The 288,358-nt window shown below is 34.5% G+C and overlaps 2 protein-coding genes and 1 non-coding gene across 3 annotated transcripts; 1 reads left to right on the forward strand and 2 right to left on the reverse strand.

Annotated features, from left to right (window-relative positions):
* Window positions 1-15,359: 15,359 nt before the first annotated feature.
* Window positions 15,360-179,551, reverse strand: LOC127218330 (dystrophin-like; the record flags this gene model as incomplete). The annotated part of the gene is made up of 6 exons (XM_051179355.1): window positions 179,391-179,551; window positions 138,730-138,831; window positions 128,652-128,760; window positions 86,789-87,021; window positions 48,548-48,665; window positions 15,360-15,571 (listed from the first exon to the last, which is right to left on the reverse strand). Coding segments are annotated over exons 4-6 (492 nt in total), but the record flags the coding sequence as incomplete, so codon positions are not given.
* Window positions 66,099-66,205, forward strand: LOC127218332 (U6 spliceosomal RNA). The gene has a single exon (XR_007834184.1). It is a non-coding gene; the product is annotated as a U6 spliceosomal RNA (small nuclear RNA).
* Window positions 179,552-260,948: 81,397 nt separating the features above from the next.
* LOC127218331 (heat shock protein HSP 90-beta-like) lies at window positions 260,949-263,133 on the reverse strand. Its single transcript, XM_051179357.1, is given in 3 exon segments — window positions 260,949-262,129; window positions 262,131-262,310; window positions 262,312-263,133. Coding segments are annotated over 3 exon segments (2,172 nt in total). The 5' UTR covers window positions 263,128-263,133; the 3' UTR covers window positions 260,949-260,953.
* Window positions 263,134-288,358: the final 25,225 nt, after the last annotated feature.

Consider the following 288,358-nt stretch of genomic DNA (forward strand, 5'->3'; position numbering starts at 1 on the left):
TGTGGTTCATCTGGGGTTACTGTCCTTTCATTACAGCTAAGAAATAGTTTACGTTATAAAGTAGTTCTTACCTTTTATGAATATTTCCCCAGGAAGCATTGATATTCTCTGTTATCATGTGTACTTTTCTGGTATCATCTGCAGAATAGTCCTGAAGAAGTTTCAGTGCCAAATCATTTGCCACATCTACATTTATCTGCCATTGGTGGAGATCTTTGGCCAACTGCTATAGGTGTGCATAGGAAATAAAATTATTGTTACTTTTTATCCAGTGAGGTTCCTAGTGGGTATCTTTAAATATTTTATAAATAGTTACTGATTATTCAGGTCACAGCTTGTCTGCACAATTGTTTTGAACCCATCATGTTAGTCAGAATTAACCTGCTTTTCATGACAAAATTCAAATGCAGAATTCTAAGCATTAACTCATTTCAGGTACTTCAATTTAGTACCAATAAATTGGGAATGAAATAAGCTTAATTTTTTTATCACAAGAGAGAATAAACTATAAGAGGCTCATTTATAATTGCTTAGAATGTGACATACCAAAATATAAATAGAAAAAAAAATGTTTTTTTTTCTCTTCATTAACTTGTTGAATTGTTTATGTAATTAGTGCCATCTACTGGCATTTAACAAACTGCATAATAAAAATGCTGAACAAAAAGAGTGCTGTTACCCCACTATTTCTGAAGGATTTTTGTTCTTTAAAGACATTGTATTTAATATTCAAATACAAGGCAAGATATAAAACTCTTTCTAAACCAAATAACTCATGTGCTTTCATTTGTTTTTGACAACAGGTAATCAAACTAATCATTTTTTCCCCACTGGAAAGAAGTCAACCAAGGTAATGGACATATGGAAGCATATCAAGCCAACATTTCTGCATGTTGGAGAGATCTACATATTGAGATAGCATTAACATGTTAAGACACTTATATTTAATATAATGTGTACTGTTAACATGTTGGTGTATGAATAGAGAATTATGAACAGGCAACTAAATGAAGAGACATACTAAAATCATATTAAAAAAGGAAAACTTAATTTTCAAGTAATATAAATGCATTAAATTAAAGAAGGTACAATTTGATGACAGTAAACAAAAATTTATATTGGAGAAGACTAGTAAAATTCTTTCATTTTATTTTTGGAAACATAATATTCTGACAGTTCAGCAATAGTTACAAAGTGACACTATAATAGCACTTATTATACTTTATCCTATTAAAATATTCAACAGGTAAGTGTATTGTAAGATTAAAAATTTTCCCCTGGACTATTAGCTGGGAATCCAGCATTGGACCAAATCAGACCACCTGAACATGGGTCTCAGTTAGAAGGCCTGGGCAGTCTAAGGGACAGTAGAATGTAATCCTTGTGCACAAAAGGACTTTGGGAGCACATTCTCCATGGAGGGATACTCCCTTAACCTAGAGGGAGGGCCAAGTACCTACTCCAAATGACTTGACAGATTTTGTTGCACCCTCTTGGAAGGCATCACCCTCCCCGTGGAGTGTGTGTGTGTGTGTGGAAGGTGGGGGAATGAATGGGATGGGAGGGTTGTTAGGGTTCATGGGAGGGTTGGAGAGAGGGAGGGAAGGATTGGGTATTGGGATCAATACATAAAATCCGAAAAAAAAAATAAAAGTTTCACCAAAATAATAATTTTAATATTCCCTGAGATGATATTAGAAAATAATGAAAATGTGCATAACAATCATGATAAAGAGAACGTGCATGGTCTGAGGCTGTAACTTAGTGGTAGATTAATTGTACAAGGCTCATGTTTAATCCCCATTATCAAAGGAAACAACAAAGATAACCATAATTTTCTTATGGCAAAACAGAATCCAATTTTTAACACTCAGTATGAACAGAAGAAATAACAAATATAGAAATTTCTGAAAAAAGATACATTTTTACTTGAAATTTTTTGTTTTGTCTTAGTATGATATGTGTACAGAATAAGAGCTTGGTACTGTTGGTATAATTGAATGCATTTGATTAGATATCTATCTCTGACAAAGTTAGAGTTTTTATATACTTCACCATTTTTCACTTAGCCAGAAAATTCTATTTTGGAATAAACTAAATAGTAGCACTTACTGTATATAGCAAATAGTTTCAGATTATTATGCTATTATTAAAATACTAAAGAGAGAGAGAGAGACTTTCATTTGGCATAGAACATGGTGCTTGGTACTACAAAACAATTGAAATCTATCCTTGTGAAATGTCTGTCTTTCGTCAATACTTCTTTTAGCAAGAATTGATAAATTGCTGGGCGGTGATAGCACAAGCCTTTAGTCCAAGCACTAGGGAGGCAGAGGTAGGCAGATATCTGTGAGTTTCAGGCCAGCCTGGTCTACAGAGTGAGTTCCAGAGTATCAAAAACTATGCAGAGAAAATCTGTCTTGAAAAACATGATAAATTGATAACCAAGAAATAGCTCCTATTTCTACTTTGCAAATTCCTGTACTAAGCATAAGCTGTGTGGTTGGAAAATAATTCTGTGTTTTCCTTTACTAGAAATTGTCTTTCCATTTTTTGTTATATTTAACCATATTGAAAATCCTCAAGGATCTTGAGCATTAATTTTTATTTTAATATTTGTTTTCTCATATATATTGGTTTTGTTGCTATATTGTCTTTTTTTAAAAACAAAGATAGATGGGTAGGGAGTGGGAAAGGATCTGGAAGGACTTGTGGGAGGGGAAGAATAGAATCAAAGTATATTTAAATTTAATAATTGTCCTATATAATAGATAATATATAAAACATTTTTGTGTGTTGGTGTGTGTTTGTGTGTGTGTGTGCTTGTGTGTGTATGTCTTGAGCTAAGGTATTCATGGGAAACTTTGTTTCTATGAGTTAACAATCAAGAGCTCATTATCACCTAGATCTTTTCTCTGTGCTTTCTCTCCACAGTAAGTTAGATGGAGTAACCCTGGTAAGGAGTCTGCTTTTCCCACAATCTCCTGTGAGCTGGTGTCTTGTTGGCTCATGCCAATGGAAAACACTGGCATTAAAATGATAGCAGAAAGGTTGGGTTGCTCCAATCTACACATTTCTGGCATGTGCTGTGTTAGTGTCAGATGGCTAGAGTTAGTGTCAGATGGCTCATGGTTCTGGGCATTTGTCTTCGGGTTTTAAATTGGTATCATCTTCCTGAATTTTCTAAATCCAGAGTTACCTATCTCCTGTTGTATTTTTCAGATTCTTCACAAGCTAAGGACTTAGTCCTCAGAATTACACTTCCTCCATTCAAAATATCTCCTGTTGTTTCCAGACTCAATCCTGACAATATCAACAGGAAGGGATCTCACAGCAAATAACCTCACTTATAGTTCCACTGAGGTGATGTAATACACCAAGCATCAGTTTCACAAAATATAAGGCTTTATATCTGGTCAGTTTCAGAGGAAGACAATCATTTTGCTCCTGAAAGTTAATTTCAACATCTGGGTTCATATCTATTCTGGGCTCTTCCTTCATGCACTCCCTTTCTCTTTGTATTTCACCTTCTTTCTGCTCTGCAGGGATCTTCTATGTAGCCTTTAAGCAATAGTGACTATCTTATCTTTAACAAATGATTTTGACCAAGATTATTGTCTTTTACTTTTCAGTTATTATCTTCATAAATTACTCATTGGCTTCATTTCAACCTTACAATTCATAACCATTCTGCCTTCACCATTCTAACAAAAGTGTTCTGACAGACATCACTTCAACAAACACGATTATTGTCCATAATTTATCTTTTAAAGTTGCATCTGTCTGTCTGTCTGTCTGTCTGTATGTCTATCTGTCTGTCTGTCTGTGTGCTATATGCTGTGTATATGAGGTTCACTGCAGTGTGCATGTTGAGGTTGGACTTCGCTTTCCTGTCAATTGAATTATTTTATCAGGTTTGGTGATAAGCAATTTTATGTGCAGAGCCATCTTACTGACCCTCACCTAATTTATTTATGTCTAGTTGCAACCTCATCCTCTGCTATCTAACTGAATTTTCTCCTACAGAAGGCTGAGATTAGCTCCTTGCTTTAACAACTGTCTTGGTCATGTAACTATCTCTGTCTAATTCTAATGAGAAGATAATATAAGGAACAGAGGCTTAGAATGTGTTTTCAGTGTACAAATTTCCCCATCACTGTAAGACTGATTTGGTCAGCCAGTTTACTTATCTGAGGGAGGATATAATCAAATGGCATGTGGAGCAGGACTAACACAATAATCTGAAGCCCTTCTCAAGTTGTAACCTCATAAACAGTCAATGCATACCTACATTTGTAGCATATTTGCATTTCAAGGTTGTTTGCTACTGAAACTTTGGAGGGAAATAGTTAACTGGTTTTTTCCCAAGCTGCCTATTATTCTATTTGCAGCAGAAGGTACTATGGACTACGTTTACTTCTTTGGATTTTTGTCTTTTCTAGGCTCTCTCTATTATCTTATAGAATGTAAGGTGGTTTTTGCCTGCCTATTAAATATTGTTTATAAACTGTGTTTGATTCAATTGTCTATTACTTCTGATTTTAAGCTGATTCACAACTGGAGAAGGACAAAGGGGGCTATATCTAGCTCCGAAGTATATACATCATGAAGTTCCCTTATACTTAACTTCAACTTCATTTATGTCCTATCATTATTTGCTCCAATTCTGCTATAACACCTGACTCACAATTTATACATTCAAATATATATATGCCTGAGTTAAACTTTTGTAAGATAAATGGTAGCTGTGATGCCTTTCTGTGTAAATGTTTAACTTTACAGAAAGAAAGAATAAAATCCAAACCTTCCCTCTGCTAAGACAGACCACAACAAAAGTAGCACACCTATGCATATACATGTATATACCTACTTTTAGCTTTTGTTAACTTTTCTTTCCTACTGTAATTTTTCAATTGTTCACTTAATGATACAAAAGTCATTAAATTAAGACACTTTAAAGATGGTAAAGTCAGTGAAAAATATCACAAAAGTTCAGGTATCAGAACTCTAAAGATTCAATCTAAATAGATGACATATATTTACATGTAAATAAAATTAAGGAAAGTAGTTGGATCTGTGTAATTGAACTTTGAAGAACACAAAGCAGCTTTCTCAAAAACTGTAGCATTATTGTAAAATTATTTTGCAAACTACAGTACAGTAAGATTTTCATAAAAAGCAGAAAAAGAATGTATTTGTTTTGGTTCTTTAAAAATTAAAAAAAAACTTAGCTATAGATATGAATTAATGTAATATAAATCTTTATTGTGAAAGTAAAGTTAATTCCTCTCTTTCCTGTGTGAATTAAAATAACCTATAAAATACTTTATGGATTTATAAAAGAAATGTTAAAATAGGTACAAGGAAGCTATTTAGAATGTAAAGCCTCTCACCATTAACTCTAAGACTCATCTATTAAACCTTTGACATTACCAAACAATTCTGTTTCACAAGGTAACATTCCATACAGGATACTATTTAAGAAAATGGCCCTCATTTTCCAGCTTACTGGAAATGATTAATCTTTTCAAAGCTTTGAGGGCTACATCCTTGTGCTGCTACTTTATTGTCTTTTCCACAATGACTACAAGCTGAGAGCAGGCTAGTAAATGTGTTATCGGCCAACCCATTAGAGTTCCATTATTTTCTGTCTTACATGGCTTCATGTAATGAATTTTTATAATTAAACTAATGGCACACAATTTATTTTTCCCCTCCTTACTTTCAGGCCCCATTTCTCTTGCAGCTTCCTTGGAGTTTTATACAAAAGGACGGGAGGAACATCCTCCAAGTGCTTCATTACCTTAATTTCATTATGACATTTTGGAAAGCATTCTCTTTATTTGAGCTCTCTCTTTAATTTGCTGACTTTATTAAAAAGGCTTAAGTAGTGTGTTGTAATTAACAAATGATCCAGCTATCCCAGACTTCTAAGAGAAGCTAGTTGAGAGGGTATAGAAGTGGGTCAGTAGAATGTACCCCCAAAGGAACATCAGAAATCCCCCAAAAGTAGCAATTTCTTGTACCACCATACTCAGATTTCTAGAAATCTTTTCAAACCCCATGAGTTTACTATGGGAGAGTATATTCACAAGTCTCTCTTGTCATGAGATTACATATCTGCATGTTACAAATCAAGAAAAAAATTAACTGTATTCTTCATGATGTATATATAATTTTAAAATCAGATCTACCATTACATAATCCATGTGTGAAATAGACATCCTGAATTGTATACTTAAGTGTTTTTCCTTGAGTATTATCAATGTGTAACCTTTGAAATCCAATTTTGGAACAGTCTCTTCTTTGTGAAATAAAATATCATACTAGTAATAGCAACTTTCCATTATCCATTTCCTTTATCCCCAGTTATTATTTGCATTACCTTTGAACAGAGAAAAAGTTATGTTTGACTCAGTCATATCAATTAACATAATGACTTTGAGGTTTATCTATGCTGTAGTATCAGCATTATGATTAACTTTTATCATTTAGTAATACTTTTCAGATGATGCACATATTTTATATATTCATTTGATGGTGGACAAATGGGTTGATTATACTTTTCAGTATGATGATTAATATTACCATGAACTTCTGTACAAATTTTTGTGTCTATTTTTATTCCTTTGAGTATATATTTAGTAATAGAACACTAATATTTATATAGACTTTAACTGTAGGATATTTTTCCATTGTTTCACAGTTTACTTCACCTATTTGTTCATTCATTTCTTGGTTTTCTTGAGATAGGGTCTTATTACCTAACTCTGGCTGTCATGGAACTTTTTATGTAGAACAGGCTGGCCTTGAATTTGCAGTGATCCCTTTGCCTCTTTGTTGAAACCACTGAGATTTAGGTGTACACTATCACATCCCAACATATTTATGATCTGAAATCCTCATCAAATATACAATGGTTCCAATTATTGTACATTCTTGCTAGTGCTTGTCATAGCCTGACTTTTATTTTAACTATTCTAATACGTATATATTTCACGGTTTTTCATTTATATTTTTTCATCAATAGTGATACATATATTTTGGAGAATTTTCCTGTAAAAATAATTTCTGTAACTATATTTTTATATTTTGTTACTAAGTTATTAGTGTTTATATACATTCTTGAATACATTCTTCATCACAGATACCATTTCAAAATTTTCTTTTTTCCTGTGGAATGTCTTTTAAGTTATTGGCATTGTTTAGAATACAAAAGTTTTGGTCAAGCATAGGTTTTTTGTCTTTTATTTTATTAAATTTATTTTTGGTGCTGCATCTAAGAATTTTATTGCCTAATAATTAGTACCCATAAATTTTCTTGAAATATGTTTTTGTGTGTGCGAGTGTGTATGTGTGTGATGTGTGTGTGTGTGTATGCATGCAGATGAGTATGCCATTTTTTAACCTGTATATGCTGGCCAGAAGATGGTGATTGGTGCCCTAATTTAACACTGTGCATCTGTGCCTTTGAAATAGTGTCTCTCTCCAAATTTGGCTTGATTTTCTTTACTGGGCTGGAAGTTAGCCTCAAGTGATCCTATCCCTGATCCCTTTTAACTAGGTTGACAGGCATTTATTGGACACCCAGATTGTTATGTGGATGCTGGGACCTAAACTCTAGTATTTGTGATTGCACAATAAGTGATTATAAATACTGAGTCATCTTTACTGCCATTAAAATTTTAGTTTTTGTGTTTAGTTTTACATTCATACTGGGATAGGTTATTTTTTCAAGTTATTAGCCTTAAATTATTTTCAATTTAAATGTTTACTGTCAATTAATAAATGAAAATTATAGATTTTATAGGCTATAATGTGATTTGTGTATATATATATGTGTATTGTTACTACTGTATTATAAGTAACTTAATCTGCCATCTTATATAATTTTCAGTTCTTGTCTTTGAGCATTTGAAATGTTGTTTTAACATTTTCAGAGGCATACAATATTTTATTAATAACCACACCAGCTCACTGTGTAATAACTTTGAGAATTTATTCATTCTTACTAAAAACTTGAGATATGGTGTCCACCATAATAGAAGCTTCTTGTAATCACCATTCTTATCTCCACTTGTGTAAGTTTGGAAAGATTAAATTTCATATCTAAATACAAGTGGCATAAAAAGATGTTCATCTTTCTATACTTGTTTATTTTACTTAGTGCAAATCCTTTAAGTTCATTCATGTCGTTACCAATGATAGAATTTATTTCACCGTGTTTTGTATTACACTCACACATACACATACACACACACAAACACACATATATATGTATATATATGTACATACATACCTACATATATATCTATATATTAGTGATAAGTATATCATGTCGTTATTCCAGGGAAAAATATCAGATAGTTTCAGTGGTAAACCTGTCAATATGTCTTTGTAGTAAAACTGAGAATATTTTGTAATTGATTTTAGTCTATATACATAAAAGCAGCTTATTCTTTATTTATTTTGATATGTTTGATTAGTTTGTAAATTTTATTCTACTTTTGGAAAATTTGTAAAAGATGGAGATTAATTATTCTTTAAAAGTTTAGTAGAATTCACTTGTGAAACCCTCTGGACCTGCATGTTTCATTGTGGGGAGACTTAAAACTGATGGTAGCAGATACAGAGACCCATATCCAAATATTTGGTGGAGATAAAAGAGCCCAGCAGAGAAGGAGGAAGGGGTCAAGGATACCACAAGAAAGTAGCTCACAGAATCAACTAAATAGGGACTCACAAAAACTGAATCAAAAATCACAGAGTCTGCATGGGTCTGAGCTACATCCTTTGCATGTATGTTTTGATTGTGTAGCTTGGTGTTCTTGGGGGAATATCAGTGGGAGTAGGCATCTCTCTGACTCTTTTTACTGTTCTTGGAAACCTTTACCTCCTACTGTGGTGCCTCATCTAGTCTTGATATGAGGGTTTGTGTCTAGTTTTATTGTAACTTGTTATTCATGTTTGGTTGATGTCTGTGGAAGGCCTGATGTTTTCTGAAGGGAAATGGAGAATCAGTGGAACTAGGGAAGAGGGGATGTGAGGAGTTGACTAGGAAGAGTGAATAGAGGGGAAACCACAGTTAGGATTTAATATATAGGAGAAGAATAGATAAAGAAAACCCTATCATTATCTTTTCTTATTACAGCTTAATTGTGTTATTTCTTCATTTGTTCATAACATTCTCTATATTTAACTTGATTTCTATAAAATTCATAGTACTATTCCCTTTAATCCCTAAGATTCATCATTTAATCCTTACTTTTCTGTTTTTAAATTTATTTTTTCAGTAAAAGTGTTCTTTCTGTTTCACATAATCACAGTTTTAAATCTTTCTGTATTTAATTTATTTTATTCCTTTCATTATTTTCCCTATAGTGTTCATTATTTCTGGTAATATTAGTATTTTTTTTCTTTGTGTGGTTTCCAATATTAAAAACCTTGGCTATTGGTTAGAGATTTTCCTTCTTTTTTTCACAACAACACATAACATAACATAATATCTTCAGAAGCCTAAGTATTTCATGTTTTTATTTTCATTTTTCTCAAGTTAGTTTTAATTTTAATTAGATTTATTCCCTGGCCCAGTTGTTACATTAGCATTATACTTACAATGTTGTCAGTGTATTCCTGATATTTAATTTTAACTTATATCCATAGTCTCCAGTAAGATTAAATTTTAGAATTTTAACCTGTTTGAATGTGTACTATACATTTGAGAATGTATATTCTGCTTTTATTGTGTAAAAAATTGTAGAGATGGCTACTACAGTTTTTATAATTTTAGTGGTTTTCAAGTATCTGTCCTTAATTTCCTTCCAGATATTCATTTTGTTAATAATGAGAAACAGCTAGCTATATTTTCTTGAACTATTACATCATTTTGGTGTGTTTTTGCTTTATACATTTTCAGATTATTTTCAATTTCTCAGGCTGAATTATATCAATTGACCATTCATCATGGCTGTTTTCTTTCTATGTCTGTCCATTGTGTCTGCAAAGCCAGCATTTCCATTTGGTTCTTGCTTATAATTTTTATATTTATTTTATATTATATTTATATCTACCTTCTCCACAAATATGTCAGAGCAACTAAATCTCAAGATGCCCATTTAAAGTTTTTCTCAAAACCTTCCCAGTGAGCATCATTGTCAGTGTAAAATGCCTTGTTAAATAACTGCTGAGGAGTGACATCTACAATGAACAATAATGTATACTTTTTCCTGGGAACTATTCTATAAGTCAGGTCAAATAAAGACTATACTTGTTTTTAATTTATTTTTTCCAGGGAGCTATAAGACAGCTCAAATAGTGTCAAGACTCTTGGAATCTAGTGTAGGTTTTTGAGGAACACCAATCCTGACAATCTTGAGGGCGAGGAGACTGATAGTTTTCATAAGTACCAGTGGCTCCAAGTCCACTGATCTTCAGGACTACTGTGAAGCTGGAAGAAAATGACAGGAAATATAAAAAGCCTCATATTTTTCTCTTCTTGTGGAAGTATAACACTTCAGAGATTCTAGTTTCAGCAAAGAGAATTTGAAAATTGTTTGACAGAATTTGTTTTTTGTTTTTGTTTTTTGTGGAGGAATGGATTTCTAGATTCATCACCACATATTTTCAAATGCCAAATAAATTAAGCTATGAAGAGAAACCTAGGAGAAATAATGGTGTGATGACAGCATAAAGGCATGCAAGACATGGTATCTCTGCCTTAAATATATGTGTGAGTATCAGGGGAAAGTATCATTTTACTACATATCTTCTATCTTTGATATAATGTATAGACCATAAGTTTGAAGTTGAGTAGCTTCTCACTGCTTTAAGAAGAAAAGTACTATTAATGTATTGATTTTTCTTACTCATGTGGCAGCTTTATTGGGAGAACAATGGTGGGATTTTTAAATGTATGACCAAATGGTAGGCTCTGAAAACAAGATTTCAGACAAAGTTTTTCATTATTAGATTAGAAATCAAACCTTCAAACTACTAGTTTGAGTCAATTTGCAGAAATAACTTTATATAACTAAAAGTATACACATATTTATCAAAATGTGTATGCTTAACATGCATAAAATAAGTCTGTTTCTAACATTATACATATCTATAATGCATACAGGATACTGTCTGGTATGTAAATTTTACCTCCTCCACATAAAATAATATTGTACCATTCATGTTTATCTAAGAAAATCCTTGACTTCTTTCTTCCCACTAAAATAATTTTTGAACCTCAATTAGCCAATGTACCTACTTTAAAGATAGAGAGGGGGTTTAATTTTGAAAATTAATTATAAATACATTGTATATGTGGTCCAGTAAAGGATATATTTAAAACACAATTTCTTTTTTTCAGCCTTGACAATGTTTATTTGATAATATGTAAAATTATTAGATTCCTCACTTGAAATTGTTTCAGGTATTAAATAGCAAAACCAGCTAGGCTCAAACAAGATTTCACTTCTCTATTGAATTCATGTTCATGTACTCATAGCTTAGCCAAACACAAAAGAGCTAATGCCATCATGTTTGAAAAGCTTTTATGCTGAGTTTGACACAAAAGCAATCACAGAGCAGACAAAAAAGGAATTCCTTTTTCAAAGCCTGAAAGGAGAAAAATACATGAAAACTATGAGCCTGGCCACATCTCTCTTGTCACTGGGGAAAATAAAGTTCAAAATGATCAAGAAATAATTTATTTCTCAAAGAACTTCTTGCCAAGTTTGGACCAATCTTACCCTGTTGCACAGGCTATAAACTTAGCCAAGATGGTACCAAATGAAATAAATCCTAGGATGATCAGTGCTGGCAATTCAGATGCCAATGACATACTTCTTTTGATTATATTGAAAGTCCTAAATGGCATCATCACTAATAGTATTCTGCTATGGCTTATTGTTGGGGATTTTGATTAGTGCAGTATCTTGTGTATTATCCCCTATAACAGCTGTCTCATTTAAAAGAGCACTTTTTAAAACCAACTTTTAAAAAGTTGGTTTTAAAAATATATAGACATTATTTGAAAAAATTAAAATATGTATAGATAACAGCTAGAAGAGATTTGAGATGAGGACTAAAGATTATGATCATTAACACATACAGATTGCTCAGGACCTAAATCATTAGAATTTAAGTACGGTAATTGATTAATAGTAGTAAAAAGATCACAGAGTTGTGTTAGCATTTGAAACCAATCTTGTTTACTAAGATAAGTTTGAGGTTTCAACAGGTATGAGAGAGGAAGGGAGGCTGACTGCAGTAACTATGGCTCTCAAACTCTGATTAGTGCCATAGGAGGTTCTATTGGCAATAATGGGCACACAAATATATAGCAATAATTTATGAGGAGGGGGTGCAGGTCATGTTATCCAATGTCTTTTAGTGTCTATTTCCAAACTTTTTTCTTAAAGAAAATTGTAAATGATAAACCTGCCAATATTGCTCACTTAGTGAGAAGACATTCAGCCATGAAAAGCAGATATCTCCATTATTTGTTCCCTAAGTTTGCAAAAAATTAAAAATAGTAATTTCATCTAAATAGAATATAAATTACAATTATCTTCAGCTTTTCAAAGAAGAAAATACTGTAAAAAGGTTTCCATATTGCACTACATATTTACTCTCTTTTTCAGCCAATTGGATTATTTATGATATAATCATATTTGTCAGTTGATAATTACTCTTGTCTATTTCATAGCCTTATTATATTTTATCAATTTATTTAATCCTCACAGACAGTAGGTAGAAGAAAAAATTTGTGATGTCATCTACAAGAATAATTGCTTTAATTTCACCTTTCCAAATCCCTATTCCTATCAAACAAAGTTTCTATGTACAATTAAAAAGGGGCACTTTTCATAAGTAATGGCTGAGATAACCAAACAAAACAATGCATGTAAAATGACTAGCACTCTTTTAGCACACAACAAACATTCAACTTTATTATCAGTAATAGGATTGTTTTAGTATTCATGGATATTATCCAGGAGAGATGGAGAGTGGGAAATTTAAAATTTGGACATCATTATCATCTGCCTTATAATCTTAAACATGTATTGTAACAGCCATGCCTATCATTAAGTTTATAAACTATAATGGCCAAGTCATTTTTATGCAATACTCAAGAGTATTCAAAGCCATTTTAAAACCATTTACAAAGATAGTAATTATAATAAAAATCCTTGTTTTAGATGTAGGAAAACAACTGTTGGACAATTAGACTGTTTTATTTCCCCTCTTCCATATTTGTAAGGAGTACGTTTTTTTCTGCCCACCGCTAACACACAGAGACTCTGTGTTTGATATAATCCTGTTGGCCTGTTACTAGTTTCTTCTCGGCTAGCTCTATCTTAATTATTAACCCATTTCTATGTATTTCCACGAGGTCTTACCGAGAGCGGAGGAATGGCGGTTCTGTTCTCTCCAGACTCTCCATGTGGACTCTTCCTTACTACTTCCTCTTTCCTCCTTGTCTCCTAGTCCCTCTTATCTCCTTTCCTATTGGCCAACAGTGCTTTATTCATTAATCATACAGAATAACATCTCCCATCATCTCCTTTTTTTTGTGTAGATATGATAGGAGATGTCTTTTTCTGAAGAGAAATGTTGGATCCTTTTTCTGAAGGGAAATGAAGGAGTTGATCTGGGAAAGAGAGGAATGGAAGGGGGACTGGGAGGAGATGAGAGAGGGGAAACTGTGCTTAGAATGTAATATATGAAAGAATAATAAAAAGAGAACAGATTAACCATGTGGATTGCATTTCAAATAGTCAGGCCAGGAATTAAGAAAATAATTATTAGGAAATTACTTGTGCTGCCATGCCAGGAAGTTACAATAACAAAGGTTGTGATTAGTCTTAAAATCTATATGCCCTTATATAATTGTGGGTATATGTGAAGATCTTCACAGCATCTTAGATCCTTTAACAATGTAGCTATGATGAAGATTGGCTAAAAGTTTATTAATCCCATTTAGTCTCTTTGAAATTAACTTGGAGAAAGTTCTGGTCAATGAGACATGGTAGAATTCCTAGGCTTGGCTATAAAACTCAATATATTGAACAAACTGTTGATATTTTAGGTTTCATTTCTTAATGAAACTTAACAAAATATAAACAGGCTTAAGAATGAGATATTTTAGGAATAAAAAAAAAAACTAAGAAAATTATATGGATTTTCTTCTTATATGATATAAAATATGTCAGATTCATATCCTTGCTTGGAGGAAAGCCTTTTCTGCTAGATTAAAAACAAAGTAGAGAGTTTTGTATTATGTACTCAATCATGTCACCTTCCAAATCTCATTATTTTGATGGTTTAAATTTTCCTAACAGTATCTACTGTTTAGCATTTAACGCTTCAGATGTCCTATAAATGCAACATTTGAAAGCATCAAATGTGTATACTTTCAACATTTGAAGCCATCATAGCTTCATGCATGGTATTTGATAAAATCAATACACTTTATTTCTTTGCCCTTTTAGCAGTGAGTATTGAATTATCAAGTGGAAACTATTTTAATAGAAATAAGAGGAGAAACAGAGAAGGAGAACTAGGAGGCATAGAAAATGCTGTGCTAATGTCAGAGAGTAGGAGAAGAACATGAGAGAATGTTTAATCCTTATACTTTCTCTGATACTCTTTCATTCCCTTCTCTAGTTAGAGCTCTTGGTAAGGTAAGAGAGTGAAGGATAAGATCTGTTACTTTTTCTAGGAAGACATTAATGACAAATGTTATTTTAAATTTATGCTACCACAAAAGTGTGGTATGCATATCATTTCTTTGAAGTGATCTTAAAATAATGGTGCAATGTAAAATCCAGCTCATGGGGGTGGGTAGGTCACTTAATAGAGTGTTTTCCCAGCATTCAGGAAATCTTGAGTCCAATCCCAAGCAGAGAGTTAGCAGGGTTGCATGACACATCCATGTCATTTCATCACTCAGGAGGTGTAGGCAGGAGGATCAGGAAGGAAGTCAGGAATAGGCTACTTAAAGCCAAAATAGCTCAGTTGGGAGAGTGTTAGACTGAAGAATAGGCTACTTAAGAGCGTGGTTCAATAAAACAGAACAAAAACAAACCATGTCCATACTAAAAGATGAAAATTAACTTTAAAGTTTTCCTCTACCATGTATTAAGTCTCAAAAATTTGAGCAGGTATGTGTGGTGGCATTCACCCATAATTAAATCTTGAAGGAGGATGTTGAGTTTGAGACTTTGTCTCAAAATCAAACAAATAAAAAATTCCACTATGTATTTTTATTTAAACATAATTTGTCATTAAGACCATTCAATTTCTATCTGTGGCATAACTATTTGCTATAACAAATACTTACTTTTAAGATGTTTGACACTAACCTTGGTTTCTGTGATCTTCTTCTGGATTTCATCCATCGTGTGAGAAACCTCTTTCCATGAGTCAAGCTTGGATTTGGCTTGTCCTATGAACTGTTCAACTTTTTCCTTCGCTTCTATCCACTGTGTCGAATCCTTTAACATTTCATTCAACTGCTGTCTCCGGATCTGAAGATGCTCCTGTACCTCATCCCACTGATTCTGAATTCTTTCAACTGGCATAAAAGGAAAGATGGCAGCAAATATTACTCTAGAGAAAACAGTTGAAATTTATCATAAAATTTCTTTTCATATTTTTGTTTCCCATTATAATATTCAATGTGCTTTGGGTTGATAATTAATAAATAATTTCCTTGCTGAGATAGAAATTTTGAGTTTCTATTAAATTATTATTGGTGCTATGGGTAGAAATGTTTTATTCTTACTCTCTAATATCAAAAGAGAATCATCTCTTAGAAAGGTACTATAGAGCTTGATTCTATTATTTATTCATTTGACTTGTGAGTAGAAGAATCTGAGTTTGGAAGTTCCCAAATCACAGTTAAGCTAGAAAACAGAGACAGACTATTTCCTACAGCTGATTGAGTAACTAGTATATACCACTAGGCGACATTTCAATTTAAAGATAGACCTTTTCTCAAAAATCTAGTGGGGGGCAGGAGAGATGGTTCAATGATTTAAGAGCACTGATTGCTGTTCCAGAGGTCCTGAGTTAAATTTCCAGAAACCACATGGTGGCTCACAAGCATCTGTAATTAGATCTGGTGCTCTCTTCTGGCATAAAGGTATAGGTATATATACATGTGGTTAGAACCTCATACATAAAATAAATAAATCTTTTTTTTTATGGTGGGAAATGATGAATACTGAAGCCTGACTCTAGACGTTGTCCTCTGGCGTTCACGATCAAATGAGAACAAATAAAAGAGGGCATTCAACATATATATATATATATATATATATATATATATATATATATATGTGTGTGTGTGTGTGTGTGTGTGTGTGTGTGTGTGTGTGTGTGTGTATCACATATTTGTACAAATATATTTGATGCTTATGGCATTATGAAGACAATTATACACAGTAAACTTCCTAGGTCCATATTACTAAAACCCACAAAAACAGAATTATATTCAGATTTTATGACTTCATGATTCTCAATATATTTTGACATACTATCTTTGCCTTTTCCTATTTGTTATTTTTACAATGAATCTACCAATAAAGCAGATATTCTAAAGAAGGCATATGAGGATCAAACTATGCAAGAGGGTTTATCTGTAAGCTGCTTTTTATATCTGTGGCTTAAGATATACACTTTATTCCTTTTAAGTATATATTTGCTAACTGTATATCCAAACATCATTTTTATAAGTCAAGAGTTCTCCTGATCATCCTTTGTACAGCCATGAACACTTATCATATACTACTATAATTTATATTTTTACTTTCCTATTTCTCATTCTACACGATGTCTACTTCACCAGCAATTATAGGGTTTGTTATAAATTCTGGCAGTAACTAATCTATGTAACCTTAGTGTATAATTTATATATCCTTGGTACTTTCCTTAAGTGCAGGTTAGCAAGCACTTGGCATATGACAAAGCATGAAAGGGTTTATTTTGTTTTTTGTTATTTGTTTCTTTGCATGATCATACATGCAGGGATAGTTAAGGCATAGATAACAGTATTAAGGTACTGACAAATAATATCTGAGAATCCTCCCCTTGAGCCCTCCTAAATGCCTAATCTATTTGGGTCTGTTGATTGCAGAATGGTTAATTTTTATTTCAAAGCTAATGTTCACTTATAAGTGAGTACATACGATGTTTTAGAGGTGGAGAGTACTGAAAGAGTCAACTAGAAAGGGAGGGGTATTTTGAGGTAAGAGTGAAGCATGGCACAATGGAAACTTCCAGGAATCTACATGGATGACTTCAGCTAAGAATCTAAGCAATAGGGGATATGTAGACTAAAATGGCCATCTCCTGTGACCATGCAAGACTTCCAGTGGAGGGTCTGGGACACGAATCCAACCATATAACCTTCAGACTTCGCTGCCTATGGGATGTGCTAGGATAAGGGTGGCACAGAGATTGTAGGACTGAACAATGACTGGTCCAGTCTCAGACACATGCCACAAGAGTGAGCACACCCTTGATACTGCATAGTGTGCCAAAACCCAGAGGCCCTGACAACTAGGACAGAATCAAAGATGACTGGAGAAAAAGAAGTCAATGTAATTATGCCTAATGATTTTCTTCTCTGCTCATTTATTGGTGCCCGATCCAATTGTTATTAAAGAAGATTCATCTGGTAACTGGTGGAAACTATTGCAGAGAGTCAAAGCCAAACATTAGGTCATGGTCAGGGAATCCTGCTGAAGAGAGGAAGCAAGGATTATAAGAGCTGAAAGAGTCAAGGACATCATAAGAAAAATAATAGAACCATTAAACTGGCCCATAGGTGCTCACTGGGATTGAACAATGAACAGGGAGCATTGTAGGAATTCAGTTCATTTAACCAATGGTATTGGAGGCATTAGCCTTATGGGCCTTATGGGCATGGTCTACTGTGGGTATATGATCAGATAAAAAATAAGGACAGGGGCCACGTATTCTCTTGGACAGGAAAGGCTTCTGATGCCACAGCTCAGTGATCTGGTCCAGAGTTTTCCCCATCTTTCCCTAGTGGACAAAGAGGCAGCAGCTGTGTGACTACCTTCTGAATTTCCATTTCATCCCTTAATAAAAAGTCTTCAGTGGATTATCACTTTATCTGGCACCTGAAGTGGGGCACCAAACAATGACCATGACATTAAGAGTCTCATGCTCTATGGACAGATAGTTTCTATCAATAAATATATAACTGAATTCCCAGGACTTGGCCATTATTTCAAATTTTTCTCAGGTTCTCTCAAAGAATACCAGGATCCACCAATCATCAAAAAAGTAGTCTAGAAAATTACACCCAAATTCATAAAATATTGTTTGTGAATGCTTGTTTTCATTTAAGGGGTCTTGGTTATAAGCTGTTATTGGTCATAGTCAATCTCTTTCTAAAATAAGAAAGGGAGATATGATATAGAAATGATGGAGAAAAAGGTAGACTAGTGAATCTACTTTAATCTAAAATCAACTGTTAATCTCAAAATACTTAAATTGGAATAGATTTTAGTTTATTTATATAAATTTAAAGTCAATATTATTATACTGTATATTTATACTCTTGTTTAAGGGATTATAGTTATACAGCTCATTTAAAATATAATGTATAGGTGTCTGGCCCCAGCTAGATCTGCCTATCTGCACGGAAACATCCTGAGTGCTCTGATACACACCCACCCACTCCCACCAAGAGCCTGCCTTCCCCCTACCCTTTGCTCTACCCTGCCAACTTTCCTACCTCTTGGATTGAGCACTGAGACAGAGGGCAGAACCAACAATCCTGCCACCTGCGGGGAAATTCCTGGAGCTGTTCTGAGCACACTAACCCTGCCTATCCATATTGGACCACCCTGAATCCCTACATGCCTGATCTCTGACTCCCCCCACCAGTGCTCTGGTGGAGTTCCCGAGTTCTCCCCTTGGGACCATCCTAAGCCCCTGCCTGCTGGATATTTGACCCCCCCTCATAGGGCCTCTTTTGAAGCTTGAACTTTGACACCAATCACAGGGTCACTGCATGAGGAGAGACCTCCTAGTGAGCTGTGACAACCAAAAGCTACAGACATCAAACTTCTGACCCTCCTAAGCCTACCAGGGGAGCACCACAGAGGGAAAGAGAGACCCCACATGCACCTACTGGAAGAAGTGATGGGAAGACAGCAATGCAAGAAAACACCTAACAATAGACAAGCATGAAACCACAAGAATCAAGGAACTCTACACCAACTAGAACTGAACACCCCAAAGCAGATGAGGCAGAAGATAACGACTTAACAAATAACTTCATAAAATTACAAAGGCCCTCAAAGACGATGTGAGAAAATCCCTTAAAGAAATGGAAGAAAAAACAAACAAAAAATGGTTAGAATTGAACAAATATCTTAAAGAAAGTAATGAAAGACAAGAAAAAAACAATTAAACAGGTGAAGAAAATGGTTCAAGACTTGAAAAACTGAAACAGAGACAACAAACTGAAGGAATGCTAGAAATAAAAAAAAAAAAAAAAAAAAAAAAAAAAACCGGGCAAACGATCAGGAACTATACACACAAGCATAACCAACAGAATACAAGAGATGGAAGAGAGAATCTCAGGCACTGAAGATAAACTACAGGAAATAGAAGCATTGACCAAAGAAAATAGTAAATCCAACAAATCCTTAGCACAAAACATCCAGGAAATGGGGGACACCTTGAAAAGACCAAAGCTAAGAATAATAGGCATAGAGGAAGGTGAAGAAACCCAGCTCAAAAGTCCAGAAAACATATTCAACAAAATCATTGAAGAAAACTTTCCCAATGTGAAGAAGGACATGCCCATGAATGTACAAGAAGCATACTGAACACCAAATAGACTAGACCAAAGATAAAAGACCTCTCGACACATAATAATGAAAACACTTAACATACAGACTAAAGAAAAAATATTAAGAGCAGCGAAGGAAAAGACAGGTAACATATAAAGGCAGACCTATCAAAATTACACCTGACTTCTCCATGGAAACTCTCAAAGACAGAATGTCCTAAATAGATGTTCTACAAAGACTAAGAGTCCACGGATGTCAGCCCAAGCTACTATACACAGCAAATCTTTCAACCACTATAGACGGAGCAAACATGATATTTAATGACAACGCCAGATTTTCACAATATGTATATACAAATCCAGCCCCACAGAACGTTCTGGCATGAAAACTCCAACGCACGGTAATTAACTATGCTCACGAAGACATAAGAAAAAGATAATCCCACTTCACCAGAACCCAAAGGTAAAACAGGGCAAATATATTCACAATACCACCGCCAACAACAAATATAAAACAAACAAGCATTAACAATCAATGGTCCTTACTTTCCCTCAACATTAACAGTCTCAACTAGACTATAAAAAGACACAGGCTAACAGAATAGATATGAAGGCAGAATCAATCCTTCTGCTGCATACAAGAAACACGTCTAAGATAAAAGGCAGGGAAAATTTCTTCCAATCAAATGGACACAAGAAGCAAGCAGGTGTGGCTATCCTAATATCTAACAAGTTAGACTTCAAACCAAAATCAAACAAAAGAGGTGAACACGGTCATTTTGTATTCATCAGAATAGAAATCCATCAGCACAAAGACTCCTTTGTAAAAGAAATGCTACTATAACTCAAACCTCACATAAAACCTCACACCCTAATAGTGGGAGACTTCAACACCGCACTCTCACCACTACACAGGACCACCAATCAGAAACTCAACAAAGAAACAAAAGAACTAACAGAAGTTATGTGTCATCTGGTTTTCAAAGACATCTATAGAACATTACATCCAAACACAAAAGAATATACCTTCTTCTCTGTTCCACATGGAACCTTCTCTAAAATTGTACAAACTTCAACAGATACAAAAAAAATTGGAATAGTCCCCTGTATCTTACCAAACCACCATGCTTTAAAGTTAGAATTCAACAGAAATCGTGTAAACAATACAAACTCATGGAAACTGAACAATGCGTAAATGCACATATCTAGGTCAAAGAAGAAAGAGAGAAAGAAATTAAGGACTTCCTAAAATTCAACAAGAATGAGGACACACCATACCCAAACTTATGGGACACCTTGAAAGCATTGCTATGAGGGAGGTTCATTGCACTAAGTGCCCATGTGAAGAAAATGGAGGATAATGACACAGCACAACTGAAAGCCTTAGAACAAAAAAGAAGCAAACTCACCCCTGAGGAGTAGATGCCACAAGTCAACTCTGAGCTGAACTGGAATCCAGATGCAGAGAGAGAGGACAAGACCAGGCTACAGAAACTCATAGAGACAGATGACCTGAACAAGGAGGAACTAATGGGCCCCCAGACTAATAGTTGGGAATCCAGCATGGGACTGACTCAGACCACCTGAACATGGGTCTCAGCTAGAAGGCCTGAGCAGTCTAAGCGACCTCAGACAGTGGAACTGGCATGTATTCCTTTTGCACAAAAGGACTTTGGAGGCACATACCCCATGGAGGAATACTCCCTTAACTTAGATACAGGAGAGCAGGCCTAGTCCATACTCCTAATAACTTGACAGATTTAGATGACCCCTTCTGGAGGGCATCACCCTGCAGGTGGAGTGCGGAGGGATGGGAGAGGAGGATGGTCGGGGGCATAGAGTTTGGGAGAGAGAGGAAGAGGGAGGGAGAGGGAACTGGGATCTATATATAAAAGAAAAATAAAAAATAAATTAATATAAAAATGTAATATATAATTGGAATTACAGATTAATTAGTAGTCATGTATAGTATTCAAATTTGTATTCATGTTAGGCTTTCTAGGTACAGAAAAAAAATTTTCAAATATGTAGGTAATCTTCAAACACGTCAAAAACCTACATTTTATGGCATTTATAATGTTTTAAATACTTAGGCTTTTGTTAACCATGAGGCACATCTTCTCCTGGAAGCATAAATTACTTCAAAGAGAATGGTGAACACCAAAGAAACTCCTTATGGAATTTGCTTTCAATGTGGTAAGCCTAGCTATTTGGGTAAGAAACAGGTTTGCCTGGACTGTTTGTAAATAGGTTGTATAAACTAGACATGCAGGACACACAGGAGAATAACCACTAAACTTTGCTAAAACAAGGGGGTGGCGATAGCCCTTCAGGTTCTTGATTCACAGAAAAAAATCTGCCAGACATTCTGCAGGACACAGAGGAAAGCATTTAATGAACTTTGCCAATATAGGTGGGATATTCCTACAAATTTACTGCTTCACTAAAGTGCCTGCCAGATACTCTAGGCTTGTAAGATGAAGAGGGATACCTCGATGCTACAGAAGAATTTTGGTTGACTGTCCAGGTAGCAAGATGTCTCTGTCATCTCTAGAAGTTTGGAAGTTTCTTTCAATATACTTTGTTTACTCAGGTAATATTATATCCTTCTGGGTCTTTGATAGAACTGAAGACAAGATAGTTATAGTTTTACTTAGTAATGATAAAAGGTAAATTACTTATGAAACTTCAGGCTCACAAAGATAGGATAGATGATAGTATATTTCTTTAATTTAGTCAAATACAAATAGAGTAAATATTGTAACTGTAATTCTCACTAGATAATTGTTTTATTATATGTAATTTTAAGTTGAAGTTAAATCATTCCTTTCTGATTAGATAGAAAGGTGAAATGCTGTGAGATATCTTTCTGTATGCTGTGAATGTATGTTGCTCTTATTGGTTGATAAATAAGTAAAGCAGAACAGAGTCAGGAGGAAAATCCAAGCAGAGATATAGAAGAAGGCCAGAGACAGAGAGAGTCCAGCAGCTTCCCAAGGAGCAATATGCAAGATCACCACCTGTAAGCTTTGGGCCATGTGGTGATACACAGATTAATATAAATGGGTTCATTTAAATATAAGCATGAGCCATCATCCAAATATTTATAATTAACAATAAGCCTCTGAATGATCATTTAGATATAGCTGTGAGGCTGAGCAGGGTAGAAAATCCTCCAGTTACAAAGGAGCCTGCATGGTACTGGCCAGGCCATCTGCATATAGGTTACAGTGTAGCTTGGTCTTCTTGTGGGACTCCTAACAGTGAGAGTAGGGGCTGTCTCTGACTCTTTAGCTGATATTTAGGATCTTATTACCCATGTTGGCTTCAATTAAAGGAGGAGTGCTTAGTCTTACTACAACTTGATATGCCATGTTCGACTGGTATCCATGGGAGTCCTGATATTTATAGAATAGAAATGGAGGAGGAGAGGGTTGAGTTTGGGGCCTACAAGAGGTGGCAGGCAGGGGAGATTTGGAAGGGAGAAGGAAGGGAAAATTTCTTCAGGTTTTCTGATAAATAAATTACAAAATTAAAACATCAAATTAAACAAAAAGAAATAAGTCATAAAATCTAAAGATCATCAAAGCAAAGCTACTATCCTGTATATGTTTCCGTGTTATAGTTGAACAGCATACAGACATAGAAATTGTCCATAATGGCCAGCAATTCAAATTACAGAATTTTATCACACTTGCAATATTTTCCCCATGAGATTGATTGATCAAAGATGTATTATGGCAATGCCCTTGTTCACTAGAGCCCATACTGTTAGATTTACATTTACACAAGATTCCACTGACATAGAAAAGTGAAATAATAATAAAATATATGCACATAAAACCAGACAATCTGTGCATGTGTGTAATTGAAAAGAAAGCCAGATATACACATTTTTTTTTCTCCTAGAGGTCTATTGCTGAAAGCTTCTCAACGGATTTACACAGTAAATAGATGCTGGGTAATGAAGGGAAGTAAATAACCAGAGCTATGACATTAGATGACAGACTGGGACACAGCATGTGTGCTGATTTACAGGTCTCTAGAACTGTCAAATTAGAAACCCAGTAATCATGCTAAAAATCACAATATTGCAGAAAAAGGAATAGTTCAGTTGATTAAGTACTAACCAATTCTTCACTTCAAGTTTTAAATGAGCTGTGTTTTACTATCAATATACATTCTTGGCTGAAATGAATTCCTACACCTTTCCCAGGAAGGACTGCTATTTTTAAAAAAGAAACGATTGCTACTTTGAACATACACTGCTACTGAACAAAGAATAGCAATTCAGTACTGATGCTGTAGCCTGAGAATTAGGAGTTAGTACTATTGAATTGTAGAACTTAATCTTGATTTTTTGGTGTGGCCTGAATTACAGCCTTTTATTAAGTTTTGTATTAAAATAGCAAAGTTGATTCCCTAGGCAAACTTAAGTTTTCCCAATTACAGAAGTAAAATAATTAACATATGGCTAGGCACAATATTATTGTGATGGTCAGACTCAGTAATGGACACAAGCATAAAGAACTTTGTTAATCAAGGTGATGCAACATTTCTACATGGGGAAGGATAAAGAACAGATTTAGTCTTATCACATATCCATGATCTACTAGGGGTATATACACCCTGTGGATCTTAATGATTACATAGAGAATTCAAGTATTCCAAGTAGAAAATACCAAGTTGCAACACTTACACTGTAGGGAAATATGAGTTCACTTAAGCAAGTAAAGAGAACAGATATGCTCAATTGTGAACAGATATAAAAAAAATCATTTCAACTACAGTCAAGATAATGAACTCTGAATCAACTTTGTGTGTCTAGGAAAAACATGGTGACTCACAGACTGTATCCTGGGGCAATAAATCAAAGAAATCACTATTACTGTACTCCTATACTAAGCTAAAGAAAACTGTACAAAGAGTAATGTTTGACCTTCAGAAACTTAAAAGAAACCAAGGCAAAGTAAAAATGATATTAACAAAAATTATAGGTGATATTATGTATATCCCTCTGGCTTTTAGAAAGTAACTAGATGTGATTCAGTGGAAGATATATCAATATGTAAGCTCTACAAAACGAAGTCTCAACTCAACTCCATGAAGAAGAGTAAGAAGCATATATGATAAAAACATGGTTGGTGTGAAAGTAGCTTTATTCTTTTTAGGAAGAAGAGAGGAAGAATGTGGTTGCAGTGAAAATAAAGTGTAAAGTGTCCATGCTGTAACATAATGGAAACGAAGGAACTTATGGGACCTAATGTTTTCTTAGTCACTATTGTCAAGTAGTATTTGCTTTATCCCATGTCTAAAGAAATCTACATTTCAGGGATAACCAAGCATTTAGATCCACAGAAGGGAGAAACAAAGTAAGTAATTGAATTAAAAATGTTCAGAATATCAACAAACATTTAACATTTGCATGGAACATGGAGGTCATTATTAATTTACTATTATTTTTGTACTATATGTATTGTTAATACATAGGTAATAAAATTTGTAATCTACAGGGTTGAAATTTATTATGAGTATCTTGTCTCTAACTTGCACTCAATTATAGGGGTGAAGATAGGCAATTATATACTTATGTAGTATTTCTCCATGCTTCTAAAATTCTGAGTGATGAAATAAGGAACAAGCAGATTGGCTATGCCCTGGGGATCTTTCTAGCTCTGCCAATCTGTGACATGCCTGTCTCCTGATGCTTTTGCCAGAGGAGGATTGTGAAGAATTTAGTGAATACTGTAACTGCATGGGCAAATAGCAAATCAAGAGCCATATTATTTCCCTAGATTGTCACTATGCATGTTTTATCTTGGTAACCTTATGGTCATACACTCAGTCATGGTGAAAGTCTGTTAAAGTAATCTTAAGCCACCCTTAAAAACTGTTGTCTTTTTCTAGATTCACGGTATTTTTCTCTTTTTATCTTGATATAGGCATACACCACATAGGTATGTTTTATTCATCAAACCTCATCAAACGGAATACTTAGATATATGCTATACAAAAGCTGGCATAGGTAAAAGAAATGTTATTGAATAATGAGTCTAGATAAAGACATATGTTGTATATGTCAGAATATGAATTTATATCACCAGATTTCTTTGGAAATTATCAGAAAATAATACAGACTGTGCATAGACAAAGAGATAAAGTGATAAAGACAGGTTTTAGATTATAAATGATGGATTTGTGGATATTTACTGCAATGATTTCAGTTTTATGTCCCCTTTTAAACATTTCAAAATATTAGTTTGTAAAGTAAAATACTCCTCCATAGCCCAGCAGCATACTACTTAAGTAGTTGTAGAATTTGCAGATACCCCTTTACAATGTTGAAAAATACATATTTCAGAAAATGGAAGTTTAAAAGATATTAAACAGGCTTTATATTTATACAACAGCAAAATTCTTTGTTTATAATCATGCTCTCTGTGCATGGAGTGGAGATAGACATGGGCTACAGACCAGTCTCTTAATTTTCCAATCAACAGGTTAGAAAAGAATGGGTAATAATTTTAAAAGTACAGTACATAGTCCTATGAAGAAGATAATGTGTAAGTCTTATAAAGTTTTGTTTTCTTCTTTAGCTTATTAATCATGTGAAATTTTTCATTATGAAAGATGATTTTTAAAATGGTGAGACTTTTAGTTTACATGAAAGCCTGAAGTTAGGAGAGCAAAAATTTACAAACACTTGCAAATGCCCATGTGTTAAATGCTTCATCTCCAGCTTAGCCCTGTTAACAGAGTCTGGAAATATTTAACAGGCATGCCCTAGGTTCTGGATAATTGAATACTAACCATAAATGAGGATAATAGATACTTCTTTTACTGTCATTTTCTTCCTGATGATGAGATGATTAGTGGTTTTGTTTCCTTGTGCTTCCTGACATATTGTGCTTCACTACACACAAAACCACTAAGAGCCCTACCTAGAAATCATTGCAGTGGCAGAAAGCTGATTATTATAATAACTGTATAATATTTTAGTTTCTTATTCTAGGTCACTTGTAAGTCACAATAAGAAACTATCTAGATTTGTTATAAAGACAGCATATTGTTGGATAACCCATCTGTCCAATAACCCAGTAACTGCTTAGTTAGGAGTCAAGTATCGCAAATAAAATGTTCTCAGCATGAAAAGGTATAGAAAGAGATCATTGCAGCATAGTTAAAGAGTCCAATTACAATTCCAGCACCACAGATTTGTTTAACATGCCAAACACATGCAATGTACATAACAACACCCATCCATCACTGTGAATTTGCACAAAGTTTAAGAATTCATTGGAATACAATTTTTTCTCCCCTAACACACACACACACACACACACACACACACACAAAAAAAAATTCCATTTGTACACCCTACTCTAAAACTTGTTTTTAAATGAATGAACAAAGTAAATGATATCAGATAACTGATGTGGTCTCAATATCATTGTTGTATGAACACTTCACAGATTCTTCATTCAAATTTTACAATAAAAGTAAAGGAAATATAATTCACTGAATGTGTATGAGTGTGCGTGCATGTGTGTGTGTGTGTATGTGTGTGTGTGTGTGTGTGTGTGTGTGTGTGTTCTTCCTCACCTCTTTCTGTTCAGATTGAGACTCTCTTCTGCCCCACCTGGATCCATTCTTATATTCTATTTTTTCTATTTAATTATTAGTTTTTCATTATTTTATATACTGACCACCATTTTTCCTACCTACAGGTCTCTCCTCCCATCTATCAGTCTCTATTTTGTATTCTGTCCTACTTCTTGATGGTAGCTATTCATTTTCATAACTTTCTGTATCTCTAATCTCAGTCTAGGACACACTTCTATTGTGTAAAAGTAAATAATAAGAATCAAACAAATCAACATGCACCATAGTTTATTCTTTCCCTTCTACCCACCTGGCAAAATCAACATTCCCCATAGAGTTTCCTTTTTTCCCCAACCACATGGCAAATCATGTCTTTCTCTTCCACAGAACTGTTGTTTATACACAGTGCTGCTTAAAAAGATGGCTTGTATCACAGAAGCATTTTTTTTATATACTTGTAAGTTTGATGACATTATGCAATCTCAGGCTTTCCCTTCAATTTTCTAAATCGGGATCTTCATTTTAAACAAGATTCCTTAGGTAATATAATATTCATGGTAAAGTTTGAGAAGCACTAGACTCCACCCATAATTTCCACAGTAATATCTCAGGTGATATTTCCAATCCAATGCAAATTGATTTTTGGTACTGAAATTATTTTGCTGGTGATGATAGCAAAAACCTTCAAGTTGCTGTATTATTGTAGCCTGTAGAGTGTGTATTTATTTTCACAAAGTGCCTTTTATTATGTTTCATTACTGAGAAAGGCTTAAATCTGCTTTTGTGAGAATGGAGCTCTGCTTTCATTTTATTCTAATACTTTGGCCACTTCTCAGATTGTTCTGCCCACCCCTTAAATATTGCTATTCATTAGGGGTCTCTTTTTAATTTCCCCTTCATTTATGTATTCTCCCTGGTGAATTCATTTACATATACTGTTTCATCTATGGTGGGTTAACTAAAATTTCTGTATTAAACAAATCCTGAGGTTCACAAAGCCAAACATCTACTAAATCACTTTTAAAGTACAGCATATCCAAATTCTAGCATAATACCTTCAACCTTAGTTTGTCTAACTACTGTTCCTCTATGTCAGAACTTAAGGAAAAATGTACAAACTATCCTCAAATTCACTTACCTTCTGTCCTTTAACCAAGATTATAAGACTTTGCCAAGTCATATAAATTTTCACAGTTTTTAATTACTCTTCTAACTTCTCTATCATCTGATTCTCTCTTGTTCCACTTTAACTACCCCCCATTGCTTTCTCTAATTGTTAGATCATAAGATTCTCTACACATTTGTATTACCTGGAGAACTTTAGAAAATACTAGTGCCTGGGACTTAGTCTCAAAGTTTCTGAATTAATTGGGTTGGGGTGGAATCAAGGCAACAACATTTTGAAAGCTTCCTGTAGTGATTTTACTATGTATCTAAAAATGTAAATTATTACTCTAATATGTGCCTTTTGTACTTTTTTCCATCTTTATTACTTTGGTCAAAGAAGCCTTTAGAAGATTAAAATCTAATTCTGTCTATCATCATGTCTAAAATTTGATTCATTTTATATTCCTGTGCTTTATAGGTGTAATTAAAATGACACACTGGCTTATGAGACCATTGAAGTAGACTTTATATACTTTTTGTAGTTTCTTAGTTTCTGATGTTTGATTTAATGCCCATTTTCACATGGTATACACATGTATGATTTTTCAGCATATGTTATGTTACATAGATACTTCACTCATGTGTGTTTACAATTTATTCTGAAATTTCCCTACTTTTGCAGATGGCACAGTCTGTTCCAACATCATTGTCATTAGTCTTCTTGACCATTTCCTTAGACTAAATCCAAGGTTGATACTGCTCTACTGTTTGAGTTTCTTAATCATTTTCTCTTTGTTTGCTTACCTTAACTCAGAACACACTGATTGTACTGTTTAATAATTCTCTCTCTAATGTTTATCTTACCCATTAAATGTTAGTTACCTGATGATGGGCAAAAAATTTATGTATTATGTATTTAGGAAAAACAATAAGTATGGCAGATAAGAGGAGATTTTAAAAATATGTAGAAAGGACAGAGGCCATGTGTACAACCTCAATAAATTGTTACTATAAAAGCAAAAATCCTCAAATATATATTTGAGCTACATACATGTAATGAGGGACATCAGGGACATGAAAATAAAATACATCAAATAATTGTCAAAAATTGGGTTTGTTTATTAAGGGGATATGGAAGTGTAGCCCAATTCTTCAGATTCTATTGTACAAAAACAAAATACTGGGTTACATGTAAATATCAATGCATTATGGGTCATTTAGTGTATATATATAAGCAATTCTATTTAAGGCAAAGACAGTGTCATAAATTATAAAATATATTTTGTTGTAAAGCATTAAGTGAAAGGTTTAAAAGTAAAAGACATGAAAAACTGGAACTGACATTTATAGGCCCCATTTTCATTTTTTAATAATTTTGCATTTTGAAACCTAAGCAATTCATGAACTTTAAGAGTAAGTACATTGTGTGAAATGTAATGTGTACAAGCAAAATTATTTGCCACTTCTAATGATGACAATGACAAATAGTGATAATAGTAACAAAATAGTGTAAATCAAATTATGTAAATTAAACTCTGAATTTTAATACAACTTGTAAAGTATCATTGCGACTTCTAAATGAAACATTTGAATTTATAGAAAACAAAACAAAAATGTGTTATATAGATGCTACATTTTCCATTTAAGTTGGGGTAAATTACAGCCATAGATTCAGAGAAGAAATACCCATGAGAGAGACAATACCATGATGAAACATATGGCTAAGAATTATACAAAAAGCGTAGTATAATTTCCTTAAATCTAAAAGGAAATTCTTCCAAAACAGAATTCCCATAGTAAAGAAAACAGAAAAACTGTAACAAGACATGATCTGTATGGAAAATGCTTTGTGAATTTCATACTGAAAGTAAATATAAAGTACGTAGCTGTTTTCCTTAAAATAAGGAATAACATCATAATTGTGCAATTGAAGCAAGCGAACAATTCTTTGAAAAGAGAAAACTGTTGTATTTTAACCTAAGCAAAACAATGCAAAATATCTACTAAACTTGGTATCAATCAACAGAATATTTTTCTCTACGTTCTTAGACAAGAAAAGCAATTGGAGCATCTGACAATCATTTCTCTTTATATTTGTATGTTATGTGTATATTCATGTCTTTGTTCAAATGTGTATTAATTCATCACAAATTTTCATCGATAACACATCATGTATCTGAGATTAATTTAGAATATATATAAACATCAATTAATAAATAATATGTTGTATAATAACCTATACCTATTTCTTAAGTAAATATTTTATAAGTAAATGATTTAGTTTCATATTTACTTGTATTGGAATCACTTTTTATGTTAGGTTTTCAATATAAGATTTATTTAAATGCATCACAGATGAGAAAGAAAATATAAGAGTTGATTTATATAGTTCCCTGGGATCTTTGGTATTATGGTAAAGATGGAGGGGGTGTTCTTTCTCAGTGCAGTGTGAATGATAGGGAGTTATATTATTAAATCTGAAGAATAGACATGACACTAACTGAAGAATAGACTTGGAGTTGAGACTAAAAAGATAGAATCTCAGAAGAAGAAATGAAGCAAAACATCCAGGCATAGCCTTATGGTGGGTGATAAACAGTAAGAATTTATGAACAATATATCAGAGGATGAAAAGTATGGGGCAGTACCAAACTCTGGACAATGTCCACAATTCACTGCTGGGTATATGCTAGATGCAATATCTTCAAAGAATCTAAGTCCCAACAGCCATGCCCAAAAACAATTTGAGGAGAGAGGGGTTTATTATAGCTTATAGCTGTAATCTGTCATAAAGACAAGCCAGGGCAGGAACTGAAGTAGTGATCATGGATAAATGCTGTTTAATGTCTTGATCTCCATGGTTTTCCTAGTTTGCTTTTTTTACAACCCAATTTCCAGGAATTGCACAGATCACAGTGAGCTGTGCTCTCTCATATTAACTCTTAACCAACAAAATGTCAGAATTGCCTACAGAACAATTAATTGAAGTAACTGATGTTCCTTGTTCCCAGATGATCCTAGCTTAATAAACCAAAAAATCCTTTTTCAGGAATGAAATGTAACTGATTGACTATGAACATTGTTTTTAATATGCACATATCACTGTTCCCCTTCTAGAATATAAACTGCATGCAATATCAGCAAAACTCTTGCTGATGGACTCTGTGTTAGGAACTTCCATGCCTGATTCTCTTAAAAGCTCAATTGTAATTTATTTGTAGATAAATAAGAAAACTGGCACTGTCTCTTTCAGAAAGTGAAAAGATTTCTGTTGTAAACAAAATGAACTCACAACTTCATGTTGAATATTCGGTTACGGTTGTCCCTAAGATGCCAAGTCATGAAGACATTTTTCATATGGCATTGATTATTGTCTGAATAGAGTTGGTTCAAATGTAAAACTTAAAATGTAAAACTCAACAATGGTTCTATATTTTTCCTGCATTTATAACAGGATGTTCTAAAGACAAAAAATGTCTTGGACCCTTAAGTAAAATAACTGTAGACATCGCGTGGTCACTAATATTTCCATGATTGACTAGTGAGAATATGGGATTAAAGAATGAGAAGTCATGAAATTAATAGACATGCTTAGAGTACTCATTGTGGAAGGTAAAAGGAAAAATCCAATTGGCTATGGAAGGAACATAGGCTGTGGGAGAAACCCTTGAAATAGGGGAAAAAGAAGAGGAATGTTATGGGAAATATTAGGGAGGCAGGTCAATAGAACATTAAGTTGGGATTATAGGGGTAAAGTTTTTCTCTGAAAATTCTGTTTATTTTACAAAACACATGGCAAAACAAAAAAGCTTTCAGAAGTGATTGAACTCATTAGCCATCAAGTTCAGAACATGGATTTGCTTGAAATGACTTACTTATTGATTGTAATTAGTGTTAGTACGAAATTCTTGTTATGACAAGCATTTCATTATATTAGTAGAAAAAACTTCTCCCATTGAGAAGAGTGATAGTAATGATCCAATTTTCTCAGCTTGAAAAATTATTATACCATTCTGAAAGGTAGAGATAGGTATTACATAAAGAAATATAAAGTATATACTAACTTATACCTTTCTTTAACTTCATCCCTATTAATAGTCTTATACTTTGAGTATAGTTGAGGGGAAAACCTTTTCCTTAACTATTGGTGCACACACACATAATGTTAAGTTTTTTCATGCTAAGCAGTAGAAAGATGTACAGAACAAAGTTAGCTTAGTTGCTTCCAACAAAACATATCTGATATAAACCTGCTGCTGCTGGTTGCAAAGGTGCTACTGACCTTTCCATCTCAATGCTTTATTTTTTGTTCATCCTCTTATTTTTTTTCTACTAAATCTCAATATCTTGCTGCTTAATAAGCTAGCTGTTATTTGGAACCTAATGAAAGGATTTCTCCCCTCAGTCCAAAACCTCCTAAATAGCCTGTTCATTATTCTGTTCACTTTGAACATTAAAAAGCTGAAATAGCTAATGTGAGAAATCCATGAAAACCTTCACTTAGGATAGCGTCATCCTAATTGCTTTCCAGCCTGCTGCGCTGCTGAGCACCTCGTCTACCTGTCCTAGTTTTCTCAAACTTAAAAGTTAAAACTTCTGTGTTGTGAACTAACCAACAATAAAACAATATAGTATCAAACCAAAACAAACAAAGATAAAACCCACCAGTTTCAAATTAACCTTAGAATTATCAGATGCCTTTTTCTAGTTGTCAGAATGTAGAAAATTTCCTACAAGATAGCATGAATTTGTAGAATTTCAGTTAACAATTTAATAGCCATTATGGATCTATGAATAGAGGATGTTAAGCCAGCATCTCCACCATAATTCCAAAGTGATTAAAAGAAAATAAATATATGTAGAAATAAACAATGTGTCAAGGAAAGATTCAGAAATAAGATGAAGAAGTAGATATATTCATGGAAGATGTACTAAATTGTGTTCAATTTTGTACATTTCTGATGATAGTCACAAAATGGAAAAACCCTCAATTGAGAATATTAGTAAGTATTCATTCATTAATAATATTCCTAAACTAGACACTTAATTTTCAAGTGTCTGGAAAACTGAAACAACAATTTGAATGTTTAGTCATCACTTTTCAATTTTCTAGGCAATGTTTTACAAAGTACTTGGGTTGTTCCTACCTCAAACTTAGTCAAGTATATCTGTATCACGGGCACTTGCCTGAATGTCAAAGATGCCAGAAAATGAATAAACAGATACCACTGAAAGACAGATTTCTTAGATATGACTAAAGTATAAAATGACTTACTGTATTCTAAAGGGCTATGATGTGAAAATATAAAGAGTATATGTGTTTGATATTTTAAAGAGTATAAAATGAGTTTTAGTAAGATAGAATTTGAGAAAAAGTTTGAGAAACTCTATAATAATACAATATATTTATATGTTATGAGTATATGGAAAACACAAATGGCAACTAAGGAAAAACTAAGTGCACATAAATTTCATAAATAATAATTGTTAAATATTGAAATGTGTTGTCAAATTATAATGTCTTTTGACTCTTTTTTTCTTTTCTTTTTTTTTTTTTTGACTTTTTTTTATAAAGTTAGGGTCACAGACATGAAAAAGTCTATATTCTATTTTTCTTTTATCATTAATATCTATTACCATAGATAAAAATTGCCATTTGAATCCTCTTCTGATGAGCCTTGAAACATTCTGTGGCAAGAATGAACTACTCCCTTGATTTGGCAGTGCTGGGGAACAAACCCAGGACATTGCTCATGGTAGGTAAACACTCTTACTGAACTTCATTCTCACATAATTATAAAATCTGAAAGAAATTTTCTAAAAAAATTAAATTAGCCCCTTCATTACATTGTTATCACAAAATTCTGTATCTTTGAGCAATTTTGCAATTAGTAATTCAATTATAAATTTAAATAAATGCTAGCTACTGAGACGTTTAATGACCACATTTCTTATTCAATTTTCATTTTTCTCAAGCCAGGCATTTTATATTCTCCTTTGTCTTTCTCTTTCCTTTCCTGTTCTCACTTTCTTGCTTATTTTGAGGATTTCATTTTTCAAATCAACCTTTCTAGACAGCCTAATATTAGTCCTATGCTTCCCTTTGCAGTGTTAGAGGGTCAAATCAGTCAGTAAGTGATAAGTTCAAGAAGTGTCACCCTTACACATATGAACTGGGGCTTTTCATTTTTCTTTTCTTCTAATCTGATACTTCATTCGGCTTTATGATAATACAATAGGAATTGATTTTTGTTTTACTTGAGATTATTATTTGAGGATCATTCTAGAGAAAAATTAGTAAAAGAGTGTGAAAGCTTAATATATATATATATATATATTTTAATTTCACCAGATAAGGAGTACTTATTATAAGCATTATTGATGTAGGCATGTCTCAGAAATAAATGTATTTATTTCATTCAAATTTTATATCATGTTCTTTTGACCAGTGAGAATTCTTTACATCAATGCTTTATATTTATATTTATATATATAATTTCTTTACTGTTTTAAATAGCACATTTCTATGTAAAATACATATTTCTATTCTCAATCTTGATTACATATTTATATGTTTTTCACCAACATATCTCATAGTATCACTTTATATATACAAGTTCACAGGAACATAAATTATCAGAAATAAAATAAAAAGACTCTTCTTTCATTAAAAATAGGAATAAAATGGTGTTAGATATTATTAGCCATATTCCAAATATAGGCTGGCTGAGAGTGTATTAACTGAGGAAATCTTAAAATTTTAGTGTTCCAAAACCTTATTATTATATCAAAACTTCTCATGGTGTGGTGAGAAGCTCCATAAATTTTCAGTAAGTCTTAAATCTTTGTAGGGACACTTATTTCACAAATGTTTACTAGTGTGCATCATCACAATGTAGTTATTCACAATAATAGGTCAGTCAGAATAGTAATGGGTAATAATATGGCTAATATAAATCTTCAAAGCACTAGTTCATATTAAGGTATTTAAGTTTTATTTGGGGCATAACTGTGGAGAGCAAGGATAAGCACGTCTCTCTCTCTCTCTCTCTCTCTCTCTCTCTCTCTCTGTGTGTGTGTGTGTGTGTGTGTGTGTGTGTGTGTGTGTGTGTGTGTGTGTGTGTGTGTGTGTGCATGTGTATGGGCACATATGCATGTATGCATCTTTGTGTGCCTCTCTGTGTCTGTGATACAAGTGGGGAGTGGGTTACTTTTTGAAGTCTGAAAGAAAAACCAGTAAACAAGTATGTGCCATTATGTCCTTGGTACCATATAAGGTAAATGGTTTTCTTCTTTGTTTATCTTAAAGATGGTTAAGTTTATCTTGCTTCTCTCACTTAGGAAGCCATTCTGCAACACTAGTTTATTAGCTTTGTGAAATCTTGGAATCAAGCTTTGCAATTTATAATTTTTTCTTGGGCATCATGAGAAAAAATAGTATTGTAATGTTATAATGTTAGAGTTCAAAATTTTCATTCCTTTTTTTCAAATGGTTTTGATGGCAATATTATGACTTTTCAGTTTGTGTAGATGGGCAAATCCCAGAGAGTGATTATCTTTAAGTAAATTTTCAAAATCTGATTGCAGCAAATTTGAGGACTAGACAACTAGGATTGCCTGATATTGACATTATCAATGAGGCTTTTTAAAAAAATGACTTACATCATGAACTTTTTAAAAATCACCAAATAACAACGATTAATAATATAAACCTGAGAGAAGAATACAGGATAAATTAAAATCCTGTATGAGTTGAAAGTCTGAGGTCCATTAGCTCCCCGTTGTTCAAATCATCTGTTTCTGTGGGTTTCTCCAGGCTGGTCTTGACCCCTTTGCTCATCACTCCTCTCTCTCTACAACTGGATTCCAATAGTTGGCTCAGTGTTTAGCTCTGGGTGTCTGTTTCTGCTTCCATCAGCATAGGACCAATGCAGACCCTCTGAATGTGGGTGTCAGTTAGGAGGACTGGGCCTCTGGTAGTGGATCAGTATACATCCCTAGTATATGAATGGACTGTGGGAGCCCATTCGACTTAGAGAGATACTCTCTCAGCCTAGACTAATTGGGAAGGGCCTAGGCTCTGCTCCAAATGTTATGACTTTGAAGATCCCCATTTGAAGGCCTTACCCTTTCTGGGGAACAAAAAGAGGATGGGATGGAAGGTAGTGGAGAGCAAGGGAGGAGGATAGGGAGAGGAAACTGGTATTGACATGTAAAACAAGATTGTTTCAAATTTAAATGAAAAAAGGGAAAAATAAAATAAGGAAGAGGAAAAAACGATTGAACGATTGAATTATTTTTATCTTTGGTTATATCTATATAATCGTATCTTAACAGCTATACATCACAAAGATATTAAGAAGAAAACTCATTAGTAATTAGAACAATTAAGGAAAAAGCATTGGAGTCCAGAAATCCTTGATCAATGATAAATTAGTGATATTCAATATAAAAGCATATTTGACTGTAGACCAAGAAATACTTTTTAATTCATACCTGAGGTTCCTAAATTTATTTCTGATATTCTCTAAATGTTTTCTCAGAATATAGTAACATTCATATCTACTTATAACAACCATCAGTTAATTATCTTCTAAATCAATCTGAGGACATAATGATAGAATTTACAACTATAGAAAGATGGTTTCCTCTTTTATATACCCCCTTCCATATAAAAGTTATTAAGAAAGAGTCTGCTGCTAAGGAAACACTCAATTTGGCACCATCTGTATTCGAAATTTAATTGCTGCAAACCTTCAGCTAATCTCCGGTTTTTAATTGGCAGACCTTCCCAGAATGCTTTACAATTTTTTTTCTTTTTAAAGCCAAACCATAAAGCATACCACATTGTAAAATATAAGGATGCCTGACAATGAAAGGTTCACCCCATTATCTTTATATCATACTTGTGAAGTAGCAAAAAATCAGGCTTTCTGATAATTACTTGGCATGTGCTTATGGCCCAATATTAATTGCCAAATTATTTTCTCTGTGAAATGGATTTTACATTTTTTCTTACTCTCTTTAAAAAGTGACTTATGTATTAGCAAAACATTGAAAAGAAACCCCCATGGAAATCTTTATTGAAATGTGCAGTTGAAAATGTTGAACACACAGGTTAGGGATGAATATTTCAGAATCAGTCAAACTGAGGTCAGATATTAATTATAATAGCCACCTGTTATTTAACTCTACCTTTCTACATCATCATCCTTAAAGGATCTACCATGAGGATGCAAAGGATGTGTTTTGGGCAATATGCATTTATTACATATATTTATAACTACATTTGAAAATCTGTCAGTCCATATGATTTTGAATAATAATCTTCTGGAGTGTTAACTGCCTATGTGTAACAAATACTGTATGTATAACCTATGTATAACAAAATTCATATGTTAGATAGTTTAACACTAGAATTATTTGAAATATTATTAACTAAATGAAACACTAGAATTATTTGAAATATTATTAACTAAGTGAATGAAATAGATGCTTCTTCAGTAAGGAAAATTTGTTTTAAGGAAGAAAATGCCAAAAACTAAATAAAATATGCACAGCTATATGTTTAACACTGACATTTTCATGTGATACAGTCATAACATGCCATGAATGACCATTGGTTTAAATTATTGGTAGGATCTACCAAGCTATCATAATTGTTTTATTCAAGCAGGCATTAAGATGATATGAGATTAATTCTCAGAGCTTCACAGTACAGCATGCCTGTTCTACTACCATTGCCATATTTCTTAGCAATCAGTCTTTTTCCATAATCCTTCAAAATTTCAGCTACATGATTTACTGCTCCTAGATTACACAAGGTTTTAAACACTCATGTCACTCACAGATAATGTTATTAGTATGAAGATTATTCTAACCTATTCATATTCTCTATTTCAGCGACAAGTGATTGTGATATACGGGATTTGTTAACAATTTACTATGTTACTTTTGTGTTGCTCCTGGTGTGAACTTATTTATAGATTTATTTGCAAAAGAAATTTAAATGCATAAATTTTATGAGGACTAATAAGGATTTTTATGGCATATATGTAGAGAGGAGATTTTATTACTTTTATTTCTCCTTATATCTTTGCTTAAGTTTCCTGTTGCATGAGAAATTTTTATGTCACTTTTTGGTCATCATAAGCTAGTACTAAATCCAGTTATTATTTTAAGACATTAAATTTGGAGTGTGTAGTCAAATACTTTAAAACTTTAAATTTATTAACATATAATATTTCTTCACCAAGTAAGAAAGGATGTAAGTAAGCATGTTACTTCACAACTTGAGTAGTAATTTGTTGTGTGATTTCATTCCTCTTCTCTGACTTCCAAGTCATCTGGCTTATTTACCAGAAGCTACGTTAGTTTTTATTTATTGATGTTTTAAACATAATATTCTTATCATTTTTTGATAATTTTATACATGCATACAACAAACATTTCTCCTAGATCCACTCCTACTTTTTTCTCTTCTAAACATTGTGTCCATTTATTATATTACATACCAAGTTTGTTTTTGAGGCAAAGAATGACATAGAGCAGAGTCACCTTGAACTTGCTACAGAGCTGAGGATGATCTTAAGCTTCTGATTTCCTGTCTCACATTCCTCCAATTTTCTCATGATACTTGGACATAACCCAAGAACTCTACCAACTAAGCTGTATCTCCAAAGCCTTCTTTTCTTTTCTGCATTCCAGTGATGATGTCAGAGATTGTTCTCTGCCTTACATTCCATCTTGCTTTCTGGAACTGCTACAGCTTCATAAAGCTTCCATTTGCTATCAATGGGAATAGAGGGAAGAGTGAGAGAAATAAAAACTTATCTGATTTAACTTAGTACTGTCATTGTTAGAATGTGTTTGTGCTTCTTGGCTCTAACTGAAAATGTTTCCTTTAGCCCTAAGATCCAGGTTCAACTTTTCTGTGCCTTTGGTTTGCAATATAATTCATAGACAATCAACTCAAAGTAATAAAAACTGATTTGGTGCTCACCACTGACTTAGGTTTTAGGAAATTTACTGTGAAACAAAGCAGAATATTATTGCCCACATTAGATCAAATCTCTTTTGTCTTTGTACTTTTTTGTTGTTGTTACTGTTGCTTCTACCTAATTTTTCATTTGTGTCAAAGTTATTTTCAGTATTCTCATAATTTCTAGCTTGCCAACTCCTTTACAAAGCAATCTACTTATTCAATGCAATTTCCATCAAACTTCCAAGACGATGCTTCACAGACCCCAAAAGAAAAATACACTTCATAAGGAAAAGCATAAAAAAAGCTCAGGATAGCTAAAACAATACTGTATAATAAGGAACTTCCAGAGGCATCACCATTGCTGACTTCTAGTTCTACTAAAGATAACCATGGTATATACTCACTCATAAGTGAATATTAGAGGTAAAGCAAAAGATAACCAGGCTACAAACCATAGCGCCACAGATGCCAGGTAACAAGTAAGACCCTAAAAGGCATATGTAGATTTCCCTGGGAAAGGGGAATAGATGAGATATGCTGGGTAAACTGAGGGCATGGATGGGAAGTGGAGGAGGGGAAGACGGGATGCAAACATGAGGGATAGAGCTGGTTGAAATGGGGGGTAGGATAGAGGGGGAGAGTAATGAAAGAGATATCTTGATAGAGGGGGCCATTTGGGGTTTTGGGAGAATTGTGGTGCTAGGGAAATTCCCAGGAATCCACAGGATGATCCCAGCTAAGACTCTTAGCAGTAGTGGATAGAGTGCCTGAACTGGCCTTTCCCTATAACCAGATCAGTGACTATTCTAATGGTTATCAGAGAGCCTTCATCCAGTAACTGATGGAAGCAGATGCAGAGATCCATAGCAAGCACTTGGCCCAGCTCCAAGAGTCCAGTTGAAGAGAGGGAGGAGGGATTGTGTGAGCAAGGAAGAGTCAAGATCATGTTGGGAAAAACCACAGAGACAGTTGACCTATGTTGGTGGGAACTCCCAGACTCTGAACCTACAGCTAGGAAGACTGCATGGAACTAGGCTAGGCCCTCTGCATGTGGTTGAAGGTTGTATAGGTATGTCTGTTTGTGGGGCCCCAAGCAATAGGATAAGCACCATTCCCCAGGCATTTGCTAGAATTGTGGAACCTATTCCCCATGCTGGGATGTCTTGCCCAAACATGATGCAGGGGGAGGAGCTTGGTCCTCTCTCTATTGATATGCCATGCTTTGTTGACTCCCATGGGAGGACTCTCCTTTCTGAAAGGAGAGTGAGAGGATAGGTGGAGATAGGCAGGAGGTGGGAGAGGGGGCAGGAAGATAGGAGGGAAGGGAAACATATTGGTATGTAAAATAAATGAAAATGTTTAATACAAAAGAGAAAAGGAAACAATAAAAAATCCAACAAAGTGATTACCTTATACATCTTCTTTACCTTTAGCTGAGTAGTTATTATTGAATGAAGTAATGAGTGATAAATGAATGGGTGTAGAGAACTGAATGAATAAAACATACAGCATAAGCACAATGTTTATATTTTCCTTATAGTGCACATATACTATGTAAAATACAATGCTGTTTTAACTTTCATACCTAGCAATACCTGTTGAAACAATATGCACACTCTTAAATACATAATGAACACTGATTAATATATATCTGAACAAAACTTTTAGTATATTCTACGCATATTTTCAATTAATTGAACTTATATATTCATACAAATTATTAAGGAAAAGTTTAAGTCATATTCTTAAATTAATGTAGTATATTATGGTGAAGTAAGTAAAATTATTTTTAGGTCAGTTTGATTAGGTTCTACAAATTAAATTACTAAGCATTGTAGACTTATACATATATACAGAAAAGCTACAACTCTTAGAAGTGCTTAGAATTCTGAATTCATTTTTTTCATTAAACTTGAAAGTGAACAAAAATGTTTTGAGGTAGGGTTTCTTTATGTAGTAGCCTAGGCTGGCATCACAAATTAAGTATGCCTAACTTTAAAAGCTTTAAATCAACATTTGATGATTGTCTTCTAGATACTAATATTAATTTATATGTTCTTTAAGGAAGATGCTGCTACCTAGTTATATGAGAAAGTTGGAACAACCACTATTGAATGTATTTTTCTAATTAAATCAGTTGAGAGCACAATCATGCAATTTTATTATTCTTACAGTATGCGTGTTTAATATGAAATATACTTTTTCAATAAAATAGCTATCCGAATTGCTTTAGCATGTGAAATAGGAAATACTATACGAAGCTAACACAGATACAGAAAGAAAGATTGTGCACATTTTCTAAATATAGTTTTGAATAAATAAGTTTTGAATATGTCATTCATATTGATCAATTATTCCAAAATTGGTTTAAAATAAGAAGTTGATATTCACCCAGCTAGATCTGCCTATCAGTGCAGAAACATCTTGATATCAGCCGAGTCTTTGTCCCCATCAACAGGCCTTGGCTAGAGGTGAGTCTGGGACCAATTTGCATCGACTCTCACCTACACCCTTCCCCAGGAACTCCCTGGGTTGGCCATGGATCTCGCTGCCCATTTGTCCTGTCCCTGGACAAATTCTGGATAACTATCACTTACCAAAATTAGATCAAAAATAGACAAACAACATAAATAAACCTATAACCCCCAATGAAATAGAAGCAGTCACCAAAAGCCTTCCAAACAACAACAAAACAAACAAATAAACAAACAAATAAAAAAAATCCAGGGACAGATGGCTTCAGTGCAGAATTCTACTAGAAATTCAAGGAAGAGCTAATACGAATACCCCTCAAATTGTTCCATACAATAGAAACAGAAGGCTAATTACCAAACTCTTTCTAAGAGGCCACAATCACCTTGGTAAACAAGCCTCACAAAGACACAATAAGAAAGAAAATTACAGACGAATATCTCTGATGAACATCAATGCAAAAATACTCAATAAAATACTGGCAAACAGAATCCAAGAATACATCAGAGAAATCATCCATTATGACCAAGTAGGCTTCATCCCTGGGTTGCTAGAAAGGTTTAGCATACGAAAATCTATCAATGTGATCCATCATATAAACAAATTGAAAAAGAAAAACCCTATGATCACCTCCCTGGATGCTGAAAATGCCTTTGACAAATTTCAAAACCTTTTCTTGATAAAGGTTTTGGAAAGATCAGGGATAACAGTAACATACCTAAATATAATAAGCGCAATATACAGTAAACCAACAGCAAACATCAAACTGAATGGAGAGAAGCTTAAGGCAATTCCTCTAAAATCAGTAACAAAACAAGGCTGTCCTTTCTCTCCATATCACTTCAATATTTTACTTAAAGTTCTAGCTAAAGATATAAGACAACAAAAGGAGATGAAGGGGATCCAAGTTGAAAAGGAAGTCTATTTGGAGATGATATGATAGTTTACATAGGCGTCCCAATAAACTCTACCAGGGAACCCCTACAGCTGATAAACACCTTCAGCAAACTAGCAGGATACAAGATAAACTAAAAAAAAAAAAAAAAAAAAAAAAAAGTCAGTAGCCCTACTTTATTCAGATGACTAAGAGGCTGAGAAAGAAATCAGAGAAACATTACCATTTACAATAGCCATAAACAACATAAAGTATCTTGCGGTAATGCTTACCAAGCAAGTGAAACACCCACATAACAAGAATTTTGTGGCTTTAAAGAAAGAAATTAAAGAAAATACCAGAAAATGGAAAGATCTCCCATGATCTTGGATAGGTAGGATAAATATAGAAAAATTGGCAATCTAGCCAAAAGCAGTCTACAGATTGAATGCAATCGCCATTAAAATCCTAGCACAATTCTTCACTGACCTTGAAAGGATAATAATCAACTATATATGGAAAAACAACCCAGGATAGCCAAAACAACCCTGTACAATAAAAGAACTTCAGGAGTCATCACCATCCCAGACTTTATGCACTACTATAGAGCTATGGTTCTGAAAATAGCCTTGTATTGGCACAAAAATAGACAGGTAGACCATTGGAATGGAATCAAAAATAATGACATTAACCCATACACCTATGAACACACGATTTTTTGACAATACAGCTAAAAGAATACAAGGGGTGGAGGAAACCATCTTCAACAAATTGTGCTGGCACAATTGGATGAGTGTGTGTAGAAGACTGCAGATAGACCCATGTCTGTCACCATGTACAAAACTCATGTCCAAATGGATCAAAGACCTCAACATAAATCCAGCCACATTGAAACTATTAGAAGAGAAAGTAGGAGGTACCCTTGAACAAATTGGTATAAGAAACTGCTTCCTGAACATAACTCCAATAGCATATACACTGAGAACAACAATTAATAAATGGGACCTCCACTAATTTAGAAGCTTCTGTAAGGCAAAGGACACAGTGGACATGACCAAACGACAGCCCACAGACTGGCAAAAGATTTTTACCAATCCTACATCTGACAAAGGGCTTATCAAACTACATCAACAAAACACCAAATAACCCTATGAAAAAATGGGGTACAGAACTGAAGAAAGAATTCTCAATAGAGGAAATCAAAAAGGCTGAAAGACACTTAAAAATGTGCTCAACATCCTTAGCTATCAGAGAAATGCAAATCAAAACAACTTTGAGATACCATCTTACTCCTGCCAAAATGGCTAAAATTAGAAACACCAATGACAGCTGATGCTGGAGAGCATGTGGAGAAACAGAGAACACTCCTCCACTTTTGTTGGTAGTGCAAATTCGTACAGCCATTTTGGGGATCAGTATGGTGGTTCCTCAGGAAAATGGGAATTAGTTTACCACAGGACCCGGCAACCCCCCTCTTAAGCATATACCCAAATGATCCACATCCATGGAGCAAAGACATACTCAACTATGTTCAAAGCAGCATTATTCCAGCAAGAACCTGGAAGCAACCTAGATGCACCTCAACTGAAGAACGGATAAAGAAGATGTGGCACATCTACACAATGGAATATTATTCTGCAGAAAAAAATAATTGTATCTTGAAATTCATAGGCACGTGGATAGAACTTGAAGAAACCATCCTGAATGAGGTAACCAAGTCACAAAAAAGGAACCTGGTATGTACTCATTCATATATGGATTGTAGACCTAGAGCAAAGGATCACCAGCCTATAATTCACACCACCAGAGGAACTAGGATATATGGTGTATTCTATGAGATTCATATATGGTCCTTCACAAAAGGGGGAAGGGACAGTCCCCCAGCGCACATGGATGTGGGGGGAGGCAGTGAATGGAGAGGGAACTAGGAGATAGAGAAGGGGAGGAAAAGAAGCCCATGTGAGTAGGAGGATTGAGTCAGGGTAGGAAAGAAGACAGACAGACAGACAGACAGACACACACACACACACACAGAGAGAGAGAGAGAGAGAGAGAGAGAGAGAGAGAGAGAAAGAGAGAGAGAACATTAAAGAGGGAGCCATTGTTGGTTTGAAGACGAAACTGAACCTAAAGAAAGGTCTAGACACCTACAAATCTCACTCCAGCTAACAACTTGAGCAATGCCAGAATCTGTCATATGAACTCTATTAGAAGGAAATTTAGCCTTGAATTTGTAGTAAAACATGAGTGTGCCAAATATTAACTGAAAAGAGCAGATATCAATGAATTTGTTTTATATAATAAGACTTATAACTATTTTTAGACCTAATCATTGAGTTCTATTACTACTAGTGAGGAAAATGGTTATTTACTGGATTTTCTCAAGACAGAATGCAATAACTACATATATTTTTTCCAAACTGTTCAATATTATGAGCTGGGATTTACCAAGTATGGAAATGTATTAATATAATATCACATGTATTAAATATTTTCTCTATTTAAATGATTCTTTTAAAGAATTTCTAGATGATATAGGGCAATAAAAAGGAAGACCAAAACAATAAATGAGCAAATACAAATTTATAAACAAGTATTTTATTCTTATCCTATCCTTGAAAACAAATTTTATATGAAGAAAGATTATATTTTGAGCACTAATGTAACTTTATGAGTATTGAATTTCCACCAGATTTCATAGATTTGAAATAGGGAAATAAATTAGAACATAGCAGTGCTACAAATGACATTGTTTAGCTAAACATATCTTGTCAGAATTATCATAGTGGCAGCAATAGCAACTCTATGAATGTTCAGAAGTGAGATTGCAGTTTTGCTTTAATGCCCAGCATCACATGATTCAATGGACTATTTAAATTAAATTGGTCTCTTATGCTGGAGTCATTTAAAAACATCTCATTTATAAAAGAAAAAGCTTTGAAAAACAGTTATTCAAATCACTAAATATTGGTTAAGAAATACACGCTTGCACTCTGGTCACTCAGTTGAAATCCATATCATGAAAAAATACAAAAAAAATATATAGGAAAAAAGATTGACAGGGAAATAGAAAATTTGTATCTGATATTTAATAGATATTGCAAATTATATTAATTCTAACTTTCTATTAGACAAAGGCATTTATTATTTATTAGCAAAATAAAAAAATGACTAAGAGTCTTGTTAGATTTGCATAAATGTCTTTACTAATTTTTTGTATTTTCTCAGGCAAGAAATAATGCATTTGCATATTAATTGAGCTGGTATATAGTAGCCTGGTAGAGAATTATAAGGGTCCTATTTGGGGAAGTTAAGTTCTGATAACATCAATTAAACAACTCACTGTTGATTGTTACATCATTCTTTTAATTCTAATTATACAAATGACATCGTGAAATCTAATGTAGGAATATAGATCCCATATTTGTTATTTATCCAAAAAATAGTGGGAAAAAACTGCCTAGTTTCTTTCCAAATTGTTACTCTTTTTCCTGGGCTCAATACTGGTACTAATTTCACACTATCTTTACAGACATGGGCTCTTGTCATATGACACAAACAGCAGACTATAAACATGAGTGGATACTGCTTTTATGGTTGCCTCATGACAAGTTATCATAAGCAATATTCATTCCATATCTGCTTATTACATGCATAAGATGTTCTGGATACAAAAGCATGGAAGTAATGTGGGTTTACGGCTATCATAAATGCCCTTCCCGGAGAGTGAGATCAACAACTAACTTATCCATGTAGCCCTCAACTAATGCCTGTTGAATACAGGATCAAACACCCATACATAAACACTGAGTTGAATTAGAACCCAGATCCAGATGGAGAGGACAAGACCAGGCAGCAGAAAAACATACAGATAGCTTACCTGAACAAGGAGGAGCTAATGGCCACTAGACTGACAGCAGGGAAGCCAGCATGGGACCTCAGGCCCCCTGAATATGGGTCTCAGCCAGAAGGACTGAGCAGTCTAAGGGACCTCAGACAGTGGAGCCAGGATGTATCCCTGGTGCACAAAAGGACTTTGCGAACACATCCCCCATGGAGGGATAACTGCCTTAATCTAGAGACAGGAGAGAAGCCCTGGTCCCTATTTCACATGACCTGTCAGATCTACATGACCCCAACTGGATGGCATTCCCCTACATATGGAATTGGGGTGGGGGGATGGGAGGGGAGGGTGGTTAGAGTGCATGTGAGAGGGTAAAAGGGAGAGAAGAAGGGAGGGAGAGAGGAGGGGAGGGAGGGAGGGAGAGGGAACTGGGATCGACATGTAAAATAATAAATTAAATTAAAAAAAAAATGCTTTGACTCCAAAATTTAAGTTCAAGGACAAGCTACTGGTGAAAAGGATTTCTATTTTTGTTTCCACAGAAAATGAAAAGATGTGGATTCCTTCAAGACTAATGTGGTTTGATCAAGCCAGACCGCCTGCAACAGAGTACCAGGTGATCCTACATTCAAAACAGCTGGACAAAGCAGCTTTACAGACTACAGCCAGGATTTCTGAATCTTCTTTGAATCCCTCATGACAGCGCCCCTTACCTGAAGGAAGTAGTTTGGAAAGAACAATGCCCAAATTCCCAAATATTGTCTATAAATGTTTGTTTTCATTTAAATGGACTTTGTTATATAAAATAAATAAAAAAAATTAAACAAAGAAAGAAATGTGGGTTTCCACATGATTTCATAGATCGCATTTGGGGACTGAATCCGAATAAACTAGTAAACTTTTACTACAGAAAGTCAGCAAAATTTGAGAGCTCACTAGTCATAGTGATTAATGTTTTTCATCTAGTTCATTGGTTTGTATATAAATTCATAGTTTGAACAACAATCAATGTTTAGATTTTACAACTATGAACAAGCTATTTAAATTAACATCACAACAAATGGAAGAGACAGTGTCTCTAAGGAAGTAGATCAAGCCATACATAATTGCAGAACTTAAGTATATTTATTTCCAGTGATCATATTGAAATCATAAAAAAATAGTAGTGATATAATAATCAAAGGATCAGGCTGTCAAATCTTAAAGGAACTTGCAAATTCTGAGCTATGTTCTTTGTTTTGAAAGCTTGAACAACCTGAGTAACTTGGAGCCCAATTACTTGTATACCAAAAAAAAAAAAAAAAAAAAAAAAAAGATGAAATTGCATAAGATGACTTTGTAAAGACATGATAAGTACATGTATAATTTCTGATATTTATAAGATATGTAATAAATGATAGCTAATAGAGGGACACTGCAGACAGATATTAAAGATAGTTCACATAACAAATGTTAGCTTGGACCAACAACCAAGACTATGAGAGAGAGGGGAGAGAGGGAAGAAGGGAGGGAGGGAAGTAAGGAGGGAGAGTCTGGAAACTACATGAACACCATCTCAGATAGATGATACTTCAGGAGACAGTAACCCTTCAGACTACGTTTACCACAGTAACCATGCAATGCCGTGAGACTATGTACGTCCTGACTTCACAAAAATCATAATTTGCAATTCATTGGAGTTATATTCAGTTATTGCATGACTTTTTAAACTGAAAATGTTCTTCAGTGATAAAGTTACCATACTCAAATATTTCACATTTTCTATACTTTGAGCTATTATTGAGAGTTCCATGTGTCTGGTCTTAACTTTCCCTGGCCCATTAAGAGACTTACTTTGATCAGTTATTATTGTTCTGGCTTCTTGATTGCTGGTTTTGTTTTTCAAATTCTGGGCAGCTGTAATGAGTTCTTCCAACTGGGGGCGTTTCTGCTCCAAATCTTGTAGAGTTGCCTGAAAAAGAAAATATCTCTTGCATTGGCAGTTCTCCTGCATTGTATAGTCCTTTTATAGAGCATAAAGGAAAAGTGCTATTTTCAAATAAGCCAAAACACTTCTAGAAATTAAAAGATGTAACAGGATATGAACCCCGGCTTATAAGGCTTTATAGAAAATAACTGACTGTGAAATACATTTCATTCTTAGATAGAAGATGATTTCAAGTGAAAATCTTATTAGAGACTTGTTTCTCTACCTAGGAATTAAGATGGAGTAATTTCAGAGTAAATGTACACTGTATTGTAAAAGGGTTAGTTATGTTTGTAATCATATCAACCTACAAATTTAACATGAATATATATTTTAGAAAAAGAAAACGTATATATATATATTTAAGATATATTATTTAACTTCTTTGTAACTGAATCTTGCTACATATAAAATGAGAAGATGATATAAGTCAACTGCAGCAAGTATCTTTAAAGTTGCCTATCTATTTCAGACTTAATGAATTAATAAAGCACATATAATATTCATTTTTAATAAATTATCTACTATACCATATGATTATAAATTGTTTGATTGAATCACTTAAACTCTAGCCCCCAGACTTGTCCTTTATATATATTGGTGTATATGTATTATATGTGTTATATGTACACATGTGTGTGAATATCTATGGTCACAGGAGTTTATAGTATCATTCTCTGCCTTAGTACTTTGAGATAAGATTTTTCCAAAAATGTATTTCTCATTATTTTCAGATGAACTGGCAACGAGAAAGCCTCAGTTGTTCTCATTATCCCCTGGAAGATGGAATCCTGGAAGCTGGAATGCAAATTCTAATCTTCATGGCTGTGCTCTTAACCAATGAGGCATCTCTCCAACCCTCATATAAATAATTTTAATTTAATAGCAACTTATATAAAACCATGCAAAATAATAAATTAAACATTAAAAAACATTTTAAGTATAAATGTGAATCAGTAATTACTTCCTTTTTTCTTCAAGCATCAATCTCCTCTATTTGCCATCTTAGTCTTTATATTCAATTGCCCAAACCTTAGAAATATGAACAAAGTATGGGAGAAAAGTCAATCTATGTTGTTTTGGTTCTAAAACTTAATACATCTTACTATAGTTTGGTAAAGTAAACCTTAATTTTCATTTATTAACAATCATTCTGACAGATGTTATTCATTAATTTCTTTTTGTTTGTTTGTTTTGTTTTTTGTTTGTTTGTTTTTGTATTTTGACCACAGGTCCCTAGATAATCTATTTTCGGGTTCTTGGTCATCCTAGCAATGTCACATATGAGTTACATGTCATGAAGTTTGAAGTTGGCCTTGAGTAAAATGAGACATTGGTTGATTACTCCCACAAGTGTTGTGACTGCATTGTACTGGTATACCCTGCAGATAGGACCAGATGGTTTGTGGCTATGGTGGTGTTTATTTTCAGAGTACCTTCCTGTACCAAAGAACACTCAAAATTATTTTTGCTATCTTTGTTTGAGGTGTGTGTATGTGTGTGTGGTTGGGGTATTTCTATGTGAAACTGAAAATTATTTTTGAAGGTCGGTGTAGAATTGAAGGTCTGTTGGAATTTGGTGCGGATTGCCTTGAATCTGTAGTTTCTTTTGGTAAGATGGCCATTCTTACTATAGTTTTCTTACCTATTCATGAGTATGGGAGATGTTTCCATTTTCTGATATATTCTTCAAAGACTTGAAATTATTCCCATACAGATCTTTCACTTGCTTGGTTAAAGTTACCCCCAGATATTTTATATTATTTGAGGCTATTGTGAAAAGTGTTGCTTTCCTAATTTTTTCTTAGTGCATATGTCAGTTGTATATAGGAGAGCTGATTCTGATTACCTGTAGGAATTTCCTGATGGAATGTTCAGGGTCACTTATGGATACTATCATATCTGCAAGTAAGGCTGTTTTGAGCTCTTCTTTTCCAATAAAAGTGAAGATCTGCAGTTATCATATCATTTTCCCTGGTCTAAATGACCTATTGGGCTCCATGAAGTGTCAGTTGGGGTTGTGGGCTTGGAATAAAGGAAGATTAGGAAGGAAAGACTTGTATGATCCACTGGAGAGTGGGTTGGGGAGAAAAGGGAGGCTACAGCTGCAAAAGAGATGAGGATGAGACTGGGGGTTAGGATTTAGAGAAGAAGAGGGAGAAGTGATGATCTAAGCTTAGCCAATCTGTTCCTCTGTCCAGAATGCACCTCTTAGTTTTGTTCTCTTAATCACTAAGCTAAACATTGCGAGACTTTAAATGTGATGAAAATAAAAGTGAAGAGATCCAATTTGGTACCTAGTAATATTTCTTATCTCTTATGTTATTTGGTAGCAGATAAGGATTTTAGTTTTGGAAAGGGCAAATCTGCATTTCCTTTTTGAATAGGTAAGGAAATCAGTTTTCAGATTTAGTCTCAATGAGTTCTTGTAATATTAAAATAGTATGAGAAACTTATTCAAATAATATACATTTATTTAGAGTACCTTTTGTGTTTCAAAAAAATCAGAGGGGCTAGATTTTAACAAATCTTCTGCATTGGTAAGTTGTGATTGCTCAGAAGAAAAATACAATTTTCAGGTTTCTAACTTTTATGGTTTCTTTATATAAAAGTGTGTTTGAAATATGGAACAAATTGCCAAATATAACCATTGAAGTAAGTACCATAAAGAAGTTGGACAGTGCTGAAATAAAAATTTAAAATAGGAACAACAATTGCAGATAGATTTTATAAAATGAGACATATTCCAGGGTTGGAATGTTAAAAGTTGATCATGTATAATACAGCCAGTTGAAAAGTTGCTTTAGTAATATATCTTCTCAACAGCAGGGTTATGGTTAATCGATCATATACTTTTCCAATGTTATGCTAAAACTATAGATAATGCCAAACACTTAGCTTGACTATGATGCATATAGTTAAAAGGATGTAAATTAATCCATACATTTACTTCATCAATTATGTTATTACTTTTTTTGTTTGTTGTTTCAAATCATAGATTTTGTAGGGTCTTTGGATGTGGCAGTGAACAAACACTTTTAGTATGGTTGCATAACTAGTGAAAATTATTTCTAACAATTGAAAAGTTTTCTATAAGAAGTAACTCTCAGATTGTCTTTTTAAATTTCATATTAATTCATGTTCAAATGTTAGTAGCTTTTTTACTTGCAGGAACATTACTTGATGCTTGCTCTACTTTTGTTACTTTTAGGATTTTCATGTTATTTTGAGAAGTGTGTTGTAAAAGTAACTCCATCAACTTTCATTTGAATTTTCCCAAACTCTAAATTAAACCTGACCAGAAGGAACAGTTTTTACTGCTGAAATTAGCAAGCATGTCAATTTAGGCTTAAAACAAGTTATTTTCCCCTCTAATGAACATAATTCATCTCAAGCTATCGTAAAACCTGTTCTCTAGTTGGGTGATTCTCTAATTCTTCTGACAGACACATGCTTTGTAATCAGCCAAGATTATTAATGACGTCCTTTAAAAAAAGTAAAATCAGGAAGACTTTCATAATTGTAATATAGCTGTGTATTCCTGAACAAAATCTCTAATCATTATTGCACCACATTGTCAAGACATACAAACATCTATTTCAAAAACAGTTTGTGTAATAAATTATTTTGCTGTGGAATTCACCAGAAACTAATATTTTGTGTTTAAAATATTATTTCTATATGGTAGAATAAGAACATTGTTTTAGTTTCTTTATAGAAAAAAAGGATTTGAATAATCAATGCGTTCAAGTATTTTTCATTAGTACATTAAAAAATAACAACTGAAGGACATTTTGTAAGAAAAAGAACACTATAATATAATGTGTATAAAGGTTATTTTTTCATTTATTTTCCCTTTATGTATATTTTATTTATTTGTTTTTATTTCTTTGACTTAGCATGTTAAATGAATTCCACAACATGTCAAATGCAAGAAGTTTTGTCTCCTATAGAGGTACCCAAATGTTAGAAAACCCTTGGTTAAATCATTACTCAAATTACCTATCACCTAATTATCTTTCTTCCAACTTCCATTCTGTGATCCCATCGGCTGTTCTTACCAATCCTACCCTCTCAAACACAGTGCAACATTAATCTATATCCTCAGATGAACTCAGGGTGCCTCTATCTTTTACTTCCCTTAGTGTAATTTTACTCATGCTAAACAAGTAAAATCCTAAATGCTCTTATTCATTTCTCTGCTATGAGCTAAGATATTTGTTTCATATTTACCTGAACAAAACTATAGCCATTACATGCTTAAAAATACTTAAGCATTAAAACTTATTGTGTCTACATGGATTCTATCATTCTACCAGAAACAAAAACAGGAAAAGGAAGGAAATGATTCTATTTCTAAGAAGGCCTAAGGCAGCTATCAGACTTTACTATAAACAGCTTACCCCTTGGAGATGAAAAGTCATCATGGATTCCACTAGCTGAGCAAAGGTGGAGGGAAAAAATAACTTCAAATACAAAGTGAATAAGAAATCTTTAATCCTATTAAATCCCCCCAGGGTTAAGGGAAGTGGTTATAAATAGAAATCCTATAAAAAGGGAGTTAAACAACGAAACCACATATACTATAAAGTAGGTCATTTTAGGCTCTTAACAAAAATAAAAGAAAAAAGTGTATATATATATAGTCATACTCCTTTAAAAAAGGAATTATACCTAAATACTAAAATAAAAAAACTAGACTTAATTGAATAATTTATTTCTTATATATCTATGGAAAGATCTTAGTCAAGTTTTTTTAGTAACAAAAGTGTTTTCCTATCGTTTCAGTTAAAACAAATGTTGACCATTATGTTCAATTATTGCCATTTTCAAGGTAGAAACATGAATTAACCTTAAGTATAATGATAAAAATTATAGATTTATAATTATTCAGTCTGTGGAGGTAGAATGGTTTATGGTACCCTCTCATATATGGGAAGTGATAAACATTTGGGTGAGGAAGTTACTATGTAAACTTTGTGTAACTGAAAGTGCTTTTCCTTTATCCCATTGAGCACCTTTAGTTTGCCTTCTCACATTCCATGCTGTTAGCTGCTACTCCAATTAGACTGGCTAACCTCAAATTTTCCCTGTTTGCCCTCACTTCACCATTTCTCACATTTAAAGCAGTTTGAATATTTTCCTATGTGGCATAATCCCCCCCAAACTTATTCTCCAAATGATGAGCATATTAACTGATAACTTCTTCATAAACACTTCATAAATGTGGTTAACCCTTTGTCCATTATTCATCAAAGAAATTACTCATGAATATTTTCATGTGATTTTGAACTTTCAGAAATACATACAAGAAATCTCCAAAAACTCCCCTATTCTCTTTACCCAGATTTATAGTAAACATATAGCGACATCAGTCAGTGTGTGTGTGTGTGTGTGTGTGTGTATAAAATCTATAAACAAAATACTACATTTCTTTGTGAACAACTTGAGAAAACCTGAAAATACCATATCTCTTAAGCAGGATATGGTGTCATATAGCAGTAACTCCAGCATTTTTGATAGTGGATCAGGAAGACTGCCATGACAAATGTGGAATGCCATGCCAGTCAGACCTAATCACATCCCTGCTCTTCCTGGTTTTCCCATTTCCTATTTTCTCAAAGAATATGTTCTATGTGGCCCTCTTTACCCCATATATATGGTATTTCTTATATGTAACTGAAGAAGGGATGAAGGGATGAAGGGAAGGGGGTTGTATCAGTGAATAAGAAAGACTTTTCTCAGGTCTAGAGAACTACAAGACTGCTCCCAACAAACAATTTGAGCTTCCGTGGAAAGGCTATCATAAATGCCCTTCACGGAGAGTGAGATCAACAACTAACTTATATATGGAGCCCTCAACTAATGCCTGTTGGAAACAGGATCAAACACCCATACATAAACACTGAGTCGAACTAGAACCCAGATGCAGTTAGAGAGGACAAGACCAGGCGGCAGAAACACATACAGACAGCTTACCTGAACAAGGAGGAGCTAATGGCCACTAGACTGATAGCTGGGAAGCCAGCATGGAACTGACTCAGGCCCCCCTGAATATGGTCTCAGCCAGAAGGACTGAGCAGTCTAAGGGACCTCAGACAGTGGAGCCAGGATGTATCCCTGGTTCTGTTTTTGTTTCCACAGAAAATGAAAAGACGTGGATTCCACCCCAGACTAATGTGGTTTGATCAAGCCAGACCACCTGCAACAGAGTTCCAGGTGATCCTACATTCAAAACAGCTGGACAAAGCAGCCTTACACACTATAGCCAGGATTTCTGAATCTTCTTCGAATCCCCCATGACAGTGCCCCTTACCAGCAGTAAGTAGTTTGGAAAGAACAATGCCCCAATTCCCAAATATTGTCTATAAATGTTTGTTTTCATTTAAATGGACTTTGTTATATAACATAAATTAAAAAAATAAAAAAAGAAAGACTTTTCTCTTTGAACTGCAGTAATAATTGAGCCAAACCGTACATAAGCAAACAAAATAAACATGGGTATTATTGTAGGGGAAACATGACACATGGCAAAGGTATCCAAAAAACATTATGGACAAAGGTGTGTCTTTGTTGGGAGGACAACTTCAATGGCACTTAGCTATTATTCATTTTGTATTAAACAAAATGATTTAAATTAAGTTACTAACAGCTACTGAGATGACTGTGAAAATGCGTGGGCCTTTTACTTCTTAGAAATGACCTTTGCTGCTATGTACTGAAACACGTCACTGTATTACACCAAAAATGGTCTTCCTGCACATTGTTCTGTGCTGAAGTCACAATGTGTTGGCAATAGCAAAACCTTTGCTTGGTAAATACTGAACTGTAGCCTCAGTACTCTCAAACAAATTTTCAACAGTGACATGTTTCCACACAAACTATTATGATGTCAGGTCCACTTTAGAATCCCGTGGCTCAAAAACCTTCCCTGAATTCTTTCCATTTTGCTTTCACAAATATTTTCCCCTAATACTTTCTCGTTTGTCTTAATAACACACATGTGACTTCAGATCATAATATACCCATTTCTTCAGCTTCATTATTAAGTTTCTCATTAATGTTTGGAATACACAACATATTATGATTCGATGATATTTTCATGTACTTACCAATTACAGGACACTAGGAAACATTGTTCTCTACATGTGTTTTATGGACTGATCATTTAATATCCAATTCAATTACATTAGTATGTTAAATTATCTGTTTTATGAAACCATTGTTCCTTATTTAAGTTAGTTAATATTATTATTTCCAAACTGTAATTGTGAAAAATATTTGGATATATTTCAGTAATAACAATAGCGTTCCATTCTACTTATTCAGCTTAAGTTCTCTGGTAATTAATACAAGTAAAAGAGAATTCTTTGTATATAACAATAATTAGACTGGTTGGATGAATTAACAAAAGACATAGAGTATGTTATCAAACAAGGGAAGATAACTTCTTTGGATGATAATTTACCATTGGCAGACTGAGGCCTCAATCAAGGTCAGCTTTCAGGAATTTGGAATACATGGAAAGGGTTCCTACCTTCATTTAAAAAACACACATTTGTAAATATTTTTTATTAACAAAGGATATGTCCACCAATTACATATATCATCTTGTCTTTAAAACTCTTAGGTTGGTAAAAAATTAAAAGTCGTGAGTCTTGGTTGATCCAATTGCTAATTGTTAATTGCTTAATAATTTATTTTATTTTATTCTTGATTATTTAAGCAATAATTAAAAGATATCATGCAAATGTATCTTGTTTAGTTCTGGGAGATATATTTGAATTTTTGAGAAGATCAATCACAAGCTTTAAAAAGTGTATATATAGGTTGGGGGAGAAATCTCTTTTGGCTCCAGGAAAATATAATATATTGAATTAGTCAGTTTTCTGTAGCAAACAAGATTCAAAGTGGAATGGGGAAAATATCCTCTCCACAACTTGAAAAACTAAGGAAAGATGAACAGTAAGTAGAATCTGAAGAAGAGGAACAGGGAGATAACTTAGTGATTTGAGATGTGGAAATCACCGAAGGGGCCCAACTATTCTTTGCCTGACCCTCCTCCCTTGTGGAGATCTGTTAGAAGCACTCACCAAGGGGGTATTGGTAATGGATGAGTCCATTATTGAGGACCATACTGGTGAAGAGCTCAGGGTACAAAGAAAGTTAAAGACTTGAATGTAACAAGTAAAATCCAGCAAAAATACTAAAGCAAATGGTAATGACATTAACAATTCTTACAATGAATGAAGTAAGGAACAACAGCATTTGAAGTATATGAGAAGCAATTTCATATAAGGACTGGCACTATATGTAAACCGTGGAAAATTTAAGTAAGGCACAAGAAGGAGAAAAAGCATGAGCTTATCACAGAAATAAATGTTTCAAATGGGCTTTACAAAGCATAAGATTCTTTGAAAATAATTGTATATAAGCTAATATAAATCAGTTTTTTGTTTGTTTTCAATTTGTAATTGACACATAGTAATTTTTCTATGGCTGACTTTGGAAAAATTAACTAAAATGGATTATATCACATCACTGTTAAGGAACAATATATTCTGGACAAACTAATGAAACTGTAGAACAGAACTTTAGTGCTTCAATGTAAAAACAATATTTGGATAACATTAAAATTGCTGTAGCTACTTAAGACACTAATATTAACTACTATTATTTTTAAACTGGTGGTAGACTAGTTTCTGGAATGTATTTCCTCTATTCCTTTAAAACAATGATTTTTTTTTGGTTGATATTTTTTAGAGTCTGAAAAATTGTTAGCCTATCAAATTTAATGCCTTTCCTGAATAGCATAATCCCAAGTTAATCTACTTATTAGCATGTAATTTTGAAAGAAAAATTATTTTCCCTGTCCAAAAAAATTAAGGCAGATCATTTAAAGTTATTGTGCAATAGGAAACTCAAAGGGTTGATTTACTTGTCATTTCATAAAACTCTTGACATGCAGAAAAATAAAATCCTCAGTTATGAGAGCCAGGAAGTAATGAGTTCTGAGTGGAGGATCAAGAAGTATAATTCCAAAGTCAATAAGAAAGAATATTAGGCTACAATTTGTTGATAATAATTTACAAATATATTTCTAAAAGGATACAAAGAATACTGATATTTTTAGCTATCATCTATTAGATCTATTAGTTATTCTACATTGTTCACATTTCATGAAATAACATTGTTCTGTAAATTTGGCATATTAACAAAGGATAAGTGGGACTTTTGTCATATGCATCACATTTGTTAGCTTCTAGTGTATGAGCCAGTAATTAATACAATATTTCCACATTACAGATAATTTAGAGTATATAAAACGACAAAGCATCTTATGAACATACATATTTTGAGATTTTGTAGCTCATGACTTTTAGTATTATTGTCTATTTTGTCTTGAGTAGCACCATTTTTGGAATATTTCTAACTTCAGTGCATCAAGCTAAATTGTTGTGTCTATTTGGAGCACCCTATAAAGCAAATTGAGTCATAATTATGCAACTTTAACAAAATAGAGGCTAAATTGCAAATTATGAACATCAAAATGTAACTATCTGACAGCATTGCTTATATGTTCCCTGGTACAGATGATCCCTTATTTGCACACCAAGGGCGCTGCATAAAGCCCACAGAAACCCCCAAATAAAACAAGGCTAAAATGTACAGTAATTATGCACTGATAAAACACAAGAGCAGAAATAATTATTGACAGAATTCCATGAATAATATATAACAGTGAGAACTGTGCCTTGTGACTGATGGTTGATGACATAAAACAGAATCCACAGTTAAGTTACTGAAATTTCAGTGCAACTGGGGAGATGACCTGAAGATTCACTCAGGTGTGTTCACACATACAGCTATGCATTAACAGAATATTTTAGGGAAATGATCAAAGAAACTGTCTAAAGAGAACAGAGTCTATCCTAAAGGGATGATGAAGGATGAAATTTTAATGAGATTATGTCCAGGGCAAGTGTCATAGATAAGCAAAAATCTGAACTTGGAGGATAAACAAGATTATTAATGATTCCTTGATGAGAGAGAAGAAAGTATGGGACCAAAACTGAATTCGTCCTAAAATATCAGGGTAAAAAAACAGAAGTTTACTGGCAAAGAGGAGGAAGACCAGTTTGGTAGTGAACAGAAATAGGATAACTTTGACAAAATAGATCAGGGATGAGACAGAGATGGTTGTGAACAACAAAGGACAATGATGGCAACAGGGAGTTTTTGGGGGGGGGTCATGGAAGAAGACTATTACAACAAAAGTGAAATTTCAGAAATAATACCACAACCTCAAACATCTGCTCCATGAGGGAACTTTCTAAGTACTATGATAACCCCACTCCCAAAGCCTTAATTGTCCTGAAAACAAGTAACACAATTTAAATATAATTTCATCTGTCTTTTTGCTTAAAAATCTCTCTATTGCACACAGATAAAAATAAATTAAACTTCATTAATTGTAAAAAAAAATAACTGTCCATGAGAAGTATTAAATGCCTTTGCTTAACTGATTTGTAATACTACATTAAAATGGATAGGGTAGAGAGAGATGCTAATATTATTTCAGAAAGATTATTTCATTGAATTTTTAAATTCCTGCTTTAAAAGATAAACTGACTTTTAGACCATGAAAGAAAATAGGAATGTCTCCAAAAATATTAGTTCAAAGATTATGGTCAGTATTGGTAATACTTATCAAGGTAACTTTATGTTGACTCTTTTGTGAAGCTAACTTTTTTGTATTAAGCCTATATTATTTATGAACTGAGTACTCAGACTCAGATAGTCACTTTTCTATAGAAAAGGGAGTATGTAATGGTTTTAATAATCTCTTCAAATACCAAACAAAATATTATGTTAATACCTATTTGGCCTTAGATGGAATGATGCTTCAGCTATTAAAGGATTCACAACCAAAAATACATATTTGTTTGTGTGAGCACGTGTGTGTGTATGTGTGTGTGTGTGTGTGTGTGTGTGTGTGTGTGTATGCATATGTAAAGGACAGAGGTCTACTTTGTGTATCTCCCTCTGTTGCTTTCTACCATATTTAACCCAGACATAATTGTTTCAGATGCATTGGCTGGACACCAAACCACCACTCCAGGATATGCCTTTCTCCACACATACCCAACACTGAATTATAAGCATACACCACCACATTTGGCCTTGTTATATTGGTGGTGGAGATCTGAAATTAAGTGTTCGTGCTAATGTATGTAGCAAGAAGTTAATGTGATGTGTAATTTTCTGAGCCCAAAGTCTTTGCCTTTTATAAAAAGTACTTATTTATATACCAATACCAAACCCTTGGAACTGATTTCCAACTGTAGCTATTAACGAACTTATGTAGAGCAATAGATGCTACTCTTCTGTGGCAAGAGAAGTGGAGAAATGAGTGATTATTTAGGGAGACTACAGTGTTATACATAGTTGATCAGGAGAATTCAAACCATATTGTCTTCTTTTCCTGTCTTTAGAAGCTTGAAATTAAGTTTTTAATCAAAATAATTGATACAGCTGTTCAGTACATGCTACAAATACCGGGATTGAATCATGATCAGTTCACTCATCTGTAAAATAAGGATAATTACATTTATGTCAACCAATCTTCATGTGATGTGATTAAAGAAGTAGATTTGCCTATGTACATTAAAGTATGTTAGGCAGAAATCACTTAAATATGACAAGCCAGGCATTTTATTACTCAGAATATTTTATTTACACTATGTTTAATCCTCAGGCTTTAAATTTATGGTTTTGCCAAATTCTGAGACTGTTAAAAAGCAAAGGAGGTATATAGTTAATGAATACTAATGTGGTTACCCTAAAGGATGGTATCTAGTAGTTTGGAAAACTATTTTACTCACACATAAGGGGGACTATCCAAATGAAGAGCAGTGTGAACACATATGCATCATACTTCTGTTTTTAAGTGGCAGGTAAATTTCATTTGAACACATATAATGGACAAATGGTGAATAATTGGGTCTAACTCTTCAAAATCAACTTCATTTGTACATTTCCTTGGTGGCTGCTACAGAGAGCAATATTAATCTATACTTTTTCCTCTCAGAAATTATATGACTGGGGAAAAGATAAAAATTGTCTTTGATTGGGTGTTATATGTCTAAGCCATGGTTTAACTGTAAATCAGTTGTCTTCATAGGTGAGTAGAGTTGCTATTACAGAGTGTTAATACACTTGCAAGAAGTGTTGCTGGGAGTAGAAGGTGTTAGACATTGATCATGAGTTTAAGAAATGGGCTATTTACTCTGGCTCTTCTTCGAGAAAAAAATCTTCCTGTTAATACAATGATTGTTTCTCCATAAAGAAAAGAAAAATATGCCATTGCATGACATAAAAGCCTCTTTAGTAAACTAAGACTTATTGGGAAATATAAAAATTACAATAGAAAATGTTTCCCTATAGGAACACAAATGCCTTTAACTCTCAATGGGAACTCACAGTATGACAAATTTTAAAAGAGATAGCATAGTTTTGGGGAGGGGCTCTGATATGATTTTCTATTCCTCTGACCACCCTAGCTCTTTTTCTATAATGAGGGTCTGCATTAGCTTATTTTGCCAGTAAATCACAAAGTTGCACAGCACCCTGAATAAAGATACTAGTTAGAGAGAGAAGTACTTTATATGACATAGTTCCAAGAAAACACATGGCTTAGATGAAGCTGGGTCTGAGGAGCATGAACACTTTAGGTCATGTTTGAGAGGAAAGAGAGTGCAGCTTGTAAGCTGTGAGCTTCTTGCAAATTCAAGAAAAGCAAATATCATCAGTGCTTAAATGGTTTGGTAGTTCTGCATGCTTAATCAAACCATTTACATTACAAGACTGTGTTGAGTTCAGTTATCTGCTTTATTGGGATGGTTACTATTAGCACTAATTTCAGTGAATTTTAAGTAATTTAAATATAAGCAATGATGATAAAACACATACACACACACACACAAATTGGTCAACAATCTTCTCTTTGTCTTTAGTCTTTTTCTATTAAAAGATAAAAAAGGAGGAAGACAATTCAAACACAAAATCAACTGACATTATTTTAATTAAGTCTGAAGTTTATAGCATTCTTGTACATTACATTGCCACTCAAAAGAGAGTAAAAAATAATCAAATTCATTGTTATTTGAATTAATTATTCAAAATAAAATTTACACTCAAAATATTAGGTATCTTGATATTCACAGGCAAGTGGATGGCACTTAAAGAAACCATCCTGAATGAGGTAACCCAGTCACAAAAAGAGGAACACAGTATATGTACTCACCCATATATGGATTTTAGACCTAGAGCAAAGGATCACCAGCCTATAATTCACATCACCAGAGGAACTAGGATACAAGGTGTATTTAAGAGATTCATATAAAGTCCCTCACAGAACTAGGAAGGGACAAGTCCCCCAGAGCTCAGGTAAAGTGGGGGGGGCAGCAAATGGAGAGAGAAGTAGGAGAAAATGAGGGAGAGGAAAGGAAAACATGTGCGACAAGGAAGATTGAGCCTGGTTAGGAATAGAAGATAGGAAAGAGAGAGAGAGAGAGAGAGGCAGAGACAGAGAGAGAGAACATAAAAGAGGGAGCCAATATTGGTTTGAAGATAAAATTGAACACAAGACTGCTCCCAACTAACAATTTGAGCTTCCGTGGAAAGGCTATCATAAACGCCCTTCCCAGAGAGTGAGATCAACAACTAACTTTTCCATGGAGCCCTCAACTAATGGCTGTTGAAAACAGGATCAAACACCCATACATAAACACTGAGTCGAACTAGAACCCAGATGCAGATGGAGAGGACAAGACCATGCGGCAGAAACACATACAGACAGCTTACCTGAACAAGGAGGAGCTAATGGCCACTAGACTGATAGCTGGGAAGCCAGCATGGGACTGACTCAGGCCCCCCTGAATATGGGTCTCAGCCAGAAGGACTGAGCAGTCTAAGGGACCTCAGACAGTGGAGCCAGGATGTATCCCTGGTGCACAAAAGAACTTTGCGAACACATCCCCCATGGAGGGATAACTGCCTTAGTCTAGAGACAGGAGAGAAGACCTAGACCCTACTTCACATGACCTGTCAGATCTACATGACCCCAACTGGATGGCATTCCCCTACATATGGAATTGGGGTGGGGGGATGGGAGGGGAGGGTGGTTAGAGTGCATGTGAGAGGGCAGAGAGGGTAATAGGGAGAGAAGGAAGGAGGGAGGGAGGGAGAGGGAACTGGGATCGACATGTAAAATAATAAATTAAATTAAAAAAATGCTTTGACTCCAAAATTTAAGTTCAAGGACAAGCTACTGGTGAAAAGGATTTCTATTTTTGTTTCCACAGAAAATGAAAAGATGTGGATTCCTTCCAGACTAATGTGGTTTGATCATGCCAGACCGCCTGAAGCAGAACACAAGGTGATCCTACATTCAAAACAGCTGGACAAAGCAGCCCTACATACCACAGCCAGGATTTCTGAATCTTCTTCGTTTCCCCATGACAGCGCCCCTTACCAGCAGGAAGTAGTTTGGAAAGAACGATGCCCAAATTCCCAAATATTGTGTATAAATGTTTGTTTTCATTTAATTGGATTTTGTTATATAAAATAAAAAAATACTAAAAAATAAAGAGACAAAAATATTATCTTCTATAGAAGCAATGTTATGAGAAGCATTTCTGACAAATTGGTTAGGATTATGCAATGATTTTTTATCATGATATTATTATGATATTGGGGGATGAGACTAGCCAAAAAAAGTTGCTACTCTAGATCTCTGACCCAAGTGTGGAGAGTAGTACCAAGCAGTTCAAACTCTAGTCCTCTTACAAACTCAATTAAATTCAGAAAAGCCCTCTCATGATAAAATGATCTGTAGTTTTTCACTTCCTGGCAAAGTGAAACTAACTGAAAATCTCTGACAACTAGGCAGAGAAAGACAGCATCAGACACATAGCAGTAGAATGACAGGAACAGGAGACTCACCCTGATTTAGAGGACACCATCTTTGCTGATTTAGCATGAAAATATTTTCAATTTGCCACTTCACTTCAGAACATACCATAAAAAAGGATGCATAACAACCATATTGCAAACTATTAAATACACAGATAACAAGATGACTTTTATGAAAAGAAAACAATATGCTCCTTTCATAACATAAACTGCAGGTTTCATTAAACAAAGTTGTTGGGAAAGCTACATATCTTTTCAAATTCTCAGTTATTGCAGAATCTGTAAATCCTATGCTCCATTACTCCACTACAACCTAGGGAGATGCTCTCATATAATAGCATTTCATTCATGATTGAATTGACACCGAATGGTTACCTCTTTGCAATATATCCAAAGAATTTCTGATTTAGGAGCTTTGTATTGGTTTTATTGTTGGACTGCGAAAAGAAAAAAAAAAACAATATAGTTTCTTTTTTTTTCTTTATTGAAAATAGTTTCTGTCATCATACATTATATCTGGATTTCAGTTCCCCTTCCTCCCCTCCTCCCATCCCCTACCCACCTTACCTGCTTACTGGTATGCATGTCATTAGAAAAGAACAAGTTTCTAAACAATAAGCACCAAAACTGACAAAAAGAAATACAATAAGCAAAAACCACCATAGCTAGCACATAAAGAAAGATGAAAGAAGTGTACCATTTAAAGTATGTATCAGTTGTATTGAAGTGTGTTATGATGGCTTTAATTCACATTAACCTAGATCAACACAGGTATTACATAATATATTATGGCATTAGCAGTCACTTACTAAAATCAGGAATTCTTATGGGGTCTGGTTCAGAATTTAATCAGAAAGAGCAGACTCCTGAAACAGACTTACAGGATTCACATGAACACAGTGAATGTTCGGAGTTTTCACTAATGGAATTAGTGTTATTTAATGTACATGTTTTGGTTCAAATATTTGAGAGCTACTACTTTTAAAGGACTGAACATAAAGACTCAGAAGCTATAAAGCATCAGATGTGCTATGCTTTGAGAGGTCTGCCCATTTCTGAATGGAGACGGAGGAAGAGTACATACAGAGGTGGTTAGACAGACAGAAAGCAGCGGGAGGGACTTGGAGAAGAGTAGAGAGCAGAAACTGTAGTTGGTATGTAAAGCAAATAAAAATGTTATTTAAATAAAATAAAAACTAAAAACTTTTGTAAATTTTGAAATCTTGAACAAGAATTAATCAATCTGTCATTTCATATTCTTTTAAAGAATCTGGTTATTGATACCTTCTCTAAGATTCATTTAACCTTGTCTCTAGTATCTAAAATGATGGTAACATCTCATAGTTAGGGAGCAACTGTTACCTAATCTTTTAAGGTATTTAAGGTATTGCTATGATTTTAATTGGCCAACATAATCCACGTGAATAATAATACTAATTTAGAATTCATTACATAAGGCACAACTTTGAATTAAAACATAACAAATTGTGCCAATATAAAAGCAGCTGTCGCCTATAATCTTCATATATTTTCATTCAACAACACACTTAATTTTATTCTAGCAATCTAATATTAAATTTCTCTTGACTATATTTGTCCAACATGGTTTAATTACCATATCATTAAAGATATTGTTCAATCTATATATAGCATTTCTGTTATATGGGCAAATCTTATGTTACCTTTCCTATTGGGGATGCCACTCAGATAGTTATTTTTCTAAGTAATAGCCAGAGTTAATACATCATAAAGTCAGTATTTATATAATTATATTTTAAAGACATGCATGAACAAGTATACACATACATGCACTTACATGCATACATATAGAGAGGGTAGGTTCTATAAAACACTCTTACACCTTGCAAGGAATAATTTTAAGAGAAAGCAGTAATCAGGAATTTTGACATAGGACTATGAGGAAACAGTTTTCAGTCACTATCAAAAAGGAATCTTTGGCTGCCAACACATACTGCACTGGGAGTTGAATATAGATCTTTCTACATGTCAAAAATGTGCTATACCCCTGATCTATATCCATAGCCCTCTCTCTGACACTGTTATCTTAACTCCTCAATGAATTCTTAGTTGCCTCTCTCCTCAAAATTTATGATGCCTTCCATTACTCATCTGGGTATCTGTAAAAATAGAGGGCAATAAAAAGATGAAACCTTTTGGATTATGAAATCATGCTAAAAAATGTTTCTGACTTTAGACTTTCTTATAGGGATAATCAACCAGTAAAATCTATAAATTTCCAAATTCAGAAAACCTACAAAATATGGAAGACTTCTTTTGGAAAAGGGACACATAATGTGTATCATCTTTCTAAAGCAAACATGTTTTGGCACTTTTTATTGCACAGACTTGCTCTAAAAGCCATTTTCGATTATTAAATTGTATCATAAGTACTTCATTGTATCTATTTATAATGTATCACTAGTGCTCAATTCAACAGCACATATACTAAAACTGGAATGATACAAAGAAGATTAACAAGGCCCCTGTGCAAGCATGGCATGCAAATTTGTGAAGTGTTCCACATTTTTAGAGGGCTGATCTCTAAATTATACAAAGAACTCAAGAAACTAGTCTATAAAACACCAAATAACCCTATTAAAAAGTAGTGTGAAGAACTGAATAGAGAAATCTCAATAGAGGAATGCAAAATGACTGAAAAACACTTAAGTTCTCAAAATCCTTATCCATCAGGGCAATGCAAATCAAAACAACTCTGAGATAACATCTTACTCCCCTCATAGAAACACCAATGCCATCTTATGCTAGAGAGGATGTGGAAAACAGGGAACACTCATCCAGTGCTGGTGGGACTGAAAACTTGTACAGCCATTTTGGGGAACTGTATGGTGCTTTCTCAGAAAAATAGGAATCAGTCTATTGTATGACCTGGCAATCCCTCTCTTAGGCATAAACCCAAATGATCCACATCCATGCAACTAAGATATGTGTTCAACTACGTTCATAGCACCATTATTTGTAATAGCAAGAAACTGAAAGAAACCTAGATGCTGCTCAACTGAATAATGGATAAAGAAGATATGGTACATTTACACAATGGAATACTATTCATTGCAAAAAAAAATAGAATCTTGAAATTTGTAGGCAAATGGATGGAACTTGAAGAAAACCATCCTGAGTGAGGTAACCCATCAGAATGAGAGGAACTTGGTTTTGTACTCACTCATACATGGATTTTAGTCATAAAGCAAAAGATCGCCAGCCTATAATTCACATCACCAGAGAAACTGGGATTCAAGGAGGAACCTAAGAGATTCATATAAGGTCCCTAACAGAAGGGAAAAGGGAGAAGATCTCCTGAGAATAATAGGATCATGGAAGTGGAGAAGGACGTAGGAGAAAGAGAAAGGGAGGATTGGAGAATATATGGGACCAGGAATATTGAATCAGGGGTAGAATAGACAAGACCAAAAAAAAAAAAAAAAAAGATAAAGAAAAAGAAAGAAAGAAAGACCATAATAGAGGGATCCATTATAGGTTTGAAGAGAAAACTTACACTAGAGAAATGTTTAGAGACCTACAAGGATGATCCCAACTAACAATCTGAGCAACAGTGGAGAGGCTACTATAAACGTCCTTCCCTGATAATGAAATTGAAAACTAAGTTAAATGCCATGCTAGAACCAACATGTATTAGCTGTTGGAAACAGAAGCAGACACCCACAGCTAAATACTGAGCCCAACTCCTAGAAACCAGTTGCAGAGAGGGAGAAGTAATGACCAAAGGGGTCAAGACCAGGCTACAGAAACACACAGAGACAGCTGGCATGAACAGGGGGAAGATCATGGTCCCTTAGACTGATAGCTGGGAAACCAGCATAGGACTAACTCAGACCCCTGAACATGGGTGTCAGGTAAAAGGCCTGGCAGTCTAAGGGACTTCTGACAGTGGAACCAGGATGTACCCCTGGTGCATGAATATACATTGGGAACATATTCCCCATGGAGGGATAATTCCTTAGCCTAGAGATAGGAGAGAGGCCCTAGACCCTACTCCAAATGGCTTGACAGATTTGGATGATCCCTACTGGAAGGCCACACTCTCCATATGAAGTGGGTGGGGAATGGTATAGGAGGGGTTTCAGGGAGCATGGGGGTGGGAGGGAGAGGGAACTGGGATTGATATGTAAGAATATTAAAATATATTTAAATAAAAATGTCATATCTCCAATTTGATCATGTGTGAATATATTTGTATATATTGCTTTTGGACAAGTTAGTTTAATTTTTCTAGGTCTCTCCTTTGAAAATCTCCTACACCATTAGAGGTCATGCTGGTATCCAGAACCCCAGACAGCATACCAGTACCTGGAACCCCATAGCCCATACTGGTATCAAGAACCCTAGAGACCACATCAGTATCCAGAACCCCAGAGAATACACCCTCTGCTAGAACTTCAGAAACACAGAGGGAATGTTTTTATTCCAAACAACAGAGGTCATACAGGCTGCCAAATCCCCAGTGGAGACCCTCCAGACCTGAGGACTATCCAGTCACCAGAACAACAGTCCACTCAGTCTAGAATACCACAGAGAAAACAGAAACCACAAAGAAAAACTCAGAAATTTACACTTAAACCTATCATTATCTTAAATTCAAATGCTTAGAGGCCAGCATAATACAAATAACAATAGCCAGGGCAACATGCAACCACCAGAGCCAAGCTATTTTACCACAGCAAATCCTCAATATTTAAACACACCTGAAGCTTAAGGAAATGACCTTAAAACTAACTTTATGAATATGATAGAAGCCCCTAAGTAGAGATGAGTAAATCTATAAAAGAAATACAAGAAAATACAAACAATGGGAGGAAATGAGTAAATCCTTAAAGAAAGCCAAGAAAACCAAGAATAAAAAACAGGTGAAGGAAATGAATAAAACTGTTCAAGTCCTGAAAATGGAAATAGAAACAATAAAGAAAACACAAACAGGGAATTTGGAGAGGGAAATCTATGTAAATGAATAAGTACTACAGTCCCATGCAACACCAGCAGCATACAGGATGAACTAGAGAAAGGCATTGGAGACAAGATCAATAAATAAATACATTGATAAAAGAAAATGTTAAATCTAAACAATTCTTGAAACAAAACATCCAGGAAATCTGAGATACTAGGAGAATAATAGGAATCAAAGGAGAAGAACTCAGTTCAAAGGCTTTAAAAATATTATATATACATATATATATATATATATATATATATATACTTATTTTACATACTGATCCCAGTTACCTCTCCCCCTTCCCTCCCTCCCATGCCCCCAATCCCCTCCTCCCATCCCACCACCACAGGGTGATGCCTCCTAGGAGGGATCATCAAAATCTGTCAAGCCATTTGGACTAGGGTATAGGCCCTCCCTCCTGCCTCTAGGCTAAGAAAGTATCCCACTATGGGGAATGTGCTCCCAAAGTACTTTTGTGCACCAGGGATTCATACTGGTTCCACTGTCAGAGGTCTCTTAGACTGCCCAGACTGAGACCCATGTTCAAGGGGTTTGAGTCCATACAATGCTGGTTTTCCAGCTAAGAGTCAGAGCGTTCATGAGCTCTGCCTTGTTCAGATCAGTTGTCTCTGGGTTTCTGTAGCCTGGTCTATTAGTTAGCTATCAATCTCATTACTGGGGATGGGAAATTAAGGTAGCCTCTCCTCTGTTGTTCAGATTGTTAGTTGGGGTCATCCTTGTAGGTCTCTGAATATTTCTCTAGAGTCAGTTTTCTCTTCAAACCTATAGTGGCTCCCTCTATTATTGTATCTGTCTCTCTCTCTTTTTCTTTTCACTCTCATCTATTCGTCCCCTGACTCAATCTTTCTGGTCCCAGAAGTTCTCTTCTCTGCCCCTTCTCTTTCTCCTAACTCCCTCTCCACTCAGTGCTCCCCCACTCCTAATATGTTCAGAAGATCTTGTCCCGTTTTCCTTCTGTCTCTTAGGTTCTTCCTTCTACCCTAGTTTCTCTGGTGGTATAAAATATAGGCAAAATAGAATACAATCAGGGACATATATATATATATATATATATATATATATATATATATATGAAAATTTTCTTAACCTATGAGAGGAGATGCCTATAATGATATTAGAAGCTTACAGAACACCAAATATATTAGACTACAAAATAAAGTCCCTCAACACAAAAATCAAAACACTAAACATAGAAATAAGAATGTTAAAAACTGCAAGAGGAAAAAGGTCAAATAATATATAAAGGCATTATCAACAGAGAATCTAAATTCAAATGGGCCTGGAATAGTATGTTACAGATGATAAAAGACCACAGATACCAGCCAGGAATACTATACCCAGAATAACTTTCCATCACCATAGATGGAGAATGCAAGATATTCCATGATAAAGTCAAATTTACACAATATCTAGTCACAAATTCAGCCCTGCAGAGAATAACACACACATCTACTACTACCAACAAAATAACAGGAATTAACACTCACTGGTCATTAATATCTCTGAAAATAAATGTACTCAATTCCAAATAAAAAGACACAAACTAAAAGAATGGATGAGAAAACAGAATCCATTCTTCTTCTGCATACAAGAAACAAACCTCAACATCAAAGGTAGATATTTCCTTATAGAAAAGGGTTGTAAAAAAAAGCCTTTCCAAGGCTATCATAAATGCCCTTCCCGGAGAGTGAGATCAACAACTAACTTCTCCATGGAGTCCTCAACTAATGCCTGTTGAAAACAGGAGCAAACACCCATACATAAACACTGAGTCAAACTAGAACCCAGAAGCAGATGGAGAGGACAAGACCATGCGGTAGAAGTACATAGAGACAGCTTACCTGAACAAGGAGGAGCTAAGGGCCACTAGACTGATAGCTGGGAAGCCAACAGGGGTCTGACTCGGACCCCCTGAATATGGGTCTCAGCCAGAAGGTCTGAGCAGTCTAAGAGACCTCAGACAGTGGAGCCAGGATGTATCCCTGGTGCACAAAAGGACTTTGCAAACATATCCCCCATGGAGGGATAACTGCCTTATTATAGAGATAGGAGAGAAGCCCTAGTCCCTACTTCACAGGACCTGTCAGATCTACATGACCCCAACTGGATGGCATTCCCCTACATATTGTATTGTGGTGGGGGGGTTGGGAGGGAGGGTGTTTAGAGTGCATGGGAGAGGGTAGAGAGGGCAAAAGTGAGGGAAGGAGGGAGGGAGGCTTGGGGGGAGGGAGGGAGGGAGGGAGAGGGAACTGGGATCGACATGTAAAATAAAAAAAAAAAACAAAACAAACAAAAAAAAAAAAAAACGCTTTGACTCCAAAATATAAGTTGAAGAACAAGTTACTGGGGAAAAGTATTTCTATTTTTGTTTCCACAGAAAATGAAAAGATGTGGATTCCTTCCAGACTAATGTGGTTTGATCACACCAGACCGCCTGAAACAGAGTACAAGCTGATCCTACATTCCAAACAGCTGGACAAAACAGCCCTACAGACTACAGCTAGGATATCTGAATCTTCTTCGAATCCCCCAAGACAGCGCCCTTACCAGCAGGAAGTAGTTTGGAAAGAACGACGCCCAAATTCCCAAATATTGTGTATAAATGTTTGTTTTCATTTAATTGGACTTTGTTATATAAAATTAAATAAAAAATACTCTATATGCATAAAAAAAAAAGCCTTTCCAAGCAGATGGTCCCAAGAAGAAAGCTGGTTTAAGCATTCTAATATCAACAAATTAAACCCCTAACCAAAGTTAATGAAAAAATACAGGGAAATGACTCTTCATAGTCTTCAAAGGAAAATAATACACCACGATGAAGTCTCAGTTCTGAACATATATCCCCCAAATGCAAGGGCATCTGCATTTGTAAAAGAAACATTAATAAAGCTTAAATCACACACCAAACCCCACACATTGATAGCAGGAAACTTCCATAACCAACTCACATCAATGGACAGATCATCCAGCCAAAATTAACAAGAAAATTACTGGAGGTAACAGTTGTTATGAAACAAATGGATCTATAGAATAGCTACAGAACATTTCACCCAAACACAAATTAACATGTCTTCTTAGCATGTCACTAAACATTCTCCAAAATTCACCACACACTTGATAAAAGGGTAAGTTTCAACAGATACAAGAAAATTGTGATAACCCCCAGTATTCTTTCAGACCAGCTTAGATCAAAACTGGATTTACAAATAACAACAGAAAGCTTATGATCTCATGGAAACTAAACAACTTCCTACTTAATGACTGTTGGGCAAGGTAGAAATAAATGTACAACATACCCAAAACATATTGATATTCATGACAAGAAGATAATTCATGGCACTAAGTCCCCCCAAAATAAATGAGAGAATTCTCATACTAAAAAAAAGAAGCAAACACTCTCGAGTACTATTTACCAAAGTTAAATCAAGATTAGATAACTGATTTAAACAGACCCGTAATCCCCAGTTAAATAAAAACAGTCATCAAGAGTCTCCCAAAAAAGCCTAAGTCTAGATAGTTTCAGTACAGAAATTTATCAGACTTTCAAAGAAGAGCTAAAGCCAGTACTCCTCAAATTATTCTATGCATTAGAATATGTGACCATATTCACCCTATACCCAAACCACATAAAGACTCAGCAAATAGAATTACAGATCATTTCCCTCATGAACATAGATGCAAAAATGAGAAAGTACTGGCAAGCTGAATCCAAGAACACAACAAAAATCATTCACCATATCAAGTAGGCTTCATCCTAGAGATGAAGGGATGATTCATCATAAAATAATCTGACAATGTAATCCACCATATAAACAAACTGAAAGGAAAACAAGACAAAACAAAACAAAACATGGGATCATCTCATTAGATGCTGAAAATCCTTTGACATAATCCAACACTTCCTGATGATAAAAGTCTTGGGGATATAGGGGATACAAAAATCTTATCTAAATATAATAAAGGCAATATACAGCAAGGCAGTAAACAACATAAAATTAAATGGAGATAAATTTAAAGCAATTCCACTATGTTCAGTATTAAGTCAAGGCTATCTACTCTGTATCAATTCAAGATAGCTTGCAATTCTAGCTAGAGCAATAAAACAACCTAAAAAGAGATCAAGAGGATCGAAATTGGAAATGAAGAAACCAAAGCATCAGTATTTGCAGACGATATAATAGTATATATAAGCTGTCGCAAAAATTCTACCAGCGGGAATCTACATCTGATAAACATCATCAGGAAACTGGCTGCATACACTATTAACTCCAAAAAATCAGTAGCTCTCCTGAACACACATAACACATGGGCTGATAAAGAAATCAGGGAAATGGCACCCTTTGCTATAGCCACAAACAATATAAAATATCTTAAGTCAAACCAAGCAAGGGAAAAAGTAGTATGACAATAACTGAGGCTAGTGTTTGAAGAAAGAAATCAAAGAAGATATAGTATGATGCAAAGGTCTCCCATGCTCATGAATCAGTAGGATTGACATAGTAAAAATGCCCATCTGAGCAAAAGCAATCTGTACATGTAACACAATCCTCATCAAAATTCCAGCACGATTTTTTAAGACCTTGAAAGAACAACATTAAACTTTGTATGAACAAAACAAACAAAAACATAAAATAAAAACCATGATAGCTAACACAATCCTGTACAATAAAAGAGCTTCCAAAGTTATCACCACCCCTGATTTCAAGCTCTACTACAGAGCTACAGTAATAAAAGCCACAAAAAAACCCAACAACCTTAGATCATGAGGGGAGGTGCCTAGTCGTACTACAACTTAATATGCTATGTTTGGTTGATAGCCCTGGAAAACTTGCACTTTTTTTTTTTTTTTAAGGAAACAGTTCCCAATAGAAATAATGAGCCTATTTGTAGTAAAAATCTGTGATATACTATGCTATTTCCCCTTTAGAAATGATGGATGTCTACATCTTCAGCAGTACTGATAGGTATTTTCCCATCTCTAAGGAGTCATGATGGTTGAAAGCCTTCAAGTGTCAACTTATCTTAGTCTACTTGAACTAATTTCTCTAAATAACTTAAAATCATTAATTTATAAATTATATAACAGAATTTATTGCTGATAGTTCCATGGACTGAGAAACTCAATATGATGATGTCAGCAAAGTATCTAACAAGAATCCATTCCTTTTGAAGCTCCCTCTCCCTCCTGTCCTCCCATGTAACCAGCCATCCCCCATCCCAAACCCCAACCACTCCTCAGGGAGGGTGAGGCGTCTCAGCGGGAATCATCAAAGTCTGTAATATCATTTGGGGCAGGACCTAGGCCCTCCCCCATGTATCTAGGCTGATAGTATCTCTCCATAGAGAGTGGGCTCCCAAAACCCATTCGTGCACTAGGAATAATGATTCCAAGGGTTTTTAAATATTACACTATAATGGCCATGCTTTCAATTCTCTCTGAGACATTAAATTTTTATTTGTATAACATATTAATTTTTAACATAGGATGCAAAGTGTTAGTCCATCACAACATTCTCAAACAAAGTGTTTCTATTAGATTCTCCTTTCTCCCCATGTTTCTTACCACATGTTACCCTGATCTCATGTTTGCAAATCATGTCCCATTTCTTCTTTACCACACCTCCCATCCTACCATGGCACCTATAATTGGACTTGTAGGAGTCTGTCATTTTCTTTAAAACAAGGACACTACCATGATTATGCAGAGAAAATGACATGCAAACTACTTAGTAACCTAAAATTCATATTTGTTTTGAAGTATGACTATGATTAATTTGAAATAAAATACAAAATGTAATAGTTATAGTAGACCAAAACTAAAATATAAAAAAATGAGGGTTTCCCAGAGGTTAGCACAACAATCACAAGAAAGTCTTAAAGAATATAGCTGGATGGTGGTGGCACATGCCTTTAATCCCAGCACTGGGGAAGCAGAGGCAGAGTTAGAGGCAGAAGGATCTCAGTGAGTTCAAGGTTATCCTGGTGTACAGAGTGAGCTCCAGGACAGTCATGGTTTCAAGACAGAGAAAGCCTGGAAACCCTGACTTGAAAAATTAATATATGTGTGTGTTTGTGTGTGTGTGTGTGTATGTATGTGTGTGTGTTAAATTTACCACCAGATTTGAAATTTAAAAAAGATTTTCTTTTTATTGAGTGTGTGCATGTAGCATACATACAAGTGTACAAGTAGGCAAGAAGAGGGTGCCATATCTCCTAGAAATGATGTTTCAGTAAATTGTGAACCAAAAATCAAGGGTGCTGGTTTACTGAACTAGCAGGCAGTACTGTTAATCATGAAGCAGCACTAGTATATAGTGCACTTTATTGCAATTCTCAGCTCTTATTATGAATAAAATCTCCTATTTTGACATGTCATTGAAAAATGTAACAAAGAACCAAATAGTTTTGTGTGAAATAAAAGAATAAAATAAGGTAATGACAAAATGCTTCCTGTTTGTCACTGCTGAAAATCATTTTTATATGTTTATTAAATTCATTATCCTTTGCCTGATGGGTAGTGAAATAAAATGAATATTTATGTTCATTTATTTCTTTTAAAATGACAAAAGAGATGGTGTTCTGTTCGTCTTTTCCTTTCTAGCCTGCTATTCCACATTTATTTATAGAACCCTACTAAGAAATAAGAAAGTAGCACATAAACAAAGAAACTCCCACATTTTAAGATTGTTATTCTAAATAAAAAGGATAATATTTGGTTCAGATACTGACTCTTCTTGAAATCCTGTATTAAACAACCATAAGCCCCATTCTGTCAATGAGTACATACTAAATATAGGTTGATAATACTCCCAGAATCCTTTTCTTAGCAGCTAGGAACATAGGTAGAAGTTCTTTTTTTTTTTTTTTTTTTTTTTTTTACTTATTTTCTCTTCTATTGATGTGGTAAAATACTCGAGCCAAAGGAAATTAAAAGAGAAAGGGTTTGTATTGGTTTATATTTCCAGAGGGATCAAGTCCATCATAGTGGGGAAGGCATGGCAGCAATGGCAGGCAGTTAGTCATACTGTATCCTCAGACCACAATCAGAGAGTGAACAAGAAGTGGGTCAAGGCTGTAGAACCACAGACTTGTTATGTTTCCACCTCTCAAATGATCCATAACCTTCCCAATCAGTGCCACCAAGTAAGAACCCAATGTTGAAACACCCAAGCCTATCGGGAAATATTTCAGATTCAAGCCATAATATTTGGCTCCCAATCTCTATAGACACATGGCTAATTTATGATATTCAGTGAATTGAGTTCAACTTCAGACACCCCCCCATATCATTTTAACATTTTCAACAAAGTTGAAACATCAAAGCCTCTTCTGGGACTCAATGTCATCATTTAACTGTGTATCCCTGTAAAATTGAAAGCTAAATTAGATACTTCAATATACAGTGGCACATAATATTTATTTCCATTCTAAAAGGGAGAAATTGAGACATTGTGAAGGAAGATTGGATGAAAGAAATATGGTTGAAACTTAACAAGGAAAATACCAAATCCTAAATTGGAGCTGTTAGTGGAATCTTGCTGACACATCTTTCTTATTGTTTCAATATAGAATAGGAGGCTTCCAGTTAACAGCGCTAATCTCTTTAACAATTATAGCCTCTTATTCTTTACAATCTTTGGCTGTAACTTTAAGTTACCTAGTGCTCTTTTATTATGCCAGCTGTTCACTTTTATTCCTTTCTACCTAGTTGTTGCTCTTTTTCATTATAGACCTGCATAAGAATATTCAATAGTAAACAATTCCCCTGACCTAATGTTATGCCTCTTTGAAATTTCATATATCAAAAAAATTAGTCTATTAGACAAACTTAATTCAGAGAGTGTATGTACAATTACATATTCTAGACCTGAAAAGATGTAGGCTATACAGTATTAGAAAATAATAATCTAAAGGGAAAAGGGCAGCAAAACAAAGTTTTAGCCTTGAGATTAATGTTTTTGTTTAAATACCTGGTACTACCACGATTATGATGATGTGTTATCACAAGATTAAATGTTATATGAAACATTTCAGTGTGTTCTTATATATAAAAATGCATAAAGATGGCCTGGAGAAATGAATCAACAGGTAAGAATACTATCTCTTCTTCCAGAGAGCCCAAGTTTTGTTTCCTAGCACACATGTCAGATGGCTTACAACCCCCTAAAGCTCCAGCTTGAGGGAACTGAATACTTTCTTCTAGCCTCTATAGGCAACTGCATACATATGTATTTTCACTCATACAGATACACAAACATACACATAAAAATTATTCTAAAAATGTACAAGTGTTCAAAACAATGAATTGAACTAAAATCCACAAAGATATGCACTTTATTGGCCTACATAGTTCCTTAAACTTGGGAGATATGTTTGTGTCTTATTAATTCCCTACATAAAATCTGGTGACTACATAGCATATATATTGAGACAAATGTATATTTTTAGATCTTGTCAGGCTATGCAAGCTATTATAGCAGTGATGTTTTTTATTTCTCTAATTTAAAAAATATTGAGATGGAACATGACAGATATTACTCTTTCCTAATTTTACTTTGATATATGAAACAAATTTAAAGGAATCATATATTGAGATCCATCAGTAACAATTTTCCATATCCATGCTGTTCAATATGGCAGCCCCTGACTATTAAGCATTTGAAATGTGGCCAGTATCAGTGAAGAAGTTATTTAAAATTTTAGTTAACTGAACTTCAAATAGACACATATGGCTAGTGGGCACTGTAGTGGCTAACACAGATTTCCAGAGATTTGTTGACATAAGTGCTTGTTGTAGAAGGTTTTAGGAATAAAAGAGAAAAAATATCACTATAGATAGTTACAATTTTTCTTTTACACCATTGCCAGTGACTTCTGTAAGGTAACATGGAATTATAAATTTACCAACATCTAACACTACACATTATTAGTAGAATCACCCCTTTACATTTATGCCATCATACCATGTTTGTAACGAGCAAATTAAGGTGACAGACTGAATCTAAATACTTGCCAGGCACAGCAAGTTGGATATATAGTATCCATTATTTCTTTATTAAGTAAAAGAAACACAAATATTATTCATAATAGATAGGTTTTAAAAATAGGTCACTGATTTTCTCATTTTGAATATAGAAACACACTCTAAGAAAACATTCAACCATCCTAGGATGTTTGGGATGGTTTGGAGTAGGTAGACTTTTGTATGAGGCTGCCAGAATCTTTTACTTTCCTTAGAAATAGTGACCTACTTAGAACATGTTCTTACTTGTCCCATTTCCTCCATCTTCCATTTTAAACACAGGCATGGTACCTGCAGTCAGAGTAGCTGCCTCAAGGACACTGGAAAGAAAAGCCACATTTTGAACTTGTTTGAGGGTAGAGAAAGGGAGTGGGATATATGACTTATGGTATTATCACAAACCTGGCATGCATAATTCTGGTTTTTACCTTGTGAAAATAATATTGTCCTATATAGACAAATCACTTGTAGTATTTTGTCATATGCATCCAGCCAAAGGCAAACTGAAAAAGTACTGATTAGTGGCAAAAGCCATTAGCTTCCAAAATTCTTAGAGTTTTAGATGTTTAATTGCTTTTTCTAAATGTGGTAAATTTAATTCTCAAAAAATTTTCATTCATTGACTAAGACCAAAGACAAACTGTGCTGAATTCAACAACTAAAATAAACAAAGATATGAATATGCCTCTATGACAAACTGTTAAACTCCAAAGGCCAAGTAAAACTATTCTGTTCATGAAAATAAAGTAATACCAAATATTTTCAAAACGTAATGTCTTCAGCCTATTTTTAAGGAGGTTTAAATCCATTTCAAGTGGTAAGGCATAAAGATACAAAACATCAATATCAAAAAAGAACAGGTCAAGCAAAGTAGAAGTGATTCATGAAAGAAAAAAAAAACTATAGTAAATGGAGAAATTTTATTTACATGGCACCATTAATTTAAAAGACCAAAATTAGAATGTTCAAAATATATTTCATGAAAAAGTCAGAAATTCACCTCAAAGGCTTCAATGCTCTGAGCATTTAGTCTACTACATATTTCTCCTCATTACAATCAACTTGTAGGAGTTTGAACATTTTCCTTGGTATGGTCACTTCACGTTTAGATCTTAAAGAAATCTGAACCTTGAAATAACTGCAAGATTTTCATCTTAAAAGTGTCTTGATATTAAATAATCTACATTCTTACTTTTTTAGATAACATTTTAGCTGAAAATGATCCTTATAGATAGGTTCTTGCGTCCATTCTCTACAAATACTCTTATCTGGCCATAATAACTATCTTCTTCTAGTGTGTAATGCCTATTATGTAACTTCAAGAAAACCACAAATACAATAGAAATTGTGTAAGAATAGTAAAAGAGCAGTCTGATGTTTCTATTACTCAAATCAATCTCTAGAATCTCTTAAAAATCCCCTATGCTATGAAATGACAAAACGTTTTGCTGCAAAAGAGTTTCTACAGATTATATCATCCTCTCTTCATGATTTAGTTCTTTTTATATGTAGAATAAAATCATTAATGTGTCTATTAAAGATATTTTTCTCTATTTAAAAAAATGGAATCAACTTAGTTTATCTTTAGCATGCATCTACTTACCCACAGGGGCATGTTCCAAAACCCATAATGTCAGCCTAAAACTTCAGATTATTTAAATTTTGTGAGCTAATATTATTCCTACATCTTTACTGAGCATTCATATTATATTATGGATTTCACATTTGTGTTCAAAGTGAGGTACAAAAAAACAAGCATTAATTTCCACAGTCTTTTGCTCTTACTATAAACTATAGTAAGCTCTGTAATGATATATTATTTATGATTTATTAAAGCTTGTCTAAGAATTCTGAAAAGCAAAGTCAGCTTCCATTTATAGAAGCCAGGCAGACACACACCTTTATTCCAAGTAGACAGAATCTAGGAGGTGCTGGTACACACCTTTAATCTTAGGACTCAGGATTAAGCAATAGATGGATCTCTCTGAGTTCAAGACCACCCAGGGATACATGAGACTATATCTGTCTGAAAGAGTAATAGGTCATAGACCTTTAATTCCAGCACTAGAGTGGTATAAAATCTATAAGCAGGGTCTTCTGTGTTCAGTAAGAGGCATTCATTCTCCAGTCACTCTGAGGAGAGGGTACAGTCTGAGGTTTGGTGAGAGCTTGTGGAGACAAGATCAGCCTATTAAGTCTGAGATAGTGGTAAGAAGTGAGTGGCCAGCTCCTTTCCTTTTCTGTTATTTCAGCTTGAAGTTGAACCCCAATATCAGTCTCTTAGTCATTTATTTATTCATGTTACAAAGCTCATTATATGATATTTCCCACTCCTCAACAAAGAGCTTTCATCTTTCAACATAAAGAAAACATTCATCTTTACTTTGATGATGTTGAAATTGCTAGCATCACTACCTTTGAACCTTAGGACAATTGTGAAGTGAACTAGGGTTTAAATTTGAACAAGCAGTGTGATATCAACATAGGCTCTAATTATCAACACAGATACCAAAAGACCAGCAGGAATGCAGTATGGACACATGGGACAAAGTGATTGGTGACATACAGCATGGTGTTTAAGCAGTGACTAATTGAAAAGTATAAACAGTTTAATTTTGAAAGAAATTCACGTAAAACTTGCTTCATGACTGTCCGTATGTAACTTAAGCCATCTAAATTAAAACTGTTGATGAGAATTACTAACATATATTTCTTTACTTCAAGTCTCTCCATTAATTTTATTTTTATTATTTCTTTTTGGAGGGCTTACCCATTAGAAAAGAGACTGGTATACATAAATTTGTATGGTACAGAATGTAAAACATGAAATGAACCTAAAACTGTTTGCATATTATTAGGATTATATTCAGTTATTTTATAGGTTGAATAAAATAATTCACATAATTTTAAAAGCCACATATTTTCATTAAATACATAAAAAGGTGTAACACAAGTTCTAATGGATCTTAATAATAAAAATCCAGAGTTAGATATTGGAGCAAATGCTGAAAGGTCATAGAAGAAAAGGAGCCAGCCACAACAGAGTCCTCTATGGAATTCTCAGATCAAAGGGGTGATCTGGTCCATACAAATCCTCAGAATGAATGAAATGAGCTCCTGTCTGCTCCTACCTTATATTCCTCTCTCTGCCCAGCCATATCACTCCTATCTCCAGCTCCCAAGTGCTAGGATTACAGATATGAGTTTGCTCTGTTTCTCTTTTATACTGGATCAATCTCCTGTAGACTATGGTGGCCTTGAACTCACAGAGATCCATCTGCCTCTGCCAACTAGGTCCTAGGATTTATTATCATATACAAAGAAATAAAATTGAAACCCAAAATTCTACATAGCTCTCTCTTTCATTTTTTTTCCATGGTCCCATACTTGATTCTAAATTGAGTTGTTAATATAGGGCTTTAAATCCTAACAGAAGGCATAAAGAACACTATAACCATATACTTAATATACCATTAGCCCTATATGTCCTAGCATTAAGAGTAAAAAGAATTATATCCTAAGATTTTGTAACTTCAATAATATTAAATATTTGACCTTAAGGTAAAGCACAAAACCCCAAAAATCAGGTATTAAAATTTAGGATATAATACCATCCTCATTTTAAAAATTAGAGCAGAAAATATTCTACTTTCCTTATTGTCTGTAAATAGTAGTTAGGTGATAATAAAATAGTTTGAAAATAATAAAAACAATTTGCTTTAAAGAAACCCCAGACTCAAGCAAGGAAATTTATAAGAAGGATTCAGTATTAACAAGGGCAAGTATTTTATGAGAATCCTATGGGCATGTCCTTGAAAATACACTGTTATAGCCTTTATCTGAACTCATTGAAATAGCACAATTCAAAATTTCTTGACAATATTTTGACAAAAAATTACAAAATGTATTGAACTGGATTATTCAAAGTTATGTATTTGTGTTAGTGATTTTGAAATATCTAGCTTCATATAGCTCGATTATCTTTTAAAAATATGCATGTGGTATCACTTTCCATATGAAGTTTATAATAAGTTATAAGAATTGTATTTTCCTGTGTGTTTTGGATTCATGACTTTTTTACTTAAAGAAACTTTACTTTTATCATTATTATATTACTGACATGGATCTTTATATCATTCAGTGAAAATAATAGTGAATTTGGTTCCTATTAGCTAAGGAAAGGAAGCTGAGTGAATGCAAAGCAGTGTGATCCAAGGGTAACAAGCTGTCTACTGGAAACATATTCATTTGATGGAAGATAATTGAAGCACAAAATTTGCAAATCTCTCTTACCAGACAAGATATGACATTATTTTTGCAGAATGCAAAATATAGCAGCTGTGTATGCAAGAATATCATATTTGTTATGCTGTTTCAGAAGGTTGTACAGAAAAAATTGATGATAAAGGATGGATAGTTGTTTTATGAAAAGGAACACAAAACCTGAATAAGCATTAACCTTGCCTAAGACAGCTTTTGTGCAGCATATGAAAACTCTAAGATAACTTCAGGAATTAACCGAGTTTAATTCATTGTGTTCTTGTTTTTCCTATAAAACAGAAAATATAAACAAATGAACCAGAGCAAAAAGAAAATAAATACTTTCTTCTTTTGAAAAAATTCTAGATTTTTGTTAGGACAATTACATTTACTAAATGACCTTAGACCAATCCTCTAAAATGTCTATAACTCTTCTGAATTGTTCAGTTCTGAAAGCATGTATGTCATAGATCTTGGCAGAAAATTAGAACAAACTCTAAAACACCATTCAGTTTTGTTTTAACTTTAGTTTCAACTATCAATGCTATTTTAATCTCCTCAGATTAGTCCACCAATATAATTTCAGTCTCTGGAGAAACTTTTTGTAATCAAATTTTAGATACATGTATTTAACATGAATTATATAAATTATTATAAAACCACTCATTGGATAGTTTCTGTAGAGATATGGCCAGAGTTAAAAAATAACTATTTCACTAGGATTTTGATTTTTGCTGACAGCAAAAATTCAACACATACAAGTAATTATTTCAAATTTCAATACACACAGATCCCACAAAACTGCATAATCTTTGAGTAATGGAACCCTATATGCAGGAGTGTAAATGTACAGTTCAAAGTTAATATTGAACAGTATTATTATCATCATCTTCTCCAGATTGGCCAATTTGTATCAAACCAAACTGGAGGTCTTATTAAAACATAAAGCACCTTTGCCAGTTAAATTCTTTATTCAATACAAGTGGTGTGTTTTAGATTTAGTCATGAATTTCCATAAACACCTGGCCCAAATGACCTGAAAAATATTATAATTACTTAGAGTCTCAGATATTAGCACCACAAAAGATAGTTAACATAACATAAATTTTATCCCAGTTTTCACTGTTAGAATTTTTCTTCAAATTTCTTGTTCATTACTTTGTTCTCCCATCTTCCCCCATTCCTTCATTCCCTACTTCCTTTCAGTTTTGTTCCTTTAAATTTTTCTTCCCTTCATTGACTCCTACCTTGCCTGTTAATGGTTACATGGAATAAAAGTTGTATGGAAAATAGTATAAACATACATTCCTTTTCATCAAAAGTCATATAAGAAGATTATTACATATTTTTGTTTGACAAATTTTGCTTGTAAGCAATTACACTTAAACATATGTTAAAAAGGGAATAGCATTTATCAGTCAGATTTATATGATAGTAAAATACATGTTAAATCCTATGTATGTTATTATTTTGAACTTTTAGGAAGTAAACTTTTAACTTCATTCAAATTCTACTTTTAAAGTTTAATTTGTATATAATTAATAATTAATGTGTATATGATTAATTTGTATATAATTATAATAATAATATAATTAATATATAATTTGTATATAATTATAATCTCCATTCCTCAGAAAGATAGTCTATTTCCTAGTCTAAAACTTATCAGTAGAATTGCTTAATTTTTCAAATGGTCACATAATCATTTTCTAATAAAGTTTTAATTTTAACTTTCATCTTCATTTGCTTAACATAGTTCACTTAGTAAAATTATTTGCACTTCAAAACTCTAGCTGCCCCTTATATCCAAAGATGGGGATTTATTTTAAAAAAATGAAGAAGAAAAGCTTAGTATAAAATAAAAAAAATAAATTTCAAATTCTAAATCTACTAAAAGCTAGTTCATTCAAATGCTATAAACTTGTAGCATTTCTCAGACTAATACATGGCTTCATTGATGATTAAATTATTATCTGAATCACTAACTCAATCCTATCTTCTCCTTGGGCCATAATGTTGATTGTTTTCATCACTGTACCTAACTTATGATTCCTTGTGGTTACAAATCATAACCTATCTCCAGATTGCAATATGTTAAAAATGGAAACTCCTCATCACATTTCATTCCATTATCCACCAACCAATCTACACTTACCAAAAAAAAAATTTCTGAATTAAATGATCCAGCAAATTTGTAGGTGGGTTAAGGCATACAAGTTATTTTTCTTTTGGGTCTGAACACATCATAGTTGAGGTAGGTAACCATTTGCTACGTAATGAGGACCATATCGCAATAAACCCTATTTGCTCTGTCCTCTAACTTGCTCTATATATTCTTATCTCAGGTCAGTGGACATTGATTATTTATTGGTTGCTGAGCATCTTTTTCTTATTAATTTTCAATAGATTCCAAGTTCCTTGAGAAAAAATTTCCTCTGGCTAAATGTGAGGGACTTTGGACTTTAAAGGTTCTGTACTTTCCTCTGGTTAGGTGACTGGTGTGACCCAAGTAACTCAGTTGGAGGTTCTGCAGAGTCACAAAGTATGCAGATAATAATGTATTACAAAGAGACTTGATTAGCTCCTGGTAGTCATGTGTCCAGGCATATTCAGGTTGTTTCGTTTTTCTAGTTCTTGCTCCTTGCTTATATCTGTGTTCATCTATATTATTTAATTTAATAAAATAATGATTTATGTTGCTTTCATCCAAAGAACCTTGACAGACAACTAACTAAACTATATCTTGATATCATTATTCTGCTAAAAAAACAAAAAAGCCCTTAATGATAGTCAGTATATGCCAAGGCCCTCAAAGAAGTTCATTTGTTATGGGACCCCCATTGCATAGCCTTACTCTTGTCTGTTTAGTCTCATCATTTTTATTATCATAACTTGAACTGCCATGACAACATATCACAACTTCGGCAACAAGTGGCTTTCTTCCATCTCTTTTGTAAAGAGAAATTTGTTCCTTCTGTTTGTTTTGTCACCGTTTCCTCTAAATAATTAATTCTAATCTGTTGTCCAATGTTTTGCTTAACTTCTTTAAGAAGTCATTCCTAATTGTGTTATCTTCCATGGTTACATTTTCACTGGATTTAGTTCTGAGATTAATACCCAAACAAACTCAGGGGAGTAGAAAACCATATTTAATAGTCAGGACTCTGGAACTAGACTCCTCAAGTTCAAATACCATCACCCTCGCTCCCTTTAACTTGGGCACAAGTATTTAATTGTATAATTGTATTTGTTTCTGAAATTATTGTAAACATTAAATGCTGTGCATAACATACTATATCTTATAATGTGTGATCAGTGACTAGCATAATATGAGTGATAAATAAGTTGTAGCTATTATTCTAAAATATATCTATGGTGGTTACAATAAAATCAGTGCCCATATGCTCATAGGTTTAAATCCTTGGTTCCCATTTAGTTGACTTTTGGGAAAGATTAGGAGCCTTGCTAGAGTAGGTTGGCTTTGTTGGGAAAATTGTGCCACTGGTAGTGGGCTTTGAGGCCCAGTGAGTGTCTTTCTCTCTCTCTGTCTCTCTTTCTCTCTCTCTCTCCCTGTCTCTGTCTCCTGCCTGTGGATCAGGATATGAAGCTCTCAGCTACAGCTCCATTAACCTGTCTACTTGCTTCTCATCATGAAGATAATACACTCTCTAAAAGTGTAAGCAAGCCTCAAATTAAATTTTTTCATTTATAAAAGCTGACTTGTTCATGGAGTCTCTTTTCTTTAATAGAAATGTAACTAAGACAATACCCCACAGTATTTTTTTTTCATTCCAACATTTTAAATGTTTGCTTCCCTATATATCATGAGCACTTGAGGTAACAGCTCAATAAAAGTCTTCAATACAATAGTGGCTAGCTTTTAACTCAAATTTTTTCTTGAGATCCCTAACCACCACATCAGCTTCAAAGTCGTTTAAATGTTACTAATTTCAAGTCATCAAATTCATTTTATCAATACTGAATTGCTGAAGTTCCCTTAGCTCTGAGTTGTTCCCTACTTGACATTCAAAAGAAAGAAAAAAAGTTTCTGTAAAATTCATCAAAACACATTTAGTACAACTTATTGTTTCTTTAGAAATACTTCAATTAAAATGGTTATCATGTATAAAACTTGCAAAAGTATTTCTTACCCATAAAGGAAAACAAAACCACGTAGCATCCAGGTAAAGATTATAGCAATGGGTTCTTGAGTTTCTAATTGATTGGATAATTTTACCAAACATATTTCAATGAGGGTGAGAGCTTGCGTTATTAAAATATGTTTATTTGAATATGGTGAGGCATAAAACCTAATATTGAAATCCAGAGTATTTAAAATGTGTTGCATTTTTTAAAATTTGTCTGATTTATTTGTAACTCTCAATTATCCTTACCTCTTGAGGTAGAATACTGGCACAGACAATTCAGAGGAGTGGATAACAAACAAGTCCCAGATTATTATCTTTGCCTTTGTAATATGTTATGCTTGCATAGTGACAAAACAGTTTAAATGTAATCAGCTCAATTGAGCTATTTTGTATTAAAGGCATTTGAAATATCACTTGTTTAGTGAATTTAACCTAGCCATCTATACTTGTAATGTTTATGTGTTTTGCTCTCAACCCATGCTGAATTATGGTGACTTTGGATAATTAATTCATGTTTTTGATCATATTTGGGTTAAACGGAATAGTGCGAGTAGTGTGTTTGTTAACAACAACAACAACAAAAGGTAGCCTAAGAACTAGTGGTAAACCATAAGGGAGAGGAAAATGATAAGTGAAAATGCATACTTTAAAGAAAAATCTCTGGCATGTTTTCTATTTATTGTTTTGTCCATACCTTTTGTTTGATGATCATCTCATTGATGTCTTCCAGATCACCCACCATCACCCGCTGTGATTTTATAACTCGATCAAGCAGAGAAAGCCAGTCCGTAAGTTCTGTCCAAGCTTGGTTGAAGTCTGCCAGAGCAGGTACCTCCAACAGCAAAGAAGATGGCATTTCTAGTTTGGAGATGGCAGTTTCCTTGGTAACCACAGGCTGTGTCACTAGAGTAACAGTCTGACTAGAAGCTAATGTTTTTGAAAGAAGGAAGAAAAGAAAAGAGGAAACATGAGAAACATAAACAAAATAGCCAATTTCAGTAACAATAAAGGAACATTAGCTGATAGTCAACAGTTTGAGTCAAGATTTCTGGCAATATATCTAACACTGGATACTTTATAGGGCATATATCATAGACAATTCAAACATTTTAAATAATATTTGAAGATATTTATCTTATTTTTATGCCTTAACAATTTAAATTTTTTCAGTAAAAATCATATAGATCATGAAGTTTATAAACAATGTTCTTGGGACATTTCAAAGTAAGATTTATTTATTGCTCATTCAAATATGAAAAGGATAACCTAAAGATTGTATAAGGTCATGTTTCTGAATTCTGGTTTACTTGAATAGTAAAAGTACATAGTGGGCAGAAACTGTCTCTTACAGTGGGAACACTTAACATTTTATCTACTGTTTTGGCATTAAAGTAGGTAACAGTGAAGAAAAAACAATGTGTATTATTTTTGAAAAGTGATAGGTAGTAAAGCTTTCCTTTTCAATATGAAACACTATTTCAAGGTCATTTAAATGCTAAATTAAATTTAATAGCATTGAGTACTTTAATGGATAAGATGTGAAGTATCCGGGTGAGACACATGGGTGACAATCCTGCTGTCTGCCTCAGGAAATCTGAGACCTTGGTTAATATATTCAAGCTCTCTAATCTTTAGCTTTTCATCTTAATAATGGAAGGAAAAAAATAACCGAATAAATATTGCAGTTGAAGTTGTCTGAACTCAATGATAATACAAGCAATGTATACCCAGCAATGTCATACAATGTCATTATTGTTGTCATAATCTTCATCTTCTTCTTCATCATCATTGTCCTTATCGTCATTATCACAATATTAATGAGGTGATAATAAGCTAGGTAATAATGTTAAATATTGTTGTTTTAAATACTTGGTTTACTACAAAGTACTTTTAAAAATATGGTGAGAAATGAGTGATGAAAATTGGAAACAGAAAATTGGGGGAAACTTGTGCAGTCTATATGCTACCCTCTATTGACTAAATGTTGCTGAGATGAATTTGCTTGTTTGAAATGATTACTGGTAACAATCTACAGAAGGATGATCAGACGTCAGTGACAAAAGCAAGCAACAGTTAACCTGTTTTAAAGACAAAGTTGACAGCAGCATCATAAACAAGAGTGCAGCAGCAATTAAATACTGGACTATGTGGTTCAGAAGGGAAGCTTTCAGAGAAAGCTGGAAATGCCATCTTGGTAGAAGATCTCATAGGTGTAGAAAAGGGAGCTATTCAAACAACATAAAAAAATAAGCTGTGCACATTTATACTCTGAGGTGGCAATGTGTTCATTTCAGTGGTTGTATTATTGTTCATACTTTTTAGTATCATTAAAAAGATGGGAGAGGTGAAAGAATGCTTATTCTAAATTCTCAGGGACATCTAGAACTTTGCACAAAAGAGTAAGGCAGAATGAAAAATGTTGAACATGTCAGAATTGAAACATAATGCATAAAAGTAATAAGTAAAAGGGGAACACTGAGGAAATTAAAAGACATTCTTTTTCAAGACATCACACTACTATGAGGGCATTTCTGAAAAGAAAGAAGCCGACATATTATGTTGTGGTCTATAGTACAGAGTTGCTGATACACTCACACCTTCCTCCCCTATTGTAAATTAGGACTAGGAATTATAAAATCAATTCCAGCTAAGGAGGTGGACTGGAAATGATGTATGGGTATGGTTGAAAAGAGCCAAGAATAAAACTATAACTGTAGAATTTCACTGTAGTTCATTAGGGGTGATGGAAGACATGCTCCAAAAGTAAATACACACTGACTTATAAGCATTATAGAACAGACTAAGAAGATTTCAAGGTTTTTTTCTGACAGTTCTTCCCTTAAGTTTTATATTGTTTGAAAAATTCATACATAGATATACTAAGTTTTAATTAACTGCACCATCTCCCATTTTTTCTCTTTCAACTGCTCCTCTACCCTCAATCCCTTTTCCTTCCCAATTTCAAGTGCTTAAAAAACAGAATTAATTTGTGCTGTGTGTATATATGTGGGCATAGGATGATCTGCTGGAACATGTGTCATTATCAGAGTTCACATCCCTGAGGAAACCCCTCTCTGTCTCTCTCTCAGCAGCTATTAAATGCCCATAGCTTCTTAGCTTCTTAGTTGTGGGTGGCGGTGGGACTTTCTGATATTCTCCAGACTCTATGCTGGGATTTTGACTGTTCTGATCATGTGCAAGTCTTGTACATACAGTCATAGATATTGTGAATTCATATTTTCAATGGCCTTACTCTAGTCCCAGAAATTACACTTTGCTGCAGACCTCTATTACTAGTTGTTATAATCTTTCTACCCCATCTCCAATGAAGATACCAAAATCTTAGGGGGGAGAGGTATGTAATATGCAAACTCCTATTAGGTAAACATTGTCCATTTGTGGGCAACTGTATTGACTACAAAAATTCTCTAATGAAAGCTGAGATCTGTACTATGCTATGAATACAGAAATTTGTATTTAGAAGGTAGTTAGATACTAAGTCCATTTAGCACAGTAATATTTTTATTGTCTATGATCTAAGCAGCTACAGGTTTCTCATCTATCTACATGTACCACACATGAGTTCTGTCTTATGGAACAGATTTTATAACTGGTTATTAGTATTCATGCCACAATCATATCAGTGGACTTACCTTACTAGGCCAGTCATTATTTAACTTACGGTGTAATACCTTTAAACTATGACTAATATCATTTCTCCCTGAGTTGCGTATGTAGAACTTTTCAACACTATAAAAAACTATCAAGATGGTTGATGTAAGGAAGACAGGGAGTTAATTTCTCTTCAAGGTTATTACGACAGATAACTCTAACATGGTCCAGTGGATGCCCAAGAGAATATAGGCAGCACTAATTGTACTCAATGGATTATCATTTTTTATGAGGACATAAAATCAGGTTGGTATGGAAAGGAGAATAATCAGAGAGGAGCTGTGGGATACCATCACTATAATACATGACATTTCTAAATATTTCATTAAAATATGTAGTTTCAAAACCTATATTCCTTAAACATTTTCGTATATTTAAGTCATGTCTGTAGTGAATCATAAATTTCACTACAGACTGTAACTATAAGTTTCCAGAAGGGCAAAATATACTATACATCTAAGTTTTTTGCTATTTGGGTTATTTTAACTATTTCCTTTAAATATTTATTTTAATTTGTGTATATGTATGTTACATGACTTCTTAATATGCCAGAGCAAAGTGCAGAGAAAAAATCCCCATGTGCCATACTTACTGTTGGTAAAATAATAGAATGTGATTTATTGTATAGTACAACATCAGCTACTTAGGACAATTCCTTGATGTCAATAATATTCTTATTGCATTGGTAAAGACTGAGGATGAGATGTACAGTTTAGCAACAATGACACAATATTTTACTTTACCATTAGTAATAGAGATTACCAATCTAATGCTGTGTTTGAACAAATGGTCAGGACAACCAACTATCCAAGAGAGAGATATACTGTCACAATCACACAGTATAACTGAAACTCAAGAGGGTTTAAATAATTCGCCAAAGGTTACACAGCTAAGATATGGCAGAATAAGTGTTTAATACCAGAAATCTAGACTTAAAATGATTTTTGTTAAAGTAATTCCTTAACCCATGTTTTTTCAGCTTAAATGAAAGTCAGTGAGATGTGTTGATGAGTAAATATACTTTTCACTGAGCCTTACAGCTTGAGTTTGATCCCTGTGGCCACATGGTGAAAGGATAAAAACCTACTTCCACAAGCTTTCCCCATTCATGTGTGCCATTGTCAAGTGGTTATTGGCTCTTCAGTAGCATTGTGTTATAGAATCTATATTCTGAACCTAGATTGAAACCCCAGCATCAGATCCCTCTTCCATTCTAGTGTACTTCTGTATACTTGATTCTGCATCATCCAATTGACACAAGTCATTAGACACTTTTATATCCTTCCACCCCCTGTTTTTTCTTTAAACTTTTTTTTTACCCATTTCCACACAAAATGTCATATCCTCTTCAATTATTGAAGGCAAATGTGTCTTATTTCAAAGGATCAGGTTCAGTTTCTAAAAGAAGTTTCAATCAGGCAGAAAACAGCACTTCTGGAACACAAACATTGTATATTGCTTAACATTTTCTTGTTTAACAAACCTACATGCAAGAAAAATGTGTATTATTTATAGTCTCCACATTCTATACCAATCTACAAATTGGAATATATACTCTATTACTTTGTATTACTTGTGCTGTATATCATATTTCTCTTACTCTCATTCCCTTGTTTTGCTTTGTTCTCTTATCTTCATATATTTACCTTTTTAAAGTTTGCACGTATAAATCTTATCATTCAGGTTTTTTTATATATGGTTTATTTCACTTAGCATAAAGTCCTTAATTCTCATCTGGGTTGTAGGTAATGACAGCCCCTTTGTGGATGCTCTAAATGATATGTACATATCAACCTTAAATGCTAACGACCACATGAAATGTTACACTTCCTGGGTCTGGGTTACCTTAATCAGGATTTTTTTTCCTAGCTCCAACTACCTACCAACGAATTTTCACTTTTCTTTTAATAGCTGAATAACATCCTATCATGTACTATAGTTTCATTTACCATTCATTTGTTGATGGACACACATCTAGGCTGTTTCCAATTCCTGACTATTATGAACACAGATGAGATAGTATCTCTGTAGTAAGATGCGCTGTCTTTTTTGTATATGCCCAAGAGCTTATAGTCTTTGGAGGAAGAAAAAGCTACAACAAATTCCATAGTTGCTGTACCAGTTTGCAATTCAAGTAGCAATGAATATGTCGCTCCCTCATCCTCATCAAAGAAACTTATTCCTCCAGTAGATGGTAATTAAGATACAGACCCATAACTGGGCACTGTGTATTAAATAATTAAGGGACTTTGGAACTCTCAGTCTCAAATGGAGTGTTTTTAACCACACTTATTCCCTCAAGGGTCAAGGAACTATTTGGAAGAGGAGTCAGAATGGTTTGAAGAGTCAGAGATAGTAGATGAGTCCAAGGAATCAGCATTGTCCAAACCGTGGAAGAGGAGATGCACATATGAACTCACAGAGACTGTGATAGCATCCATGAGACCTACACAAACTCAAGCCAGACAAAAATTCCATCACAGAGACAGGGAAATGGGTACAAAGTCCCACTCTTAACTAAGAAACTATTTGTAGCTGACACCAGCTGGAAGAGTGAAAATCACTTTTCTTCAATGGAGTGACACTAGATATATAAACCATATTCCATGACAGGCCTTGTGCTAAGGAGTAGTACAACACAAAATAGATTTCATGCTCTTTTTATATGATTTTTCCTGTTGTATTTTTTGAAAGAGAGAGTAATAACAGAGATGTCTGATTAGGGAGAAGTGAAGGACCTGAGAGGAAGTATAGGAGAAGGAAAATGGGATTAAAATGCATTGTTTGAAATTTTCAAAATGAAAATATTTTAAAAAGAAAATGACAGCACATTACTCATTTTAGTGATTCATAATTATCCTTGTATACAAGCATGATGTTTGCTTTTATCAAATTGTTCAGAATTGGACAATTGGTTCTATTATTTGACTATTTTTAATAGTAATGTACTGAACATAGGACTGCATATGTCTCTGTGACATAGTAACTTAATTAAATTTACTTTCAAAACCCAGATTTGAATCAAGTTATTCTGTTTTTAACTTTGTGTGTGCATAGGTATTTGTTATTCTAAGGGTGTTTTCTGTTAGGCCCACATTGTGAATGATAGAGACATTCTTGGGAGTACTTGAAAACAATGTCAATTAGATAAGGAGTAAGGATACATTAAATACTGCACAAAAATCTTGATAGTATATTCTGTATGATACTTGTTCTTCCTAAAGAGCCTGGATTCTCCTCAGCAGGTATAGAACATTTTCTCTGTGCCCTATTTAATAACTTAAATTAGTAGTTCTCAACCTATGAATCACAACTCATTTAGGGGGTTGAATTATCCTTTCATAGGTGACACTTAAAACTATCAGAAAATACAGATATTTATATTGTGATTCATAACAGTAGCAAAATCACAGGCAGACTATTATTGATTCTAGCATACTTATGCATTGCATTAAAAATGAAAATTGTCCTTGCACAAAACTGTGGATTTCCTTTCATAGTTAAACAAAATGACAAATTTAAAGCAGATAAAATGAATTGACCTTGGCACAGCAAAAATAACAGTATGTTAAATATACTATTGCAAACCATAGCTTTGCTATGAGTATGTTGTTGATTAAAAGGTGTTGGCTTTAAAAAGGAACTCTTTTTTTTTAACTGTTTGAAGAACATTTCTCTAGTCTAAAATTTTAATTGGTTTTAGGGATACATGACTAGGTAGACTATCAGCTTTGCTTAGAGCTATAAAGTGTCCACTAAATCTTTCAAACACACACACACACACACACACACACACACACACACACACACACACACACACACAAACACACACACACATATGCACACACACAATGTATCTGGAATAATTCATTTGAAGTGTTCACTCACAATTTTTTTCACAATTCACAGTTCTCATTTTGTTAATAAAAATATAAGAACAGATTCTGTTTAGAGCTTTGTTATATGGCTAAGTGTCCTTTCATTTTATGTTTGAAAATAAGTAAACTTACTGATAAGTGACTGAATACATACTAATTGCTATGTGAGGTATATGTTTAAAGTGCTATTATATAGTGCCTTCGTTTCACCATTAAATATCTATAGAAGGTAGAATCTATACACATGGTCAAATTGCTTTGGTGACCTGGTGAGGTAGCTCAGTGGCTAAGGATACTTGCTACCATCCCTGGAAACCCAAGTTTGTCCCTGAAACTCACAAGGCGGAACAGAAAACCAATTTTAACAAGTTTGACTTACACATATATGCAATAGCATGCATACATCCCAATCCACATGCATTCTACCTCATCAAACAAAGGAAATAAATAGTACTAAGGGAAATAAGAAAAAATGCTACTAATATTGAATTAACCAGCAGGAATCAATAGAAACTATTTTTCTTTCTAATATTTAAAAGATGACATTTGGCATATTGAAATTCATAACAATTCAAGAATACTGAGTATCAAAATTAAAAATCATTTCTTCAGTCCAAGAAACAAAATCATATTTTCTGTAAGTAAGGAAGGACTTCAATTTTCTGAATCTGTAGTCTGCAGATAAAATTAGAAATCACCGTGTTACCAGAAGAAAAGGAAATGTCTTGAAATACACAGACAGGGTGGAAGATTCATACATCCATTTAAATTTTATTACCAAATCTGAAGATTTTAAGAAAACAATTTCTGTAAAAATCCTAGAACATTAGAAGTATAGCCAAAACTAACTGTCCACTACAGAAGATGAAAGGAGTAAGGCTAAGTAAAGCTAGAGATATTTATGAAAGATGATCATCAAATCCAAAAGTCATATCAGGCTAACTCTATGCAAACACTTGGTTTAACTAAAGAATGTTTGCATATCTCATTAAAGGAAATGTGGTAATATATAGGCTACTCCCCAAAAACAAAAGCTGGGCATGGCAAAAACATAATTTTTAATTATTCAGTGTAACTGAGGTTTGTACTTGATTGAACAAGATACATTTTAATCCTGAGAATTATTAACATAAAAACAAATAATTTAAGGCTGTTGTATATCAAATAAGATCCCCTACCAAGAGTCAGATTCCAAGATAAGCTACCTGATGTAAATATTAGTAATCTTTAACAAAATCCACAATGCCTCACATATAATAAGTTCTCAACAACCATTTTTGTCACATGGAATAGAAAGATAAGCAGGGTACTAAAGTATAATGTGTATTTGTTCCTATAAATGTACATGTGTCTAGAATTTTTCATGCTTTTAATCTAGGGATACATAATGAAGAATGATTAACTGCAATATAGACAAACAATTGTAAGTAGTTTAAAAGTATAGATTCATTTGGACTAAATTAATAATTGTATTTATACTAAACTTTCAATAATTTAAAAATGATGCCATTTTCTATACTGGTTGCTTACTTTGTTCACAATAAAATGTGTCTTAAAATATAAAATAATTATGGTTCTGTGACTATGTGGAAATAGTTAAATCCACATGCACTATTTGTGTTTTCTCAAAACATTAAATTGGGAACTAACATATGATCTAGAAATTCTGAATATATTCAGAAGACCTGAAAATAGAACATCCTATGTAGGATAATTATAGCATTATTCATGATAGCCTAGAACTGAAAATATTAAAAGTTTGTTGAAGGCTAAATGAAATAAATAAATGAGATATGTATATAGGAATATATTATATGTAAATGTACTGTGATATTATTAACATGTATAAGGAGCCTATTGATATTATATACGAGTATATCATGAATTATATAAAAATATATTATAGAACAAGGTAGATATAATTAATATTGTGCTATATACTTTAAAATTGTCAAGATGGTAAATACTACAAATTTATTTTACTCTTAATTGAGTTCATGTTTTGTTTCTATGTGTTAGTATATGCATGTGTGTTCATGCCTGCCAGATTGGTGTGGTGGATTCTTTGGAGGTGGTTAGAGAATCTCATGAATGGCCTTATTTGGGTGCTAAGAATTGAACTTGGATTCTCTGCAAGAGCACTGCATAATCTTTCTGAGCTACTTCTTCAAGCCCAAATGGTTAATTTTATGTCACATTTAACTATAAAGAATGTAGGGATGAGAAAAGTAGTCTTTCCTGTTTCCATTTGAGAAAGGAAGATTTAAAAGAAATATCTGAATACTGTAACAAACATCATCCTATATCTTAAAATCTTTCTGCTATAGTGATATCAAATGAAAAATGACTTTGCTTTTTCATGAATCCATTGTGAAGCAATCAGAATCTTCCAATATCTCTTTTTGACATTGTTGTACATTCCACAGATTGTGAGAATGAGGGTTGCTTGTAGATTCTAGCTGGAACTCTCCTCCCTCCCTCCCTCTATCCCTCTCTCCCTTCCAATGTTTTCCCTCCATTTTGGCCTTTGCATGTATGTGTGCATACATGTGTGGGTGTTTGTGTGTGCGTGTGTGTGTTTGTGTGTGTGTGTGTGTGTGTGAGAGAGAGAGAGAGAGAGAGAGAGAGAGAGAGAGAGAGAGAGAGAGCCTTTCAAACCTACTCCTTTTGTAAAAGGTTTATTCATATTTTTGCTTAGGGGTTTCACAGGTGTGTAGGAGGTATGTACATTTGAATGCAATTGTCCATGGAAGCCAGATCAGGCCATAGGATCCCTGGAGCTGAACCTGGTGTTGGAGCTGGAGTTACAGAATTATGTAAGCTGCCCAAATTAGGTGCTGGGAACTGAATTTGAGTGTATGAAGGGCAGTACCTGCTTTTCATTGCTGAGTGATCTTTCTAGCCCTGGAAAACTACTCCTGATTGCTACATGAATACAAGTGCCATATTTTCTGCCTGTGTTTGAGAATCCTCAGAAGAATCAGGCTAACTCTATAGAGAGCTTCCAAATTATTGAAAGCTTGACAGTAACACAATTGCTGATTGTTTTTCCACATCTTGGTATGCCCAGATTTGCCTCTATAACTTCGTTAAAGTCTAACGTATCAAGAGGGATACTCCATAAATATGCAGAGAGCTTGACTAAGACACCATATCTTTTGTTTGCATATCTGATCATCTCTGATATATTACCCTGTAGTAACAATGCTAACAATTAATTACTTTTTAGTATAACCTGCATCTAATTTTGTTTAATGCTGTGGAAATTTTCAAAAGTACTTACAGATGTAGTGATATTTATTAGTTAGGGATTTATAAAGCAGTTGTATAATCCTTACTTATACATGAGTTTCAATTTACCATTTCTGGTTCTCATTCCTAATTGAAAATCTTAGCACATCCTGCCGGCAATATAACGGAATTAAGCAAGTTCACGTATAAACCCATTGATATAATGACACGGAAAAGGTAACTCCTCTCTTGTACTGGTTTGAAGAGATTGTATTGGACTAAGCTTTTCCTTTAATGTTCTGAATAAGTTCACAATTTATGTACTGTAGGAATGGAATACACACAAGCTGATGTAGTGGAACCAGGTAAATAAAACTCAACTCTATCTTTCTTTTAACTTGTAGAAAAGCACACCATGTCCTCTGTTATTATCAATGAGACATCAAAAACTAAAAGGAAAGGTAGAAATTCACGTAAAATTTAAATAGACAATAGTTTTTGTCATAAGCTATAAGAAATGAATGCCATTATCATGTCAATTTCTTTAAAGTGTGCCCATAAAATCGTCACCAAATCCTTTTGAAAATAGGACAACCAATCATAAATAAAAACACATTGTTCTAATGATTGAATGCCAATGCTTCCAGGAGCACAGGCATGCCAGTTTTGGAAGCATATACTTTCTTTTGCTTCAGAGTTGAATCTCATTGTCTGTCCTTGATGAATGGTTCTAAAATTAAGAATGAAAATGGAGTCTGGAGAAGCTATGAACCTATAGTTTATGGTTTCTGAAATAGGAATGTAGCCTACTTTGTTTATTCAGAAAGATCTGTGAAGCTGTGCTGGTGTAGAGTTGCTTAATTCTGAACTTTCTTATGCTAAGTAAAAATTCTGTTGGTTCAAGGCTAATGATAGTTCCTGATTTTTTTTTCAAGCATGAAATTATACTGAAACCTGGTTTGACTGATACTTTTTCCATAGTGCCAATGAAACATAGTCATATGTTTCAATGCTCTTAAATTTAAAATAATGTATAATGTAGTCTGAAATATGACCTTTTCTAGAGAATGTTTTCAGAAAATTCAAGAGGAATTTGTATTTTGCTAGTAGGTGGAATGTTAAGTAGAAGTCTGATACATTTAGTCAAAATTAAAGTTTAAGTACTATGTTTCCTTACTGATTTTCCATCTAGATATTTCCTTTCTTGATTCATTGTTGAAAGTTGACCACCTACTAAACCTACTGCAATTTTAATGTGATCTAATCTCTTCATTCACATTGCTTACTTTCGTTGTACATACATACAGACACACACACACACACACACACACACACACACACACATACAGAAACTTAGCCATCTTGCCAAATCAAACTTTCCTTTTCTTTATGATCAAACATGTAGGCCTATGAAAAACTCATTCATGAAAAAAGTTAGCCCAAATGGTCTCCCTTCTAATTTTCAGATTCAGTTTCTAGCACACACATGGTAGCTCACAATTGTAGCTCCAATTCTAGGGTACCTGATAGACTCTTCTGGTCTCTGTAGGCACTACAGGCACATAGTGCACAGACAGAAATGCAAGCAAGCAAAACACCCGTACACATAAACAAAAATATTAAGAAGTTTAGTGTTTTTTCAGTACTTGAGATTAGTATTAGAATTGTTGTGTTTTGCAACTACTTAAAAATTCAATATGGTAGGTGTTACTAAGTCTATCAGAAATAGACATGACGAGCCTCAAGAAGGTTTTATCTACTGTTTCATATGAGATACTTAGCTTAAGACAATGTTCTAATATTTCCTTAGACTAAGCACCAAAACAGATTTTTATATAGGGTATTAAATAATTTTACTAATTTTCATTAAAGAAAAAAATTAAAAGCATAATTGAAATTTATAATAATTTTTAATCATATAGAAATTTATTTACATTAAAATATTTTCTATAAATAGTAGAGCTTCTTTATTGTGACAATGGCCATCTGTATTTAGGAAAAGAGCTTTCATTCAATATTATTATTTAAAATTACAAAACTGTTGAAGGTTCTATGCTTACTTGTTAAGGGGGACATGAAAATTATGTTATTGACATATTTGTTAATTATAATTTCAAGGCTTCTATAAGAAATATATAATCAAGCTACATTTACTTCTATTGAAATGTGACCTCTTTGGGGAACTAAATTTTAGGTAAATCAGCATTAATCAGGCACAGAGGTCCGTTTACTATTTATGTGTCAATGCTGAGGAAGTTACATAGGAATATGAATTTGAAAAGCTTCTGGTTGAAGGAAAAAAATACCTACCACTACATTATTTGAAACTTGAAAGCAGTTAGATCAGTCTAGCGTAAAACCAGGATAAGAGTAATGGTGTTAAAATTGACAGAAAATTATAGTGTATGTCTAAATCCTTGGGCATCATTAATAAAGATCACTTTATTTATACACACTGCTCTATTCATATCTTTTCTGGAAGATAAAATACTTCAAAATTTAGGATTCAATAATAACAGATTATTATTGTTGATTTGCCATGAAGCATTCCTGGGGCTGTGTTTGGGATGGTTGAGAGGACCACTAAAGGCTGAAAAGTGTATATGATTAGGGAAAGACTTAACTGTTTGCCAAGATAAGAAATATTTTGATACAAGTACAGTGAAATAATCTTTTAATAGTTTGGGTGCTTTGTCTAAATCTCCAGTTATGCTTCAATGATTAAATAATTAAGAACCTTGGATTTAGCTGTTTTGTATTTTAGATTCAAGGAAAGGGATTTTGGAATAATTTCCATTATTCATGGTTTCTTCTTTTACAAAAGTAAACTTAGAGTATGTTGAGGTAACCCCTTTGTACTGGAACTGCAGAAATTGAGAATTGCCTCCAAAGAAGAATAGCAGGATGAATATATCATTTTCTATGACAAAATTCTAATGCATTATCTCCTTTTACTTTCTCACATGAGCTTCATGTACAGTCAAATAAATGATGTTAATCCAATGGTTTGAAAAAAAATGGCTATAGGATGTTGCTAACCTCCAAATACAGCCAAGAGATTTGCTAAAAGTCAATGTTTAAAAGAAGACTGAACATTAATTTCGAAAGAATGTCCTCCTAAGTTGATCGATTCACTGATGCATCACACACACACACACACACACACACACACACACACACACATCCCTTGTTATCTAGACTATAAATAGCATGTAGAGTAGACTGGAAGAAGTCCAGGTACACTGCTACCCTGCCGATCCCCAATATTTCTTGGCCTCATTCTGCCATATACCCAGTCCTCCATACTCCTTGTCACTGTACCCTACCACCAAAATTGAGCAAAGACTCCTAGCTCTACTAGAGCCCTCACAGAGGTTCAGCCCAGAAAATTTTACCCAGAAAAATCTGTCAAATATCATAGTTTGAGAGAATAAGATATTACATAATATTGTCAAATTTAAACAGTATCTATCCAAAAATCCAGCTCTACAGAAGGTGATAGAAGGAATATTGTAATCCAAGGAGATTAACTACACCCATGAAAATACAGAAAATAATATCACACCAGCAATACCTAAACGGAAAATTGTCCCCTTTACATACAATCACCACAAAAACCTAAACCAACAGGAATTAATAATAATTTTCCATTGATATCCCTCAATATCTATGAATTCAATTTCCCAAATAAAAATACACAGGCTAACAGAATAGATGTGAAAACAGGATCCATCATTCTGCTGCATACAATAAACAAACCTCAACATCAAAGATAGACATAACCTCAGAGTTAAGGGTTGGGAAAATATTTTCCAAGAAAATGAATGCAATAAGCAAGTTGGTATAGATGTTCTAATATATGACAAAATAGATTTCAACCCAAAATTTTATCAAAATGCATGGAGTACATTTCTATTCATCAAAAAAAATCCACTAAGATGACATCTCAAATCTGAACATCTATGACCCAAATGTATGGACACCCACACTTGTAAAAAAAAAAATTACTAAAGCTTAAATCACACACCAAACCCCATGCATTGATAGTGGGAAACTTCAATACCTGACTTACATCAATGGACAAATCATTCAGACATCAACTAACCCAAGAAATATTGGAATTAACAGGTTGTATGAACCAAATGAACCTATCAGATAGCTATAGAACATTTCACCCAAATATAAAAGAACACACCTCCTTCTAAGTACATTTCTGCAAAGTTGACCATACACCTGGAAAAAGGCTAGTCTCAATAGAAACATGAATGTTGAAATAACATCCTATATGCTATCCTATCACTATAGTCTAAAGCTGGATTTCGACAATAACAGAAACAACAAAAAGCCCACAAACTCTCAGGAACTGAATAACTGTCTATTAAATTACTACTGGATTAAGAGAGAAATAAAGAAAGGAATTAAAGACTTCCAAGGATACAATGCACAACATACCACTACTATGGGACACAATGAAAATAGTGCTAAAAGCAAAGATTATGGCACTAAGTGCCTTCATAAAGAAAACAGAAACATCTCATGTAATCAATAAAACAATATACCTGAAATCTCTAAAGAAAAAAAAAAGAAAAAAGCAAACATACTCAAGAGGAGTCGAAGTCAGTAAATAAACAAACCGGGGGTTGAAATAAACAAAACAGAACCAAAGCAAAGATAGCAATACAAAGGATCAATGAAACCAAGAATTCAAATAATCATTAACTCATACTTACAAGGAAACAAAAAAAAAAAAAAAAACTACACTACATAAAATTGGAAAATGTAAAAGGAATAGACAATTTTCTTGATAGATACCACTTACAAGAGTTAAAGCAAGGTCAGAAAAACAAATTAAATAGACTTACAAACCCTAAGGAAAAAGAAACAGTCACTAAAACTTTCCCGACCAAAAAAAAAAAATAAATAAAAAATAAAAATCCCAGGACCAGATGGTTCTAGTGTTTTGTACTCATTTATAAGTAGATATTCAATGTCAAGTAAACACACCACAGACCCAGAGAGGCTAAGCAACAAGGATGGTTCAAATGGATTGGGGAAGGGGTTGCAGGAATCTCACTAGAAAGGGGAAATAGAATAGATATTGTGAGTAGACTTGGGGTGGGTCAGGATGGAAATAGGTAGGAGGTTATCATTTGGGGGAGGATTAAGGCAGAGAGTATTGTGAAAGACAACTGGAACTGGGGTACACTTTGGGACCAACATAGGAACATAGTGTAATAAAAATCCCCAGGAATCTATATTGGTAACCCAAGCTAAACTCCTAGCAATTGGGGATACAGTACCTGAACCAGCCATTTCTTATAACCAGGCAAGACTGGAAGAAGAAATCAACCCAGCGACAAAAGCTTCAACCTACAAACTGTCATGCTGGGAAGTTGTTCCTGGACAAATGTGGCATAGAAATTGTGTGATTGGCCAACCAATGATTGATCCAACTTGAGAGCAATGCCATTTGAGAGTGCTCACCCTGGGGACTAAAAACCAGAGAGACTTGGGGGAGAACACAGGTCTAGAATGTATCCAAACATGACTATAAAAAAGTAAATGAAATAAAATAATTCCTACCTATAATCTGCTATACTTGTCCTCTGGTTTCTACCATAATCATCATCAAAGAGGCCTCACTTATAAACAGATAGAAACAGATGCAGAGACCCGTAGCCAAATATTAGTAGGAACTTGTGCATTCCAAGGAATAATGGGAGGAAGAATTATAAGAGCCAGAGGAGTCAAGGACCCCACAAGAATATCCAGAGTCAACAACCTGGACTTTTAAGGGTGCCCTGAGACTGAACTGATAATCAGAGAGCCTCCTGAATTGTTATAACCTTGGTCATATGCATATATGTTATAGTTGCATAGTTGTGGGACTCCTAAGAAAGGGAATCAGGGCTTTCTTTGACTCCTTTGCCTGATTTTATGACCGTCTTTCTCACATAGAGTTGCCTTATTAAGACTTAATATGAGAAGATGTACCTAGTCTCACTGAAACTTGATATGCCATATTGGGTTGAAAGGCCTGCCCTCTCCTGAAGGGAAATTGAGGAGGAGTACATGGGGAGGAGGGGCATTGATATCTACTGGGAGGAGATGAGGGGGAGAAAAATGCAGTTAATATGTAATAAATGAGAGAATAATTAACAATAAATTAAAATACTTTGTAGATAGTATAATTTTTATATGCTCAGTAACTATATATTATCAAGGACCAATAATATTTTAGTAGCAGGAGTAGGGTTTGTTATTTAAGATTATTTCTCACATATCTCTCATTCTATGCAGTATTTCTACTTCCTATGATGATTACAATTTGCTTAAATTGTGCAAGGACTTCTTTTCCAGATCTGTACATGTGCTTATATTCATTAAAAAGTTTAAATTCTAAGGTTCCTGCAGAGTAGTATTCCATTGTGTAGATGTGCCATATCTTTATCCATTCTTCAGTTGAGGGGCATCTAGATTGCTTCCTGATTCTTGTTATTACAAATAAAGCTGCTATGAACATAGTTGAACAGATGCTTTTGTTGCATGGATGTGGATCATTTGGTTATATTCCTAAGAGTGTAATTACTGGATTTTGAGGTAGAATGATTCCCATTTTCCTGAAGAACCACCATACTTATTTCCAAAATGGCTGTATGTGTTTGCGCTCCCACCAGCAGTGGAGGATTGTTCCCCTTTCTCCACATTCTCTCCAGCATGAGTTGTCATTGGTGTTTCTAATGTTAGCCATTCTTGCAGGAGTAAGATGGCATCTCAAAGTTGTTTTGATTTGCATTTCCCTGATAGCTAAGGATGTTGAGCTCTTTCTTAAGTGTCTTTCAGCCTTTTTGATTTCCTCTATTGAGAATTCTCTCTTCAGTTCTGTACTCCATTTTTAAAATAGCATTATTTGATGTTTTGTCGACTAGTTTATTGAGTTCTTTGTATATTTTTGAGATCAGCCCTTTGTCAGATATAGGATTGGTGAAAATCTTTTCCCAGTCTGTGAGCTGCCATTTGGTCTTGTGAAATGTGTCCTTTGCCTTACAGAAGCTTCTGGAATTTATGACAACACTAAAATGCTACTAGTAAGGACATCAAAGCTGACATAGAAGGAAAAATAGGATAAAAATATCATAGGAAATGCAATTATATTATCCTGGGTAATTTTCATGTAAATATTATTTTAAGTCAAAACAAATAAGTATCTAGAAGAGGGGACAGTATATGTTCAAAAATAAAGGCAACAGTTGTTGCTACAGATAATTTAGTATTATTTAATATCATTTGATTTATTGAGGGTGAATGTGTAGCAGGCATTTTTGGACCACCGGTCCCCAAATTGTGACACAGATACTTGTTATTAAATATGAATGTTTTTCCTTAGCTTAGGATTGCTTCTTGCTAGCTTTTTTCTTTAACTTAATCAATTTCTAGTAATCCATGAGCTGTCATGACTCCTTTACTGTATCAATGTACTGTCTATCCTGCTTTCCTGCTTCCTCTATGTCTGGCTGGCCTCTGGCAGGATGAATGTTCCCCTATTCTCTCTGCCCCTGAGCCCTACCTATTCCCATCTGTCTAACATTTGGCCATTCAGATTTTAATTAGATCAATGAGTTGCCTTAGGCAAACAAGGTGAAACAACACCATATCTATACATAGTTAAACAAATATAGCATAAAAAAGAAACACATCTTTATATAGTTAAACAATTAATCTGCAACACAAACAAATACAATACATTTTTAAATAGTTAAACAAATACCCTATCCCACAAGAAGAAAGGCTTAGACAAGATCCTAGGTAGCAAGTTGCAAAAGTATTTTGCATATTATGACAAGAAATTTAGCCATTTTTTCCACAGAAGAAAAATGTAATGTAACTTGTGCTTTTAAGTGCTCATTCTCATTGGGTATACAGTGTGTAAGAAGGTTTGCAATAAACAGCCAAACCAATGAACAGGCTTCATAAAAGATAATGACTGAAAGAATGACAGAATCAAAATGATGTTGCTGAATAATATAAAAGATTCCAGGGCTACTTTGATTAAAAGATTGGTCAGAGAGAGGGAAAGACGGAGGGAGGGAAGCAGGGAGTGAGGCAGGCAGGGAGGGAGGGAGATGGAACCGGGATTGATATGTAAAATAAAAAAGTGGTAGCTGACCATGGGGTTTAATATTTTTTAATTTATTTGAAATTGCCAGTGGTCTATTTGGTAAATAGTATTCTCCATCAAAATGAGGAATCTAGGAGTAAACTTTTTAAAAAGACAATTTGGGACATCTATGCAACAGCCGATTGGCAGGTAAATTTTTGACTTTGAAAATGAATATAGAAATCTGACAGAGCAATGTTCTGTAGCCTTATCTAAAATGCTTTAATACACTGAGGTGATATTACATGATTTTTTATTTGAGACAGGTTTTCTCTGTGTAGCTTCAGAGCCTCTCCTGGCACTTACTCTGTGGACCAGGCTGGCCTCAAACTCACAGAGATCAACCTCTACATCCTTCATTCTAGGATTAAAGGAGTGCACCACCACTGCCCAGCTCGATATTTAAATTATTTAACATAATAAATTTTCAGTTGTCTCTTAAGAAAAGTTGATAATAAATATACTATGAACACTGGCAACCTAGATAATATGATGGTCACAAAAGTAAGTAGATAGTGGCAGTTAAGTCTAATACTTAAAGAGCTCATCGAGATCAACTAGAAGTGAATAGAAGCAAGTGACAAAACCTTCAAATGATGGTACTCAATATAAAAAAAGAGAACATGCCAACCTAGAAAGTAAGTTCACAGAGAATCCAAATTGGAGGTTGATGAATAGTGTTTGGGGAATACACTTAAGAGCACTTACTTCTGGGGTAAGATTGCAGAACCACATCAGAGGGCATAGCTGTTTCCCTAATTAAAATGAATCCTTGCTTAAATTCTGATGTAACTTCAAAATGCAAAGAAAAAGACTTCACTATTTTCATTATACCAAGAATGTATCACAATATACATATAGAAAATAGAAGGAAGTTATCTAACATAATCACAATATATATTCAAGGACCAAATTACAAAGAAAAGAACACAGCGTAAAAAGTATGGAAATCAGCAGGTTTCTTAAGAATGTATGTGATAGGAAAATAAATGCTAGTAGACAAATAAATTAAAGGATTTCAGGTGGCAGATACTGTCTGGCATACAGGATGAGAACGAAGTAAAAAATAAAAGATTGACCAAATCAAAGGAGACAGTGGATGTGTTCAATGAAAACTAGAGTTAAAAAGGCTTTTCTTTGGAAAGAATTGAAAGTTACTAATTTGTTTCAAGCAAACAAAGACACTATAGTGAGGAGAGCTGAAGATAAAGGTGACATGGAAATTTCCAAAGAAATAAAGTTAACTTTTCTACTACTGCACTATTTTTTCTTCTCAAACATTACTTTTTCCTCTTCTCTTACATATAGAAAATGCAAGGATGATAACATACTGGAAAGACATATTATGATTATGATATTCAAATTTTAAAAATTGAGTTTAATGATTATAATCCTTCAAAATTCCCCTTCTCTAAAAAAATCAGTCATGATTTTGAGTTCAGAAATCAAGGCATAGTTAATAGTACTCAGAAACTTTTTGGTGTACATGCTTAGTCTTTTTTTGTGAGCATAATTTATCAGTGGATTATGAACAAATATGTGTTTCCTTCTGAAAGGAAACAATAGACTAAGCACAAGATTAAAAGTTTACCATATAGGGTTAGTATTTGATGTTCTGACATCAAAATCCATGAAGAGTAGCTCCAGTACTGATCTGAATAAAATTTGTAATAGATAGGAAATTAGGATCACAAGGGAAAGAGAGGTAGATTGATACACAATAGATAGTTGAAGTAATCAGGTTACAAAACCTTAAGTTGACCAAATTACACAGACCCATAGGGAATACAGTGAAAAGATAACTTCATCACATAATGTATACTTTTATCACTGAGTTAAGAGTTGTTTAACATAGTTTCTTGGAGTGTACCTGATCTCACATTCTTGATACTGGGAATCCAATGACAAATATAACATGGCCACATAGAGTTTTTACCATAGTATAGAAAAGAAACAGGAAAGAATTAAATTTTTAAACCATGTCACAGAATGGTAGCAACAATAATAAAAAGCCAAGTAAAAAATCATCGTGAGACTTTTTATAAATTAGGTAGAACCACTAAAAATTAGACTTTAGTTCATTAAAGGGACCAGCATAACCTTTAATCTCTTCTTTGTTCTTAGCTGCTCTAGCTAGTTTTGTTTCTGGAATAAGAAATAAGTTAATTATATGTTGTTTTCAATACCTCCTCTGTCAACATTAGTACTCATTCTTAATTTTTTTTCTATTGTCCTTTGATAAACTTCCTTTCTTAAGAAAAAAGAATTCACTTACTATGCTAAGACTTGTCTGCAAACTTCCTCAGTAAGTTAGTTCTCTTTATTTTATAACATGCTGATTTCTAATCCTGATATCCTCTTTATTACCAGGTAATAAGGATTCAATAAGTAAAATTAGGAATCATCAGGGAACATGGATGCTTTTTCAGTTATAAAATGAATACCTCTGAGGGATTTACTTTGCAACATGGTGATTATAGTTCTATTACTGTACAGTGTAGTTGAAATAAAAATCTATTACGGTAATACATATGGAGTGTTCTTATGTTCCTTATTAGTTAGTTAACTATCTGAAGTAACAGATATGCTAACTATATTTATTGTTATAAAGTTCACATTGTCTATATGTATAAATCATCATACTGCATACCCTAAACATATACAACTTTTGTTTATCAATTGTAATTTAACAAAGCTATAGGAAAGGAGGAAATACTGTATATCCCCAGGAAGCTTATAATCAAATGAAAGGAAGAGTATAATATACGAGGGGAGTAAGAAAAGACATACCTAAATTGAGGGAGCTATTATAGGTTTAAAGAGAAATCTGGCACTAGGGAAATGTCCAGAGATATACTAGAATGATGCCAGCTAAGAAACTAAGTAATAGGGGAGAGGCCATTTTAAATGCCATTCCCTTCGAATGAAATTGATGGCTACCTTATATGCCATTATAGAGCCTCCATCCAGTACCTGATAGAAACAAAAGCAGAGACCCACAGTTAAGCACTGTGCTGAATTCCTGGAATCCATTTGTACTGAGTGAGGAGTGATGAGCAAAGGGGTCAAGACCAGGCTGCAGAAATCCAAAGAGACAGATGACCTGATTAAGGAAGAACTCATGGACCCCAGACTAACAGCTTGGAAATCTTTATAGGACAGAACCAGGCCCCTTGCACGTGGGTGTCAGTTAGGAGGCCTCAATAATCTATGGTGCCCCTGGTAATAGAATAGCATTTACACCTAGTGTACGAATGGACATTGGGAGCCCATTCCCCATAGAGTGATACTCTCTCAGCCTAGAGTCACATGGAAGGACATAGGCCCTGCCCCAAATAATGAGATAGACTTTGATGATCCCCCATAGAAGGCCTCAACCTTTGTATATAGCAGAAAAGGAATGTGATGGGGGTCAGTGGGGGCATGAGGGAATGGGAGCGATAGGGAACTGGGATTGATATATAAAATAAGATTATTTCTAATTTAAATTATATATATAAATTAAATTCACAAAGATATGCAAGTTGTGAAGAAAATACTGAATAATTCTAGTGTGGTAACTATGAATGTCTTCATGACATTTGAGCTTAACTTTGTGTAAGATGTATGGGTTTTTCCACCCGCCACCACTGGTCTTGTCCCGAATAATACACAGAGACTCTGTATTTGATACAATGCTGTTGGCCTGGTTACTAGTTTCTTTTTGGCTAGCTCTGTCTTAATTATTAACCCATTTCTATGTATTTCCACGTGGTCTTACCGAGAGTGGAGGAATGGCGGTTCTGTTCTCTCCAGGCTCTCCATGCTGACTCCTCCTTACTACTTCCTCTTCCTCCTTGTCTCCTAGTCCCTCCTATCTTCCTTTCCTATTGGCCAACAGTGCTTTATTTATTAACCAGTATGAGAAACATATACAGAATGACATCTCCCATCATCTCCCTCTTTTCTGTCTAAATAAAAAGAAGGGTTTTAACCTTAACATAGCAAAATATATCACATAACAGTTATCAAATAAGAATCACAGTTAACACTATTTAGTCCATTAACATTTAGCAAGATTAAAAGAAACTATTTTATTATCTATCTTATCTTTGTGAGTCTAAAGTCTATATGTAACTTATCTTTAATCCTAACTAAGGAAAACTAACTATAACTATCTATCTTCAACTCCTTCAAAGACCACAGAAGGATAGTATATAAACTCTAGAAATGACAGAGACATCTCGCCTTGTCAGTCATCTGAAGTTCTTCTGTAATCTTCCATCTTCAGCCCATAGGCCATAGTGTGTCTAGCAGACTCTTCAGCAAAGCAGGAAACTTTAAACTGTCTTCTTGTATTGGCAGTTTGTTGGTCACTTTTCTCTGTGCCCTGCAGACTGTCTGGCAGACTCTTCCATGAAGCAGGAACTCTGTAGCAATGTCCATCTTGAATCAGCAATCACTTTTCTGTGGGTCCTGCATGTCCAGTTTATATAGCACAAAATCAAACAGTCCAGACAAGAGCAGTATCTTGTCCAAATAGCTAGTCTTGCCATATTGGAAGTAAACTTCATAACGAGTTTCTTCAATGTCCATCTTCCTTTCTGACGCAGGTGGGGTTGTCAGGAACAATTATGTGTCACTGTCAAGAAAAACCCTAAGCCATGTTAAATGCCATATTCTGTAGGTCTTTGAAAGGTTTGAAGAATGCCTATCTATCTCAAATACATCTCTGTGTATGTTGAAATACCTAACTAACTTAATTCTAAGCTTTGACTAACATAGGTAATTATCTATAATTACATTATACATTACATTTCTAAATGAGCTATATAAACACAATACCTAAACAAGAGGAGAAATATACATCTCACAAAATTGACATTAAATTGTATCAATAAATGAAAATCCATTCCAAAACAAAGTATTCATATCTATATCAACCTTGATTATGCATGAAAAGTAGGAAAGGCTAGGAAGTCTCAAGAAGAAGGTAATATAACTAATGGCTTGTTGTAGGAGAGAGTCAAACTTTTATTTATTTATTTTTAATAGCCTTTTCCTCCACAAAAACAACAACAACAACAAATAATCAAACCTTCTTATATAGCTCAGTTAGTGGAGTAGCGTCAGTACTTTTATAAACAAGAAACAAAAAGATGAAACTACCTGATTCAATGTGTCAACGAAACTAAGGTTCAATAGGTTATCAACTTTTAACAGTTTATGGAGAAAAATTGGGAAAGAAATGGTATTTTTAAATGGTTCTAAAATCAAATGTGTCAACTATAAGGATTGCAACTATACTATATAGAACAGTAAGAAGGATTAACAGAAGATAAGTCTAGGTATTAATTTAATAAATGTGTTTAACACAGTAATATGGATAGTGTTAAAGGTGAAGTGAACCCAGGCCCAGTGAAGGTCAATTATAATCCAAGTGTTTGAGAGAGTGAGGTAGGAGCACTGCTAGTTCCAGACCAGTACACATCTATATAGTAAGACTCTATAAAACCAAAGGCTGAAATGGGGTACCATCAATCACATGGACACAAAATATATCTTCTACTGGACAAATGAATATTGTAGTCATACTAATGTAAGCACTACTATAACACATAAGGAAAGGCAATTAGACTTGTTCAGTGATATTTTAGGAAAACCCTACAGAAAAAAGGGGGGATTAATTATGAAGAATTTGGGAGGAAATAAAATCAACTGCACCTAGTGATATATGTCCAGGAGGAATAAGATGACAAATTTCCAAGAATAATTCTGGGGACTTTTGTTATTAGATGAGTGAAGTAATGTGAACTGAAAAGCATGTAGTGGGTAAAAGGGCGTGGACACCATGCAGAAGTTTCATCTATTAGCTGACAGAGGAAGATAAGCTTAGTTTGAGACAGTTAAAGATGCATATATGTTTTATCTGAATGTTGACAAGCAAGTAACATTTTAGTCTAACTCTTCTAAATTACATGCCTACTAAGTTGTGCTGTAAGTATCCCAACACCAACATGTACATAAAACTGGAATCATGACTCCTTTCAATGGTAAAACAGCCAATACTTTAATAATTTCCATTTCACTATCAACGAAAGACATTGCAAATCCAAGAACATGAATATTTAAGTTTTATAAATCTTGTACACAATTCCAATCAGTTATGTGATTCTAGTGTTCCCATATCCCATGAATATCTTCGATTTCTCCATTCACCAGCATTCACTTCCTAAGTTCCCTTGTTGGCCTGTACATTTTAAACAACATTTAGTGTTGCTCTTCCCCCATCTATTCACTTCTATTTAGCTAGAATAACCTCTCCACTATCCCCTTTAACATACTGCAATAGTTCCCCAATGCCCTGCTGTATTATTGTTTCTGAGAAAGAATTCCCTTACAAAAACAACTTAAGGAAGCGTTCATTTTGCCAAGAGTTTAAGATTAGGAAGTCATGGTCAAAAGAAATTGAGGGAGCTACTCAGATGCCACTTTCAACTGGGAAGCAGAGGGAAGTGAATCCTCACCCTTATTCTACTTTCTTCTACTGATTAAGTCCGTGACTCCAGCCCATGGAAGAAAGGCACCAACTTTATGGAGGATTTTTCTACCTCAATTAAAATAATTTAGATAATTCCTCACAGATAAAGCTAGAAGCTAAGTTAATTTCAACAATCCCTCACATGAATGCTTAGAGGATTGTTTCCTTGGGTGATCATAAATCTTGCCAAGTTGAAAAGCTACCATCACATCTTCTGATTAAACATAGTTTATTCTTCTAATATGCCTTAAATAGCACCCAAATGTATTTTTATTCTTCTCTAGTACTTCCACCAAAACGTATACTTTACATATCTACTTCTAATCATAACTCAGTGCTTTAGATATCCTAGTATTTCTTAGAAAACAACAGGCTTAATTTTATCTCCAGCACATATTTGTAGTCTCTTCTGTATGAAATACTCATTACTTATTTGCCTAAGTGTTTCTTCTGGCTTCTAATGTCTCTTCTTCTAAATTCTGCTTTTACCATAATCTGCCCCTCCCATTCTTCTGTTGTATTCTTCCATACTGCCTTAATTGACTTCCCCTAGCTCTTCTCTGATGTTTATGTTGGTATGTGTCAGATGTACTTATTTAATTTTTCCACTCCCTTAAAGGCTCAAAATCATGTTTATCTTGATCAATATTATAGTCCATAGAACACAAAGCAGGTCACAGAGCAAGTTGTAATTTATTACTTGTCAAATGCATGTACTGGTACATTATGTGTACAAACAGTCATAGGTGGATAACGTCCCTCATATGTGAAAAACAAGCTTTGGAACTGGTTTTTCATCCCACTGATGGTCACATCTTTGTTATTTTTCAGTACCTATTTTATCTTTCCAACTATTTCATAATTTAAAAGCTACTAGATCAAAGTGGTATTATCATAGCTCCTTGCTTTTGAGCTACAATTTTATTTGTGAGAGCTATCCTACCTATGTATAAATGTGCAAACCATAAATTTGAAAGATAACCTAGATGCAACATTTAACATTAACATCTCCAGAACTATGAGCAATAATCATATGACACAAAAATGATTGCTTCTATGTAGATGTATCTAAAGGTGTATTAGTAATTAGGTATATGGAACTCAGTTTCATAAAACTGAAAATTGTAACATTTCATTATCTACTTTTCATAGTTTAGCTGCCAGGATAGGAAAATGTCCTCTAAAGCAGGAGTGAATTTTCTTGGCTTAACATGTTTTATAATCACCTTTAAGCAAATTATAGTTAAAGGCTGTAAATAGTTGTACAAATTATCTCAAACTATCTCTTTATTTCTATCACAAAGCCTTTCATAAAATTCTTTCCTCTGTATGTAAGTAGTATTATTTGTTTTGAATAAGTATTAGGACAACCAAATAGTCTCTATTTGGAGTTTTTAAAATATAGAAATGCTTCCCAAAATTTATTTCCTTTATTAGGTAATATTAATCTATTAGCAAGTGTTTATTTTCAAGTGACATCAGGATATCACAATCCACAGCTCCAGATGAAGAGAACAGCTTTATCAGTAGCCATGTATGCAACCAGAAGCCTGGGTAAGCCTAAGCAAATCCTCCTTCAGAGCTTGGCCATCCCTCTTCCAAGAACTGCCACTTCCTTATCACCATATCTAAGCTCACAATTCCAGCAGAAACCATCTGCTTTACTAGAGGCCATGACTACACCCAGAACCCCAGAAGTCACCCTAGCCTCCAGAATCCAAGAGATCACACAGGCAACCAGAATCCAAGAGGAGGTACTATGCTGGACCAGAGGACACACCCGCCATCAAAAACAGGTCACTCAGGCCAGAAAACAGAGGAATCAAAAATCAAGGTGCAAAAACACCCATCCAATTAAGACAAACTCAGAAGTCAGCATTTAAATTACCCCAAACTCAGATGCTTAGACATGAGTGTAAAAGCATAATCAATAGTGTCCAGGGCAATATGTTACCACCAGAGTCCAGTTATACTTCAGCAAGTCCTAAATATTCCATGTAGCTGAAGCACAGAAAAACAACCTTAAAAACAACTTTGTGAAAATGATGGAGTTTCTTAAAGAGGAAATGAATAAATATCTTAAAGTAATCAAGGAAAAGACAAATAAAATTGGAAAAAAAATGAATAAATCCCATAAAGAAAGCCAAGAAAAAATGTTGAAGAAAATGAATAAAAACTGTTCAAGACATGAAAATGGAATTAGAAGCAAGAAATAACAGACTGAGTGAGTTCCAGAGCTGGAAAATCTAGGTAAAGTAGCAGGAATTACAGATGCAAGCACCACCAACACATTACAAGACATAGAAAAGAAGATCTCAGTTGTAGAAGATAAAATAGAAGAAACTGATATATTAGTATAATAAATCTAAAAAATTCCCAGTGAAAAACATCCAGGAAATCTGGAACACCATAAAAAGACCACACATAAGATTAATAGGACTAGAAGTAGAATTCCAGCGCAAAGGGCCAGAAAATATTTTTAACAAAATCATATAGGAAAAATGTTGTAACCTGAAGGCAATACCTATAAAGGTTAAAGAACATAAAATGATTGGACTAGAAAAGAAAATCCCATCACCACATAATAAGACACTAAATATATAAAAACACCAAAAAAGAATATTAAAAGCTTCAATGGAAAATCCAAAGCAACATATAAATGCAGACTTATTAGAAATATAGCTGACTTTTCAACAGAGACACTAATGTGCTGCTGACTCTACAATGTCATCCCACAAACATGTAAAATTTAACAACATCTATTGACAAACCAACCCCACAAAAAGTGATAGAAGCAAAACTTCAATTGAAAGGAAGATAACTATACTTATGAAAAGACAGGTAAAAATAATCTCAGATGAGCAAAAGCAAAATAATGAAAACACACACTATTAATATAACCACTACTAAAATAACAAGAATTAACAATCATTGGTCATCCATTTTTCAAAAGAAACACTACAAAAGCTTAAATCACACACCAACACTTATACATTGATAGTGAAAGAATTCAGGGATCTCCCTGGGAAGGGAAAATAGCAAAGATGTTGTGGGCATCGAGTGTGTGGGTTTTGGGGCAGGATGGAAAGAGAGAGAGTACATGGAGAGACAATTGAAAATTGGGGACATTAGCAAGGCAATGGAGAAACACAATTCAGTGGAAACTCCCTGGAATGTACAAGAGCAATGTTAGTGAAGTCTTACAATAACAGGGAATACAGAGCCCAATCTTCCCATCTTCTTTTATCAGGTAAGGTTCCTAGCAATAGGACTGTGATATCAACCCAAACACAAAATGTTGACATACAGTCTGTTCTGTCTGCAATTGTTACCAGCTAGAGACCTAGGATAGAACAAAACATGAGGAGAGAGAGAGAAAGAGAGAGAGAATGAAATTATTTCTAATTATATTCTGTGACACTTATAGATCTTTACAAAGCACATTTGTCATCAGAGGGGTGTCATCCGTCAACTGATGGGAGTAGATTCAGACACTCGCAGCCAAACAATAGGTTGAGCCAAGGGAACCCTAGAGAAGATAAAGGACAGGAAGGATTGATTATAGGAGCCAGATAGAAGGGTCATTGACGCCACAATAACAAGCCCATAGAATCTACTAAGCAGGAATCATAAGGGCTCACAGAAACTGAAGTGAAAATCGCAGACCTTTAATGGGTCTGTGCTAGGTCTTCTGCATATATATTAAGGTTATAGAGCTTGATGTTATTATGGGCCTCCTAACAGTGGGAGTGGGGTCTGTCTCTTCCACTTTTGTCTAAGCTTGGAACTCTTTACTTTTTCCTCCTACTAGGTTGCCCAACCTTGATATGAGTATTTGTGCTTAGCCATGTTTAATTTTGTTGGGCCATGTTTGATGGATATTCCTATGAGGTCTGCTTCTTTTTTGTAGGGAAATGGAAGAGGAATGGGTCTGGGAGAGACAGGAGGTGGTGGGCGGAACTGGGTGGAATGGAGGGAAAGGAAACTGTGTTTCAGGATGCAATGTATGAGACTAATAAAAGAGTTTTGTTTGTTTCTTTGTTTAAAGAAACATCAGAAAATGCCACTTTGTGAGTCAAGTATGTCCTATCATTTGGTTTTATAATTAAATATTTATTTAAACACAATCAAATTTGTTCATTTAGAATGTTTCTAGGGTTGGTTTTGTACTTCAATAGTATAGTTAGATGACAATGGAAGATTTTTTTTGATTCAAAAAGCCAAGAAGAATTATCATCTTGTTCTACATACAATAAACTGAAAATCTGATTTAAAATTTTGGTTGGAATGATTTTCTTTATTAATTCATATCTGTTGCTGTAAAGGTGAATTTATAAACCTCTCCCATTAAATTATAAAAGGTAGACATTTTATTCACCTTAAATTATATCTTTCCTGTTTTAAAAAGCATTGCTTAATTGCAGTGTGCTCTTATTTGGTAAATAATTCCTGATCTCACTATTTTAGTTAAAATGACAATGGAAAAGAAATCAGAAGTGAAAAACTTCAGTGTTAATTTTCTTCAAATGCAATTTCTCCAATAGCAGTAAAATCATAATTTCAATTCTTTGGGTTATTTTTAGTGTATCAGGTCTCAACATAAACATACAAAAACAGGAAATCAAAATGGGTTGTGTAGTTAATTAAGAATAGACTAGATAAAGTGCTGTTTAAATGCATTTCACTAATTTTTGAAATTAGTAGAGTACTAGACTATAGTGACATATCTATATATCTATATCTATGTATGTATACATATATGTGTGTGTGTGTTTGTGTGTGTTTGTGTGTGTGTGTAGTATTCAGCTGTAATACTAACTGATCTTCAACTAATAGATAGAAAATAAATGGAGAATAAATAAAGATAAATAGTAACACTGAGGGAGAAGAAGGCCTATCATCTCATTGTCATTTATAGCCTCTTTGCCACTTCAATTCCAGAGGAGAAAAAAAAATATACAGAAAGTATATCTGATTTTTATTGAAATCACTTCTATCCACTGAGGTTAATTGTAAGCTTTAAGACCTAAATCCACTCACAATGTTTGAATTTTAAACTTTGGATGTTGAGAAAGTAAGGAGGGGCAGGAAGAATGTGATATGTCAAACTTTGAAAAATTCATTCATATGAGCATGGACCATATAATAGTCTATACATATTGGTTATGTTGACAGATTGTGAGGTCAAGCCTTGGGATATTTTGCATAAAGGTCAAAGACAGGAATAAATTTTAAAAAGGTACGAATTTAAAGAATTCAGGGCCTTGTGTGCAGAGTTATTAGTGTATAAGTATTTTGGGGATAACCATTAGTCTAGGCTTTAGTTCCTACCTATGAAAAACAAAGAAAAGTAATGTGGTATGTATTTCCCAAGGAGGTTATAAGACTAAACAGAAAAACACACAAAGAATATTTAGCCAATGTTTCCTATTGAGCAACACATTAATGCATATTAGTTTTAAGATAAATGTTAGGTACATTTGGGTCAATGGAAAAACCAGAGGGATAATTGAAATGAAAATAGGTATTATTTTTCAAAACAGTATGATCTGCCCATGTAACACTGGAATAGAATGAAACAGCAGGATTGTAGAGACTCTCTAACAGAGTTAAACATGAAGTTGACAGTGTTGATTTGCCTAATTTACATAATACCTTTTTTGGTAAAGCACAGTTTCTTCAACATACTCAATATGAACCATTTATTCATCCAGATAATAGACACAAATCCATGCATTTAAATGTTCCTCAAAGTCAGAGATCAAGATGGAAATCCCTAGAATCATAGAAATTTGTGTCTACTAACTTGCTTATTATATTCCCATTCAAGGAACTTATAAGGGGTACTGTCAGTTTTTAAATCAGAATCTTTTCATTACTTCTCCCTGTTGGGGTTGTAGAACATGCTGTGAGTGACCTCCAGAGAATGCCCAAGCTCTATGCAGACAACAAATTGAATCCGAATGCTCTATTAGACACGTTTGTCTTTCAGCTACTGGGATTGAATGTCAACTGTACTGGAAAACATAAAATTTCTTGTGAAACTAGGTCCTGACCTTGAAAAACACTCAAATCAAAGTGCACAGTTCAATTTTGAGTCATGTCTTTATTTGTTACACAGAGTACCAGTTTAAAAGAGGGTGGCACACTTTGTTTTAGACAAATAAGACTGAAGAAGAAAAAATGGAACTTCTCCTTTGTGTTGGACACAGTAAACAAAATGTTTAACATCAAAAATACAGAATTAAAGTACATTGGTTAAGGAGACAACATTTCTTACCCACCTAAGATAGAAATTAAACTTTTTCACCTTTAGTAATCCCAAAATTGCAGAGTGTTTAGTTATACCTTTCCATAAATTTCTATAATAGTAAAGAATAATCATGGAACTACAGATGATGTCAAAATTAAAATATCTTTTAAAACTTCCAATATTGCAATATAAATTTATATTACTTGGGTCCTCCCTTTTTAATTTTTGAAATCATTGATGTTTCTGAGGACGTGATAAATTATCACTGAAGCAGGACTTGATGTATCATCATTTTTGCTTTTTTTCTATTGTATGCAGATCTATACTATAATTTGGGCACTGATATAGTTAAAGCTAAAACAAAGTTACTTAAATACTATGATACCTATGCTGTGTATATAATTAATTCCTCTGGGACTGGCAGTGTGTTAGAGATAAAATAAATATTTTCTGACAAATAATAAAGTTGAGAGGGTAAATAATATTGTTTGAGAAGAAGAAGTTAAGTAAAATGATTCTTAATTTGATATCAGGACACAACCATAAAAGTGAGTTTAGGAATGAAATTGTTAGTTGTGGCCTAGAGATTTATATCTAAATTATAGGACATAAGTCTTTAATGAGTACTATAGTTTTCTTTTTCTCTTTTTATATCTTTTATTTTATTTTTCATCCATGCCTCAGTTTCCCCTCCCACCTCTCCTCCAAGTATTCCCACAACCCATCTCTGTCTCTACCTCAATCCATACTTCGGTTTTGTTCAGAAAGATCAGTTCTCCCCTGAGTATCAACCATGCCATATTAAGCTGCAGTTAGACTAAGCATCTCCATATGTAGTAAGGCTGAGAAACGTGGCCCAGTATGAGGAGTAGGATCACAAAATCTACTAAAGAGTTGAAGGGAACTCTTGTTCCCACTGTTAGGAGTCCCACAAGAGGACCAAGCTACATAACTGTAACATATATGCAGAAGGCCTAGGTGAGTACCATGCAGCACCCTGGTTGTTGGTTATAACTATGTGAGCCCCAATGACCATGGTTAGTCAATTCTGTGGGTTTTCTTGTAGTGTCCTTTACCCCTCTTGGCCCCTTCAATTCCCCCTATCCCCTTATCCTCTGCAGGATTATCCAAGTTCTATCTAATGTGGGTCTGCGTTTGTTTCCCTTGGTAGTTGCTTGAAGTCTCTCTTATAACAATCGGGCTAGGTACCAATCTATGAGTATGTCAGAATATCATAAGGCATCATTACATTGAAATTTTTCTTCCAGTCATGTTTTGCTCTATCCTAATTCCCTGGGTTATCCTGCCTGTTGGTCTTGATGCTCCAGGCAATGTCACGGGTGGGTTTAAACTTCTGAAATGTGTTTGAGGTTAGACTAATCATTGGGTGGACACTCCCTCATTCTCTCAGCCATCCTTACCCCAATACATCTCGTAGGCAGGACAGACTGTAGGTCTTAGGTTTTGTGGCTGGATTGGTTTCCCTCTCCCTGAACTTGAACTCTTGCCTGGTCACAGGTGATGGCCAGTTCAGGTTATGTATCTGCTATTGTTAGCAGTATTAACTGGGACCATCCATCTTGCATGAGATTTTTCCCTGACTCTAAAATATCCCTGTTTCTCATTATCTCTTTCAGTACTCATTCCCATTCTTGCTCCCCCAACCTGATTGCTCATGTTCCCATTCCTACTTCTCCTCAATCTACTCACAAAATCTTGTTTATTTCTCCTTCCCAGGAAGATCTGGCTGTCTTCCCATGACTCCTCCTTGTTAGCTAGTGTCTCTTGGTCTGTGGATTGTGGTGTGGTTATCCTTTATTTTACAGTTCATATCCATTTATGAGTCAGTAAATGGCATGCTTGTGTTTCTAGCTCTGGGTTACCTCACTCAGGGTGATTTTTTTCTAGTTCCATTCATATGCCTTCAAATTTCATGATGTCCTAGTATTTAACAGCCAAATATTTCTCCTTATTGTAAATGTAACACAGCTTTCTTTATGCATTTATTGGTTGAGGGACATCTAGGTTATTTTCAGTTTCTGGATATCACAAATAAAGCTTGTGGTATGATTGAGAATCCTTTGGGTACATGCCCTACAGTGACATAGCTGGGCCTTGTGGTTGATTGAGTCTGTTTTCTGAGAAAACACCATATTGACTTTAAAATTTTTTATTTTAATTTTATATATATATATATATATATATATACATATATATTTGTGTGTGTGTGTGTGTGTGTGTGTGTGTGTGTGTGTGTCGGTATGTATAGGTAAGTTCAGGTTCCAACAAATATCAGCTTATGCTGGATCCCATGGAGCTGAGATTACAGGTGTTGGTTGTGAGCAACTCAGGGTGTGTACTGGGAACCAAACCTAGTCCTATGCAAAATATGTCTGTGTTTCTAACTTCTAAGCCCTCTACCTTGTTTTGCATATTATAGTCTTATCAAAACAGAATTTTTGGAATCCCCGAGATCAAAGCTATAAGCTGAAGGTTTGGGTTCAGATTTTATCGCTAAACAGCTAGAAAATATGATTGTTTAATACCTCTAGTATTATAATTATATGAAAAAATGACTTAATCTAAAGTAAATATAACTATGAAGCTGTTGAAGACAGTACCTGCTACATATTAATCATTTAATAACTTGTAGACACATAACATAATGGTCTTAAGGAAAGGGATATATAGACTTTATAAAGTGACTGAGTCATGAATTGGGCAGCAATGATCAACCATGTCCAAAGGGTTTGACAGTAAATCTATTTAGAAAATATACAAGAGGTTGGAAGGAGACTTCAGACTTCAAAGTCTTCAGAATCAGCTATTTTATTGATATTAATGGAGATACTACATAAAGAAAGTTTGAGTAAAAGACTTCCATGAAGGAAGTCTAAGTCAAAACAGTGAAGGGGAAAAAGGTCGTAGTTTTACTCAAACAATTAACTAGAAAGTAACTGGAATTAGACATTTGGTAGTGTTGAATATGAGCAGTGATAGCACACTGCCTACTCTTCTTTACTTAAGACTGCCACTAACAGAGCCCAGAGCCAGAGCAACAGGATGAGTGAGATAGACAGCCTGTAGAGTATTCCCAAGATATTTCCCAAGGTGAAATATCATTTCTTTTAATGTCTTTCAGACTATAATGTTTTTCTGTTATACCAAATTTGTTTTATTAAATTCACAGAGTAATTATAATAAGTAATATTGTATTTCATTTTGATCTTTCAAAAAATTCAGATACATATTCACTTATTATTTTTAACCTGAGTATACCAAAAAATTTTTTTCTGTTCCTCAAAGTCATGCTATATTATTCTTTGCCATATTAACAAAAAATAATTGAATCAAACTTATACTTTATATGCCAAACCAAAATAATGAGCTAGCTTAGTTATTTTGTTCACTGTAGTAAAGCTAAGCTCCCACATGTATCTGAGAATTTATTTTCTTCGTTTTCTTAAAAATGGATTTTATCTCATATAATATATATTCTGTTCATGGGTACCCTTCCCTATGCTCCTCCCAGATTCTGTCTATCTAATCTCCCTTTTTGTCGCTAATTAGAAAACAAACTAGACTATAATTTTAAGCCTATAATTTAACTATATAAGTGCTACAGCTTCCTTTGGAATTAGTTTCCTTGCAGAGTAAAGTTATATTAACTTTGAAAACTATTCAGGGAAATTTTAGACAACATGAGAATATATGATCAAGCCTTCCATTGTGAACTATTCAAGATCTGGCCCTTTTTTTGGAGGAAGGTAAATATTGCAAGTTAGGGTAATTTTACTGTAATCATCTGATTGGGGCTGCTCTTCCTCTACCTGTCTGTGCCCAAAAGTACATCCCTAATTGTGATCTAGTAATGAAGTAAAGCTATCAAAAAAGTTAAGAGAAAGGGATGAAGGGGAACTCTATCTAAATACTGATGTTTTCACAGTCTTTCAATGTCTAGGATGCTACCAATGATGCATTTGTTGTGTCTTTCCAGTTAAGTACATAACATTTTTAAAGAACATGGCCTGAAAACGAGATCTCCCACTAAGAAAATATGATTTTCTTCTGATAAATGGGAACAGTCCTGGGGGTTGTCCAAGGAAGGTTCACTGTACTACTCACTTCATTTATTTTTTTGTTTTTCAAGACAGGGTTTTTCTGTATTGCTTTGGAGCCTGTCCTGGAACTGTCTGTAGACCAGGCTGGACCTGAACTCACAGAGAACAACTTGCCTCTGCCTCCTGAGTGCTGGGATTAAAGGCGTGTGCCACTAATGCTGGGCTGCTCACTTCATTTTATACAGTGTGACACATCTCCTTATATTTCAAACATTCTCATGTCCCTGATGTATTCTAGCATGATTTTAAAATTAATTCATTAAAGACAAGATTTGAAGGGATTTTGTAGTTGTCCAAACTGTAAAGGGTCTTGAAAATCAACAATAATTTAGCCTTTAATATTTCCAGTAGAGGTATCATATTTTGTATGTAGTACCTGTGATGGAACCCACAACCTTGAGCATGCAAAGCAAATATCATACAATTGATCTCAGTCTCTAACATGCAATTTCATTTTCATTAATTAAGAGTCAATGTATTTGATTCCATGGGCACTGATATGCTTTATCTGAAGGGTTCAGTAAAAGCAGTATCAGCAGCATAAACAATGCTAGTAGCCCTAGGTGAAGACAGTAATTTCCCCAAAATTCCAACAGGGTATTAGGGTGCAGCAAGGGTAGAAGGGAAGAAGAACAAGAGACATGCACCTTCCTTCCCTCTGTTGTGATCATTGAAGATATGAAAAGGTCATTTTTTTAAGTAGCCAGGTAGACATTAACATGATTAGATTCCAGTGAATCGTAAACTGTTCCCTTTTTAAGTAACTTGAGCTATGCCTCTTATATCTGTGGTAGCATATAATTTTAAAGAAGGGAAAAGACCATGATTATACCCTTCTTAGACTTTGAAATACCTAGAAAAGTTTCTACTATATAGAAACTAGAAGTAAAGAGGTAATGGGTCTATGTTGAGGCCCATTATTGAAAGGAAAAGTACATCAATACCACAGAACCTCAAGGTTTATACATATAATCTTGTCCCATAGGTCTTAGAACTGGAATCTTTCTTTTTAATTTTTTCTTTTATTAATTTTTATTTTACATGCCAATCCCAGTTCCCTCTCCCTCCCCCCTCCCTCCCTCTTACTCTCTCTCCCCACTCACATGTACCTCCCCTCCCATTCCCCCACCCCAATTCCACATGTAGGGCTAAGCCATCTAGGTGGGGTCATGTAAATCTGTCAAGTCATTTGAAGTAGGGACTAGGACTTCTCTCCTGTCTCTAGGTTAAGGGAGTGTCCCTCCATTGGGGATGTGTCCCCAAGGTCCTATTGTGCACCAGGAATACATCCTGGTTCCACTGTCTGAGGTTCCTTAGACTGCTCAGTCTTTCTAGCTGAGACCCATATTCAGGGGGGCTTGAGTCAGTCCCATGCTGGATTCCCAGTAATCAGTCTGGGGGGTTTTTAGCTCCTCCTTGTTCAGGTCAGCTGTCCCTATGTGTTTCTGTAAACTGGTCTTGTTCTCTCTGCATCTGGATTCTAGTTCAACTCTGTCAGAGTCAGTCTTGTAGGTCTCTAAACCTTTCTTTAGGTTCAGTTTTCTCTTCAAACCAATAATGGCTCCCTCTTTTATGTTCTCTCTATCTCTCTCTCTCTCTCTCCTTCTTTCTTTCTCTCTCTCTCTCTCTCTCTCTCTCTGTCTGTCTGTCTGTCTTCTTTTCCTACACTGACTCAATCTTCCTAGTCCCATGTGCTTTCCTCTCCTCACCTTTTCTTTCTCTTAGCTCTCTATCCATTCACTGCCCCCCCCACTTCCCATGTGCTCTGGGGGACTTGGACCTTTCCCCTTTTGTTAGGGACTTTATATGAATCTCTTAGACTACCTTGTATCCTAGTTCCTCTGGTGGTTTGAATTATGGGCTGGTTATCCTTTGTTCTAGGTCTAAAATCCATATATGGTCGAGTACATACATGATATCTTATACTTTATTTTGTTATGTTTGATTGTTGTCTCATAGAAGTCTGTTCTTTTCCAAAACAGAAAGACAGAAAGGAAGGAGAGATGGGTAGATACCTGGAGGAGCAGAGGGAGAGGAAACTGTAATAAAAGAGGGAAAAGGAACATACAATTGAAAAGAAGCACTATTGTCCCTTTCCTTAAAAGTTCACCAGTGAGCTTGCCATTGGCTAGAAGATGTCATACTCAAAAGTGAAAAGAAGATTGAAGATTTATTCTACAAATTCCCTGAATAGTAATTAAATGTTGCCCCACTGATGTTTATTCCTCAAGGATTCCAATGTATTCTATAATTGAGCAAGTTTCTTCTATAGTAAGAGGAAGCTATGTCATTAAGAGGTTACAGAATAGGTTCTAAGACATCCACCTTATTTCTGTAATAAAGTGTCATTAGACCAAAGCCATTGAATTTTTAATGCAATGTCTATTGTATAGCTATATTTAGTATATATTTACACAGTTGACCACATGACTGGCAAAGCTGAAAATGCATTTGGCTCTCTACACTAAGTGTTTACTATTTAACTGAAATTAGAATTTAGTACATCTTAGGGGATAGGGTGAGAAATGTTCTCTCTATGCCACCCTGGATATTATATAATTTTCTATGTATACCAGGATGGTCTTGGACTCACAGAGATCTTGCTGGCTCTGCCTTACAAGTATGTAAACACACCCATCTATAATGTAGGTTATTTTCATTCTGATATCATATTTTCAGGACTGCTATAAGTTCCACTACCTCTAAAATTAATTACAGGAAGAGTTGTTTTGTGAGTATTTTGTCAGCAACACATCTCTATCACCTGGTCATTTGATAGCTCTTGAACTAACACAGTTGTATTAAATGTCCTCATTTGGAACATTCATACTAAGAATATTTTCTGTGTGATTTATTGTGAAAATGCTATGTGCAGTTCTGTAGAACATGAATGTTCTGAGGCCCAGCAGCTTGTGGATATGAAACAATTCACAGTGACATTTAACACCAGATTTCCTGCCTCTTTGCTACCATCTGCATACTGACCTTCAGACCAATGCTAAATTCTGTCTATCTGGATATCAATGTCCCTCACCTTCTCTACAGAAACTTCAAACAAGCATTGATACTCTCTGAATAACTGTCTGCTAAAGACACAGAGATACTCTGGTGGGTAATTATTGCCTGGGTATTATGCTTTAAACCTCCCTGAACCACTAAGCTACAAAGTCCCTGGTCAGAAAAGACAGAAGTGGAAAATGCTGGAAATAAAATGAAGTTCCTTTGGCAGTCATAGCACTGGATTTCACTTGTAGCCGCAATTAGTTATACAAAGCAGAAGGTGGAAAGATAAACATTCCCAAGCAACTCAGGCCTGGTGCAACAGTGTTCAAACTGAATTCCTAAGATCAACACAATTGGCTTCACTTTTGAACCTTTTAGATATAGGACTTTCACTTAAAATTTACTGAATCAGAAAGTCTTAGGTAGAAGGCTTGTATTCTGCACTTTAATAAGAAATTGATGTTTTATTTTTTTAAGGTAAAATTTAAAAACCACAGACAAAGGACACTGTTTGCAAATCACTGGTGTCTTTTGTTGGTCCCCAAAATATGGTACTTTATATATAAAGATGGCTGCCATTAAGTCTCCTGTCCAAGAATGCATGTTAACAATGTAACTCTTTAAGAGGTAATCATGACTCTATCTCTCATCTGGGTTGAACTTTCAAGTTACATCAACAAAGAGAATAGTGGAAGAAACATATAATTCAAAAGTCTAAACATCATGAAATCTTTAAGCTTCTACCCTCTCAATCTTAGAGGAAGGCTGTGTTGAGTGCATCATATAGTGAAGACATATCAGTGGATATGTGCCTATGATGCAGGGCTATATGAAGGAGTGAGAATCTCTAGCAAACAGCCACCTCTCAGACATATAAGGAGACAATTTAGACCTTCTAGCTCCAGAGATGCCAAATAAATACTTTCATATAGATTAGACAAGGGGGGGATGATAACAATAACCATCCAGATATCACAGTACAAAATGGAGACTCACAGAATCAAAATCAAGTAAGTAATAATTGCTTTAGATCATTAATTTTGGGGGTGATTTATGCAATAATAGGTAACTGAGACACCCAGATATATAGAAACACCAAAACATATCAAACATGTATTAAGAGTATGCCCACTTATCTTGTAAATTTGAACAATTTTTGCAGCTCAAACCAGACTACTGCATCATACTATATAATGGAAATAAACAGCCACAGGGAAGCTTGCTTTAGTGTTTTCAAAAGGCTACTTTGAAAAAAAAATCAAATCAAATCAAATCAAAAGCCAATTTGAACCCCAGTCTCCACACATGCAAAAGAAAATATTCAGCCAGTTGACAATGATTATTCTGGGCTCAGCATTCTAGGATTCTTAGAAACTCAGAGAAAACTGATTTCAAAATACAGCAATACAGGTTGCTATTATCCCCTAGAAATCTAAGACCACATTGAATTAGCATTAACTACTTGCTTGCTGCTATTGTCTAGAATTCCACTGTTTTCTGGGACAGACAAATAGTGTAAAATACAGTAATGAAACAAAAACACCAATTGATGTAATTGGATTAGAATCCTATCTGTCTTATTTTGTAGCTGTGTGGCCTTAATCAAGCAATATTCCTACTATATCTTAGGTTTCTTGCTTTTAAAAAATGTTGTAAATAATCATATATACTTTACAATTATTTTGGGGATAAAAGCTTAAGTGTTCTTAAGGAAACTATACATGCAAGAGGCAGGCTTTGGGAAACCATCACGGCAAATTATAAACCAAATTGTATTATAAAAAAGTATAGGGAATAATAATCATATAATCAAGTCATATTATAAATTCGATCTTTAAAAATAGTACAGTTTAGATTAAAATATTATGTGTCACACAGTCAAGAATACAAGTAATTCTTAATTCTAATGCTTAAACTACCAGATGAGAAAAACTGTCTTTGAATAAAAGAAGATTCTGATACACTATTGATTCTTTTCACTCAGTATTTGTGTTTATAGTATACTGACTTTATACCCAGTTTTTGATCCATTGTCTGCAGGAGATGAAAATCTCCTATTGGAGATAATTCCTCTCTTAGTTTTCCAACATTGGACCTAGTATTGCCAATTCTCCCCAGTGGCTCAGAACTGTAGATAAGCTCAGACTCCCCACTGGTAGCAATAGAGTGGGAATGGCAGGGAAAACAAGGCGCCATAGAAAATGTTGAAGTTCTCACTGAGGGGGAACTATCAAGCAGGTGCTTCACTGCTCTTTCTTGTTCTTTGTGAAACCTCTGATGCCTGTTCAATGCCCTTCGTGATTACCACCCCTTCTACTCTAGTACCTTTCTCAGTATACCAGCTGTGAACATTTTGTTCTGCCTATCATAATTTCTGTCAATACACAGACATTGTTCACTATCTTGCATCACCTTTCTGATATTTTCATGCCAGAATAGCTTACCTAACTGTACTTCAGACAATAATGCCCTCATTCACACTCACTTCCCCATTTTCTTCCCCTTTCCCATCCCAGTATGTCCTGGAATCACATGGATAGTCCACTAAAATTCAGATAAGTTTAAAGGCTTCACTTTCTGCCTTTCTGTCCTAAGCCACTTGGCATTAATCTGTAGACTTCATCTCACTTATAATTGAGAGCATTTTCTTTTCATTAGCATATCATCTTTGTCTTCTGGCTGAACTGTTATTCATAAAATGAGAGACTGATGATGAATTTTCAGTATTTAGTCTGATGTCTAATACACATAACTTGCTACATGTATGTTGACTAAATAGATTAATTACATATGTTCTTACAATCAAAAACTTTATAGTATTTCCAGTAAGAAACTTCATCATACTATTTAGGAACACAGCATGTTATATACATTTTGTTCTCTAGTTTTTATCATTTATTTAATATTTATAGTACCTTAAATGTAAATATAAACCCTTAAGTTCCACACTCCTCAAGTTTATAAAAATATCATTGGAAAGCAGTATCTTCATAGCATTACAGACTCGGAGATTGCACATGCCAATACCATGTATAGAATAAACACCAATAAAGGATTGTATATGGATAGCTGTAAATCTATGCAGAGAGAGCCAAAAATTTGAGCTAATAAGTGGAAATAAAACTGGCATAATTTGGAATGTCAAGATAGCAATTTCAGTGCACCATGTTGACACAAACAAAAGGAAACAATCTCCAAAAGAACCTACAATGCTTGCACATCTTTTTCAAGTCTCCAGAGTCATTAAATAGTCACCTTGATATTCCTTCTTAGATTCTAGAGGTGTGGTGATTTTTTGAGTTTCCTTACTAAGAACAACCTTCAGCTTTAGTTAAAAACAACTCCCACCAGTCCCCTGCTTTTAAGGAAGCAGAAATTCAAATGGAAGGCCTTCTACTGATGATTTAATATGCCTGCACAAAGCCAGCCAGCCTTAATGCTGTTAAAGAACAAGCTAATGTATCTGTTTAAGCCATTATGGCTTCTCCTCACCTGCCCTTTTCTTTTCCTTGAAGTTGAATCTTCAGAAAATATAGGTTGTAAACCTCTCATTGTCCAGGGAAACCACCCAAATGAATTTTGCATATTAAATAACAGAAATGTTACTCCTTTCTGCAAAATCAGAAATCAATTTTCCTTTTCACTCAGAGATAGACTGATAGCCATGGTTTTCAGCAAACAGATGAAGTGAATGTGAACACCTGGGACATATTGTACTTACAGGCTCTGACAGTGGTCAGTCCAGGGACACGATCAGGCTGCTTTGTCCTCAGCTCCCGAAGTAAATGGTTTACAGCCTCCCACTCAGACCTCAGCTCTTTTAACTTCCTCTGTAATAGAAAAGCATACTTTACTGCTCTTACCAACACTTCTAATATAACTTAACTCATTCAGTTATTCACTTTGTGAGTATATTCTTTTTAAAGACACATAAAAAGTGATATCTAAATGAACATTTTACATTCATTATAAAATTTTAAGAGAAGGTGTTAGAAAATGACTAAGTAATTGTTTTAAGGTGTGTGCTATGCAAAGATGAGTATCTGAGTTTGGTTACTTTGGCTATATTTTAAATTAAAAAAAAGAAAGAAAAAAGGAAAAGCTTGGACATGTGATTCTGGATGCTCTGTGAAGAGTTAAGTATATCCCCTAAGCTACTTGGCCAGTCATTCTGGCCAACTCATAAGCTCATTGAAACATCCTTTCTCCCAAAACCCATTCGGAAAGTGACAAAGAAGACACCCAATACTGGCCTTGGCTTCCACGTGTACACATACGAATGTCACATATGAATGTCACATATGAATGTGAGCATCCTCATGTGAGTAAGTGCACACACATAAACACAAGCAAATATAAATGGACCATAATTCTAAATACTATGAAATTAAGATTTTGAAAATTTTATATTCCTGTCTTGTGAGAATGGAATTAAAATCTCAAACATGCTGTTTAGTTGTAAGATATTGAGCAAGCCTAAATTGATACTTTCTACTCATCTATTTCCTGAAAAGTGATTCGGCTCATATTTGAGCATTCATTATACTTTCTGTTTCAATTGATTATTTTGAATAGCAAATGAATTTGAGTGATATGCTCAAATTATTTTAAGCAGGTATGCTGGAGAGGCATTAGAAGAGTATAAGAGATTTTGGTTAAACAGAGACAGTTGATAGACCATTAGCAATTATTCATAGTGTATAACCAGTGATAAAAGTAACTGTCAAAATTCATTTGAAAGATTATTTTAAAAGTAAAAAATAAGTGTACTATTCTCACAAAAAATAGTTAAAACTGAAAACATCAGCTTTTCAAATATATTGTATACAGGTACAGATGTTTGGGATAGCTTTGAGAACATGGAAAATAATCTTGTTTGTAACTGACAGCTACCTATGACATGATAATTCCAGTTGAACAGACAGACGGACAAACAGGCAAACAAACAAACACAGAGAAAACAAGCTAAGTAGAGAAAAGGCCACCCCCTAAACAGATTTAAAACAATACACAGAGAGAAAAGGCCTCTCTGCCAACACAGAAACGTGTATACTATGGCTTCTTGAACAATAATACCATTTAGCCCTACTTAATCCTTCTCAAATTCTTCATTAACTTTCATAATCAATTTGACTGCTTCTTGACAGTATGTAATTTCAACATGCTTCCACTTTGCTCATCCTTCTTAAGATTAAACGTGTTTTGATAAAGATGGCATATAATCTTTTTGAATTGTTTTCTCCTCTTCTGATAAGCTAAAGTGTTCTAATTTTTACTTCTGGTGTGTTACCTATAGTCTTCAGTTGGAAGGATTTTCTGTTTGCATGTTCAGGTGGTGGAACTTAGCCTACTTTCTTATTAAGTAAGTGTTCAACCACTGAGCAATGTTTTCACCTGTGTGTTACAGTATAATCTTTTTTGTACACCATTGATGTGTCTGTTTTAACTCATCTGCCTCTGATTGGTTTAGTTAGGCAAGCGAGGATAGGGAGGGCTTACAGGTAGAAAGAGAAATGTGGGGGAAGAATCTGAGAAATAGAGAATTGCCAGTTAAATGCAAAGGAGGTTGAATGTACAGTATGGAGGAAAGGTTACAATCCATGTGGCTGAATGTAGATTAATATAATGAAGTTAATTTAACTTGTAAGAGATTATTGGGAACAAGCCTAAGCTAAAGCCAAGAGTTTGTACTTAATAATAGTCTCTGTGTCCAATGCCCAAATATAGTTGGGTAATATGGAGGCTTGCACACTGTTGGACAGTGGTCTAGATGGCAATGCCTGTCAGAGCAAGGCCCAAACAACTTTCTAGAGATGGGGCAGTTAATGCAGCTGCTGGCATGTGCCTGCAGGCAGAAGGCTAGTCTCTCACAGAGCCAAGGGAAATAGAGCCAGCTGACAATGCCATGTGCTAAGCAGAGCCACAACAGGTGTCTGCAGGTGGACAGACATGCTTCTCAACCTATTACTGAGCCAAAGCATGTAGAAAGCCAGATACAGACTGAAAACAATAATATTTAAATAGATACCATATGCTTAAAAATGCGACTAGATGCTGAAGAAAGAAAAGAAAATGGATATAGACAGTCATAGAAAAATAGCTTAAATGTAATAAAGTGAAGATTTTAGAGAGAAAGTAAAATAAAATAGAAAAAAAAGCCACATAAGGATAGGAAATACCATAACACAAGGCATCTAGATCCTATATAGTGTTTTACTAACTTTAAATTTTAAAATGCTAATGAGCAAAATCAATAGCTGCTGATTGACATTGAATTGTGGGAAAAAGCTACATTAAATCAGCCTATATATTTTAAGAATGTCTTAACTTCAGAAGAAATTCAAGAAATTTATTGCATTTGAGAGTGTTCATATGCCTTTGTTTCTAAAGGAAATGAAAATCTATGGATTCCTTTGAAATTAATAAAGATCACATTTGACCAAGAGAGACTTCCTGAAAATCTTATTTGCAGATATCAATGAATAAACCAAGAAAAATTACAAGACAGGTGACATATATGATGATCCCTTGACATGGGAACAACTCTGAGACTGGATGAGACATGATATATCATCTTGTCTACAGAGTCCTTGTAACATATTATTATGTGTCATTCTTTCATATGGCAAGGATAGGGTTTTTATTACAGTTTGATTACATAGTCCAAACAGATATACAAAGTTGATGGATCACTTTTACCTGATCAAACACAGAAAAAAAATCATCTGTAGCTAATTTGTGCACAGTTCACAATGCATAGTGTTTTACCTTTAAAATGTGTGTTTTCAGAAAAAAAGGACAAGACATCAATGAAGACAAGTAGCCTAGGTGATACAACTTTTCAGGATGACTCTGTTGTAGTTTCCATAAAAATCTGCATCTAGAACAACTTCAAAGCTGTTAACTGAGATGAACCATCCTCATAGACTACTCCAGCCAGAACTTCAGTTAAGCCCTGCACTTTCCCATGCTAGCTTTCCCAGGACTTGACCATTATTCCAAATTTCTCAGGATCCCAAGGATGGCATCACCCCAAGACAACAGGAAATAATTTATGAACACTATGTCCACATTCCCAAGGGGTAGGATACATGGTTTTGGTCATTTTGTGTATTATGGATATCCATCATCACTTAGAGGGATTAGTTGTTATTGGTTGTGGTCAGGGAGGAAACTAAACAAACGTTGGATTAAGGGTTTGTTTCTTTTTCCTTTCTCTATCCCTTTTCCTCTCTTATCTAATGAAAAAACAGAGCATATAAGAATGAAAGGATAAATGAGTAGATAATCAGATATACTTTTAAACAAACAAACAAAAATATAAACCTAACTGTTGGTCTCAAATATTATACATTGTTATGGATTTTTGTATATTGATTCAGACTGAAGTTTACTTTTGTTATAACATTCTGTAATATATGTTTGTGCTCTTATTTAAGGTATCATACCTATGCAGCTTACTGATGATGTAATAGAAAGTTCTAGTCCTTGCAAGCTAGTATTATAAACTATTTAGGATAATTAAGAAATGTATGTTAGTAGTTAGTCATCTATAGCAATAAAACATGTAGTCATGTTAGGTATATTTTCAAGGTACAAACAAGATTATATTTAAGATAGATTGATATGTGATCATCAAGCATTCAGAGATCTAAAGAATATGACATTTAAAATGTTTTAATATTATAAGGTTTTTCATGACAGTGAGATATGTCTATTCCTGTCAGCACTGTCATCAGTGAAGACGACAGGAATCAAAGAAACTCTATGTGAAATTTGCTTTCAATATGACAAAACTAGCCATTTGAGCAAGAAACTGCACTTGTTTTGACTGTTGAGAGTATGCTGTCCAAATTGGACAAAAACAACACAAACCAAGTCAACTGCCAAATTTGTCAAAACAAGATAGACCAGTCCTTCAAAATTTCTGCTTTATATAAAAAAAAAAGTCTATCAGATTATTTTAGGCCTGTAGCTCAAAGACTGATGCCTCACAATTGCAAAGGAACCTTTGGTTACTGTCCAGGCAAGCATTTGTCTCTGCCATTTCTTAAGTTTGGGAAGTTATTTCTTCTTCATTTCCTGTTTATTTCGGTACTACTTTATACTTCTCAGATATGTGATGGTGTTGAAAAATTATAGTTTTACAGATTTTCTTGTTACCAAATTCAGAAAAGAAACTTAAAAAAGTGATACAAAGTTTATAAAAGTTGAGAAACACAAAACCTTAAGTTGTTTATCAAATGTTTTAAAGCCTGAAATAATATTTTTAGCTTGGTAATACAAGTCATAATAGAAAACTATATAGGCATAAAACTTTAGATTCATCAGGATAGGATAGATAACTGAATATTTTCTCTAAAGTTGCCAAATACCAATGAACTTAACATAATTGTTGTTATTGTATATAGTTTTACTGTGTTAGAGTTAAAACATTTCCTTTTTATTTGGACAAAAAGGAGAAAATGTTGTGGGATGATGTTTTTCGATACTGTGAAGATGTATTTGTCTTAAATCATCAGCCTAAAGCATCTTCTGATTTTTTTAATAAAGTGCTGAATAGTCAATAGAAAGGCAGGAAAGGAAGTCGAGGCAAGAATCAGAGTCAGATAGGCACCAGTGAGATGCAGGGGAAATAGGATGTATGGTATGGCAGAACTTAAATTAATATAAATGGTTTAATTTGAGTTTTAAGAGCTAGTTGAAAACAAGCTTAAGTTAAGACCCAGCTTTTATAGTTAATAAGACTCTATATCATTAATTGGGAACAGCCAGTCCAAAGGCAGTTGAACTAAACTCAGTGGCTTTAACAGAATCATATGGGTATTCCAAGTGTACCATATTGTAAAAACATAAAAAACTTACAAAATAATATGAACTATATGATTATATAATTTTGATATAAAGTATCTTATTTGGGGAGCCTTTATGTCTCTCCTGCAAGTTCACAAATCATAATGCGGAAACATAATATTACATTGGAAAGCTTGTTTGGTAGCTTAGGCTTGTTACTACTAACTATTATAACACATTTCTATTAATTTACCTTTTCCCTTATGAATTTATTACCTTAACTTCTATATTGCCCATGTTGTTTTCCTGATTCCTCCCTTTCTGGCTGGTGATTCTGTCTTCTTCTCAGGGTTCTCTTTGCCCTAGAAATCCTGCCTACCTGTGGGCTGTTTAACTTTTTATTAAACTAATATGAGGGACACTTATTCACAGTGTACAAAAATATTATTTACCAATATTTCCTCTTTTTTATCTAAAAAGGAAAGGTTTTAACTCTAACATAGTAAAACCATATAAAATAAGAAAAATTATCAGGTAAGAATTACATTTACAATGTCCAATCCATTTGTATTTGACATATTTGGGGAAAATACTCCATTATTTATTCTATCTTGATGAGTCCAAATCTCTGTACCTAATTACATTCCACCATAACCTTGGAAAACCAAGAAGGTTATACTATTACCTGACTAAACAGGAAGTGCAGGTAAGTTAACTTCCAAACCTAACTGAACAGTCACCCAAGGTTCACCTGCAACATTGGGAAGTCCATCTTTTTCCTACATGCTTAGAATATCTGACAGAATTTTTTAATGAAGCTGGAGTTCTGAAGGACTGTCCTACCTAGTCTTGGCAAAGTTTAGCAATCCCTTTCCAGTATGTTCTGTATAATACTACACAGTCTTCCCTATGAAGCAGCAATTTTAAAGGATAGTCTCACATTATCTTGGCAAAGTTCAATAGTCTTTTCTCTTTGTGTTCTGCCTGTCCAGTTTGTATATCATCAGTCAAAAAAAAAAAAAAAAAAAAAAAAAAAAAGAACAGTTCCCTGCTTTAAAGACTAATTTTGTCACTGGAAAGCAAACTCCTTATGGAGTTTCTTTGTTACCTATCATCTTCTCTGAAAGAAATTGGTGCTTCCAGAAGTTATGTTTCATTGTCATGAAAATCCCTATGTTAAGAAAATATTTTAAATGCCATATTCCATGGGTCTTTGAAATGTTTGAAGATCATCTATCTATCTAAAATATATCTTTGTTTGACTTTGAAAACATACATAATAAGACTGCAAGTTAATTATAGGAGACTATTAACTTGGATTTCTTTATTATCCTAAACAGTTTGTCATAATAACTTTCAAGGACTGAGAAATTTAAATTATAATGTTAAAGGAGCTGCATAGGTAGAAAACCTTAAAAAGTAGAGATTTATGTACCTTATGCTTTAACAAAATAAATCTTCAATTTGTATCAATATACAAAAATACCATAGAGTAGAAACATATACAATATACAAAAAGAAACTTAAATTTGTATCTATATACAAAAATCTATACCAATGTAAAATATTTAAAACTAATAGTTGCTTTTTAATTTAAAAGGTATTTAAAAATCAATATTATATCCTATTATTTCTATAAACTCCCTTTTTCCTTTTCAAAACAAGGTCACAGACTCTAATCTGCTCTGTTCAGGTGTTTTTCCTGACCATGACCAATAACAACTTGTAGTACCCCCCAAACAATGTCAATAAACCAAAATTCACTGGGTGACCAAACCCCAACCATCCAACCTCTTGGAAATGTGAATGTTGTATTCTCTAGACTGCTTCCTCTTTACTGGGAATGGTGATATGTGTAAAGAACTCAGGAAAAATTAGAATAATGGTCATGTCCTGGCTAGGAGAATCTTTTAGGCTGGACCATCTTAGTCAGTAACTTTGAAGCTTTCTTGATACAGAACTCTGAGGAAAAAGAATCAGAGGCATCTTGAGAGGCTTAAGCACCTGCACCACCCATTTTCATTGATGTCTGGTCTGCTTCCTCTGAAAACACATAAACGTTCTAAGGTATCATACATGTCTGTGTTAATACAAATATAGACTGTGTGTTATACAGAAGCCAGTTTTTGTTTTATATTTAAGCAGGTGAAATATACGTAACCCATCTTTCAGTTTTCTGGATTTATTATTTTAAGTCTGTAGCTATGTCATGGTTCACATAAGGAGGTGTGGCTCTATTTAGAGTACTTGTCTAACATGTATAGTGCCTTGAGTGTTCCATACCTAGTATTGTAAAACAAAACAAAAAAAAATGTTGTGAGTCAACCATTTCTCTGTATCTGATACCTCCTAATCAATCATCACCATTATACCTATTAACCTGATATTCTGCTTTATCTACAAATCAGGGGACTGTAGACATGTTTTTACTCAAGTTACACCTATTCCAAATAAGCCAAATATACAGGAAATGGGAAAGCAAGAAAAGTGAGAATAAAAATGTAATATTCACTTACAAGATGGCTTTAAGAAAAGTGTGGGGTGGAGACAATTTGTATAGCATTTTTTTTCTTTTGTGTCAATCCTCTATTTATTTTGCAAAGGAAACTGGATAGAGGCCAGTTCTTACCTCAAAGTAAACTTGGGATTGAGTGTATAGATTGAAGTGAGATTAGGTTAAGTATCACTGCTTTGATTATTGTATATATGAAAAGCAGATTTGTTGGAAGGATTTTTTCTATGTATTATATAAAAAGAGAAAGTAAAGCAATAATAAATGCACATTTCTGAATTATATGAAAGGATGTTAAACCTCAACTCATTGCCAAAACCATATGGCATTAAGTTTTTGTGGATCCATCAAGAATAGATAGAATGGACTTAGTCTGTTACAGACACATTGGTCCTCTTACAGAAAATCACTAAGAGAATCAAGAATATTAATCATGCAGGGGTGTCTCCTCAATGGAGGAGACAGAAATCAAATGCCTGCATTCCATCCAGAAGGCTGAGAGTGGAGTTTGTTAACTACATGGACACATTTTTTTTTTCTATAGAGGTGGCCTTACCATAATTATTCAGAATAATTGTCCCAGACTCTTCCCTCCCTAGACCATTACCCATCCTTAGCAGAGATGCCACATGCACTTTATTGACAGCTGACCACTGTGTTATGGGTATTGGTCAGAGACCATACTAGATTCTAGGCCTTATAGCTATATAATCCACTGTCATGGTCACATGCACTATGTAAAAGAATCTCTACATAGTCACACATTAAGCTTATTGTATACCTAAAATTGAACTGATTGTTGCCTGGAAAACTTTTCCTGAACTGTACTAGTGTTTTAAATTTGTCATCCAAGAGCTACCTGATATTAGATTTCACATATTCTGATTCAGGTTGATGAAGTCAATCTGCACTGGGTTTTCATTTGTATCTCTTTGTGTGGTTTCACTTCCCTATATGTCACCTGCAGGAACTCCCACATTTATCTACTAGGTCCACTTGTTTATTTCATGGATCACTGGAATGAGGGTCTCTGTGGTGATCACACTGGTGATTTTACCACTTTGATAACTAAGCTGTATGCCTTTTTGAAATTGCTGCTCTCAGTACTACCTCTAAGTGTGTGGACTAAGCCCCTAAAATACTTATTTTATTTTTAAAGGATCATATAAAACCTTAAAATGTATGTAAATTATTTTCCTTTACTTCTGGATTAGATATAAGTTTATCATCGAATAAATGAACTTTAACATTCTCAGAGAAATCTGTGCTTATTTGCAATTGGTGTTTTGTCATTATGTTCAAAACCCAATTTTAAATTTATCTAATGAAAACTCCTATGTAATCTGTGAGGAAAACAAGCAATTCTGGAGGACTAAACCTTGGCTCAAATACAATGAAACTAAGCAATAAGCTTACAGAGTGTAGAATCTGGCAATGCTATTTGCAAGGACAAACTGTTTCTGTATAATGAGTTTATTGAACCACACAGTTTTAGGATGGTTTTAAAAGTGAGAGTAAAGCTCCCTAAATCTCACCCTGCAACATTAGCTGAGAAACCAAAACTGATCAATAAATAGCCACCATTTACAGGATCCCAGGAACGTTTATCACAGTGGAAACAATTACAAGTTTGGTCAAACACATAGAATATGTTAAACTCTACCTAATGTCTGTATATCAGTTATTACTGACTTCTCATTTGCAAATGCAAACCATTGACCAGGTGTTTCTTTGAAACTGACCTAGCTTTCTATTTCTCTTCTCATGTAAGATTCTGTGATTAAATGTACCCTGGACTTTAAAATTACACACAGCAGAAAGGCAGTAGAAAGCTTTCACTCAGGTCAGCTTTTAACTTAAAGATGAAATTACATGACATGTCACTAAAAGTTCCTGACCTTAAAAAGTACTAAAACCTGGATGTATGTTTTCCTTTCTTTCTTTCTTTCTTTCTTTCTTTCTTTCTTTCTTTCTTTCTTTCTTTCTTCCTTCCTTCCTGCCTTCCTTTCTTTCTTTCTTTCGCTTGTTCTTTCTTTCTTTCATTCTTTCTTTCTTTCTTAAAGAGAAACAGAGCAGGGAAAGATCATAGATAATATTGTGATTCTTTATAGCTGTTGAAGATGTTGTGATACAATGGCTTGCTTTAAATTACACCAAACAGTATGAAGAGTATCAAGGCTGGCAAGCAAAGCAATAAAGCCCCAAAGAATTTAATCTACCTTGAAGGTGGTACTACTTTATGTATTGATGGTACCACACTGGGGCAGAAATAAATCCTTCAATACAATGACTTTTTAATAGGCTTAAGATCACAATATATAAATAGGATATGTTGATCAAAAAGACAGCTTTGCCTCTGCAATTGTACTATGGCTAATATTTCCTTACAAGTTATTTCAATGACTATACATAGATATTTTTGATGGCAAGTGTACAACAGGGGACATATAACCCATTATGAGGTAATACATATTGCTAGAGGTTGCTTCATTACCTTCACTGGCTGAGTGCTTGGTTTTTCCTTATACAAATGCTGCCCTTTAGACAAAAGCCTTTCCACATCCAGTTGTTTAGCTTGAACTGTTCCTTCAATTTCCTGGGGGAAAGAATGCATACAGTGCAGATTAACTTCACAGTTAGTAATAAAATTACTAAATTTAAATATACCCTTGGAGACTCCACATGTATTGAAGATCAATTTCTACACAGAACACAGCAACATTAAACTGATCCAAAATCTTGAATTCTATTATGGTAAAATAGTGGACAAACACAGACTATATATATATATATATATATATATATATATATATATATATATATATATATGTATATATTAAAAAACAAAATGCAATAATGAGAAGTATACTTTATCACTATAATTAATACATATAAACACCCAGTTTAAAATCAATAATCCTCATGATGTTAATGTTAATTCTACCTTACAGACTCCTTATTTTATATGTTTTTGTTTTGAACTTTAGATCCAAATTCTCTTTCATGCTCTCTCAACACACACACACACACACACACACACACACACACACACACACACACGCACGCACAATCTCTTTCTACTCATGAGTGTATATGTGAGAGAAACCAAATAACTATTTTCATGTCACTGTTGAAGTTTCTTTCCAAAGAAACTTTCCAAAGCTTATCACCTTTTAAACAGTCAAATTAAAGATATCTTTTGAAGAGTAATTACATCATTTTTGTATCATTTATTTTTCCATTGCCTATGAGAAACTGAAGCCTGGCAGAGGAAAACAAACACTCTTTTAGGTTTATGAATATAAAGTGTTTTGTTACTGACTTCTATCTAGCTCTTGAAGAAACAACAAAATAAGGGAACTGAATAATTGAAACTGAAGGAAGTGAGGTTAAACATTACAGAAGATTTTTTGTTGGAACATTTGTTGAACACTGGGGTGGTTTATCAATTATTCAATGTCTTGTGTCAGTCACCGCCTAGGCAACCTTCCTCAGAGCTGCTTTTGATAAATGGGCATTCCTGTCTCCCCTCTTCTATCCTGGTATCTCCTGGCACTGGTGTGTGTACATGTCTTGCATCTTCAGATTGCTCTGTACACTGTTCCCACATGTTTCTCTCAGTTCACAAGGGTAGAGCCTGTAAACTCAAATTACTATAATCTGATCATACACAGCAGGGTATGGTGAAACATACAAGTGCTCAACACCTGATTTTTGAGAGAGATTGTTTGCCTAGTTATTATTAGAATAACTACAAGTATATAACAAGTACTTTGGTCAAATATGTCCTTATCATAAAGAGTATTTGTTGTATATTAATAAAACTGCCAGAAAGGTATTGTGCTTGCAAGTAATTTTTTGATAGTAACTCTTTGATAGAAGTAGAATAGTTCCTATCTCAGATCAGGAACAAGAAATATCTATTTACAGGCACTCCAACAACTACCCATTCTCCCTGGATTCAACTTACAAAACATTTTGGTGTAGTGAATAGCTATACTTTGTAAAAAAAAATGGGAAAATTAATTATTCAAAAAAGAGCATATTCCTATCAAGATCAAATTACTTTAAAAGTAGAATAATGCAACCACATTTTTCATTTGCACATGAATTATTCGTGTGTGCTATGCATTACCAATACAATTCTATGTACTGTGAAAGAATGTTTTTGGAAAGAAGCTATGTCTGGAAGCATGGATTAATTGATTAGAACTGCAATTATGTTAATAGGTTCCAATGTTGCAGGTTAAGAGCCTAATTACCTTATGTTGTGCTAGTTTCAGCCACCTGAATATTTCGTCCTTGTCCACCTCTGTGTCATAACTAACATCCTGTTATTAATAGATAAAATGAATAAAAACTTTTTAAGATGTATTAAATTAGCAGAATACTAGCTTCACCCACCCCAAAGCTAAGACTGACAAGATAGCACTTGAAGCTTATAGGGGAGATTACTGTATCTTGTTGTAACCTGCTTACTAGATGTACCTGTTACAGTATTTTACTCTTGACTTGATTTCTGGCTTTCTTTGCTTTATACTATAATACTTCACAAAACTGCTTCTATGTGGGAAAATGGATCCAGGAATAACCTGCCTATTTCTATGTTCCCCAGGCCATGGTCACTCACATTTGGCTACAGAGAAAACATTTCTTATTCCCTTTGAAGTGAGATCCATGGCTTTTGAATCAACAGTAGCCTACCTAAATTACATGCACATTTCACTTTTAAAATGAATTATTTTGAACCAGAGTCAGTGGCATTTATTACACTTGACATAGTAAAAGTAGCTCTTAATGCTGGATTGTCATTTTAATGGAGCACTAAACTTGAAGTGAATGGAGGACTATAAATTTCATTAAAACCCAAACCTGCCCTGTTTTAGATAAAGAAGACATTCTTCCTTTCCAACACTCTCATTTATTTTTTTCTTTACACACTGAGCAAAGTATAACAAGATAACTACAGATTTCTTCCACTGAAATGTATACCCCAAGATAAATATAAAAGCTGACAATTGATACATTTAACAAAATTTTCATTCCATGATATTTACATGGCTTTGTAATGGATACCAACTTTCTCATGTTATATCTATCAATAATAATTATTTTAATAAAGCATTATTCTTGTAATATAATCTGTGTAAATTGGGTCTGTGAGCTTCCACTTAGGATACAAGAGGGGTTCTGGGGCCCTTCCTAGGGAGCTTTGAACAACTAGTGGTTGGTAGGTGAGGGTGAATAATACTCTCCCATGCTATTGGAAGGTTGCTCATGCTCCAGTAGATTGTTCCACAATGTTCCCATGCAGGAGGTACTAGTCATATTTAGTGGAACAAAATACACACATACATACATGCACGCACACACACACACATACATATACAGAGAGAGACAGAGTCAAACAGACACTGAGAGAGAGGACTAAGTGAGAAGGATATTTGTTAGAAGAGGTGTTGGGTAGCTAGCAGTGGGAGAGTAGAAAAGTGGGGTGTGTCAGAACATGATCCAAGAATGGAGTCACATGAAGGGACTTCTGAGTGCTTGTGGGAACACTCCAAAAAAAAAAAAAAAACAACAAAACAAAACAAAACAAAAAAAACAAAAAAAAAAAAAAAAAAACAAGAGCCTTATGACGCCAGTTTCTTCAAAAATATGGGATTGCTCTTCAAATGTGAATGTGCTTTCCTGTCCCTTCCAAGTGTAGCAAATGGAAGTGAGTTTACTTAAATTATACATTCCAATTGGCTTTTGTTATGTATTTATATGCCTCTATTGAGAAAAATGTTTTTTTTTGCCACATGTGGCTTGTCCTTGTGATTATATACAGATTGAGCTCATGAGAACTTTACTCAGGTGATCTTTCTTAGCCTTCAGTGTGTAGAATGTCTGGTGTTCTGTATGAAGTTGGATATTGCCTGAAACTTTAGTCTGTCTCATTCTTTCGCTCCATTTTGCCAGGTTCCACTGCCCTTAGAATGGTAAATAAATGGTGTCATGACTCAGGCCCTGAAAATCAACTAGAAAATATGAGAAAAGGGACGCTTACAGAAGGAGGTGAGTGAGAATAATGAAATAGAAACTATGGAAGGCTTTGCCTTATGTTGAGCTTGTATATCACTTTTTAAAATAAGAAGGAGCACAAGTATCAAACTCTCAAATATTAGATTGCTTGCAAGCTATTTAAGATGGCAATCCCTGGTATACAGAAGAAAGAAATTTTGATAAAGAAGTATGGGATAGTCTGAAAGAATATTAAAAAGAATATAAATAATGTGAAAACTTCAATTTGGGGTCACATGGGCATTTTTTTTTTGTTTTGTTATCTAAATATTTAAGGAAGATAAGGAGGATACTAATCACTGAAAAGAGATAGTTAATACCTTGAATGAATATAAACTGGATAATCAAACATTAAAATTGGTAAAAGAAAAAAATGAGAAGGTTTACCAGTGTTTTTCATTTTTGCATCCAACCAGCTCCCAAATCATTACTAGGAGACTTGATCTTAGCTATAAATATTTTTCCCTTATCATAGCTCTTATTTTACTTTTATATTTAAATTAGAATTAATCCCACTTCCTGGACCCTCCCGTCTTCCCCTCTTCCCCTGTTCCTCCCACCACCTACCACCTGCATCCCCTTTCTGCTCCCCAGGGAGGGTGAGGCCTTCAATGGGGAGTCTTCAAAGTCTGTCATATCATTTGGAGCAGTGCCTAAATCCTCCCCCATGTGTCTAGGCTGAGGGAGCATCTCTCTATGTGGAATCGGTTCCCAAAGTCCATTCATACAATAGGGATAAATAACGGTTTACTACCAGAAGCCCCATAGACTGCTCAGTCCTCCCAACTAACACCACATTCAGGGAATCTGGGTTGGTCCTATGCAGATTTTTCAGCTATCAGACTGGAGTCCATGACCTGCCCCTTGTGACTATAGCTCTTATTTTATTCTGTTTCTCTTCACCAGTATTTTGCCTCAGGGATTTTTACCTTTCCTTTCTGTATGTCCTACTTTTCCTTCTTTTCCTATATCTGTCTGGCTGGGGGCTCCCAGCTTGCCTGGCTGACCCCAGGCATTTCCCCCTATCCCTCATTCTCTTGTCCTCCTTTTCTTCATTCTTGTTCTCTCAAGCTTATATTTCTACTCCTATTTATTCTTTCTGCACACTAGCCCTCTTTTCTCTGCCTAGCTATTAGACATTCAGCTATTTATTAGACCAATGAGGTGCTCTAAGCAGGCAATATGAAACAAATGCAATGCATCCTTATATAATTAAACAAATGAAGCAAAACAAATGTAACATACCTTTACACAGTTAAAATAATATTCTTGAGTATAAACAAATAAAACTCATCTTTATATATTTAAAGTAATTTCCAGAACAAGAAGGTTTTGCCCATTCAGGAAAAATAAAAAGTGAAAACTTCAACACCAATATTTTTGCTGGTGAACAGATGACTCCCTTTTAAATACATATCCTTCATTTCCTGAAGATGATCCTGAAGCATGGAGTATGGAATTTGAGTTTCATTCTAATCTTGAATCCATGTCACCTCCTGATGAGGACTTAGGAGAGCCTATGAAAAAGCTAACCTCTTAACCTAGGCAAGTTAGGGCAAGACAGGGAAAAGGAATTCATTTAGCATTCCCACCAGCTTCATGAGGTGTACTTGGTATTTTCAGTGTATACACCAATCTATTTAAAACTCTATAGTGAAAGATGGTGTTGGGTGGTCCTTCCATATATCAGAAGATGCAAAAAAAAAAAAAAAAAAAAAAAGAAAAGAAATACAGCTATTTGGCTATTTGAATCTAGAGTAAAAGAGGCATTTGTGTATCCTTTAAACTTACTTATTTTCCACACTAAGTAGTCTCCTACAGGTATGATAGCACAAGAAGATAAACCTATGGAATGGATTTCTTTATGCCGAAGGTGTTCCCAAATACCAACTTCCTACCTTAATCTTTCTCCTCAATTAGTTTAATCAGTGGAGTACCTGATGTCAAATTTATGTGGATTTTGATCCTTGCTATATCATATTACCCTTAACTAAAAATCAATTTTAAGGGTGTTACAGAACTCTATGGATATTTGATTCAATTCAACATGAATGACAGAGAGAGTAGAACAGTGGACCGTGTCTCCTGTAAGATGAGACCACGTGGAAATACTTAGATTAACAGAAATGGGTTAATATTTAAGACGGATCTACATGATAAGAAACTGGTAATTGTCCAACAGAATTATATCAAATACAGGATCTCTGTGTGTTATTTTGGGCTGGCGTGGCTCTGGGACCATGAGGGGGATTCAGGTGTGGGGAGAACTACTGGTAACAAAATAGAGATGCAACATGGCAAATAAGAACTTCCACTTAAAAACGTGGCTAATAAGAACTTCCACTTAAAACTTAACAAAATCGTAAGAAAGGGTTTTAGAAACAAAAGAACAAAGACAAGCAAGGCTTCTTGGTAGCATAATTTTTCTTATGTGGGTTCTGTTTTGCTAGAGACAAACAGAGACTTGCGCGGCTCCTTTAAGAGAGGCTTCATGGCCCAGCATAAGCAGCAAAAACCCGCAAGACTTTTAAGGAGCTCTGCTAAAAACTTAATGGTGTGTACAGTAGCTGGCAATAGCAGTGGCCACATCTCCAAGCAGGTAGCATGCTGTTGTATGGTAAAATAAAGCAAGGCAATGAGCACAGCTCTCAGTGCTGGTGGTACACTTACCCCTGCCATCTTGGATATACCATGGCTAAAACAGCTGTGGCTTTCATTTTATCAATGTTGTTTACCAGATAAAAGACTTGTGGCCACAAAAAAATAAAGATTTACAGTAAAGACAGATTCAGATTAAGAAAACCTCTAAAGGATTACAGTGTGTTTTAAAATATATGTAGGTTTGGGAGAGAAAAAGAAACAGGATAAAATGATTTAAGAAAGAATAATAAAAAGAAAGAGAGTAGCTGGGTATGGTATCACACAGCTTTAATTCCAGCATTTAGAAGGCAGAGGCAAGCAGATCTCTGTGATTGAATGTAAACCTGGTATATGGAATAAATTCCAGGCCAGCAAAAGTTATACAGAGAAACCCTGTCTCCGAAAAAGAGAAAAAACTAGAAGTAGAAAAAATATAGTACTAAAAAAGCCATCTAACGATGAAAATCACAAAAAGAGTCTGGATACTATATGCTATTATATTGTCTGTAAAATGTATGACTATTGAGGAAATAGCAACAACTGTTCAAACAAATGCTGCTGGATTAATCCAATTTATATATTTTAAAAATGCATAGACTTCCAAATTTAAGGTCAAGGACAGGTTACTGGGTAAAAAGGATTTCTATTTTTGTTTCCACAGAAAATAAAAAGCTATGCATTCCTTCCAGACTAACATGGTTTGATCAAGCAAGACCCCCTTAAGCCAGGATTTCTATGTCTTTTTAGGATTCCCATGAGAGTACCCCCTACCAGCAAGAAGCAGTTTGGAAAGAACATCACCCAACTTCCCAAATATTGTCTATAAATATTTGTTTTCATTTATAAGGGGTTGGTTATAAATGGTTAATGACCACAACCAATCTCTTTAAAGGTAAAAAGTGGATTATGGTATAGATATGACTACTTTGTTTCAGATGGATTTTCATTTATTGATACAATTTAAGGTCAATTTTTTGATGTGTATATGTATATTTCTCCTCTTGTTTAGTTACTGTGTTTATATAGCTCATTTATAAATGTAATGCATAATTCAATACAGATTATAGATAGTTACCTGATACTCAAAACTTAGAGTTAAGTTAGTTAGGTTTTTAAGATGTATTTGAGATGTATTTAAGATGGATAGATATTCTTCAAACCTTTCAAAGACCTACAAAATATGGTATTTAAAATGTTTTAGAGTATTTCTTAACAGTGAGACAAGACTTCTCCCTCCTGACAACATCACCTGCATCAGAAAGGAAGATGGACACAGAAGAAACACAGTATGGAATTTGCTTTCAATATGGCAAGTCTAGCCATTTGGGCAAGATACTGCTCTTGTGTGGACTGTTTACCTTTATGTTGTATAAACTGGACATGCAGGACCCACAAAAAAAGTGACTGCTGATACAAGATGGACATTGCTACAGGTTCCTGTTTCATGGAAGAGTCTGCCAGACAGTCTGTAGGACACAGAGAAAAACGACTAACAAACTGCCAATACAAGAAGACAGTTTAAAGTTTCCTGCTTTGCTGAGGAGTCTGAAAGATGCACTATAGCCTATAGGCTGAAGATGGAACATTAGACACGAACTTTGGATTGTTTACCAGGCAGTGAGTTGTCTGTCATTTCTAGAGTAGACCCTTCTGTAGTCTTTGATGGAGTTGAAGACAGATAGTTATGGTTATAGTTTTCCTTAGTTAAGATTAAAGATAAGTTAATATAGGACTTTAGACTCACAAAGATAGATGACAAAATATTTTCTATAAACATTGTTAACTGTGGTTCTTATTTGATAACTGTTTTGTTATATATTTTACTATGTTAAGGATAAAACACTTCTTTTTATTTTAGACAGAAAAAAATGAGGTGATAAGAGATGTCATTCTGTAAATATGCTTCTCTTATTTATTAAGGAATAAAGCACTGTTGACCAATAGGAAAGCAAGATAAGCAGGACTAGGAGACGAGGAAGATGCCGGAAGTAGTAGGGAGGAGTTTCAAAATGTAGGACCAACAGGATAGAAGTATGGGCCCTCTTTCCAGTAAGCCAAATCAAGTGGAAACTTGAATTAATAGGTTAATATTTAAGATAGAGCTAGCCAATAAGAAATGCTAGGAACAGACCAACAGCATTATATCTAAAAAAAAAAAAAAAAAAAAAAAAAAAAAAAAGGACTCTATGGATTTTCAAATGCCATTTGCAGATTACTATGTGGAAGAATCAGAAACATTATCATTATCCAACTTGCATGCTAGCTATGAGACTTTTTTCATATTAATTGAATTTGTGATTACAAAAATCATTCACCCTTATCCTATTGCACAGTCACATACTTATTTTATTGTAGGCTTACTCAAGGGTATAGGAAAGATTTGTAGTCTGGGTATTCATCAAGCTATTAATACTTTTCCTCAACACAACAGGAGTAACTGTCTGTTTTGATTCATTTTTTTACAGTTAATTCATTTACAGTTAACTCATAAACCCTTAAATATAATTTTAGATTCTGCTCATTTTGTAGGATTATTTCCAACAATAGAAACTGCTTGAATTTTGTCTTCACATTATGTTATGCTTCCATTAGTACAAGAACTAAAACATATGATTAAAACCCCCACACTCCCTTTGTTTATTACTCATACTTATGCTTAATCTTACCTCCCTGGTTTTATTGCAGAGAAAATAAGCAAGCTGATGTATTAACCTGCCCTATTTTTACTTGTCAGAAGAAAACTGGAAAGGGGTATACAACTGTCATTGCAGATGGATACACTCAAACATTAGAGATTACTCTTTGGCTCCTCTGTCCCAGAGTCATCAAGGACAACAGCAGAAGGAAAGAAGTCAGTGTAATTCACCAGAAATGTATCAAATCTCCAACTAAAGAGAGAAAGTCAATTCTGATCCCCTCGGGCCAAGTTAAACTCCTATGCAGTAAGGGAGAAGTTACTCTATGAAACACACAGAGACTTATGACACCAGAAACCTTCTTCTGGTGATGTTAGCTACATTGATCTTTTCATCTGAGGTGTCTCTGAGCATGTTTATCGGTTTTATGTTCCTCATCCTCCTTTGAGTCAACTTGTAGATTGGATGGATCCAGCTTCTGTTATCTTTTCTAATGGCATAGTGTTTATGACTAAACCATGGGACTATAATGGACTCATCCATTCACCTGAACAAGGGACATCATTTAATTTTCCCTTGGGATTTAAATTACTTCCTATTTTCTTAGGACACTATAACAGTTGTATTCATATTATGGGGCAATTTTGGGTGTATGTTCTATAAGATACAAGAACTTCTAATTCAAGCTATTTTCTCTATTTTTCCAATAAATATAATAATTTAACTGATTGTACTGGACATAGTTTGGGTATGTGCTATTGGTGACAGGGTATTATACACAATGCTTTATTTACCATTATTTAGGTGTAATCTGGTATACATTCATGCCTTCAGAAAATGATCATACATTATAAACTATCTTACCAAAATTGTTGGTTCTAGCCAAATGACTAACATCCTCTTCCTGCTTTGTATTCTTTCACTATAAGTGCAGAATTCAAAGGATCACAAAGCATAGGAGCAACTATTCATAAGAAGAAGAGATATTTAAGAGCTGGATACTGAATTTTGTATTACAAGGAATTGAACAAAATGCATATTTAAATCAGTGAAATTTTTATTGGCAAATGAACAGAAAGAGCAGCAAAGCTGAAATCAAGGGACCCCAATTACAGTGCTGAGATCTGAGCAGGTGCTTGTTAGATAGATTAAAAAGATGTGATGTAAATAAAATCCTTAGGTTTTGCAAGTAAAGTAAATGCAAGACCATAGTCCTTCTGTATCCATAGAATACTCTTTGTTCAGCAGATCAATCATCCACAGATTGAAAATATTTTTAAGACAACTGTTCTGAGCATACTGAGAAATTTGCCTTGTTCTCTTCTCTAAGCAACACAGTACAACTATTTACATGGCAGTTGCATCATATTGAAAACTGCAAAAAAGACTGAAATTATGTAGAAGTATGTGGTTAGGTTACATGCAATCACTATAGTAGTTTATAAAAGGAACATTCATATTCATGGATTTTAGGGTCTTGGAACCAATCTCTTCCATATGCCAAGGAATAATTGTACATTCACTTTTCAGGTCACCAAAGTAATTCCATATTTAGTTTTCTGGTGGATGGATATTTTAATTACACTGTTTCCTTCACATGTTTCTAATAAAATTTTGCCTGTTTTTTAACATTTCCTCTGCCATTGCTACTATTATCTCTTCACCTTTCCATGAAATAATAAAGAACTTAAATACTTAAATACTTGGAAAATGTAGTGGTTGCTTTGTAGAAAAATATTACAAGTCAAACATAGATCTAAGTTCTTTACAATTTTTCTCCTTGGTACATTTTTGGAGATATAGATATATTATTACATGTACTTCTCAGAAATTATATTTTAAAAGATCATTTGGAAGAAGTGTGGGCAAATTGCCTGCATGTATGTCTTTGTGCATCATGTGTTTATAGTGCCCAAAGAGGCAAGAAGGGAGCATAAGATCAGCTGGGATTTGGATTTTAAATAGTTACCTTCTAGGTTAAATCCCAGGGCACTGGGATTCAAACAAGGATTCACTGGAACAGTAGCCAACTGTGTCTTAACTGCTGAGATGTCTTTTCCATGCCAATGTAAACATGCTTATGTGGCTGCAAAATGCTCAAAGTGTTCTCTGTCGGTTTGTGATTTCCTGACCTCTGATATTTGAGACATAAACATGTATGAGTAAATCAGTTTTCTCTGAAATGATTTTCCATTTTCTTTTCATGATATAAGAGAAGGACATGTGTGCCATAGGTAAACTGAAAACAGTTAATTGTCGTGGTGAATTTTTATCAGTAGAAAGTGTTCAACTTCAAAGTGAATGAGAAGTCCACAAGATTTTGATAAAAACAATGAAAGCGTCATTTATAATAATAGGATATTTCTATACAAGTTTTCTTCTCCCTACTTAATTCCTGATGTTCTTTGTAATGCAAAACTATGCAACAAAAATTTAGATGATTGTGATGCAAGAGTTTTAGCTTCATTAAAGTATATGAAATTTGCTACAATTTCAGGAATAATATAAAAAGATAATTTGCATTAATCAGGTAATAGGAAAATAAACTTTTATTAATACTCCCTATAAGAATAGCCTCTAGCATAGTCTATTTTTACATAGTTTTCAGCAAATGACTTCCCTACTATTAGGTTTCTGATTAGACAAAATGGCAAATAAACCTTTGGAATGGCAATAGGAAGTCTGAAGAAAATAAGCAGAAGTTTATTTGTATATGAATTCATTTATTGAAACTTACTTATTGAGCTCTGTCATGTATTTATTTCTTCTAAGTAGCAATGTACATAAACACAAGCTGATTTTGTTTGTCTTTTCCTATAGAACATGGTATATTTATCCATTTTAAAACTATATTTTAACCAATCTTTCAGTGTTATGTGTTTACACTGAAGTAGAAATATGCTTTTATTAAGTATTTGTTTGATCATTTCACAAACACTTATTAAGATTTTGCAGTGTTACAATGTTAGTCTAGGAACTAGAAACACAAAGATATGAACATAAATACATATTCCATTATTTTCTAGTGTAATATATAACAAATCAGCACACTTACATATCGATCCCAGTTTCCCTCCCTCTCATGACTGCCCTCCCATTCCATTCACCACCCACTCAATAGGGAGGGTGATGACTTCCAGGAGGGATCATCGAAATCAGTCAAGTCATTTGGATTAGGGACTAGCCCCTCCCTCTTGCTTCTAGGTTAAAGGAGTATCCCTCCCAAAGTCCTTTTTTGCACGAAGGATACATCCTAGCTGTACTGTTAGAGGTCCCTTATACTGCCCAGGCCTTCTACCTGAGACCCATGTTCCAGGGGTCTGAGTTGGTCCCATGCTGGTTTCCCAGATATCAGTCTGGGTGCCTATTGGATACTCATTGTTCAGGTTAGCTGTCTCTGTGGGTTTCTGTAGCCTAGTCTTGTCCTCCCTTTCTGAATCTGGATTCCAGTTCAGTTCAGTTTTAGCTGTTGGTGTCTGCTTCTGTTTCCATCAGCTACTAGATGAGGGTAAATTAGTCATCAATCTCACTATCTGGGAAGTGCACTGGAAGGGCGTTTATGGTAGCCTTTCCAGTGTTGCTCAAATTGTCAGGTGGGGTCAGCTTTGTAGGTCTCTGAATATTTCTATAGAGTCAGTTTTCTCTTGAAACATATAATGGCTCCCTCTTTTATGGTATCTCTCTCTCTCCCCTCATTTATTCCTTCCCTGACTCAATCTTCCTATTCCCATGTGCTTTCCTCTCCTCCCCTTCACTTTCTCCTAGCTCCCTCTCCACTCACCCCTGCCAAATATGCTCAGGAGAATAGAGTCTTTCTCCTTCTGTGAGAGACCTTGTATGTATCTGTTAGGTTATTCCTTGTATCTTAGTTTCTCTGGTGGTGTGAATTATAGGCTGGTGATCCTTTGCTCTATGTAAGTTATGTTTTTCATGGACAAGGGGGTCAGCGTAAGAAAATGCTTTGCTAAGAACTACTAGTTCATGTATCTGGTTTACAAGCAGCTCGATGAAAGAGACAGAGCAAGATGTAGGAGTGAATATTATTCCAGAGTGAGCAAGCCTGTATTATATAAGAAAATAGGGAAGGAATCAAGCAGAAATAGAAGGAAAGAGCCTAAAGAGTCACAAGTACTAATGAAGTCACAAGACTCCATATTCACAATCTTGAGGCAAGAGGCATTGCAATCAATAAGGCTGGCTTCACTGAATATTGGTTGGGCTAAATACATGGCTTTGATCAGTACACTGTGAACAGAAATGGGTAACTTTTGCTCTGATTAGAACTTTTAAGGAAATACAAACTGTGTAGGTCACTATTACTCTTGCCTTTCACCACAAGAATATGTATCATACAGAATATACAACTAATTTCCAATCAAGAAAACATCCAAAAAAAGCAGTATGAGATTTAAAAAAAAATCAAAAAAATGTCATTGATTTGTTTTGTGCTGGGCATGGGGTTATGGTTTATGATTTTTTTATTGGTTGTATGTTTATGTGTGCATGCACATGTGTGCATTCGTCTCTCTCTCTGTGTGTGTGTTTTGCAATTTTTCTTTCTACTTTATTTTTTATTTTTGTATTTATTTTCTAAAAGGAATGAGAAAAAGAAGGCATGGGGTTAGGAAAGTGAGAAGGATCTGACAGGATTTGGGCAAGGGGAAATTGTGACCCAAATGTATTGTATACAAATATTTTCAATACAAACTACCATCCAAATGACTCGTTACAATTGAGTGCTTGTATAGGAAGACATTTGAAAAATCAATAAAGGGATTTTGGGATATGCCACTAGAATTTTGGATATTTTTTCTTATGGCAGTAAGAGCAGAAAATTACAATATCATAGTAAACTAAGTTGATTAAAAAAATGTATGACTTTGTGGGTAAAAATATAAATGTATACCACTATAAAAAAATGTGTCCTTGTCATATGTATTGACCAAATCACCTCTCATTCTACATACAAACTATTTGCTAAAAAGAGCAGCAAGGAAAAAATGAAATAAAATCAATAATGTGTAAGAGCCTGACTTCTTTGTCTTAGATTGTCAGGAAGACTCTGACAAATGAAAGCTGATGGATTGAAAAGCACAATACTGTATAGTTGGGTTTCATTTTCTTTCCCCTCATGTTGCATGACTGTTCTTTTATTTATTTACAATTAGGTTTGCTGGACCATGACAAGCCAGCTGTCTTTCACTGTAACTACATGCTGTCAAGTATGTGCCAAACTGATTGACAAAAAAAGGACAGATTCTCTTTCCATTCAGAGCTAATCAAGGGCATCTAACCAAAGAGATGATTTTCTTTCTAATTTAGAGATTTGGGGATTTCAAACATAATCTGTTCAAATATAGAAAGTATAATGCAGTATTGATTTTTAAAGTGGGAAGTGCTGTGCCGCTGAGAAGATACAATCTATTAAGCTATGTGCTTGAGAATATCCAAGTACACAAAACAATGGTTGTAGAAATATAATCATATGAGATTCACACTCTAAACACTTGTGTGTGTGTGTGTGTTTATGAGAGAGAGAGAGAAAGATAAACAGAGACAGAGACAGAGACAGATACAGATGGGGAAAGAAGAGGGCTTCAGATCTTCCAGAATTAGAGTTATAGGTGGTTTGATGTATGTATTTTTAACAATCAAACATTAAAATTAACCATCTTCCTCTAAATTATTAGAAAGGTTTATAGACATAGTTAATTATAATTATATGTGAGTGTGGGGTTTTACAAACATTTTAGAAAATTTATTTTTATTTATTATTTCTTTGTTTGTTTGGTAGGTTGGTTGGTTGGTTTTTTAGACAGGGTTACTCTATATTTCTTTGGAGCCTGTCCTGAAACTATCTCTGTAGACCAGGCTGGGCTTGAACTCATAGAGATCTGCCTGTCTCTGCTTCCCAAGTGCTCGGATTAAAGGCATGTGCCACTAGTGCCCAGCTATTTTTATTTTTTTATGTGTATGAGTGTTTTTCTGCATTTATGTCTATGTGTCATGCATATATCTGGTTCCTGCTGAAGGCATAAGAGGATAGGAACTAGAAATACAATATGGATATCTGAAATTGAATTTGTTTTTCTCTACAAGAATATCGAATGTTCATAGACACTAAGACATCTCTACGATCTAAGGCAATTATTTTTTTCTTGTTTGTTTATCTTTATAGACAGCCAGATCCATAAGTGCTTTACATTTCATTGGTTTAAAATTTCCCTTCACACACACTGTATCAAAGTATAAAGACAATTGTTGAGCAAGTGAGTATTTGCCACTCACATTTTACTTACAAAAGGAGGTGGAGGGTGAGTTTAGGCCTCACATTTTGAGAGTCCTCCTTTATTTATTTACTCCTTATATTATATCTGAGAGTACATGTGTGTACCATGTGTGTCCAACAGCTTGAAGTGGTCAGAAGAAGTGAAGAATGACCTTGAACTGAGAGTTGTAATCTAATATTTAGGTTCCAGGAACTGCAAGAACAGTTAAATGATCATCATCAATGAATAATCTCTCTAGCTTCAAGACGCCTCTTACTATATTACAGGGCAGCTGAAGTAATAAAACTAGGGGCAAGTACATTTGAGTACCAGTTTTCTTAATCTCTGCATTGGAGCAAGTCATTTACCTCCATTTATAGTCAATCTTTAATTATATAAACAAGAACAAAATAAATGTTTCTGTAACTAAAATGTCCAAAGTACCTTTTGTCCTTTCACAAAGGCATTTGCACTTTTATCAAAATTCTATCTCTTTTTTTTCCTAGAAAACCAACAAAGTTGTACAGAGAATGTATCACAAGGTAGTATTGCTTTCATAAATTACTCAGATTGGTAAAACACAGAGTACTTGCATGACTTAAGATATATGAAGAATGAATCTCCAGTAAACAGTTTCAAGCCAAATTTCCCACTCTTCAAGTGTAGTAATTACTGTAACTTAGTCGTTTTATGCACTTTGAAGTTTTTCCCTATGGTATACAACATTGTCTATTTGGGTAAATAAAGCTTCTGTGCTGACATTGCTGTGGTGGTATGAAGGAAAATGTCCCCTAAAGAGATTGGCATTGCATTATTAGAAAGTGTGGCTTTATTGGAGCAGGTGTGATCTTATTGGAGGAAGTGTGAAATTATGGAAGTGTGCTTTAGGGATCCTCATATGCTCAACACATGCCCAGTGAGACATTTCACATCCCATTGCCTTTGCATGAAGAAGTAAGGAATCTCAGTTCCAGTATCATGTCTGCCTACATGCGGCCTTGCTTCTTGCCCTGATGATAATTGATTAAACTTGTGAAAGCTAAGAGAGCTGTCACAATAAGTTTTCCTCCAAAAGAGTTGCTGTGGTCATGTTGTCCTTCACAACAATTGAAACCAAACTGAGACAACTGCCCAGGACATTTATGAATCATCTTCCTTTGTATCTCAGCAGTCATAAAAGACAATGCACACACTAAAAATTGGTTTGTTATTAGATGACTCTAAATACTGCAAAGACTAGTTCACATCATAATCCTATTGCAGAAAGATGTCTGATGCTACCTTTATGGGTAATTGGTAATCTTATCATTCATTGGATTTGATACTGGATGAGGTCAGCAGTAGTATTATAATTATGTCTATGCAAGGAAAACTTGTTGATAGACATTAGAAAATCACTTCTTAGCACTACTTTATCTTTACACATAGGGCATAGTTTATAAGTGATGGCATGCCATCATCTAATTGTTAGCACTCTATTCTCAGTGACAAATAAAATAATGATTCATATTGTAATCAGTAGTGTGTTAGAAAAAATTGGGAGGAGAGCAAGCTCTTGATAGTTAATTGGGACCCTATGATTGAATATTTGCAAAGTAAATATTAACCACCTTAATTTGTGGAAAACTTACTAAGTGCAAACACTTCACTATACACTTAACATAAATCATTAAATTAATACCAGTCAATCTTCACTACAGAAACTTTCAGCATATACTAACATCATTGTTTGGACCAAAATCCTACAGTCATAAAAGATTAGAAATCTTGCCTAAGATACAAGACAAATGGTAGAACTGTGTCATGAACAGAACACAATGTTGTCTCATACAAATCCTGCAAACAGAATTGCTATATTGAAGGTTTTACAATTTTGTAGTCAATTCCTGTTATTAGGGTGCTGCTTTCTGTCTTATTGGTAATAGGACGATTGACACTATCCCTAGTTATATTTACAAGATGCTGGCAGAACTTTATCCTCCTTGATGTCCAAGAAAACAAGTCAAGTACAACATCCTTAAATGATGGAGGTCCTGAAGATATTAGAGATACATGGGTCATACCTAAACACAGTACATCAAGGCTATAGCCAATATCAAATTAAAGGGAAATTCAAAGCAATTCCACTAAAATCAGCAACATGACAAGGTTGTCCAATAGTTCACTCCCTCCATATATATTTCACAATAGTATTTGCAGTTTTCCTAGAGTAGTAAGACAACTGAAAGATGTCACAGTATAATTATTTGCACATGATACATAAGTGATCATAAATATTGCCCTAGGGAATCTCCTACAGCTGATAAACACTTTCAACAAAGTGGCCAGATATAAGATAAACTTAAAAGAAAATCAGTAGTCCTCCTATACATGGACTGAGAAAGAAATCAGGGAAATAATACCCTTCACAGTTGTCTCAAATAATACAAATTATCTTTTGTTTCTAATTCTAAGCAAGTGAAAGACTTATATGATAAAAATTAAAGTGTTTGAAAACTTGAATTGAAGTTTTCATTGGTCAGACCTCCCATGATCATGGATCAGTAGGATTAACATAGTAAAAATGGTCATCCTGTCAAAAGCATTCTACAGAGTCCAGGCAAACTCCATAAAAATTCTAACACAATTCTTTTCAGACCTTGAAATAAAAATTCTAAACTTCATATGGAAAAACTATATACCCAGGATAGCTAAAATTATGCTGAACAGTAAAAGAATTGATGGATATCCTACAATTCCCAATTTCAAGTTGTACTAAAGAGCTATAGTAATAAAAAGCACAAGGTCTTGGAAATGACAACCATATTGAAAAAATGGAACTGAATTTAAGACCCAGAAAAAATCCACAATCCTATAGAGACCTTATTTTTGATAAACAAGCAAGAAAGACACAACAGAAAAAAAAATCTCCCCAGGAAACTGTATGTCTGCATGTAGAAAAATTCAAATAGATACATATTCACCACCCTATACACTAACTCAAGTCAAGTGAAATAAAAACCTTAAAACTAAACCAGACCACACTGAACCTGATGGAAGATAAAGTGGTCAATATATTTGAATACATTGACACATGAGACAACTTTCTGATTAGAACTAATCGAGAACAGTCACTGAGATCAACAATTAATAAATGGTACATCAATAGGACCAAGTAGCGACCTACAGAATGGGAAAAGCCTTTTATCAATTCCACATCCAATATAGAATTTATACCCACAATATATAAAGAACCTAAATTCTAGATACCTAAAATCAAATAATTCAATTTGAAAATGGGATACAAATTGAAACAGTGAATTTTAAATAGAGGAATCACAAATGGCTTAGAAACACAGAAATATTCACAATTCTTAGTCATCAGGGAAATGCAAAGTATAACCACCTTTAAATTCTATCTTACATATGTAAGAGTGACTAAGATCAAAAACACAAGACAAGGCTCAAGCTGGAGCAGATGTGGAGCAAGGGGAACACTCCTCCATTGCTGGTAAGAGTGCAAACTTGTGTAGTCAATATGGGAAATTAAATGGTATTTCCTCAGATAATTGGGAAACAATCTACATCAAGATTAATCTGTTTCACTCAGGCATATACCGAAAGCATGCTCCATCCTACCACAAGGACACTTGGTCAACTCTATTCAATGTGGCTTTATCCAACATAGCCCGGAACTAGAGACCTAGATACCCATCAACTGAAGAACGAATAAGGAAAATATTGCATGCTATACATTTATACAATAGAGTACTCGCCAGTTGCTAAAAAAAAATGACATCATGAAAATCGCAGGCAAATGAATACAAATAGAAGAAATCATCCTGAATGAGGTAATCCAGACCCAGAAGACAAATATAGTATGTATTCACTTATAAGAGGATATTAGGCTCCAAGAAAATGATAATAAAGCTACATTCCACAGACCTAGAGAGTTTAGGTAAAGAGGAAGGCTGGGGGGTGGGATGAGGGGTGCATGGACCTTCCTGGGAAGGGGAAATAGAATGAATTTTGTGGGTAGTTTTGGGGAAAGTTAGGGATTTGAGCTGGAAGGTTCAGGTAGAAGGAGTGATTGAAGGAGAGAGTGCAGGTAGAGAGGGCTGGAATTAGGGAACATTGTAGGACATGCATGGAAATCCAGTGAAGTGGAAACTCCCTTGAACTTATGAGGGTAACCCTACCAAGTGCTCCTGGTGATGAAGGATACATCTTAAGTGGTCATCTTTTGTAACCAGCTAAGGCTTCCAATCTTGGGACTGTGTCTCTCCTTTGAGTTATTGGCCAAGCAGTTCCCATGGTGATGCATAAACTACCAAGGCTGATGCTAAGACAGAAGTTTGCCTTCCAAAAACTGACAGTGGGGCTCACATTGCAGCAGACAATCATCATTCACATAGCTCACTAAATTAAGAAGTTAAGCTGGTACCTGCTTGGAGCTCTCACTCTTATGTGTTAGTCTTCTTGGTGTAAGAACATACTCTGTAGGCTATGAAAAGAAAATACTGGACACGAATAAGAACACCAAACCCTCGTCCTACAATCTGTTCTGCCTGTAAGATGTGCTCAGGCAATGGTGTTACAGAACTTGTGGGAGTGCCAGACAATGTTTGGTTCAACTGCAGTCCCATGCCACAAGAGGGTGTCTATGTCCTATATAGCCTGGATGGCCAGAAAATGGAGTTTGGATAGCCTAGAGACCCGGGTAGAACCAAACACAAATTGTAAAACAGAAAACTGAACCAACCAACCAAAGAAAAACAAAAACAAAGAAATGATTCCTAATGGTCTTCTGCTATACTTATAGACTGGTGCCTTTTCCAGAGACCCACAGCCAGACATTACATGGAGAGAGTATATATTGGAGGTCTCCACTGGATCCCTTCCCTCAGAGATTGGGCAACATTGTAGATATAGGGGAGGAAAGTTTACAGGAGTTAGAAGGGATGGAGGACAGAGTTCAACAAATCAACTAATATTGGTCCACAGACACTGAAGCAGTAAGCTTGTATGAGTCTGCACCAGGTTCTTTGTGTATATTATGTCTGTTAGCTTGGCACTTTTGTAGGATTCCTAACAGTGGGAGAAGGTGTATCTCTGACTCTTTTGACTGCTCTTGGAACTCTTTTCTTCCTATTGGGATGCCTTGTTCTGTCTCTATATGAGGACTTTTGCTTTGTCTTATCCTGTCTTGCTCTTGTTTCTTGGAGACCCACATTTTTTCCGAATAGGAAACATAAGTGGAATGGATGTGGGGGAGAGGATTGCTTGGGAATGGAACAGGAGGAGGAGAGTGCAGTGCCAACCATTGACATATCTATTCTAATTTATTTTTATAGGCATTATAATCCTAAAAATGGATTTGAATTTGGATATTCATTAACTTTAACCACAGTAAAATATTTTTCACTTTCTTACATTGTTCATAAACATAGATTTCAATATCTGTAACAGATTATTGATTGGCTTTTAGTTTCCATCAAACAAAGTGCACATATAAAAATACTTCTGCCATGTTGGAAAGCCTAACAGGGTGGAGCCAAGAGCCAAAGCTTCTTTAGTCCTACCTAAGATTGCTTATCATTTTTTAAGAACTTCTACTGTTTAAAAAAAGGATTATAGATATACAAAAGAACAGATTCAGACACAGAAGTCCTCTAAACAAGTCACAGTGTGTTTGATAACTGTGCATGGGCTTGAAAGAGAGAGAGGATTAAAATATAGACAGAGCCATATATAAAAGCATAATTTAAGAAAAATAAACTGAGGTCCTAAAAGGAGAAACAGAATAATAAAAAAATTATAATGGGCCATAAAAAGCTGGAAAATACAGAGTCTGGTTTATGCATATTGTTATGTTTTTTTTTAAATTTTTGACTATTAATGAGCAAACTACAGAGAGACATTTCATTGGTGGGGGTGCTGCTAAGCTAAACCAACACATGCATTTGAAAGGTATCTTGACTTCAAAATTTAAGTATAAGAACATGTTACTTTGTTAAAGATGTCCTGATTTTGTTTCCACAGAAGAGAAGAACCTGTGGATTCCTTCAAGGATAATATGGGTTGATCAAAAAAGATCCTCTGAAGCAATCCTATATTCAAAACAGCTTCAAGTCAACTAGGTGAGACAATACAGCCTCAAAGTCTACTACTGCAAAGACTTACTGTAATTCTAAATATTTTTAGAATCCCCATAAGATTAAGAGTACCCCCAATCAGCAGGAAGTTGTCTAAAAACCTATGCCTAAATACCCAAATATATTTTTATAAATGTTTGTTTTCATTTAAATAGTGTTGCTTATAAATGATCAATGGTCATAGTCAATGTGCTTCTAAAGAAAAACAGGGGATATGATATAAAAATGGATACTTTACATTGGTAGGGATTTTGGTTTTTGTATTATTACAAATTTAAGGTCAATTTTGTTATACTGTATATATTTCTACTCTTGTTTAAGGTATTATGTTTATGAAGTTCATTTAAAATGTAATGTATAATTTAGAAATACAGATTAATAGTCATCTATAATAGTCAAACTTATAGTCTTGTTAGTGAGGTTTTCTAGATACACAGAGATATATTTCAGATGGATAGGTAATCTTCAAAACACTTCAAGGACCTACCGAATATGGCATTTGAAATATTTTAAAAACTTAGCTTTTCACGACAATGAGACCTGTCTGCTTCAGTCAACACCAAACTACTTCCTTGAAGGTGATAGGCATCGAAGATACTCCATCTGAAGTTTTTTTTCTTTATGAAAAAAGCTAGCCAATTGGCCAAGAAATTGCTCATCTCTGTACTGCTTGACTGTGTGCTGTAAACACTGGACATGCATGATCCACAAGAAAATGACTGTTAAACAAGATGGGACAGTCTTTTTGGGTTCATGCTTCATGAAAGAGTCTGCCAGGCAGTTTACAGGACACAGAAGAGAGCAACAGATGAACTTTTCCCATGCAAGGAAGAACACATCTTCAAATTTCCTGCTCCACTGAAAAGGCGAACTAAGATACTTTAGGCCTATACCCTAAGAAGGATGCACCAACATTACAGGGGAACTATGGTTGACTGTCTAGGCAGCCAGATATCTCTGTCATTTATAGTGCTTTGAAAGTTGCTTACAGTGCACTTCCTGTTTACTAAGGAAATATATCCTTTTATTGTCTTTGATGGAGTGATTTGAAGACAGAATTATAGTTATACTTTCCTTAGTTATGGTAAAAGGTAAATATATAAAATTTTAGACTCATGAAGATAGGATAGATGATAGAGTATTTTCTTTAATTTTATCAAATGCAAATGAACTAATATTGTAACTATAATTCTTGCTTGATAAATATTTTGTTATATATAATTTTACTGTGTTAAGGTTAAATCTTCCTTATTGATTAGACATGAAATGAGAGATGATGTGGGATGTCCTTCTGTATGCTGTGAATATGTGTTGCTTTTATTGTTTGATGAATGAAGCTGTTTTTGAACAAGGGCCAGGTACAATACAGCTAGGTTGGAAAAAAAAAACAGAGTAATAGAGGGAAATAAAGTCAGGGAGATGTCATGTAGCTACCAACATGATGGATCATCACTGGTAAGCCACAGCGTCATGGCAATACATAAATTAAGAGAAATAGGTTAATTTATGAGAGAGAGCTAGTCGGTAATATGTCTGCGCCATGGACCAAAAAATATAATTAATATATTAGCCTCTGAGTGATTATTTCATAAGCAGCTGTAGGACTGTGCAAGGCATAGAAAAACTCATGACTATAGAACCTTAGTGCAGTTCCCGAAATTTACATAAGGTAGGTCATTGCCCCTTGTAACTTCAAATCCAGAGGATTTAATACCCACTGGCCTCCACAAGCACTTACACATGCATGGTGCATATAAACTAATGCAAGAACAACCTGAATATGCATAAACAAAAAAACTTTAAAAGAGTGATCATTGGAAGATTTGGCTAAGTGTATAAGAAACAACTTGCGGATGACAATACAGATGTACACAAAGCAAAAAATATTGTTCAATGAGATATATGCAAATTTGACTAACTTTAGGTTATCTCTGTTGATGACACAAACAGGAATTTCCATATACAATAAAATTAAAGCTTTCAATTTTATCACATGGGTCTATGAAAATATGTACAAAAAATCCTCTTCAGCATTGTTTTTATCAATAATATAAACCTAGAATGAATTTAAATGATGATTTACTGCAAACTGAGTAACCAGGTTGTTTGTTTTTGTCCTTCAAAATTTAGAATTGTTTACTGATCTCTATTCTAAAACTATTTAAAATATTTGTGCTTAATTATTTTTGGTTCAAATTTCTATTTTTGCTAATCATAACAAAAGTCAGTGTTTCTATTCATAACTGACTTATTATACAAATTGAAAGGAATGAAAATGACATTTTAAAAATTAAGAATTAAGTTGTAATGGCAAACACATCACAATGTTACAACTTAGTTTTTATTAAAACATAATAGTATACATATGTTTGTTTATAACTATTTTGGTTATTTCTTCAATTATGTAAAACACTAATAATTATTACTATGCTAATACAAGAGGCATATTATGGCAAGGTTACCATGAATTATTTATAATTTGTTTTTTGTCACATACTTAATCAAATTATTTAAAAATAGAAATGATTATCTACATAGAAACTTCTCTACATGTTAGCCACAAATGTTCCTTTAAACAATCTTGGATATTAGAAGTATACATATATGGCCTTGATATTTCATTGATCAACAGAAGAATTCTAGCTGGATCCTACACATTCTTGTATGTGTTGCCTTATGAATGCTTCACAGAATTATTACTTTCCTCAGTATCAGTTTAATTAATACTTTGCTACAAAATCATATTATTAAGGGTCCATTTTAAGCTGTTTAAACTTAAACTTAAAATTTCAAATTAAACAATTAAGACCTTTTTTATTAACTATGCTTTTATACATTTTTAAAGCTAAGTAGATGTTAAATATTCATTGTTTCTAGAAAAGGAAGTGAAAAATCAGAAATTTAATGTGTCTTAGATGTATTATACATATGAAATATGTTTGTATGTATATTCTTTTGAAACTATGAACAATTTCAATGTGCCTGTATTACACCACAAATTAAAGAGCTAACTTGCTCTTATAGAGTTTCTATTTCCAAAAATATTAAGATATATGCTCAAGTATTTGGTATTCTCTAAAATATAGATATCTCCAGATACTGTATGTGTGATATATAAAAATTATTCATAGCCACAGACATAAAACCAAAGTATATATGCAAAAGCCTACTGTCACTACTACAAGCACACAAAGGTTAAGTGAAAGAATGACAGAAAGAAGTATGTGGCTAGGAAAACAGTAGCTATTTGGCAATTTATAAATATGGAGAGCATAAAGTTGATTTTTAAGTCAAGTACAGCTTTCAAGAAAAGCCACATCTGCTGTTTTTCCATAATAGGGGCTAGAAGTACTTGTAAGGTGGTTTTGCTAATAATGCTCATGCTATACTCTTACATTTAATGACTTAAAATAATATAATAAAAAAGACTTGGTATATAGAAGTATATCCTTATAAAAATACGATTTTTTTCTTCTTTTCTTTGTTTTTGGTAATGGGAAAAAAATTCAAGACTTTCTTACTGCCTACACACAGTTTACCAATGAAGTATATCACTACTTCTTGTCTTCTTAGTTACAAGACCTTGCCATGTAGCTCAAAGTGTCTGTAAATTGCTTTCCTCCTATCTTAGAATTAGAGGCATTTACCATTATGCTTGAATTTTCTTCTTGGCATTTTGAGAGCAACACATTCAATACATTAAATTTAGCTTTGAGTCATTGTTAAGAGTCATGTGACTTGTGATATAGTTTCATAATAATTCAATAGAAGCTTACTCTGTATCTCAATACAATTAGCATTCCTTAGTATTATTTTTTTTCAGAATATTACAGTGTTTCATTATCTTTAAATTAACTTTTACTGTAGTGAGATTTCAGTTCCCTCACCCTCTCATCCTCTCACATCTCCCCTCCTAAACCCCAGACCATTCCCTTTCTTCTCCCCAGGGAGGGTGAGGCCTTCCATGGGGAGACTTCAAAATATGTCATATCATTTGAGGCAGGGCCTAGGCCTCCCACCATGTGTCTAGACTGAGAGAGTATCCTTCTATGAGGAATAATCTCCCATTGGGGGGGGTGGAGCCATGGGCAGAAGTGACCTGTGGAAGGAAGTCGGAGGGAGAGCCGGAAAAAGCTCTCTTGCTGGCGTGACTTGGACAGGAGAGGATCAGGCAGAATTTCCTGGTGTTCATCTGTCTAGGTTGTAAGTTATTTCTCCCTGAATAAACATCTATTCGGCCTATTTGTTTATCCTGATCCTTATTTAACCGTGTTATTTTACCTCTAATTTTTGGTAATTTTTTTAGACATCTAAATATGAGTGGAGGCTTAATTTAGAATACTTTCTTAATATGAGTACTAAATTCTAAATTATTAAAGTATTTCTTTTTATTTAATTAACTAATTTTATGCCCCATCCACATTTTACCCTCACTCCTCACTTCGCAGTCCCTTACCCCAAAACTCCTCTGTTCCCACCCCCCAATCTATCCCTTGTCTGTTTCTGTTCAGGAAAGGGGATATCTCTCATGGATATCAACAAAACACAGAATGTCAAATTGCAGTAAGACTAAGTATATCCCCTTGTATGAGGGGTAGGATCCCAAAAGGTTGTAAAAGTGTTTAAGTACTTTTTAATTATAAACTGATTTATAAATGAAATATATTGCATAAATATTTAAATCATTATATATACAAAATGTGTTGTTAGCCTTTCAAGTCACAGAGAGTATGACCATCACTTCAGAGCATGGGTCTTCTTCCTATAAATACCAAATCCACACCCCTATAACTCATGAAAAAACTACATAATGTTAGGCTTTATGTTGCTGTGACTTCTTGGCAAATGTTCTTACAATAATGGCATTCATGACTAATTTTAGATGAATTATATCTCTTTGTTTGGGTTTTTGAGACAGAGCTTTATACATAGCCCTGACTTTCCTAGAACTCACTCTGTTGTCTGGGATGGCCTTGAACTCAGAGTTCCATCTGTCTCTGCAGCCAGTGCACTGGCGTTAAAGGTATGTGTCACTAGTGCCTGGCCCGTAATTTTATATTTAGAATTGTAAGTGTTCTTCAATGGTAACTTCTACGTTTAAGGATTCCTTTATGATCATGATAGTTTACTGAGCAATTAACATAATTTCCTGACAAAAACATAATCAGAGCAAAGAACATACTACATAGAAAAGAGAACTAAAGAAAACTAAAGGAATGTGGGTGTTAGTTAGGAGGACTGGACAGTCTATGGGATCTCTGATTGTGTATCAGGATTTACTCCTAGTATACGAATAGAATTTGGGAGATTATTCCTCATAGAAGGATACTCTCTCATTCTAGACACATGGTGGGGGGCCTAGGCCCTGCCTCAAATGATATTATGTATTTTGAAGACCCATGGAAGGCCTCACCCTCCCTGGGGAGAACAAAGGGAATGGGCTGGGGTTTAGGAGGGGAGATGTGGGAGGATGACAGGGTGAGGGAACTGAAATTGATATATAAAACAACCTTGTTTCAAATTTAAATAAAAAAGAAAAAGAAAACAAAAAGCACCTTCCTGTGTTTCTCATGTCCTGTATAAGAAGCAAATGTCCCTCACCTATCAATTAGAGAAGCAGGATGGGAGAAAAGAGATCAGAAATAAAGAAGAAGCATAAAAGCATCTACTTAAATTAGAGATACTGGCCTAGATCCTGAGACTGGTTAAACTGGTAATTCAAGGTGAGACTTTTTCCTCATTGCTTAATGAGGGAGAGAGTTGTGGAGAATCAAAGAGGAACTAATGGAAAGCCTGCTTATCATTAATGAATACTTCACCAAGATATACATAGTATATAATGCCTCCTGTACATATAATATAGATATAGCTATCTGCCTACTTAAAAACACATAATGGAGTTAATATCTTAGTTTGCTTTCCATTCCTCTGATAAAGACCATGACCAAATGCAATATGAAAATAAAAGGATTTATTTGGTGTATGTATTCTGATCACAGCCCATCATGTGGAGAAGCCATCAGGAATTCAAGGCAGAAACCTGGAGGTAGGAAGTAAAACAGAAACTATGGAGGAATGCTATTTACTGACTTGCTTCTCATGGCTTTCTCAGTCTAACTTCTTACATAACCTAGTACTAACTGCCTGGGAATGGTACTTCCCACATCAAACAGTGGTGGTAATTTGTAAACTCAAACCTTAATATTGACTTCAATTTTTTTTACTCTGAATTTTGTCTGGCTCTCAAAACCACCTCTTGAGCAATATGATATTAATCAAGGTGGTTCACTTATTCACTTCCACCAAAAATATTTGAAAACTAGAAAATGTTCTAATTTTCCTCCTTTAATCATATTCACAAAAGGATACTATCCAAATTCAGGACAGAGATTTTTGTAGTTTACATTTAAAAATGATGAAGTTCCTAACAATGTTCTCACATTAACTTTGTTACCTATGATTACCTTTAATGAGGCAGTGAAAGAACACTAAAAAAAGATAAAATTCTACTGTGCAGTAAAAGTATGATGTGAAGGAAGCAATAATAGTTGTGGGGTTACAAATTGACTTTAATTTACATCTAGAGCAACATAATGATGTAGAATAAGGTAAGTCATCTTTGGAAGAAAATTGTTAATATTGGTGAAGGAAAATTAAAACCAGGCCATTTAATTCTATTGGGTTTATTTCTCATATGTCAAGAGGAATAATATTCTGACAGCAAAGGACAGAACAAATAGTACTGACAGGAAGTAGTGCCCAAAAGGAGTGAAGAGATTAGAAGGTCCCAATCTGCTAAAAATTAACTCTCCAGATTGAGACAAATCACATCTCAGGATACTAATGAAACTACCCAGCCACTGTGTATGCACATGAAAACTAGAATCAAACAGTCTGGAATATTATAAGAAAAAAGAATATTGTGTAAAAATAAAGTTAAAACTTTCTAAACTGTTATTTCAAATATATAAAAAAAAGAAAGACCCAAGCCCAGAGCCCATGGCTCCTAAATTGTAATAATGCTGTAATCATCTACCAAAGGGCTTAAGAAACAAACACACAATCTTGTTGTCATCCTTATGTACTGTAAAAATTGATGTTAAAAAAGAAGACATGCTTTAAAATCTGTAATTTGCTCTAATTTCTCATCAAAGTGAAATTGTTTCTAAGATTGTTATGAAGGACAATTTGCATATAATTTGTTGAAAATTCATTTCGATGGTTTAAGGTTACATCCTTAAAACTAGAATCAATCTGTAATGTAAAACATTTCCTGTAGAGAAGAGCCATGTTTCTACTTCAAGTTGTAAAGTGCATTTGTCTCAGTTTTCGAAAGAGACAGTTAACTAACGGAGAAATCCTGAAATAATCTGGTTAAAAGTGTGTACAAAGGAAAGGCAAAATGATCTGGAGACACTTGAAAAATTCAGTCTCACTCACAAGAAGAATATAAGTTAAAAAGACAGTGAGTTGGCCCTCTTCCCTAATCCCTGATTGCTTAAAGAAGGTTGATGACACATGGAAAAGTTTCAGGTACCAAATGAAATGTCTTCCACCTTGTTTGGTTAGGTCAGGATTCATGTTCCAGGACCATTATAGTACACTTTTAGAGCACTCATTACACAATATAGCATGTGTTGGCATCGATTGCACTTCATACATTTAGTTTATTTATACACTGTACCCAGTCTAAACAAACTGAGAGTGCTCCTTAACATAAGCCATCATTGTCAACCAATATATGACTTATTAACTGAACAAATATTTCATTAGTTTACTTAGAGGGATTCATTGGGGATTGGTGCAAGTAAAATTCATATGTGCTTAAACAACATATAAAATATTAGAAAGTGTGCTTGTTGACACTATGAAACAATGCCAATAAAATAGGAAATAAAGCAACAAAACTTACATAACTAATTGAAGATTCCTCCCAAAGTAAGTTGATGTCAAAGTAGGAGGTTTCCTGGTATATGCTGGAGTGATTGACCTTATGATACAGTCTTTTGCAGATGTTTATTATTGTTGTTGTTATTATTATTATTATATTATTTTACAAATCGATCCCAGTTCGCTTTCCCTTCCTCCCATACCCCCCAATGACCTCCCATACCATTCCCCTCCCCCCAACTGCACAGGGAGGGTGATGCCTTCTGGGAGAGATCAACAAAATCTGTCAAGTCATTTGCAGAAGGGAGTAGGCCCGCCTTCCTGCCCCTAGGCTAAGGCAGTATCCCTCCATGGGGAATGTGCTCCCAAAGTCATTTTATGCACCAGGGATACATCCTGGTTCCACTGTCAGAGGTGCTTTAGACTGCCCAGACCTTCTAACTGAGACTCTTGTTCAGGGAGTCTACGACGGTCCAATGCTGGTTTCTCATCTTTCAGTCTGGGTGTCCATGAGGTCACCCTTGTTCATGTCATCTGTCTCTGTGGATTTCTGTAGCCTGGTCTTGCTCCAATTTTCCTATCACTCCTCCCTCTCTGCAACTGGATTCCAGTTGGGCTCAGTGTTTATCTGTGGTGTCTGATTCTGTCCTCATTTTTTTGGAGATGATTTTGACATAGATAAAATTATACATTCTATATATATAATTTATTGTAATACATTTATAAAATCTGATGTTAAAAGGAAACATTAATAAAATCTATTTAATTATATTTAACTAATTTATTATACTCTAATGATATTAATATTCAATAGTCTATATAACATTATAATAGAAAATCCAAAACCAAAAGATGCCATCTTTTCATCCTAATTATCAGTTGGATTTACAAACATATTGTGGTAGAAGGAAGAATAATCAGAATTGACTGAGAAGAGGCCATGTAGAGGAGAACTTGTTCAAAGAAAGACAACTGCACACTCTAGAAATTAAACCAAAGGCAGGAACTAACAAGGTTCCTTCCTGATGTTGACCCCAAGTGTTTTATTATGTACCCTATGCATTCATAATGAATCAACACAGGATGGGTGTTGGATGCAGCTAGCAGCTCATTCCTTTAATAATGCAGAAGCATAGGTGTCTCTGTGAGTTTGAGGCCACCCTAGTTTGCATAGGGAGTTCTCATCAGGTAGCAAGGGATACCAAATGAGATCCTGTATCAAAACCAAACCCCAAACAACAAAATAAACTAAGTAATGACACTTAAGTTCATAAGGTTGGGAAACATCAGTGACTATACTTGAGAACTATACTTGAGAACAGGGTTGACAAACACCTTTGTACACAACTCCATTAAATAACAACAAGACAATAGGAGAAACGTCATATCAGGACTGGAGAGCATACCATGTGATAGACTATTCCATGTAAGGCACAATGAAGATGAATGTATTTCAGGAATGAGTTCACTGAGTTCAGTGAATATGGTAAGATAAACTATGATGCTTTAGCAGCATAACAAGTACCAAAGCAGGGATTAAGTTGTCCTTCCCATAGAATGTCAAACTAGAGAAAAAAAACTTCAAACTGCGGTATTTCTCTGGAGTTATATGAAATCAATCCTAAGGATATGTGGAAAGGAGTGGTATAAGTGAATTCATTTTCCAGGTACTTAGCTACTTTAAGATATTTAATTGGCTGTTTCCATGTTACATTATTTTTTTTTGTCCTTTCAGCTCTGTTTTCTTTGTCCTGTGATAGTTTCTCCTTGCCACTAATACATCTCCCTAAACTATCTCAATGACCATTTCTTCTGGAATATTCATTCAAAAATAAAGTATAACTCAAAGTACTGGTGAGTAAAATCCTTTTGGAATCAAGGAATCATTTAGCTGACACCTGCTCATTTCATTAGTAAACTTTTTTTCTAATAAAAATTCTCCTATGTCTGATATTCATTAGTCACAAACTTAGCATGTATAGCTATTACTAGTTATGAGTATTAATAGTAATAGTAATTGCAAATACACTTCAATTTAATGGATTTAAAAATATTGAGAGCCTTACAGGCACAAGAAATTACTTCTAAAATTTCAAGTTCCCATATATATTTTTGTTATACAAAAGTGTATGGCATACAAAAAAGAGTAGTTAATAAAAGATATCATATCATATATATATATTGTATTAGGAAACAGTTCTTGATGGGAGTGGGATGAAATATAATTCAAAGAAGAGTCATAATATACAATTTCTACTTAGTGAGGATAAATTTGTTCATGGATTATTAAAGTGGATGATGTAGATAATATATTACTATGTTTTTATCACATTGGATATATTCATAAGACTAAGCAATTATTTTTATTTTAGTTTCAATTTATAGAAAATTTCATAAATGAGAATACTATATTTATAACAGTTCCACCATTCTTTCTCTCCTGCTCTCTTCCCTTTTACTTCCCCTCAGATTTTACTATTAACACACACACACACACACACACACACACACACACACACATATTTTGTCTGTTTCTGTGATAAACACCTACCACAATCAACTTAATGGTGGAAAGTGTTTATTTAGTTTACAGGGAAGCAAACGCAACATTTTGAGGTAGGAACCTGGGGGCAGGAACTGAAACAGAACTATTAAATAAAACTTCTACAGGCTTGCACCCTGGCTCACCATTGAGAAGGCCAGACAAATATCATGACAGGCCCCCAATAACTCAGTTAAGAATTAGGCCTTCCTGAATGTGGGTGTTAGTTAGGAGGACTGGACAATCTATGAGGACTCTAATAATGGATCAGTATTTATCCCTAGTATACAAATGGACGTTGGGAGCTCATCCTACATAGAGGGATTCTCTCTAGCCTAGACACATGGGGGAGGGTCTAGGCCCTGTCCTAAAAGGTATGACAGACTCCCCATGGAAGGCTTCACCCTCTTGTGGAGCAGAAAATGGATGGGCTGGTGTTTGGAGGGGTGATATTGGAGGATAAGAGGGTGAGGGAACTGGAATTGACATGTAAAATAAACTTGTTTCAAATTTAAATTTAAAAAGGAAACAAACAAACAAAAAAAAAAAAAAAACATGAATTAAGCCTCAATTCCTGCTTCTTGAAACTGAGCAGGCTATTTTTGAGGAAGCCAAGAACAAAGAACAATCCATATTTAATGCCCCTGACAGCAGCTCAAGGTATATTAAGCCTTTACCAGCCCACCCCATTTCCTCACAGAAGCTCAAGGTAATATCTAAATAAGGATGAAGCCTAGTACTTAACCAGGCTTGCCACCAAAAGAAAAAGCTATAGCTTGGCTAGCACTTGTTAACCCTAGCTAAGTAAGAATTTACTAACATAATTGCCACTTGCTTAAGCCCAATGTAAATAAAATGACCTAACTGCTTTAGGAATTCCTCTTAGCTGTCCTGAAAAGAGCCTGCAAGTCCATCTCAAGGTCATTGCTATATTGTACAAGTGAGCTACCCCCCATACAAGTGGTATACTAAACACTCTTGCTAATTGCTTATGTGGATGGTGGTCTTTGTGGTACTTCTCCAGGACTCTAACAAACTTCAGCTACCTTTCTCATACCTCCTAGTACTTTCTGCCCTAGGATGATATAGCCAACAGTGGGTTGAACCCTCCCACATCATCACCAATCAATAAAATGCCCCCCCACAGACTTGCCTACAGACCAATCTAGTGGAAGCATTTTCTAAACTGAGGTTCTTTCTTCCCACATAAACCTAGGTTGTGTCAAGTTAAAAAAAGAAAAAAAGAAAAAAAAAATAAAAAGAAAAAAGAACACAATATACAAAGAAAATACAATATGTATAGAAAATACCTTTTAGACATCAAGTTTAAAATTCCAGGTGTGGAAATAAACATGGATATATAATATTTTTGAAACTAGTTTTATAAACTGGTTTGAATACCACTGTAAGAAAGGGGTTTTTGGAACCCGCTTCTTGGGCTTGACAGGGAACTCTGAAATTTTTACATACCATGAAAATTATAGTATATTTCTCTTGATCAACAAATTGCTAATCCGAAATGTATTTGCATAATCTGTTCTATGAACTTTAATCTGAAGAACTCCAGTTTTCAGTCTCAAAAAGTTCATGATTATTTTATGTGGACAAGTTGAGTTAGAGAAAGAGAAAACTCTCCTGGCTCTCTGCTATTGTTGGTCACAAATTTGTTTTCTGGAAGTTATTTTCCTGCTTCCTGGTTGGAGAGATGGAAAATGAGTTGGAAGATCAGGATCTTTATTTTCATGGGCACATCAAATTCAGGAGACTCCAGGCTCTGCTGAACTGGTTTAAAGGTGTGAGCAGCAGAGTCCCCAGAGGATGAAGGGAACATCTAATTTTCATAATATTGTCCCCACAGGATTGGGTGCTAGTATATATAATATAAGGTCAAGCTGTGTTACAGTATCTATTTTTCCACATGGATGTGGCATTAATTATATCTCAGCCAGGTAGGTTCAGCAAGGATTGGAAGAAAATTGGTTTATTCTTGCATCGTGTCCTAGATGTCTTCAATGAATCGGGGCTGAAGGAGGCTTTACTATGTTTCCTTTGTTTTGGGTTTACTTTTTTCTTTCCTACCATGATGAGATCTGCCTATGAGTTTACTCTTCTCAGAAGTGACCTGCCAGCTCTGGATGTGAGCCTGGGCTCTTTAGCATGCAAGTTTTTGGCTTACATGAACTCTACCTTAAACAATAGATAGTTTATGCCTTAAGAGGGTCTCAGGATAGATCAAGATAGATGCATCACAGTCTCATTCCCCCATGCAAACATTGGACTACAACCTCTGTGAAATTATGGATGAGGCTAAAAGAAAATGGTAGAAGTTTCCTTCAAAAATTGTAGCAAGTGATTTTTTATTTTTATTTTACATATCAATCACAGTTCCCTTTCCCTCCCTCCCTGCCTCTCTCCCTCTTCCCCTTTCTCTCACCCTCTCATGTCCCCCAGACCATCCTTCCCACCCATCTCCCTCCCACTCCACATGTAGTGGGGTGATGCCCTCCATGAGGGATCATCAAACTCTGTCAAGGCATTGGAGTAAGGACTAGGCCTTCTCTCCTGTCTCTAGGTTAAAGGAGTATTCCTCCATGGGGAATGTGCCCCCAAAGTCCTTTTGTGCACCAGGAATAAATACATCCTGGTTCCATGCTCTGAGGACCTTAGACTGCTGAGACCTATTAGCTGAGACCCAAGGACAGGGGGTCTGAGTTGATCCCATGCTGGATTTCCAGCTATAAGCCTGGGGTCCCATTAGCTCCTACTTGTTCAAGTCAGCTGTCTCTATGTGTTTCTGTAGCCTGGTCTTGTCCTCTGGATCTGGATTCCAGTTCAGCTCAGTGTTAAACTGTGGGTGTCTGCTTCTATTTCCATCAGCTACTATATGAGGGTTCTATGATAGTGGTTAAGTCAGTCATGATCTCATTATCAGGGAAGGTCATTTATGGTAGCATTTCCACTGTTGCTCAAATTGTTGGGGTCTGTCTCGTAGGTCTCTGAACATTTTTCTAGGTTCAGTTTTCTCTTCAAACCTATAATGGCTCTCTCTTTTAGGGTCTCTCACTCTCTCTTTCTGGCAAGTTGTTTAAACACTAAAAATATATAATATCACCTGTATTCATGAAATTTGCTTCTTTTTGCTTTATTTCTTTCTCTCTTAGTTTCTCTCTCTCTCTCTCTCTCTCTCTCTCTCTCTCTCTCTCTCTCTCTCTGTGTGTGTGTGTGTGTGTGTATCACTGTGTCTTAATGTGATGTGATCTTGAAATTAACCTTTAATAAATTATAGGACAATGAAGTGCCTCCCAAATGTTTTATAATGGTTGACATTCCATAGGGAGGGTCAGGAGATCCTCTATTATATATATCCTTCCTCACCAGAAACAAACATAATGGCAGACAGACCATGTTAAAAAAATATAATGCTAATTGAAAACAGAACTTCACAATGCAGCATCCAGAATGTTTCCATCCATGACTAGGTAAAACATTGTAGCTCATCTAGGAGGATACATCTGTTTAGGGTTTACCAATGTCTGTATGTAAGCCCTCACTTGGGCTCTGTAATCAACCCTAATAAACTCTCAAGTTGGATTTGGGATTGTCTTTAGTATGTATTTGGGATTAATGCATATTCACAAGAAAAAGTTAATGAACAATGTTAAAAGATGCTAGTTTGTGATAATTTACTGCTAAACTGATGCCTAATTATCTTAGAAAGTTAAATAAAAATAAAAATAATGCCTAATAAATTATAGTCAAACATGTGGTTAAAACCACTGAAAATAAAAAGGATAATAGGATTGAACTTTTTATATAATATATACCACCTATATGGTGTATTTTGTGAAGGAAAAGTAATTCTGTCACAAAGCAAAACTGGTTCTGCCTGAAGGTGGAAGAAAATATGGTCCTAATCTCAGTAGATTTAAGAAATAAAATGTTTATGGGATAGACTAACTTATGTCACAAGTTAGTGTGTGCTATGAATTCATTTGCAAGCTCTTTAATAGATATAGCACAAATAGAATCCTAGTGAGGACTTAGTTAAAAGGTCTGTTAAAATTCTTGTATTACAGATCAGCTCTTCATAAATAAAATAAAAACCACATTTACTAAGCATGACGACACAGATCTGCAATTCCAGTTGCTCAGAAATCTGACAGGTTTAAGGTCTGCATGGGTAAGTTAGTGAGGCTCTATATGAAACTCAATCATATAATGATGCTTGCAGATATAGCTCAGTGTAGAGAGCTGGTCAAGCATGCATAAGGTGCTAGGTTCAGTCCCTACTACCATACCATACTGGGTGTGTTCAAGGTATAGAACATGATGTCTCTTTTGTTGGTGTATCTTCTCTTTCATGTACTGGTTTTTCTAGGTTGCTCAGGGAGAACCTGTGCTCCCAGAAATAATAGGAACTCGCAAAGATTGCTGTATCGTTACCCTCACTTTGAGGAAAGTTGATACTGGCTGCTTTCTCACTGTAAATCTCACTTCCATTTTTGAAGAATATTTACTTCAAAAGCCCTTCTATTATGCAGTTCATTTCTGCCTCTAAAATGTAATCTCCCGTGTTCTGACTCACAAATATCTGCTCTATGTATCCCCCTGAAACACTAACCCTTTAAAATGTAATCACTAGGGAAATTGTGTCCTGAACTGCAAGTTTATGGAAGCTAGGGATTGATTTCAAAGCATGAAATTGAGAAACATAGAAAGATTAATTACTTTCATTTTCCTCCCTTAGAAACCCTCAGGTACTTTTCTGTTAACTCATCTAGCACTTGGAAGACTGAACATTTGTGTGTGGGGGGGGATTGTTTTGGGTGTGTTTAGTTTTGTTTGTTTTGTTTCAGAGTCAGCCTCTCAGCTCAGGCTGATCTCAAATTCATGATATAGAACTAAACTCTACTGTTTTTACCTCCTGAGTGCTGGGATTACTGGCATTTGCTAACATCCTTGATTTGTTATTCAGTAAACCATGAATGCAAAGACAAGCACTCTTGTCAACTAAGCCACATCCTCAATTCTTTCCTATCTTGTTTCAACAGAATTGAGTTCAATTTCTTACTTCCATTGTATAAGGTTTGGATGAAGTCCTTATTGCCTGTGGGAATACTCACTACAAAATGTTAACACATGATTTGGGTATTTAGTTACTGTAGTGGTAAGTTATTAGGATTTTGTTATTGATCTGCAGATTTGACATTATAGACAATTAAATTTCTAACATGGTTGGGATTATTTATAGACCACTGACAAAAAGCAATTCTTGAATGAGGAAACACCATCTCTGTCATCAATATGGAAAAACCCCATTTACTAAACTTAAACAGAGGGAATTACCCATTTCTTCTAACTTCTATTTCAATAAAAATTTTACAAAGCAGTAGTTAGGCTGCTAAAAAAACAGTCTACCTCTACCTCATTATTGAAAGCTTTCATTAAAGATTAAAAGCATAAAGCCCTTTATATAAATTCTAAACTGGGCCCTGGATCTTCGCATTCAATTATCTTTTGTGAAATTTGAAATCAACATAGTTTATGTCTAAATTAAGAGTACATTTGAAAATCAAGATTCAAAGGCATGCCTTCTTGTAGGCTGACTGATGGGAAAGGGTTATGATTATGCCTCATTTTCACCCTCTACATCACGGTCTCATTGATTATGTTTCTCAGCTTGCTGAGGATTCTGCGAGGTGATTTTCAAGATAAATACTGCTATTTGCAGGATTTCCTGAATAGGGATATTTTGGGAGTAAATTGCACAAACCAAATGATGTGCAGCCAATTTTCACTCTAGAATAAACAATGTATTAGAACAGAACCCTTAAGGCTTTTCCTTTCTTCTTTCCTTCTATCTTTCCATCCTTCCCTCCCTCCTTCCCTTTCCCTCCATCCTTCCTTCCTTCTTCTTTATTTAAAATTGAGTTTCATTATATAGCTTGCTGCACTTCAGCAATATGCATGAGATGTCTAGCAGTTAAAACTGAAGCTTGTGGAAGAGATTAGACATTCTTTTACTTTCTAACTAGTAATCAGAATTTGACTAGAGAAAATGAATGACCTGAAAGGCAGTAACCCAGGCCCTTTGCTTCTGATGTATCCATGACCACCATAGATAGAAAAAGAAAGTTTCTTAAAATTGAGGAAATGGAGCCAGACTGTAGCTTATTTTATATCGCTTTCTTTTCAGTGACTTTTAGTAGAATTTTTTTGAAGGCAATGTAATTGCCTGTGTTAAAAAGTTATCATGATATCCCAATAATTTAAAATATTTGTTTTGTTTTTTTATTTTGGGTAAAGTGCAGCAAAGTATATCCCATTTTATCATTTTTTAAATTGAAAGTAAACATTTAATTTCTTTAAGCAGAGGTGTATATAGCAAGCTGTAAATAATGAAATCCATAATTTAAGGGAAAAAGAAAAATGGTATGACCTTAACAAATCATTAGTAGAAATAAAGGTAGACATAGAAGGATAAATAATTGGTTATTACTAACAGAGGTCATATTGCTTGATTGAAAGTCAAGGGTTTTGGGGTTTCTAGTAGAAGCTCTCCAATTAGCATTAACATGGTCATAAGTTCTTTTTGCCCTGGATACTGGTGAAGTAGAAGAAAGAATCCTAAGTGTTTTTTAAATCTACACTCCCAATTTGAAACACTCAGAGTGTGCAGGGAATATACCAAAGAGTGTTCTGCATTGAAAGATGTAGTTTTTTCCCTCAGTGATTTAAACTAAGCTGTAGGACCCAAATTGAATGACACCAAAACACTGCACACCAGTGAGAGTAGCGACATGTAGCTTTGATAATGATGTTCATTAACACAGAAGAGAGTGGCTTCACCCACACTGTAAGACCTATTTGTTAGAAACCTGTGAGCTATTGATAATGGCTAATGTGACTTTTTGGTATTCCAGAACTAACTGGGGACAGGATGAGGAGATCACAGACCAGACTAAAGTTACTTTGGTGGAGTTAACACTATCTATTTGTGTCCTGGGATTTAGTTACCTTTTCTCTTATACATGATCCATGGACAAAGAGAGCTCTTACTGCTATCCATTTTATTATTTTTTTTTCTCACAAGAAACATTCTGCTGTACATAATTTTCCTATGAATTACAAAATTAAAGTTGAAAGGGACAAATTTGCATCTTTTTTTGTGATATGAAGTCAAAGACAAGGAAAATACTAGGTCTAGCATAATTTGAAATCTGGCTCAAGGTATGGTACATTTGGGCCAAATATTTGTACTTTCTTATTGGGAGGGTTTATTCAGTAATGAAGAAACCAGAGTCAATGAAAAGTAGAATTGGTAACTGCATTAGTGTCAACCATGTCTGAGGATATTATATATTAGCTAAATGAAAAAAAAAAAAAAAACAAAATTCTAGAACAGGTGGTTTCTCTGATTTGAAGATGAGCTTTATCCAGTCACTCCTTGTGAGCATGCATGACTCAAGGGTAAGGTGAGTCAGGCATCAGAAGCCATATCTAAACCCTATTTCAGGATCTCCAATATATTGTTGATGGACAGGCTGTATTGTTACTTGATATATACATACATACATATATATATATATATATATATATATATATATATTAATTTGTTACTGGTGTAGGTTATTACTACTCATATATTCGATTGCCTAACTGAATTGAGGACCATGGCAGTGATTGAACAGGCTGAGTTTTGTACTAGGGAAATGATATTTACCTGTGACTTACAAAGTACCATGTGTTTTCAGTGCACAGCTATCAGAGTGATCAATAAAAAACATCAAGAGGAAGCAAGGGAAAAGAGAAACATTGTACTTTGCAAATATAACTCAATTTAGCTAGAACAAACTTCTAAATCTCTCTCTTAATTTTATTTCTTATTTTAAGCACATCTTTCTCAAATATTTAGGATGACAATTTTAGATAAGAATAAGTTTTAGGCAAGATTCCTACAAATATTTGCCAATTAAGTGCATGTAAAGTAGAGATGGAAACTGATACGAACAAATTGGCTGATAACATTATAGTGATTAATTTAATATAGTCATATCCAGCAAATTCTGAAAGAAGTAGAAAACGCTGGTGAAATATTGATTATCACAATAGTTTTAATGGTAATGGTGACAAAAGTTTAGTAAGGCTTTTGGGACTTCTCTAGCCCTATGTTTATTCTTTCTGATAAAACAAAACAAAACTGAACCCTACTAAATTAGTTTACCAAGAAATACCTCCAAATCTGACCCCTTATGGGAGATGTCATTCTGTAAATATGTTTCCATTATTGATTAATGAATAAAGCACTGTTGGCCAAAAGGAAGGCAAGATAGGTGGGACTAGGAGACAAGAAGGATTCAAGGAAGTAGTAGGGAGGAGTCAGCATGTAGAGACTGGAAAGAACATAGGTCTGGACCCTCTCTCTAGTAAGATGAGACCATGTGGACATACTTAGTTTAATAGAAATAGGTTAATATTTGAGAAAGAGCTCGCCGATAAAAAACAAGTAACTGGCCAACAGCTTTATATCTAATACAGAGTCTCTGCATGTTATTTGGGGTTGGCGCAGCAGTGGGCCCAGGCCTGCAGGGAAAAACCTACTCTTAACAGACCCCCCCTTTCACTTGATTAGATTTTTTGTTCTCTAGCATCCTGCACATGCTGTCTGCTTACTCTGTCATTAGAGAGATCCCTGTTCATTTATCCAGAACTTTCTTTTACCCCAGTTGTATCCACCCAAGTCATAGTCCTGTGCAAACAATTTCTACTTCCCCATTTGGAACTCAGACAAGCTTCCAATTTCAAGTCTCCTCTCTAAATCCCATGTTACAGATTTCTGTGTTTGTTGTGATGATCTAAGCAACATTGTCCTTGTTCTGCTTTAAGGAGAGATAAAATTCAAAGTACCCAGTGAGAAACTCAAAGCTGTCATTAAGTCATTCTTCCAGAAATGGAAATATAAAGCTAGAGCCACACACCTTTAGGTCCAATGATCCGGTTTGACTGGCTTGGCTATAAATTTCCAATTGATTCCTAATAGGAGAGAGCCACAGAAGCAGGAGATCTAGCTGCTCTTCAAGTTGCCCGAAATCTTTTGTATGAACCTCAAGTTCTTCTTGTTTTTCAGGCAAAACTCTGGAGACCTGAAAGGTGAAAAAAGTAAAAGATTAACAATTGTCAAGGTATACATTAAAAATGGCAAAGATATATAAAAATGGTACTATAGCAATTTGCTGATCTATTTGTTTAACAAGATATTAAAATTACATAAATGGTATATTAAGATACAATTAACACATTAGAAATCATTGAGTAATATGATGTTTTAAAAAATTACAAATACTAAGGCCTTTTATGAATGCAAAATATATCCCAAAACCAAATGTGGTATCTCACAATTGTAATACCAGCATATATGTGACTGAAGCAGGTGAATTGCCATGAGTTAACCTTGGTCATGTGCAAGATCAAGGTAGAAAGGACTATAGAATAAGACCCTATATCAAAAGAACACAAAACCAAACACACAAAAAGCCTTACCCACACTTACACATATGTATACTTCAACTGATCGAAGACAAGGAGCACAAACTTCATGTAACTTTGCATTTACTAAATATGTATGGCAAGCATAGATCCTCTGCATCATTACAAAGATATTAACCAAATTATCCTGCTCCAGAAGTAGGTATATAACCAAATCTTCCCCAAGTAATTGTGATTTATTCTAACAGAATACAATGAATTAAAACCAAGTTAAACTATATTTTATTGATATAGCAATAATGTCTTCTACTATATTTGATTTTAGTTTGAATTAAGGATAATATTGCAAAGACACATTTATTTACAAGGATAATTGGTAAGACAGTCATTTTTTATAGCTATAGTTTGTGAGGTTCACTGTAAAAAGGTGAAGCAGTTAGTGATGATCAGACTGAAAAGTTATCATGACATTTGGATGAGAGTAAACTATCAATGACTGCTGGTTATTTTCATGGAAAGCTTAATATATATTAACCATCATGGATGGATTTTGAAAATTTATTGCTTTAATTAATCTCTCATTTCTACTGCATATCACTGCTATTACCATCTAAGATTTAAGTACAGATAACATTGGAATTATTAGATACCAAACACCTTTGTGAGAAATATGCTATAAATTAAATATTGTCCTAATATTAGGCATTTAGATTTAAATCCTGTTTTTTCTCTTGCCTAAGATACTAGTCCAGTTTTCCCTAACTTTCAGTTCCTTCTTCATAGACTGGAGATAATGCAGACACAATGTTAATCTAAGAATTAACCAAAGTAATTCTTAAAAAAATGCTTAGAATAGTTCGTTGCATGATGGTGAAAGACAATACAACCATTAAATGTTCCAATAGTTGCTCAAACTCCTGGGTAAAAAAAAACCTAGCAAAAGCAAGAACTAAGCTATTTACTACATAAAGTCAAAAATTAAAACTAATACAAGGGAATAGTTTCAACTTTAATAGCACTTTTTGTCATAGTGAAATAAATGAAATTGATGACTTTTCTATTACTCTCAAGACTGTGGAAAATACTAATTTCTCAACACCACTGATCCTATGAATGTATATATATATATATATATATATATATATATGTATATATATATATATATGTGTGTGTGTGTGTGTGTGTGTATATATACATACATGTATAATGCATATATATGTGTGTGTATGTATATATATATGTACATATGTATGCATGAATGTATGCATATATTCATATATATTGAAATTTTATCTTTGTTCAACTTATTTGACTTGTAGATTTCATTGTGTATGTATATTTCTGAAAATAAAATCATGGCTTGGTGACAAAACACGGTTGATGGCTGAGTGTCAGATCATATTACAGCTTTTGTAAGATATACTTGTATCATTTTTACTGATAAGTAACACAAAAAGTAAACCCACTTTTACCTCTTCACACAAACTATTAGAGGAAATTTATGCTTTGTGTAGATTAATAATGAACTATCATTAGGATGTGAGCGTATTGATTATTTTCCTCTGACAAATATCAATCAGTCATTGTTGACAATGGGTATGTGAACTGAGACCTTATGACATTTTTGCTCTTCTTCCTCTTCAAATTAGGCTGTAATAACTGTGCTACACAGACTGTCAGCAACCATAGGATGTTTCGATAAGGTGGAATCACAGTAAATTTGGGGGCAAGCTTTACTTTTATTTAAATAATTAGTGTTTATACCTAATATTTCATATCTTCAAAACTATAGGTACAATCATTCAACTGGAAAACTGCTTCGTACACACATGTATTCTAAAACTGTGCTCTTCATGTATCCTCTGTGGCAAATGAAACAAACACATCCGTTTCAGTAAGGATTTACCCTAATCTTGACCTAGTTTTAAACAGGATTAATTTTCTTGTTCCTTAGTTTTCTGATTGCTAACTTTAAATATTTGTAACTTTTAATATTAAGAAGCATCTGTTTTACAAATACATTTTATATACAAATCTCATATTTTATACAAAATACTCAGAAAAACTAAATTTGTGTCTATAAAAAGATATAACAGAATTAGAAGAACTATTCTAGAAATAAAGATAATAACCTTATGCAAATCAAAGCTACTAAGTAAAATTAAGACAAAATACAAGTAGGAATATATGTAGTATCTACTTATCAAAAGATCATAGCTTATTGCACATAAAGGTTATCCAATGAAAGAAAACAGAAACTGAATCAACTGGAAAACTGAATATATTGGAAAAACAAAAAAAAATCCACAAGGAACCAATAAACCAAATAAATTCCAAAGACTATATAATCAATCAATTACAAATTAAAACAACAATGCTACTCTATCAATAGCCAGTTATACTGTCTTTTGGGAAAGAGATTTATCATGGTTCCCTTCCTGCAAATAAGTATCCTTATAATATTTGTTCAACTACATATTTTAATAATCTATTGATTAACTTGATAAATTATACAGAAAAGTAAAGTTTTTACCCTGAAAAGCATCAACATTCTGGAAAGCTTAAGGAAAATTTCAACAAATAGAGGAATGTGCTGGTTTCATGTACTAAACATCTAATATTGTAATAAATTAGTTTTCTTTAATAATTTCTAAATTAATATAAAAAACAATCAAAATTGTAGGTGAAAATCTTGTGCAGAAATTGAAAGGCTTTTTATAAAACATTATATGGATGTACAAAAGAGTAGTATAATCAAGGAAATTTTGATGACAAACATATTTTAAGGAATATTTGTAATAGGCTGTCATATTTGCTATAATAACATGTGTGGTATTTTGGGGGGATCTCACTTATCATTATTCTTTTTTCATTTTTAATTTAAAAAAGAAATTACTCATTTTACATACCAACCACAGTTCCTTCATCCTTATACTCCCTCCTCCCATCTCCTCCCCAACCCACTCACCCCTATCCACTCCTCAGAAAGGCTAAGGCCTCATATGGGGAATCAACAAAGCCTCTCAGAACTAAATACCTCCCCCCTGAATCAAGGTTGAGCAAGGCATCCCACCATATGAAAAGGGTTCAAAAAAGCCAGCTCATGCAACAGGATCCCACTGCCAGAGGCCCTTCAAACAGACCAAGCTATACAACTGCTATCTACATTGAGAGGACCTAGTTAGGTCTCATGCATGCTCCTCTGCTGTCAGTCTAGTCTATGTTCTCCCATAACCTCAAGTCAGCTGTTTCTGTGGGTTTCCCATCATGATATTGAATCTCCTAGCTCAAATAATCCCTATCTTTCTATTTTCTATATCATAAAAAGTTTGGACCTGTGTGTGTGTGTTTGTGTGTTATTATTGTGTCTGTAACTGTGCATGTCTATATAGGGTGTGTATGTGGGTGTATATGGCCTCAAAACACAAGGGTGAAACTGAAACACCTAAGGTGGTTCTTTGGCTCACACATACATAAGACACACACATACACCACATGCATACATACTCACACTCACAGGCATATGTACACATACACATAGAGACACATGTGTGGTATTTTTGAAGAACAAGTAAATATTATGATAACAATGTCACTTCAGTTAAGCTAAGAGAGCATGATCTTTTAATAGCACCAGGCTAATTTAATATTTGTTTGAACAATTAAAATTCCAACTTTAACACATATATATATATATATATGTATTATACTATTATATATTGATATATAATATTTATAGATGCTATAAACCATTATGTAGAATAGAAAATAATCACATTTCTAAGAGGCAATATGCTTTCAAGATAAGTTACTGAAGATTAAATAAGATTTAGCCAAAAAGTCATTAGTGAAAGGGTAATATAGCATAAATTTTAATCATCAAAAATATTGATGAGGAACCAAGTAAAGTGCCTTGAATTAAAATATTTACATCTATGAAGACAATACCAATGAATTTTTAATGTTCTATACATAGACTCTGGAACTTTATGAAAAGAGGCTATAAAATGGAACTAACCATCAGAAAATTGCAAATTAAAACACAATGTGTTAAAGGCTAAAAGGGCTAAAGTGTCTTTTTAAAATATACAGACCCTTGAGTTGGTACAAGTAAATTTCTCTCTCTGTGTGTGTGTTTGTGTATGTGTAGACAAGAGGACAAGCTTGGGTATTATTCCTTACCCATCTTTTTCAGGGTTTCTCACTGACCTGAAATTCAGCAAGTAAGCTAAATTGCCTGGTCAAAGTGGTCCATAGGTATACTGTGTCTACCTTGTCTATGCAGCATTTTCCTATTAGGAAAAAAAAAAAGCTTTTCATTTTGGAAGAGAAACTACTTATGACATATGATGTAAAAGGTAGATGAAACAACAAGATTTTTAGGGCAGTAGTTTACAAAGACATGAAAAAACAGGATATGCTAAGGAAAACTGAACACTCCATTCTGCCTGGAAACCCTGTAAAACAGGAAGTAAATAACTCAAAATAACTTCCGGGACTCTCAGAATCTGACCACATTCACTACAAATATATAAAGGGTAAAGACTGCTGTGAAACACTCTTGAGTGAGGCACACTACAAAGAACATTCTTAGACCAGTCAAGAAGCCTATAGTACACATAGACAAGCTGAGCGGGCCGAAGAAGCAGAAAGCAGTCAAGCAGCCTGAAAAAGGCAGAGAACAACTGAACGGCCTAGAAGAGTCTCATACCAATTACCAGAAAAGACACTCTCCAACCTGTTAAGCTACCTGCAAGTTTTGAAGTATGCTTCAGATTTGTAGATTTCCTGAGCAGTCACTCATGCTGGTTGCCTTTTAATGTAGCTGTCTTTGAGTCATTTCTGGTCGTGTAAATAGCCCTTCACTCATTTTCCTGTAAGTAACTCCAATAAAACTCACTGGTTCACTAAATTGGACTTTGGTGTTATCTGTAATTCATTCCCTGTCTGGGGTGATGACAGGCTCTCACGTGCTGGGGATTACAAACCTGTACTACCACATTTGGATTATTTTACAAATGTTATGAGATTCAACTCGGATTCTCACTTTTCTGAGCTATCTACCTAGCTCTAAAATTAGAATTCTCATATATTGCCAAGGTAAATTCGATGATCACATTGAAAAACTGTTTCTACAGTAATTCCAAAGACAAACACACAGACAACCAGACAGACATACAGGCACAGGCAGACACACACACACACACACACACACACACACACACACACACACACACACACACACTATAGAGCCATTCTACCTGCTATCTGCTATTATATTCAAATTTCAGCAAACAACACAAGTCATAACATAATACTAAAGTAGGTAACACTCAAGTGTTTGACAGTATAATGCATAAACTGTGGTATATCCACACAATAGAACATTGTGTGGACAATAAGTAGAAAAACTGATATATTAAAGAGTAGAGAATAACTACACAAATACTGTGAAAAATATTCTGACACAAAACATAATATGTTGCTGCTGACATTATTTTCAGAAACAGAACTAATTTATTTGAGGTTAGAAGACTGCTAACACTTGTAGAGTGTGGTGACTAGAGAGGATGTAATATTTGGAAAGGTGATAAAGAGATGAATTATTAACATAAGGTTCTATTTTTCCCAATTTACCAGATTTACACAATTGAAAACTATCCTTTTAATGTAATGGCTTATTCTAAATTATTGAGCTGAACAATACTTTCACAGGATGTATCAAATTACATAAGCTACTCTTAGGAATTGTGAACACTTTATACACATTGATTTAAACAATTACATGAAGTAATTTAAAATCCTTAAAAATATTCATTCCTTTCCATATCAAAATCCCACTTATAGATAGAATCACATGACATGTCACTTTCACTACTAAAAGATGAAAATAGAATTCCCCCAGAAAAATACTCTTCATCCACATAATGGAATATTGTATTCATTTAAGGAATATCAATAAATCTTCTTATTAAATAAATAGTGACATATTAAAATATAAGTCATTTTCCACTCATAAATGTTATGTTTAATCTATATTTAAAATATCAATTTCTACACATAGGAAAGGACCTGAAAAGAACAACATACAATGGTCCAAAAGGCATTCTCAAAAAAATGCTTGACATCACTAATCTTCAGGTAAATGTAGAATAAAACCATGATGAAAGATTGTCTCAAATTTATTATTCTGGAAAATATGTGAAGAAAAGAAAAACCTATTAATATCCCAATGTGAATGTAAATTAGTCTTCCCAGTAGGGAAACCGGTATGGAGGTTTCCTAAATTATTATGACAGGAGTTCCCATATGTTCAGCAGTTTTGCTATTGTGCTTATATACAGACAAAATGAAATTATGTCAGAGTGCTATAAGAAAGGACTGAAAAACTACCATAGAGATACATGAAGATTTGACAAGATGAATGTGTTTAGCTGAATTTACATATTACTCAGAACATGCATATATCAAAACATCACAATATGTGTCAAGTAAATACATAGAAGTTTTGTATTATCTGTCAGTTACAATAAACAAAATACAAATACAAAAAAAAGCAAAAGTCATGTATGATTGCTTGTGCTCTCATATACATTTTGATGTCAGATTACTTAGAAGAGCTCAGTTATGTTTGGTCTGGTACCTGAACTGCTGAAACATAATTTCAGGAACCCAGTGAATAAAGTACTTGCCACATGACTTAGTTAGGGTTACTGTCACTGTAATAAAACACCTTAACCAAAGAAGATACGAAAGGATACATTTGACTTACTCTTCTATATTACTGTTCATCATTGAAGGAAGTCAGGGCAAGAACTCAAGGAGAGCGAGAACCTGGAGGCAGGAGCTGATGCAGAAAACATGGAGGACTACTGCTTACTGGCTTACTCCAGATGGCTGATTCAGCCTGCTTTTTTACACAACTCTGGAGCATGTGGCCAGGAGTGTCCCTTCCCACAACCGTTTGGGCCTTCTCACCTCAAGTTAATCACTAGTTTAAAAAGTGCCCTACACTCTTGACTATAGCCCAATCTTACAGAGACATAGTTTTTGAGAATCAGCTATGTACATTTACTTTCCAGTTGTTAAGTGTTATGAATTTTAACAGAACACAATAGTTGTGGTAGAGTTGTTATAGCAAGCAAAGAATAAAATATTTGCAATCTGTATCTTTGAGAATAAGTGAGGATGATCCTTGCTATCTATGTTCAAGGAGTTACACCATTACTTTAAACTCCTTTATATTTGTTGTTTGTTTGTCATAGCTTTTCAACGGAACAGTCATTGAGAATGACTGCAGGGATTCCGCATATGAAAAAAAAATTCCTTAGTATGCAATGGTATGTTACATGTATGCATACATGTAAATGTTGATGCATGTGTCTGAAAGCAAAAGTGGTAGCCAGGGGTCAATTTGTGTCTTTATTCACTGTACTCCACTTTGTTTTGGAGATAGGGCCTAACTAATTTGGCTATATTGTTTAGCCAGTTATCCTTAGGAATTTTTCTACTCCAGCTCCCAGTACCAGGATTGCAGATGCAATCATATCAACAGCTTTTTTTACATGGTTGCTGGTACCTACCTTGGTAAATTAACTTATCTTAGAAAAAAGATGAAACAACATACTACAAGAATTTTTTTTTAAATTATAGCTCACTAGAATGTTACTGAAGAAGTTAATGGTCATAATAGTAGTGAAAACATGCTAGCTGCCATAAGTCCAGATAGGTCCTTGGACCTCTTCCACTTTCTTCTTGGCCCTCCACATATATCTAATACCTCTTCCTACTCTTAGCTAAGAAATGAGCATCCAAGATGAAAGAAGACCTTAAAACGTCTTTACAAAGGAAATATTTGCTTTAAAGAAACCAAGGGAAAGAAAAACAAAAAATGAATGAAGTGAATAAATCCCTTTAAAAAAAAACAAGAAGAGCTAAGCATTTAATTCCAGCACACGGGAGGCAGAAGCAGGCAGATCTCTGAGGTTGAGGCCAGCCTGATATACAGTTGGAGTTCCAGGACAGGCTCCAAATCAATACAGAGAAACCCTGTCTCAACATCATCCCACACACAAATAAAGCAAGAAGAAAAGCAGACTGTTGAATAAAACTGTTTCAGATCTTCAAATGAAAATGGAAACAATAAGGACAACACAAATTGAGGGAACCCTGAACATGAAATATCTGGGTAAGTGAACAGGAAGTATGGATACAAGCATGACCAAAAGAACAGAATAAAAGGGATGGAAGAAAGAATCTCAAATGTTGAAGATAATATGGAAGAATTAGGTATATTGGTCAAAGAAACACTTAAGTCTAAAAATTTCCAAACAAAACATCCAAGAAATCTGGGGCACCAGGAAAAGGCCAATCTTTTTTGTTTGTTTATTTTTCGAGACAGGGTTTCTCTGTGGCTTTGGGGCCTGTCTGGGTACTAGCTCTTGTAGACCAGGCTAACCTTGAACTCACCCATGTCTGCCTGCCTCTGCCTTCTGAGTGGTGCGAGTAAAGGCATGCCACACCAATGCCCAGATAAAAAAAATCCAATCTTAAGAATAATAGTAACAAAAGAAGGAACAGAATCCCAGCTCAGAAATCAGAAAATATTTTCGACAAAATCATAGAAAAAAACAACAGAAAACTCTTCCTAACCTAAAGAAAGAGATGTCTACCACAGAAAATGAAAAGCTGTGGATTCCTTCCAGACTAATGTGGTTTGATCAAGCCAGACCACCTGAAACAGAGTACCAGGTGATCCTACATTCAAAACAGCTGGACAAAGCAGCTTTACAGACTACAGCCATGATTTCTGCATCTTCAAAGAATTCCCCTTGACAGCACCCCTTACCAGCAGGGAAGTTTGGGAAGAACTACGCCCACATTCCCAAATATTGTCTATAAATGTTTGTTTTCATTTAAATGGACTTGGTTATATAAAATAAATAAACAAAAAGGTAAAAAAGGAGATGTCTATAAAGGTACAAGAAGCAAACAGACAACATAATAGACAGCCAATATGTTTTCCTGAAGAAATGATGCATAAAAATTAAACTCTTGTTATTCTCTATTGTTTTTATATCATCTTCTGAATTGTTACTTTTCATATGTTGTCTGATGACTAATTATGACAGTTAAAACACATCAGATTAAAAGCACAAATCTGAGTTACTTATACGTCTGTGCTTTATTCAATAAAACTCTTATATGTTCTCTCAGAGATCTAGCAAAATATTTTCAGTTGTTATAAGTAAAACACAAATGAGCTAGTAGTTTTAGTGTGAAAAGTAGTTTTCAATGACAAATAATTATAGTATTTTCTGAAAGCATGGAAATAACAAAATATTAAAAATAAGACACTGGAGCAATGAGATATTTTAGTTGGCAAACACATTTGTTATCAAATCAGGCAACCTGAGGTTGATACCTTGAGCTCATGGTGGAAGGAGAGAACAAACTCTGAAGGTTGCACTCTGACCTCCAGATATGCAGCAATGCAAGTGCTTACATATTTGTGCACAAATATGAGCAAACTAATAAATAAAAAATAAATAAAAATAGACAAAACATGCATGTTAGTGATTTCCATAACAGCATGGTATAGAATGAGTAGAAATATGTCTACTTTAACAGTGTTCTTTAATTCACAGAATATATGCTCAAAAGTAATTATAAACATGCATGGTGATTTGCAGGAAGAAAGGGAAAGGTGCCAAATGAATTATTTGAATAGCTTTCTAGTGACAAATATATCATAAAATAGATCACATTAGCATAGTTAACCAATTACTTTAAACTACCACAATGCATGTGTTTTTCTTTCAATTTTTGTATATGGTGAGTTACATTTAATGATGAAGCCTACATGACCATGGTAGATGATCTTTTTGATGTGTTCTTGGATTTAGTTTGCAACTATTTTGTTGGGTAACTTTACATCTATGTTTATGAGGGAAATTGTTCTGTCATTCTCTTTGTTTATTTCAATCTTCGTGCGACTGTGGTCTTATAAAATGTATTTAGCAATGTTTCTTTTTTCCCCTATTTACTGGAATAACGTGAGGTTTCTGGCTCTTGTTTGAAATTATGATCGAAACCATCTGGTCCTTAGCTGTTTTTTTTTTTTTTTTTTTAAATTTGTTTGTTTGATTTATTTTATTTCATTTTGATCTGGAGATGTTAGTGCCTGCTTCTATTTCCTTAATGCTTATTGGTTTATTTAGATTGTTCATCCAATCTCTAGTTAAATTTGGTAAGTTTTATCTACTGTTAAAAGCTATCCATTTTTTTTTTACATTTTCCTTTTTGTGGAATATATGTTTTTATAGTATTACCTAATGGTTCTTTGGATTTCCCAAGCAGCTGTTATTATTTCCCCCTTTTCATTTGATATTAAAATATGTATTGTAGTGTTTTGGAAATGGTTAACTATTCTAATGTGATCTATTTTATGATATATTTGTCACTAGAAAGCTATTCAAATAATTCATTTGGCACCTTTCCCTTTCTTCCTGCAAATCACCATGCATGTTTATAATTACTTTTGAGCATATATTCTGTGAATTAAAGAACACTGTTAAAGTAGACATATTTCTACTCATTCTATACCATGCTGTTATGGAAATCACTAACATGCATGTTTTGTCTATTTTTATTTATTTTTTATTTATTAGTTTGCTCATATTTGTGCACAAATATGTAAGCACTTGCATTGCTGCATATCTGGAGGTCAGAGTGCAACCTTCAGAGTTTGTTCTCTCCTTCCACTATGAGCTCAAGGTATCAACCTCAGGTTGCCTGATTTGATAACAAATGTGTTTGCCAACTAAAATATCTCATTGCTCCAGTGTCTTATTTTTAATATTTTGTTATTTCCATGCTTTCAGAAAATACTATAATTATTTGTCATTGAAAACTACTTTTCACACTAAAACTACTAGCTCATTTGTGTTTTACTTATAACAACTGAAAATATTTTGCTGGATCTCTGAGAGAACATATAAGAGTTTTATTGAATAAAGCACAGACGTATAAGTAACTCAGATTTGTGCTTTTAATCTGATGTGTTTTAACTGTCATAATTAGTCATCAGACAACATATGAAAAGTAACAATTCAGAAGATGATATAAAAACAATAGAGAATAACAAGAGTTTAATTTTTATGCATCATTTCTTCAGGAAAACACATTGTGAGGGGAAATAGCTTTGAAAAAGTTCAGTGAGGTTTGCCATTTAGTTAATTAACTCAACCATTTTCATTAGCAGACTCAATATTGACTTTAGAATAATGTCTGCTTAATTTCTTTCAGGCAATGAATATGCATGAAACACCGTCAAAGGTAAAGTAAAAATAAAGATACTATTAGCTAAGAAAAAAATTTAGGGAATGGGAATAAATCGGAACAGTGTTGTGTTCATTCATAAGCATATTTGTTTGTTCCATATGGTTCTAAACATTTCAAATATGACCTTGGCATTGACACATTATTTTGCTGCTTATCTCAGGATTTATAATAATCTCAGTTCTATAAGAATACTCTTCTAAATTGGTTGGAGAAGACTAAAACACTGCATAAACCCACTGAACTGAATATAATTTTCAGCTTCAATTGACAAGCTAGTCTTTAAAAGCAATCAGAGTCACTTTTTAACCTCTTTAGGCTATATTCATTTTACATGCCTTTACATTAGAATTACTAGTAAGCAGGATACTAATGAATTATGGAAGGAGAAATATTATCCTTAGAATTTATTAAAGGGAGGTTCATCATAACCAAGTGATGAACACTTGTGTGGTAAAATTGAAATAATAACATAAAAAAAAATAAGCATACATGGCAGGGCTCTGTGATGTTTGATTGATTTTGTTGTCTCTGGGCTTTGCAAATCTAGAAGTCTTATCAAGTAATTTGATGAGTTTGAAATATGACAATAAATATTTTATAGAGCAAAATCTTAGTTTCTTAACCAAATCATTTTCTAGCAAATCACAATGTGGAATCAAGTGGCCAGTGCTATTGTTTTAGTATGGATTTCTAAGCTTCACAGTAGCAAATCTTATTAAGTAAGTCTGCCAGAGTCTTAACAGTAAAATTACATTATATAGTTTGGACTTGGAAAAAAGATATCTAGATTCCAGTAGTTATAATATCTACTGTTACATTCCACACAAAATACCGTACACACAAGTAGTAAGAAAATTAAACTGTTTCTGTGTTAACATTTTGTTTCAGTTAGGTTTTATTTGAAATTTAATAAGTCTAAAACTGGAGTTTATTGTAGATTACTAAAACAACAACAAAAAGTAAGTATTGGGAGGCCTTGATTTAATGATCTGCTCTTTCATTTACAAGCCATCTGACCTCTGTGGCCCACAATAACTTCTGTAATATCATGTACTTTTTTGTAGAAGAAAACCCAATATTTTCGTGGTATCTATACTTTGTGGCTCTCTTTATCCTGTGTGACATCCATTCCAGAGTTATTTTTTAAATCTTGTATTATATAGGATCTAAAAATCTACCCTCTCAATTTACATTTTCCTTTAGCAGCCAGCTTGTTCAAGCCATTATCACTTGGGCTACTAGAAACAAAGAAAAGGAAAGAAAAAAGACCTCTAATTTGTTTGTAGACCCTTATTCACCATCAGAAATACATCAGCTTTGATATTGTCTCCAGATTCAATGTTCTAAAACAAAAGTCAGCTCTTGAAATATAATATTTCCCTTCAAGATAAATTACCAGGACTGTTTGTTATTTGAAAAATGAGAGGAAAAGGTCAAATAATCCATTCTCATATAGAGATTCTAGTGCATTCTTCCTGGAAGACATAGAACATTCTTAGAAGGACCAAAACCTTTCTGAAAATACATACTAGCAGGTTGGTGATGCAGCTGAATATAGCTTAGTGATAGTCCACTTGCCTAACATGTGTGAGGTACTGCACCCCATGCCTAGCATTACAAAAGAAATAACAACAACAAAAACAAACCATGGAATGAAACACTTTAGATACCAGTTAATTACCTCTGAGGAACCTATGATAGAAGCAGTTGAGTGGATTGCTTTAATGGAACAGAGATGTGTCTAACAATTATTAATGAACAACCACTGCATTCAGTTAGAGAATACAGATTCAAAATTCCTTTCCTTTTGTAGTTAAAGATTTTAAAATCCCATGTCTAAACATACCTTTCCAGTTTTTAACAATAACCTAACTTGCTTTGGGAAAAATCTTGCCAAAACCTTAATTACATTCTTTCTTCTTGTAATTGTGCCTTTTTGGTTTAAAATCTCACTTAAGAATGGAATAGTGCCTATTGTTTTGATACAAATCTATTTTCACTTTGATATACTATGTTTTTTAAAATATTAGGCATATTGTGTAATGCTATTCTCTGTTGCAATTTACTTTTTACATAATGTTTCATCAGCTAATTATAAATAAAGTTATTTGATGGCCTATGAAAGCTGTTCATTACTCTGTCTTTGTCTCACCATAAATTGTATTCTTTCTTTCTATACAATGCTTTACTATTATCTTGTCTCTAATAAGTATTATTAATGTGAGAATATAATTAAAGTATGTTGTTTATTATGGTAAAATACATCTTAATTTAAGTATTAATATATATATGACATTATTGATTTTCAGGATTATTTATTATTTACATAATAAAAGATGAAAATGATAAGCAGTCATGAAATGCACAGCAGCATTTCAGGCAAGTATGAACCACAAATCTGGTCCTAGTCCCATAAAATTTCATAATATATCAATGTCACAGACATGAAAACATAATTCTGTTTTGTTGATCCAATGATAAAAATATTTAAACATGCATCTCTCAGAGCATACACTTAAAACTGCACAATATGATATTCTGAAATACAGATTATATATATATATATATTTATATATTTATCTGTTATTTAAATATACATTTAAGCTATTATTTTGCACTTGAAAATTTTTTTAGAATGTAACAAAGACAATGTCTGCTTCTCAAATTTATTGATTTATTATGAAAACTTTAAATTCTGTCACTGTATCTTTTGTCTTCTAAGGTTGATTCTTTCAATATCTTTTGATATGCACAGTTCATTGAGAAAATGGCCAGTACTTATCACTTAGCAACATCCTTATCTTAAGCAAGGTCACTCAACCTTGCCACACCTGGATTTTCTTCTGAATAAAGGAAACAATGCCCACTTTGATGACTTTTGCAAGGCTCAAATGAGAGGATATAAGATAAATATTACGTACTATGCCTAATAGTTTATAAACTGTGAAGCTCAGAAAAAGGTTTAGAAGATGAAGATGTAGCCATTGATGTTAATGTTTGGACCAATAAAATATGAAAACAGATGGCAATGTAAGGGCACATTACTTTGATATGTGTTAAGTTATTTAACATTTAGATTTTTGTGACTACTAAATACAACACTGAAAAATATGTATAATAATTAAAGCATAATCATTCAGTAAAAATTTGTGGAGCATCTTGTGTAACGATTCAGGCATTATGCTGGCCTGCCCCTGTCACCTGGCAGAATGCAGTAATGCAGTACCCTGGTCAGCCCAGGGTTCTATGGCTACATAGTCTGCACACAGGTGCAAGAAAAGGACCCCTTTAAAAGAAAGACCCCCCACTCACTCATGGCCTTTTTTCAACTTTTTTCCTGCTGTTTCCCTGGGGCAGACAGGACTTTCCACTCTCCCTCTTCTCTTCTGTCCTATGCCTAGATCTCTGTGTCTCTTTAGCTTTTTACTCTTTCCTACCCTTTCCCTTTCTAATAAAATCTCCCACTAAGGTCGATCTGCCTGGCATGTTTTTCCTCTGCCTGGTCACACTCGCATGCCATGGAATCCACCAAGGTTCCCTACGCATTTTATCATAATATCTTGTATTATAATTCTGAGGAATCCCAGAATTATAATTGTTATCCTCCCTTTCCTCCTTTAGTTTTTCAATAATGCATGGAGTATATTAATAAAGGGATTTCTTTCTGTTAAGATTTTTGATTGATTGGTTGGTTGATTAAATAAGACAGAAATATACAACAAAAGCTTATGTCAAACAAAATAGAATAACTCAATTTTAATTCATTCAGGGACTATTATATATGATAACATTAATTTAATTTCTTTTCCACAGAGAAAACCTGTTACTTTTCCTAATAATACTGACACCAAGATTTCACTAGCATAATTCTGAGTAATTGAAACATAATGTGAGTCACATATGCAACTTTTTGTTTAGGTGAAAGCATACATACAAGCAACACTGCACTGACGAAACATGTTATACTTAGGAATATATATGAATATGTATATACAAATAATAATTTTAAAAAATGAGTTCATCAATTTGAAGGAAAGGAAGGAAGGCATATGGGAGGGATGAAAGGGAAAGGTGAAATATAATTGAATTCAACCTCAAAACTAAAAAACAAAAAAAATAAGTAAAAATAGGTAAAATAATTTTAGTAATGCATTCTAGCAATATATATTGAGGTAGTTTATTACTTTCATGGTTATTCTTTCCCACTTGCCTTCTTTCACTATATCCATGCTATACTTTGAGCCCAGATCATTATGCATTGCTAGTTAAGCACTCTATTTATAAGACATATCCTTAGCCCTTCAAAATATTTCACTTTGTATTGAGTGCAGTTGAATTCCTCATGTGCTAGGTTACAACTACTCTAGAAGACAACACTCATCAGCAATTGAATCATGGCTATTTTGTCCAAGGTTTTGCTTTAAAAAATGATGAAATTTGAACAAATATTAATTGTTCTTATTTATCTTTTGACTTTCCCCTCTTTAAAAAGCTTTTTACAAAAGTAGCTGTGTTAAATGTATGAAAAATCATTATTTGAAAATAAATGAAGTGTTAGGATCATTTTCATAGTAAATACAGCCTCCTGCCATACTGGAGTGCTAACTTCATTCTTTTAAAAACATATATGAGACTGCTGTGAATACTTAATTCATATCTGAATATAAATCTCTACTTATAGAAGAACATGTCTATTTAAAATTGCATTATATGTAAAAATTATAGCTGTATCTTTGTTATATGTTGACACTTCTGAATAATAAAATTTCATTCATGGGGGAGAGCTCTTCATTAATACAGCAACAATTTTAGGTGCCATCATTTATTTTGAATTCTTTTCTATACTTTATTTTATATTTATCCTTTTTACATATTGATCCCAGTTCCCTCTTTCACTCTCCCTTTCTCTTTCCTTCCCTCTTTCACTCTCTCTTCCCCCTCACATGCACCTCTCCCACTCTCCCCTCCCACCCTCACCACTCCACATGTAGGGTGATGCCATCCAGGAGGAGTCATCTAAATCTGTCAAGTCATTTGAAGTAGGGACTAGGACGACTCTCCTGTTTCTAGGTTAAGGCAGTATCCCTCCACGGGGAATGTGCCCGCAAGGTCCTTTTGTGCACCAGGAATACTTCCTGGTTCCAATGTCTGAGGTCCCTTAGACTGCTCAGTCCTTCTAGCTGACCCCTTTCTAGTGGGTCTGAATCAGTCCCATGCTGGATTCCCAGCTATCAGTCTTAATATAAAAGAAAGCATGAAAATTATTTCAAAGACACATTTAACTTTCATTAGGAACAATTGTCATAATACATATGACAAAATAGGTGGAATTTAAAGACATTTATTTTATAAAATGGAAAACCATTATGTACTAAAATCTGAGTGTGAGTCAGCAAGAGACATATATGAAAACTATGTGAGTTTGAGTCATCCAATATTTTAATCCTCTGTGGTTTCAGATCATGCTATCTCCTCTCAGGGCAAAGCTGACAAAATCCATTGCAGATCATTTCTGAATTAAGGATTTTTAAAACTTACTTCCACATATTTTTTGAAATGTAGAATCATAAATTCAGTTTCATAAAGTAATGTTATTGTACACAGATTATTGTAATAGCTCTTTCTATAACTCTAAAAATAGTGTTCTGTACCAATAAAAATATAAGCTTCAAGACTTCTAGAAAATTAGCTATATGTTCAAAGGGCAACCATTGGAAGAAATATCTGTGGTGTGCAGATTCTAACAAAGGATGTTTGCCACTATGCTTACTCTAACTTGTGCCTTTACATGTTTTCCCTTTAATAAAAGTTTCCAAGACTTGCAACATATTTTCTAATAAATTTCATAAGTCAAAGATGATATTATATGAGTTTTATATTTAGAATATTTAAGAATCTAAATTTTGTCTTGCTAGCAATCTCTATCTCAGGCTTAGATGAAAGAAACTGCTGGATCAGAATGCCATGTATGATGACAACTGAAGGTAGTTTTCAGTCAAAAGAAACTGAGGATTTCAGTTAATCAACTACATTGAAATTCATTCTAGACAACAGCTGTGTGAGTCTGGAAGCGGTTCTTTCATCAGTTAAGCTTTCAAATGAGATTTTAATTCTGACTAGTACATTGAGCACAAAATTTAGACATATTTTAACATGAGAATTTCAATTTACAAATTTTAATATACAAAGTTCTTGACATTCACACCCCATACATAAATTTCAGTATTTTAATTTTTGTTTTGTATGTGTACGTGTTCCTGGTTTACATGTGTGTCTGTGAGCCACATACATTCCTGGTGTGCAAGGAGGCCAAAAAGCCTGCCTGATAACCTGAAATTGGGCATATAAATGATTGTGAAACACCATGTGAATGATGGTAATCAAATATGGGTCCTCTGGAGGAGCAAGGAGGACATTTAAACATTGAAACATCTCTCTACAACATACACACAGGAGCACACACACACACTACTTTTTTGTTAATTTGTTTAAAAGCAATAGCAATAGATAATTATTAGATAATCTTACAATATTTTAATATGAAAATAAGATAGCTTGAATAAATTGATACTGAGGGTAGTTTTTAACACTGAATCACCATGCTTACATACAGCTAATATATGAGTGAGTTACTGGAAATTCATTCTGTTCTTTAAATGCTCAATATCTATGGCAACTAATTAAGTATATGTTCAGATACTATTAAAGAGAAGTGCTTCATTATGAGTTATTTCTTCAAAACATTCTCATATTTTATGTAGAGCAATAACAAACATGAATAACATTATTTGTTCTTCTTGTTGTATTTCACCATTTTGCATTTGAAGAAATCAATTTATCTTTGTTACTGGTATTTCAAATGGAATTCTAAATCTCTACTACTACACACAGACATTAATTGCTCTTAAGAAGATGATGTTTGAGAATTACAAAACAATTAAACCTTTTCAATTACATTTATTATATTTCAAGGGCCATGTTCTTGTCACAGTGTATAAGTGGAGGTCAAGTCAAAACTTGCAGAAGTGGGTTCTCCCCACCCCATTGAAACAAGTAATTACTCAAGTCAGAAGATTTGATTGCCAAGTGCTTTTAATAAGTAAGCAATCTTTCCAGCCTGGAAATCTCTGGGTGAGGAAAAATACAATGATTTTTTTACTCACCCTTTCTCTAAAATATGCATCAAAAATTGTATGCATGGTTAAACTGAACTGCTTACTATAATATATAATAAACATAAACCATATACAAGGTTGCAAGTGAGAAACTACCTTTGCTGATAATGTAAACAAGTAAGGACATACATGTTAGTAAAAGGTGCAGAGGGTAATTTCAGGAAAAAGTGTAGTAATTAAAGTGACAGTGAAAATAAAATGAAGAAGAGATGGAAAAAGAGCAAAAGAGGGACATTTTGATAGAATGAGGTAGGCACTGGGGAAGAGGTAAAGAAAAGATTACAATACAGACTTTGAGGTAAAGTGCACTGTCATATGGAATAGATATGATGGAAACATTTTGAAATTGACTTCGGAAAAGTGCTGAGGAATTGAAAATTTAGAAGTGGTAAATAATAGTTTTACATCCTTTCTATTTCTGACATTTTGTAGTGTATGAAAAATGAGAAATACAATTTAAAATGATACTAAGATCTCAATTTCTTAAACTAATTTTTTTAGAGTCTAAACTCAATTTTCTAAAATGTCAATGGAAGCCTACAAAAGATCTATCAGATTCTATCAGAGTCTGCAATCATATACTTCCATCTAAGACAGAGGCTGATAAATTTTCTCTATTTGGAAGACTTTTTAATGGAAAATAATTCTCTACTATTGCCAGAAAATGCATACCGTGATAACTATGTGTGGATCTGTGACTACTGTGATTGTGAACCTCCTTTAAACAAAGTGGAAGCCCCACAATTGTTCTGATAGAAAAATGATATTGAATAAATACCTCATTTAAATTCAATAACCATTACCATGAAATTTCCACAGAACCACTTATCCAGTGACAGTTGTTTAATCTTTGTGCATAAGATTCATTTTTGTCCATTTACAATGCTGCTCTATTCTCTAGGAAAGCTAATTTTTCCTTTCCCATATCATGTCCTACTGTATGTTCATATCGAAGTTTGTTTATAATCTCAGTGTCAGGCTCTTATTGTAACCTTAGACCTTATATAATAGGGGATTTATTCTGAATTTTCATCAGTAGTTGTGGCCATATTTTATTTGGAAAAACAGAAATTGAAAAGAACTACCAGAATTCTGCTTAAACTCATATCCACATTCACCTTATAAGAACTTGTAAGGAAACAATCTTGGACAAGGTCTCAGCAGAACAAGAATTAGAACTCAAGGAATTATGATATTTATGTTCCCATGATACAGCAATAAAGTGTAGGAAAGTGAAATATGCAAGAGAGTCAATAAAATTTTGTTTATTTAAAGGTTGCAGAGAGAGCTCAGTGGTAAAAAGTTGTTGTGCTTGTATAGAAGATTCAGGTTCTGTTCCAAGCACCCACATGGAAGCTAACAGTCTTTTGTAACTCCAGTTCCAAGGAATCCATTACCCTTTTCAAGACCCCACATGCAAAGTAAGCATGTGGCACACAGATATATATGCAGTCAACAAAAGCACAACTTTAAAATGTTTTTACATTATTAATGAGTTATTATTATGGGCAAATGACTAATGTCATGGAATTTTGGGAGTTACTGCAGGCAGTAAATATTGGAGTAATAAAGCCAGGTGAACAAGGAGGCTAGGTTATTTACATACCAAATTCTATTATCAGAGTAACAATGTTTTCCCTGCATTCCTGCTGTGTCCTAATAATGAGCAGAGAAAGCCCTAGCTGAAGAGATGCAGCAAGTACAGGGAGTTGAAATTGAAACACTACATGTAAAACTGTTAGGTGCTGAGGAGATATGGACTAAGCACCAATGGCACGGTGTTTTCTACAGTATTTAATATCCTTTGTGTTTACATGATCTCAACAACTTACCTACATGTTGAATGTATTAACATCATACATTAATCTTGACTGACTGGCTAAAAGTTCAGCTCCATACAATGTTATAGACATGAGTAGGTTTATAGGTATATGCTTATCCTTTTTTGTTCCTTTTATCTATCAATCATTTATATAGTATTCTCATTTCCTTTGGAATAATTTCACTTTATTACACTCACAATATTTGAGGAATAGAGTTTTTTTCTTTTGGTTATAAGATGATAGTCTTATTTAGGTCAAGAATGAGCATGTGATTCAATTTAGGCCAATGAGTTTATGAGGGGACTTTCCAAACTGTGTTTGGAAAGAGAGCCCCTAAATAGTTCTGTAAAAGTAAGTTTTCAGATGTGGATTTTAAAATTGATTCATGAATGTTTTGATTCATAACAGGGACAATGAAGATGACAGGTTTACACAGCAAAATGGAATTCTCCCCTCTCCCCACAAAAAAGTAAAGAAAATTTAAATAAGAATCTTTATGATTATGATCATTTAAAGAAAACTATAGCATTTAGAATTATATTATGTGAAAGAAGGTGAAATCTTTTGCTACTTTAAAATAGTCTACTTGATATTATTTAAGTCATAAAGTCTCTTGGTTCATGTTAACAAAAAATAGCTCTTTGTCATTTTTCTTTGATGATTATAAGCCATTTTGAATGCCATAATAAAAATTTACATGAATCAGTAAAATTCATTTTTTTTTTCCAGAAGAAAAAGATTTTTAAATTTTTCACTTTTGGATTTAGAGCTTTTGAAAGCCTAAAGATTTGAGAGGATGCTGATGAGGGAAAAGGTTAAACTAATACTACCTGCTGTGCCTACATTGGCAAATGGAATGAAATAACACAGATGGTGGCATTTGCCTGGGAGATTAATTGAGGGGTGACTTCTTAAAGGTTCATAAATTATGATGGAATTTCTGTTTTTGCAAAAGATATGGATGTAAATTACATTATTTTCTGTACCACCTAACCATTATATCAGTAATTAATCAAAAGTTATTTTTAAATAATACTTTAATATATCTGTTATTATTCCTCTTCAGCTCAGCAAAAAATAAGGTTTTGTTTTGAACTTTTATGTTGGAGTCTTTTAATAATTAAATATACTTACAATATTCTTCACTACACAATATGCTATCAATAAATGTTAGTTAATACTTCTTAACACAATTCTTTAAGTCTCCTATGGAGTGATCTTCACAGACTGGATTGAAAACAAACTAAACTTGATGGCTAATAGTCCCAGCAGAACTTTCAAAGGGCTGCCCTGACCAATTGCCAGTCATGTGAATAAGGCCGTGTTTGACATTGCTGTTTCCCTAGTGCTTTCTTGTCATCAGATAAATCAGACAAGCATCATGATCAAATCTCATAATCACACTAAGCAATAATATACTAATTTTAAACAGGTCATAGCATTAACTTGTAGAAATATCCAGAAGTGAAAATCACCTCGTGGATATATATATATATATATATATATATATATATATATATATATATATAAAATCAATTCATTATTTGCCTATAACTTAACCTTCTCAAAGTAAAACTAGAAAACATTAAATAATTAAAAGGGTAAGAATCAATAAACAGTATTGGGATAAAAAAATTACATGTGGAAGACCTGAAGAATTTTGCAATTTTACTCTTTGAAATATATATCACACAATGTCTATGTCAGACTAATATCAGACTAATATATGTCTATGCCAAACTAATATATACTATGTTATTAGTTTATCTCACCTTTCTCTAATATATTCATAAAATATATAAACATATATACATAATATATTATTAGTTTCTCTCATCTATCTCTTCCTCTTTCCTGTTTTTAAGTGAATATGCATGATATTTTCTGATATTTTATTAGCTTTGCTCTCAGAAGTGAACAAAGTTATTCCTACTACTACTTTCATATTTTATTTACACAAATTTGTAGAACAATAATTTTGTACATTTTAGTGGAAGTAGCTGTTTTATTTATCTCCTTCAAAATTAATATAATATCCTTTGGTCCTTATGAAGAATAAGTTAGTGACAACATCATTATCAAGGTCACAAATAGTAATAAAAAATAAATAAACTTTTATTTTTTGGAATGTTTGTCCTTGACCCTAATACGTTTGAATAAGGATTTCTGAATATGTGTCCAGAAATACAAAATTTACGTGCATTTTGTCTCTAAATAAATTCATAAAATAGTCAAGTACAAAGGGATCATGGGGTGCACTGAGTAAAAAGGAACTCCAGAGTGGATAGTAGGACACTGATACTATGAAAGGATAAAATGAATGGGTGCTTAGACAGGAAAGCGGTTAATGGAGAGGGTTAAGGGAGGGAGCTATAACACTAAGGGTGTTTGAAAAAGACATACAGAAACCTCATTGCATTTTTATTTCAGTATATACACACATAAGTACATGCACATGCACACACACACACACACACACACACACACACACAAGCAGGTAGGAGGGAGAGAAAGGTGGCTTAGATGAGAACATTCTTGGTCTCTAGTTGGTGGAACTATTTGGGAAGGTTAGGAGGTGTGTCCTATTGGAAGTGGTGTGTCAGCATGAATAGGCTTTGAGGTACCAAAAGGCTGTACCATTCCCAATTAGTTCTCTCTGTGCCTCATGGTCGATGTTTCAGTATCTAGGATCTCAGCCATTGATCCAGCTTCATGCTTGTCAGCCTGCAGCCATGCTCCCCTCCATGATGGATAATGGACTAAATTCTGAATTTGTAAATGCATGCTCAAAGAATTACCTTTTTAAAATGTCTTCATCATGGTGTGCATATATATGTATATAACTCACAGAACAATATAAGTTATTGCTGTTGTCTATGATTGCCTCCAAGAATTTGAAGGTAAGATCCTAATGCTGAAGATGTCACAGTTTGGACATAGTACTTGGAAAAATCAAGCTGGAACTGACTTGCAATTTTTTTCCCTTAGGTTTAACTCTCATAATAGTATTGTAAGGTTCTATGTAAGCTTCCAAAGGACAAAAGCAATCAGTAGTCTTACCAAGCTATGATTCTTATAAACCAATATGATTACCAGCATAATAAAATATCCCTAAGGGTGTTCAAAAATGGTACTTATATCTTGGAGGTAACTAATCGTTATATAATAAAAATTAAGGCCTTCTTAATAGGAAGAAAATCATACATAATCCTGTAAACCTAGTTAATTTTCCATGGCTGGAGAGGTCATGAAACTTAAAGGCAAATTTACTACTGCTACTTTCCTAAACAAGCATAATTTCTAACTGAATTCTAAATACTTATCATTAGAACAAGAGATGAGGATAACTCACAATCCTCATCAATGAAAAATCTTTTTGTGTCAGATAGAGAACATTACAGAAATTTACAACTAAAATTTTTAGGGAACAACTGACCTTGGGGTGCTTAGCCCTAACCAATATGTGGATAACCCAACCCCTACACCTAAGGTTCAGAGAACAATGTGCAAAGGGAGTAGAAAGACTGTAAGATCCAGAGGACTAGACTATGTTATGAGATAGTATATGAGATATGTATGGTAGAGAAGCTACTCTTCTGAGTTCTTAATAATATAGTTGCCTAAACAAGACCAATATGGTGACATCAATTGACATGCTAATGTTGACTAGTAGGTGGTTGGGGTATAATAAGAATTGCTATTACAGAGGTAGTGTCAGTCTTTTCTAGTGACAGGTTCCCAATAGACTATCCTACACCAACTGGTGAGATCTAAACACACACACACACACACACACACACACACACACACACACACACACACACGAGGTAATAAATTTCTGAGAGAGTAGGGCAAAATACTTGGAGTTGGAGTGGGAAAGTGCAGGGTAAACTAATGTAAATACAGTATTTAGTCATGTATGAAATTCCAAAACAAATAATAAAAACCCACAAATAATGCTGTCTACTGTCCATTTCTCTAATCATCATGTGAAACATACATTCAACTTTTTCCACATATTGTCAGATCCCTTATTCCCTTTTCTTACATTACCTTTTTGTTGATATGACTTACTACAATTATTGCTAGATATTGAGATTATGAAAAAAGACAACTTTTTCTTAGTTCTTTCATCAGAGTTGTAATAATCATTCTTTGGAGCTATTATTTGCAATCATTAATTGAAATGGCAAGTATGGGGGTCTTGAAGAGGTGTTCCAATATTTATTGTTATATTTTCACCTGTTCATGCTCCCCCTATTAAGAATTAGTTTTCAGCATTGTGAGTACCAAAAACACACATTGGAAGACACAGTATCTTCTACCAATTATGTTGAGAAAAATGGGTAAATACATATAGGAGAATGAGTGCATAACCTTATTCTTCACTGTAAACAAAATTCAATCTCAAATGAATCAAAGGCCTCAATGTAAAATCCGAAACTCAAAATGTGCTAGGAGTAAACATAAGTTGTATGTTATAATATACAGGCATTGAAGCAAGGCCTTTCTAAATAGGATTTCAGTGGGTTAATAAAGAAGACCAGCAAATGGCAAATCAGACCTCACAAAACTTAACATCTTCTGTACAATGAGTGAAAGCACAAACAAAGTGAAGAAGCAGCTCAGAAAATGGGAGATATCTTTTCTAGCTATACATCTGAATGAGGATTACTATCTAGAATGCAAAAAGAAATCTTTAAAGAACAAATTATCTAGACTCCAAACAAATCACTCATGTTATTTACCATAGACCTGACCAGAGAATACTCCTCCAAATATGAATGGTTATTAAATACTATAACAATTGTTAAATATGTTTATATCTTAGGAAAATGCAACATTAAACTACTGTGAAATTTTCTCTTTCCAACCAGATAGCAAATGGTAGAATAGATAAAGAGAAAGAAAGATATGGATTAACTGCTGGTGTGAATATAAATAAATATGGATACTATGGAAGTGAATGTGGGCTTTCTTCAGCAATCTATAAATGTAACTACTATAGGACTAAACTATATTACTCCTTGGAAAATACCCAATGACGTTCCTAATCCAAAAATACTTTTACCTCTACGTTCATTACTTTTCCTCTATTCAAAATAGTTAAGATAATTGAATTAGTGTTGCTGTAAATCAATGATGAAAAGCTTATGAATATGTGGCATCTATACTATACACATGTAATATTATTTGGCTGCAATAATAATTAAGATATTTGAATGTAAATGGAAATATATAGTTGGTGAGATTATTCAGGTACAGTAAAACAAATATCACATGTTCTCTTGTGTATGTGGTTATTAGCATGGAATCTCTAGTTTGGTGTGTTCAACTTGAGGTACTATAGAAGGCTAGAAACTAGAAAGATTGCATTGAGTGGGTAATTATTTAATAGTATTAGAAAATGGGTAATACAAAAGCAGAGAGGGGATATCTTGTGGGGAGAACCCATGGGGAAAGTAGGGAATAAGGGAGGTGAGTGAGCATTGCATAGTTTTATCCAAAATCAAGTAGCTATGAAAAACAAAAACATAACTGAAGTAAAAGTTTAATAATAACAATATTTTCAAAGTTTGAATGGGCATTCTGTTTTAGTTAGTGTTTCTATTGATATGATGGGACACCATGAAAATAGCAACTGTCTTGCTCTTTTTTATTTAAAAGAACTAATTTTTTATTTTAATAATCACCCCAGTTACCCTCCATCCACTTTTCCTGTCCCTCACCCCTTCTCACACCCTCCACCCACCAAGGCTGAGAAAGGCAACAAACAAGTTCATGCCACTGGGTTATGTCACAGCAGCTCTTATAAGGGAACACATTTATTCATGCTGGCTTAGAGTTCTAAAATTTACTCCATTTTTGGCATGGTGAGAAGCATGGCAACATACATGCAAACATTGTATGGTAGAAGGAACTGAGAGTTGTAAATCCTGATAGGCAGGCAGAAGAAAGACAGTGCCACACAGGGGTTGTCTTGAACATCTAAAATTTCAAAGCCATCCCTAGTGACATGCATTCTCCAATAAAGCAACACCTCTTTACCAAGGCCAAACTTCATAGTTAGTGCCACTCTCTATCAGCCTAGGGGGCATTATCTTTCAAACTATCACAGATAGCTTGTACAGATAACAAAAGCTGTTCCCAGAAGACATGTTTCATTATAATTTTTAAAAAATGTTCCAGGCATCTGATCTTTCCTGGTTAGTTGTTAATTAAGGAAATACTAGGATAGCCAAAACAACCCTATACAATAAAAGAACTTCAGGAGGCATCACCATTCCTGACTTTAAGCTCTACTACAGAGCTATAGTTCTGAAAACAGCCTAGTATTGGCAAAAAATAGACAGGTAGACCAATGAAATTGAATTGAAAATCCTGGCATTAACCCACACACCCATGAACACCTGATTTTTGACAAAACAGCTAGAATTATACAATGGGGCAAGGACAGCCTCTTCAACAAATGGTGCTGGCACAATTGGATGACAGTGTGTAGAAGACTCCAGATATACCCATGTCTGTCACCACATATAAAACTCAAGTCCAAATGGATCAAAGACCTCAACATCAATACAACCACTTCACATGAACTGTCAGATCTACATGACCCCAACTGGATGGCATTCCCCTACATATGGAATTGGGGTGGGGGATGGGATGGGAGGGTGGTTAGGGTGCGGGTGCACGTGAGAGGGTAGAGTGGGTAAAAGAGAGGGAAGGATAGGGAAATGGGATCGACATGTAAAATAATAAATTAATTAAAAAAATGCTTTGACTCCAAAATTTAAGTTCAAGGACAAGTTACTTGGAAAAAGGATTTCTATTTTTGTTTCCACAGAAAATGAAAAGCTGTGGATTCCTTCCAGAGTAATGTGGTGTGATCAAGCCACACCACCTGAAACAGAGTACCAGGTGATTCTAAATTCAAAACAGCTGGACAAAGCATCTTGACAGTCTGCAGCCAGGATTTCAGCACCTTCTTAGAATCCTCCATAACAGCGCCCCTTACCAGCAGAATGTAGTTTGGAAAGAACGAGGCCCAAATTCCCAAATATTGTCTATAAATGTTTGTTTTCATTTAAATGGACTTGGTTTTATATATATAACATATGCCCACTTATGCTTAAGCTGATTCTGTTATATGTGCAAGCATCATCCATCTGCTTGGTTTGAGACCTGCACCATGAGAGGGAACCCATAATTGATATTTTAAAAGCAGTTAAAAGTCATGTGTGGGGAGAATAATGACCCTAATGGGAACAGAACACTAGACTTAGTAATTTGACATAGCAAATATCCAATTGCCTTTAAGTTTATAGCCACAGACATAGACTACATCAGCCTTAATCAGAAACGTTTTTGTTTACAATATATAGTGGTAAATGCAGAATCTAATGGGTATAGGATAATTAGAATAACTATTTTAAGGTTCAGGGAAGTTTGTAGAGGAGGTCAGAAATAATTGAAGAAAGAGAAAAATGGGAAAGAGAATAATAATTGTTATCTTCTTGGTGAAAACCTTTGATTGCAATCATGAACTTAGAGCAATCGTGGATGCTTGCACTGGGTCTGCTCATCAACATTCAAGGATGGATGGAGAAATGCATCAGCAAGTTCTATTCCTCACAGTTGAACTCCTAGTATTTACAAATTCAAGGAGGGCATAACATGCCTTTAGCTGTGAATCTACTAATAAATACCCTAAGAATGCAGTGTTCATATATAATGTTCCTGCATAAAATATATAGATAATGACATACTGATAATGATGGGAAGGAAATAAGAGATGTAAGAAAATAGTAATCACAATTCATCATATTCCTGTATGGCATCGTCAAACAACAAAATGAAAAGAAGTATTTTATAAAATCTGGACTGGGCTACATATGTTTATAAGCACAGTAGTTAGAGGTAAAGACATGCAGATTCTGAGGGCTCTATGTCCATCTAAGATACCACAAATGACAAAATTCCAGTTCATAGAGAGACTCTATATCAATGAAATAAGGCAGAGACATATATATGTTATTCAACATATAGTAAGTATGGAAAATATGAAACACAGGAATATATTAAAATTTAGTTACTTGGCTTATACATATCATTACTCAAATAATATTTTCACATCTAAGACTATATATAAGCCAGATAAGACTTATGGAAAGAAAACTATAAAAGTCTTCATTATTTCAGTCATTGAAATGTGGGGTCTCTTTTTATAATGTCTATGCTTATACTATAATGCAATTAAAAAACAATGTAATCATCTATATTTTTGAAAATGTAGTCTGTTTAGTGTCCACCTATATTCAAACATTCATAATTACAAGTTATATGCCTTGTTCAGAATCCCATGTTCAGTGTGATACTATTTTGAAGACTAATAGTAAGTATTTAATGCATAAATATACATTTTCTTAAATATTCCTAGAATTTGGCATAAACTAATTTTGAGGATCTAGGAAGCTCTAATGACTACTTGATTTACCTGCTGATATAGTGTCAATACTAGAAGATAGTCAGGTTCAGTTGAATTAACAACTGAATACATAGAAATTCATATTCTTTAGATATTTTCCTTTGAAGGAAGTAGAGAACTAGGTTGCAAAGTATGGAATACCATACAGAAGAACACAACACACAGAAGAACACAACTCTCTGTATGCTTATGCTAACAGAAGGTTTAGCTTACTAATTTAATCATTGAGTCTTGTCTGGCCTTATGATTTATTTAACCAACATAATTCACTAAAAATGATAGTGAGCGGAGTCCTAGGCTAAGGCACAGAAGTTCATTTCTACTTCTGCTTCATGGGGATAACAATAGGTTGTTTTTCTGGAGTATGATATATGAGGTATCACATGAAACACAGGTAAATTATCCAAGGTAAGTTCATCATAGATATGCTAATTCCCAGGCAATCACCACCATGGCTGAAAATACATGTATAAGCTGAAGCAAAGTCAGTAAAAAAAATCATAGTGTCTTGACATATAGATCATGTAAAATTATTGGTTATTATTTTAAGGCAATATTTTAGAGCAATTTGTTATATCACATCATTATAGTTTTATGGTAGAGTAATTGTAATTGATGAATTGAAGGTAAATAGTAGAGTATGTCAGGTAGAGAAGTTTCCAAAAACATCAGAATTCTACATACACAATTTCCAGTGAGGAAACCAAATTTGTGATCATCTTATATGAAGATAACTCATTCAAAAACTCATGATATTCTAATGAGATAAGCACATGAAATGAATCTCCTATCATCCATATTAGAAGACCTAATAATAATAGTTTCTCACTACTTTGTGTATATATAATTTCAAAAAATGTGTGATGTAGGAAAAGTGTGCTGTCATAACTACTTTGCTCTGCTGTTCAGTCTCTTTTCAATACTTTTAATGCTAAGTCAATACAGAAACCTGTTTGGAAGGAAGCTCCAGGAACAATACTAGCAGTGGACAACCTGTTACAATACATACTACAGAGGTGGAAGGAAATAAAAGGAATTGGTAAAACAAGGTATATAGGGATACGAATTCCCAACAAGTTTTTATTTCAAAGATAATAAATAACATCTGTCAAAGTTGAATATGTGCCTTTTGGTGGTTGGGGGAATGTGATTAATTCATAACAAGAGGCATTAATTACCTTTCCATTATTTTGGATTGGATCTTCAATAAACTTTGTGAAATATAAGCATTAATCTATTCCTATATACATTATTGACAACTCCTGTGTATATTACTATTTAAAATATAAACCAAGGCCATGTGTGTGGAGAGCACCCCTTTAATCCAAAACCCTGGAGCCAAGCATAAGTAGATCACTGAAATTGCAGCCAGACTGGTCTACATGGCAAGTTTCTGGCCAGCCAGGGTTTTCTAACAAGACCATGCCTAAAATTGTGGACCAAAACTCATCATATCATATCTGGAAATAAGATAGGATGGCAGAAGTCTCAAGTGCTCCACAAGCTCCACTGCATCATGGACAGATTTTAGCAGGGTACTGTGTGCTTTTTGGGAGTAGTTAATGAGTTTGAGAAATTCTAATTCTATGTGATTACATGTCCCCTCTTTCTTATTAGTGATATTAGAATTTCATGATGCCTGTCTTGTAATAATAGTTACAATTTAGCTCCTTTGTAATATTTAATAAAGTCTTGCAGTGTATGCTGTATCTTTAGTTCTCTATTACATCCTGGAAGTGTACAAACAAGACTTATGTGCTGCCATTATGCAAATAAGGACACAGAGACACAAAAGAGATTTGAATAACTTTTCTGGAGTTAGTAAGTGGAGAAATAGTTCCTGAACTGAACTGTTAACTGGAACATCTGTGATCTTTTCAATACTAACACAATGTGGAATGAATATGGAATGGGAGTAGTTGTTACAGAAATCAGTAAAATACTTGAAGCCCCATCTTAAATTAAGTGAGAAATTGGACACTCTTTGCCTCTTTTAAAAAGGTGATCCTTTGCAAACACAGCAGTTGAAATTTAAACTCTTTCAACCACAATTGGAATCAGCATGGAGGTTCCTAAAACAATCTATAATATAATAATCAAAGCTACTCCTTGATGTTTACCCAAAAGACTCCAAGTGAACAAATAATAGAGATCTTTCCCTGTACATAAGTGTTTACAATAGCTAAGATATAGAACCAACTTAGGTGTACAGCAACAGAGAAATGGATAAAAAAATGTAATCTCCCTCTTTGTCTCACTTTCTCTCTCTCTCTTACACACCACACACACACACACACGTAAATTACCTTTGCCAACAATAACAAGAATGAAGTTTTACCACTCGCAGGGAATTAGATACAATTAACAAACTCATTAAGTGAATCAAGTCAGTTTTAGAAAGACAAATCTCATACCTCTCATTTTAATTTACTATCCTACATTTTCTATAATATACATCTATATCAAAAAAGTGAAACTGCTTATGAAAACCAAGAGTACTGTAGTGGTTTGAATTAACATTTTCTCCAGTAGTGTCAGGCATTTGGAACACTTGGTTGCCAGTTGGGTTGGTTAATGTAGTATATCCTTAGAGGGGGAAATATGTCACTACAGGTAGAATTTGAGTTGAAAATCTGATACCATCTCTAATTTCCTTCTGTCTCCATTCTTATGGTATGTACTCTCAGCTTCTTGCTCCTGCTGACATGTCCACTGCTGTACTTATTGCCTATGGTCATACTGTGCCTACCATTATAAACTTTAAATCCCTAGAACAGTAAGTCAAAATACAGTCTTCTATAAGTTTCTGTGGTCATTGTGATTTATCACAGCAAGAGAAAAGTTACTAATACAAATACTAATAGGAAGTAAAGTTACTAATATAAATACTAAATTGGGAAGAGAACATGTAGAAATCAAAATATGCTTCAAATTTAGTATACACTTTTATGAAAAGGGTTCATGGAAAGCACAATTTTCTATAATGCTTGGGAAGAAGAAAACTATGCTCTATCATTCAGATTAGAGGTTATTATTTCATTGTATCACATTTGATTTGCAGTATAAATGTTTGGAAAAATTAATGACAGTATCTTTCCTTGGTTTTTTAGCATTTAAAATAGTTTTCATCCACTCACAGTGTAATATTTTAACCTCAGCATGTTTTTCAATTATTCCCTCTATTTCAGGGATGTCTAGTTTTACTTTCCAATAAATGTGGACATGTATAACACTAGAAAATCTTTTTTGCCTTTCTTCTTTTATTAGCATCTCAACAATTTTAAGAGGAGGGAGACACATCACTAATAAAAACAAAACTGGAAATGACTTAAAATTAATCATTACATTGAAACAGGACCCATAAAAACAGAAACAGCAAAAATAATCTCTATGATAGTCATTTAATCTGTAATAAGAGTTGTAGAAACTTCACCCTTTTACCAAATCTGCATCTTTTTCATAATGTTTATATCCCTCACACCAGAAACAGAATATGCCAGCTTTATAAAAAATTTATTTTTAGTCTGCATGGAACATAGAGTCATCAGTTTTCTTACATATTGCAACTATTAATACATATAAAGTTTCCTGAAATACCCTCATAATGACTTTGGTTTCTTTCTTTTTCCCCACACTTAATCAAGCATGTGAACAAAATTCTTTCCAGCGATAACTGAAAATGTTCACAAATCATAATGGAATAATTTTGCTCAAATACTTTAAGTAATATAGCAAAAGAGATTGATTTTCTTTAGCAACAACCAATGTGGAAGTCTGATAATTAGTTTTAACATCAGCATGTAGATTCAAAGGCAGAAACTAAAATTTCTTTACCAGGCTCCAATCAGAGCCTTCATAGGCCACACATCAGACTTGCCCTGAACTTCTTAAGGTAGATAAATGAGGGCAATGTTACTTTTGGTATTCAACTTACGTGCAGATACTCTATTTCATCCTTCTCAGCTGACACAAGACAGAAATGGCATCAAAGTGTGATAAACTCTTTCCTGCAAACCAGGGGTTTCATGGTTCATTGGCCACAGGCACAATCTATCAATCCACTTACTACACAATAAAAGGTAAGAAATCCATTACAGATCTGCTATAAACCTTGCCAGGTGGTCTATGACAAAAACAGAATTCATCCTCTGGTTAATGTCTCTTTTCTCTAGTTTGAAGTATTAGGGGTCAGCTAACATGCATATAGTAGTCAGGATTTTGTAATAAATTATTTTTGGTACATAAATAAATTCATGTGAATAAGTATACAGAATTCACTAAAATCTTCATTTTTGATAGGATTCTGACCTTCCATAAAAATAATGCTGTTATTTTATTTTCACACTACATATTAGTTTTTCATGTAATACAATAAATGAATAAATGAAACTAGGTTAGAATTATAATCTGTATCCTTAAATATGGCCTTTAATCTTTCCTTATTCAGGTTCAGTTTAAGTAGTCAGTATATGAAAGTCTTCACTGAATTCAATATTATTAAATTATTAAGAAGAAATGAAGCTCTTCTAGTTTTAAAGTTTATACCATCTAACTTACTAAGAAAAAAATCTGCAGAAACAAAAGGGAAAAATATTATGTTTGCCAAATCCTTTTCTATGTATGATTTTTTTTCCTACTGTCTCAAATTCACTGACATAGGGCAACATATTTGTCCTAATAAAGGACTTTGAAAATGTTATACTGAAGGTCAGGAATTATGAAATTTTTCTCCTCATTTTCTTTTCATCATCATAATACACTTTTTCTCATTTAAATTCATTGTGAACAGGAAAGAATGTTTGCAAAGTATAATAACATGTGATTTACTGGAAAATATGTTACCTTTTAAAGAAAGTGTGAGCCATTGGAAACTGTAAGAATATTTCCATATTGGATGCACATTGTCAACATGTTCATAGTGATGAAAGGAAAAATTCATATGTAAATGAATCATAGCACAAATATCAGTATTTTATAGCACATATTAAGTTTCCTTATGGGTTGTTTGAAAAAGAACATTGTCTTGAAAAAATTATATTAGCTGACATTCCTTAATAAACAATTTATGGCACCAGTGTAAATTTCTACAAATCCCTCTGGCAATATCAAGTCTGTAGGGAAAAGCATGAGGTCTGGATTCCAGAGTTACTGCCAGTCCAATGAATCATATTCACATCTATTCAAGGATAAAAGGTAGGTTCACAGTTTAAAAAGTGAAAATATTGGTGTCTATATACAATATTGTCTGCTTGGTCTTATTAGAAATGTGAAGAAAAAAAGCTCAATATTGTCCAGCTCTTTTCATTTGAAATGTTACTTGGTAAAATTTTTTTTAAAGACAAGATCATTATAATGGAAAGTCAGTGTCTGAAAATACTTTGTGTTTTCTATTAGGGCCTGATGGGAGATGCAATTATGTATATGTTTCTCATACTGGTTAATGAATAAAGCACTGTTGGCCAATAGGAAAGAAAGATAGGAGTGACTAGGAGATAAGGAGGAAAGAGGAAGTAGGAAGGAGGAGTCAAGATGGAGAGACTGGGGAGACGAGACGCTGGCCCCTTTCCCTGGTAAGAAGAACACGTGGAAATATTAGATTAACAGAAATGGGCTAATACTTAAGACAGAGCTAGCCAATAAGAAAATAGTACAGGGCCCACAGCATTATATCTAATACAGAGTCTCTGTGCCTTACTTGGGGCTGGTGGGGCGGCGGGACAAGACCGGCAGCAGGAGGAAAAACCGTACTCCTTACAAGGCCCATTTTGTTGTTTTAGTTCCTTGAAAGATCCTCAAATCTGTCCTTTCATAACTAATTCAAGATTCTATTCAATAGCCATAGTTATTACTCTTTGATAAAGTTGTTTCAACCTGGATGATTAGCTTCCTCTTTATATTCCAACATTTTTCCCTACTTCTACATTTCTGATTAACTCTTTTCTGAAACTAAATTGGGTCAGGTTACTCATTGCATATTTTATTGAATTTCCCCTATAAGTTGGTGATCCTAGATCTAGTGACATTTAAGTTTAGAAGTGAAATAAATTCAGTATGTCTAGGAAAGGTATAAAGTCATGAAGCTGGTAATCACCAGAACACATAATGTATCATTGATCATTAATGACCAGAGAAATTTGCTTTCTCATCAACCTTGTTCACTTTTGCTTAATAAATTATTCAATACATATTCTTATTGTTCAAAATCCCAAAAGTTTTGGAAATAGAAAGGGATATATTCTTCTAACTATACTTTGTTGATGGAGTGAATAATTTTGCAATAGTGACAATATCTGTCTAATATCCTTGAAATATCTAGAGTGTAGATAATGCTACTGGTTGTAAGAACATTAGCAAAAATTATAGTCATAGTTATTGAGCCCTTTAATGAAACCAGTTTGAAGCTCCTAATGTTTGTTTTCAAAAAGAGCTTGACCTTCTGTAGATTGTTTAGATTTAAAAATGGGTAGTCATGAGTAAGAAAATGTAATGGAAGAAGAGGCAAAAGTGAGAAAGATCAGGCAATTTGAGATGTATTTATTAATAACCCTCAACACTGCATATTTGTATATGATTCTCAATGTCAACGATAACCATATTATAAACAACACATTATCAAACAATTCCCTAGCTTTCAGCCGCAACCTATTTAGTAACTATAAATAAGATAAGAATATTTATAATGCCAAGCCCCATAAAATTATGCATGTCCTTTAAATAACACAAGGGTAGGAATGAATAATGATATGCTTAGAACAGTATGTGACACATAGTCACTCATTAGATAGTGAATGAATAAATAAATTAGCTCATGAATCTTAACTACATAAAGAAATATTCCAAATAATGAACTTCAAAAACCATCAGAACAAGTAAGCATTATTCTATGATATAATACTATTTCACCACATCTCACAGATTTAGGAAATAAAGGACTATGTAGACTATGTCACAAATACACTTTATCAGAGAATATTATGAGAGAAATCAAACAGCCTATGGAGTAACCTGGTCTCTGCTCTTTTCTCTACATCAGTGAATTATTAATCATCATTTCTACTAAATATTATAAAGTCTTTTCTGGGCCCCATAAATGCCAGTCAGTATGATGACATGACTAGTGAAAAATTTTCTTCTTTAGTTAAAAAATTTGTAGCAGGGAAAAGACTGAATTATCACTACTAACACCATCTATTAATCACCATACTGTGAGAGAAAATTGACTGGAACACTATCCATATTTTAGCAAGGAGTGAATTAGCCAAGCTTTTAATATAACTTTCTACATTTTATTTTCTATATTTGTAGTAATGACTACTAATGACTGACATTACATGGCAAATGTACCTGAAAAGAGACCAACAATTTATTTGATTGACACAAATGAAAGAACGTTGTTAAAATGTTTACTCCTTGGATATTTATACTTAATATGATTAGAGGGCAATACAAAATGGACCAAATTTCTGGAAATTTAGATTCAGTTACCAGTGTACTTTAGAAAATGTACTGGTTTAAGAATTTAACTACACATTTACTCTCATGGTGTTTATTTTGTGATTTCCTTAGAAAGTAATTTCAGCACTATTACAAAAGAACTTTTATGATAAACTCAACGATACAAGATTTCTTAATAATTTGAATTAGTTACAATCTTTATTTACATACCAATCCTAGTTTCCTCTGTATCCCCTCCTCCCCTGCCCCCCACAAATGCCCTATCCCATCTCCTTTCTGCTGCCCAGAGAGTGTGAGGACTTTCATGGAGGATATACAAAATTCTGTCCTGTCATGTGGAGTAGGTTGTAGGCCCTCACCCTAGTTTCTAGGCTGAGAGAGTATCCATCTAAGTGGAATGGGCACACAAAGTCCATTCCTATACTAGGGATAAATACTGATCCACAACCAGAGGCCCCATAGATTGCCCAGGTGTCCTAACTGACATGTATGTTCAGCTGGTCTGGATCAGTTCTATGCTGGTTTCCCAGTTATCACTCTGGGGTCAGAGAGCTCCTCCTTGGTCAGGTCAGCTGTTTCTGTGGGTTTCTACAGCCTGTTCTTAGCACCTGTGCTCATCATTCCTCCCTCTCAATCTACCATAAGATCTAGCAATTACACCCTTAAGCATATACCCAAAACATGCACATTCATGTAACAAGGACATCTGTTCAACGTGTTAATAGTAGCATTATTTTTAATAACTAGAAACTGGAAGCAACCTAGAAGAATGGAAGATACATGATTTTAAACCTACTTTTTTTCCTGGGTAAAGTAAATCAGATTTTCTAGGAAAATTTACTTAACTGAAATTCAATTTAGAGGACATTTTCTTAACTGTGTCTATAAAATGTTTTTGTCTTAGTCTTTTACTTCATATTGTTATGACAGCAAAAAATTAAAACAATAATATAAGTAACTATAAATGGAAAATGTGGAACATAATTTTATTAAATGCAATCATATTTACTATAACTAATAGGAACATGTAATGCATTTTAAATTTCCCTAAATAAAAATAATAGGTATAAACTATATACATATTTTTCTATATTATACAAAAGTAATTGTTTTGCAGTATAGATTTAATTTATTATGATTAGGAAGCACAACATCTAACTTTCAACAAAGAAGCATGGCTTATATCAAAGAAATGATATCTTTTTCTTAATATTAAAATAACAATGGAATGAAATGAGAATTCCTGCATTTCCTTTATTGCTATCATGTTATTGTACAAGAAAGCCAATGTATTTTTACCAAATGGCTAAAAAGTGGTTTTTATTTGGAAACACTTAGTTTTCAATAAAGAACTATATTTGTGGTTGTTTGAAAGAAAATGGCCCCCAAAGGACTTAGCAGAATTGGGATAGTGATGTGTTGGAGGAAGTGTGTTACTGTGGGGGTGGGCCTTGAGGACTCTGGCTTAACCTACCTTCAGTGTGACTGTCAGTTAACTTGGTGTCTGCAAGCAAAGATGTAGCACTCTCAGCTCCAGCACCATAACTGACTCCATGCTGCCATGCTCCTCTTCATGAAAATAATGGACATTAACTCTGAAACTGTAATGAGCCACCTCAATTATATATTTCTGTTGTAAAAGTTACCATGATCTAGAACTTCAAGTACAGTATTGAAGACATATGTAGAGAGAGGGCAGCCTTGTCTTGCTCCTGATTTTAGAGGAATTGCCTTAAGCTTCTCTCCATTCAGTTTGATGTTGGCTGTTGGTTGGCTGTATACTGCTCTTATTATGTTTAAGTATGTTCCTGTGATCACTGCTCTCTCCAAGACATTCAACAAAAGGAGATCAAGTGGATCTAAATTGGCAAGGAAGAAGTCAAAATGTCTGTATTTGCAGATGATATGATTGTCTACATAAGCGACCCAATAAACTCTATCAGAGAACATCTAAAGCTGATAAAAACCTTCAGCAAACTAGCAGGATATAAGATAAATTCAAAAATTCAGTAGCCCTACTTTATTCAAAGAGGCTGAGAAAGAAATCAGAGAAACATAACCCTTTACAATAGCAACAACATAAAGTATCTTGGGGTAATGCTTACCAAACAAGTGAAATACCTATATAATAAGAACTTTGTGACTTTAAAGAAAGAAATTAAAGAAGATAACAGAAAATGGAAAGATAACCCATATTCTTTGATAGATAGGGTAAATATAGTAAAAATGGCAATCTTGCCAAAAGCCATCTACAGATTCAATGCAATCCCCATTAAAATCCCAACACAATTCTTCACTGACCTTGAAAAGATAATAATCAAATTTATGTGGAAAAACAAAAGACCCAGGACAGCCAAAACAACCCTGTACAATAAAAGAACTTCAGGAGACACATCAGCATCCCTGACGTTAAGCTCTACTACAGAACTATAGTTCTGAAGACAGCCTGGTATTAGCACAAAAATAGACAGGTAGACCAATGGAATCAGATAAAAATCCTGATATAAACCCACACACCTATGAACACCTGATTATTGATATAACAGCTAAAAGAAAACAATGGGAGGAGGAAAGCATCTTCAAGAACTGGTGCTGGCACAATTGGACGATGGTGTGTAGAAGACTCCAGATAGACCCATGTCTGTTGCCATGCACAAAACTCAAGTCCAAATGAGGTCCAAAGACCTCAACCTAAATCGACCCACACTGAACCTCTTAGAAGAGAAAGTAGGATGAGCCCTTGAACAAATTCCTATGGGAGACTGATTCCTTAACATATCTCCAGTAGCACAGACACTGAGATCAACAATTAATAAATGGGACCTCTTCAAACTTAGAAGCTTCTGTAAGGCAAAGGACATAGTGGACAAGACCAAACGGCAGCCCACAGACTGGGAAAAGATTTTAACCAATCCTATATCTGACAAAGGGTTGATCTCCAAAATATACAAAGAACTCAAGAAACTAGTCAACACTACACCAAATAACCCTATTAAAAAATGGGGTACAGAACTGAAGAAAGAATTCTCAATGGAGGAAATAAAAAAGGCTGAAAGACACTTAAGAAAATGCTCCACATCCCTAGCTATCAGGGAAATGCAAATCAAAACAACATTGAGATACCATCTTACTCCTGCCAGAATGACTAAAATTAGAAACACCAACGATGACTCATATTGGAGAGGATGTGGAGAAAGGGGACCCCTCCACTGCTGGTGGGAGTGCAAACTCACACAGCCATTTTGGAGATCAGTATGGTTTACCACAGGACCTGGCAATCCCCCTCTTAGGCATATACCCAAAGGATTCACATCATGCAACAAAGATATCTGTTCAACTATGTTCATAGCAGCACTATTTGTAATAGCAAGAACCTGGAAGCAACCTAGATGCCTGTCAATTGAAGAATGTTTAATGAAGATGTGGCACATCTACACAATGTGGTGGGAGTGCAAACTCACACAGCCATTTTGGAGATCAGTATTAGTTTACCACAGGACCTGGCAATCCCCCTCTTAGGCATATACCCAAAGGATTCACATCATGCAACAAAGATATCTGTTCAACTATGTTCATAGCAGCACTATTTGTAATAGCAAGAACCTGGAAGCAACCTAGATGCCTGTCAATTGAAGAATGTTTAATGAAGATGTGGCACATCTACACAATGGAATACTACTCTGCAGAAAATATAATGGTATCTTGAAATTCGCAGGCAAGTGGATGGCACTTGAAGAAACCATCCTGAATGAGGTAACCCAGTCACAAAAAGAGGAACACAGTATGTACTCACTCATATATGGATTTTAGACCTAGATCAAAGGATCATCAGCCTATAATTCACACCACCAGAGGAACTAGGATACAAGGTGCATTCTAAGAGATTCATATAAAGTCCCTCACAGAACTGGCAATGGACAAGTCCCCCAGAGCTCAGGGGAAGTGGGGGGCAGCGAATGGAGAGAGAAATAGGAGAAAATGAGGGGGAGGAAAGGAAAACATGTGCGACCAGGAAGATTGAGCCTGGTTAGGAATTGAAGACAGGAAAGAGAAAGAGAGAGAGACAGAGACACAGAGAGAGAACATAAATGAGGGAGCCAATATTGGTTTGAAGATCAAATTGAACACAAAGAAAGGTCTAGAGAACTACAAGACTGCTGCCAACTAACAATTTGAGCTTCCGTGGAAAGGCTATCATAAATGCCCTTCCTGGAGAGTGAGATCAACAACTAACTTATCCATGGAGCCCTCAACTATTGTCTGTTGGAAACTGGAGCAAACACCGATACATAAACATTGAGTCGAAGTACAACTCAGATGCAGATGGAGAGGATAGACAAGACCAGCCTGCAGAAACACATAGAGACAGCTTACCTGAACAAGGAGGAGCTAACGGGCCACCAGACTGATAGCTGGGAAGCCAGCATGGGACTGACTCAGCCCCCTCTGAATATGGTTCTCAGCCAGAAGGACTGAGCAGTCTAAGAGACCTCAGACAGTGGAGACAGGATGTATCCCTGGAGCACAAAAGGACTTTGTGAACACATCCCCCATGGAGGGATAACTGCCTTAATCTAGAGACAGGAGAGAAGCCCTAGTCCGTACTTCACATGACCTTTCAGGCCTACATGACTCCTACTGGATGACATTGCCCTACACATGGAATTGGGGCGGGGGGATGGTAGGGTGTTTAGTGTGCATGTGAGAGGGCAGAGAGGGTAAAAGGGAGGGAAGGAGGGAGGGAGGTTGGGGGGGAGGGAGGGAGAGGGAATTGGGATCCACATGTAAAATAATAAATTAATTAAAAATAAATGCTTTGACTCCAAAATTTAAGTTCAAGGACAAGTTACTGGGGAAAAGGATGTCTATTTTTGTTTCCACAGAAATGAAAAGATGTGGATTCCTCCAGATTAATGTGGTTTGATCAATCCAGACCACCTGAAACAGAGTACCAGGTGATCCTACATTCAAAACAGCTGGACAAAGCATCCTGACAGACTACAGCCAGGATTTCTGAATCTTCTTCGAATCCCCCATGACAGCGCCCCTTACCAGCATGAAGTAGTTTGGAAAGAACAACGCACAAATTCCCAAAATTATCTATAAATGTTTGTTTTTTTCATTTAAATGGACTTGGTTATATAAAATATTAAAAAAATAGACAAACAAAAAAATAACAAAAGCAGAATGGAATAAGAGGAGGAAAAAAACGGGGTTATACATACATACATACACACACACACACACACACACACACACACACATACACACACACATATATATATATATATATACACAAAATATCTGACTTAAGTATATCAGAGGTAGTAGATGCAGATATTATGGAAATTTTTTGAACAGATTATGATTATGATGTTGGTTGTAATCAATGTCAAGGAATTATATAATAAATTGCTTACCTGTCAAATTTGGTGATAGAAATGTTTTATGAAAGATTTTAAATAATGAAGCAAAACTATCCAAAACACATGAAATGTTATGACCTGGATAAATATGTATCAGTGAATTGTGTAAAAAAAAACAACAACAAAAAAGACTATGAGCTTTCTTTGAGTTACTGTTGTACTAGTAAACAAAATGTAAGCAGATTCATATGTGGATTGTTATTTGATTCATGGCAGAGTTGTAACAGTTACACAGTAGCAAAATATGTCCTTTGAATATGTAAATGCTGTTTGGTCAAAATAATTTTGACTGCAATGTAGATTTGTGTGAAATTCACTTTTAGCTATGTTTTAAGTTTATAAACATTCTGTAGTTTACATCAATGATAGATTGTGTCATAGATGGAAAGACAAAGGCTTGCATGTAAGGTAAATGGAAATTGAATACCTTTTTGAGAATGCTATCTGCATTGATTATCAATTAGATCTATATTCTTTTAGGTCTAAAACAATAATTCTGCACCACAATACTTGCTGAGGTGGAACACCTCACTTCATGTTTATTGCTTTGTCAATGTTTCAAATTATGAAATGACTTTTCAAATATATATTGTTACACACTTGTCCTTTGATCATTAATGCAAAGTCATCTACTATCACAATTTGCTTTCCTTTTATAGCAAACTATACAGACAAATCAGAGAGTCAGGTTACAATCCTAAACAATTATCCAGACTTCTGCTTCCTATCAAGAAAACACTCAGGAAACAACACAAACACAACACTTAACATATGTGACAGGGAGGATGGTTAATGTCTAACCTTTATCCACTGGAGATTTATCTGTTTGAGCTTATTTTCAAGTTTATCTTGCTCTTCTGTTCTTATAGGAGCACTTACAAATACTGCTTTTCCTCTTTCATTTAATTGTTTTAGAATTCCTTGGCGCAGGGGCAACTCTTCTGTAAGCAACTGGAATAAACAAATACAACAACATTTAAAGTTATTTACAGTGCAACTCCAACTACCTCTGTGTCACCTTTATTGATTAGTCTATCGAAGTGAAGGGACTTTACTGAAGGTCCACTGGCACTTGAAATACCATATAATTCCACAGAGTGCAGAACTGATGAGCTGAAATATTTGCATCCAAGTATACAAACCTCCCTACATATAACCACATTATTTTACTCTTTTGAGAGTATTTTAAATTGAGAAATGTTAAAGAAGGTGTTGAGCTCGAAGACAACATAACAAGTAGTTATTCTAAAAGTGCATGATTTATCAGAAATAGAGCAAGGTGAATAACTCCATCATACATTCAGATATTTTAGCATGTTATCACATACAACATCATAGCCATGTGTAGACAACCAAGTTGTCATATGCATGCTGTCAGACACTGTGCTAATATCTTTACATATACAGTCTGAGTTAATCTAAACTTGGAAATAACAATAATATGAAGTACAAATTATAGTAATATGAAGCAGTTACTATTGTCATTTTACCTAGATGAAACAGACACAATATTTAAATATAAGCTGCAAGGACTTAAGACTAATAAGATAGAGTAATAATTCTAACAGAGTATTTCACCCTCGATTTTAAATTTGTAATCTTCCATTTAGCATCATACTGTTACTTTCCTTTCCCCAAGATCCAGAAACTACCATGATGTTCATAACTACTTATTATTTAGAACTGTAGAATTAAAAATGTAGCTATGAAGATCCATATAAGTATAAAACTTCCTCTGTTGTTCATACAAGCCATTTTTCCAAAGGCACATAGATTTAATGGTTACAGAAACAGGTAATGATGACTTTATCTATTTTTATAGAAAGTTTTCTTGGACGATATTATTTAGGTTGTCCAAGGAGAACAGAAAATCAATGCACGTTTATTTATAAATGAATGCTGCCAAACATGTCCATAAAATGAAATATCAGTTACAATACTTCATTTGACATTCAATAGATTCAGGAAAGATGACTTTCAAAGAATGGACTGTGCTTGGATTTTTCTCTCCAAGGGTGTAATGGTCTACAAATGGACCACAAACTTTCAGTTCCAAATGTTTAAATATATAACATCATATATGATATATGGTGTACCTTAAATATTTGTTAACTGAATGATGAAAATATTTTCCTTTGTAATCTATGGCGTGATAATATATACTTTTTGATTTTTTGAACTACAATTTGCTTGAGAAAACCTAACTGAGTCATTGAAAAAAAATTCTATTTCCATTTTAGCAAATAACCATGTACAATGACAGAAATGAAAACCAGTTATAAAGTTTCATATGAAGATTAAATAAAATTGGAGTTGTAAACAAACCTCATATTTGACACTGTTAAAATATTAATATTAGCAAGGTCCTTTTGTGCACCAGAGATACATCCTGGCTCCACTGTCTGAGGTCCCTTAGACTGCTCAGTCCTTCTAGCTGAGACCCATATTTAGGGGGGCCTGAGTCAGTCCCATGCTGGCTTCCCAGCTATCAGTCTGGGTACAGTTAGCTACTTCTTGTTCAGGTAAGCTGCCTCTATGTGTTTCTGCTGCCTGGTCTTGTTCTCTCCATCTGCATCTGGGTTCTAGTTCGACTCAGTGTTTATGTATGGGTGTTTGCTCTAGTTTCCAACAGACAATAGTTGAGGGCTCCATGGATAAGTTAGTTGTTGATCTCACTCTCCTGGAAGGGCATTTATGGTAGCCTTTCCGCTGAAGATCAAATTGTTAGTTGGCAGCAGACTTGTAGTTCTCTAGACTTTCCTTTGTGTTCAGTTTTATCTTCAAAACAATATTGGCTCCCTCTTTTATGTTCTCTCTCTCTCTCTCTCTCTCTCTCTCTCTCTCTCTCTCTCTCTCTATCCTGTCTTCTATTCCTAACTGAGCTCAATCTTCCTGGTCGCAAATGTTTTCCTTTCCTTCCCCTTGTTTTCTCCTACTTCTCTCTCCATTTGCTGCACCACCACCTCTGGGGGGGCACCACTGTGCTCTGGGGGCTTGTCCCTTCCTGGTTCTGTGAGGGACTTTATATCAAACTTTTAGAATACACCTTATATCCTAGTTTCTCTGGTGGTGTTAATTATAGAGGGATAACTGCCTTAACTTAGAGACAGGAGATGAGCCCTAGTCCCTACTTCACATGACCTGTCAGAGCTACCTGACCACAACTGGATGGCATTCCACTACATATGGAATTGGAGTGGGGGGATGGGAGGGGAGGGTGGTTAGGGTGCATGTGAGAGGGCAGACAGGATAAAAGGGAGGGAGGGAAGGAGAGATAGAGGGAGGGAGGGAGTATGGTAGGGAGGGATGGAGAGAGGGGGAAGGAACTGGGATCGACATGTAAAATAATAAATTAATTAAAAAAATGTGTTGACTCCAAAATTTAAGTTCAAGGACAAGTTACTGGGGAAAAGGATTTCTATTTTTGTTTCCACAGAAATGAAAAGCTATGGACTCTTCCCAGACTAATGTGGTTTGATCAAGCCAGACCACCTGAAACAGAGTACCAGGTGATCCTACATTCAAAACAGCTGGACAAAGCAGCCTTACAGACTACAGCCAGGATTTCTGCATCTTCTTAGAATCCCCCATGACTGCACCCCTTACCAGCGGGAAGTAGTTTGGAAAGAATGAGGCCCAAATTCCCAAATATTGTCTATAAATATTTGTTTTCATTTAAATGGACTTTGTTATATGAAAAAAATAATATTAATTTACATTCTTCTTTCATTAAAGTATTAAAATAACACAGTTCCAAAAGTTTTCCTTTTCTAAAATTAAACCAGAAAAATTTAATTATCTGTGCAATTAGGTCATATCCATGATCCATGTGAGGGAGGTAATAGCAGATATCATAGTGTATCTATTTAACCAATATGGAATGTGATCCAGCGTGGCAATTTCTATATTCACACAAAATTAGCTAAATCTAAACAGTACTTTAGGTTAATCTAAAATCTTTAGCTTGTGGTTCAAGTAATGTTATTTGACAATGAATATCTTCACTAAGAAATGCTGTTCTTCTTTAGCAGCATTTGCAGTCTTCATTTGAATTTGGAGAATCTTTAAACAATTCTCAAATTAATTTCTAAAATTTATGTTACTTTTCAAATAACTGATAAATGCTCTGCATGTATAAAGAAAAGGTATTTTTCTTAACATAAACATAAGTATGTATGCATGGATGTTGTTTGACAATCATTTATAGTTAAGAAGGTAGAAATGCTGGGAGGAAACATATTGATTAAAAACTACAGATATATTGAAGAAGAAAGAACTAATGATAGCATAGCGGACAAAAAATCAATGACTCAACAAATTAAAATAAATTTATATTTGTTTTATACACATATATTTTAGTGCACAAAATTACCTTCACTTGTTCAAGCTTTTCTTTTAGCTTCTGCTCATTTCCAAGTGGAGTACTAGCAATGTTATTTGCTTCTTCCAACCACAAAACAAATTCATTTAAATCTCTTTGAAATTCTGACAAGACATTCTTTTGTTCGCCAATCCTGTAGAAAGAATAATAAAAGTATTGTAAATTGAATGTCTCTCAAGGTCTGAAAAAACAAAACAAAACAAAACAATTAAACACAGCAAGCATGTTTAAGAAACAAACAACATTAGAGATATCCATAACATACCAATTATCTTCAAGAGTTCATTCACTTAGAGTAAAATGATTTTAATATTTCAAATATAATGAAAATTGGACAATAAAAATTCCAATAGCCTCTTATTACATTTGAGGAAGGCTTCACTACCCCAGGCTGTGCTGGAGACACTCAACCTTAGAAAATTCTTGGTTGTGAGGGGATGCCCTAACTTACTGAAAGTTATTAATATCATTTGATGCTGTGGTGTACGAGATTCTCAGCTGTGATAAACAAAAAAATGTCTTGAGGCATAATATTTCTTCATGGATAGAGGTGTGTAATTTTTTTTTTTCTGGGAAACTACTGCAATAGTACAAGTACATTATGCGAATCTATACTAATTGATGAGTATTTAACAGCAAGTTAAATTAAAAAGTAAAAGAATGGTACAATATGAAAGACTATGCAAATGTTTCCAAACTATGACACAATCTTTTTTGAAAAGAGATAAAAATAATAAAAATGATTTCTAATTTATGATGTCATGTTGGATGTTTTTAACTATATAAATGAATATTTTGTATATGTTTTACTTAGTCATGAATTCATTTTTAGATATTGGATTGGAATACTTATGAATGAGCAGAATTGTTTGTAGTTAAAATGACTTATATCTGCTTTTGTCATCTATTGGCAAGTTTAACGCAATACTTTAATTGAAGTATATTATACAAATAAGAATGTACATGTGGAATCATATAACTCAATGACAATGTAAAACAGACTCACTATGAAGAGAAAGAAATTGTTATAAAATAGTACCCTGCTTCCATCTCATTGTCACTAACTTCAAATATACCTGGTAACCTGTCACCTTGATTATTTTGTAATTTAAGCATTATGCAAGGGTAATAATGTCATATGTCATTCTTTGTGTTTTTCTTTTTAAACGAAAATGTATGTTTATCATTTTGCATGCTTTGTTGTTTATCCTTCTCTTGGGGATGTAGTACTTAATAATGTTCAATATGAATGTTGATGGCAACTTGCGTTGTTTCTTTATTTTGGTTTGTTTGTATTTCTGAGACAGAGTTTCTCTGTATGGCTTTGGAGCCTCTCCTGGAACAAACTCTGTAGAGGAGGCTTCTCTCAAACTCACATAGATCTGCCTGCCTCTGCCTCACAAGTGCTGGTATTAAAAGCATGTGCCGCCAACACCTGGCTTGTTTCTATATTTTTAACATTTACTTAATAACTGATATTTTGCACCAAGCCAATGAATAGTTACTGATAATTTATTGCCCTCGAGGAAATTTAGTTCTCTAAATCATAATAAAATATGTCATATCTTGAGGATTTTCCATTGGGTGAGAAGTATCAATGATTTACAATATAATCTCTTTTTACCCACAGTTGTAATTGTAGGGAATTTTGAACTATGTGTGTGTTTGTCCACATTTATTTATTGAATAATATTTATCTAAAATATACTTATATTTCCTCTTCTAAATTCTAAAATTTTCATATATTTCACTTTTCTTATTTATTTTAAAAGAAAAATTATTCAGTAGTCTTTTTATTGTAATGTCTATGTATGTATTAATTCTTACAGAATGTTACTTGATTTTTGTGCAAGATTTCCATTGAATTAGAAATTATCTTTTGGTTTCTAGAAGAATATTTTGTAACTGCTCCAGTTTTCAGGAAAGAAACTTTAGACATGAAGAAATATGAATTTTCATCTGAATGCTTACCATTTTGATTTTTATCTTCCAAAGTCTAGACTGAGTGGTCCTTAGGGCAAATTTTGTTTAAGGTTTCATTTCATGAAGTTTCTGAAAAAAATACTTCATCTTCACCCTTCTTGATTACCACTGGTCTCTTTGCTGTGTTCTTCAAAAAAAACTAGGAAAACTTGCTCTTTTCTCTGTCTTGAAAGACTTTTTCTTCAACTTCAAATATGACTGCCTGTCACCTCAAGTAAATTTTAAATGAAAATCCTACTTATAGCTGTATTCTCTTCAATGTTTCTATTCTTTCTCCCTGTTTTGACTTTCTAGTTAGTCCATAAAATTAGCATGTTTCATCCTTTCATTTTCCTACATGTACTCTCTATCTCTCACACATGAAATAGTACTCCCTTAGAGAAGGCTTTGTATGTGGTTATTTGCTACTATAATGTTTGTTTTATGACAATGACTGGGATAGAACAGATACATAATAAATATTTGGTAAGTGCACAAATTAATAGGCTATCATTATTTTAAAATTTTTTGCCTTTCTGTCAAAAAACAATATTTCCCATTCTTTTGAAATATGGAATGTTAAATGTGGTATAATTTGTCTCCATTGTGTAGTATAATGTTTCATTTCAAGACACTTTCAACTAGATGGTATTAAGTAACATTATTTTTGGTACAAACAAATGGTGTTTGGTGGGTGTGTGAGGGAAAGCTTCCAATTAATATGACATCACATAAAGGATTGAAAAATAAAGACAACTTGATTTCTCTGACATACATTTATCATATTTCTCCTTTGAGTATATATGAGTAAAATATAAATGACTGAATTATTGCTAAAATATTTTCAAGTTTTGAGTCTGGCTATCCTGCAACAGTTTTCCTTCCAGAGCATGAGAGAAAATTAAAATTTATAGTTGTACAATTACTGCTGCTGTTGCTTTGATAAACCTTATGGGGAAATGGATTACCTCAGCTGCTGGTAGTTTGTGTTAGGACACGGGATAGCAATGTTTACTTTAATAATATGATCTGAGATGAGAAGTTCCAAGTACAGAGTAAAATTTCAAAAGCTGCTAGAAACTATCAAATTATGTAATTGCATGGTTATACTCCTTTTTTTTTTTTCTTTTTTTGTAAGTTAGATATACTCTATTCTCATAAAGCAAGAAGCTGTATTCTAAACGCAGTCTTTCTCTATTTCCACACTCCCAAATACTATTGAATTACAGGTTAAAATTAATTTTAATTGGATACAGTATAGAATTAACATCCTATTTTTATGACATACATGGATAAAGTGGTTTAATGTGAGACTCACTGTTTCACACTGAAGCTTGCATATTTACACCCTTAAAAGTATTTTTGCCAGCCAGGAGTGGTGTCAATGCCTTTAATTCCAGTACTCTGGAGGCACAAGCAAGCATAACTCTATGAGTTTGAGGTCATCCTGGTCTACAAAGTGAGTTACACAGAGAAACCCTGTTTTGACCGCCCTCCCCCAAATAGTACTCAGCAAAGAAAATATAAATTTACTTAATCATATTCGATAAGATTTGTATTGCTAATTATGACAAAACCCTATAAATATTATTTACAACTTTTCTTCATTTAACTTTTTACTAGGAATAGATCTGTGTTTAGTCAAGTCATAGAACACTTGCCTCACAAAGGTAGGACTTTGGATGCAATCTCCATATGTACAAACACAAAAAATAAACTTAGTTGTCTTAGGCTATAATTTACTCTGAAAAATATGTCCTAGGAGTCAGAGTGATAGCTCCTGGAGTTCTTTCTATGTTTTGCAGATTACCCCTTTGTCAGATGTGTTGTTATTTTGATGGTGACTGTTCCTACTCTATAGATTGCTTTTGGAAAGATGGTCATTTTAAAGAATTCTAGAAACAGTGGATAGGTAGGCTGAACTGGACATCTCCTGTGACCAGAAACGACTTCCATTAAAGGGATTTGGACATCATCCCATCCACACAACACTTGACCTACAGTTTGTCCTGCCTATGGTATGTGCTGAATGTAAGGGTGGTACAGTGCTTGTTGGAGTGGCCAAGCAATGAATGTTCTAGTATCAGATCCTCACTACAAAAATGTCCCTAGCCCTGAGACTGCCTGGAGTGCCAGGAGTCAGAGGCTTGATAGCCCATATAGCTAGTATAGAACCATACACAATTGAAGAATAAAAAGTCAACATAATGATGCCTATTGACATTCTGCTATATTCAGAGTTTGGTGACTACCCCAAATTTTTGTCAGAGAGGCTTTACCCAGTAACTAATGGAATCCTATCCAGAGACCCACAGCCAAACACTAGGCTGAGATTGAGGGATCCTGCTTCAGAAAGGGAGGAAGGATTATACGAGCTCTTGTGGTCAAGAGCACCACAAGAATGCCCACAGAAAACAAATAGCCTGGTTTCATAAGATCTCACAGACCACCAGGATGCCTCCATGGAACAAAGAAGGCTCTCTTCATATATGTGACAGTTGTGTAGCTTGATATACTTGTAGGACTCCTAACAATAGGAGCAGAGACTGTCTCTAAAGCTTTGCCTAGCTTTTGGGAGCCTATTCCTTATACTGGGTTGCCTTGCCCACACTTAATACAATTTGAGATGCTTAGTCATAATTCAACTTCTCATGACTTGCTTTGCTGATACCCATGGGAGGCCTTCCACTTTCTGAACAGAAATAGAGGAGTGGATTGCAAGGGGTCATGGGGAGGCAGGGTAGGGAATGCAAGGAAGGGACGGAGGGGGAACTTCACTCTGGATATAAAATAATTTTAATTAATTAATCTATAAGTAATAAACTATAAGTAATAAACTATAAGTGTATGTGCCATGTTTCACCATATAGTTGTTACTAGGTATTTAGTTAATTTCTCATTGCAACAAGCAGCTTTAAAACATAATTGTTTATTCATTTAGGCACATGTATCTGACAGATTCTTTAGAATAAAAAAGTAAAAGATATAAATATTATGAATTTAAGTATTAATTGTTAGTTATTATTATAGTATAGCCATTACAGACACTCGTGAATTAAAACCAAGAATTAGAAAATGCCTAATTCCACACTCTTTCAATATTTTTAAATAATTCTTTTTAAGTTTTATAAGTAAAAATTTGCCGTTAACATTATGTAGCTTCTATTAACAAAAGTACTAAAATATTATTCATATAAAACTTCCCAAGATTTCTATTGTCTCTTTTCTGTTGTGCATTTCTCATTTTTCTGTTTTGCTCATTTGTTTATGTAATTTTTCATACTTGCATAAATATTTTTATGAAAAACACATTTCCTGTTTTTTTTCATCTTTTAGACTGTTTCTGCCCTCATTTGATTTGTTTTTCTTCACTGTTAGGTATTTCAAAAATTGCATGCTATAATTATTTACATGTTAATTTTATTCCAGATACCATTATTCTCGCCCAAAATGAAAGTGTTTATCGAACTTCAATGCATTTAGAATTAAGTTTCATACTGTGGAATGTTTCTAGAAATTGACTTTATATATTCTGAAAAATTAGTTCTATTGATTCATGAAGAATTCCTTTATCACAATTCATATTATTAAGTTTTCGTTTTTGAACAATAATTTCTATGGGTTTTTATAATAAAATTCATGGAATAATTAAAATTTATTTATCTTTTGGTTGGTAAGCTGCCACCTTAGCTTTTTTAACTTAAGTAATAGCCTATTTGGTTAAACTATAAAATAAATCCAAGTGAAGAAGAAGTTAATTGTATTAAATCAATAAATTAATTTGTGAAAAATCACTATCCTTCAAATGTAAATTGAAATTTCAAAGGTAATTCTGCTGTCTTATATGATTGTCATTTTTTGTGCACTGAGAACATTCAGGGTCCATTTGTTTATAAATAATCTTTAGCATTAGTTTGAAAGACAGATGATTTTATATGCTTTAACTGTAACACTAATTTAGAAGACACTTTTAGAACCTCTGAATAGAAGGAATCATTAGGAACTAAAAGCTATGGTTAAGTGCTTTGCTGACATCTCTTTACATAGCAAAAAAGGCCTTTTCTGATTATTTTATTTAATTTTTAAAAGTATAGTATATTTTAAAATATGAGTAAAATTGATCATCATCTATTGTCTTGAATTTTTTATGTAATTCAAATACTACACAAAAATGTATAGTGTGAAAATTCCACTAGAACCTTGTTATAATCTGCTTCTTCAAGTGACTGTGTTTTCTGAAATTTCAAGAGCTTACACTTAAATTTTGAAAAGCTGTAATTTGAATTTATGTGTTGAGATGAATGCAGAAAAGAAAAGGAACACAGCAATTGCACGCTTGTGTCTTGAAAGATCATATTAAATGTATTTTATGTTGGCATTCACCAGATGAAGTATTATTTTTGTTTTGTTTATCTACTTGCTTAATGTTTATGGTAGGATTTATTCAGGCATGTGTTAGTAATAATAATGAATGTGATATTTAACATTTCCCACATGCAATTAAATGTGAAATATTTTACTTTTAGAGGCACTTCAGTACATTTTCGTTTTTGTTTCCTAAATAATGACTTCCATCTGAAATACAGCTCTATTACCAATTAAAGTATAAAATTGGTGATACCATCGAAGGAAGAATGTATCATGATAGGGGAGGAAAATTTATCAATGCAATTTAATATAAATTCTATATATTTACCATTAACTGTTATGAACAGTTCTGTGGGGATGCTCTTATTATAAGAGTAGGACACTGCCTAATCACCATGACATGATTTCTATTGTGACAGTTCACATATTTGCATTTGTTTCATAATAGAATTTTCATCCTGAGAGATACACATTTTTAGTCACAAAACTGAGTTTTCCAACAGATATCATTGCCATCCTCATATGATCTATTTTATTCTGCTAAATTCATTATAATATATGAGAAATTTAATTCCAATCCAACCCCACATATAGTATGGTTTTGTGAAGAATTTATAGTCTATAGCATGTGCCCACAAGTTACGAAATGTAACGACTAACCTTGTTATTTTTAAGTGTTTGTTCTAAACACTTATCATTTCTAACTATATTTTTCCAAGCATGCAAGATTTTATGCATGGAGGTATTTGTAACACCTGTAAGAGTGTGCAAGGCAAATATCTGAATTCAGATTCTGGTGTTCCATCAGACAGCTTTATTTTTTTTCTGAAAAACTCTTTTGACATTTTTAATGGGGAAATACAATTAAAATGTTAATGTCCATGTGTGAGTACATGTGCAACGAGCTGTGATGAAATGTAGGTGAAGCATATGTATGAGTACAATGCAACAAACATTTCCCATGGTTCACTAGTTGTATACAATCTGTTGTATACAATTTGAATTCTTTCACTGGAGAGTAGAGGTGATAAGGCCAAAAAATACAGTATATAGATGATGACATAGTGAACAGAGCTTCAGGAACAAAAGCAAATAGAAGTAGCAAAGAGTGATAATAAATGGTGAAGTGTCAGACAGTGGTCAAAATTCAACGATGACTAGGAACAGCCTCAATGAGTCAATGGCACTAGAGTTAAATGCACATGGTACAGACCAGCTTGCTCTTCATTGAAAATCTCAATTCTAATTGTTCAGCTATCAGTTTCCCTTATCATTATTTATTTACAGCTGCATGACTGATTTCTACCTGTGGAGTATGGATAAAATTGACAACTCACAGATTCAAGGTCACACTCATAACCCAGCCCCGATCCACTCAACCTAATTTAAGTCAAAGGAGATATTGCTTATTTTTTTTCTCTTTGTAACAGAGAAAAAGAAAGTAAAACAGTAAAATTGTCTCTGTCTCACATGCACACAAAAATCAAAGTATAACTGAGAGCCTCCTGATTCACCACTTGGAAAAAGTTCCTTGTTTACCAGAAACAATGCTTTAACATTGATTTCATTGTATTTAGCCAGTGAAATGTGCTTTTTAAATAATATTAACATATATAAAAAGATAAAATCACTTATGTTCTGACTGTAGAGTAGGGTAAAAACTAATATGTGGTGAGCTTCATTTTGACAAACAACAAGAATCAGAAGATATGAAAGTTCACATATAGGGTATTCTGCCTATGGCATAGAGATAGTCCTATTGATAATTGCTCATGCTGATCTTGCAGAACACCAGAGTTCAGTTCCAAGTGCCCTCATCATCAAGTGGCTTATAGTTAACTATAACTCTAGCTGTAGAGGATGTGATGCTGTCTTCTAGCCTCCACAGTTACTCACACATGCATGAATATACACACATTCAGAACCATACATATACATGAATTATAAACAAAGTATCTGCTTTTTAATATTCACTTCTCTGTACAATCAAAAATTCTTATGCCACTGAAGTTTCTCCATGAAATATTATTGTACACCTCACCAAATTATTTCACATGATTTAGCATTATGACATCTAATAGGAAAAACTAGACAGTATATGATTGCAAACATTGGTCTTGTTTAAATTCACTGAAGTTTTCCAACATGAAAACCTATGCCCAATTAATATGCAATCAAACATGAAAAATATTTAGTAAAACAACTCATGTCTCTGGTTCATTTTTTTCTCTTTTCGAAACTCTCACACAAAGTTCTTTTCACATTATTCTTTCTTCCTAAGTCCAAATTAACTTCATTATTTTATGTTTTTAAATCTTTAATTGCAATTAGTGATTTTTCTCTTCATATTACAATTATTATATTTATATTTTTAATAATTTGAGGTAATCATCTGTTTTTTAACAAAGTCATCTATTTTTCTGTACTGTATACACTGTAAATAAAGTATATACAGAACAAAAGCCAAATAAACACATATACATACTGAGTGAGATATGGATATATAGACATAGAGAAATAGAGAGAGGGGATAGTGAGGAGAAAGAGAGAAAGGAAGAGAGTACATTTCATTCACTACTTTCTTCTTGGAAATACAAGGGTGAAGGGTATTTGTATTTCAATTTTTTGAAATCTGAAAACAATCCTAGATAAGTTCTTCAGAATTACAGATTACTATTCTTTAAAAGATTATAGCCAATGGATGGACAAGAATAATTACTTTCTTTGTATACTTTGGAGATCAGCACTTTTTCAGATGTAGGGTTGGTGAAGATCTTTTCCCAGTCTGTGGGCTGCCTTTTGATCTTGTCAACTGTCTCCTTTGCCTTACAGAGAAGTTCTCAGTTTGAAGAGGTCCCATGTATTGCTGATCACAATGACTGTGCTACTGGAGTTATGTTTAGGAAGAGGTATCCTGTACCAATTTGTTCAAGGGTACCTCTTCAAAGAGGTTCAGTGTGGCTGGATTTATGTAAAAGAGGTCTTTGATCTATTTGAACTTGAGTTTTGTGCAAGGCAATGGACATGGCTCTATCTGCAGTATTTTATATACCATCATCCATTGGTTGAAGATGCTTTTTTCCTCCTTCCATTGTATATTTTAGCTACTTTGTCAAACATTAAGTGTTCATAGGTGTGTGGCTTAATGTCAGGATTTTTTATTCAATTCCATTGGTCTACCTGTCTGTTTTTGTGACAATATCATGTTGTTTTCAGGCCTATAGCTCTATAGAAGAGCTTGAAGTCAGGGACAGTGATGACTCCTGAAGTTCCTTTATTTTACAGGGTTGTTTTGACTATCCTGGGTCTTTTTTTTTCTACATAAAGCTGATTATTATCCTTACAAGGTCAGTTAAGTATTTTGCTGGGATTTTGATGGGGATTGCATTAAATAGACAGAATGCTTTTGGCAAGATTGCCATTTTTACTATGTTTGTCCTACCTGTCTAAGAGCATAGGAGATCTTTCTATTTTCTAGTATCTTTTTTAATTTCTTTCTTTAAAGACGCAAGTTCTTGCTACATAGTTCTTTTCCTTGTTTGGTAAGCATTACCCCAAGATACTTTATGTTGTTTGTGGCTATTGTAAAGGGTGATGTATCTCTGATTTCTTTCTCAGCCCATTTGTCATCTGAATATAGTAGGGCTACTGATTATTGTTAAAGAAGATGTGGCACAGGAAGCTATTGACTATTGCTGACAAATCAAATAAGAATTACTTCTTAAAAATGCTAAAGTGCTGGGATTAAAGGCATGCACCACCACTGCCTGACTTCATACTGCTGGAGAAACTAGGACAAAAGGAGGAACTAAAGAGATTTATACAAGGTCCCTCACAGAAGGGGAAAGGAACAAGATCTCCTGAGCATATTGGAAAGTGGTTTTTTCTGAGCCTTATCATATTGGCAAAATATATGAACATTACTCATACAAACAAATTATTTTAATTCCTCCATTTTTTTTCTCATTTCTTTCCGGTATGGCTAAACACCCATGTTCCACACTTAACATTTTCCTGTAGGACTCTGTATTCTTGTTCATTTTCCATATTCGTTTATTCTAAATGTTTTATCATTTCTATTGATCATGTTTAGTGATTTTTTTTAATTGACAAGTCTGCCCTTAAAGTCATAAAAGAATTTATTTAAATCGTTATTCTTTTCAATTCCAAACAGCCTCTGTGTTTTCTTATTCATTGTCATTAACATTATGCTATTTTGCTTTATACATAACTGCCTTCCCCGATGTGATGGTATTTGCTAGTAGGATTATTTGATTCTCTTATATTAAGTTCAACACAACACCTTAGTCAATTGAGAAACTATCTCTATTGTTTGTTTGTTCTCCCAATAAAGGTTCATCATTCCTTGCTCTATTTGGTTGTTTTATACATTTAAAATTATATATGGAAACATTTCCAGAGTCTTTTTCCCCTTTTAGCACCCCTGGGAAGCTTATGTTACTGTTTTAACAACTTTTCAATATGGACTCCTTGGGATTTGTTTTTCTTTATTATACAGCTAGAACTATGTCTTCTGTGTTAAAAAAAAAACAAAAACAAAAAACAAAGAAAAAGAAAGAAAGAAAGCAATAGTGATTACAGCTTCATTTTTTAAAGTAAACACAGTTTAGTTGATAACAAGCAATATTTGCTCAGCAGTCATACTAAAACAAGTAGGCCTTAAAAATTCTGCCTTTATTACCCAGAGGAAAAAATTGGTAAAATAAAAACATAAATGCCAAAGCACTATATTGTTTAGTTTTAAAGATAATAAATACAAGTGGGAGCACAGGGAATTTTTATACACATTATGTTGACAGGTTTACTTAATTGGTTAATTTTATATTCAAATTAATCTTATTTTTCTTCTGTTTAATGTAGAGATTAATTGCCATGGACACACCAAATATATCAGTAAGGAGAAACAGTTGTTTTTGTCACTAAAAGACTCTGACCAATAAAAAAAAAAACATTGTAAAGTTTCTTACATGTGATCCTAATTAGGTTCTACACCTCATATAACACACAGAGTTATACTACCAACAACAACAAAAATTTAATCAAGCAATGAAAACAAATTCTGGCTTTAAGTCAATGAAATGCTGCATAATGACACTCTACTATACTCATAGATTGGTGCCTTGTCTAGTAGTCATCAGAGAGGCTTCTTCAAGAAGCAGGTGGTAGCAGGTTCTGAGACCCAGAGCCAGATACTATGCACAGAAAAGTGTAAATTACAGATATACATCAAGTACCTCCCTCAGAGATTACAGAACTTTGAAGAAGAGGAGGAAGAAAGAATGTAGGAGTCCAGGAATAGAGGACAGCAGGAGCACATGGGTAACTGAATCAACTAAGCAGGGCTCATAAGGGCTCGCAGATACTGAAGTATGTATTGGGACTGCATCCGTCTGCATAGGTCCTCGACATATGTTTTGTGGCTTTTAGCTTGGTGTTCATATGAGACTCCTAACAGTTGGAGCAGGTATATCTCTGACTCTTTTGCCTGCTCTTGGAACTCTTTTCAAATTTGGAATGTTGCATTGTACAGTCCTATTGTATCTTGTTTTGACCTGTCTGGTGATTATCGCCTAGAGGTTGTTCTTTTCTAAAGAAGAAAAAGAGGGGGAGTGGGTTGTTGGGAGGGAGTTTTAGGGGAGCTATGAGAAGTGGAAGGTAAGAAAACTGTGGCAGGGATTTATTATATGAAAGAAGAATATATTCAAGTTTTGTTTAAGTAAAAGAAAAATTCCATTCCTAGCCATTGTTCAGGAAGTTATTCTTTACAATCAATGATGGTAATATAGAGACGCAGAGCTGCTGACTGTGCTGAGAAAATATAACAGGTGAGTGTTCAGCTAAGGAGTATTCAACTGTGTCTGGATACTCCATAATCTTTTAGTCAATGCAATTTGACCAGTTTGTTGGTCTCAATGTTAATCAATATATAATGAAAAAGAAAGATCCTTGAGTCCCTGCCTGCTTGAGTTTTGCCCCCCCCCATCACCCGGCCTCTGCTGGAGACTGATCTTTGACCCCCATTGCTGGGCCCCTGCCTGGGGTGAGACGTTCTAGGGAGCTTATACTACCAGTCCTATAGACATCGAACTTCGGACCCACCTAAGCCCACCAAGGGAGTACTATAGAGTGAGAGAGAGAGAGAGTGACCTCCACCTGCACCTACTGGAAGAAGCTATGGGAAGACAGTAATACAAATACAAGAAAACACGTAACAATAGAAAGACAAGATGACACCACCAGAATCTAGCGACTCTACACCAACAACACCTGAACATCCCAAAGCAGATGAAACAGGAGAGCATGACTTAAAAAATATCTTCATAAAAATGATAGAGGCTTTCAAAGATGGTATGAGAAATTCCATTAAAGAAATGGAAGAAAAAAAAAAAAACAAAAACAAAAATTTGGAAGCAATGAACAAATATCTTAAAGAAAGTAAGGAAAGCCAAGAATAAACAAACAGGTGAAGGAAACAGTTCAAGACTTGAAAACAGAAATAGAGACAATGAGGAAAACACAAACTGATGGAATAATAGAAATAGAAAAACTGGGAAACGATCAGGAACTACAGACACAAGCATAACCAACAGAATACAAGAGATGGGAGAGAGATTCTCAGGCGCTGAAGACAAACTAGAGGAAATAGATTTATTGACCAAATAAAATCGTAGATCCATCAAATCCTTAATACAAAACATCCAGGAAATGTGGGACACTGTGAAAAGGCCAAATATAAGAATAATATGCATAGAAGAAATGTAATGTAAAATTATGTACAGATTTAAATAGTTATCTATAACTGTCAAAACTTATATTTAAGTTAGTTAGTATTTCTAGATATACAGAGATGTATTTTAGATGAATAGGTATTCTTCAAACCTTTCAAAGGCCTACAGAATATGGCATTTAAAATGGTTTAGGCTTTTTACATAACAGTGAGACAAAAGTGCTCCTGGCAACACCACCTGTGTCAGAAAGGAAGTTGGATATCAAAGAAATTCATTGTGGTGTTTACTTCCATTGTGTCAAAACTAGCCATTTGGACAAGCTACTGCTCTTGTCTGGACTGTTTGACTTTATGTTGTATAAACTGGAAATTCAAGACCCACAGAAAAATTACTGCTGAAACAAGATGGACATTGCTACAGGGTTCCTGCGTTGTGGAAGAATCTGCCAGACATTCTGCAGGGCACAGAGAAAAGTGACTGATGAACTGCCAATACAGGTGGACAATTTAAGGTTTCCTTTTTTGCTGAGGAGTCTGCCAGACTCACTATGGCCTATAGCCTGAAGATGGAACATTACAGAAGAACGTTGGTGACTAACAAGATAATGAGATGTTTCTGTCATTTCTAGAGTTATATATTATCGTTCTTTTGTCTTTGATGGCGTTTAAGACAGATAGTTATTTTTATAGTTTTCCTTAGTTAGGATTAAGGATAAGTTACAGAAAGGAATTTAGACTCACAATGATAGTATAAATGATAAAATATTTTCTTTGAATCTTGCTAAATATTAATGGACTAAATATTGTAGCTTTGCATCTTATTTGAGAACTGTTTTGTTATATATTTTGCCTTATTAAGGTTAAAACACTTCTTTCTATTTTAGAGAGAAAAGAGATGATCAGAGATGTCATTCTGTAAATATGTTTCTCTTATTGCTTAATGAATAAGCAATGCTGGCCAATAGGAAAGCAAGATGGGCAAGAGTTAGAGACAAAGAGGTTTCTGGAACAGAGAAGAGGAGATGCAAGATGGAGGACATATTAAACATTTTCTCTTATTTCTTAGAAAATGCAAATGATCTTACACTCAAGTAAAATTTGGTGATGATCTGAAATGTTTTTAGAATAAGGTTACACTGCCTGAATTTTTGTACAACTTATCTTGCCAAATTCCCTTCTACAACTTATACATCAGTGTTTTTTTTTTTTTTAGTTCAGACTTTTTAAACCTAGATTTGGATTCAGATAATATAAAGTAATAGAAACAGAATGTAAGGTAATGTCAGAAATTGGTAGTATCTATACTTATCCTAAATCTTAAACAAATAATTTATATACATGTAATTCAATAGCCATGTTAAAAAGTCTTTCAAAGAAATTGACTCATTTCTCATGGAAATCAAGATTCTATCTCTATGGCATCCTATCTCATCAGTTTATATAATATTAATTATCTATAAAAATTAGAAAATAACATGACATAAAATGTTTAGAAGATTTACAATAATACTTGGCAAGAATATTTATTTAATGGAAAGAACCAATGCATAAAGTACTGGATAGAGTAGTAAACATCCTTTTAAAAAATATCTATTCAATTCTTCCATTTAGTTCAAAGTATTTTTCAATGAAGTGTGAAGAAGTTAGCATGACTTAGTGAGTAAACATAACACATGCTATTCAAGAGTCACTTTCACTGTCAGTCTGTACAATAGCATAATTGCCTCTACTTGGTCTGCTTTACATTAGCAACTATAGTTGAACTAAAATTAAATAATACAATCATGTTTTTACATTAAATTGCATTGCTATTAAATTCTTATCAAGCACATATTGTTCCTACAAAAGATTCATTTATAATTGTCTTTTCTCATTTTTTTTGGAGGAAATATACTTGAGATTCAGCTTGACAAATTTGGGATACACTGAAGTCATACACATTAAGCAATTCTATGAGTTTTTTTTTTTATCACAAACTTGGAGGTTTACAACTGATAAGTGCTAGAGAGCAAAAAGTGTGCACTTACCACTTTAGAAAAAGGCCAGAAAATGTCTTTGTTGCTATTGATTACCATGATGAAATTCTTGACATTAGTACCTGTCACCCATATTACGAACTGTTATGTAATGAAAGCTTTTTGAAAGGACAGTTTACATAGCTCTGTTAAAACTCTGTCTCCATACCTCTTTTTCCTTTCAGCCAGCTGTGTGCAGATCTCCTGCCACCGCAGACTCAAGCTTCCTAATTTTTCCTGTAGAATATTGGCATCTGTTTTTGAAGACTGTTGAATTATTTCTTCCCCAGTTGTATTTAGTATGTTGACAACAGTTTGCCGCTGTCCGATGCCATCCTGGAGTTCCTATAAGCCACCAAAGAGACAAAACAAAATTGAAACGCCAAGTCTTTTCATTTGAAAAAAAATGTTTAAACAACATGCTCCCATGTGCAGTTACACCAAGAGAGAATGAAGTAGAAAATCTCACAGTGAAAGCTGCTGCATGCACTAGATATGCCCACATTCAAAGGAGACAAGCCAGAAAGACACCTTTTATGTCAGTATAAAAGCTCCCTCTCAGTTCAGCTCGAGGTTTTGTTTTGTAAGCTTGTCAGATAGAGGATGTTACCATGTCCTACAAATCAATTAGTTGGAAACCTTCTCAAGAGCAAATTCGATTTCTTGTCCCCACAAGGATGTTCTATGTTTAATAGTCTATGAAGTGTTGTAAAATTTAAAAATGAACCAAGTATTTGGATTTCTTAGTTGGCTGTTAATACAAAGGTGAAAAAGGACAAACATATTATAGCTATAGTATTTTTAAAAACTTTTAAAGCTTTAAAAATAAAAGTAACTACTTTATTAAAGTCATTTATTTCAAACTCTGTTAGCAACAATCTATTTCTCATTATAAAGCCACATAAAAATGAAAAGTAAGTGCTTTTAGGGGCAACCCATCAAGAAAACTCTAATGTACAGTAGTAAATCTGAAAATAATCTATAGCTACCAGAACATTTTTATGAGTCATTGGTGGTGTCAAGCTTTCATATATTCTACTTTTTATCCTAAATGAAAATATAAGAATAAAGTATCAGAAAATTGTTCCATTTGAAAGAAATTATTACAACCAAGTATGAATAAAATGAAATCATTTTTTACCATTAACAATACAAATCACATCCATTCCATGTAAACCTATTTTAAAAGATAACATAGAATTTTTAGGAAAATAACATTACTAAATCTGTCATACAATATAAGAACTTGATATACTTTCATATTAAAATCTAAATCCTTGTGTTACTGGCAATGCATTAACAGTACCCAAATTGTTGTTGCTCATACATATGATTCAAATGGTTTAATATTCATATATCCATTTACTTGTTCATGCAACACCAACATCACAATAGACATGTATACATATCTACCAAGTCAATCAATTCCAACTGATTTTAAAATGTAATCAAAGAAAATGTGGTACATTTACACAATGGAGTACTACTCAGCTGGGAAAAAAATTAAATTTTGAAATTCACAGGCAAATGGATGGAACTGTAAGAAATCATATTGACTAAGGTAACACAGTCACAAAAAGTGGTATATACTCACTCACATATAGATATTAGACATAGAAGAAAGGATAACCAGCCTACAATACACACTGACAGAGAAGCTAGGAAGCAAGGAGAACCCAAAGAGAGACAAAACTGGTCCCCCAGAGAAAGGGAAAAGGACAAGATATCCTATGAAATTTGGGAACATGGGGGAGGGAAGTAGAAGTTAGGAGAAAAAGAAGGGGAGAAGAGTAGGTGGGTGAGGACATCAGGGAGCAGGAAGAATAGAATATAGCAAGAAAAGAGATACCATAATAAATGGGAGCCATTATAGGTTTAAAGAGAAATCTGGTACTAGGGAAATATCTAGGTATCTACAAGGATAACCCCAACTAAGCAATAGTGGAGAAATTACCTTAAACACCCTTCCCTGATAATGAGATTGATGACTAATTTAAATGCCACCATAGATACTTCATCCAGTAGCTGAAGGAAACAGAAGCAGATACCCACAGCTAAGCACTGAGCTTAGCTCCTGGAATCCAGTTGCAGAAGAGTGATGAGCAAAGGGGTCAAGACCAGGCTGGAGAAACCCACAGAAACAGCTGACCTGAATGAGTGGAGCCCATGATCCCCAGGTAGGCAGCTGTGGAACAGCATATGACTGAACCTGGCCCCCTGAACTGGCGTGTCATTTAGGATACCTGACATTCTAGGGGACATCTGGTAGTGGATCAATATCTATCCCTAATGTACAAATGGACTTTGGGAGCCCACTCCCCATGGAGGGATACTCTCTCGGCTGAGACACATGAGGGAAGGCCTAGGAATTGCCCCACATGATGTGAAGCAGATAGGTAATGGTATGGGAGGGTTCTGCAGGGGGCATGGGAGGGTGTGAGGGAGAGGGAAGTGGAATTGTTATGAAAAAAGATTATTTCCAATCTAAATAAAATGTTAATCAACTCTATATAAAAACTCCATTCTTCATCAGTGTGAAACTATTCTATTACTCTCAATTTGACATTATATATTTATTATATTTTGTATGCATGCTTATTTATTTGCTTGCATGAGTTTATGTGCTCCAAAAGCAATAAGCACTCTTAACCACTGAGCCATATCTCAAGCTCCCACTCCTACCTTTTTAAATACAAGAACTTTCGTAGCATACTTCTTGCAATCAAATAACCTCAAAAATAAACAAAATACTAAGAAGATCTTCATTTGATTGTCATATCATAACACTATAAAAATGAAAGCAAGCCTTTGTCAACTTTTACTAGCTGTCTTAACCATACTGCTGACTAGGAAACTTATCATGTTCTCTTGCCACTAGATGACCTGACCCACATGTCACACTTTACTCTTTTAGAGCTATTCAGATCACCACTTTAGGTAATCTCAATGATTGTTTGGTAACAAGATACCAGTATTAGAAAAATGTGTCTGCATTCCCATTACAATAAAATAAAATAAAATAAAGTCACCTGTTATGTCTTACTCAGTACTGGCACATAAGAAGTTTCAGGCAGTATCTATTCAGTGAATGAATAAAATTATGAATAAAGGAAAAGGGATACAAGAATGGAAAGAATATGGAAAGAAAGAGGAGTAAAAGAAATGAAAAGAAACTAGTCCAATAAAACCTACCACTATAAGATCACTGAACCACAAAAAGTATCATAAAATACAGTAAAATTTCCTAGGTTTTAGGTAGTAAATTATCTCGATGAGATTAGACCGAGTTGTGAGTTACAGATTCTCATAAGCAATAAGACTGAGACAGCAAGGTTTTTAATTCAAGATAAATTATATGAGGAATGAGGTAGGCAGTAGAAAACATATCAAAGAACTCTAAAGGATTTGGGGAATTGATGAATGGCTCCCATTTAGACACATGGAGGTTCAGGGAGAGCAAGAAGATGTCAAAATGCAAGACACTTTGTGGACAACATTCATTATAAGGATTATGCAAATGAGTTTTATGTTGCTGTTATGAGAGTGTGAATATAAGCAGAGTTGTAATCATGGGTATATATTGTGGATAGACAGAGCATATTTTACTTTTTATTAGGGAGTTTGTAATTCAAGGAAAGTCCTTTAAAGGCAACTCAATTTCCAGCTGTGAATGGTAGCACTCTCCTGTAATCTCAATACCTGTCACTTTGGATGTGAATGTATATGGATCATAATGTTTAAAGTTATCCTTAAGTACATAGTAATTTAAAGTCCGTGTGAGACACATGATACCTTGACTAAAAACTAAAAATTAAAAAGAAATGAAGGAAAACATGAGAGCAAGAGAGACAGAGGCAGAGATACCATTTTACTCTGAAAAGAAAAAAGTTCATAAGTACCAATCCTTTTAGCCTACTGAATTATTCTGAAGAAAGGATGGACTAATGTTGATGCAGGCTGCATAGCCAAATCTAAGATTCTGGGAGATAAGTTATGGAAACTAATTGTAAATTTGACAAAGGGTTTGTAAAGAAAATCCTGGAAGTAATATGAAATGTTAAATAAGATCTGCCTTGGTTTGAAAGCAACTCGAATGATACAAGCATGTATGAGGCTCCTGAAGAGAAAAACTTTACCTAAAAGAGTAAGCATGGATATAGTTAGAAGTGAATGAATCCATTACATATTTATACTACCACTTGTTGTTCAACATCACACACAGATTTAAAACTCATAGTTTTCAAAATGCCCAGGGCACACAAGAACCTCCTGGACTCATTTATAATAAATGGCTCAGAACTGTAGAACAGGATATGGATTTGAGAGGTTGCGTGACAAGGAAGGACTTGGAGGGAGAGAAAGGAATACATATTGTCAAATACAAAATACTTGCATTTGATAAATGAATTATCAAAATCAATTTAAAAATAATAAAAAGGAACCTGGAGATCTAGTTAAACTGAAAATTTGGACTCACTTGGTCTGCAAAGTAACAGAGGCTCAATATTTCTCACTGTCTCCAAAAAGTGGGTAATAGTGCTATGACAGACAAAGCTATGCATAGTAAGATTGTAAAGTAAATGTCACGAGTCTTCTCTATGCAAGGAATTTTTACTGCAATTGACAAAGATAAAACCACTTTGGATTTTTTATGTCAAACCATTCCATTGGTACTTTTGGTCTTTGCTCTTTATCTCCCAGCTGGTATCTATGGTGACTTTTACAGTTCAATTTAGAATGAATAAGGATTTTATTATTTCCATATTGCAGTCAAGAGATAGAATTGTATAGCTAAGAATTGAGTAATTACTTAAAATTGTTTTTTCTGAATCATATTTATACAGAATCCTAAATCAAAGCCTTTAGTAATTTTTTAACTTTGAAAAAGAAGAAAGACCTCATTAAAAAGGGTATTGAATTTGTTTGAAAATATTTTGTAGCTGGGAGAAATATTTACAGTGTATGTCCTACTTAAAAAGAATTGCCAGTGATAAAGTATAAGAAAAAATAATGGATCAAACAGGAAATAAAAATCATATATGTTGTTTCATGCTTGTCTTATGAGGTACAAAAAGATAGCATTCAATTTATAATATTAAACATAAAGTCTCATTCAACTTCATTTCCACAACTAAAAACATTAATTTTAATTCTATAGTGTATACATATTTTAAGCACTAAATTATCATTAACAGTGAACCTTTTAAGGTTTGATATATTAATATACTGCTGTCATTGGCAATATCCTTATCTACTTTTCTAGCAATTAGCATTTAGTTTTAGTGTTGGGAAAAATGAAAATTATAATTAAATCTATCGGATTTTCCAAGCTAGTTAGCAAGCGTTTGTGATTTCATTCCAATGTTTTAAAATTCATTATTAATAAAGAGCACATATCAAACTCCCTCGGGGAGCTTTTTCAAAACACAAAAGCCCACATTTCCATGCCAACACTCTAGAAGCCGAACCTCAGTGCCTTGGAGTACAGTGGAAAGAAGGTATTTAAAACTGATATGACATAAAACAAAGGTTCATTAATAAAAATGTATTAAAAATAAATGGATCAGTGATGAACAAGATCTATGTCTACAGACAAGACAAAGGGCTATTTACAATCAAGAAGGGAACTGAAAATATAGAAAATGGCACTGGTAATGTGTAAGTTATTTTAAATATGATTAAATTGTGGGAGGAAACAAGAAATACAAGAGAAGTAATATGCTAATTGTTATAGATGGAAAAACATGAAATAGAGAAACCCTATCTTTTAAATGACACATGGAATACATTTTAGAAGACTACTTATAAAATGTTCCAATATAGTATGAAAATACAATTAGTGGAAAATAAAGTGTGACAAATACAGAAAAGCAATGCACCAAACAAGTAACACCCAGTTATGAGAAAATGTACAAGGCACTTTTACATGAGCTACATTAAAATAAAGTAAATTGCAAACTTCAAATGAAGGAACAAATGGATAACCAGGAGAGACAAAATATAATTTGGGAGATAAAGATGAAGGCTGATGGACTAAAACACAGATAAACAAATCTTCAGGGAGTGAATACATAATTCTGCATCCTAAGAAGGTATTTCATTCATTGCACTCTTAATTGTTTTGAGGCAGACAAATACTTGACTTAGTTTATTAATTGACCAAGTAAACATATGTAAGACAATAAGCCAATAAGTAGTTGTCAAGCAGGCAGGTGAATTTTGTGATGGCATTTCACAAACTCATGCTGATTTGTCTCTTTTCTTCTGTGCTAGTTAAAATTATCATGATTATTGTTCCTTGCTAGTCCCTAGAATGTACATGTTTGGAAAAATAGTGTAGGATCTAATCTCAAAGAGAAAGACCAGAGCATCATATACTTTTGAGGAAAGGCCGAGTTGAAAGCAAAGACTCAAAAGTATAAGAAGTGAGACTCAACCCAGACAGTTTCAGAATGCTAAAACCATGAGGAACCATCTTGAAAGAATTACCTATTAATTTTAAGATTAAGTCTTCTTTCCCTATATGTCTCAGTAGCCTGTTCTTTATCCACCCACTCCTCAAAAGTCCCTAGTAATAGGAATGACATCAATTCTAGCTTATTGACTAGAGCATTTTTATGACTTGATGATGACATACAGCTCCAGATTTTAAGTGTGCCTCAGTTTCAACTTTGGGGAAAAGACCCAAAGATCTTTTGTTACTAATTTCCAAACTAAATGAAACTGAAGAGAGCCAATGTTTGCAAATGGACATTAGAATATTTTTAAAATAACCCCTTAGCCTCTTCCTTCTCCTGGCCTCATTTTATTTCCAGTCCATTAAACATTTATTATGCTTCATTAGTAAAAACAGTAAAGCCACCTACATATTTTTAATGAGATTTCTTTACAACAGTAACCAGGGTTAGGAGGTGCTCTTTTAGGTCTCTTCTAGTAATCTCTCTTTCCCTTGAGATACAAATTAGGCATGTTCTTTGGTGTTATTTGACATTTGATAATGATTGTGATTGAAAAAGTAAACTTATCTTAAAAACAGAATAGACACTTTCCTTTACAAAGCAATATATTGCTAATGAACTAAATAAAAATATGTGCAGTAGTAATCTTTATGGGACATAAAATAACATCAAATTGTAATAAAAATTTCATTTGAATATTCATATCTCCTTGATAATAGTGATATATATTTATCATTTTTATCTTTTAACACAAAAACCATGCGAATTGTCATGAATTACTTTAAGTTCTACATGTATGAGACAGTGTGTGTATAGGGATATTCTTTTTAGCTTTAAACACAAATTCAGTAAAAAATGTTACCTAAAGGGATAACAGAATTGCACTCACACATACCTCCCACTCAACAAAAACGCCACACACACATGCACAAATGCACGCACACATTTATGCATACACACACACAGAGAGAGACAAAGACAGAAGACAGAGAGACAGAGAGAGAGAGATTTGCTTTTAAAGTTATGAAACAGGGGGCTTCACATTAAATCTGGAATCATGTGTTTTTATGTACATTTGTTTGTTTGATTGTGTAGATATACTTTGTGGATTATGTTGGTATTCTATCATTCTCCAAAAGTCAATTGAATTGCTTTAAGGAAAACTGTTGTTATAAAGTATACAACTTTCCAAAATAAATAGGTTTTCCACTGTTAAAATCAATTCTAGGCTTTTTTTAGTTTCACCGATTTATTCATCCCTCTTGGGTTCTAAATAACTCCTGAGAACTTCAGGGAAAATGTCTGAGAACACTTAGAATCTGCTTTGCTTTGTTTTCCTCCATTTGCTCTGATTTGTTAAGAAAACAAATTGGCCTTTCTCTGCTAAAAGCCAACTCATGTCTGACAAATATGCTTGCTCCTCTGTTAAGTGATCTTGGTAGCAGCACATATAATTTGAGCATACATCTCTTTCTACATAATATCTAGTTTGGTTTTCAGTACCTGTTCAATATTTTATCATGGGACATATTTCATGTAACCAAAAATATACTGGCTTTTATGACAGAATATTTGAAAAGGAAAATAATTCTTTTAAAAGTCCTCATTTTTTTTTTAGGAGTTACTGTCATTTTGAAGTCACACACGTATTAAAAAGACATTTTGAAGTTAGATCAGGATACTTCATTGGCATTGTTATTTAATGATTAATAAATAAAATTCATTTAATAAATTTAATTCTGTGTGTATGTATTATGTAACAGAGCACATGAAGATATCAAAGTACAGCTTTCAAGACTTGGTTGTCTCTTTCCACCATGTGGATTATGGATAAGAAACTTAGGTAGTCATGTTCCTCGTAAAACACTCTTTAACCCACTGAACTATCTTGTTGGCTCTAGTTTATTGGTTAGTAAAAGCCAGAGGTTTATATTGGAATTTTCCAAGCATGGAAAACTTTTTTCAACTGTGTATTATAGTGTTCACTGAACACTTACAATGTTCCAGGTGTTATAATAGGTGCTGAACTATGGTCTGGAAAAACTGGGAAAACCAAATAGGAAACATCTTGAAAATTAAGTAAATTATATAGATTGGATTATGGGGACAGTGTGTCTCTGTATGGTTTCTATTACTGAGAAGAGACACCATGGCAACTTTTCAAAGGGAAAATTTTTATTTGGGGATGGCTTATAGTTTCAGAGGTTTAGTCCATTATTGACATATCAAGAATCATGATGACTTATCAACAGCATACATGGCGCTGGAGAAGGAGCTAAGAGTTCTACATCTTGATCCACAGGCAGAAGAAGGAGACTACAACACTAGGACTAGCTTGAGCATATAAGACCACAAAGCCCAACTCCACCGTGATATACTTCCTCCAGTAAGGCCATACATACTCCAACAAGGCCACACCTCCTAATAGTGCCACTTTTTATGGGACAATATTTAAACACATGAATCTATGGGGGCCATTCCTATTCAAACCACCACATTCCACTCGCTGTCTCACTCCATAGGCTTGTAAACATAACATAATAGAGAAACTCATTCAGTCAAATGTCTAATGTACCCACAGTCTATAATCTCAACTCTGTCTAAATGTCTGAAGTTAAGTCTCTTCTAAGATCTGTGCAATCAAGCTCTTAAATTTAATCCCTTGTAAAATCAAGATGAAAAGGCAGATAGCATGCTTCCAACATACAGTGGCACAAGATATACATTACTTTTCCAAAATGGAGGAAAGGGAGGATTGTGAGTTAATACTAGATGAAAGAAAGACCAATAAATGAGCTTGGCAAACTCTAAGCTCTGTATTTTCATGCCTAATATAAAAATGCTCTTCAGATCTTCAACAACCTTTAGATTTGTTGAAAGTAAGACATCTCTCTCTCTCTTTCTCAGACTAGTATCAACTCCTTTGTATAGCTTTTCTTGATAGGTATTCCAAGACTCTGTCATCTCCAATATTTTAGTGTCTTCAAGTCAATCCAGGTTTCTCCTTTGAAGCTTCACATAATGGCCTCTCTGTGGCTCCTCACAGGGACACCCATGACACATGCCTGGCCTCAGTAGCTTTCCTTAGCAATGGAAGGAGATTTCATAACCCCTTTCTTCTAACATGACTCTAAAGCCAGAACCACGTGGCTGAAGCTGTCAAGGTCCAGTGCTTGCTGGGGCTGGAACATGGTCCCCTTGTTCAATTATTAGCTTTCCATTTTCCATTCATCCATTCACTGCTTAAGCTGGGCAGTTAAATAACTCAATCTGTAGACAAGGCTGGCCTTGAACTCAGAGACTTGCATACCTATTTAACAACAGACTTTCCTTTAATCAGTTTATCTCTTTGAACACAGGAATTGGTTATTGCCACTGAGAATGGCACCCCACCCTAAGGAATGAGCTTCAAAAAGTTTGCTCATATACCAGGTTTGTATCATTGTCCTACTTTCGGGTCCCCTCTGAAAGTTCAAGATTCACAACTGTCTCCTACATACAGAGGGCCTAGTTTAGTCCTCTGGAGTCTCCACAGTTGTAGGTCTAGAGGTCATGTGTTTCCATGAGCTTAGTTAGGCTGTCTCTGTAGATTTTAACCTTGATGTCCCTCAACCAAAAATAATTAAGGTAATTGTGGTACATTTACACAATGGATTGTTACTCAGTAGTTTAAAAAAAAAATGATGACCTCCTAAGATCAGTGACATCGTGAGGAGTTGTTGCCTCTGAGGAGTTATATGCACAAGCACTCAACAGCATTGCTAATGTCTTCTATGTAACCTAATTTCCATTTCTCAAGGCAGGAACCTCAGACTGTTGGAGAAATTCACATTGGCAGTGCCAGAACCCACATTCTTGACCAGTCTTGAAGAGGTTACTCTCAATAAAAGTCTCAGCTTGAGCTTATGCAATGATTGGTAAAATTTTTGGCTATTGTAAGAATTAGGAAATGATCCTAGAAATTTATGTAAAGTATTCAATTTTCAATCATTTTTCAAATTACTATTTCAAATTGTTTTGCTATAATACTTTTGAGATACAATTTCAGCATTTGAGGTAAGTTCTTTAATGTTTTATTAAAAACAGTTTTTTACAAATATTTTGTACATGCACTTGCAGTATTGAGGTTAATCATTATAATAAATTTGGAAATTAAAAGGAAAGAAAATGGTGACCTCATGAAATTTTAAGGCAAATGGACAGAGATCCACAACCATGAACCAGGCTAAACTCTGGAAATCCAGTGGAAGAGAGGGTGGAGGGAATATTTGATCAAGGAAGGTCAATATAATGATACAAGAAAATGTTTAATTGGGGATGGCTTATAGTTTCAGAGGTTAATTCATTATCATCATGGCAGGAAGCATTGATGGCATGCAGGCAGACATGTTGCTGGAGAAGAGCTGAGAGTTCTACATATTGATCTACAGTGAGCATAAGGAGACTGCCACACCAGGCCTAGCTTGTTGATATAAGATTTCAAAACCCTCTTCTATAGTGATACACTTTCTCCAGCAAGGACACATGCACTCCAACAAGATCACCCTCCTAATGGAACCACTCCATATGGGCCAAATATTCAAACATATGAGGAAGGATATGATGGGACTTATGTTGCAATTTTGCCCCCTGCTACTATGTTTTATTTACATTTGATAGAAATAGAGTCTGATTAACTTCAAGAGTGGGCATGATGTATAAATCTGAGAATCAGTATGATATTTTTTGTATGATGAGGCATTTAGAGACACTTACTTTGTAGCCCTAGATGGCTAAAGAAATGAGATATTTTTCCAACCTTAGTTAACTGAAATCTAGGATTCCTAGCATGCATTATCACATCAACCACAATCCCATTCAAATGTACAACTATTATTTCCATAATGTTGACCCTTATTTATTTCCACAAATAATTTATCAAGAAAAGGAATTGTTTCCTTGGACCTCGAAGATGGAAAGACCCAGAAATGTCATAGAAAATGTTTATAAAACAGATCTCTATGTCTAACATCTATTCATTGATTTTTAAGCATTCATTTTCAGTTAGAGAATTACCAAGATAAACTAACACTGTACATCTCAACACGAATTGGGCATCACAGTGATGTAGAATCTTTTATCTCCCACTACCAAGGTATAAAGTCTTTAAACACAAGCTTCTTTTTATTTAAATTCTAATAGCTGCTGTTGGGTTTTGTAATTTCTAATTATCTATTGTATGTTTACATGCCTGTGTTTTGCAGAATCTAATGAGAAAAGGCAAAGATCACAACAATTATTGCCTGGGCATATCCTCTGGAAACCTAAATCATCAGGCAGGAGGATCAATTCTTCCTGTTATTAGCATATTCTAAAATGTCAACAGTATGTGTGTTTGGGAATTGCATATAAACCAAGGGAATTCATTAGAATAAAATTATTGAGCTTTTAAGAAAATCCTCTGCAAGAACTGTCTAACTTTCCCATGTGAATCCCCTAATGTCCAGCAATAATTACAGAGGTAAAACCAAACTGGCTCAGAGTTTCCTTCTTTTTCAGCTTATTTTTGTAAAGGAAAAGAAACAATTATAGAAGGAATCATTTCCTAAGGTTTTAGTTCAAATAATGTGTTTCTACTAAGCCCCCACTGAGCATTAAACATCTTTTCATTTAAATAAAGCCTTAAAGGAAATATTTTCAAGCCAATATTAACATCCCTTTTAAAAATGTTTTTTTTTTCTGATTTATTTACTTGAATAACATTTGAATTTTCTCACTTACCAATCTTGGAACTACTAAATATTGTATTCGACCCCTGTACTTGCTTCCCCAAGACTACTATTTGTACTACTGATCCTCTCATAGTTCTTGCACAGTATATCAAATTTTCACACTTTTTTACATAACCTGGTCATTTATATATATACCCTACAAAATGTTTCCCCTCAAATTACTTATCTATACAATATTCTGTATATTCTTTCTAGATTAGTCTTTCAGATATTTGAACATGTTTTCTGATAGATTTCCCAATTAAAAGAATTTCCTTTACCTTGCTTCCTGAAAAAAGAACTCTACATCAAGTCTGTAGGAAATGTTTTCAGGCATATGGAAATGAGTTCCCTATTCTATATACATGCTTCCATATAGGCAGACCTCTACTAGGCAATGAGGACATGGTTGTAATTTCTTCATTCTTCATTCTCTTTCATCTAATACACACAAACACATTTATATTGTTAAAATTGTTACGTTCAAATACATAAGAGCAGGAGCTCCAAGCAAGCAGAAAGTAACTGCTTCTGTCCTTTTTTGCCTCCTGTGCCAGCCATGTGCTGGATACATAGTGGTACAAAAAATAATTTCTTAAATGGAAAATGAAATACACATCTCAAATTCTGTGGTATGAGCAAATTCTTATCTTTTTATTTTTACAAAATTCCACTGTGATACAGACTGGTTTTATTTTGTGGCATTTTCCCTCCCAAATCTATAACTTTTAAACTTCATGATGTAAATTTGAATTTTATGATTATTCTTTAGTTTTCTAATATGTTCATGTTAATGTTTTATATTAGATATCTATGTGAATGAATTAATTGTTTTCATTAAATGTAAAGATTTTTGTGCATACTGATAGCACATGTGACAAAGTCACTTCTAGTTTTAAACATAGTGCTCTTCTAAATTAAAAAAGAACATTGTTGATTTCTATAAAAAAGACTACTCTTAACAGATGGTCAAAGAAAATGAAAATCTTACACACTTCATACTACCAAGAAAGATGTTATAACACAGCATTTCTATGAAACCAACATACTTTTCCTGAACAGAAGCACAGATTTCAACAAACTTCAGAAAAGTAATAGAATCTAAATATGAAGATCTTCTCAATCCAGCTTGTAGAAGTGAATGCACAGTCACATAATCTCTACCTAATGATAAAGTAGGTACAATGTTGGACAGGTAATGTGTACATGGATATCAAGTGACAGAAGGAATAATGATTGATAGTGGCAGATTTGAGAGCAATATAAATTAAAACTACAAAATATTATTTTGTAGTCTGTAAAATGCTTAAATGTCAATCACTGACCAGATCAAATCTTGAAAAATTTAGAAAGTAAATAGCGAATTCCACCATCACTGGTAGCATTAAACAATGTCATATCACTTTAGAAAACTGCTAGACAATGCTTTATTTACATTTAATTATTCATTTACTTGTTTAATTATAGAGGTAGTGGGCTCAATGTATTGAGGTTACTAGTAATATCAAAGACAGCATTCAGGAACTTTTTTATTTCCACTCAAAACAAAAAAGAACTACAAAGACAAACTGATTAGGCCAAAAGAGGAAAGGTTATGGACAGCCATGACACCAAATCAAATCAGAGCCATTTAGTTTTTTTACTTTGTTCTGTCAAGGAAAATGTTCATCAGATTGGAAAAGGCATAATTAAACAACAGAATGAAGCCCAAAACAGGTGAGGGATTTTTAAAAAAGCACCTTGCTACTCTAAATGAGCTAAAAATCTCTGGCACCAAACCAATTATATTCCAGGGAAATGAGCAAAATTGCTCAATTCTGTCTTGCCCTGCTTTTGATGGTCTTAGAAGAACAATGTTGATGCCGAATGTGGCCAAATGCCATTTTAGTTATTAAAAATAGAGAAAACTCACTGTCATCACTATCCATCTTTTCTTGCTAAATGGCATTTCTGTATGACTGAACAAGGTGCAAACAAATATTTGTTAACACAGTCAACAGTGGCAACTAAATTTTGTTTATATGACAACCTGTTTTGTTCTTTACATAGAAAGCATGCTTTATTGGAAAAGGAAAGGAATGGTCAAATGGAGAGAAGAAGTTGAGAGAGAAGAGCAAAAGAGAAAGAGAGAAAAGAGACAGAAAGACAGACAGGTACATGTCTGCCTCCTCAGAGAAATGGCTGAAAGAGAGCAACAACTTGTTCTTAAGAGGGAACAGGTATCCCTGTATTTTAGTTTAATTTTCTTTGAAGTGTGAACAATATAAAATGACTTGGATTATTTTTACACTCATATAAGGATCTTGGCTCTTAAAAAAAGAACTGTATGAATGCATCATTGTGCCCACTGTTTGAGATTGAAGTTTTCTAACCATGACCAATTATCTACTTATTTTCTGGATTTTTAATGGTAACACCATGTTTGCCTTGAAAGAGACCATGTCAAGAGAAATTAATATTGCAGGAGGGTTGATAAATGTACATAGAAAGAAAATAAAGAGCTGGGTGGTGGTGGTGGTGTATCCCTTTAATCCCAGAACTCAGGAAGTTTGAGACCAGTCTGTTCTGTAGAGTGAGTTCCAGGAAAATGAAAACTACAAAGAGAAACCCTGTCTTGAAAATATCAAAGTTAAAGAATGGCATGTTAAGGGGCCAATGTGATAGCTCAGAAAGTAAAGTTGCTTGCTGCCATATCTGACAACAATCAATCCTAGGAAACCACAAAGAAGGAGGAGAGAACCGACTTCTCCAAGTAGTCATCTGATTTCCACATGTTCAAGTGTTACCTGTGACCCTCCTACAGACTAAGTAAATAAATAAAAGAAATCTAAAAATAATTAAGGAGAAAGAAATGGTAAAAACAAAATTGATGTATATATAGAAAAACTTTAAAGGTGACCATTGTGATATAATGTGAATTAATAAATTCCATTTGTTTACTTTCATCATTTTCCAATTGAAGAAAAGAACTATATTTTCTTCGAGTTTAAATGGATACATCCTTACACAAACAAGATATTTTATCTTTTTACATCAGAATAAAATAACAGATAAAATAAATTTTACCTATGCTGTACTTGTGTCATTCTAATACGAGTCATTGTAATAAAATATTCCTAAGTAAGATTGTCTTGAACAGCCACTTTTGAAGTCAATATGGCAGTTTTCAAGACAACTAAATATCAATCCACTACAAGAGCCAGTTACATCACTCTTGGGAATATAACCAAAGAATGCTCTACCATACCATGTAGACACTTGATCAACTATGTCCATAGCAGCTTTAACCATATTTTTCAGAAACTGGAAACAACATAGATGTCCCTCAAAGAAAGAATGGATAAAGAAAATGTGGTACACTTATGCAGTGGAGTATTATTCTGCTTTTAGAAACAATGATATAATGAAAAGTTCTGGCAAATAGATGGAACTAAACAAGATCATCTTAATGAGGTAACCCAGACACAGAAAGACAAGCATGGTATATAAACACTTATAAGCAGATATTAGCCATAAAATAAAGGATAACCATGCTATAAGGAAAAGACACAGGGGAACTAAGTAACAAGGAGGACTCAATGGCAGACACATGAATTTCACTGAAAAGGAAAAATAGAATAGACATCACTGGTGGATGTGAGGAGAGGATCTGGTTGTGATGGCAACAGAGTGGATCAACTGTGGGAGAATGGAGGGAGAAAATATTGAGAGAGACAACTGGAACCTGAGGCCATCTCTAGAACAAGCTAGATATCTAGTGCAGTGGAAAATCCAAGCAGTCCCTGAGGCAAACCCTAGCTAAGCATGCAGACAATGGGGAACATGAAACCTGAACCAACCATCTCCTGTAACCAGGCAAAAATTCCACTTATGGTATTGGAATACACACCCAAACACACTTTTATCCAGCACATTGTGTAGGCAGGAGAAATTGTTAGTAGAACGGTTTGTGTTTGGCAAAAAGAGCTTTATTTCTTTTCATGAATATTAAGATTAATTATTTACATGAATATTTGGTGAAAAGATTTAGCTAATAATTTCTTTTTTCTGTTTTTTAAGATTAATTATTTTATTGGTATAAAAAAAGATAATTGTATGAACAGTATGGTACTTGATCCCAGTGCTCTGTTACATCTTATATTCTATATTTATATTAAATAGCTATCTTCTGTGTCATGTCTACCTTGTATTATTCAATAACACAATAAATATAGATGTAGTGAAAGTAATATTACTCATAAAGACATTTTATTAGTAACCTACATATATTTAAGTTCTATCATACAATTGAAGACTCATTTTTGAAAAGCTGATATATACTACCTAACACAAACTACTATATAAAATCAGAATAAATAAAACTTTACTAGTTTATTTATCATAGATTGGAAAGGGATAGATTCAATGCAAAGCAGTTAACACAAAATTTGTCAATTTATCATTTATATGATTCAGAACAAGTCACATTATCTTCAGTTTATTCATTTATAAAATTTAAGCACCTATTATCACCTTATTTCTTACTTTTAAATTTCTTTATATTATTTTATTTTATGTTTTTGTAAAATTTTATCTATATATCTATGTATTTATTTATTTATGCCTGTATGTAAGTTTGTGTACCACATATGTGCCTGTTGCCCATGAAAGGTGGGAGAGGGATTTGGATTCTTGAAAGTGGAGCTATAGACTGTTTTGAGCTATCATGTGAGTGTTTGAAATCAAATCCAGGATGCCTGGAAAAGCAGAAGACTGTGCTTTTAAGCACTCAGCCATTTATCCAACCTCACATTTTTATTTCATTTTTCACTTTGGAATTTTTAAATATTAAATTCATTCATTTACTTTAGATTTCAACCAAGTTCCCTTTCCTTTCTCTCCTCCCCCTCCCCAATATACTCTTCTGTTTCTGTTTAGAAAGGAGGCTGCTTTCTATTGGCTTGATATGCCTCCTTTTATTTGCCATCAACAAAGCATGACATATCAATTTGAAGTAGGACTAAGCTTCTCCCTTTTTAGTAAGGATGGGCAAGGCAACCCAAGATGCCAAAGCATTAGCAACAGCCTCTATCCCCACTGGTAGTCCCACAAGAAGACCAAACAATACACATGTCACATATATGCAGAGGGTCTAAGATGGTCCCATGCAGGCTTCCTAGTTATTGGTCTAAATTCTGTGAGAGCCTATGAACAAAGTTTAGTTGTTTCTGTGGGTTCTCTTGTAGTGTCCTTACTCCTCTGGCAGTACATTATCACACTGTCTCTTTAGCATAATTCCCTGGTAAAGGTGGTCACCTAGCCTAAACTGGCCACGTCCTGTGACAGGGTAGGATTTCCAGGGGAGGAATTGGGACACTCATCCATCCACACAACCTTTGACATACAGTCAAAAAGCAGTTTTGAGAATTAAAATTGTGGTCTTCAAAACAGTGGGGGAAGATACTTGAATCTAATCAGGCTAGAAGAAACAGAAAGTCAACCAGGGAGTAAATCTGGAATAAATGCAGTGATGCTTTTGTTAAAGTTACATATAATTTGTTGTCATAAAGAAATACCCATGAAACAACTCAGGTGACCACATCTTAACATACTGAAGTAGAATTGTAGATACATATTGAAATAGAGATCAATGGCATATTCAAAGCCAACACACAGTATTAAATCAACCACTATGTTGCAGTGATAATGATAATCCCTATCCAAGAATTTCTAAATACAACTAGGGATAAAACAATACAAGAATAGCTCCTAAGGTTATTACTAAAGCTAAATGGCTGCTAAGTTAAAAAATAATGAAATGGTAGAGAAGGCAATTGATATAGGAATTATAATAGTATAGATTTTGAAAAAAAAAAAGACATTTGGCAACTATTGAATCATTGCCTGCTATGTACTATGAACTATTTTCAGCCTGAAGATTACCACTGACCACTCCAAAGTACAAATTTAGTGAAGTAAATATAGTAAATAAGTAAGAAATCAAATTCACAATAACATAAGTTAGTAGAGAAGAGGAAGCTTGAAATATGCTGATAGGGAGGAGAGTGACAAAAGGAGATTAAAATTTCTTTAAACACAAGTCCCAGGTTCTGAGGGAAGAAAGTGTTTGTAACCTGCAAGCATCATCGTGAAAGCTTAATGTTAATGAGAAGAAACAATAACAAGTAAATAGAAACATTGGTAAAGGCTTTAAGTTGAAATGCTTGGTGAAATAATGTTTTTCAAAGACAATACATCTTGATAAAGATCCATTGGTAAAAGAAATTTGGAAGACACTGAATGTTAAGAAGCAAGAAATAATAGTTGCAAATGGAGATGCTAATTTAGGGCAATTACCTTCTTGGGGAAATTATTAAAGTTATCAGAAATGTTGCAAATAAAGAGAAAAATCCTAAATGATGGTGCTACATCCTGAATTTATCATCCAACTTCCTCTCTAATTGTGTATGGTAACTTAATTTAATTTGTAAGATATTAAAATGTATACACATGTAATTTAAAATTGCTTCTTAAATATGCATACACAGAGTTTCCTTGATCTGTTCTCTTTGGCTTAACTATATATACACTTCTCCCATTCTATCCACAACAAGTTTCCTCATTAAAATAATCATATATTGAGTGATAGCTCAGAAGTTGAGTGCTCTTATAGTAGACTTGAGTTTGATTCCCACCACCATATTTAATGGATCCCAACTACCACTAACTACAGCTTTAGGGAATGGGAGGCCCTTGTCTGGCTACAGCAGGCATCCAAAATCACACATAACTATATATGTAATTTAGAACCTTAAATATTATACTATTGAATTATAATTATTGCTATAGTTTGATATTTTCCATGAGTATAACATCATGGAGAACACATTTACAAATATAGAGATAATATACATATTAGATGCAGTAATAAGTCTTGAAATGTAATTGAAAATTTATAAGATAAGGTTTTATACATTTAATTTTTGTAACACACACATACACACACATATATATATATATATATATATAAATATATATTTATATATATATGCCTGCTAATCAATAGGTCTATCTCAAATTCATACTTGTTTATTTATTTGCTTATCTGCATAGTCCTGGCTATACTAGAACTCATTCTATAGACTAGGCAGGCCTCAAACTCACAGAGATGTGCCTGTCTCTGCCTCCCTAGTGTTGTGATTAAAGATGTACCCCAGTATCACCTTGCCCAAATTTGTAATTTTTAAAGCATAAGATTCCATGTTTATATATTCTAAAATTTACTCAATGATGTTCTATTGTGAATAATGCTGTAATAAGTACTCATTTCCATAGATGCACCCTGGGATTATTATTCTATAGGTGAATCTCCAGGAGGCATGTTATTATATGCTGTATTTTTCATCTCTTCATACTCTATAATCTTTTTTCTCTTACATTTCTTTAGAAACTGCATTTCCTTTATTTTCACATACTTTTAATTTCAGAAAAAATTAAAACAAACAAACACAATACACAACACCTAACCCTGCTATACTGTTGGAGGATATTTTCCTGCCTTAAGGCACAAGGACAGGATAAAAGAGATCCTCTAGCATGAACAGAGACCCAGGTAGATCAGGGCCAGCCAAGGTTTCTGGGGGGCCACAGGGAAACTATACAGAGGACATGATCTTCCCGGGGATCTCTAATCTACTTCTTCCATGCAGGAGGCATCCTCATCACCCTCGAGTAGGGGGATCTCATCAGGGACAGCAGCACTGGGCTCCTCTGCTGTCATGTCATCTTCATCAATACCCAAGCCTAGTTTGATCATGTGGTAGGTGCTGTTGGAGTGGGTTTGGGGATCATCCAGTGAGAAGCCAGAGGAGAACAGAACAATCTCAAACAGAAGCACCACCAGATCCTTAACAGCTTTGTCATTTTTATCTGCCTCAGCCTTCTGCCTCAGGGTCTCCACGATGGGGTGGTCAGGGTTGAACTCTAGGAGCTTTTTGGCCATCATGTAGCCCATTGTAGAGTTGTCTCGGAGTGCCTGGGCTTTCATGATCCACTCCATGTTGGCTGTGTAGCCATAATTGCTTGTCACAATGCAGCAGGGTGAAGACACAAGCCTATTGGAAATTGTCACCTTCTCAACCTTCTTATCCAAGATCTCCTGTATGAGCTTGCAGAGATTCTCAAATTTTGCCTTGCTCTCCTCCATTTTCTTCTTCTCTTCCTCACCTTCTGGTAGCTCCAGAACTTCCTTAGTCACTGAGACCAGGCTCTTCCCATCAAACTCCTTGAGCTGCTGCATGCAGTACTCATCAATAGGCTCAGTCATGTACACCTCTTCGAAGCCTCAGTTCCGCACACACTCCACAAAGGCAGAGTTGGCTACCTGCTCTTTGCTCTCACCAGTGATATAGTAGATGAACTTCTGTGTCTCCTTCATGCGAGGCACATACTCTGAGAGGGACGTCATCTCATCTCCAGACTGAGAGGTGTGAGAGCACAACAGCTCAGACAGGTGCCGATGGTTAGTGGAATCTTCATGGATTCCAAGCTTTAAGTTCTTGGAGAAGGCCTCATAGAATTTCTTGCAGTTCTCTTTGTCTTTGGCTAACTCTGAGAAGAGCTCAAGGCACTTCTTCACTATGTTTTTGTGGATGACTTTCAGGATCTTGCTCTGCTGCAGCATTTCTCGGGAGATGTTCAGGGGCAGGTCCTCAGAGTCCACTACGCCACTGATAAAGTTGAGGTACTCGGGTATCATCAGATCATCACAGCTGTCCATGATGAACACACGACGGACATACAGTTTGATGTTGTTCTTCTTCTTGTTCTCAAAAAGGTCAAAGGGAGCTCGCTGAGGAATGAAGGAAAAGCAATGCTCTAAATTCCAACTGACCTTCCACAGAGAAGTGCTTGACTTCCAAGTGGTCCTCCCTGTCATTGGTGAGGCTCTTGTGGAATTCACCATATTCCCCCTGAGTGATGTCATCAGGGTTTCTGGTCCAAATGGGCTTAGTCTTGTTCAACTCTTCCTGATCAATGTATTTTTTCCTTAATCTTCTTCCTTTTCTTTTTCTTATCTTTGCCACTGTCATCCTCCTCATCTGATCCTACGTCTTCAATCTTAGGCTTCTCTTCATCATCCTTATCTTCTTCTTCTTTCTCACCCTTTTCTTCCTCTGCCTCATCATCACTGATCTCCTCTCATTCCTTCTCCAAATAGAGGGTGATGGGATAGCCTATGAACTGTGAGTGTTTCTTCACCACTTCCTTGACCCTCCTCTCCTCCAAGTATTCAGTCTGGTCTTTGAGATGAAGGATGACTTTGATACCCCCGCCAATGGGTTCACCGTGGTCTGCACGAACTGTGAAGGATCCACCAGCAGAGGACTCCCAGGCATACTGCTCATCAGCGTTGTGCTTTGTGATCACAACCACTTTCTCTGCCACAAGATAGGCAGAGTAGAATCCAACACCGAACTGCCCATTCATGGAGATGTCCACACCAGCCTGGAGAGCCTCCATGAAAGCTTTTGTGCCAGACTTAGCAATGGTTCTCAAGTTATTTATGAGGTCAGCTTTGGTCATGCCAATGCTTGTGTCAACCAAAGTCAGCCTGCGCTCCTGAGGGTTGGGGATGATGTCAATTTTCAGCTCTTTACCACTGTCTAACTTAGAAGGGTCTGTCAAGCTCTCATAGTGAATCTTGTCCAAAGCATCAGAAGCATTGGAGATCAATTCTCGAAGGAAAATTTCTTTGTTTGAGTAGAAAGTGTTGATGATTAAGGACATGAGCTGGGAGATTTCTGCCTGGAAGGCAAAGGTTTCCACCTCTTCCTCACCATGGTTCACTTCCTCAGGCATCTTGATGGGAAAGCCCAGCACAAGTACAAGGCAGGGTGGGCAAGGAGCGCGTCCGACTCGCACGCAGAGCTTAAGAGGCAGGAGGATCACGAGTTCACTTACACTTCTATAAAAGGCCATTTTCTTACATTTCTAAATATCAAGGCTTATTTAAATATCCTATTGTAAATAATTTATAGAAATATATTATTTAAAAGCTACATATTGTTTACCTCATGTAGGATGTATAGTGACAAAACACATTTAGGACATTAAAATATTATAAATAATATATAACATTAAGTTTCCTCTTAGTTCTTCATGTCTTATAGTTTAAAGGAGCAGGGTATAATAAGAGATGGATTAATATTTCAAAATATAAAAAATGTTTTATGAGAAAAAAAGAATCTCATTGGCCTGAGTACAGGACATTTTTCTTCCTGATCATTTAAGTTCATAATGCAAAAACAGTCATTATCTTGGGAAAGTGAAGAAGTTGAGAAAATCCACCTCTGTTTTATTTGTAGGAAGAATCAATATGTTACTTAATTTCAATTCAATTTCCAAACGTGAAGTATAGATTTACATTTATATCTAAGCAGGAACACAGTAAATTAAAAAGATTTAATTGTAATTTAGCCATCTCTTTGTCAAAATAGGTCATTCATTGAACATAATGACACTTAAGGGCATTCTTTCAATAAATTATGCTATAAAAGTTTCATAAAAATTTAATATGGTTCAGGGTGAGGAATATAGGTAATTAAATGTCTTGCAGAGGTAGAGGAAAGACCTGGGAAAATTGTGAAAGATTTTAATTAAGAGGTGAAAGAATAATACTGAAATAATAGATTATTTTAGAAAGATCTTATCAGTATGCTAATCATTATCATACCCTTATCATGCATGAGAATCTTAACTACGTGCCTGGGTCAGAAGAAGTGAACCCCTTGATATTTTTAGATGCTAGAAGTTTCATGACAGGCTCTAAACCTTGATTACTTTTCTAATAAGAACATTGTACTTGTCAATCTCCAAACTTTTTAATATGCTAATGTCACATGGAAACAAAATTGACTCCTGGATGGCAAGCAAACAACACTGGTATGGATAAAGACAGAAACTATCATCTGCAACACAGAGATAAGCAAGGCTGTATTCCCTGTGGTCTTTGGAGACAGTATTATAGGAAATGAAGAATTTACCAGCAGCAGAAACAGTAGCTAAAAATATCATTATTAGCGACTTTTGAATAGCCATGGTTTCTGGTTTTTCATGTGACTTAAAAGACTTAACAAAAGATGAGAATTCAGGCACACACACAAAATAGAGCAAGTAACAGAATCTGGGATTAAAATAGCAAAATATAACCATGCCTCTAAAGTGTTTGTGATATTGGCTGAAAGGATGACCTGTGCAGGGTTTGTTTAAACAAAAGTTATGTAAATCTTTGCTCACTTGGTTGTTGAAAAATAAATGGAAGTAAACAGAGCAAATTAGAGCACAGGATGGAAGAGTTTGTCAAGTATGATTAACATGCAGGGAAGCAACAGAAATGGAAGAGTTTGTCAAGAATGATTAACATGCAGGGAAGCAACAGAAATTATAATGATAGCCGGCATTTAGTATAATGCAATGTTTTCAAGATTCACTAGGGTCAAACTCAACAGCATGGTCATTTTAAAAGTGCTACACACCTGCTATTCCACCCTGAGTTACTATACAGTAAGAAAAAAGCAAATAACTGACGATATTTGAACACTGAAAACTGCAAATGTCAGCAGCATGGGAAACCTGGAGCTTTCTATTTCTGACATTGCCCTTTAGTCACCCAGTGTATTATCTGAGAGATTTTAATACCCAACTGGAAGTCCCTGGGGAGCAGAGGGAACCCAGATTAGGTGAAGTCCTGAGTAACTCTGAATTGTTTGACATAAGCATTGGTGTGTCAAGGATAATCCCCATGGAAGTGACAAAGCATTGTCCAGGTAAGGCTCAGGGGTATGGCAAAACCTTCCTCTAGCCCAAATGTAAACATTGATATTGTGTGCAAAAACCATCCTCCATAGCTTTCTATTCCTAAATGTCCATGGTTGAAGACTGCTTTTATTGAGATTAACTAAATATGACTTTCTGTTTAACTGTGTGCAATATCTCTTCCTTCCTGTTATACTATATATAATAAACAAGCTGATCTTTCAGGATACTACAGATTTTCCATCCGAGAGACAATATCACCAAGTCCCAGATTTTCTATGTCTGTGTGTCTGTCATTTATTCATTCTTTCTTCATTCCGGTCAGGGTTCTGTGATGGCAGAAGACATTGTCTCTCAGTAAAAAATAGGATTGACAGTTCTGTTGCAAACATATTTGTGTGTTATATGGTAACAAAATTCAGTTGAAATGAAAGAAAATGTCTACAAATGAGCTAAACATACAAACACAAAGTAGGCAAAATTACTTTAAATGTTTTTTCTTCTCCTCATATGAATTATTGATATATGACTAATTTAAGGGTGCATTTCTTGATGCCCTGAATTCTTGCTTAGTTAATAATGATAAATTGTGGCTAATAAGAGAAGACATCATTGCTATCTCCTTTTAGGTGCTTTTCAACTCACTTGAGATTCTAGAGGGCGAAAGATATTCCTAAAGTTCAAAGCTTATTTGTGTCTATGTCATTAACTTGAATTTATTTAAAAATTATTCGTTTCTTACAGAGTGACAAGTAATAAAATATAATAAATACTCTGGATGACAAATGGGAATGGGAATCTTCAGTGAAATCTACTAGTATTTGAGGATATGTGTTGGCATAATGCATGCAATAAAAACAAGACAGAAAATATACAGAAATGGCTGTAGATTTACAGGATTGTGGATGATTTTATTTGTCTTCTGTGTGTTTTTTATTTTAAATTATACAAGGGATGCTTATTACTTTTCTTTAAGGAAAAATAAAATGCAAGCAAAAAGAACAGTTATAAGATTTGTGTGTGATTTATGGCACATATTTGCATTAGAGTCTGTCAGTGGTGAACCAGGAATCATATTGTATACTTTTGTAGGAGGGTTGAAGATGGCAGGCAAACAGAGGAGTGAATAAGGAAGAATAGCACTACAAATGACTCTTTGTGTTCAAAAGCAAATAAATATCCCTTATTAGCAGTCACTTAGTAAATATTAATTGATGGTAATTAAGAAAGTTTTCCTTTTTGTGAACTCCATAACAAAATTCTATATTTTCTTATTAGGTAAACGCTAAAGCAAATTTAATACAGTATATCTTTGCAATGAGGTGATAACCATCTTTTGTAGAAGAGTAACATACATGGTGAATGCAAAGATCTTATTTACTTGTTAAATGAAATTTGCCACCATTTTCTCTTTTTTCCAATGGAACTAATAACAATGTACAGATGGCAACTGATTACTGTCTTATAATGCATATGTCTATCTTTATGAGAAATAAGAGCACATTTAGAGGATTATAGAAAACTTATAATCCCATTAAATGTTGAAAAATATGAATGATGAGCATCTTAACATAATTTGATTGACAATGGCATTGTAATTGTGATAGTACACTGCTTAAGCACAAATCAAAATTGGACAATAACTTGAACTTTCTTTTTTTATTGGCCAACAATGCTTTATTCATTAACCAGTATGAGAAACATATTTACAGAATGACATCTCCCATTATCTCCTCTTTTCTGTCTAAATAAAAAGAAGGGTTTTAACCTTAACAAAGCAAAATATATAACACAACACGTATCAAGTAAGAATCACAGTGAACTTTCTTAAGCCTAGTAAGTACTACAGTAACCTGCACAAAGAGGTTATTATTCTATGTACTAATGTTTTGAGGATTTAAGATAGTGATCATAATCAGTTTTGCATAGCTATAACTCTAATGAATGTTAGAAAACATCTCAAAGAAATATCTGCAGGAAATTTACAGTCATTTTCCAGACTGAAATAAATTAGTCTCCAAACATTGTTTATGCGCTTGCTACCACTTCAAACTCTGAGGGACAATAATTAACTAAAAAAAATTCAAAAGGCAAATTGACGTCCCGGATACTATAAATTTGTGTAGTAGTAATTAGGAAGAAAACTAACAGTATCAATAGCAATGTAGTTGGAGAAATTTTTGTGGCTTAATAAAAATCTATATTTAATAACTGGATTTTGACTCACTATGAACCAAAATGTAAGCAGCCCTTCAATTTTCAATCATCATAAACAAAAGAAAATGACCAGCAGATAGATTCTTTAAAGTTAAGGAATAGTTTTATTTACTGCAGTATCCTAAGTTTCCAATAGAATTGCAGGTGTTGATGGAATCCAAAACAATAAAAGTTTGAAATTGTAAGTTATTTCATACATGGATGAATGCTGAATTAGATGATGAATGAAGAAAATAAAAGAGCAATCTTGGAGTCAATATCAATATCAACAAACAACATGACTATACCAAAGCAGCAATGCTACCTATAGCAAGTGATATACATTCATGGAGTTAATCATTTATCACTTGTACACAATAAACATGCTATTCCTTATGGTGATGTATATTCTTGGTCATTAACTTCACTACATCTGGGATTAACTAAAACCCAACTGGCTACATACACCTGTCATGGATCTTTATAAAATAAACTCATTTGAAGTGGCAAGACATATTTTTAATTCAGATATGATAAGTTAGGAAGCTAAATCTTTAATCTAGGCCACATTCTACTGACAGCTTATATAAAGGACATAGCAAAAAGGATACTTGCCTTTCTGCCTGCTCATTCATACTAACAAGATCATTGCTTCACTGGAATTATAATCTACTTCTTTATTATTTCAGATTTTACTGAAACTCAGAAAAGACATCCACCCTCATGGACAGAACAACTACTGAATTAATTCTTGGATCTTTTTTTGGGACATAGCCATTATTGGACTAGCTATACATTAACCTGTAAGCCATTCTAATATATATATATATATATATATATTAGAGGTTCTCTTCTTCTAGAGAACCCTGGTGAATAAATTTAGTATGTGTCCTTTTAAAATTAATCCTTTTTTGTAGCTCATGTTGTGATCTAGTTTGAAACCTGGTTAATTAAATTACTGTTGCAAAGAGGTAATTCATTTAGGTTTTTCTTAATCCATTGTGGTAACTGTATTAATGAGAATGAATAAGCTACTGGTTGGAGATCTTCTGTCATCTGCTTACTTAATCCAGGAATGGTTATTTTGCCACCTTAGCTATTATAATCTGTATCTGTAAATTTAGAGTTTTGAGTCTTCCAGGTCTTTCAGGTTCTTATATTTGCCTCAGATTTTGTATTAGAACTATACAGATTTTGTTCAGTTCTAAGTCTAGTGCTGTGGATATAGCTAAGCTAGAACATTTGCTTTAGCATGCATGAATCCCTGGGTTACATCCAATTATTACAAGAAAATTATTTTCTATTCCTGGGAAAGGTATGTAGGTGATACTAAGAAATCCCTATCATTTTCTTCTCTCTCTCTCTCTCTCTCTCTCTCTCTCTCTCTCTCTCTCTCTCTCTCTCTCTCTCTCTCTCTCCTTTTCTCCCTTCTTTCTGTTTCTACAATTCCAATCTGTAGATAAGTTTGAAAATTACAAAAAAGAATCATTGTTATTCAATTAGTAAATTAAGCACATATTAATTTCACAGCCATAAAAGACTTTATTCTTCAGACTCAGGCCTGGAGTTACATATTTCTAGACTAAAGATTTGTGTAACTATTTTTAAAGGTATACGACTTGACTTTTTAATTTGACTTAAAGAAATAATTGATATTCCTAACCTACCACCAATTTTAATTATTTCTTAGAATTTTCAGCATGGATGATTCTATAGTTCAAGATCTCTGACTATTTAAAAGCAGTTTCCTAAATCATATTTTAGCCTGTCAGTGCCTGAAAAGTCTTGCTGTTTTTAATAATGAAAATTTCATTTTAAGTGATAATCCCTAAAAAGAATTTCCTGGCAGAATAGTTTATATCATAAGAGCATATGGGATTTAAGAATAATTATGCAGAGAGTATCTTTCTCCAAAGAGCTTATAACACTTTGTGGAATTCATTTAATTAATGTGCACACTATATCCATGAGAAGTCAGTGGGCAGTGAAATATGGATGGCTCTGAAGTCAACTCCCATTCAATTCAGGAAGACAGTGAGAATGAACCCAGAAATATAATGCAAAAATTCTTGGTGTATATAGTGTGTTGCTCCTTGTCTGTCTCTGATAAAATTATATTAGATCAACCCATCAGAAATAAAGCTGGTACATTAATTGAGTTACCTTTTTCATTTTATTTCAAACATTCCAATACTTTAACACATATTAACTCCTGAAGGATACTGTAAAAACTTCATATGCCCTCGCAGTATAAAAATACAGGAAAAACCTAATTATACTATGATGCTTCTTTGGAACAAACAATATTTACAATGCTTTTCATGTACAAAATAAAGGATAGGCATAATTAATACATGTGGTTTTAAATAGGCTTAAATGTTTACAATGTGTGACTGTGTACTATTTCTCCACAGGCAGCTTGATAGATGGAATTAATTTTAATATTACCTCAAGTAAAGTATTAATTAAACTGTTGACACACTTCTATGGAATGGAAGAGACATAAAGATGACATTGTCAAGTAACTCTAGAATGTAGACAGTAGACAGATGATTTGGGTAAACTCAAAAAACTCAATATCTTTTTCCTATTTTAAATCACTGTAGCTGAGATTTCCCACTGGGATCAAGTCTTAACCTGACCTTATTTCTTTAACCTGGTCAGATTTTCTTCAGAATAAAATTAATAAAAGTATCCACAGAAGGCTTAAGCTTTCATTAAAGTAGATGAAGAGTTCTGATTTCATAAAAGTTTCACTGGCAAACCAAAAGATATACACCAGGGTGTATAGCCTACATGCACAATCTAGAAATGTTTTTTCACTTTGAAAACAAAGTATTTATCAAATAGCATGGTTTGTCTTCCCACATAATCACATCCATTTTGACATACAATTAATATATTGACAGTAGTTCTCCCTCAAAGACATCTATTTATACATTTGAGACATATTCAATTTATCTCTCACTTTGATAACAGGGGAGCTATTGGTAGCTATTTCTTATGGAAAGCAGAGAGCTGACTCAGTGCCTATCAGTACAAGTAAAAAAAATTACACCTGTTTAGAGATTTGTGCAGATAAGAGCATTAAGAGACTAGTAAATTCTTCAATGCTAATATTGTAATACTTTATTTATAGGTAGTACTTGACATTATACCTTTTCATTTAAAGTGGTCATTCATTCATTCCAATGGAAAGTTCATTAGTCCAAATAACGTCATTTAATAAATAGATAGTTCTTCCATGCACTTCTGTAACAGACTACAAACATATATATGGATATTCTATTTCTTTCTATATTTATCCTGACTAAAATAAATAGCAGTGATCTTGTGTATGCTTTCATGCAACTAAAAATAAAGCACTGTGTAAAATAAAAATATCTTATTAAAATGTTTCCTTTTGGAGAAATTAAAAAGCAAACCTTAAAAACTGTGTAACTAATAACTTCAATAGCGAAGAAATGTAAGTGAGAAGGCACATATACTTTTCAAGAAAGGGACTATTAGTTTCCTGTGGCTTTATAAGAACTATTACCACAAGGTTAGCTTTAATTTTCTAAGCTTAACCAAGAAACTAATTATTTTACCAATTTTACCTATGTTGGCAGGGGTAGTAGATATCAGATTGGAAACTTGTGAAAGCCAGAGGCAGACATTATTTTAAATTACTACATAACAAAAACAATACTTTTCTAACAATTTGGGGTGATGCCTGTTTAAATAGGAAATGATGTCTGTACTACACAAAATGTTATTTATGCAATTTGTGAAAACGGATCAAAGGATAGTGCCAAAATATATTGTGGAATATTTGCAAACCCAAGCAGGAGTGATCAGATGTGTTGAGGATATCAGCTTAGGAGGACAGATTTCTATACTGCTCAGTGAATACTCTCATAGGTCTGTCTTGGCAGGCTCCCTACTCACACCAGTCCCACTCGTTCTATACTCACTTTAGATTTTACTATCGGTTACTTCTGACACAACAAAGGCTCAGAAAGAGTAGTGAGAACTTCAACAAACTTGCCATTGATTTGTGAAATCATTATAGGTAAAAATCAATTTTTTTTATTTAATCCACTATTTATTGAGCACTTATTCATGAAGTATAAATTCAAGGCTATTCCAGTTTGACATGATTTCCCTGATGTTATATGACTCAAGCAGTGGCTAGCAAAACATTATGTGAGATCAATTCTCATTTTTACACTGAGCAAAAGTGAAGCCTTTCTTACACTTCCTGCTCTCAGAATTTCTAAGACTTAATTAAAAATAAAAAATCATTACAAGAAATGATAAAGAATCAAGACAACAAATAAAAATAAGATTTCTGGCAGTCGTTCTTCTTCCTCCTTCCCTTTCACTCTTCCTTTGTCTCTCTCTCTCTTTTTTGTGCAGTAGGACATAATGAAGTAAAGGATAATATTTGGACAAACTCTTGCCCACTGTCACAAAGAAAAAGCATAACTGAGCCTGTTAGTCTCCAGAGAAAAATGTAAGACACATTTGTTTGTGTTGTCCTTCAACATACAAAAGTTGGCTGCTGTTTCCTCTCTGGTATCTATTATTTCAATGTCTATTTGTGTTTCTTCTCTATGGTTGTGTTTATCACAAAGGGAATAATTTATGTACTAAAGGTATGTCTTTGCTCATCAGAATAAAATTGTCTTATAAGGAGATGCATAAACCCATCTTTCCTTGGTGAATATGAATAACCCATTGAGATGGCATTGAAGCATGTGAATCTTCTGAAGAGAATGGACACCTTTTTGTTTATTCTTCCTAGAGGGCTTGAGAAAGGTTAATGTAACTTCAGAAAAGTTACAGAAGATGACATACCATCTTTACATCTCACTGTGAAGACTTTCAAGTTAGTGAAGCTTCCCAGTCTCCCAGTTTACATGTTTCAAGTTGTTCTACTGATGATGAAAACTTGTATCTTTTGAAGGTACATTCTGGTCCATAAGCAGCAGATGGAGTTAGGGTGTTTTAGGTACTTTTTTTATAATAATGAAGATAAAACTTTCTGGAAAACATAGGCACTTTAAAGCAAAACAACAAACAAAAAAATTCTGGCCATTCCAAATGAAGCTTTTTTTATATCAAGCTACTAGATTTAATTAATTTGTTTATATTAGCCTCTTCTTAAGAAGGATCCAATGATAGTTTTGTTATAAGTGATTGATAACTCTAAGTGTAGCATGATGTTGATGGAATTATATCCCTATAAGCTCATTCTAATTTATCAATTTTATATGTTGATGTGTTTGGCATACTAACCTAATGAAAAACCTACCTCACTAGCAATATATTAAAAATGAACAGTGGTTTTCTTATCAGGAGCAAATGGATGAAAAGGATGGGTTATGGCCTGTGTTCAGCATGGCTACAGAGTAATGCATTTTGTATCATTGACTTAATATAGAACAAGAATCAAAATTGGAAGTAGGAGGTACCCTTGAACAAACTGATATAAGAGACCGCTTCCTGAACATAACTCCAGTAACACAGACACTGAGATCAACAATTAATAAATGGGACCTCCTCACACGTAGAAGCTTCTGTAAGGCAAAGGACACAGTAGAGAAGACCAAATAGCAGCCCACAGACTGGGAAAAGGTTTTCACCAATACTACATCTGACAAAGGGCTGATCTCCAAAATATAAAAATAACTCAAGGAACTAGTTCATAAAACTCTATGAAAAATGGGATACAGAACTGAAGAGAGAATTATCAATAGTGGATATCAAAAATGCTGAATGACACTTAAGAAAGTGCTCAACATCCTTAGTTATCAGGGAAACACAAATCAAAACAACTTTGAGATACCATCTTACTCCTGCCAGAATGGATAAAATTAGAAACACCAATGACGACTCATGCTGGAGAGGATGTGGAGAAAGGGGAACATTCCTCCACTGCTGGTGGGAGTACAAATTCATACAGCCATTTTGGAGATCAGTATGGCGGTTCCTCAGGAAAATGGGAATTAGTTTACCACAGGACCTGGCAATCCCCCTCTTAGGCATATACCCAAATGATCCACATCCATGCAACAAAGACCTGTGCTCAACTATGTTAATAGCAGCATTATTTGTAATAGCAAGAACCTGGAAGCAACCTAGATGCCCCACAACTGAAGAATGGATAAAGAAGATGTTGCACACCTACACAATGGAATAGTACTCAGCAGAAAAAAAATAATGGAATCTTGAAATTCGCACGCAAGTGGATGGCACTTGAAGAAACCATCCTGAATGAGGTAACCCAGTCACAAAAAGAGGAACATGGTACAAATGTTCCTCATGTATGGATATTAGAGCTAGAGCAAAGGACCACCAGCCTATAATTCACACCACCAGAGTAACTAGGATACAAGGTGTATTCTAAATGATTCATATAAGGTCCCTCACAGAAGTCAGAAGAGACAAATCCCCCAGAGCACATAGTAATTGGGGGTGTATTGATTGGACCGAGAACTAGGAGAAATAGAAAGGGAGGAGAGGAAAGTACATGTGATTAGGAAGATTGAGTCAGGGTAGGAATAGAAGACAGGAGAGAGAGAGAGAGAGAGAGAGAGAGAGAGAGAGAGAGAGAGAACATAAAAGAGGGAGCCATTATAGGATTGAAGAGAAAACTGAACCTAAAGAAATGCCCAGATACCTACAAGACTGGCTCCAACTAACAATCTCAGCAAAAGTGGAAAGGCTACCATAAATGCCCTTCCCTGATAGTGAGATCAACAACTAACTAATTCACCATGATGGAACCCTCTTCTAGTACCTGTTGGAAACAGAAGCAAACACCCATAAATAAACATTGAGTAGAACTAGATTCCAGAAGCAGAGAGATAGGACAAGACCAGGTTTCAGGTTGCAGAAACACATAGAGACAGTTGACTTTAACAAGGAGGAGTTAATGGGCTCCACAGACTTGTAGTTGGGAATCCAGCATGGGACTTACTAGACCCCTGAATATGGGTCTCAGCTAGAAGGACTGAGCAGTCTAAGGGACCTCAGACAGTGGAACCAGTTTGTATTCTTGTAGACACATCCCCCATGGAGGGAAACTCACATAACCTAGAGACAGGAGAGAAGTCCTTTGTCTTGACAGGTTTGGTTTACATTATCCCACCTGGATGGCATAGCCCTACATGTGGAATTGTGGTGGGGAGATAGGAGGGGGATGGTGGTCAGGGTGCATGTGAAGGTGGAGAGAGTATAAAAGGGAGGGAGGGAGAGTGAACTGGGATCGGCATGTAAAATAATAATAATAATAATTTAATAAAAAAACAAAATTTAATAAAGAAACAAAATTGGAAGTGGAGTTCTTACAGAATATGTACCCTATATATGTAAAGATTAAAAGGTAAGACAATTATTGTAAGTCATAAGAGCTTTGAAATTGAATAATAATTAAGAATTGGACGTGATATGTTTAAATACACTGAAATCTTTTACATTTTCTCTATTGTTCAATTTTATTCAACATAGTTGATAATATGTTTTCACCTAGGGAACCATCATTCAATGTTGATGGGATTAAAAATGGCTGCAGATATCATGGAAATCATTGTGGATAATTTTCAGAAGTCTAAAAATTAATGTACTGTATGGCCCAGCTATAACACACTTTGCAGTATACCCAAAGTACTGGGCATTCTAATCCATACATACTTGCTTACCCATGACCATAACTGCTTGACTCATAATAGGTAAGAAATGCAAAAAATCTAAATGTAACTAGAAAGCAAAAGAATTGATGAACTTTTCAGGTAATGGATGGAACTAGATAAGATCATGTTAATTGAGGTAACCCAGACCAGGAAAGACCAATGTGACATGTTGTGGTATTGGGAGGTCCTAGTTCCAAATCTTCTGATGTAAATATATAGTCTGTAGAAACTATACAAATCAGGAAATTAAAATGGAGGCATTGCCAAGATAGAGCACTTTGGGAGCAATAGATTATTTGCAGGTTATAAGTGAACTTATCAGGGAAATGGGATAAGGGCATACACCTTAGGAAGTGGAGGGTGGTACATGCAGAATATAGTTGCTGGTAAATAAAATGCCTACAAATATGTCAATAAATAAAAAATCAACGTGGGTCTCAGTTAGAAGGCTTGGGCAGTCTATGGGACCTCTGACAGTGAAACCAGGATGTATCCCTGGTGCACAAAAGGACTTTGGGAGCACATTCCCCATGAAGAGATACTCCATTAGCCTAGTGGTAGGAGGGAGGGCTTAGTCCCTGCTCCAAACAACTTGACAGATTTTGATGATCCGTCCTGGAAGGCATCATCCTTCTTGTTTCGGGTGGGGGTGCGATGCAAGGGTGGTCGGCGGCATGGGAGGGAGGTAGAGGGAACTGGGATTGGGATCAATATGTAAAATAAGAAAAACTATACACACACACACACACACACACACACACACACACACATACACACACACACACACACATATTGTTGTTGCCCTTGGTTGCCACACAGAGGCAGAGGTGGAAGGTAAGTCCCTATTGCTGAATACATGCACTTCAGATACAGGGGCCCAGAGGCCCCTAGTCATAACTAATCTGAAGGCTTCCTACCTGAGGACTAGATTTTATGATACCAAATATGCTATACATACTCCCAAAGGAGGGAGGCAAACAACATTCCTACCCAGATATGATACATTTGAACCACATCAACAATGATCATAGCACAATAAACTTTAGTGTACAGTAGTAGCTTATGTGCCTTGGATATAACCAACAACTCTTTAATTGGACTTAAGATGAACTCAACAATAGGAGGACCATACCTTGTAATGGAAACCTAGTGAAATATTCAGTGCCAGTGGCATCATGTTCATTGAATAATCTAAAGCCAAAAATTTACTAAAACAGCACAATCTCTAATATCTTCTTTTCAAATTTTATTTTTGATTTTTCTTTGTTTGTTCATTTGTTTGAGAAATGATCTCCCTGTATAGTGCTGACTATTATGGAACTCACTATGTAGATTAGCCTGGCCTTGAACTCACCTACTCTGTGCATGAGTGCTGAGATGAAAGTGTGTACCATCACACCTGGCTCCTAACCCCAATTTATGAACAGTTTACTTACATCCACAAGTAAGTATAGTCTTCCTTTTCCATCAAGGGAATTTCTCTGTGCAATTACAAAAGTACTACGACCAACAAACATGCAGAGGTGTTGAGCCTAGCCCCAATGGATCCATCGACAAAACAATCCCACAGCTGAGGCTCAGGAAACATTGTGGATAGTAGAATGAAAGATTGTTAAGAGCCAGAAGATCAGGGATTTTGATGTGAGATTGTGTCTCATAATAATGCAAGGAAGAATAACCATAAAGTATCACCAACATGATCACTGAAATATGAACTGAAGAAAGATGATACCAATGAACATGCCAAACTGGATGGAGAAAAAGTTCAAAAAACCTAAAACATACACCAAAAAAAGACAGGCAATTGAGGAAAGCAAATGAGAGGTGGTCATCCCCAGGAAAGAGTACACCAATTTTTTGTCCAATCCCAAATAATGAGCTCTGAAAACTTAAGTACAGATAGCATTATATGGACTGAACAGGAATGTCTATGTCCTGGACAGGACATATAGGAATGTCTATGTATTTTATACACGCAACAACACTTAGTAAAAGATAAAAAATAAACATGTATTTGGAGGATACTGGAGAGGAGTATATTTGAGGATTTGGAGGGATGAGTAAAGGTGGGAAGTGTTGTAATTATAGCATCCAAAGGAAAAAAATCCCAAAGAAAAATAAGCACAATGCATTGTAATTTAACTTCAAGGCATGACATTTATCCATATCAATTTTGGAGATCAGCTTAGATTGTAGATGTGATAAACAGGATTCCCAGTTCTTTCAACATGTAGACTAGGTAATAACTTTAGTTTTGAAACTACAAGGTAGTTATATAGACAGCTAAAAAAAATTCTTATGTAATCTCATAGATAAGATTTTATTCATTTTAACTGAAAAGATGTTTGTAAAGCTGGACATGTCTTAGATACTGCATTAGTATGGTGATAGGGACATAGTAGTAGAAACAGAAAAACAGTCTCATAGAGTTGGACAGTATTAAATACATAATTCTAAGTGTGATGGATACAATAAAAGGGCCATATAGGCACTGTTATAGATTAAGTTGTAGGTAATTCGCTACATATTTTGGTTGATAAAATATATTTATGTTATAAATCAAACCCACAAAAAGATACCGAGGTTCATATTTGTGCACAAAAGGACCTTGAGAACACATCCACCATGGAGGGATAACTGCCTTAACCTAGAGACAGGAGAGAAGCCCTAGTCCCTACTTCACATGACCTGTCAGATCTACATGATCCCAACTGGATGGCATTCCCCTGCATATGGAATTGGGGTGGGGGGGATGTGAGGGGAGGGTGGTTAGGGTGCATGTGAGAGGGCAGACCAGATAAAAGGGAGGGAGGGAGGGAAGGAGGGAGAGAGGAAAGGAGGGAGGGAGAGGGAACTGGGATTGACATGTAAAATAATAAATTAAATAAAAAAAATGCTTTGACTCCAAAATTTAAGTTCAAGGACAAGTTACTGGGGAAAAGGATTTCTATTTTTGTTTCCGCAGAAAATGAAAAGCTGTGGATTCCTTCCAGACTAATGTGGTTTGATCAAGCCAGACCGCCTGAAACGGAGTACCGGGTGATTCTACATTCAAAATAACTGGACAAAGCAGCCTTACAGACTGCAGCCAGGATTTCTGCATCTTCTTAGAATCTCCCATGACAGCGCCCCTTACCAGCAGGAAGTAATTTGGAAAGAATGAGGCCCAAATTCCCAAATATTGTCTATAAATGTTTGTTTTCATTTAAATGGACTTGGTTATATAAAATAAAAAAAAAAAAAAAAAAGATACCGAGGTTGTCAAAATTATATACAAATCAATGAAAATTCTTAAAATTTTGTTTTCTACTTAAAAATCCTTTAGAACACAAAGAACACTTGGAAACCTACTCACATTTATAAATTCATATATTATTATATAATAATTAAAATCTTTATTATATATTTATCATGCATACATATATATATATACATACAATAAAAATATGAATATCCTTCTCTTAAAGACAAATGATGCTTGATGGTATGATTTTCTACATTTACCCATTATCTCAGAAAAGGTCAATATTTCAGGAAAATAATGTTAATTAGTGAATTATGCATAATAGTTTTAGCTTGTTAATTTTGATCTTATCCATCCGTATGGATAAGAAATGCTCAATAAAAATGGCAATATACAATATACAGCAAACCAACTGCCAACATCAAACTGAATGGAGAGAAACTTAAGCCAATTCCTCTAAAATCAGGAACAAGACAAGGCTGTCCTCTCTCTCCATATCTCTTCAATATCGTACTAGAAGTTCTAGCTAATGCTATAAGACAACAAAAGGAGATCAAGGGCATCCAAATTGGAAAGGAAGAAGTCAAACTGTCTCTATTTGCAGATGATATGATAGTTTACATAAGCGACCCAATAAACTCTACCAGGGAACTCCTACAGCTGATAAACACCTTCAGCAAACTAGCAGGATACAAGATAAACTCAAAAAAATCAGTAGCCCTATTTTTTTCAGACGACAAAGAGGCAGAGAAAGAAATCAGAGAAACATCACCCTTTACAATAGCCACAAGCAACATAAAGTATCTTGGTGTAACACTTACCAAACAAGTAAAAGATCTATATAATAAGAACTTTGTGACTCTAAAGAAAGAAATTAAAGAAGATACCAGAAAATGGAAAGACCTCCCATGCTCTTGGATAGGTAGGATAAACATAGTAAAAATGGCAATCTTACCAAAAGCAATCTACAGATTCAATGCAATCCCCATTAAAATCCCACCACAATTCTTCACCGACCTTGAAAGGATAATAATCAACTTTATATGGAAAAACAAAAGACCCAGGATAGCCAAAACAACCCTATACAATAAAAGAACATCAGGAGGCATCACCATTCCTGACTTTAAGCTCTACTACAGAGCTATAGTTCTGAAAACAGCCTGGTATTGGCATAAAAATAGACAGGTAGACCAATGGAATCGAATTGAAAATCCTGATATTAATCCACGCACCTATGAACACCTGATTTTCGACAAAACAGCTAAAATTATACAATGGGGCAAAGACAGCATCTTCAACAAATGGTGCTGGCACAATTGGATGAGGGTGTGTAGAAGACTGCAGATAGACCCATGTCTGTTGCCATGCACAAAACTCAAGTCCAAATGGATCAAAGACCTCAACATCAATCCAGCCACATTGAACCTCTTAGAAGAGAAAGTAGGAGGTATAGGAGACCGCTTCTTGAATATAACTCCAGGGGCACAGACACTGAAAGAAACAATTAATAAATGGGACCTCTTCAAACTTAGAAGCTTCTGTAAGGCAAAGGACACAGTTGACAAGACCAAACGGCAGCCCACTGACTGGGAAAAGATTTTCACTAATCCTATATCCGACAAAGGGCTGATCTCCAAAATATACAAAGAACTCAAGAAACTAGTCAACAAAACACCAAATAACCCTATTAAAAAATGGGGTACAGAACTGAAGAAAGAATTCTCAATGGAGGAAATCAAAAAGGCTGAAAGACACTTAAGAAAATGCTCCACATCCTTAGCTATCAGGGAAATGCAAATCAAAACAACTTTGAGATACCATCTTACCCCTGCCAGAATGGCTAAAATTAGAAACACCAGTGATGACTTATGTTGGAGAGGATGTGGAGAAAGGGAACACTCCTCCACTGCTGGTGGGAGTGCAAACTCATACAGCCACTTTGGAGATCAGTATGGCGGTTCCTCAGGAAAATGGGAACTAGTTTACCACAGGACCCGGCAATCCCCCTCTTAGGCATATACCCAAAGGATTCACATCAATGCAACAAAGACATCTGTTCAACTGTGTTCATAGCAGCACTATTTGTAATAGCAAGAACCTGGAAGCAACCTAGATGCCCTTCAATTGAAGAATGGTTAATGAAGATGTGGCACATCTACACAATGGAATACTACTCTGCAGAAAAAAATAATGGTATCTTGAAATTCGCAGGCAAGTGGATGGCACTTGAAGAAACCATCCTGAATGAGGTAACCCAGTCACAAAAGAGGAACACAGTATGTACTCACTCATATATGGATTTTAGACCTAGATCAAATGATCACCAGCCTATAATTCACATCACCAGAGGAACTAGGATACAAGTTGTATTCTAAGAGATTCATATAAAGTCCCTCACAGAACTGGGAAGGGACAAGTCCCCCAGACCTCAGGTATAGTGGGGGAGGACAGCTAATGGAGAGAGAAGTAGGAGAAAATGAGAGGGAGGAGAGGAAGGCATGTGCGACTAGGAGGATTGAGCCTGGTTAGGAATGGAAAATAGGAAAGAGAGAGAGAGACAGAGACAGAGAGAGAGAACATAAAAGAGGGAGCCAATATTGGTTTGAAGATAAAGTTGAACACAAAGAAAGGTCGAAGGAACTACAAGACTGCTCCCAACTAACAATCTCAGCTTCCGTGGAAAGGCTATCATAAATGCCCTTCCCGGAGAGTGAGATCAACAACTAACTTCTCCATGGAGTCCTCAACTAATGCCTGTTGAAAACAGGAGCAAACACCCATACATAAACACTGAGTCAAACTAGAACCCAGAAGCAGATGGAGAGGACAAGACCATGCGGTAGAAGTACATAGAGACAGCTTACCTGAACAAGGAGGAGCTAAGGGCCACTAGACTGATAGCTGGGGAAGCCAACAGGGGTCTGACTCGGACTCCCCTGAATATGGGTCTCAGCCAGAAGGTCTGAGCAGTCTAAGAGACCTCAGACAGTGGAGCCAGGATGTATCCCTGGTGCACAAAAGGACTTTGCAAACATATCCCCCATGGAGGGATAACTGCCTTATTCTAGAGATAGGAGAGAAGCCCTAGTCCCTACTTCACAGGACCTGTCAGATCTACATGACCCCAACTGGATGGCATTCCCCTACATATTGTATTGTGGTGGGGGGTTGGGAGGGGAGGGTGTTTAGAGTGCATGGGAGAGGGTAGAGAGGTTAAAAGGGAGGGAAGGAGGGAGGGAGGGCTTGGGGGGAGGGAGGGGAGGGAGGGAGGGAGGGAGAGGGAACTGGGATCGACATGTAAAATAATAATAAATAAAAAAAAAAAAAACGCTTTGACTCCAAAATTTAAGTTGAAGAACAAGTTACTGGGGAAAAGTATTTCTATTTTTGTTTCCACAGAAAATGAAAAGATGTGGATTCCTTCCAGACTAATGTGGTTTGATCACACCAGACCGCCTGAAACAGAGTACAAGCTGATCCTACATTCCAAACAGCTGGACAAAACAGCCCTACAGACTACAGCTAGGATAACTGAATCTTCTTCGAATCCCCCAAGACAGCGCCCCTTACCAGCAGGAAGTAGTTTGGAAAGAACGACGCCCAAATTCCCAAATATTGTGTATAAATGGTTGTTTTCATTTAATTGGACTTTGTTATATAAAATTAAATAAAAAATACTCTATATGCAAAAAAAAAAAATATTTAATTCTAGTAAACCATTTCTATACAGAAATCTATTTCTCTTTACTATCTAGTATTCCTGTAGTCCCAATTCATGTAAACCAATGCTGGCTTTGGAGTTGGATTTGGCTTTCCTTCTCTAAATTTAAGCAAGTTGTTAAGATTAAATTCACGGTTTCTGCCTTAAATCAAGAAGCCAATTGGTGTAAGGCAGAAGAAAACAAAATCTGGGGACTCATTTCTTATACACAATTTTCTCTCTGAAATCCTAATTTTCTCATATACATTTTAATGCTTATTGTTGCCTTTCCCTAATGCATACTTTAAAACTTGAAATTTTTACTTTAATATTGATGTTTAAATTTTCCACAAGGAATAATAACAATTCCTATCAGCAAACTTTGAACTCTCTGGAAAGAAGATGGCGCCCCATGTCACCATTTCATCTTGACTCAACTTGATACATCTGGAGTACCAACATCACCGTAAAACTGGTTTGAGACTGTTTTGCTCCAGACAACTTATGACTAGCTAGCTGTAATAGTGCACCTTCTTATTACACCCTGGCCAGAGTTTGAAATAGAACTACAATCAATCATTTTCTGCCACATAGTGACATAGTGACTAGCTACATATGTCACAGCCAGTTCTGTTGAGAAATTTGGTTGCTAAAAATTTTCTTCCTACAGGATCCCATGGTGCAATTATCGTCCCATTTCAGCAGGAAGTAATCTTAAGATAATGACTTCCCCTTTCTCTACCCTTGGAATTTGGGGATAATATTCATCTTCTTTGGGTTGGTTTTAGTTACTTAGGGTTGGGTATGGAAGGTTATGCTTAGACTTGGGTTTATCTTATAGACAGGAATAGGGTATGGTCGGGAAAGATACGGTTTAGATGGGATTAACCTATTTTCTTGTGAATTTGAGTAAGAGAGAGAAAAAAAGTTTTTTACAGCTTACATTATTATATATTCTTATTTGTGGTAAGCTATGTACAATTAAGTTTATATTTTGTTATATTGTGTGAAATTTTTCCACTTATGATGTTTTATGCACATTATTTTTACCATATTCTATGTATGTATACTTTTCCTTATGTTCAAGACATTTTGTATATTGATACAATTTGGGATATTTATCATGCTGCCCTTTATAGTTCTACCTTTTGTCTAGACATTTCTACTCTACCTCTATTTTAGGGATTTATATGTATGTATATGTACATAGTTATATTGTCTAGGTATTTGTCTCTGTTTTACTCAGGGAAAAGTTTAAATCAGTTTTTTAGCTAAGTTCCTGAGTATTACAGATTATCTTCACTCATGTTTCCTTTACCTATGAGATAGGTCAGACATAGATGCTTAATCTTCAATCACTTCATAGACATGCAGAACATGGCATTTAAATGTTTTAATGTAAGTAGTCCATTGACATGAGACACTGTTGCTCCTGACAGCCCTGTGCGCTTTCCCAAAAATATGTTGGACACTGTTGTTGCTCCTACTGGAGTTCATTCCTGCCTCAGCTAATGGCCTATTGGGCAAAGAACTGCCCGATCTTGACCACTGATTTGGACATGCAATCTTATTATGTGTTTGCAGGAGACAAATATAGAAGACTGTTGGACCTTGCCAAGTCAGGGTAAGACAGCCTTTACCTCCCTGCTGTTGTTGTGGTCTGTCAAGTTCTCTTGGTCTTAGCCAAAACTGGATGTACCAACGTTGCTGTGAGACCTTGGGTGACTGTCCAGGTAGCCTGATGTTTCTGTCCTTGCTGCACCTTTTGGAACTTGCCCACCACACTTCCTGTCTACTCTAGTATCATTATTTTCCTTCTCAGGTCTTGATAAGGTTTAAGATTAAACTATCAAATGAGAGGGAGGAGAGGAAGGCATGTGCGACCAGGAGGATTGAGCCTGGTTAGGAATGGAAAATAGGAAAGAGAGAGAGAGAGACAGAGACAGAGAGAGAGAACATAAAAGAGGGAGCCAATATTGGTTTGAAGATAAAGTTGAACACAAACAAAGGTCGAGGGAACTACAAGACTGCTCCCAACTAACAATCTCAGCTTCCGTGGAAAGGCTATCATAAATGCCCTTCCCGGAGAGAGATCAACAACTAACTTCTCCATGGAGTCCTCAACTAATGCCTGTTGAAAACAGGAGCAAACACCCTTACATAAACACCGAGTTGAACTAGAACCCAGAAGCAGATGGAGAGGACAAGACCATGCAGTAGAAGTACATAGAGACAGCTTACCTGAACAAGGAGGAGCTAAGGGCCACTAGACTGATAGCTGGGAAGCCAACAGGGGACTGACTCGGACCCCCCTGAATATGGGTCTCAGCCAGAAGGTCTGAGCAGTCTAAGAGACCTCAGACAGTGGAGCCAGGATGTATCCCTGGTGCACAAAAGGACTTTGCAAACATATCCCCCATGGAGGGATAACTGCCTTATTCTAGAGATAGGAGAGAAGCCCTAGTCCCTACTTCACAGGACCTGTCAGATCTACATGACCCCAACTAGATGGCATTCCCCTACATATGGTATTGTGGTGGGGGGTTGGGAGGGAGGGTGTTTAGAGTGCATGGGAGAGGGTAGAGAGGGCAAAGGGAGGGAAGGAGGGAGGGAGGGCTGGAGGGGAGGGAGGGAGGGAGGGAGAGGGAACTGGGATCGACATGTAAAATAATAAATTAAAAAAAAAAAAAAAACAAAACGCTTTGACTCCAAAATTTAAGCTGAAGAACAAGTTACTGGGGAAAAGTATTTCTATTTTTGTTTCCACAGAAAATGAAATGATGTGGATTCCTTCCAGACTAATGTGGTTTGATCACACCAGACCGCCTGAAACAGAGTACAAGCTGATCCTACATTCCAAACAGCTGGACAAAACAGCCCTACAGACTACAGCTAGGATATCTGAATCTTCTTCGAATCCCCCTTGACAGCGCCCTTACCAGCAGGAAGTAGTTTGGAAAGAACGATGCCCAAATTCCCAAATATTGTGTATAATTTTTGTTTTCATTTAATTGGACTTTGTTATATAAAATTAAATAAAATAAATGAATAAAAAAAAGGTTAAACTATCACAAAAAAAAAAAAAAAAAAAAAAAAAAAAAAAAAACACCAAATAACCCTATTAAAAATGGGGTACAGAACTGAAGAAAGAATTCTCAATGGAGGAAATCAAAAAGGCTGAAAGACACTTAAGAAAATGCTCCACATCCTTAGCTATCAGGGAAATGCAAATCAAAACAACTTTGAGATACCATCTTACCCCCTGCCAGAATGGCTAAAATTAGAAACACCAGTGATGACTTATGTTGGAGAGGATGTGGAGAAAGTGGAACACTCCTCCACTGCTGGTGGGGAGTGCAAACTCATACAGCCATTTTGGAGATCAGTATGGCGGTTCCTCAGGAAAATGGGAATTAGTTTACCACAGGACCCGGCAATCCCCCTCTTAGGCATATACCCAAAGGATTCACATCAATGCAACAAAGACATCTGTTCAACTATGTTCATAGCAGCACTATTTGTAATAGCAAGAACCTGGAAGCAACCTAGATGCCCTTCAATTGAAGAATGGTTAATGAAGATGTGGCACATCTACACAATGGAATACTACTCTGCAGAAAAAAATAATGGTATCTTGAAATTCGCAGGCAAGTGGATGGCACTTGAAGAAACCATCCTGAATGAGGTAACACAGTCACAAAAAGAGGAACACAGTATGTACTCACTCATATATGGATTTTAGACCTAGATCAAATGATCACCAGCCTATAATTCACATCACCAGAGGAACTAGGATACAAGTTGTATTCTAAGAGATTCATATAAAGTCCCTCACAGAACTGGGAAGGGACAAGTCCCCCAGACCTCAGGTATAGTGGGGGAGGACAGCTAATGGAGAGAGAAGTAGGAGAAAATGAGAGGGAGGAGAGGAAGGCATGTGCGACCAGGAGGATTGAGCCTGGTTAGGAATGGAAAATAGGAAGAGAGAGAGAGACAGAGACAGAGAGAGAGAACATAAAAGAGGGGAGCCAATATTGGTTTGAAGATAAAGTTGAACACAAAGAAAGGCCGAGGGAACTACAAGACTGCTCCCAACTAACAATCTCAGCTTCCGTGGGAAAGGCTATCATAAATGCCCTTCCCGGAGAGTGAGATCAACAACTAACTTCTCCATGGAGTCCTCAACTAATGCCTGTTGAAAACAGGAGCAAACACCCATACATAAACACTGAGTCAAACTAGAACCCAGAAGCAGATGGAGAGGACAAGACCATGCGGTAGAAGTACATAGAGACAGCTTACCTGAACAAGGAGGAGCTAAGGGCCACTAGACTGATAGCTGGGAAGCCAACAGGGGGTCTGACTCGGACCCCCCTGAATATGGGTCTCAGCCAGAAGGTCTGAGCAGTCTAAGAGACCTCAGACAGTGGAGCCAGGATGTATCCCTGGTGCACAAAAGGACTTTGCAAACATATCCCCCATGGAGGGATAACTGCCTTATTCTAGAGATAGGAGAGAAGCCTTAGTCCCTACTTCACAGGACCTGTCAGATCTACATGACCCCAACTGGATGGCATTCCCCTACATATTGTATTGTGGTGGGGGGTTGGGAGGGGAGGGTGTTTAGAGTGCATGGGAGAGGGTAGAGAGGGCAAAAGGGAGGGAAGGAGGGAGGGAGGGCTTGGGGGGAGGGAGGGAGGGGAGGGAGGGGGGAGAGGGGAACTGGGATCATCATGTAAAATAATAAAAAAAAAAAAAAAAAAAAAAAAACGCTTTGACTCCAAAATTTAAGTTGAAGAACAAGTTACTGGGGAAAAGTATTTCTATTTTTGTTTCCACAGAAAATGAAAAGATGTGGATTCCTTCCAGACTAATGTGGTTTGATCACACCAGACCGCCTGAAACAGAGTACAAGCTGATCCTACATTCCAAACAGCTGGACAAAACAGCCCTACAGACTACAGCTAGGATATCTGAATCTTCTTCGAATCCCCCAAGACAGCGCCCCTTACCAGCAGGAAGTAGTTTGGAAAGAACGACACCCAAACTCCCAAATATTGTGTATAAATGTTTGTTTTCATTTAATTGGACTTTGTTATATAAAATTAAATAAAAAATACTCTATATGCATAAAAAAAATAAAAATGGATTTATGAGTTTCTATTGATTTATTTAAGGTTGAACAATTAAATTGAGACTTTTAAAATTTAAAGTGCAAGTTCCTTTGTACTGTAGAAATTTACTTCATTTACATATGGGGTACTACCTAGAAATATACAAGCTTAGATTATTTTTTGTCTTACATGTTTTAATGTTATATTTGTAAAATATAGTAATACATATTATGTAAACATCATATCTATATGTATACACAAGTATTTCAAAAGGGGCAGTTGTCATGAAACAGTGACAAAAGTTAATAACAAATCAATTCCACAATAACAAAACAATTCCACAATAGCAACAGCCTTTATAACAAATTTCAAGATGATAGGTTACTAAACATTTGGTTAAAGAAAATTTTCAGCCAAAAGGAATTGGTTGCCTTTTCCATAGACACAAAGTTCACATTGAACTTTTATATGTTTTGAAATGGCGTCCTGTCATTCCAAAATCAAATTACTTTCAAGAACAGTGTCCTGTCATTCCAAAATCAAATTACTTTCAAGAACAGTATGTCTTATAGGTTAATCACAGAAGTTGTCCACTTAAAGTTCTTTATTTTTCCTTTCTTTCTTCTTTAAACTTGTTTTGGGAAGTTAGTATAAAATGTTTTGATTGTTTTTGGACCCCAGTTTTATTCTTTGTCACATTCCCTTTCTGTCAAATACAGCAGGGTTCAACAGAGAGATTGTTCCAAATCTTTAATCATTATGAAAAACAGAGTGCCTTGACCTGGTATTTTAAAGTTAAATGGAGTGGCATTATAAAAATTAAATTGGTTCTTGCTCATTTCCATAATATCCTCTAAAAAGCATTGCCTAGCCTAGAGAGGATGTCCTATTTCTTTATCTTTCTTGATGACCTCTCATGCCTGCAAGTCAGCTCGTTTTTCTTTGCTGAAGATTGCACCCCACTGCTGCATGCACTCTAAAAGTTCCATTAAAATATAGGGCATCATCACTCATTCTTATCTGCAGCAGGCTGCTGAACAGTGCCATACTAGCAACTGCATGCAAACTACTCTCAAAGGACAATATTAGTTATACATACTGTCATCCCGTAAAGCAAAGATCCCACCATATCTTAAAGAACACTCTAGCCTTTCAAACATGGCTACTAGAGTCAGTGCTCTGAACGGGTCTCTTACAACAGGAAGCATTACTTAAAAAGAAATTTACCAGCAAGAAATTAGCTTTTTATAGGACACCCTTTATTAAACTCGGTGTGAGATGAGCTAGCATCCTGAATTTTGTCTTTCACCCACTGAGACCACATAAGGCAAAAGCAGTTTCA

Source organism: Phodopus roborovskii, unplaced genomic scaffold, assembly GCF_943737965.1.
Source record: "Phodopus roborovskii unplaced genomic scaffold, PHOROB, whole genome shotgun sequence".
In the NCBI taxonomy this organism is placed as follows: domain Eukaryota; kingdom Metazoa; phylum Chordata; class Mammalia; order Rodentia; family Cricetidae; genus Phodopus; species Phodopus roborovskii.